This window comes from Dermacentor andersoni, chromosome 6 (genome assembly GCF_023375885.2).
Source record: "Dermacentor andersoni chromosome 6, qqDerAnde1_hic_scaffold, whole genome shotgun sequence".
NCBI lineage: Eukaryota > Metazoa > Arthropoda > Arachnida > Ixodida > Ixodidae > Dermacentor > Dermacentor andersoni.
This window is the reverse complement of record NC_092819.1, coordinates 46390262-46678619: the sequence shown is the minus strand read 5'-3', so window position 1 is coordinate 46678619 and position 288358 is coordinate 46390262. Positions and strand designations below refer to the sequence as shown.

At 48.7% G+C, this 288358-nt stretch overlaps 3 protein-coding genes and 1 long non-coding RNA gene across 4 annotated transcripts; all 4 read left to right on the top strand.

Annotated features, from left to right (window-relative positions):
- Positions 1-65667: 65667 nt before the first annotated feature.
- Positions 65668-69381, top strand: LOC126522027 (uncharacterized). Its single transcript, XR_008610411.2, has 2 exons — positions 65668-65976; positions 69192-69381. It is a non-coding gene; the product is annotated as an uncharacterized lncRNA (long non-coding RNA).
- Positions 69382-73037: 3656 nt separating this feature from the next.
- Tmhs (Tetraspan membrane protein in hair cell stereocilia) lies at positions 73038-211240 on the top strand. Its single transcript, XM_050170797.3, has 3 exons — positions 73038-75398; positions 203027-203272; positions 206479-211240. Exons 1-3 carry the CDS (start codon positions 74987-74989, stop codon positions 206712-206714), a joined length of 894 nt encoding a protein of 297 aa, XP_050026754.1. The 5' UTR covers positions 73038-74986; the 3' UTR covers positions 206715-211240.
- A 9879-nt stretch (positions 211241-221119) lies between these two features.
- Positions 221120-222940, top strand: LOC126522119 (uncharacterized). The gene has a single exon (XM_050170901.2). The coding sequence runs from the start codon at positions 221120-221122 to the stop codon at positions 222860-222862; it is 1743 nt and encodes a 580-aa protein (XP_050026858.2). The 3' UTR covers positions 222863-222940.
- Positions 222941-278921: 55981 nt separating this feature from the next.
- LOC126522118 (uncharacterized) lies at positions 278922-286074 on the top strand. The gene is made up of 3 exons (XM_050170900.2): positions 278922-279228; positions 281186-281427; positions 285539-286074. Exons 1-3 carry the CDS (start codon positions 278954-278956, stop codon positions 286015-286017), a joined length of 996 nt encoding a protein of 331 aa, XP_050026857.2. The 5' UTR covers positions 278922-278953; the 3' UTR covers positions 286018-286074.
- Positions 286075-288358: the final 2284 nt, after the last annotated feature.

Here is a 288358-nt window from a genome sequence, read left to right as displayed (position 1 = left end):
TGGTGTCGGTGTCGGCGTTGGACGTCGCTTCGGCAAAAAGAATTTCTAATCAAGAATTCTGAACCACGCATACCCAAATACTTCTCTACCGTCAAAGTTCCTCGTACTTGTATTTCATTCTTTACAAAGTTATTCCTCGGAATTTTGAGAGCGGCAGCCCACAAGCAAATGTAACGGAAAAAAATACATGTTACCTTTTCTCAGATTGAAATACTAAATATGCGAAACAACAGGAGGTCGACCCACGCAAGAGGCCGCGTTTCTACCAGAAAGCTCGCCTTCGTGCATTGCGTTCGCAGCCAGCGTTTCCCGGCAAACACTACGGTTACAAAAGCTGCAGTTGCCGGGAAGCATCAAAAGCAGCAAGGGGTCTTCGAACGCTATCACGTTCCACTCTTCAAGGCGAAGCTTAAGCGTCCTCCAACATTTTTAGTTTCTGTGGCGCGCCCGCGACTCTTCTCGGCCTGCACCAGTTGTACTGTTAACCAGGTGAACTGGTATTTTTAACATTGTTTTCTATAAGTAACACGTAATTTTTTGCCACAGAAGCCGCCTATCTGCAGCATGAAGCTACGTAAGAAAATTTTATTCAAGTCGTGTCATTTTACGCGCGCTTCTTGTTGGTGGAGTGTTGATCAGGGACAATGATCAAAGAAAACAATCTTATAGTGAATGAGATAAACCAGGTTTATTAACTGCTAGGCACGAACAGATGCAGGTGACCAATGCACTTCTACGTAAATGTAAGGGCACATCTATAGACATATATCCACGACATATATGTAAGCGAAAGATTATCAGGTATTCTAAATGCGCTGACTGAAAAAGTGATAACTCCCGACCGAATAAGCGTGTTTCTTTTAAAAGCTATAGCACCATGCTCCAGGTGAACCAATCGACATTCCCAGAAAAGGAATCAAGGCAATTATTGGACGTTGGTATGAACAACAGTGTTAGAGAAAAGACATTAGACAGTTTTAGTACTGTGTACGTTGCGTACGCAAGGGCGTTGCGTACGTAAGATCGCTACGTTCGGCAAAGTGCGCATGTGCAGAACGCAACACGAACGGTACGTGATGCGTACGCGGCCGCTGCGTACGCACGCATTCGATCCTTGCGTGCATACGTAGGGAGCCTTGCGTGCTGCTCTCGTGGTTCTCGTTTGTTGGGGAGAGCGCGAGACAAAAGCGTTTCCCAAAATGGCAGCGCCAAAGACGACCAGTGGAAGGTTGTATACATTTCTATGGACTACGATTTGGCTTTGCTGCGTGAAGTGAACGCGCAGAAGCCATTCCCCGATCCTGCACAGTGGGAATGCATAGCAACAATAGGAACTTTGTTTTTGAGAAAGTACACTCTAAGAAAAGTTTACACCCTTTGGAGTGCCCCTTCTGCCACACAACAATAATCGTCATCTGCCTTGATGCGTTTCCTTTCTTGAAAACGCCGCGCCCGTTACTTTCCTGTCGGGAATGCTATCATGCTGATAACGCGCATGCCGTTCGTTACTGGAAAGTACCGGGCTCGCAGCGTTAAAGAAAGGAAACGCATCAAGGCAGATGACGATTATTGTTGTGTGGCAGATGGGGCACTCCAAAGGGTGTAAACTTTTCTTAGAGTGTATTCAGTGTGTGCTGTTTGCGCGAAAGGCTCGACCTGCTTTTTGCGCAGTTCGTCGCAAATGACCGAGCCAGCCTCGGAAAGCAAGTACTCGGTTTTTATTTTTCTCGATATGATTCGGGCATTTCATCCGTATTAAAAGTAGTCTCTTAAAGGCCTAAATATAGTTCGACGAAGCGGGAACGCACCCACACGGTACATCACGTTAGCGAGATCAACAGCGTCGAGTTCGACCATGGTACGCTCGCCCTCTTACGTACGTAGGCATTTCGCAGTACTAAAAGCCCTAACGCGACACGCGCTCCTACGTTCCGCAAAGCACTTGCGTGCTGCGTGCGTATAGCGTCATGACGCAGTACTAAAACTGTATATTGCCTACGTACTCAGACTGAATCGGGGAGACCGGGGAGTCTTTACCAATGTAATCTCGGTGACTTGCCTGGCGATCTCCTTCAACGTTCCAGCAGGCGAAATGAAGTAGAAACATATTGACGGCGAGGACTTACGGAGTCGCCATCTGTCGGAAGCGGCTCGCTTGCGTAGTATGAGGGTTAACGCGGCGTGCTCCTCATAGGTTTGGATGTCGGCGATCAATGACTATACTACGCAGGAGCCATCCTGGACATTCCTGTAAGTACTCTCGAAACGAGAGAGTTTTTTTTTTTTTTACTGTCAAAACAATAACCTTGGGCACACGGAAAGCACAGATTTGTTTACAGACGCTGTCTCTTTACCGAATACGCGCAATTGACACCCACCGCGCGCGCGCGGTCACCGCGATGGAGTCCCCCGAACTAGTTTCTTGCGTGAAAGGTAAGCAATCGCTGAGAGCAAACTATGTGGAATATGTTCTTATAGTGGGCTGTCTGCATAAACAAATGGAGCATGACAAAATGGAGCATAAATGCAGCGATCTCACGCGTTCACAGCGACCGAATGTGCGTCTGCATGCTTGTCCGCGCACAATGTATCGCTTTCGCTGCAGCGAGCGCGTTTTCGCACCGTGTCGTGAGCTTTAGGCTGCAGCATATCAGCATTTGACAGTACACAAGTAACCATCGTTGCGTGGATGCTATCAGAGCTGTTCGAAAATAATTTCGTTATAACTAGGGACCTCAACACCTATGAAGACTCGTCATGTGCTGCCGCGACGATTCAATCCTTTTTTTTTTTCTGCTGTATTCTTGGACGTTTCAGTATCATTACTTTTCAAGTTGCATTGCACTGTATGTTTATGCATCTTCTCAGCGAGCAATTTCCCGCTGCTTATTATTAATCAAATGCATTCATTGTTGGTACGCGCTAACAAAAACATGAGCATATGCCGTGCCTTTTTTGTATGCGCTTCTTGCTGTTCCCTTTTTATTCCGGTCAACTTGCCAGTGTGCAGCATCAACAAGTTCTTAGACCAAAGCTTCACGACATTAGCCGGCAGCGCGCGTGGGCGAGCGTCTCGGTGCGCGCTTTCTGCTACTCACAGCGAACATCGCAGCCCCGACGCCGTATGGCAGAAATATGTCTCGCCGAATTATTATTATTATTATTATTATTATTATTATTATTATTATTATTATTATTATTATTGCTAACGCCACGGTCTTCAAACTTTTGCTCGCGACTGTACAAGAGGGGACCCCATACTTACATCTATGCACATGTGAATAAATTTTTCCAAGACGTCGCAGCAGTTTTGGAAGGCATGAAGATAGACATGAATCTTGTTAGGTTAGCGCAAAATTTAGTCTTCTCAAGTTGGTCAAGTACGACAGGCAACACCCGACTTTCGAGTAATTTCTACCTCCATCGTACAAAGTTCACCACCGCGTCGGTTCGCACGAATGGTGCGGGCGCCTCGTGAAGGGCGGCTTAAATACGAACAGGTAAAATAAACACAACGAAGTGTCCATCTTCCCCAGCCTGGTGCCCCGCTTCTCCCCTGTAGTCGGACTCGTCTATACCAGTCCTGCTCGCCGCCGCACTACGTACACCCGCATCCCCCTCCCGTTCGTCAGAGTTACGGATGAGCCTCTGGAAATTGGCGGATGCCGATATAACGAGTTTCTCGCGTGCCCCACTGACGGGAGCTGGGCGGCCTTGTCTCTTTCGTCTCGCCGCGTCTGTCCACACCTGTGATGCCGTGGCTTTTCGCTCCCGTGGACGCCGTTATACGATATGCGCCTCCTGGCCTGTCACCTTTGCGAGTCTTCTCATGCTGGCACGCGCCACCGGGGCGCAGGTTATTCTCGCCGCTTCTTTGCTTCTGTGGTTGACACCGGCGCCGTCGGCGTGAAGAAATTGACGACCCATCGAAGCGATGGCTGATGGCCAGTCGAACGTCGGCCGCCATTGTCTGCCTCTTTCGGAGCTACGCTCCTAGCGGGTTGCAGTGTCGACGTTGCCTCACGCCTTGGCTATACGAGGCCCTGTCAACAGCTCCTGCTTGCTCTTGCGGAATATGGTCGACCTGGCGAGGGAGAGCGCCAGAAGCGAGCTTCGTTTTTGTAATTATTATCCTGTTCATTTTATGTTCTTACGCTGTACATGCATGCAATCTGCTGTTTCGGCAGCTACTGGCCATAGTTTCTGGAAAATAATCGCACGCCGTGCTTAGTGCTCCTGTACAGAGGGGCACACGCCATACATACAATTTCCCTATCCTGTTCCACAGACGTCTTTAAGTTTGCGAGGTCAATTTTGCTGGCGCTGGCCGAAAACCATATGCCTCTGTGAAAGTTACTCATTAGTTGAAGTCAACCAACTGATCGACAAACCGGTCGACCAATACAACCAACAAACTAACTGTGCATATAAAAAATTCAGTGCCCTTGCACTCTGTGAAGAAGGATGACCAGCGAAGCTGTGTGTTTGTGCCCCTTAATGGCGAACTGCCCCTCCGCCGCGGGTCGGCCCGCCATTGCACTATCTTCGGGATCGGCCCACGTGCGGGGAGTTTTGTGTCTACACACGGACATGATCCTGAGGGTAATAGCCCTTAACAGCTTCGCTGTAAAATTGGTTACGTCTTTGCGTTAATTAATTAAATAATGACGACGACCAACGCGGGCGCACTGGCACGAGCACGTTCGCGCCGAGGAGAGCCAACGAGCCAGCTGTGGAAGAAGGCGACGACGATGGAGCCAATCGTGATGACGATAGTTTTGGGTTAACACACGGATACGATACTGGGGAAAGTAGCCCTTAACAGCTTCTCTCTAATAAATAAACCGGAAGCCATGATCTGGACGTTTCTGTGCTAAGTTCCCAATCATGCTTTCTCTTATCGGGTGAGAATCTAGTCATACTCCCTCTGATATGCTGAAAAGAAGGATTCAGGTGATGCGACATCATTGGAAAGAACCCGATAGAACAGACAAGCAGCTGGATATATAGCCTGCCGCTCATCCAACACATCACCGATCGACCAACAAAACCAACCCATCAGATAGCCAGACCGCAGACAAACCGTATAACTCTGACCAGCGCTTAAGGAAAGGTAACCGAGGGGCCCGATTTTTATTTACATATAACAAGCCAACAAACAAGGAGAAACAAGGGGAAATTACTTGCACTTACTAATTGAATTAAAGAAAAGATAAACCAATAGCAATGAAAGTCGGTGGAAAAAACAACTGGTCGCATGTGGGATACGAACTCACATCTTCGCATTACGTGTGCGATGCTCTTAGCAATTGAACTACCACGGCGCCGTTTTTCCATGCACTTTCTGGGGTTTATGTTTTTACTTCTAGAACTAACCCTGAGAGTGTTAGCCAGCGCCACCACTCCAGCGCCAACCTAGCCAGCGCTTGACATATACCTAGCCTATAGAGGGACCACACGAAATGTCTTCGACCAGTTAACCGGCTCAATCTGAACAGGGGACTTCTTCAAGCAGTCAACAACAACAGGAGTTGACGGAAACCTATATTCACGTATTCTCATTATTTCACGTACTCTCATATAACTTGAATGAAGGCTTTGATCGCGTGAAATTATCATGCAGTGAAGCTAGCCTAAACTAAAATGAATTTAGGTAAAAGAAAAGAGGGGAACACTAATGAGATATTGGCCCGACCTATTTCGCTTGTAAAAAGTGGTGAGGAAGCCAAGCTGTCTTCTTGCTGAGTGGCACACACTGCTTCAAGTAATTAAATACGTGAAAGCGTGCTTTTTTAGACACCTTACTGCGTAAGTGGTCAACCGTGGATAGCCAACGCTTTGACAAAGGGACTTGTACCGTTACTTTGAGTTTTCTTCTGTAGATGTGAGCCCTTTGTCCAGTTGGGATTACTGCGTAAGGACATTCGTTCAGAAGAGCCCCGCATACGTGTGAGTTGCAGCCATTCTTAGCACAGACATTGCGCAGAACGCAGACCGTATCATGAGCTCGCACCGAACCAACCTTCAGCGCGGAAAACGACCTTTATTAACTGGCACCATCAACTGTTCATGAAGTGCTTGCGTCAATCACTCACGCGGAAGAAAAAAAAAAAAAAAAACGCGCGCGGAAGAACAACGTTCATTCGCTGCAGGGAACTGCGTACAAACTCATCATGTCATCGGCAGCTCAGCCGGAAACAGCCGGCAATACGAGTGAAATTTTGCGTGCAGGCAGCTCACCAGTTAGCTCACAGTTAGCTCAAATGCGGTCATCGAGTTTGTCAGAAGTCAGTGTGAGAAGTCATTCGTCAAACGTTTGGTCTAGCGCCTGACAAGCCATCAAGCTTCGCGTTCGAATCTTAAAACCACCGCTTTAATGCGTCTGTCACTTGAATTGCATCTGTCACGTCAAAGAACACCGATTAGGTTAGGCTGGTCAGGCAACTTTTCACGGCGCAAAAGTGACCAACACTGTAATGTGCAAGACACAGCAGTCGACTATTATTATTATTATTATTATTATTATTATTATTATTATCATTATTATTATTATTATTATTATTATTATTATTATTATTATTATTATTATTATTTTATTTTATTTTTATTATTATTACGAGCAATTCGAACCCTTCACCTTCACTTCGATGCATCAGCGGCTTCGCGGTCACGCAGACTGTATCCACTCTGACACGGTCGTTTGCACGACCGTTAGCGCGGTGCTACGTCCCACGACTCATTGCAGCGCTGACGGACGACGGGGTGCGCGGGAAGGAAAAAAAAAGGGACGCATCAATCACGAACCCGCTGCCAAATTGTTCCGGACAGAACATTCGTGCGGGCCACAGGCACGAAACACGCATCTCGGAGCAGTCAGCGCGGCTGGCGTAGAACGCGCGCCACGACAGCAGCCAGTCGTTGTTCGACAACGTTCTTCGGAACTCCGAGAGGCCGAACCACGAGGAGGTGTATAGCTATAGGCTGCATAGCCAAGCTCCGGGGCTGCCGCGGCCGGCTGCGTACCCGCGAGCGACGGCAACGACGCGAGAGAGTCCGCTCGTACGCAAAACACACTGACACTAATGCGATACACGAGCACGCCTCGCGCGCGGCGCGTCTTGCTCAAAGACAAAAGACGACCGCGATCGGACGTCGTCGGTCGCTCGGAAGTCTCGTGAACCGCTGCGGCTCTCTCTCGCGCGTTGGGCTTGTACGAGAAGGACCGAACACGCGGACGCGTTATATACAATGCACGCATGCATATATACGAGCAGGATACGTGCACGTCACTTCGATTCTCGCCGCCCTCGGGCCCGTATAAGTATTAGGGCCGCCAGGCAAGCGCGTACGTGCGTGCGTGCGCGCACTTTGTCGTTTTGCGAACGAAGGCTGGACGAGGCGGGGGGGGGGGGGGGGAGTAACCACGGGCCGTTTTCTGGCAGAACTGTGACGCGGGCGCAAAGACAAACAAAAGTAAACGAGCGGAACCCGGAAATGCTGCGTCCGCGGCCTCTGTGCTCGCCTGAAGAACGCTTGTTCTTCTGCAGGGGCAACGCGACTCTTCCTTCGCCGTGGCTTCTCCCACTTTCGCCGCGCGCAGCCTGCATGAGTACGAAACGTGGAAGGAAAGTTTGAGGCGCGGCGAGGTAGAAAGTGAGAGGAACCACCGGCAGGCCTTCCTTTTTGTGCAAATTTCTGTGAGCTGCGAGTGAGTGACTGGATGGCGACGCATGTCGTTACGCACAGCGCGGAACGCGCGCGCGCGCTGCGTGTCGACCTTTGCATTGCAGATTTCGCGCGTCGTTTGGCTTTGGTGCTGCCGCGGCCGGTTGCTGCTGTGACACTTTATTTGAGCTCGGCCGATGCGACCGAGGCGGGCGCGACGTCGCACGCGTGAAGGCTAGGCGTGAACCGAGGAGACGATGCGTGACAAATGCGTTTGAGGTTCGCCTGATTAACGGGACCCTCTAACCGAATTACCGCGCGGTCACTGTGGTAGTCGCTTTAACCTCTGGAACGCAACGCATTGAAAGCGTCATTTCGTGTTTGCTGAGCGTATTTGCCGAACGCCTACCCTGCACCCTTCCTCTCTATTTCTAAACGCCCGACCGTGTAAGCAGGTCGTCAGTTCAGTGCAGGGCTGGGGCGCTATAACGTAAAGCTATTCCAACCTTCTCTATTCCAATTCTGCAATCAACCCACCGCGATTGGTCAAAAACTTTTTTGGACAACCCCCACTTCACCTGTCTATCACGCGACGTCACGAAAACCGCGATAGCTCCCCATCTGATATGACGTGTACACACTGATTATGCATGATTTGACTCAACAAAAGAAAAATAGTTATTTCTGATTCGACGTCTTTTTGCCATTAGCCCTCGGCTATTGGTCAAAAGCTTTTGGGCTGCACCCACTTCACCTGCCTCTCACGCGACGTCACAGAACCGCAAAAACTTACCGCGTCAAAGTGACGCGTGCGCGTTAAAGATGCATTAATATGCCGAACAAAACTGAATTTTCTTCGGAATAGCCGCAGGCTGCCCCGTTCCGAAAGGAATAAAAGATGGCGGCCGCCGATCGCTCCAGCACTGGCTACTCGCCCCTGCCGGAGGGCATGCGTTTATTTGCGTGTAATAAAACTTTTTCCGTGGCCATGTAACGTTTTCGAAAACATTCAGCACGTTTACGACCTCGTTCTGCCATGTATTATTTGCTGAGGATTCGTTTTAGCGTCATTATTAAGCTTCTGTTGCATGCCGCCGCGATTGTCGACGAGCCACCGCAATCTAAGAGAAAGCGGACCAATCGCAGACGCCGGCACCACCCTCTTCATCCGGTTATCTATATTCAGCGCACTCGCTCGGCCCCATCGAATCCCTCTCCACTTGAGCATGTTCCTTGCCTCTTGTGAGCCAAGTAGATAAGACAAGCCGCTCAGTGCAGGCAATGTTATTCGTTTTTCAAGCAAACAAGAGTGACTTCCTACGAACGAGGGGAGAATTTGATTGGTTTGTTCAGACAACCCTGCGGGTGACCACCCGATACTTGCGTCGGCAGTTACGCAAATTTGACGTCAGGAGATTGGAATAAAAACATATTGGAATAGTTTTAAGTTATACGGCCCCTGGGCCGGTATTTTGTAGCGATGCCTTTTCCGATTCTATGCTTTTTCAGGCTTTTCGCGCTTGGCCACTGGTCAGAGCGACGGTCTGCCCACATTATCAACGGGATCAGGCGGCCGCGTGTGGTGGATGATAAGAATAGCATAGAATAAGGCATAAGGCATCGCTACAAAATAGCGGCCCTGATTTCTAACGAAGCCGGTGAAGTAAAGCGCCTCAGAGGCCATGTGCAAAATTATTCGTTCTTGTGACATACCTTCAGTCTTATGCTCCGTACATCCTTTAGATATTTCCTAGAAAATAAAAAATTCATTGAGAAGCGTGCAGTGTGCCTCAAAAACGGCGACGTCACCCAAAAGGTGTTGTGCGGCAGAGCCGCTAACGTCGGCCTTTCGTTAGGACCAGTATCGTGGCAGGCGAGCTTTGGCGAACACAGCGCCGACGAATAAGCTTGCACGTACCTGTAGACATTGGTGGCTGGATGCTTTCGCGACACGCTGTAACGCTTGCTCTTTTCGAATCGCTTCGCAGCTCCCAGTTGTCTAGTTAGCTGCAACAAAAGGGAACAAGTTCGAAAAATCAAAAGTGAAGAGAACAAGGAGTGTAAACGAGAAGCCGATAGCTCTTAACGCTTGAGATTAAATCATCTGAATGGCTGAGCTCTGGAATGACTTCATATGGTTCTTACTAAAAACAACTTTCCTCGGCTCCTCTGGCTTCTTTCTCGGGCGGTCGAGGTTAGAATCAGTTACAACAAATTGCATACCACCGTATATAGTGACGTTCACTTATTTGTCAGCCTACTGGAACGCATAGGAGCCGCGGTATTGCGAATACGCGAACGTTCGAACATCAATTAACGCATCGTTCTTAATTGCGAAGGAGAAAAAAATTAGCTCACTTGGCCTTTTGCGTAGTCGTTTGTGCAGTGATTGAGAGCTGCATGCTCCAGACCGTCAGCGAACGAATGGTTCAAGGGTATCGCAGGCGCGTAGGCGCACATCCCTGCGATTTAACGAGAGATAAAGGGAAGAGAAAAACGAATCATTTGTGAGCTACATCATTGCTGCAGTTGTGCTCGTTTTATAATCACAGGGGCCGGTGATTTGTCGCGGGAACAAAGTCAACAGCCATAGCCACAGCCGCCATTAGCTAAACGATCCATCATTGCTTCGACAAAGAGCGCCGAATACGCCCTAAGTTGCCTTGATAACGACGCCGAACGACGTTACGTCGATAGGCGCGTTCCCCTTGGGACTATAGCGGGCGAATTCTCGGAGAGTTGGGAGAAAGACGTGCATTCAGCTATTTTTCAAAACACGCCTAGCTCGAAACACTTCTTGCTTATGAGATTCGCAAGCGGGGCTTGGCTGCTTGCCCGCAGTCTATACGCACTATATAGTGAAAGTGGAGCAGGTTTATACTATTCATTTTTATTGCGTCTTTCTTACGTGACAAGACAAGCCTTCGAGATTCTTTACGTTTGTGTGCGCTCTTGCGTGGCTCAAGTTTTTTCTGCTCACGTTATTGCACTTCGCCCTCTTCGAAATGCGGCCGCCGCAGCCTGGACTCGAACCCGCGACCTCGATCGTGCTCAGCAGCATAACGACATAGCCAGTACAGCCAAGGCGCTGTGCTTTTGGTCATGTTGTTAGTGCACAATCCTTATTTCTCACTAAATTGGCTCGGCATCGGCTTGAAAGAGCCAGCCCATAGAGTGGGTCTCTTAGGCTGTTCTTGAACTAAGTTTTTGTTTTCAGCAGCGCTTGCACGTTACCTCGTGCACACAGCGCTCGCACGTGTTACACATGGTGCAACGTGCTGCACGAATAACATAATATAATACTCACGGTGATTTATCAGCGCCTTCGCGAGGATATTACGACAAGCATGCGCGCACGAGGGTAACCGGCAGTCCCTCGCACACACCTATGCCACGCGTGGACGCGCTGATTAGTTGAGGAAGCCACACTTCTGACAGTGCGATGCCGCAACCGCTTCTGAGAGGGAGCGCGGGAAGTGTCCGTCCGGCACCATAGGGGGTCGCCATGACGCGCACACATCGCGGCAGGAAACCTCGCACGCTGTACGGGCGACGGCCATAGAAATTTCCGTCACGTGCGCAGTGGCACTTTAATGTCTGTGTGCACTCGGAACGTGCTTCGTGCTTCGAGCTTAACAGCGCACTAAGTTCGTACCCGGCGCCACCCACTAAACGTACAGCGCAGCGCGCGGCAGCTCTTCTCGGTATGCCTGCACCAAAGCCAACAAAATAGGAGATGGCATGACGTGACCACGTTTCTCCCAAACCGAAATAAGAACGTTTCCTGCCCTCTCGGTCTCTAGTTCTCCTCACACATAGTGCGGGGTATGCATGACACCACCCTGTAGACAAGACAAGACAAGACATGCGCGTACCGCATAACCGGCTGCCGCTATAGTCACTAGAGTAGGCAGCGCGGTGACGTGACGTTCGCCCATACACCAACAACTGCCGCTCGCTCGCCGTCCTCGTCGTCCGTAGTCTCAGGGGGATGGGAGGACCTTCGCTGGGAGATGGGCGGGAGGTCGTTGTTTGGGTGTCAGACGCGTGCGCCAGCTTTCAGGCGGGCAACGCAGCGGAATGCCGCTGCGCGGCCTCTGACGCCTCTCTGATGCGCGCGCGCGCGCTTTGGCTTTCTTGCCCGCTGTCTCCTCGTATATCCTGCGCGGAGCGCACGCCGCTTTACGCCTCTGCTGCTTCTGTTTCTCTTGTCTTTGACTCGCGTCTCGTTGTTGTGCGCCCGGACACCTGTGCGCTGCTCGCTTGGACTCACGGGAAGAGTATACGGCTGGCTGGCCTGCTTGCTGGCTTGCTTGCTGGCTTGCTTGCTGACTTGCTTGCTTGCTGGCTTGCTTTTTTACGGGAGGGCGGGCCGGGCGCTGAAATATGCGGCACCAAGAAAGCTGGCCTCGCAGGCGAAAAAGAAATAAAGCATGGAACCAAAACAAGAACGTAGCAACTCCCTTGACAAGCGCGACCATGATTCCTGCGCTGTGCACGGGGAGCCAACGTTAACTCGTCCGTGTTCTTCCCACGCGGCGCAACGCGTGTTCATTCCACGCCCGCCCCGAACAAACTGCCAGCTCCGTTTTCCGGCGCTCGAACGGAAAGGCGCACGCCTCTTGCTTTTTTTGCCAAAGTTGAGCCACAGTCCAGTCCTCGTGGAAGCGTGGACTGTGTACGTACGTGAAGCGAGGCGCCGGTTCATGTGAATTGTCGTCACATGCCTATCAGTGTCGGCATTATTGTGCTTATTATATATTTGTTGTTCTTCTTTCAGTACGGCTGCTACGCCTATTAGTGTCTGCATTGCTGTGCTTATTACATAGTTCTTTTTCTTCTTTCAGTAGGGTTGGTATTGCTGTGAATCGTTCCTTACATTTCTTTTTCGTTTTTCTTTCTTTCTTTTCTTCAAAAGCACACAACTTTTTCCACGCGCACTAGTTCCCGTCGCGCCTCCACTTCCTAGATGGATGACTGTAATGTCTTACATTTGTACATCGTCGTTTTGCCTTTTGTACATCTGCAGTGAGAGACTCGTCCTCGGCTGCTTTTCTGCAGGCGTGGCGCCACTCGAAAATGAACGGTTGCATGGCGAGTGACTTCCCACGCGCTAATGTTCTGGCGCTCATTCCTTCCCCCAGCGCGCGTACTGACGGAAGACTATTGTCTTTGTCTGGCCTGATCGCTCCTGCTAGCAAAATAAAAACAAAACAAAAAAAAGCTGATGCAGTCATTTTCTTTTTCTTACAGCAGCAACCTCACCCACTGAGAAGCAAGTTTCTTGTTTCAGAATGGCCGCATTCTTACCCTTTAAAAATTGGGCCCGATTTCAGTGCTCCTTTTGTTAGCAAACGCGGTGTCATTGGCCGGTCGTGTTCGCCAATGATAAGTTCACAATCACAATTGGCAGGCTCATACGAATTTCTTTGCGAATGAGGGCCTCATGGTTTTGAGAATTGAGAGTTGCGGGGGGTAACGCACCGAAGGAGAGCAGCGGGTCAAGAGTTGGTTGAGGGACGCCGTGGAGGAGCGTTCCAGATTAATCTTGACCAGGTGACGTTTAATAACATGAAACGCAGCTCAAGCCCAGGCCGTCACCTTGCGTTCAGCAATACAGAACGTCATGACTACTGAGTCATCGCGGGTAGGGGGCTCCTGAATTTTGTTGTTACTTGTCTACAGAGTATTTTTGACGACAAAGCCAAATTCGGGCGCTTCGCACGCCCAAGCTACGAGCCGACATGAACTATAATTAGCAATAATCTTACTTTTGTAAATTTCAACAAATGAATCGCAGATTCCTAAAGAAATAGCACCGTCACCTTGAAGACGGTTCAACAATATATTTCATAAAGAATATCCAACAGCGTCTAAGCCCAAAATTCGTGATGATTTTGGTCACAGCTGACGCAGAAGAGCAACAAACTTCACAATTCTGCCATCCATAAACACTCCATACGCTTTCTTATTATCTGCCGATGAACGTAATTACCTCCTTGATGGTGCGTAGCCTTGATGGTGCGTGCGCGTGTGGGTGCGTGCGTGTGCATGCGTTTGTGTGTGTGTATGCTTTCGCTTGACGCATCTGAACGTGACAGTACTGCAAGAGCGGCAAAAAAATTGTGTTAGGCTATCGGGAAAGCCTTTGGCCTACCGGTGCCTACGTGGGCGGAGCCACCGACTTAGCCTGGGGGCTTGTGCCCTCGGACCCTAGTTTCTCTGGACTAAAATAAAGTTCTTGCCATGCCATGCCAGGCTAAAACATTACCTCGATAAAAACTTTATTTGAATCAACACGATGGAGAAGGTCAGAAACAAAAGCGACAGCTCGCTTGATGGATTCACCGCAACATCATGCAGGCGTTGGGCAGCACACCTATAGCATATACAGCTGAAAAGTCTTCGTGCTAAAGGTACATGATAGCGGCACTGAAATGTCTTAAATAAAATAACAAGTCGTTTGCATTTGATCGAGCAAGCTGATCAGTATAGTGTTCCCAGCGTAAACAAGCTAACTGGCAAAATGGCGGATTTCCGTAACTTTCAAAGTACATTCCTCTATAATAGTTGCAGTCGTGCGCTTGCAGCAACTCAAGATATCGACACGGAAGCATTAATGCGGCTCGGGTATGCCGCCTTCTATTCCCTATTGCGAAGGAGGCCAGGTTCCATTCAACAGGTCACAGGACCAGTGCTATAGAAAACCCGACGGGCATCGAATTCGACATCCGCGTAAGAATTGCGGCCACGGTCCGTTGCGTAAGACATGTTCGTACGTCGGTTATGCCGTAACTTCTCTCACGGGCGGTGCAAAGTACGAAAGCCGCGAGCTAACAATGTTCTGAATAGGGCCGTTCTGCAAGCGGCAAGCGCCAAATCCTTCCTGTTAGGCATCTTTCTTTTTTTTTTCCTCAGGAGGAGAGAAAAGAAAAAGTATGAACATTCTTATTCGGCACACACACAGCACTTCGATCCTTTACCGCTGGGGTTACAAAGCGCCGATACACACACACAAGGGCTGGCATTTCCTCCACGAGGTTGAATAGAAGTCTTTCACTGACTGCGCACCCTTCTCAATGGCGCAATTCAACTTCACGTCACTGTCCTTCCGTCTCGCTCTTCGCGCTGTGTATCGGAGGTGAGTGAACGAGGTGCCGGATTTCGCAAACACATGGCTCAGTGAGGGCATCCATGCGGGAAAGCCGGTCGTTGATCCAGTCGGGGCTGTTTACGTAATGACGTCCCTCGAACGATGCATGTTACATGTTAGCTTTCTTTACCGTATGCCACCTTTCTGGCTCTGTTCAATGCGTTTTCACTGCTGTGATGGCGGAAACCCGTGAGGCCTGTGGCAGTGGCGTGTTGCTGAAAAGCTTGGCCGCCTGAGTGGGAGCCACACTCGAGTGAACAATAACATTTCTGGGGCGCTTCTCGTCTGAACGAATGTGGGTGTGTAAATGATGGCATCCCAATGCGAATGAGTAGCGGAGCTGAATTCGTTTTGTCCTCTATGGCAGGCGTCCTCTATGTGGTCCTCTACGCTGTGCGCAAAGAGAGATGAAACTAAGAATGTTGGGCGGCGTAGCGTTAAGGGACAGGAAGACAGCGGTGTGGGTTAGAGCGCAAAACAGGGATAGCCGATATTCTACGTAGTTCAAATTAAGAGAAAAAAATAATGGAACTGGGCAGGCCATGTAATGCATAGAGTAGAAAACCGGTGGACCATCAGAGTTATAGAATGGGTGCCAAAGGAAGTGAAGTGTTGTCGAGGACGGCAGAAAACTAGGTGGGCTGATGAAATTAGGAAACTTACAGGTGCAAGTTGGAATCAGCTAGCGCAACACATGGGTAATTTAAGGTCGCTGGTAGAGGCCTTCGTCCTGCAGTGGACATAAACATAGGCTGATTAGACGACGACGATGGTGATGATGATGGTGATGGTGGGCATATGATTCAGCCATTTACAGGGTGCAAAAACAGCTAGGTTAAAGCCAGGTCGTTATTTCCACAGAGATTCGTTTTGAAGTAAAAGCAAACAAAAGTTTAGTAGTTATAAGCGGGCGCGCCTGGTACAAAACAGGTATAATAACAGAACCAAGGAAGAAGCTATTGCCTTGCAGTACACATGAGTAGGATGATTATCATCTTAATTGCAATAGTGATGACTACCACGAAGGTGATATGGAACCCATATGTGCAAGAGATGAGAAGATGAGAAAGCCACGTTATCACTTTCCTCTACTCGTGTTTTGCAATCGAAGCTCCTCGGGCGTTCGCTATCGACGAGACCCGAATCAACACTCCGGAAGTTACTTTAATTATAGCAGAGGTCGTCGTCAGCCGCTTTTCATTATTTCCTAAGCATTCACACCCGAGAAATGCATTTTTCTTACATTATTTCACAATGTACGTCCGCTGGGACTCGTTGGATTTCATATTCGAAGGAGTTGACGTTCGGACCGAGTCAGGCGTCACAACTTTCTGCTCGGAACAAGGAGGGTGAGGGAGAAGTGGGGGGGGGGGGGGGGGGGTACGTCATGGGACTCTCCCGTCACTATAGGTCATCCTGCGAATACATTCGGTGTTTTTCAGCGATTTCCAAACACCTTAAGCGGTGAGGAAGCGCCGCGCTGATTGCGACGGCAGTATATCCGCGGCCGACCGGGTCGGGCCGACGGTTTCTCCGCGAAAGGGACGGGTGGGATGAGAGAGGAGTTGGGCTGCGGAAGACGCGCCTGGGCTTCGCGTTTCTCGCCTCTTCTTTTTCCTCTCTTCTGACAGTGAGGAGGGGTCAACTGGAGGGGGGGTCATGCCCGGCGTCAACGCCGGCCACTTATCGAGGTCAAGGAAAGTTTGCCATTGTCGTTGTCGTTTTCAAGCTCACGAGCCTAGCGCGCGCACACACAGAGACGCGCAGAGGCGCGTGAGCTTTCGCCAACGGCAGCGGCTGCCGTCTGCGCTTCTCTTGTACGTCAAAATAAAGAAACAAAGAACGCCTCCCCGAAACACAGACGAAAAGAGAGGCCACGCTTAGCCTACTTTGAAGAAGCCCCTCTAAAGTCTGCAAGCTTTCTCCTTTGTCGTCGCGTACCTCCAACACGCACCTTACCACTCCTTCCACTACCTTATTTTTTATTTCTTTGTTATTGTTGTTTCTTTCAAGACGCAGTTCAAGACACAGCGGTTTCAGACAGGTAGTTGAACCCTCTTCGCGTCGTCTTTACTCTGGCTTAAGTAGAAAGAGAAACACGACAGGTGTGCAGCCGCGGACAAAGCCAGATGAGTTCCTGGGAAACAAATATAACATGTGTTAAGGAGTTGAGGATAATGTCGAGCAGTCGCTCGTGGGTGTTCTTCAGCCGGTGTCCCACTGCAGCGCGAACCAAGAGAAGATCTACGTGGCTCCTTTGCTATGTCATTAACCTCTCGTTCGCCACCCACGCGAAAGTATGCGAAAAAGGCTTTGGCCTCTGGTTGAACTATGCACACTCCAGCCGTGTGCGAGAAGTTCGACGGCTCAAGGTATAGTACGCTGCCTCTGAACTGCAAAGAGCTGCAGGCATGCTTTCGGAAGAATAAAAGCACGGGACAGGTTGCTGCACTAAGGAGGAGGTTTCGTGTTTGTATTCACTGACCCATCTCAGATTCCCTCGTTAACTAACACATTCGAAGGAGCCAATTGAGAACAAGGGGAAAGAATTGTCAAAGTGAGCGTTCTTGAGCAGTGGATTGCCCTCCAAGAGGGGAGGACGTTCCTCTTGAGCGAAGGCGCGTGCTCCCTTCGACATGTTGGCATCGCACAGAGACTCCCGTGAGAAGAAAAAAAATTATTTCCATAGTCTAGAGAAGGTCGGCCTATCATAGATACTGTGAAGTACAAAGAACTACTGAAAAAAAAGAAGCCTGTAGTAATCACAAATTCTGGTGACTATATACTCTTTATAGACTTTCTGCACACAAACTATCTTGAAATTTATGGACCACAGTGCACTAAAGTAAACATTTCCTGATCGCCTTTGTCCATATAGCCAGTGTACATAATTTCTATACAAGACGATGACTCTACTCGAAGGCGAAACAGTCTACTTGAAGTCTGTAGACAATCTACAGCCCGATTAAGACATATCTATCAGGGTCCACCTCATCTTCTTTTTCTTGTTGTTCCCTTATTCATCTCCATTTCCCATGTACACTTTGGCCTACCGTAAATTTCCATAAGCGAAGGAGAAATCTGAGTGAGAGCACACAAAAAGACGCAAACACACGTAGTGATATGTGTAATTGAAGCTTCGGGACTGTGTGAAAGAGAGTAGTTGATGTCAGCTGCCCTCCTCGAGTTTGTGTGGGCGAATTATTTTCATATCTTCTTTTCTCCTCATTTTGGTAACCCTTCACACAGTGCAGTGTAACCAAATGGGCGATTACTCTATAATTAACCTCACCGCCTGCTATCTCCTATTTTTGTTCTCTCTCTCTCTCTGTTATCGATCTGTCAATGCGAACCGGTGCGATGTCGAAAGCTTTTATTTAACAATGAGGAGACCAACCGACGACGAGTGTCACCATCATTTCGGAATCGAGAATGCATCAAAATAACTCTTTAAAAGACAAACTGTCTTGCTTACATTTTCTCGTATCTTTCGATCAGCCATTGACCACTGGAGAACTAACTGACTAGCACTGGAGCACATGCTCTCTTATTATGGAACCCACACGCCCAGCGGACCAAGAAATATTCTAGCTGCCTTCCTGCTTCCATAGCATGAGCCATAGCATGAGCCACGAGAGCACTCAAGGCAGTTATTGCGAACTACAGTTCCGAGCAACTATTACATATTAAATTGCTGGCTTTCATAGCGCCCCGAAACTACACAATGCGCTTTAGGGAAGCTGTAGTGGAGGGCTTTGGATTAATTTTGACCACTTAGAGATTCTTTAGCGTGCACCCAAAGCCTAGCAGACAAGCGTTTTTTGCATTCCGTCCATATCTCGATACGGCCACTTCGTTCGGTAATCGAGCTTGCGACATCGTGCTCATCGGCAGAACCGTCACAGCCGCGGGCAGCAACTATTATGAGTTTTATAAACTGTCCTTTTTTTATTCAGTGAACTTGTCCTGCGGCATAATATCTGTAATCAAATAAAAGCGTAGATGCTCTCCTCGTGTAGCACCTGTAGTAGTAGTTCTTCATATTTTTCATTTTACCTATCTATGTTTTACATCGGTATTTCTTGTAATACACACTAGGACGCGCGTCCTAGTTGAACTCCCTCTTTCATCTCCTTGTTCTCTCTCTCTCTCTCTCTCTCTCTATTTCTCTGGGCATTGTCTGAGCGTCGAACAAAATAAATGAACGATGAAGAAACAGGATTCAGAAAGGGTTCCTAAATCTTAGGTACAAGACTCCGCACACTTTTCCGCGCAGGCTTGTCTTTTCGGTGTATAAGGGTCACTGTTGTTTGCTGTTGCCATGTATACGGCTCGAGATAAAGTAGGGCGTGATACGTCGCAGTTTTTGTACGGGCACTTTATTGGACAACGGCCCCGCAAAGCACCCTCGCTCGCGAAGTGGTACTGCTGACCTGAGCGCTTCTTCTTCGTCGTGCATAGCTTCCCCGTTGTCTTCAAAAGTCGTCACATTGGCCTCCTTGATTTCGGAGCGGAGGCTACGGCCCGCGTGGCGTGAGCGGCTCTCGTAAAGTACCTTCGCCGCATGCCGGAAGAAGGCGGGAAATGAACAAATGCATTATGGCGAGGTCACGTGCATGCCCTCAGAAGAGAATAAGTGCACACGAAGATGTGCCGCCTCAAAGCTGACAAATTATTCGTCATTATATCGTAGACGTATTAGGTTGGATTCGCAAAGCCTTTCGCACTCACAAACGGCGACTAAGAAAAGGTTCATGCCACGCCAAATAAACCGGCGTCTTTGTTTTTTCGAAAATCACAGATACAGCTGAAAGAATGAGCACATATTTTTTTGAAGTTCGAAAGTTGTTCTCCGCGCAAATTTTTTTCTAGCATTTTGGCAACAATTTATTTTTCCTGCCTAGCTAAGCTAGAAGACATCTATCAATATATTTTTTTCGAAGGCACATTGTAAGACCCAGCCGTTCAAACAGTGTGTATGACAAGACAATGAGGCGGTGTGGCTGCCAAAATAGCCAATTTTTCAAATATTTGAATACTGAGAGTGCTTTTGTCACCGGCAAAAGCGAGTAAAATTGCAAAATTTGAATTTTTTTTTTTCAGAACGCACGAAAATCTAGAAGGGCCAAATTAAATATAGAATGGTAGCCCGATTGACACAGCATAACCTAAAAATATTTGAAGCTTTCAAGGTTGCCGATCGCCTGAGAAATGAACTGTAAAATTCAATTTTATTGCAAAACCCTTCGTGTTCAAATTAAAAAAAAAAGCAACCTTGCTGGTCGGTCTAACAATATATGTGTTAAATCTTTGGATGGCTCTACATGTCTGCTATGCATGTCATAAGTCACAAAAAGGTATTTTTTAAACGCGAAAAAAATATATTTCTTGAATTCTTTTTGCCAGCACCGGCATTTTTCTGACGTGCGCCCAAGCTAGCCGGCCTGTGATGCAGACGACAAAGCTGGCTTCATCTGCAACGCAGATGACAGAGAAATGGTGTTGTGGTCTGCGTTTTAATGGCAAGAGAGGACCGCGCTTACGCAATACAGCGTGAGCTGGATGTGTGCAAGGTGAACCATACAGCCATTACACGTGGAATATCACAAAGTGTGTTAATTTCGTCAGGTAGTTCTGCAGAGTTGAAAGGTACGTTTCGTGCAGCTTATAAATAGGAATATTTGCACTTAACTACCTAGTCAATCCAGAAAAAGCACTGATGTCGCTCACGCAAACATTATAAACATTTTTGTATACGTCCCACTGCACTGAAGTGCGACACGTCAATATGCAGTGCGACATCCAATGCAGCGCGACATACTAGGAACACGACAACTTGTGCCCTTCTAAAACAAAGACTGTCATATACGATGCAAGTGGGAAACACCTTCATAATTACAAATGAAAGCCTACACGAGCGTGAACAAAATCTTCTGGTTTTGCATGTTACCACTTTTCCACAGCCTGAACATGCTTGGCTATAAAATTCATATGTGTTCAGGCTGATGTGCTCAGACATGGCTGACGTCCACTCCTCACACTCAGAAAAAAAAAAAAAGAAGATTATATATACACGAGTCGAGGCTGTGGCGCTTGATGTCGCTTGTCTTCGTATCGATAAAAAAAAGAAACAGACATAATGTGTTGAATAGTGCTTCAGACTTATTTTATTAACAATCTCTCCTCGCTAGATGCCAAGGCCTCAAATATTTATGCTGTCTGCGTGACCCGCGTGCGAACATCTTCAAAATATACTTTCGAGTTTAAAAAACATCTTTTTGTAACTTCTCACATGCATAGCAGACATCTAGAGCTATCTAACGATATGTCACATATATTTTCAGGCAGACCACCAGAGCAACATTTTTGACGTTGAAAAAAAACAAAGCTTCTTGCAAAAAAATTGAACTTTTCAGCTATTTTTCAGGCGATATACCGAACCTTCAAATATTTTTCGGCTTTACTATGCCAACCGGAATACCATTATATATATTTAATTTGTTCCTTCTGGATTTCCTGCAATACAGGCGAAACACGAAACGTTTGCCGACGTGTCTGCACGTCCTTGCTCGACTAAAAAAGTGCGTTTTAAAGCTGGCTTCGCCACAGTAACACTCCTCGTGTGGTAAACCCCCACCTTTGCATATTTTTTTTTTTCTTTTTTTAGATTTTACAGAGGATTGTTTGTGTATTGGATTAAGGGAACGCGGTGGTCTGGCGTTCAAGGATACGAAGGCAGCAGGCAATCGTCTGTCCATTCTCACGCAAGAGAACGTTAAGGATCCACAGGCCTTTGAAGTTTTTGTTAAGAGAGCACGGATATAACGGTTCACACCGAAAGAACTGCAATGAGACCACACACGATCATTTCAGGTGGCGACACCTGTAAGTGGAGTACAAACAACAGGAGTGGTGCTCTGGGTGCGAAATTGAACGCGCCCGCACGTCCAAGTGAGGTGCCCCGTCAAGCGTCGATGAACTTGAAGAACGATTTGTCTTACGGCTACCCACGTTCGTTGCAGCTGGATGACGCGCGCATACAGGAATGGGTCAAGAAGAAAAAGTGGACTGTTCATCGTTCAGTCCGGCTCTCATCCCGTAGGATACATTCTGCCGTTAACCCGCCATCCGTGGGTGGGCCGCGTAGCCAGATGTTTATTTCGGTAGAACCTTCTTTCTAAATTTTTTAGACTGTTCTCACGGAGATGAAGAAAAATTACTGAGGTTCTGACATCGAACAATTTCCAAGGCGACAATACATAAAGCAGTGATTATTTTTTCACCAAAGAAGCCTGGTCTTTAAAAAATAGCGATGTGACCTTAGAGAGATTTAGGTTAGGGGACGCAAGCCGCTTGCGTCCCCTAATCTAAAACTCTCTCTTTAAAAAAAAAAAAAGGAAATTGAGAGAGAGAGAGAGACAGAGAGAGAGGGAGAAAGCCTGTAGCCAAGGCAACCCCAATCCCCTTTATAACGTGTACGCACACGTGCGAGAATGCATGTTTGTTCGTGTGCTTTCTTTTTTCATGCGGTACAGGTCGTATTTATAAGAAGCACCTCCTGCATATATAGCGCCACTGGCCTCTTGATTAAGATGGGTTACCTGAAGAGGCAGCAGACATTGCTGTGCGACAAATCACAATGCTGAGATATTTCCACTACTTCTTCTAGCTAGTTACCTGACTAAGTGTTTACGTTATGACGCTTATTGCTATTGCTAAGTTTAAACCAGACAGTAATAATGTGTTATCTGCTAAGCAGAAACCTAGGTAATAGCAACAGTTTAGATATTCGTCTCAAAATGGGTTATGCAATGTACTGGTGTTCGACATAACAGTTCAACGAAAAGAAAGTCGCACTCACGTACACGTCGCAACTAAACTAAGTTTAATGCTAACGTGCTTATTAAATAGTTTCTGGGGGGCAGATATCTCGAAACGCAATTTTCTTTCAAGTAAACGTGACGCCATTATTAGCAAGCGTAGTTTCTGCAATTGCAGCATGCGCACTAAAGTTGATAATCAGAAAATTAGGTAGTACAACTTCCTAATTTAGCCATCCGTACATTATCATTTATCTTACAAGTAATGTCTGTCTCTAGCAGTAGTCCTCATCAGTATGCGGGACAACACATCCGTCAGATGGGATGTCTCTCTCTCTCACTCACACACACACACACACATACACGCACACGCACACGCACACGCACACGCACGCACGCACGCACGCGCACGCACGCACGCGGTAGTGACGTTCTCGGATCGGCCGGCAGGCAATGACATTCTCTCAATTGTTCATGAATTGCACCGTTTAAACGTTATCTCTATAGAAACGGAAGCTCGTCCGTCTACGGTTTTAATGCAACCGTCCTGAATGCAACTTTGAAGTTACGCGCTATATAAGTTACACCACCCATGTCAGGCGATATTTGCATCCGCCTCGTTAACTACCACTTCGGGTCCGCACAACCACAAAAAAAATTGTCGCCATACTCGAGTTATCCCCTTCACGCTGGGAATTACGCCGTCACGCGTAGGACTTACTTCCATAGCATAACGTTTACAGTTACCGAGAGATGGTAGTTTTCACGCACCTGCTGCGGGATTCTTGACGCGGACATCTACAGATCTCGAGCGAGCGTTCGTGTACACATGAAGGCTCCTGCTGCGATGCGATGCTGCACAGTGCGAGTCTACGATTCTGCGGGACGGGTTCTGCAGAGCTCAAATTCTGACCTCAAATATCAAGCAGACAGGCTTAGAAAAAACGCACCGGGGCACTATATCATATACGCACCCACAACCATCCCTGATGGAAAGGGAAAAACGCGGAAATGCCTAATTAAATCGACCGTCCGCGCACACAAAGCTGTCCGGAGAGCGTACAATGATTAAGCGGCCTCAGAGCTAGAGAGACGTTACGGTTGTCAAAAAAGTACGTCCGCTTTTTCCTCCCGTACCGGCGGGAAGCCGCATCCGCTGACCTCCGGGCGGCCGTGGCTTCAGCTCGCGAGTCACAGCGGCATGCCCGGCGCCGCGGGTGCGTACGGAAGCGAACAGCGGTATAGGAACACCTTAGAGCGAGCCTCTGTACCGGCCGCAGGCATGAGCGCGAAAGAGGTCCGCCACACTTTAGCGGTGACGAGACAAGGCCGGGATCGCTCGGACAGGACAGGAGGCGGCCAAGAAGGGAGCGCCAGTTTACTCGGTCGCGAGGTTGCGTCATCGGCCCGTTTCTTTGCTCTTCTTCCTGCAATCGTGTAAGCCACCGCACAGCGGTGACCGGAACACTTTCAAAGCGCCAGGGCACATATAGGAGCTCAGTCTTCTGGGCGCTGAGGTCGACACCCACCTACTTCGCAAACCTGACAGGCGTTTTGCGTGACAGAGGACGCGAAAATTGGCACCGCCACTCGCAGGTACCTAGTATGGCGTCCGCTTGACTTTCCTCATGCTGAGCATGGGCGCGTTCGGCGAATTCTGTGCACTGCTGGCAGCTAGAGAAGCGTTACGACTCGTCTCTATTAGAAAGAGAGAGAGAGAAAGAAAAAGCGAGTTACAGCCCTTTGCTTCACATCTATTTCAACTGATTCGCCGTTTCCTGCCCCATACATAATCATCGCCATAATGATCATCATCAGCGTCACCCAAGCTCTCCTCAAGTTAATTCTCTTTGAACCGTGAGAACCTTTTTATGTTTCAAAAAGGTGCAAAGGCTATTCCTTCATCTTTGACGTACCTCAGTCAACAGTGGCACAAATCAACGCGATAGAGCATTTCCCGATGAGCGACTCACTCATCACACGCGCAGGAGCGGCTCTCATCTCTTGGCGCATCGCTTCTGCTTAGGGTTGGTCAATTATGGCTAGCTGCTTGTCCCGCACTCACCTCAAACAAAGCAGATGCGCAGCAGAAAGGTGCACGAACACGCAGCACTGAACTTCCGACTGGGAAGGAAGCTAGAACTAAGGCGCTCGCCAGCTTAGTCAAAAGTTGGCCCTTTCAATTCCGTGTACACTCCCGATTGTAGCAAAGCAATTACTACTATTACTCAGTTACTAACTCACTGCAGAGTTACCTTACTCAGCTGCTACTATCTAGTTATACTAACGTATACACACGATATGCAATTTGCCACTCATGGGCCCGGCCCCCTTCCCCCTTTTCTAAAGCCACGTTACATTTGCGCTACGCATCTAGTGTTCGCAGTGCTGCACCTAATTAACGAGACGAAGTGTGTGGCCGTCGCAATATAGAAATAAAAAGAGGGAAAAGGTGCGAAAAACGTTGTTCATCGCAGCTTCAAGCGCTGCAAGACAGAATGTTGACCGCGCTGCTGACTCTGAGGAATAGCGAGAGAAGTAAATACGGAACTGACGTGCACGTATACATCCGCCCATTGCACCGGAAAGAAAAACAACTAGCACAAAAGCGGAATCACTCCAGTACCACGAAAGGGGGCAGATTAATTCGCTGCTTCCGGTTGATGCCGCTGAGGTATACCCACTTCCTTCAACAAACGCATAGACCGCGACACAAATTATTGCATCACACGTACATTCCGTGACTGAAACGTGCACGACAATGCTGAGACGTGACAAGAATTGCCTAGAAGTGATCCACTGCCGTTAAGTAAATAGCACAGTAAATGAAGAAGCCCGAAGTTCAGGCGAAAGTCTCGTTCCGATTCTGACGAAGCCTGCGAAGAAGACAGCTTAATGAAGGCAGCAATCGAAGTCGAGAAGGATGCATGCTATTTTGGGCCGTCCAAACAAGATGGCGGCTGAGTAGCCTGCCGGGAAGCTGCGTGGAAACTTCGGATGCGCACAAGAAACCATGCTACGCTTCCCTTTGCATATATTGAAATGCACCCTGTTTTCTTAGCTTGACGTATGCAAGGTGTTAGAACATTGCAATAAAATTAGTTTTCTTTCTTTATTCTGTTGTCCACGCGAAACAGTCTCATGTTGCAGAGACGCGTTTCTAAAGCATTCAAAAATAATTGGTTAGCATGCGCTCGAAGCTGTTTTTATAGATGCGCGAACATAGGGTTAGAAACGACTACACATGGAAGAAAAATAAGAATAATGGCTATCAACCCCCTGGCCAATTGTTCAGGATCGGGAAGCTTGGGATGACTTGGCCGTATATAGTGAAACTGCTTGATAGGATTTCACATCTCTGAGCTCGCTGTGGGTAATGGATTGGCGCCAGATTATTCATTGACGACCTGCGTTTCTTCAACGTGCACCTGAACGTTTGGGGTACGCGAGCGCACTCCGCCCCCAAAGGAAGTTTACCCCCTTTGCCGGGATTGGAACCCGCGACCTCATGCACGGAAGGATAACGCCGCAGCCACTCAGCGACATCGGCGGGCGCTATTTGATGGTAAGAGACGAGACGCTGCATCGGCGAAAGAAACCAGGGCTGCAAGGCAAGAGCGACCCAGGAAAAACCGATAATGACGACTAAGATTTCAAGCAGAGGAAGTATAGTGGCGTGACTGCTATAAAAATTAGCCCGAGCTTCTGGCAGTTCGCATTGGCACATGCTATACTGCTTTGAACACTTGTAATGATTTGTGTGCTCAGTGCCCCCGTCATTACCGACGAGCACACAAATGAGCCCCGATTATCCTAGCGCGATGATAGCGCAAGCCTAAAGGACAAGCAATTAAATGAAAAGATACCCGACGCCCAAGAAGGCATAGGAAATACACCACTTCAATCAATCAAGTAGGTGTTGACAGCGCATCACTTTCGAGGCTCGCCAGTGCATGACCCTTGCCCCAACCAGCCGCCACGCTGGGTAAAGGCACATTCTCCGCGTCAGGCTTATGCGGCTACCGTTGATTACCGCTCTGCGCAACGCCGTACGTACGTCATTTCCTTTTTCCTTTATCTTTTCTGTGGGGGTTTATAGAGAGGAAAAATGAGAATTGTTGGCGCCGGTAAACGCACAGGCCGAGGCGATTTGAAAGACGCAACATAAAAAGCGATCAGCGCAACAACGCTGCGAAGAATGTAAGCCGCGACCCCGTCTCGACGTACAACAGTTCTTCATTTCTCTCTCTCTTCTATTTTCTTTTTCTTTTTATTTCCTTTCTCATCACCGATTTCCTTCGCCAGACAAGGTCGGACGAAGACGTCCCTAAGTCACGAGCGTGTAATACGATAGGCGCAACATTTGCGCAAGGCGCACGGCGTGTCGGTGAGCTGAGATATGCGCGCATAGCCACCGTTCTGATTGGCGGCTGTGGCTCCTGCTTGCGACGTTCCGTTGCGCATCTTCGGCCGCGTTGCGCACTCGCGGGACTAGCTCTGCGCACGTTCGCGTTGGACAGCGTCAGTGGGAACTACGGGGTGAAAGTGAATGGTACATAGGATTGCCCAGCTAGACTCGCTCATTCCTATTCATTTTTGTTTTTCATCTTCCGTACGACAACAACACGCAGGCGGGCGACCACAGGGTTCAACGCTTTCGATGTTACACGATGTAGGGTCACGCAACAACAAACTGCATTACGACGCTGCGGCGCGTTCGGTCTTTTGTTGACCGTTCCACGGGGATTCGTGTTTGAGCCGAGAGGTGTGACGGCGCAGCTGATGGTTTCTTGAATGCGAAAGGAACTCGCATTGTTACACGCGCTGTATACATGGAGTAACGAGAATCTTTTTAACCGCTCGCTTGGGGCGGATTGCGTGCTTTAACTGTTTTTTTTTTATCTTGCTATGGCGTTTCACACCACAGGGCCTCACGAAAAGATGCACCGCTTAATTTTTTTCGTTCATAGAAGCTTCCCCGTCTTTCCCCGTTTTCGCTTATCCTTGATAAATAAGGCTGGTGCTTAGGGGATTGCACTTCGGAGGTTGTAGGAACTCTACCCGCATGCTTCTCGCATGTAGAAGTTTTCGAAAGTTTCAAGTGTGTGAGCATAAAATGCATTCCCAATCCATACGTCAAAGCATTGCACATTTTGAGGTGGAGCCCTAGCAGTAAACAAAAAGAAGAACAAACTAGGAGACAACTTCGGAAGTATGAAGGTTTGAAAACACGTTTCAGACATCTTGTTCACCGCGACACCGTGTCATCTTGACACAGAGATAAATTTCCTGACGCCGTGTTGCGATCAGGCTACGTATGATGACGTTGCTCACAAAAACATTACCTAGAGTACTGCACGCGGTTCTCCCTGCGCTCGCGTTGGAGCAAGTGAGCCGGTGCGACGTTACGCCATGACACATCCCCACTGCGTACAAAACTGATTCGTAGGAACCAATAGCATAGTAAATTATTTAGGATGCCCTGGTGCTTGTAAGTGTTCTCTCATAAGGTTTAGAGCGGACGGACAGTCATATAATGTTAAAAAGAAAAGAAGTAAGATATGTCGTGCCAGTACTCCTCGAAGCTGTATTCAGCATTAAAGGCATTCCCTGCCCAAAAAGAAAAGCAATAAATTGTATCGGAACTGACGAAGGGAAGGACACGACCGCAAAACAAGCAGGCGATAGCTTACATGAGTATAAATATCACGATAATGACGACAATAACAGCGATACCACTACGGCATGTTGACAAAAATGAGCGTGGGACGATGGCTCGCATGTGTTTAGCACGGGGTCAAATCCTCGCTGCGACAAGCAGGGTTACTTTCAAGTTACTCCTTTAGCAAATAAAGCATGATCATAATAAACATGACCATGATATTTGCATTAGGCGCCACGGAAACTGGATAAAGTACACTTACAAAAAAAAAGTTCATCAAGGATTGCTCGATTGATTGAATATTCATTGAGGATATTCATGTCAGCCTTCAGATGTTGGCAGAAATTTCAAAGTGAGCACCACTTCCGTGCTATCACTCGACGAATGGTTACGTTAACAGAAAATAAACTGACACTTGCTTATGGCTGGCTTTTCCTGTCTGGCTTGTCATACTCTCCTCACGAGCGGCGTGAAGATGATGCTCATAGAGAAACAGCGCACTCAAGGGTTAAGGAAATTATCGACGCTATTCGTACAGTGAACTAAGACGTCACGAACTGTTCCGCAGGATCCTTCCGTCAGAGTCAGAGTGCGCGGTGAAGGCAACTTAAAAGAGGGTCAGAGGGCAAGGAAATTCGAGCAGTATTCTGGCATGAGAACTGCACTCCACACCGGAATTAACTTTAATTGTTCCAGTAATGCAAGCATCAACGAAACGAAGCAGTAAGGAGCGATAAAAAGCCCGGGTAAGTATTAAAAAACTGACAGAAAGAAAGTAAGGTTCAACCAGCGACTGTATGTTAGGCTTTCATCCACCAGCTTTAACGCGCGTTGTGTGCAAGCTCAAAAGAAGAATGAAAGCGAAGAAAAACACAAATAATTGGCTTCGCGCTCGAATGACAGCTCAATGCGCGCGCGTATGTACACACGTACGCGCACCTGAGAAGATGGGCACGCGCACGCAAATTACCGCCGGATTTCCGCAGATCAGGCACGCTTTGGGTGAGACCGAGTTAGGTGCAACGGCAAAGGTGAGTGAGATGCGTAACACGCTACGCGAAATAAGAGGGCAAAAAAAAAAAAAGAAAGGATACAAGGCAAATAAAGATACCAGAAGGAAACGAGGTTGACGTGCGGATATGGCGAAGGGACGCGTCTAAACTTAGCTTCGTCAATTCACATCTCGCACAAAGCGAATCCTGTGGCTCATTTGAAGAGACGGCGCCCGGGAGCACGGACGCGTACACGCCGAGCTCACACAACACAACGCAGCAGAACGCGCGCTGGAGCTCACAATGGCGATTTCGGTGCCTGACGGGACCAAAAGCCACGTCGGACACGGACAGGTAGCTTCGCACCTGCACGCACGAGCACCGCGGCAACCGCTGCAGGAAAAAGGCCTCGCGTGCGCGAGAATAAAAAAACAGGAACCAATTTCGTCTCTACTGGGAGAAAGCGAAGTTGTTCTTCCCATCTGCCAGCGTTGTTTACTCTTCAAGAAGCACTCATTCGGCTTTTCCTGCACTTTTGTTGTTGCTGAACGTCCATGCCGTTTGCTTCGACGGGTGAGCATTAACCGCGGCAACATGACAACGACGAAGAGACGAAAAGAAGTGGGGCTTTCCGCGCGGACGCTTCTTCACGGTTCGTCTCGCATCTTTGTCACTTGCGGCTTTCAATCTCTCCGATCGGCGGTTTCTGTTTTCTTGTTACGTCGTTCTTTTTTTTTTTTTCCAGGCCTGCTCGACTGTCTTCCGCTTTCAACGTGAGCAACGCATTGGTCTGTTTTCTTTTTACTTTCTTTCTCCTTTCTTTTTTTCTGGTACAAACCACGCTACTCTCTCAGCAAACACTTTTCCGTTGATTAGGCAATTACGCCCTTGGCGATGGCCGCCACCGCCGTGGAAGCGTGGTGTCCAATTTTCGCACCAATTTCTTCGTCTTTCTGTTCTTTTCTTTCATGTCGTTCGCCACTCAATCGCTCCGTTCGAGACTGCGCAGCACTTCGGGGCCGCTTAAGCCTCAGGCGTTCGAACGCGTATCGTGTCGATCTTTTGTTCCATATGGAATCGCCCTTTCTGCACGCGGAAGCATTCTTCGTGGGAAGCATTGCGGTCGCTGTTGTCGTAGCGAAGAGGTGCCAGCTGGCAGCTTCAGATACACATCTTTACAGCCTTATACAGAGGCAGTAAAGTATTTACGACGGCGCTTGTAGGACAGTAGCGTGTAACATCGCGGCGCATGCGACGACATCAGTACATGCCCCCTATAGAACTGCTGATTGTTTGTTTCAGCATCCAAAAAGACCCCGAACACTTCTCATTTCGGGCAAGAAATTATGTAGCAACTTTGTAGCTCGCGTGTGGATGTTTTCCTATAGCTTTCTTAATCTTGAGCAAAGCCGAGCGATATAAGGTCGCTATTATGATGCAGGAAATGGGTGCTACGAGGTAATCTTTTTGATGGGCGATCACTCCGAAAAAAATCTCGACTGTAAACGCAACACTGTGATTGCGCGGTCTTAAATGGAGCAACCGATGGCGAACGATGCCTCAGCTAGAACGTCTCGTAGATATACGTTTTAAGATGCCGGCTTTAAGGTTTAGACCGTACACGGAAATTGTGCGGAACAACCTTACTTTCGGTTTATTCGTACTGTCTCGTATTCTAAAGTAATCATGCCAGTTTCTTAGCATTTAAAATATCACTTATTTTCTTGCAGTGACGTGTGAAGGTGTGCGACAACGTGCGACGACGTGGTCGATATCAAATGCGAATTCAACGCAACGTGCGTCGGAGCCCCGAAATTGCTTTTGCAAAGTAATTATCAAATATATATAGAAAATAAACGTGACTTTGCGTATACCGCACTTACATAGAACAAAACCCTCTTTGCACCGTTCGCTTAGGCAGAAATCCTTAATTTTTTTCCCCCTTCGCGTTATATCGGCTCCACATTGGAGGACAGATGGGAGTTTGTACGGCGATGGTGGTAAAAGCTGATCGCGTTTTCTAGCAACGCAGCCCGCGTGTGGGCTAGAAGCGAGCGTTTGAGCGTAAATTCTATAGGCCTTTACGCGCCAAAACTACGTTTATGAGACACGCCGTAGCATAGGGTACTTCGCATTACTTTTGACTCCTTTGGTTCTTTAATGTGCACCCGATGCACGGAACAGCGGTGTTTTTTTTTTTTCGCCCCCATCAAAATGGGGCCACCGCGGACGGGATTTGATCCCGCGACCTCGTGCTTAGCAGCTCAACGCCAAAGTCACGGAGCAAACACGGCGGGCACGTGGGCCAGCTAGGGCTTCGGTGATTAACAGCCATAACAACTGCCAGCAAACAGCTTCGCCGCATTTCATGTGTCGGTTGCCGAGATTGCCATAGATGTGTGAAGGATTTATGTTTTTCCACCTGCATATTGACTTACCCCAGTATTCATAAATGCGCCTTAACTTGAAACTCATGCACGACTTGATCTAGATGACGCGCTGGCGTCACGTTGGTCAGTCGCAAGATGACAGCAGCTAAAAGCTGTAATAAAAACTGTCGATTATAAACACACGAAGTAATGAAATAGAGACTGGTCACGTCCGAAGGTAAACCCGAGAACGAGCTTCGTTAGCTGCCTCGGAGGTTGTGTTCTGAAATTCTTCTTTTCTTCTTTCTATTTCCCCTTTCACTCACCCACAGTCTATCGTAGCAAACCGGACGCTCGTCTGGTTGAACTCTCTCTCTCTCTTTCTTTTTTCCTCTCTCTCTCACGCTGAGCGGAGATTTTAAAACACTCGACCTTTGTTTTTGCACCCATCATTCTTCTTTTCGCTTTGACCCACGTTCGCAGCGCAGAAAGTGATTACTCCTTTCGTTATTATTACTTCCGACAAGTCACGTTGAAGTTGCGCCGCCCGTTTACCGTCGCCTTTTGTCATTCGCACAATGAGAGCCAGGGAAGAGTTGGTTGTTGCGCAACAGGTCAAAATGGCCGTGACAGGAGGATGCACGCCGAGTCGACCCGCCGTCCGCTAACGGCCCAAATTACTAAGCGACTCCTTTCGCCCGAGAGACCGCTTATGACAGCTCCTACACTAGTTCGTCTCTGGACAATCGCGCGCATGCATGCGAGGGGCGTTTCGGAAGCCCCTCTTTTGCCCGGTACATTAAGCAGCGTTGCTCGCGGCCCTGTTTTGTAGCGTCGTCCGGGTCATCTGGTAAACGCCAGTCCAGCGATTTGTTATGAAACTTGGGTTATAACGCAACAATTTAGCCTCCGTGGAAGACGGAACTGACTGCTAAGTGATGGTCAGTGTTCTTCCCAAAGAGAACAATGACTCGAACCGGGGTCGCATTATTACCCGTCTGCCGCGACCATTTTATTGCTTCCGGATGACCCTTGCTACGGCGAGCTCTTTGGCGCTCAAGGACGAGTTCTGTTAAGGTTACTCCATACCAGAATGAGTGTAAGCTACGAGGCAGCATATGTGGTTGCGTTACATAATGTTCGGTTGCTTGAGTACAGCACAACACACTTTGCCAGTGGATAAATGGCAAGCAGTGCGCAGCACGTATGCAGCACTGTTTCGTTCAGCGTGGCCTTGGGCAGCCACAACGACCGAATAAATGGGCATCAATTTTTCTACGAACTGTACGAGAGCCTTGCGTTTTACATCGGCTCGTCACCATTTCGGTCTCTTAGAGCTGCCTCTGACGAGACGTTTCACATCGAAAATCATTGAGAAGAACAATATTGCCGAGCACTAGCCGTCAGCGATATATAGCGCGCGCGCACGCATGCACGCACAAGGAAATGAAAGACGGCTGCGGATGGCGCCATGGGTCAACCAGCACTGCTACGCGAACGGTTAGCGAGAATCTCTGGTGCGCAATCCATATATATCGCGAGCATATATTGTTTCTTGCGTTACAAAGTTCACTCCCGCTTCGAAACAAACCTTTAACGCACCGTCTTGTGCCTCTCCTAATCCTACTCCTTATCATCAAGACGAAATTCATATCTCGCGCTATGCGCACTAACGGTGTCCTATCACAAATCAGCCTCCTGCGTTTTAACGGGCTCCTAATTGGTCCGTTGTACTTACGTATTCTTGTAATCATTGGGACCGCGACTAAATGAATCGAAAGTCTTTAAACGACTCAAACACACGTAAATCCGCTATTCCGAGTTCTGCGTCAGTAACGCATGGTCTGTTATTTGGGACTCTACGAGGAGAGACGTCGGAAAGCGTCCGTCTATACCTTCGCGCACACTGGTCGCACGCAAGGCTCTGCGCCAGGCCGGTCGCACCCTGACCTCAATTCGCTTATTTAGAGAGCGATCAGAGCAATCGCGGCAGCCCGCGTCGGACCGGCCGAACTGCACCCCTCCGAAATGGCGCACCGCCATCGATAACGATGGCCCGCGCGCGGAACTGCACCGTAGTATGCGCGATGCGAACGCGAGGGCGCGTGCGCAAATTTTACGACCTCCTCTGGCGGACGAGCCCTCGGCGGAATAACTGTTTGCGGACGGCGAGGGTGCGGCGCACCGGAGAACAACAATGCCGGAGGAAACTGAAGTGTTCGTACACTCGCAAGCCATGGCATGCCTCCCGGTTTGTATAATCTGTACGACCGGCGTCAGGGAGCGATAATATGGCGTCAGTTTATTAATGAGATTCTTTCAAAGTGCTTTGTTCGCTCGTGGCGAGTTCCGATAATGCCGGAGCGACGGAGATCGCGGCGATCGGATCGAAGTGAAGGAATACAAAATAGAAATACAAAGTGGTTTGAGAAATACAAAAGAGAGCGCGGAGTCTGAGGAGCGACACTGGCTTCGATCAGGATTAACCCCACTTATTATTTTAATCCCGGCAACGAGTAACAAGTAAAGGTTGTTGATACTACTCCACAAGTTTACGACTTACGCTGTTTAATTCAGGTACATTGAAACGCGACGCGTTGCGCCTACGCGTATGCGTATACGTGCAGTGGTACAAAGATGTTTTATTCAACACACATTACGAAATCTATATGTAAAGCGATACTTTCGTGAAGGAATTAATTAAATGCTATAGAACTGTTCATCTTCCGCAACGCGTTTTCGAGCATATATAGCGATTACGGGCGTGCCCGGCAAACCAAACAAACGCGGACCACCCCATCCAACGCGACCCAGCCATGTGATCCACGCCACCGCGGATTACACCGCCTTCGGGATCGTCTCACTTTTCGTCACGCCCACCTCAGCCCAGTTCGCAATTTTACTATCTCCGGAATGGGGCGACCTTGCTCGACAAGAAGTCCACGAAGCAGACGCACCAAATCCGGGAAAGAAGGCGCAGAAACCTATCCTTTATTGAAGGAATTACCCGCTTGAAGGCGTATGTTTGTTGCGCTGATCATATTCAAGCACCGTTTTCTGCTTCACTGCGTAATTCCGTACAAAAGAGAGCCTGTAACTGGCATATCCGTAGAGGTAGTACAGAAGGGGTTACATATGAGCCGATTGGTTACATGAGCGCTGTTCTGCGTTTGAGCTCTTCAACAATGCAGCAACGGCAACCAGCATGCAGACGCAGCAAAGCCCGCATGGTCAGCAGCACGGTCAGCAAAGTTCGATAGTATTCGCCTAGAAAACTACACTTTGAAAAAATTTGGGTTAAACAATTACAGTACAAAATGTTACGTAAGTGCCAGCACAGATCAACTTCGTTGCCGCGTTACCCCCTCCCCCCCCCCCCCCTGCATCTGTGCTATGTCCTCATAATACGACTCACCATTGTCACTGTTATCGCCATTTACGGGATACAGTGACATACCCTCGAATTCTGCAATCCTGTGGCCCCTGCGATATGGGATAACTTTTCTCAAAAAGATATGTGGCGGTTACTTTTTGTCTCGCACCAACTTGTATTCGGTGGACCCTTGCTAACATTCTTCTCGTCCTAATTATCCTGGACATTTCCCATTTATTGCAATCACTGTATACAGGCAACGTCCAAAAGGACACTAGTGGGTCCACGTGCGCTGCGTTCGTGAAGCTCGAGCTTCCAGCCGGTATGCCTTCCATGTATGTGAGGCTGGGTTGCGTACGATCAGCAACTCATAACATAGCAGTTCCTGTACAATGCGGTCTCTCTGTAAGTGGATCTGACCACCGGGACACTCGCTGGAATGTTGCTGTCGCGGAGAAACCTAATTTTCTTTCATTTTGCTTTGGCTTTCAGTGAACGGGCGGGATTACATTTGGGTGGCTTCGATTTCCGATGTATTTCCACATTCGGTTTCTCGCTCGATCGTTGATTTTTTTTAAATTCTGTTTTTGATAACTTTCCTTAGGCTACCACTGATCTCCGATTTGGAACCAGTAACCATCCATAATGGCGATAAGAAGCATTCCACGCTTCCCTATAGGTAACTTGAGAATATATGCACAAGGCAGTCTGTTTGCACGTGTACTGATCATTTGTTAGTTGAGCATGCTGTCACTTGTGACTTTCACCCAGTCTTTTTTGTAGCACGTCAAAGCTGCTTCCAGGCAAGCTGCCGGGCATCCATTAACAACATTATGCTGTCGCTGACCCAATACGTCAAGTTCGTGACGTTAATGTTATTGCACCCTTACTTGGAGTGCGAGGAATATTCATCTAAAAGTAGGGAGGTTTGCCGATGTAGTATAGTAGTCGGTTACAAGCTATAAGTCATGCGTTCAATGCCGCTAAAACGTAATGTGAAGAGACTAAATTTTATCATTCGACCTGAGTCCAATTGAACATGCTTGATGTATGCAGGGTTTTTGTTTCTTCTTTTTTTTTTGCCATGGAGAATGCAATTTTTTTTTAGATCACCTGTGGGAGATAGTATAATTCCACTCATTAAGGTGGATTACTCAAGGAAGCGGACATTTCTTGGAAAGTAAATCGAAATGCGTATTCAATTATTGAAAGAAAAGTCGCTATTTAACGTTTTACTTAGTGACTCTAGGGTACATATTGCAATTTACGAATTGTAGTACGTGAGTTCGCAAGGCTAATTGTCCACTTGGACAGAATTTTCAGGTTGACGCTAGTTCCGAGATAATTTCCAAGGCGTAAAACAAAATACATGGGCGTTACGGCTATTTTTGTGCTTCAATGTATAAAAAAAGGCCGTTTGTTAAAAATGTAAGTGCAACAATACTGCATTTAAATTTACGGCAAGTTTCACAGCACATATGACTCGAAACCCGCGAGATACTTATAATTTGTCCAAAGTGGATACGCCTTGCAAACTCCCCGGCTACAATTCGTAAATTACAATTTGTGGCATAATGAAATTAAAGGAAACTTTGATTAGTGATGTTTTTGTTAATTATTATATTATTCATCTCAGTTTCGCGTGCGAGTAATGTCCGCCCGTGCCGAGTAATCTAGCTCAAGGCCTACAATTACGCTATATACCACAGGCGACGTTTAAAAATTATGTATGATTCTGAATACGCGATGACGCGCTGTGGTTGAACACCACATTTTCTACTTTATGTGAACTTGCACTATTTTCATGTCCTTCGTTATTCACTGTCTTTTGATATATATGATATATGTGATGCAGACGAGAGTGTTTTTGTAACGCTCAACTATGACTGCATGCTTGCACATCGCCGTTAGAGCGCGCTGTATATTGTTTAACAGGTTACGCTGTAGTTAAGTGATACTATATTCTTCGCTATCGTTTCTTCCTTACATTCCTTACTTTTCTTCGTTTATTTCTTCGTTTATTTCATACATTCTTTCATGATTGTAGTTTATTTTTGATGATACAGATTAGCCGGCGCTTAGGTAGCCTATTTTCCCACAGCTCGTCATTTGACGAACGACAACAACAAACAACGCGTCCAAGACCGGCTCACTGTGTTACCGCAGTCTCGCGAGCACGAACTCATTTAACCTAGAATACGTGCACTCCGCGATACAAAAGGATGCAAACCTAATAACACTCGTAACATTATACTAACAATCTCGCGCGTTCGTAATGAGACTAATTACGAACACCCTCCGTTTCTTGGCGCAACATATATGCGCGTGTCCGAGACCTTCGACCGACACGTCGTCACCCTGAGGCGTTCCTCATTTACGCAGGAATTGCATCGTAACGCGCCACGCGTTTCTGCGGTAGGTGGCCTCGCTCTCCAATTTGGCCACAACTGTCGCTTGATTATGAGCACGCCGTCGAACCGCAGAACAAGAATGCGCAGTGAAGGCGTGCGCAGCAAAAAAACAATGAACGACATGAACAGGAAATCACGATAGATTCGAACATGTATTTCACTTCATTTATTATAACCTCAAGGCCTGTGAAGGCTTCACAGAGGGGAGTGGGTTACAGGTAAATTATAGTTTAGCTTATAGTATAGTTTATTACAGTATAGTTTCATACAAATTCCTGGAGGAAACTGTGGCGCTAGTGCCTGCAGGAGCTGCAAGCAGGGGCAGTTCAGCCAGCAAGGGAATGACGCGCAGTGCGTGGATGTGTCTAAACGTCGTCCTTCTGGCTTCAAGTGCCTTCGTGACTTAGCAAATTGATCATTTTCAAGAAAGTATTGCGTTATAAATAATTAGCAGTGTCCATTGGCAGGATTCCAACGCAGGACCACTAGCACAGGAGCCCCCCCCCCCAATATTTAAACCATTACGTTACTGCATCAGGGACAAACCGAACCATTGCAATTGGCAGCGATTATGCGTGCTTGCTGTCTCATTACCTTCTGCTATAAATAAAGTATAAATTTAATTGAAATTTAGGCAAATTTAAGCCCCGATAAAGGGGAATATACGAAGGCACAAGAATTCTTGAAGCCCCAAGCACGAAGAGCATACAAACGAATCCATGTAATACCCATCATTCCCATGGTGGCTGAACAATCGCAGCGCCAGAGTTCCCCCTGATGATTGTAGGAAACACTGTGACTCCGAATGCGTGCAGAGCCTTGTACTCATTCTCCTGGCATCGATAAGACCCTAAAGAAGAAAGAATATGCGGCGATGCGAGGGCTGACACTCGCGATCTGCCAGCGTGTACGGGATCACTAAGGACGAGTAAGGCAATCTCGTTCACTCTCGCGTCAACTGACACAAGAATAGCTACGACGCAGAGTCCGATCTGGCATTGCTCTCACTACTGACACAGTAAGAGGAAGCACACGCGACAAGGAGCGCTTCATCACATCTCAGCAACCATATATGGAGTCACGTCCACACCCCTTTATAGTTTTCGGCCAGAAAACAACAATCGGTCGCGCGCCGCACGGCGGTTCCTGCATGCATCGGCTATCAGTCTACTTACTAATTCATGCGCTCCCGCGCAGGCATGCGGGTCGAATCGACCAATTAGCCGTCGCCCGGGATAAATCGACGCGCTCGACCTTCGACCGAGTGCGTCTGGCAGGGCGCTTGCCCCGCGCCCACAATTGAGGATACATCTAGACTCCTCTCGAACTGCCGTAGTATCCGCCCGTTCTCTCCCCACTCCGCACTGCCGTAAGCTAATGCACGAGCTTCGTGTGGTCGTGGTGCGGCCCGGGATCTAAATACCGGCATGGACGTCGACGACGCCCCGACCTATTAACACAAAGGGAGGGGTGGTGCGCCCCTAACCTTGAGTCTCTGGGCGGCACATGTACACAATCAAAACGCGGCCCGGCGCACGAACCAGGCTATTCTGTTAAGCGGCCGCGAATGCCGCGTAATGCGACCGGAAATCAGAAGCGCTCGGCGCCAGCTGGTTTGCTTTGCCCTTACATGTTATGCCGTGGCTTCACCGAGGGCAGTTCGCTGCAGCGCTACTGGTTTTCCCGCCACTTGTACACGAAGCGCACGCTTTGTGAACCGCGCGCAACGCAGTAGCAGCAGCGGCATCGTAATTGAGATTTGTTCCCTCACGACGTCGCTTTTATCGGCCTCATTGCGATCGCGATCGCGCTACCGGCTTCCGTGCAAGTAATGACGAACGAATGGTACAGGCGTCGTACGTCAAGACCAATCACCGAGGCTCGTAGTATACCCTCGTAGTTTAGTTGCGGGTGGGCAACCAACCGAGGCTGCGGACTGCGTATAATCAATCGCACGAGCCAGTGCATGCCATTAGTACAGACGTAATAATTTGCTCCCTGTTGGTCTGTATTTGCCGAATTACAGTATTGCAGAAACTGTTTACTCGATTCTTCTGTTGCTACTTGCTTACGCAGGCTATGACTAGAGTCTGCAATAACCACATGTGGTTACCGTTCTGAAGCTATTATCTTGCTCTGCAGTGCACAACGAAAAATAATATATATTGGAGAATGATACTTTAAGCATGGTATTTCATAAAGTAGTCACTTTTTTGCCATGTGCAAGAGAAAGGAATAAAAAATGCAGCTGATGCAACGCATTTCCTTGAATCAAGGGTTAGAAACATGGAAGGGTGAAGAGAACCTAGATTCTGTGCAAAGAAACTCACGACGTATGCAAGTCATGCAAATCCAAGGTAGACGTTGGAATGTGAAGCAAAACGTTCGTGAAGCGGTTACTTAAATGCTACATAACTTAATACCTACAATTGTTTTTATTTTAATCCGATACAACGTGTAGCCTCAACTATTATTCATGTCCATACACCACACAGGTACAAACTTTAATGTCATGTAGTGTGTATATCTACGCACTACACGATCCACAAGCTATGGCTAAATAAAAGAAGCGGTTAATGCGGATCTGCAACGTCATGCGTTGACGCAGAAATGCCAGAAAGACAAAGAAAGCGCCTTTCAGCACATCTCTCACCTCGCTCGCTGCAAAAGACGCCAACGCCGCGAAACTAAGCAACGAGCTAAGAATAGCTACCGCTTTAAAAACAAACAAACTAACAAAGGTAGCACGAGAAGTGAAAGAAATCTGATTATTCGCGATAATGCAAGAGTAAATTGTCTGTTTGTTTTTCTTTTATTTAAGTATCTGCAGAAAGGCTGTTGGAGTGTCTGTATAGCAGCTCCAAAAACGCTTATGTCAGGCCTCACCTGGTCGCATAAAATAAATGCACCGAAACAACGCCGCGCTGGCGTTTATACGAATGAGCACGCTAGTTCACGTACCATGAGCATAACGTCCGAAAGCCCCAAGAGCTGCAAGTTGCGTTCACGAGCGCTCATGGTACGAGAACTACTAGCGTGCTCGCGAGTAGCCGTCCGAAAGCTGCAAGAAAGAGCAGGGTACACGGCCACTGCGGCTAGAAATCGAGCCCGCCAACCTCTCGGCTGTGCACCAGACGAGAGTGGCCATGTAAGCTTATTGGTTCTTCATCTGCAAACTAGCTATAGCTTTAGCGCAGACAGGGAAGAAGGACACAACAAGGCACAAAAGCGCTTACACTTGTCTGTATTCTTTTGTGCCTTCTCCTGGCCTTGTTCCCTGTCCGCGCTACAACTCGCTCGATTCATGATGTACACGTGCGGTAGAACGAAGCCGTTGAGTGAGGTTACGACGCCAGAAAGTGGATGCCCATGTGGCCCCATCTTCCGCGCGTGGAAAGACAGGAAGGCTGGTCTCTCGACTTGCAGCGTACGCGGGCCTTACGTGGAAAGACAGGAAGGCTGGTCTCTCGTCTTGCAGCGTACGCGGGCCTTACGTAATTACACAGCTGTGCAGGCGCCTGTTAGAGGAGCGAGTGTTTGCTCTCTCGCAGCGGGTGGACAGGGCCAGACTGGGAGGCTTGGCCGGAAGCATTGTTTCCTTTGTGTCATTGAAAGACACCTTTCGCCTGTGCCGCGGGTCGGTTCCCATCAACCGCGTCTGCGCAGGCCCACGGGCCCGTTCATCTGACCTGGCGCATGCAGTGGCTTCTTCCGTTATGGCCAGCCATTGTTGAGGGCCCGATAACTTCCGGAAAAATTGCTGTCTCCTCACACTCCACAGTCTGTCTTCACGTGCCCGCCTGTGAGTTCTTATCGCAATGAAAGATTATCGCAATGAAAATTTAATTTGGTGTTGGGAACACGAGAGGGAGAAATGAAAAATCAAAATCTTCCGCCGCTGTAATGCTTCGAAAAAGTTGATGGGCTTGATACCAGCTGCATTGAAAGAAGATGAGACCATTCAAGTGTTCTTTTTACTTTCTTCCTTATTTTGTAGTTCAGTGAAACACACGTGTTGAGAGCTTATCAGGGCACATTTGGACAAAAATATAACGGACCAATTTGAATTACTTAGCAGAGGCGTTGCGAACACACCCTGAAAGATGCATGGCGCACGCTTTGAATGGACGGCGCGCTTGTTGGCTTTACATGTGAGACACCTGTAAGACAAGCACGATTGCTGGAGTTCAGAGGCGAGACTTCTCGAGACTGACCTTGTATGAGGGGAAGGGAGGCGGGAGGAGGAGGAGGCGCGGCGCCGCCGTTGCTTGTGCGACAGAACTTATGAAAATTGTTTACATTGTGGCAGCTTCGGCGCACCAGAAAGACGACGAAAGCAAAATCGCATTGAGTTGGCGTTGTCTACATGCCTTCCTCTCCATGAACTCCACGCGAGCTGGACGAGTTAGAAGCCGAGCTGACCAAGCCGGACCCAGTCGCGTTTAGATGAATCTTGTTAAGCGGCTTGGACGAGTCAGCTTACCCTTTGCAGGCAAGCTGATCGACCTAGCCTCGACACTCGTCTGGCGCGACCCGCTAGCGTTTACATGAAGACGAAAACCGGATTTCGGCCAGGCAAGCCGAGTAGACCCGAATTTATGGGGTTTAGGTACACTTAGCTTATGTTGTGCTAAAGCGCACACGTCGTACAACTCGCCCATGCGTACATGTCTATAGTATACTGGATTATGACGACAGCATTCATACGCACAGTGAATTGAACACGGGTGAAAATTGTGTGGAAACAAACGTGGGGGGGAGACCAGACCTGAGTAACAGCTCATTTCTTATTTTCTGTATTGTGTCTAAATCTTAGCGGCTTAACAGTGTTGGTGGAGCACGCGCTACTGCAGTGAACGCGGGGTGATGGTGAGCCCGAATGTAAATTCCTGCGCATACTACCAGCTTCATGTTTGTGGTGGCTGGTACTGCCTATTAGATTCAATGAGAAGGGAGTAAAAACGGTGAGACATACAGATAACGAAGGTTGCAAATTTGAGATAGCTCGGTGATCTGCCCCTCCTGAGGCCTGCTGTGGACATGTGCTATTTTTCTTTTTGCCATCGTGGCCGTCAAATGTGCGTGCAATACATTGATTGTCTTGAGGACCTTCTGGCAGCTGCAAAACAGTCTGACGTCGTATCGCAGAGTACGGAAAACATCACTCCCTACCGTAATAGATTTACTGACCCTTTAGAGCTCACTTCTGTTTCATGTATCTACACCAGTGATGTCCGAGAGTGTTTGTTGCTCATTCTAACCGAAAGCAATGTATTAAAGCGACGCTTTCTTTGCCTTCGTGCCCTTATAGGTGTCTATCAAGGAGCAAAAGCGCCTTGGTTACAAACAAGGATGTTTATTTGAACCGTCTCCTTGATTACAACATTGCGATGACTAAGTGTGATTCGTTGCTTACTTATATTTCCTGCGTTGCCCTGGTCATATTTTTCTCTCTCCCATAGCAAAAGCTGACCCATATTCATTAAAATAATGGGATTTTAATGTCTTTGATCTCTGTAACGGCAGTATTAGGTAAAAAGACATACGCTGGCCTCAAAATAAAAAGCGATTATATTTACAATTCGCCACAGTCAAAGATACTGAATATAAACTCAATCAAAAGACATGTGGTTGACTTGGGCTATCAGAGAAGCTGTGTAGAATAGCAGTCATCTAAGGCCGCCTAGAATCCCTCGGCTCCGTTCTCTCTTGTCTAGTTCCTGTCATTTCCTATGGTCTCTGTCTCTCATGCGAAGCATATTACTCGAGCTCAACCCAGCTCCTCAGGCGCGGCGATGTCGCCTTCAATACCACGTGACACCGTGACGTCACGACAGAGGAGAAACGGGGCTCCAACTCGCGCCGTCGCTCGCGGCGTCGCGGCGGTATATAAGCAGCTGCGCTTGTTTCTAGGTGGCTTTGGCTCAACTCTTGCAAGATGGGCTGGGTGAGAGTCGAACCAGGGTCTCCGGAGTGTGAGACGGAGACGCTACCACTGAGCCACGAGTACGATGCTTCGAAGCGGTACAAAAGCGCCTCTAGTGAATGCGGTGTTGCCTTAGAAACGAGCTGTTTCTAAGGCTCAGGCGTGCGTCGCTTGCTCAGGCGCACATTTCGTTGCCGCGCCGAACGCTGCGTTGCTCGACGCTCACCGCGTCCAATGCGGGGCGCGTAGTCGCTGCGCCGTAGCCCATTGTCTCCTTGGCGGGTCGACGGGAACGCTGTCGCGTTCCACTCTTGAAGCCGAAGCAGAGTAACGCATGAGTTGTTTCTTCTACTAGCCGAACCAAATATAGCCAAGCAACAGCAGTTCACCAGGCTAAACAGTGGTTCAACAACTAAAATAAAGGCTAGTATGCTTCGCATCCTGGGCTTAACCTTAGCTAAGCAACAGCCATTTTTATGCGAAGCATATTACTTGAGCTCAACCCAGCTCCTGAGGCGCGGCGGTGTCGCCTTCAATACCACGTGACACCGTGACGTCACGACAGAGGAGAAACGGGGCTCCAACTCGCGCCGTCGCTCGCGGCGTCGCGGCGGTATATAAGCAGCTGCGCTTGTTTCTAGGTGGCTTTGGCTCAACTCTTGCAAGATGGGCTGGGTGGGAATCGAACCAGGGTCTCCGGAGTGTGAGACGGAGACGCTACCACTGAGCCACGAGTACGATGCTTCAAAGCGGTACAAAAGCGCCTCTAGTGAATGCGGTGTTGCCTTAGAAACGAGCTGTTTCTAAGGCTCAGGCGTGCGTCGCTTGCTCAGGCGCACATTTCGTTGCCGCGCCGAACGCTGCGTTGCTCGACGCTCACCGCGTCCAATGCGGGGCGCGTAGTCGCTGCGCCGTAGCCCATTGTCTCCTTGGCGGGTCGACGGGAACGCTGTCGCGTTCCACTCTTGAAGGCGAAGCAGAGTAACGCATGAGTTGTTTCTTCGTCTAGCCGAACCAAATATAGCCAAGCAACAGCAGTTCACCAGGCTAAACAGTGGTTCAACAACTAAAATAAAGGCTAGTATGCTTCGCATCCTGGGCTTAACCTTAGCTAAGCCACAGCCATTTTTTTTTCTGTGCCATCCGTTTTGCGTAAGCTGTTATGGGACGTGGGCTTATTCTAATAACCGCTTTGGTTGGCGACGGCGTCCGCCGCCGGTGTCAGTCGCAGCTATTGCCTAGCGCGCGAAAAGTCACGCGATGTCATAGGCGCGCCGCGTAACGTCGATACACGCTCACTTTGCATTGCAGTTACATATTGCGGTGCGTATAAAGCCATACTTATCGAAATGATTCGCATTATAATGTTTCGTGCACGCGCACGCTTAACTTTCACATTGGGACCATGCATCCTTTGAAAGGAAGCAAAATGCCGTGTCTGTAGTGCAGCCAGGGCGATGACGAAAAACCAATTTAAAAGAAACATAGCGAACAAGAAGTGAATAGCGCGCATTATTAGACAGTCCGTTCTTGTTACTGTTGCTATGGGCTGAGTGCTTTGGGCCCTGCAGTTTCCACTTGTATCAAATTGTGAGACGTGTCAAGAAATGTGACATGTGCGCCACGTAGTCTCGTTACTTGTGTGGCCTCTTCGCAACGCCTTATGGCGCCTCCTCGCAAGGTGCGAACCGCTGCTGAAGAAACGGCTGATAGAGGTACGCGCGCGGCTGCAGCCAGGCAACGTCAGGCAACGTCAGGCTCAGCAAACCACTGTGCAGAGAGCAGAACAAGCCGCAGGTCGCCGTCGACGCCGGGCGGACAGCTTAGTTCGTTATCGAGAAAACGACGCAAAAAGACTTCGCCGCGAAGACCCTCTAGTACGTGCTGCCCAAAATGCGGCCCGATGGTTTCGCCGCCGAGAACCTCAAGTGCGTACTGTCGAAAATGCGGCCCGGCGTCTTCGCCGCGAAGGCCCTCGTGTGCGTGCAGCAGAAAATGAGGCCCGGGAGCTTCGCCTCGATGACTCTCACGTGCGAGCAGACGAAAATGAGGCCCGGGAGCTTCGCGGTATATAGACGTCCACCGTCAACATAGACGTCATGGACGGGCTGGTCAATAGTGCGGTTGCAAACCTCGCCTACACTGATGTAGACGAGTCGGGGCTCGCAAAAATACTGTGGCTCAGATTCGACTGCGGTGCCATGGGGAGACTGGCACGACTACAGGCGCCACCGTTGCGCAGTGTAATTGGGAGCGCGGTCCACCCCCAGTGGGTACCAAATGGACAACGCACGGCGACCACAACGTTGGACCGTAAGGCTGACATCACATGTCGCCGCACACAGTTAGTTTCCCGTGGTGCAGGCTAGAGCAATAACGATTCGTAAGTCTCAGGGTGGCATATATACTATATAGCGTTGTTTACGAGTATACAACAAACGTCACCACCAGAAACTTGTGTACGTGGCACTGAGTCGAGCCATTTCACTTGATGGCCTTTGAATCAGGAACGCTGAAGACGACTTCACGTTTTACCATGTCGCCAAAAACCCGGGACGAGCACTGCGTGACGAATTCCATAGATTCAAACAACATCGCCTTGGCACAATCATGGGACATTGCTTTCCACTGCACGATCAGCCCCACCGATTTGTCATCTGCTCTCTAAACGTGCACGTCCTCTGGCTGCACACAGGCTTGACATCATGCACGAATACTTCTTAATGCGAGTGTTCCTGCTCTGTTTCTCTGACACCTGGGGTCGTCCACATGACATCACCGGCTACAGGTGTGTCGTGTCAGCAAGTACAACTGCGCACCGTGGCTCGGGTGCACATGTGGCATTATACGATCGAGGAAATGAGTGTGTGCAATTCAATCTCGTAGGAGCACCGGACGTAGACTTTTCCGATGCGTGCGCAGTGCGTAACTCCGAGGGAACTGCGGCTGCTTCAGTGCATGTGTTGCCAGGTGATCGACATGGGATGATTGCGGACTTCTTTGCGCATACGTTCGTTCCTCAACACGACGTGCCCCTCATTTTTGCTGGCAATTTCCACTCAAGCACGAAGGATCCCAACAATGACTGGCTCGTATACACTGTTTGCAAGAAAACCTCGGCAAGGAACTTGTGTCAAATACACAATGAAGCTCTTCGCGCACCGGTTCTTCTTTGGACTTTGTATTTACAGACAGCAAAGTACACTTGTTGGCCCGCTGCATGCATGTCCTTCTCAGCTTACATTTCCGGATATAAAGCACACCTGAGTGTGTTTCAATAAATGTATGGAAGTAAAAGCATGACTTTCAATATACTTACTGCTTGCTGTTACCCTGTTCAATCAGTTTGTGACGGTCTTCTATGGAGACGCTCTTCCGGTTTACGCTGTGACGGTGCTGCGTGTGCTGCGCAGGCCTGTGTTTTTTTTTTATTTCATAGAATGTTTTGCATTTTTTTATACTGACAGTCGAGGCACGTTTGCGCCGTTGGCGCTGCCGACATCGTGCTGTCATGGTATCGACGCACATCCCCGGCAAAACAACATGGTTCTGGAATGTATTGGCGCGGCAAGTGCTTAAAGTGTTAGAGAAGATATATATATATATATATATATATATATATATATATATATATATATATATATATATATATATATATATATATATATATATATATATATATATATATTTAGCACTTAGCCAGGTTCCCTATGCCTCCAGGACGAGCTCGACATGTGATACCAGGGTATTCTGTAAGTGCACACCTAGTGGACTAGGGGAGATGTTCATTTCACACACACACACACACACACACATATATATATATATATATATATATAGTCATATTATAAGAAGCCAACAAACACTGACACCAAGGACAACATAGGGGAAATCACTTGTGCTTCATAAATGAAATAAAGCAACGATAAATTAATGGAAATTAAAGTGGATGAAAAAAACAACTTGGCGCAAGTGGGAACCGAACCCACAATCTTCGCATTTCGCGTGCGATGCTCTACCAATTGAGCTACCGCGGCGCCGTTTTCCCATCCACTTTCTTGGGTATTTATGTGTCTTAGTAGAACCCTGGGAGTGTTAGCCAGCGCCACCACTCACAGACCTCACAGGTCTGTGACGGCGCCAGAGCAGCGCGCGTCGGCGCGTCGTCTGGGAGGCCTGTCTGCGGCGGATGCTGTAACATCGCCCCCACGCGTCCCCCACACGCGGCCGCTCGCGATTTCGAGATTAGCTAGGGAGTGGTTTGCAACGGGCCACACGAGACAAATTGTACGCGCAAATCAATATAGCGCGAAATCAAAACATGTATAGAGGTGCGATCAAATTTCGCATCAGAGAGTATTGTAATCGTCGGTGAACTTTTTCCTACGTGCTTCTAGTCTTTTACGTGTTTCACTACCACATCCTGTGATTCACCGCTTCACTGATACTGGGTGTTTCTACGAAGACGTTGACTAATATTTAAAAGTGGACGTTCTCAAATAAAAGGACGGCTGGACGGAAGGACATGTCCTTCGGAGACATGTCATCAGCGGTGCCGACCACGTGGTGACTGGTGATACGTTGCAATTACTCTAATGAGAAAAAAGATGTATGAATTAACATTTAAACTATTATTTTCAACGGGTCCATAGTAAATGGGAAATTGAAGCGAGCTCTCCGTACCAGCCACATAAACTTTGGATCGGGAAAAATGCGATCATCTGCGGCACAGTGACCGGACGAATTTCGACGATGAGAGCGCGCGAAACCGAAGAGGCTGCAGCGAGCGCGAAGCCGCGCCCCTCGAGGCGACGTTCTGCTTACGTCACACAGCAGCGGGCAGCCACCGCGCTGCCCGCGGTGCACAGAGGTGTACGGAGCCTAGCGTGCTGGCTGCCTGCTGCTGAGGGACGCAAGCGCAATGTTAACAATATTACGCAGTATTAGCAGCGATGCTGTTTACGCTAATGGTTAGGCCAGCGAACGTGCGCAGCGAAACCTCGCCTAGCGATGACGTCATCACGCGCCGGCACCGCTGCACCGTAGATTTGCCTCGCCACGCCGTACGGAGGTCGCGCATGCGCAGATGCAGATGTGGCTAAAAGGCAAACGTCACGAGGAGTAAGCGCTTTCGCTGCGAACTTTCGGCGCTTTTCGCAGTTTTTAGAAAATAAATTTGAAAACGAAATCGCAGAGAAACGCTGAGCAACTTGCACGGTTCGTCGCGACAGCATTGTGTGGCAACTTTGTTAGAACGTTGGTGCACTAAAGCTTTCGGGAACGCGTGCTTAACGGTTCGTCCATAGAGATGTATGGTTCGTCAAGTGTAGTTCTTTGTCCAAGCTGTGTAGTCGGATTCTTAGCCTTGTTCAGCAAACAACTCTTTTACCGTGTACGTGACCTCTCTAAATGTACTCTTCTGCGGATACTGCGAATATACTGCGAACACTTCCAATTTAAAGAAAAATGCCCGTGGCAAATAGCACAGATCTAGACCATGAGCTGGTCTACGCGAAGCGGCGGACAATACTTGAACAATAAATTGAAATGCATAATTAACTAATTAACAAAATTTCACTGATGAAATTTTGCACATATTGCAATTTACAAATTCTAGCGGGTGAGCCTGCAAGGCACATCTTGAGAAGAATTATGTGGGTGACACCATTTACGAGATATGCGTCGCCAAATTTGCGGTAGAAATGCACTGTCGTTCCACTTACTTTCTCAACAAAACGTCGTTTTGTGCATTGAATTGAATTGTGTGTGTGTGTATGCGTACCCCTGATTAATAGCGCACACGAGTGAGCGTAGTGCTTCACGGTTCCGGTTCTGCAGTTTCCATGAGTGCTAGTGATATCATCGGACAAGGTAACTGGAACGCCAACGGATTTATCTACAAAATTCGGGAATTAATATCTCGAAATCGGTGTCATCCTGACAATTCGTTCCAAGTGGATCCGCCTTGCGAACTCCCCGGCTAGAGTTTGTAAATTGAAACATATGTCATAAGATAACTAGCTAAAAACTTATTTAGTGAAATTAGGCAATTATGCATCTGAATTTTTTACCAAATAATGTCCATTTTTTCGAGTAGACCAGCACAGGGACCAGAATTGTGCTATCTGCTACAGGCAATTAAAAAAATACAAGTGTTTGCTGAGACACCCGGTGCATTTGTGAGTTCTTTCACCATTCATATTGCTCTCAGCGGCCGCAGCTTCTGCGGTAACTTAGTTTACTTCAGAAATCAAATAGTTCAAGTATTAAAGGAAAGCGTTCTGAATCATTAATGGCAGTTTGTGGTATCTAGGTGTATTAGGTAGCTTAATGTCTCGCCTTGGTTCAATAAAAAGAAAATAATATGTCACCGATATGGGAATGTAACCTTTGCCACCGACCACAGCAGCCATGTTCTTCTCTCATACATACATCTCTTGTTCCCAAAAGCCACATCTCTCGTTCCCAATGTAACTCATCGAATATAATTTTACATGTAGATAGAAAGTCAATCTTTATCACATTTTTTGTTTCAGTGTGCTAGCATTAGGATCGAGTGTCAAAGTGGAACAACAAAGTGTATGTGCGTGGGAAGTAGTAAAGGTAGAGGTCGATGTCACGTATGTATGTATGTATGTATGTATGTATGTATGTATGTATGTATGTATGTATGTATGTATGTATGTATGTATGTATGTATGTATGTATGTATGTATGTATGTATGTATGTATGTGTGTGTGTGTGTGTCGAGGGAGCTCCTGAGAAACACTTTGCAATGTGGTGAATGCGGTTTAAATCATGGAACCAGGAAGCCAAAGAGTTGCGACATAATGCTAATGAATTTCTTTCGAATTCACCGCTAAGTCACCATTGATTTTTTTCTTCGGCCCTCTCAATCTCGTTCTCTCTCACAGAGTCATTCCTCCCTCCCCCTTCCCCCATGCAGAGTTGCATGTATTGCACATGCCAGCAGAAATCTCTGCGTTTCATTAAAGAGCTCTTTATCTCTCTCCCTCCCTCTCTCTCTCTCTCTCTCTGTTCGATGGTTTCTGCACCATCTATATTTTATTTGTTCCAACAATGATTCAGTACTGCATTGACAAGAACGAGGTACGTTCCACTGTGAGCAAATTTTCCGCGGAAGCAAAAAGCAAATAATTCCTCCTAAGCATATATTTAAACACGCAAAACAACAGATGAGGCAAGAACAACGAAGTCAGTTGTGTTCTATATAGGGGCCACCGCTTGTTAACATAGCACGTACGTCTAAGCTTTGTCCATCGCGCTTTGGCCTCGGTCTAATGCTCCAGCGTGGTCACAGCAACCTTCTCGTCGCCTCCGTGTGAAACGGCTCCTCCAGAGTGAAACACGAGCAGGCACTTAGGAGATGCAAGTCGATCGACCCTCGGATCAAATCGCTCATTATGCGCACTTTTCTCTCGGCCGCAACGCCGTACTGACAAGAGCGGACGAGGCGTGTCCCACTGCGCCGTGACACAGCGTGTGTGTGTGTATGCGTGCCCTGCATTGATAGCGCACACGAATGAGTGTAGTGCTTCACGGTTTCGGTTCTGCAGCTGCAATGAATGCAAGTGGTACCGGCGGCCAAAGTAATGGCGAAAACAGAAGCTGCAATTATTGTTGCGGTGTGCCGCTAAAGAGCCCGATTATGATCACGTATAAACAGCCAGCGGTAGCGGCTTCGCAATGTCTATACGGACCGCGGGGAGAGATCCGGATAACTGAAGATAATTCGGCGTGATGCCGGCGTTCCACAATAGGTTCAAGTACTGCTCGTTGTTACCAATTAAAACAAAGTTATACGCTTGTAAGTGTGCGAGCGGAGATGGATTTATAATTAATAGCTCGATCACAGCGGTTTTTCATTTGCTCAACTGGTCGATTCGGAACGGTCTGAGTGCTTCGTCATTAGGGGACTACGGAGAAGAGAAATAAAAAAAGCAAGAAGAGGGAAGGGGGTCAACCAGACGAGCGTCCGGTTTGCTACCCTACGCCGAAGGAGGGGAGGGAAAGGGTGAATAGAGAGGGAAAGGAGGAAGAGAGTGAGGACTGCGTGCACGCGGGAGGATACACGGGAAGTCTTGTAAGCAGTCCCTCAGGCCGGTGCACTTCAAGAACTGCACCAGTGCACGGATAGCGACTTCCAATGAATTCCACTGGGCTCTCTAACAACTGATTAGGTCAGCAAAAAGATGTCTGACAGTAACGGACACCGAGTGAAGCAGTGTTGGGACGTAACTTTCGACTCTAAGGCATGAGTTCTTTTCCATAAGCTTACATATTATATGCCTTTGATGTTACGACAACATCGAGAACTTCCCTTATCGTCGGAATGCGCAACTCGTGCCGAAGCAAGCTTCCAAGAAAAGGAACGTTTACGTCTTCGTTTCACAAAACCCTAACACATACACAGTACGGAATCCAACGATACAGAAAAGACTATCCAAGTTAAAGACGCGACAGAGAGAACGATAAAACGACTGCTATTTTTTCGTTGCGATATCGATGTCGACAGTTCGCTCTGAAATACGACATAAAATAAAATTTAGAGGGAAAAAAAAAAAAGAAAAAATAAAGAACGTACTAACGCATGCCCGAAAGACAGTGTACGCGTGACAGAGAGATAGGAAGAAAACAAGAATGAACACAATGCTACTTCCGCCTTTGCGAACCTCTCTTTTGTTCGTGAACCTGTCAAAAGGAGCGGCATTTCACAGCGCCTGCCCGGTTCACGCCAATTTTACGTGCTTGTTCAAGCAGGACCCTGCAGTTGCGTGCACTTGGCGGCGTGAGAACAGCAGACATGCCTTTCTTGTGCCCTGAACGAACAAAAAAGGCAGAGCAACAAGCACACTGAACTAAAAGCACCGCGGTTAGGTGCAGGGAAATGGTGCCGCGATGTCATTACGCTGCGCTCTAAAGAAAGCCTCGCATAAAAGCTTGGAGAGGGAGGGGGGGGCGCATTTTAGTAAGTCGTCCGAAGGCGGACGCGAGCAATTCCGTTACGTCACTGCATACGCGTGAACTGCACACGCAAGCGCTTGAATGCCGCGTTGGGCACGGTTGTCACAAAGGCGCGTTGTGCTCCGAACTCGAGTTAAACGCGAAGTATTTTCGACGGCGAGAAAAATTTAATGTACTCGGGTTTGTTTGTGGACGAGCGCCAGATGTGTTGCGTGCACGTCAAGCTAGAATTGCGCAATAATATTATGGAGGTGGAGGTGAATTCAGTTGCTGAAGCCTCCGGGGTTGCGACCTTTCTGGCTCATCCAGTAACCGCGAGCAAGAAATCAGTCAACAAAACTTGAATAGGGAGGACATACTGACGAAGATCCTATTTTATTAATGAAAACTTCGTCGCAAGGTAGTGACCTTTTTATCGTTATGTTCTCTATAAAGGTCTTCTGAAGACCCGTATAACGAGTAGGAACTTGTGAGTAAATTGCTTTAATGTCGTAGAAAGATACAGATCAACGAGAGATGCTATAGAAGCCCTAACTGACAGCCTCTTTTCAAGAACGCGATGGGCTAAGCAGCATTAATGATGGAACACTGAAGGTGCCCACTTGTGAAGTTTCTATTTTTCTTTGAGTTTGCTATTCCGCCTCCATAATACTGCAGAATCAAAATGACTGAAATAGCACTCATACCTCCATCAAATGAACGCCGTTGCACTATGGTCTCAATCTTCGGTTGCTGCTTCGCATTGTCATCATAAATCTCCCAAACCATCAATGATACAGAACAGTCATCTTGCTATCCCTGATCTGTTATTCATATAAAAAGAACGATTCAAGAAATCGGCTGCAAATGCATTTGATTGCTTAGAGGCGCCCACGGCTGCTTAAGCTGTCTGCGCATTCCTTGCGGCGTTATCTACCCAACGCCACCCTCTAGAGCTATAGTCTTCCAGTAGACTATGGACTCCAGCTTTAGACGAAGCCATCGCCCGTCAAGCTGGCCCCTACGGCAGACGTAGACGCCGGAAGAGGCATACATACGCAGCTGCGAACAATGCGGGAAACGACCGTACTGATGACTGGCTGCTCCTCGAGATCACAGGCATCCCGTCAACGCCCGAAACGGCTCCTCAGTCTGTGAGACTGGCGGGCGGGCCTTGCCCCGTCGGCAGGGATGCCATCCTAAATAATACCGCGCAGACAGCTGTAGCACGACTGACTAGTTCGTATATACAGCCAGCCGCTTTCCGGAGCAAGCTGCATTGTCTGCCATGCTTTATTGTTCGTGCCTTCCATACGCGGCCGAGACACATATACCAAACGCGAAAGAAAGAAAACACCGCGCGTGGGTCTGCGTTCGCACGCGTTAAGCGTCAGACAGGCACGCGTGAGTGGGACGGAGAAGCGGGATTCTTCGGCGCAGAATGGCTGAAACAGCGCATTTCAACCCTCGGAAGGGATGAGAACATTTAAAAGCGAAGCATTTCATTGCGAACCTCTCCGGGTTTTCGTGAGCGTTGGTGCTGCGTCGCTGTTCTCTTGCCGAATAGGCTAACCAATCATAGCCGAGGACGCGCGCGACGTCATCGCCGCTGGATTCCTCGTAGCACCACTAAATGGCGCTCCCCTCCACACATCCGCGGCAGCGTCGGCAGCATTGCATTAGGGTCTCTGCAATGTCTGAATAAAGCCTTTTGTGTCACTTTGTGGGAACATTCAATAAACGTAAAATCGTGTTTGGACTCCACAAATCCAACCTCGGCGGATGCGCCGAGGCGGACTCATTTTATGTAGATACACCTTGCAAACTCCCCGGCTACAGTTTACAAATTGCAGTAAGTGCCGTAAAGTAATTAATTTAAAAAGTAGCTAAACAATTGTTCTTAATTTATTGTATATGTGTTTCGATCTCTCGTGCAAGTAATGTCGGCCTCTCTGAATAATCTAGCAAAATGACGAATTATGTTATCTGTAACAGGCGATTTTTAAAAATTCTGTAAAACATAAAATGGTCAGCCTGTATGAGTGATTACGAAACGACTGCGGGAAACCAATGAGGAGGAAACAACGGTAAAATAAATAAACCACCAGAAAAGAAAAGAAAAAGGAAATCAAGAACCAAGTCCGGTTGCCATATCCAAGAATGCGTTTAGCGTGCTTTGGTAGGTGGTTATATGTCGCATTGCGTTGAACTATGAGTTATGGGTGGCTCTACCCATGCCACCGGGCCTTACCCGAACGCGGGAGCTAATCGGTACTTCGAGAGTCACTTCGTCAAAGAACAGTTCGGTAACCTCGAGCAGCATCTGCGACCGCCTCTGACGCAAGTGTATGCCACCAGAGGTGCAGCACCTCAAACGCGCAGCACCTGCGTCTTCAATTATAGCGAGTCGCAGCGTCTCAAAGGCATCGTCTCAAAACGCTAGCTGTCACGAGCGAATGCAATGCGAAAATGATCCCCTTTACCGCCGTACCAATGTTGTCACCATGCAGTTTTTACCATTGTGTTAGGTCTTCGTGATCGAGCCCCAAGAAAACGGTTAGGCACCAGCTTTTAGGACTTGCACAGGCACACGACACACACCCAAAAGCATTGTTCAGACTGACCGGAGGTGCTATTCTGGAAATAAGAGTCTGTACAGGATCGAGTACGGTTGTCTAGGTAAATTACTCACAGGGGACCCTGGTCATGAGAAGGAACTTTAGAGATGAATAAAAATGGGTTGGAGTGCACGCGGTAGGCATTACCAAATTCTGATTAGGAGCTTACCACTGCCATTGAAAAGAAAAGCGTACAATCATTGCGTTCTACCGGCGCTAACATATGGCGCAGAAACTTGGAGGTTAACAAAGAAGCTCGAAAAGCAGTTAAGGACCGCACAAAGCGTGATGGAGCGAAAAATGTTAGGGGTAGCGTTAAGAAACAGGAGGAGAGCGGTGTCGATCAGTGAGCAAAGGGGCATAGCCGATATTGTAGTATAGGCATTCAGAGGGACAAAAAAATATGAAACTGGGCAGGCCATGCAATGCGTATGGTAGGTCGTCGGTGGACTACTAGAGTTACAGAATGGGGGCCAAGGGAAGGGAACTGCAGTCGAGGACGGCAGAAAACTAAGTGGGGTGATGAAATTGGGAAATTTGCACGAGCAAGTTGGAATCAGGTAGCGCAAGATATGGTTAATTGAAGATCGCAGGGAGAGGCCTTCGTACTGCAGTGGACTTAAAATAGGCTGATAATGATGATGACTTGAGCAGGTTGATGTTAATTTCTATTCAACGTGGCACATACCCACGAAGAGGATTCACATACAAATGAAGAATTGAATGAGGTTGGTTAGGTGATAAAACAATGAAGTAGAGATATTTTTGAGAAAGACGGATAATAAACCGATTTAATGAAAAAATATAGCCAACTTTTTAAAAGGTAGTCATTGAAAGAACATTTGAAAAATTCAGCAATTGGAGTCACGATTACTGTCGATCTTACTGGACTTCCTGCACGATGCGCGGTTATGTGCATATTTATGTCTTTCTTTAATACGCCTTATGGCAGCCCTGCTTGAAATAATCCCAATAATTAAAGAACAATCAGTATCATTGGATGAGAAGAATGAAAAAGAAAAACTAAAGTTTCGATTCTTTTTTTTTAACAATACCAGCCAACAGGCAGTAAAGCCAAGGAAAGTGCTAAAGAAATTAACTGCTAACGAGAATTTTGAGAAATCAACGAGAATGCTGGCAACGCACTCTAAAGCTTTCGTAAACAAAGCTTCAAGCGCGTTCCTGGAAAGTACCATTGCCATCGGCAGTGCCTAGTCGGCAGAAAGCAGCAAGCGCTGCCGTGAATGCTTAAAATTCGGCTGAAGCAAAATTGACACTCCACTTGGAGTTGCGACCGAAGTTCGTCAGACGAATATCTTCACTGGTAAGTACCATTTTCGCTCGCGCTTCTACATGCAGTAATCATCGTCGCATTGATATCATCAACCCGACAGCGGGGCATGCTACTCCGAGCAGTGCGCAGCGTCCATTGCACGTTCCAGGCTGTCAGTGTCAGTTAGCTGCACACAATACAGACGAAACATTGTATTAGAACAAGCTAGCTTTGTTAAATGAGAGTGACTGCCTCTTTTAAAATGGTTCTATTGGTTTAGTGCGAACTTCTGTGGGAAGGTGGGGGGGGGGGGGGGGGGAGACGAAGTTCTGACGCTATGTTAAGGTGAACAAGGGTGTCATACGGTAATTTTTCAAATTCCGCCATATGTCGAATTCGGTATTGGCGGCATCTTGAGCCAATCAGAGAGCTGCTACGGCCTCGCTAATTGGATGAAAACACTGCCGTTACGAAATCCGACAATATGTCGGAACCTGTCAATGGCCAGAATGTCACCCCGGGAAGGGGGGGGGAGTATTTTGTAAGTGTCTTCATTGCGATTTAGGTTACAGTGGCACTAGCTTCCCCGTCGTTAGGGGCAGGAACAACTTAATGTTTAGAGAAATAGCAGTAGCTGTCAACAAGCAATATCACGGCCGGAAGCACTCGCGTTCCAGAAAAAGAAAAATCGCAGGTCCGCCCAAAGGTCAAAGCATTGACAGCTACGGCAAGGTTTAGCGTTGCGTTCGAACTCCTAAGAAGGTGTTCTAACCATACAGGTGCGACAAGTTGGCGAAACGCAACACTGAAGGCAACTGCTGCTATGCAGAAGGATGAGCGTTCCGGCAGCTAGCAGGCGTTTCACAACGCGGGCTTGATGAGGAGCACCGCCAGTCATGGAGGAAGGGAAACGTTAGGAGGGAGCATCGCGCAACGGGATTGAAGCCAAACCTGGTGGCCCAACACGTGATCACATGTCAAAGTGCGCGGTTGGTTTTCGTGTTCCCACTCTGCAGGCAGAGCAACCGAAAGGCAGCTTAACAAGCGCGCACCAAATAAAAACTACTGGCATAGCTACTGGGAACCAAACGCCTCAGCAAATGTCGATTATTGCTCCCTGATCTCGACGCAAGAGGTCGCGTGGTGTTCGGCCACCTCTGAGAAAATGTATGGGCTTCATGGAGCGTTTTGGCTTGCCAAGGCTGGCTGCGCAACGTAGCGCTCCCTCCTAACTTTTCCTTCCTCCGTGTCGCCAGTGATGTTGTAGACGTCGCCAATTGTTTGGGTGCCCGAGATGAAACAGAATGAAAACCGTCAGCGTTCGTAGATTGGGGTGTACTGTACGTTCTGCTCAGAACATTGTAAGCACCACGAAGTGGTGCATACGCACACCGCTTCTCAGCATTCGCGCGAGTGTTTGTGCGCCTAAAGCTCATGCCAGCGGCGGATTCGAAGGCAAAACGCTGCGCTGGTTCCGCTGGTGTGCCGATTGAGTGGAGCGCTGAGGAGCGTCCACATGTTTTCGTCATTTTAAAGGCGGAAGCCTTATATGTCTCATAGGAAGGTGTCCTCGAACGGCCTTGTCGCCAGGAAACGTTCAGCCACGAACGCATACAGTCATGACCTTACAAAAAAAAAAAAGAATCACGTGGTCACAGAGACGCGCTCGTGCCGCTGCTCGCGCGTTCGTCGTTCGTTGTTCACAGCTGGCTTTCACCTTCGCGACTCGTAGTATAGCTCAGGACACCTTGCAGTTTTTCGCAGGCAAGTGTCTCTCGGAAACCTAATAAGCGGCAGATTATATCTTATTGCGATAGCAATTACGCGGTCGCCGTCGTCGTGCTGTCCCTCTATCGGAATGTTCAGAGTGTCTCCAGACAGGCAAAGTGCGATTGTCCAAAAATAAAAAAATGGAAAAATAGAAAGCGAGGTAGAGGCTCGGTCAACGTACTGCCCATTCCTGTTCGGTGGCGTTCTGTCATCCTCTGCTGGCGTGAGCGGTGTGCGCGGCATACTAGCGTTCCTGCTGAGCTGCTGTATACCAATTAAGACATGGACTGGCCTGAGCGGAACTACCAGTAAACTTCAAGCTAGAGTCAATATTTCACTGGGTACAGAACAACACTGACGGTTTCCTGTCGGTCTCATCTCGTGCAGCATCGAGGTGCGACGACGCCAACACCTCCGTCTGCGCTCATCACTCCTGCTTTGTAGAGTCACTAGACAAACAGTTTCTCTAGTGACTCTACAGCTTTGTGAGACTCCTAGTACGTCTTGCCACGCAGCATTTGCTTTGCGTGCTGCGTCGTGCCAACATGTCGAACGTGGATATAGTTAATACACCGTCCGCGGAGTATTAATGTAGCACTCGTTCGAGGATTTCGAACGCTGCGCTAAACCTTGCTGTCGTAGGCAACGCTTCGCCGTTCAAACCAAACTGACCTTTTTTTTTTTTTTTTTTTACGAAGTTAAAGGTGATCACCATTCCAGGCTGATACTCTTTGTCAAATTTCTGTTACCACTGTCCACTTCGAAAGAGTAGGCATCGTACTGGGCTTCAACGCCCAGCATTGTGAACGGTACTGCCTAATGGACGCATGCCCATGCATTAGTCCAGAGGCTCGCAGACACCACGGCTCGAAACCTTACGCCTTGATATCAACTTAGGTCACGGTACGCTCTCTTGTTAGAGCCATTTTGGTGAAAAACTTTGAGCTTCAGTAGACTGTGAGGTGCAGTAATGTGTCGCTGGCACTATTTCTTTCAGGAACGCCCTATTGTGTCACACCATTCCAATAATGACTAAGCTGATTCTCTGCATACGTTCATGCGCAGTACTTCCGAGCCTGTGCTCGCAGATAACGTGCTGCAATAGTGCACGTAGAACATTGATGAACCATAGCGTAAATATTGGTTGAGCACCAAAGGAAAAACCTGCTGACCGCGCCGCAGCTATCTATATCTCAAGGATGACACCTGAATACCTGTATGAAAGTATGAGATAAGAGGAGAAAGGCGCGAGCAGACATAGAAAAGAAGTGTTTAGTATATTCTGCAAAGTTCACACTTCAAACGTTCTTTAAGGACTGCAGCCTGCAATGTTTACAAAAATGTAATAAGAAGCTCATTACCACTGCAAGCTTTCTCGAGATAATTTTCATTTTTTTAACAAATGCACAAGACACAGCTGCAGGTTATCAACCTTGGTGCTTGGACCCAGAAGAGCTAGTTCCAGCTTTCTTGACCCTATCTTTCAGTGACAGTTCCCCATGAAAAGCAGGAGTTAATCTGTGCGTCGAAATTCGAAAAACGATTCTTTATAGCGCAAGTGTGCCAGTTAAGTTGCTGAACTCTACGGTTGTCCTCTAGAAATATGACTTGCAACTATTTGAAGGTAACTTGCAAGGAACCAGTTACTTTCACCAGTAATGAATATTATACTCAAGTACTTTTTTTTTTAATATAGTAATTCGTAATCTGCTAAGTTACATTTTTCCCTTATACTCGGAAACGTAGCTTAACCACATGTTCTTAGAAACTTGTACATTTCAGTAATGACATGATGGAGACCGACACGCATGGTGACTTTCAAGGCGTGATGGACACGTGTCATCGTGTCTGAACGCTCAGTCCTTTACTTTTCGTTCCAACTGCAGTGTAGCGCGAGGCCATTTGAATGCCTAATGAAGAGTCTCTTGACTGCGACCTGCAGAATGCTATGGCGTGTAGCTCAGAGCCTCAGAAGGCTAACTAAGCAGGTCTTGGCATCGTCGCACACTCGTAGCTCCTACTCTTTCAGGTGCATTTGTTCTGACTTTGCAGAGAACATCCTCGTGGAGATGATGCCATAGAAACGTGGCCGAAGCTTCAGGCAGTTGAACGTGACATATTTGACGTCATGCCAGTCACAAGGATAGAGAACTTGGCGAGTTGAATTACGCTCATGACATGGCAACGCAAGTAACTGACTCAGACTGCCGTCGTCCGTTTCATTCCTTTCTGCGTCTGTTTATTGCGTTATTACATCGTGAAGAGTCGCGGCCCATCAAACGCAAAGATTAACATTACAAGGTGTCGATTCAAGCGCATTTTCATGTGGGCCAGGCTCCGGGTCTACAATGGTCTGCTAGTTAATTTTTTTTTTTTTTTTTCAGATTGTACTGACCAGCCCGCGATTTTCACCTTTTTCTGAGTGCGGGTCTGCTGGTGTGACTGACGTGTGGCAGCGGGTGCAGTGGCAATTTCGCCAGAAATTTCCGAAATTGCCTTGGTGTGCGGGGACATATGGAAGGGACTTGGTGCTTGGCGGCTTCGCCGGGGTGGGCCTTTCTTCAGCGCTATGGTCGAAGCAGGAGACCAGTGAGCTATACATTCCGCGACAGGGGAAGAAAGACCCCGCCCCATCTTACTCCATAGCCCGCACTTTGTGCACTACAGCTAGCCCCGCCAGCACTGAGAAATCAGCGTGGACTAATTCACGTTTCTGGGAAAACGCTATCGCTTAGTGGATGGTAACAGGGGCTCCTTCTAACAGGCTGTCGTGAAATCACTCCAGGCGGTATCGCGTGCGGCGACAATACGCCTAAGCTCTCAAAGTCTGAGGTTCAAAAAAAAAAAAAGAATCGCCTGAACCTCAGAAAAAGGAATGTTTGTGGTTGCAAAGAAGTCTTGCAAGACAGCCGACCACCATCAGAGAGTATCGTATCTCCAAAGAATAAGAAAGCTTGGAAAGTTATTATTCCGTGACCACGTCACATTTTTCTATCTCCTTCGAAGAAAAATAAATAGGAGGGATAAGAAAACGGCTCAACTCTCTTTTCTGATAGCTTTCCATATTTTGCGGCTCGCCAGCCTTGTCACATGTAACATATTATCCCACTGGTTCCTGGTACGTGGCTATTCTTAAGGCTGGTATACCGATACGGAGCCGCTGCCGATCTGTCGGGTGTAGCGCACTTTCGTGTTTAACGAGGGACCCTGACCACATTGAGTAGGCGTTCCGTACGTCGTGTTTGTTTTACTGAAGACGTTGTTCAATAGTGCAGCTGGTGCCTACTTCCAATGTGCCTTCGCTTACACCGAAAACCTTTGTGCGAAGCGCGCAGGTTTCTTTTTATCTGGGCGGGACTGCAGACATGACCCGGACAGGTGGACCCTCTGAGGGTAACGTCGACTCCACGAGGAGCTTGCCGAACACACATCAATGCGGTGAGAAAAAGCTTCTTTTATTTATTTGCGCTCTCTCTCTTTGCGTGCCATTGTTATATAGCGTCGTGGATAGCGTGGAGGGACGGAAAATTACGCTTCTAAACGTAAGGCCCGCGTGGCCTTGCCGAGATGTTATGACGAAGTACTACTGTAACCGCCGCGTAATTGCAGGTTCCCTAAGCCAAGACATGCATCGTGAGAGACCTTGCGTAAGGCCTATATAGTGCATATATACACGATATGCGCTTTCCACGGAACCGGACGGTGCGTGCAGAAGCAGCATTGTCTCGGAGACCACCGGATATTCTCGTACAAACAATTTTCAGCAGGTTCTTTTTTTCGTCGAGTAGGTGAGCTTTTCATATGCAGTAGGCTGCTTAAGCCTGCGGACGCTTTACATTGTTCATCGACGAATAGATCGATGGCGATCTCATTGCAGACGTTTTGACGTGTACCTCAGTGGTGTCAGGTCACGTGACGCCAGTTGACAGCGTGATCCATTCAGGGGAAGTCAGATGTAAAATACGCAACTGCGTTGTGACGGAGAACCGTAGATCTTCCGACCGTAGATCTTCTAACTAAAATGACTACATTGAATTCAGACATAGCGTTTATTCGTCTACCATGGGAATGAAGGGTAGTAGTACCTTGATTTGTATAATACCCTCGTTTTTGTGGGCTTACTCACAGTGCTTTATTTGCATTTATTTGCTTAAGTTTTCAGGCAATCATAATTTTCTAAACGCACGAAGGCAAAAAAAAAAAAAATCGCGCGCACCGATAATCATATTGAATTGATACATTCATAACGCAATGTATGGTTGTATATTGCCACCTAGTGTTTGGCTTAAAGCCGCACATAGGGGATGAAGTAGAAGCGGAACTGAACCACACGTCATCGCCAGACCTGAGCAACTAGAAAAATTCAAAACTCACCCCTTTTGTGATCCGTCTACACTACCAGATTGGTGGAGATGCGGAGTAAATCACGTATTCCATGCAGCAGACCCCGTCCAACAACCGGAACACTGCCCTGCTCCCGTGGATAACCCAGTCCATAGAGCAAGCCGACGACAACGAAGCCTGCCGCCAGAATTGTAACTACTTAACGAGACAGCGACTACGAGAACGACCCGAACCGCCATGGAATGTCTCACACGAACCCGCTGCACCATCTTAAAGAACCCGTGGACACGGAATACCTTTCACGGATATCTATGTGGAGATGTGGAGGATAGACTGAGTGAGCTTGAACGTGTCTCTGCTTTCAATCATTGGGACGTCGCCACAAAACTCCGCAACGTATACGAAGCGTCAGCGAGAAAAGAATAGAAAAGGGAGAAAGGAAAAGAACAACAGTCAGCATGAGTGGCACAAGGTGACACCACCAAGCTCTTCCTCATCAACCATCTAAAAGCCCTAGCTCCTTTTTGGTCAGTGTAAGTGATGGCATGATTACACACCCCTCTCCTGAACGAGCAATCTTGACCGCCTCGATGATGTCTCTGACGCGCTGATCCTTGTGTCTAGAAACAATCCCGCTTTTTTCGAACTCTGGCGCGCATGGCTCGTTACGATGACGCGCAAGCTTATCACATTTACGGCAAAGTAAGCTAAGCTGGCTCTGATTACCGTCACTTATATTCTTGTTGTGCTCTTTTAGTTTGGTGTTTATGCATTTCCTGTCTGTCCAATGTATTCGCGTCCGCAGGACAACGGCACGCGATAAGCGACACCCTCGGTGCAAGAGGAAACGTTTTTGGCATTGAATCTTGCATGATTTTTTCTGTTTGCTATTGCACGGGTTTGTTTTCTTGCACAGGATTGAATGTTTTAACGGAGCCGAAAACACATCAACGCCTGCGCATTTTCCAATCTTCCTCAGGTTGTGGGAAGCCTGGTGAATTTACGAAATAATGGCTATTTTCTTGCGCACAACCGAACCTGCCACATCTTGCCTCTCAGATTGCCGCACTGTTTTCATTTTTTGCAACAGGCCCTCGGCCACAGAGACCACGAGAGGTTCCGGGTATCCCGCATCAGACATCCGTCTAAATTGAAGTGCGAGGCTTTCTTGAGCACAAGTTCATTAAATTTTGTTAGGGTATTAGTAAAGTAGTACTTAGCAATGCTACGTTTCATGAGCTGGGAGTGAGCAGATACAGCGGGTAATGTATTGCCCCTGTCCTTAGCGACCTGTATTTAACTATGCATGATAGAAGATCAGCAAATGTCTCGAAGGAAGAAGTGTAATCGAAGTTTTTAGATTTGTAGACGACTTTCTAATCCTGATCATTGACAATGCCAAAGCGGATTTTTACCAGACAGCTGGAAACGTGCTTGACTTTTTTGAAGCGAAACTTAACACCTTCAATTTTGACGCATGAACTGCCTGAGAAGAATTCCGTTAGGATTTTAGAACTTCTTTAATGATCACGTATGTTGGGGTTATGAACCAAGAGCAAGAAGAGCTTTATTTCCCACTGTATCTGCTCACTCCAAGCTCGTGAAACGTAGCATAAAAAGAGCTAAGGTGTTTAGATGGTTGGTGATTATAAGCTTGGTGATGTCGCCTTGTGCCACTCATGCTGATTGTTGTTCTTTTCCTTTCTCCCCTTTCTTTTCCTTTCCTGCTAGCGCTTCGTGTGTATACAAATGCAGAGCATCGAAATTACAATGAACACTTGAAAGTCAGCGCTCTTTTCCCTCGGTCTCTATCGTCGTCCCTTCCTCATATTTCGCGCTGCTACATAAGTTGCAATGAACCAACTAGTCCAGCAAGCAACTATTCTGCAGTGTAGTTCAACTTAAAGGACGGCAGCCTGCAGCTGGTTGCAAAATGAAGAAGACGTTTAACATCCTGGCACGAATTCTGACGTCGCCATCTCGAGTGTTACACAAGCGCTGACCGCTTAGAACGATTTAAATGTGCACTCGAGTCCCGTGTTCAGCTGCCAAATGAGACCGTTACTGTGTACGTCGAACACACGATGCACCTCTTCGAGCGAGCGGATCCTGCTCGCTCGAAAACAGTACACAGCACAAAAATCTGCACCACCTTATGCGTGGTGTAAAAGAGCAGCTCTTATCTGGTGTGGAGCCCCAAAGACTGCGGCAGAGTTCCTCGCTGAAGTCGTTACGACGGAGGAAGTGCGTTGACGGTGGTCTGCCTTATTCGACCGGCACTCGAACGCAGCGTCAACTTTCTGCATGCTCGTAGCCTTCGGCAGCAGCAGTATCGGCTAGGTTCGCGCACTCGTTCGCTCTGTCGCCGGCGAGGAAATTCAAAAAGTCTACGGAATGAGCCAGCCTGTGGTCGTTACGATCGCCAGTGTTGTCCGGGATGAAGTGTCCAAGGCCCACAGACACCGGCGTCCGAGATAGCGGCGTCTCTAGCTGTCCACACATTCAGCACCTCATATATGCTGAAGGCTTGCGACACTCCATGCCTACTTCTCGCGCTGCAGTTGCGGTCCACACTATGCCTTAGCCGCGATCCAATCAGCACGTGCTGGTTTAAGCATGGACAGCCGCCGTGCGTCCACACGGAAGTCTGATATCTGGCGTATATACTTCGTACAGACGATCCTGTTGTTACCACTGCGGTGAGGCATGTGAGGCTCTACCGCGAGTGCCCATACCAACAACTCGGATTATGCGGTTTTTCCCATCAACTTGCCTCGTCCGTACTGCCCCTCCGTACTCCTTCGCTGTCGCAGCGCGCTCGCTGCCCGCTGCTGGGTGACGTAACAGAACATCGCCGCGAGGGGCGTGGCCTTAAGCTCGCTGCGGCCTCCCAGTTTCGTTTTCTCGCGCTCTGATGGCGGAATATAGTGGTTCCCCAATTCCTCGGTTAATCGCATTTTTCCGGATACAGAAGGTACTATAGGGCTTGTACGGAGAGCGCGCTTCAATTTGCCGGTTACATTGAGCCCGGTGAAACTACAGAAGAATTAAAAGCTAATACAAAAAAATATTTTTTTTGTTAATGAGCGACTGATCACCGCGTATCAGCTGTCGCCCCGTGGTCGCCACCACTGACGACGTGTCTCCGAAGGAACAATGCTTTTCTTTCAAAACAGCTACGCTTAAATACTACCTGAAGTCTTCGTATATAGGTAGAAAACACCCGGCATATATCGCCACCAATATGTCACAATCCGTGAGGGCATTCTTTCCTACTAAAACTTCTAGAGGGAACTTGGACATCGCGATCGTTGAGCTGTTATGTGGGAATGATGGGTATATATAGTGCGTGGATGCGCAGACCACGCTGACGCGGAGCCTCCACGAGACTGGTGCGTGGCCGACTTGCTGCTGGGCCGTCGTCTGCGGGGCGTGGTGCGGGGCGCGCTGACGAGCCGGCCGCCCCGGCTGCCGCCCGCGGTGCTTCCCCACCTGCAGCTGGTGACGGACCCGGAGTCCCAGTCGCGCGCGTCGACGCCAGCGCGCAGCCTGGCCAGGTCGGCCTCGTGGGAGACCATCTTTCTCTACTCGCAGTACGCCCGGCCCTTGGACGTGCTCAGCGAAAATTGGGAACGGTAGGTTGGTGCATATATGGTAGGGCCTCGCTGTAACACAAATATGGTTTCCGACACGAAAACACCCTCGTTTATATACGACATTCGTCAGAGGACGTACGCAATCATATTAAAAAAAAAAAATCATGAGCCGTTCTACCATAGAGAAAGAAACTTTTTTTTCTTTCTCTATGGTTCTACTCTGTGAAGGTAGATGATCAGCGAAGCTGTGTAGCGCACGACAATAAGGTGATACAGAATTTGGAACAAAGGTAATAACACATTTATTTTCTTGATCGGTGGTCATCGTGACGAAAGGCACGCGCACATTTATCTTTATAGACCCTTTTCATGCTTACAAACAGCGTTCCTGAAGATGTTTGGTTAAGCCCTCAGTAGCAGCACATGTTACAATAGCCTATAAACTTATAGGGCCCTCCAGCTGGCACCAGGTTTGCTGCAGAGTTGGAATGTTTAACATGTGAATTGTAGTGTTAAGTTCTACAAAAGAAGCCCGTACATGAGCTCGACGTACGGCGCACGTTCCTTATATCTTAAAACATCAAGAATATGTGGCTAGAGTATATTATGCGACAAAGTACTTTTTTTTTCTTGGCTAACTGGACTGTCGAAAATGGCGGACCGGAAGTTCTCTGGGGGTCATGAACGCACTGCTGCCACATCGCGGATGCAAAAGGCATCCGCGTTGATTCGTGTTATACATTCGTTATATACATTCGTGTTTTTATTTCGCGATATAATGAGAAAGAATTTGAGAGCGAAATCACCGCACCGACTGACAGTGGGCCAGTGCCGTCAGCGCCTTCGCAGAGGGATGGGCAGTATGGGAACGCTGGCATGATGAGCGGCTTCGGATCGATCCCGCTGTGGAAGACGACGACGAACGCACGAGCAGTGACACGAGCCATTGCTAATGATGATAGTTTTGCTCACACAGATTTGTTGACTGACACGAAAAACGCACGGAACCTTAGCCACAAGGCGCTTCGCTGTAAATAATCTCAATCGGCTCTGCGAATGAAACGCAAGCGCGGTGCTTCCGACGGGCCATGGAAGATGTCTGTTCATCTTGATGGCTCGTTGGCGGTTCGTCATGCCGATACGTGGCACGTAAGCGACGCTATATTACGTACAATCGCTTTACCCGGCGCTTTTACCCGCCGAGAATGAGGTCGCGGGTTCGTGTCCCGACCATAGCACCCGCGTTGCGACGGTGTCGGAATAAGATAATGCTCGAGTGGTAGAATTTAGATGCACGTTAAAGAACCTTACGTGGACGAAATTAACCGGGGACCTCCCTATGCCACGTCCTTCGTGGACTAGTGCGCAGTTTCATAACGTTTAACCCTGCAATTCAAAAAAAGAAAGGAACGAAGCATGCGCGTTGCTCTGCCGTTAGGTCTGGCCAACCCACATTTCCTTATTCAAATACACGTAAAACGCAGAAATGCTTTATATAACAAACCACATAACCACTGGACCGGCAAGTTGAATTAAGTTTGTATCATTGGAGATAGAAAGTTACAGCCTAGTCACTCTAGGAAGCAGATCTTTATTAATAACCTGGATTTTATTACAAATATTTCTTCAAATGAGAAAGCTTCAAAGAAGTAGGTTAGAACGAAGTTTGCAACCCCACAACTCCGCACCAACAACATAAATAGCAGCTTTGTTAACTGTACCTGTTAGAGTATCCAAAGTGGACAATCCTGATATATGAATTTACAGCTTACGAAAACTTGTTACAACGTTTAAAAGGGTTTTACAAACGTCCTGCTCGAAGGTTAGTTATATACTTTGGAGTGGCGTAAAATACATCTATTTAGTCTGCCTAACGTGCATGAATTATTAGGTGCAGTTTACAGAGTTATCCTATCGTTTGTTATTGCCGAGTTACAGAGTTGTAAGCTTGGTACTTGGATATATATTTTTTGTATTTTGCAAACTTCAAGAACATTTCCCAAAAAAATTGACAGCCTAAATAAAAAAGGTCTATCTCGTTGAGTCAGTCAATTTTAACTCATTGCAAATGCAACAAACCTCATTTAAAGCTTGTACAGTGGTTGCAGAGAAAAACTGCTTTTTAATTCCCCAGTATTTAGATACAAGCGGCCTGGCTAACGCTTCCGGTTAATACTCAGCAGTGAGTTTGGTCTGAAGACATTGCATTCTTACGTTGCTTTACCGTCTGCGGGCCAGTCGGGCCACAGGCGTCGTCAAACTTACGATAAAGGTGCACTGTTCTTCCACTTGCATCTTTTTTTTTAAACAAAGCGCCGTTTTTTGCGTTGACGCACAAATATAACCGGAGCGCCAATGTATGTTGTTGTAAACTTTGGAAACTAATATCTCGAAATTGGCGTCATCCTGAGAATTCGTTCCAAGTTGAAGCTCACCGGCTACAATTCGTAAATTGCAGTATGTGCCGTAAGGACGTTAGTTGGACAGTTAATCAGTGAAATTTTGGTAATTAGCTAATCATGCACTTCGGTCTATCATGCAAGTAAGATCCGCCTTCTTCGAGCGATTCAGCTCAACGACTAAAATTGTGGTATCTACGCATAGGCGATTTTATGGAAATTCCATGTAATAAAATTATTTTAAAGACAACGCACGGTATATACCGTCAATATATCGTAAACTTCTCGACGATAACTTATATGGCGACATATGGGACCCTTTGGCACAAAAGAAGACGAAAGAAATATCCTGTGGCACGAAATCAATACCCTAGTAATCAACCTCTCTATAAGCGTCTGGCTTCTATAACAACGTGTAAGTGCGCTTGAATTGCTGGTCTTTATAAACGTTCGAAAAGATGCGGGAAAACTGCATAAAACGCCATTTTATGCCACTCGCATACGATTACATCCACTTCACATGTCCTTTCGAGTATTTCGCTTTGACTTCTAAGACTACGTCTGACTGTAGATAGTGATTTCCTTACCATAGATAACGCGTTCCTTTTATATATACTACGATCACATTTTCTATATTTGAAAACAGAGGTGACTAGTGCATGTGTTCTGTTCTCTCTACACAGAACGGAAGCTGCTACTACTTCGTGGTCAATATGCTAGATGATGACAGGGGAACCTACGAAGACAAAACTCCTATATTATGGCACTCTTAATTTCTTTGGTGGGCGACAAGATGCTGTGTTCTCAAACGCTTCAGGCACACCATAAATCATTATTTATTATTGTTCCTTTTAGGCATCAACGTAGGAAAGTCCTCCGCCGCCTCTTCTGCTGCTGTCCGCAAACCTGAGTAGAACATGCGGCGTCGCAAGTCACCTTGTATCCGCTTCAAAACGGCACCGAGGAAGTCATCTTCGCGTTTGAAAATTCGGTCTTCGGTCAAAATAGTTATTCGAACGCAACATTAAAGAAGTTTTTATTTTGCTGCAGTCTGTAACATTTAAGCACCTAAATGATAACTGAGTGAGCGTGGGCGCACTAACTTACCCACTTAACATGGTTTTTCTCTTCCGATAAACACAAGATATTTCACCCCCCACCACCCCAACCACCACCACATCCACCATCACCACCACCACCCTGTCGAGCGTTTTCCATGGACACAGCGTTTGAAGCCAGAATGCATTATTGTGGCTACCGAACGCTATCGAAATGTAGTCTGGCTTGGAAAATGTCCCATAGTAACTTTGTACATAGGGGACATATTCAGCACCTCCTGTAAGCGTTATATTACGCTGAATTAAATTGGGTGATTCTGAGCACGTCCAAAGAAAAAGTTCTCTTTTTGGAGCGAATCTGTTCGAGTGACAGGTCGAGACATGGCTTCATGCCGAGCAGTTCTACGTCGAAACTGGCAGTCAACTGCAAGTTTGCGTGGCGAAGCTCTTTATAGAGACGGTTGACCGAGAGCATCCTTGCAGCAGAGACGACAAAAGACAGTAGGCGAGATTTTGTTGCAGCGATGGATAGTGATTGTCGTCACACTATATGCTTTGAGAAAGTGACTACTAGAGAACAACCTCTGGGATTCAAGGAGTGAGGGTGTTGCCCCGTATGACGACAAAGAATATAGCGCTTGCAGACGCGCGATCGAATCTCTATTCCTCTTGGCAACCAAATGGTCCAAAGGGACTCGTCGATAGCGAATTTCCCCATCGCTCACATGAAAAGGCGAGACGCGAGTTTCTCAATGACCATATAGGAACAATAGTTCGCATTCGAGTTCCCATTTACCGATATCACTGCAGTTCCTCCTTCAGTTTAGCATGTCACAGCAGTGCAACCAAAAGCCGCCGGGTTGCGAGACCAGCTGATAACCAAGAGCGGGGTGGGGGGGGGGGGGGGGGAGCGGGCGTATTCTGTAAGTGTCCACGTAGTGGACATGTCCATTTCGTGTTCTGCTGAAATTCCGATTGGCTGGGCTGGGGTACTCGTCAGAAGGAGAAAGGTGCCCCCAGCCAATCAGCAGTTTATCAGGAGAAGAAATAGACATGTCCACTAGGTGGACAATTACAGAATGCCAGCCTCCCCCATCCCAGATCCAAATTCACAAAGCTTCTCGTTCGTAAGTGCTGTGTGTCATCGGCCAGCCGCCTTCGCTAAGTTGCCCAACATTCTTGTTGGCTGGCCTATGCTTTTTATGAAGAGCTCTAGCGTAATATTCTTTTTTGTCAGTAAGGACCCCGTATAACTGCCTTGTTTCATGAAGTAGGTAACAAGCGCACGTTCAACGTGGGGAATGACAAATAATTTTGTATACGGAAGTGCAAGGGCACTTTCGCTTGCTTTGATTGGACCCCGAGTGTCCCAAACGCCGATTGAGTGAGTTCTCTGCGTGGGATGACGGCGCTCAGTACCATGGCTTGGGAAATGCTCTGGGCGTGCCACTGAAATTCCGCATTTGTTTCTCGCTCCGCTCTACAAGCCTTTAGTGATCGTTTTCGTTTGAAACTTACGCAAGTTTAATGCCGCAAAGCCTGAAAGACTTTCCTGTTCTCAGTTTTGAAACTTGTGGACTCACGCGTCAATGGACATGACACGATGTGGCAATATCAGGTAAGTTTCCTTAATTTAGTGGCGTAAGCAATAAATACGAGCCATTTGGACTAGAACAGCTTGGGTGATACTATAGTACAACAGTGAATCCAAGCGAAAAACCGGTACAAGCAAACGAGGCACATCATTGTTTGAAGCGCACCTTCAAGCAAACTTTCGATGTGAAAAGGAGTGGAGTGTGGCGTAAACTTAGCTATAACCAAACATGAGCACATTCAAGAAGCCTCGAGGTAAATGGAGGGTAGCCGAGTCGGTAGCAGGCAAACGATAAACGATACGGACAACTCGAGCAGGCGCTAGGAGTGTATCGAACGCGAGGGTACACTAAGTTGGCTGCGTTCGCAGCAACATCACAGCCAACTGTTGAGTTGCATGAACCCAGTCCATCTCAGACCCTCTCTTTCTTTGGACGAAAACGACAGAGCAAGTTTTGAGCTGCATGAACCGAGTCCATTCGAGACCCTCTTTCTTTCGATGCATGTCGAAAGGAGTCCGCATGTGCGTTGCTGAAAACACTCGTGGAGGCTGGCTTCTCCGCAGCAAGAGGCATAATGTGGAAAAGCTGGCCTCTTGCATTCGTGCCATCGTCCGTGGCGCGCATGCCTGCGCGATGACGTCACAGTGGCAACAGTAAGCATCGATACAGATAGGTAAAGGCACCTATATTGTAATGAACAAAGAGGATATAACGCCTCACAGTGCGGTGCTCGGTCTGCAAGCTGAACGGCGATCACTATGATTACAGTGTACAGTAGTTGCTGGTATATCTGCCAAGCGGATTCCTTCGTCTCCTTCTTTGCCACTTAACATTTCCACTGTATGTTGATGTCGTCTGCAGTTTTCTCACGTCCTGGTATTTTGCGTTGTTTCCGCTCAACTCGTGAACCAACCAGCCCAAGTGCGTACGCTTTCAGCGGCGTCGAGCATATGCTTGGTCGGCTCGCATATTCGATTCCTTCTCCATTCACTTACCCTTTATTTCAAGGGATAATTTGCTGGGCCGAGTTCATTTACCTTTTACTTTCTCTCTGCTCCTTGTACACCCGCACACATGCCAGAGGGAGCGCAGCGTTCGCATCTGCATTTCAACGGCCGTCTTTCACAATGTGTCTGGAAGTCGTTGACAATGCAGACTAGGATACCTGCATCTAGAACCTGCTGCCTACGAGTGACGCCGCGCGATAACTGAGAAACCGACAGGTACCTCGGTACGTTCGTAGGGGTCACCGCTTATGGTTTAAAATATAACGACGCCAGACGGTCAGTGAGTGTGAAGCAGCGGCCTTTTGTTTTGTTCCCGGCGGCCGTGCCGAAAGAAGAAACGGCCGTGGAGGCGAGAACAAATGGCACGCGTGACCTTACCGGTTTGGAAGGGAACGTTTTCTCAGCTTACACCAGACAGGCACACGCGCATGACCTCGACAGCCTTGACAGCGCCGCTTCGAGACAGAGTAGCCAAAAGGAGGAGCCGCGCCGCCAGCCAACGCTGCTGCGGGAAACAATAATTTCCTTTCATTCATATTCATGCTCACGCCTGCAACAGCCAAGCAGACGTCGTCTTGGGCACTAAAAGTGTAAGTGCGCCGCTCTGTGAAAGTGTGCACCGTCGTACAGCAAAAGTACCGGGGACGTTTTCTATGCCGGTTTTAAACTTAATTTGCGTCTAAAGTGACGATGGTGTTACTATTACCTGCCGTACTCTACTTCTGGAGAAGGCAGTTATACGAAGAAATGCTATGAAATGCTCCCCTGTGCTTCTCAAAACACCGTCACCATTTATTTTATGGGCATACGGCAGGACCGTTCACTTGTTTTCTCGTTGTCATCATCGCCCACATATTTTCTTCGCTTGCCAGAGTGTCCTTTTTCGCCGACGTGCGCTGTGTGCTTCGCAACTTTGAAAGAACCAGTAAGATATAGTTATATTAATCTTAGCCAGAAAGCCGAGATACGAGGCAAGAACCAGTAGTATTGGAAACACCACTCGACGTATTTTCGACGCATGCTCGGTGGCCGTCTCGACTCCTTCTTGTAAGCTGCGTTGTGCCCATGTTGTTCGAAGGCTGGTTGATGTTTAAAGTGATTATCACTTAAAGCGGCAATTATTTAAGCGCTTTTCAGATGAGGCACACAATTCGCGAGTTTATCGTTCCGAGCCTATAGTACTGCATTGCGCGACTTCACAGCAGCTCAGTTTTCTCTTCGGCGTGGCTTCGTATAAGTGAACTCCTGTTCCTCACCATCTCTCGTGAATAGAGAGATTCAGCATTTTATAAGGAGCTGACCCAACACACACGCCTATGTCGACCAAATTCCGCCATTACTGTCGATGTCTGTGGCGCGAACGTTAAGAAAGGAAAAAAAAAAAAGAAACGGACAGACTTTCCTGTCTTAAGCTTTGCGCCAGAAACATCCACAGCTATGCACCAAGTAGCCCAACGTCGTACACTTTGCCGTCAGTACCCTGCGAGATTCACCCGACCTACACAGAACTTACTGCTTCACTCAGATGATCAGCTTTACGTGGGGAGTGAATACATAGAGAAGGCCCATGTCGTAAGCAAATCTTGTAACCGATATATAACAGATAGTATCCTTAATAATTTACTGTAGTTAATACAGAACGCTTGCCCAATCCAACCAGTAGCCTGTTTTCTCGGCACTTTATTGCTTCCGAAGTCAGCCCGTAGACAGTGAAGATGTCGACTCCTGGCGAAGCCGCTGTACCCTCGCGAGAGGCGACATCAATGTACGCGCCATCAACACGCTTCCCTTTCCGACAGGAAACGATTAAAACCTCTTTACAAGCGTCAACAGCCATTTACGTGGTAATGTGCTGCCTGCATGTTTGCCACACGCCGTGGGCTGCATGCCGCACGCTGCACATCTTCCACCGCGAGATTAGCCACGTCTCATCAACGCTTCAGCTTCCGGGATTCGCCGCCGGCCCACCGTTCGATGCTGCACGGAAGGGTCAAGGGCCTCGCGTGTAATTCGCGTGGGGGGCATTCTCCGAAGCAGCGTTTTCTTTCCGCGTTTCCTTCCGCCGGTACCGAAAGCCGCTTACACGGTAGCGGCACCGGCCGCAACGCAGGACGGATATAGCCTCTTGCGTCAGCGGCCAGAACTGCCCGCATCGGCGCGGACGGACGTTCGACATACCGGTCGCATCAAAGGCAGCCACCGCTCGCGCTCCTCCGCGGCAGGAGGTAACCCGCCTCCCCATCGGCGTTCCTGGCCGGCCGTGGAATGCCAGGCTGCTTCTAGCGACGGTGGAGCCGAATGCGTGCTGCGTAGTGCCGAGTGGCTTCGCGTACTGTGGAGAGGGGGCCCTTTCATACTGCAACCTCCTTGGTCCGGCAGGGCCCAACAAAAGCGTGAGCAACGGCGGCAGCGACGCAGCCGTGGACGAAGCGAAGGGTAACTGGCCAAACCAGTCCTCCTGGCATGGGGGAGGCTACCTGGCCAGCCGGCAAAGCCGCCATATTGAGGGGGAAGTCACCTCCTCGCTCATGGTGGCGGCACGCGCCCTCTCTTCCTTCGTTGTGCCGCTCGCAGCGTAGTGGCGGCGGCTGTGGCGTTTAATCCCGAGTGTGAGTTCACGGCGGTGTGGTGGCGCGTCTCGGTTCCCCTCCAGCTGTCTCTGTCCTTCGCCCGTTCCGCGCCAGCGTGCCATCGCAGCCGTCGCGTTCTTCGGCGGCGACGAAGGTTCAACTGCGCCGTGCGCGAACGACCGAGCTTCGACTTGCAATCAGGACCTTGCCGCCGAGTGGGCAAGCATTCCGCCGTCGTTTGGGATTGTGTGCGATGAGGCAGCGGCGGTGAGGAAGGAAGAAGACGACGACGCCGTCCCGCGATTTTGCGGTGAGCCCCCGGCGCGAGCGGCGGCGACGTGAAGGACGGTCGTGTGCGGTGAGCAGAGAGCGGTCAAGACGGCGGCGCTTAAGCCTAAAGCGATCGAAGCGGGCGCGATCATGGAGCCCAAGTACGAGTACGCGAGCGAACTAAACCTCTACCAGGCCAACTACATGCGCAACTCGAAGGCCATCGGCGTGCTGTGGGCCGTGTTCACCATCTGCTTCGCCATCATCAACGTGGTGGTGTTCATCCAGCCGCACTGGCTCGGCGACACCAAGGAGTCGCGCGGCACGGGCCACTTCGGCCTGTGGCAGTACTGCCACCTGATCCAGGACGGCCAAGACGTAACGTGCCAGGGCCGACTAGACGACTTCAGCTCGATCCCGTCGGCGGCGTTCCGCGCGGCCACGGTGTTCGTCGGATTATCGGTTGTCATGGTGTTGTTGTGCATCTGCTGCATGCTGCTGTTCTTCGTGTTCCACTCGTCCACTGTTTTCCACATCTGTGGCTGGATGCAGGTCTTCTGCGGTGAGTACAGCGCACACGGCGCCCCCTGGTCATCGCGTGATCAGGATGCGAAACCAAACTATCATACGCGTTATTTTCTCCTTGAACAAACCGATACTTTTTATGTATACGCACATCGAACTTTCACAATCAATGACTTTGTTCAGATCGAAACTCATCTTGTCAATCTACCAGTTTCATGGTCGCAAAGGCTTTGTGTCTATAGTTGCTGAAGCCGACATAACACATACTCCCAACGTCACATATTGTATGCGCATCTCCCATACACTCTGCCAACGTAGAAGAGCATGTAACATGGAACAAACATATCTAGCTGACGTTCCCTATTTTTGCCAGCATTTACAGCTTCTTTTTTACCGTGACAAGTTTATTGTCTTCGGTGTCATCTAAATATCTACCAGTTGTGTGCGCTGCTGTGCTAGTAGGTTTTTCGATGCTAGAAAGTTCAAGGACCAGGTTATGCGCGTCAGCTCAGAGTATGGCCAGTATGCTCATCTTGCGATGTGTGTGGCGCGGAAAATTATCTTAAATGAATTGTCCCTTGCCTTTCCGTTGAAATGTGTACTGCTTCTTCAACTTACAATCAGCGGCTCTAGTTACCACTCGTTTAACGATTCAGGCGAATTGCACGTTTACAGCGGAGCACCAGGATGATAACACAAACAGTCATGTCCTCAATTACAAAACACATAATTTCATACTTTACAAAAGAAATGAATCTGCTCACAACTACTACTGCTGAGTTCTGGCTGCGTGATGTCGTGCTCGTGTAACCCCTGTCGCTAGAGGGCTGCGGAGGGTGGAGAGGCGAGTTCTTCCCCTTCTCAAGAACTTTTTAGCAGTGTACATGCAACCATAGCACAACTAGACTTACCGGAGTGAGCTGTGGTTGTATGCACAGAGGCCCCATTAGTTTTAATAAGGGCTGGGGGAAGCCGAGGGGCCCGATTTTTAGTTAGTCACAACAACATGAAGCCAAGGAAAGCATAGAGGAAATTATTTGCTGTGTTAATAAATAATGGAAAAAGAAGTGATAAGGTAAAGAAATGATAAGGTAAAATAAGAATTACAGTGGAATGAAAGTTGCTTCATCGTCAATTTTCATTTGCCTTTACATTAGTCCTACCTTTCAGGTAAAAATAATAAGAATAATTTCCATTATGCTTTCCTTGGCATCATTATCTGTTAGCTCCATATTATTTTGACAAGGGCTGACAATATGCTCAGAGGTGAAAAGTATGAAATTATTTATCACATGCTTATGATGTGGTATGACAGCAACTAATGATCAAGACATGTATGACAGCATCGGGATGGCAGCTTAGGGGACACTTGTGGTTTGATTGCACCTTTTCAATATACTTCTGTGTTGGTTCTTCATTACATATCTACTCTGTGAGATCCCCCCTCCTCTCAGACATTCGTTGAGACAGTCTACAGAAAGTATGCAAATATTTTGCATTAAAGAATACAGAATGTGCAAAGGTAACCTGCGGACTTAAACAATCACACTTTTATTGGCTAATGTCTACAGACTTCCTGAAAACATGCCGTTTGATGTCTGTGGACCACAATGAGACCCAAAGAAACAGACCTCTGAATGACTCTTGTCTATACAGACAATGGACATATTTTATATAACCATAAGGGCTAGTCTATAAAAATGCAAAGCAGTCTACTTGGAGTCTACAGACAGACACGCTGCCTAAATTCGTTATTTAACTACTTTTACAATGATATAGTTTCTAGCAATAAAAAACAGCGCTAAACAACAAGACGAGTGAAGGGACACAGACAACAGCGCTGTGTCCCTTCACTGTGTTGTCTGTGTCCCTTCACTCGTCCTGTTTAGCACTGTTTTTTATTGCTGGTAATCATGAACCAACCAGCCCAAATGCGTACTCTTCTACATAGTTTCTGTTTAATTGATTCTTAAGGAAACTTACATTACGTACATGAATATACAGGAGGAGGTCCCAGAGCACATGGCTGAAAGGGGACCCCCTGTCAGAAATATATATCTTACGCGGAATACGTGACACGACAGAAAAAGCAATGTGATCGCACAGGTTAAGCGACTAATTACTAATAATCGACTAATGTTAATAGATTTTCTGCAAACGTGCCATTTGAAGCCTGTAGACCACTCTTAGACCAAAGGACACCGCCTTGTGTACATCTTTTTTACGTAGATAAACTGCGCACTTTATTTTTTCCATAACGACGAATCCGTAAGAGGCTAAGTAGACTAACTAAAGTCGTCAGGCTGATGATTATTTGCCTTCACTTCTATCATGAAAATTAACATCTGCGTACACCCAGCGCCTGTTCTAATTTCGCGAATTCAAGAACAGAGACCGTCAACTTTAACAGCAGCTTTAATAGTACGCAGCCTCGTTCCACGTAGCGTTCGTGTTGCGTGTACAGGAACATTTGCATTACGTATACCTTTTTTTTTTTTTTTTTACGTTCAAGAGCAGTAACCCACAACCTAGTTCCAAAGAGCGTCCGCGTGCGAACGCCGAATTATCTAACACATGAGCAACACAGCTATGCGAAAGCTGCATGCTGAGTGACCCAAAGAAAGAAAGAAAGAGCGGTCTCCATAAAAAAGGCCGCCGGAGAGCATCGATCCGGTTTTCAGGTTTTCCGTGTTCTTATACGACCACATATACCGCAAGGATGTTGCAGACAGCGTGGTGATCACGTTGCGCTGGTGCGCCCTCTGGTCGCCGTTTCAAGGCCGCCGTCCCAAATGCGGTGCCCGCAACAGGGCATACACGCCCGATGACCTCACGAGCCTGCTCGCCGCTTCTTTATTTTTTTTCCTCGCGGAACAACTTTGGGATCTTGCGTTGGTCTTTGCTTATTCATCGCGCAATGCCTGGCTGGCCTACTATATAGCGGGTAGCTTCGAAGACACTATACGTGGGCGAACAATTTCGGTGGTCGCAGTAAATGTCGCAAAAAGCCGAATATATACTTGCTTACGGCTATTATTAGGCGTGAACGCGTGGGTGGCCCGCGTGCAGTCTCCGTTTTACGTTCCGCATTCGCAGTGCCTGATATCAATGGGACACAGCCACCACTATAGTCTGGACCGAAACGAGTATTTTGCTGATACTTTAATTGCAGTCCTAATTATACAGCAGTCCCAATGAACTGCCGCGTTCCGCTTCACCAAATGCCGTCGAGCAGTGGCCAAGATCGTTATGTGGGGGAGTGGGGGGGTGAATTAAGATTGTGGGCTCGATTAGTCGCTTATAAAATGCCCCAATTGACAATTATACTGTGATCAGTCGTCACTGACGGAATCCTAACTGAATATAATAGTAGTAGTAGAAGTAGTAGTAGTAGTAGTAGTAGTAGTAGTAGTAGTAGTAGTAGTAGTAGTAGTAGTAGTAGTGGTTAGTAGTATGTCTATTTAAGCAATTTGATAAATAAAGGAAACGGAAGGAAAACTTGCTACTGACCTTAATAACTGTCTAGCGCAGTCTGCTGACACTCGTACCAGGGTCACCGGTGGAGAAAGGAGGGGGAGTAAAAGGAGAGGGAAAGAGGATACCAACCACCGTGTTTCTTTTTTGATATATAGGGCAGGTCAGTGCCTTCAAAGATAGTAGTGTAGATTTAGACCATACATTACTGAAATTGCGTGAGACCACTGCAATAGTGGTAAATGAAACTCAGTTGACGTGCTTCACATGCAGCCACTCCGTGAATTAGCTTATATACATCATGTTACCGCCGGAAGGGAAATAAACATTACAAAAACGCTTTCTTTTTTTCACACAGAGCTCCGATGTATGCCAATATATATTCGGGGCCACCCGATTATAGGAGATACGCACTAATTTTTCGCAGTAGTTCTTTTCTCAATGTCACTCTCGTTGCGCCTGCGCGGGAGCATGCTTTCTTTCTTCGGTGCACTTGGTCCCTGAAACATGAAACGTCCGCACGTCTGCTAAAAGCGCTTCAGCTCTGCGAAGACTCCCTCACGTGTGGAAACTCGTCTGCGTCGCAAACATCCCGCACACGTCAGCGCTTTCGAAGCTGGATACTGCGCTCGCAAACACATTCCCGGAGCTTTGACCACACTGTGTCTCTACGAAGAACAAGACTTCCTCTTCGACAAACAATAAGGGATCGTTACAGTGCGCCCATGGAACTTGCCAGGGCTCGCACGTCCCGTCCCGTTCGTGTCTCTGTAGCTGTTTCTCGTTTTAACATCTGGTAACTCACGTTTCCCGCATCAGGTCTACTTTAGCCGATTCTTTGCCAGTGAGCGTGATAGAAGTGTCTGTTTTTGAATTTCTCTTTTTCTTCTTCAGTCAGCGCGGTACGTTCAAGCATTCGAAGAACTTAAGAGCAAAAACAAGAAATAAGGAAATGCACGTGTGCCGCGGGCCATGAAAAGCGAGCGATACAGGAAGGTCCCGCGGCAGGAACGGGAGATCTCGTCATCGGAAGGAACGCGTCTCTGCACGGGAGAGGCTGCGGACGTAGAAGTGAGGAGGGGGGGGGGGGGTGGCGTGGAAAGGGATGTAGGCCACCGACGCTGCCGCCGCAGTGACACGCTCGCCGCGAAAGCCCCGTTTCTTTTCTCGACCGGTGTCTCGCTAATGTGGATCCCCTTTTATATGCGGGTTCCTCGGCCGCATAAAGAGACGGAGCACGCAAGAGCACGCTCCTATGCGAGGCGGCGGGATTCCTCTATAGTAATCAAGCGTACACAGCGCGACAGCTCTACGTCGTTGCACGCGAAGTGGCACAATTCATCGGCCTGCATTAAATTAAATGGTGGGCACAGGCACTGAGGTCAGTAGAGGAGATTTAGAAATGGTAGACCCAAAAGACAGCGTACGGTACCTTCCCTGGGTATACGGCTCCTCGCATGCGAGTGTTACTGGCGCTGCTGCTTCTTGCCAAGCCGCTTGTGCCCGCTCTTTCTTCAACTTTCGAAAGCTGTATACAACCTTCACATTTTAAAGCGAAGCCCGAAGCTGGACACGAACCTCGTTCACACTATAGGCCAACACGACACTGATTTCGGTCTGCCGACTTTCGGCGACAGCTTTATTTTTTTTTCTTCGTCTCGGCGCCTCTGTTACACTGTACCGACGTCGACAATCTGCCGACGGTCGGCGGAGAGCTCGGCGTCGGTACAGTGTGACTGAGTTTGACGTAGTAGTTCTGCGGAAACCAGCAAGGTGGAGAGAAGTAATGAATAAAGGGAAAATCAGACATCCACCCGTTCGTAGCAATTGCTACAAAGAAAACCCATACGGGTTCCTAGAAAGAAAAGCCTCGCAGTTGAAGAAAAATTCGTCCTGGTCCGGGACTCGAACCCGGGACCACCGCCTTTCCGGGGCAGCCGCTCTACCATCTGAGCTAACCAGGCGGCTAGCAGATGGCAGGGCGAAGTCGAATTTGTCGACAACACGAAGCAAAGGCAAGAGTTTGACGTAGTATCTGCCCCAAGCACACATATTTTATCCAGGTTGTCGCAACAAGTACACGATGACTGCTCCATTGCGGCAACTGGTTGTTGTTTTTTTGTTTCGCGTATCATGGACCGGTGAGAACAGCATTTCCAATATCATCAAAATCAATCGAGTGAAGACTTTAATCGTGGGGCACTCTGTTTTGAGTCTTATACTACCGAATGCGATCGTCTTCTAACGATGCGTTCGCTATTGTCGTAACGTTCGTAAAGACTTCTTTTTTTTTTTCCCGAACTTCGCGAAAAAAGAGAGAAACAAAGAAAACGTCGCTTCAATTGTCGCCTTCGCCAGGCAGGTTTCTATTAACCGGGGCTTCACAATAACGAGAATCTCGCACAAACAGGATTCCCCCTTCGTTTCGCAGAGGTCGCCAAAGGGGAGGCAAGGTTCGGCGCAGGCTACACAACGAGACGCCGGCGATAGCGGCAGGAATGCGCCTGTGCCGTCAAGTTCGGGTCTCCCTCGTATAGGTCGCTTACTGCACCTCCGTGCTGCAGCCTCGCCCGGTAGACACGACACCGACGTGCCGAAAGGCCTCTGCCGGCGCGCCCCAAGAGGAATGGCGGTTTAGACGCTGGCCGCGACGTTTGATCGATTCGACTGTCACGCCGAGGTTCCCTGAAGAAGCTCGATGCGTTGACTGGCTCTGATGGGTGACTTCCCCGCCGAGCAGGCGGGGATACTACGAATGGCGGGCGTGTGATAGAGACGCCGAGTGAGTGAATGCCTGTCGTTAGCCTGGTTACCAAGTTATTCTCGGCACTTCCTACCGAGGAAATTGTCGCGTCGGGGTGGAGGGGGGGGGGGGGGGGATCGTTTTTCTCTGTGGAATCGTAACGTGATTTCTTCGCGAAGTCTGAAATGGCGTTCATCGTCAATAAATGAAAAAGAAATACAGGAAGAGTGATGCGATGACTCGGTCACGGAGTCTATCAGCGTAGTTGCTGAGACTGTGCGACAAAAGAAAAGGAAAGCGTTCTAGATAAACCTTAAGATAACTTGAAGAAATGTACAGGAGAGCTATATGAATTCAACACGGAAGCTACGCACCTATGGTACATTTTCAGAAGCCGTCGTGGTAATCTCACCGTCCAGTCTTCCGACATTCTGGATGTACGGTTGCTGGACCGTTCCAAATATGAAAGAAAGTTGGTAGGACACTCAGGGAAAAGAAGTCCTTCTTGAATAGAAACTAAACGTGAAAGTTAAAATGAATTCGAATATCTCTCAGTTTGAAGCTCGGCGGAAACTGCGACTGTTCATGGCCGTTCGCAATAGAGGCTTCTCAGACGTAGGTTCGCGCACATCGCAGGTATCTCATCATGTCGACCTGAAACCAGCCTATCCTACCTCTACCTCGGTTGTAATCAAATTAGCATTAACGGCAGCACTACGTTTATGACGAAATATAGTTACGGCTTCCGCATTTCTACTCTGAATAGATCCAAATTGAAACACGGGTTGAGAGAGTCCAGGTTAGGAGTGAGCCCATCTATCACAAGAGGTTCATGCACTTTTGATACGCCGGATGAGATGACCTCATCGCCGCTGACATCGTAACACTTTTTTTTTTTTTACTGCCCACGCGTGTCGATGCCGTCACTGTCAGATCCGGAGATTAAACTCACCAGGTGATCGCCGTGCCCATACGCTCACCGCATACATCAACGGGCCTTGCCTCCTCCAGCTGTGCCTACGCTCATCTTCGTGAAACCGTCACCGCTCAAGAATCTGCCCACATCAACGACGACAGATGAAAAATTAAAAATCAAAACAAAACAGAAAGCATCATAGGCAAAGGAGAATACTCCCACTATACGCCAGTATAGAAGAGGGACGAACGAAAAGCAACACTTATAAAAGGACGATGTTTAGGGAAGATGTCATTCATAGCACACCTGATTAAGACGAGACACGAACGACGCGGCGGGTATCACATGGGAGCCGTCTTCCCAATTCGCGAGATTCTCCGGCGCCCCACTGGGCCTTGTCAATCCCCCATTCAGGGCGGGCAACGTCGCAGCAGCTAGCCGCCATTCTGCTTAGATTAAAGCCCCGATCAACAAACGACCTACTCCGCACCCAGGTGTGGACATAACAGCAGTCTCCTCGGCTATAGCTGCTTTTCTTACTTTTCTTCGCACTTCCAACCGTTCGTTTTTTTCTTCTTCTTTATCTCCGTAATCTCAACACCGTGACATCATCGCAGACAGTGTGTGTTCGTGCGATACACTTTCTCCCTTCCTCGGCAACACTCGCTTACACGGCTGTTTTCCGCTCTCCCCCCTTTCTCGGCCGCACGCTGTACACAGTCTCATCACGGACTCACTCCATCGCCCACGTACCGGTTTCCTCCGGCAATTTGAATTTCAAACACCCCGCTGCGACGACGCGTTGGATGGACGACGAGCGTGGGAGCGCAGCGAGCGAGCGAACGCGCGCGCTCGCGTCCGAAAGTGCTTTCGTTGATTGTGCGCGCGCTCTCAGCTAGACGCGCGCCTCTGCAACAACAGGACGCGCCCTCGGAAGCCTCGCGCACGCTGGGAGGCTCGGTCCAGCCGGAAGTCACCGGAAGTTCCTTCCTTCCTCGGCTCGCTATTCGCGGCGGGAAATTGGGGTCGCGCGCGTACGAGGGTTAAATGCCGCAGGCCCGGCGAGCGATCCCTGTGTATATCTCATCGCTCGGGAACAGCCTATATGGGATACGATAGAGGAGCGCTAGCTGACGCGGTAGCCACGAGACTGGTAGGTAGGTGGGTGCGGTCGGTAGGTGTGTTTTTTTCTGGCACTGCGCGAGTAACAGCGCGGAAGCTGTCCGTTTACGCGTCAGGCGAGGTTGAAGAATAAGAAAGCGTCGCGGTGTGCGCAAACAGCGGTGACCACCGCGGCACGTGCGGCGCGTTCTGCTCGTTAGAATTCCACGCAAAAAAAAGAAATTGTGCGGTAATTCATCGACGATGATTGCCAATGTAAGCGAATGGCCCGAACGAGCGAATGAGCGAACGATTATTTTCCTTGCCGATTACGACTTGCCGACCAACCACGAAAACGGGTGAGAGAAGCGAGGGAACCTATTCGCTTTGAAAATTACGAACTGATGACGTACTGTCGGACAACAACGTCCGGGGTCACAGCAGTCATCCGAAACGAATAAAAGGGCTTCACCCCGTTACCTTCAGCTTTGAGGTAAAGCCTACGTTGATGAGATCGACTACTATCGCAAGCATTTCTTAGTTAAGTGCTGCGTTTGCAGAACACGGAATTGTATTAGATTACTGGCACGGGCCTTTACTACGCGTACGCATTTTCGCCTCTGACAGTACAGACCGGATACATGATTGATGTCAGCAAAGTGTCTTGCAGTATGCAGTTGCCAAAGGAGCGGTTATCCTGTCTAATTCACTCATCTTTCTTTTCTGTGTGTTTTTTATTTGTCGTTCGTTCTTAATATAGAGTCAGTTTTTTTGTCAGCGGATAACCGCTTATCTCGAAATACATCGATGCTACAGCGATGTGAGCGCCAGAACTGCGCGCAAGGGCACAGGACGACTGACTGCAATGCCGGTACACATGTAGGAAGTGGCCTTTCCCCGCGATTTGGCAAGATAACGCTGATGGAGAATGACCTAAACCTGAATGAATAATTTCCACTTTGAGCCTCCATCAATGGCATGGACGCTTAATCATCCCCCATGCGCACAAGGAGCGTTCACATGCCGTTTTACCGTAAGGTTCAACCAACCATCACTCTAAGAAAAAAAAAATTATCATTCAATATGAGCCACAATTAAGAGTTCATTACGCAAGCACTAAACCGGCACTCCACGAGCGCGAGATCGGCGCAGCGCAGGACATTTCGCATCGCTCTGTGCATAGTACGCAAACGCCTTCTTTCAAATACATACTCTTCCCTATCATCCACACGGCGCGCTGACAGAACTGCAAAGTCGTTTCTATGACGTCAGCCGGCTCACTCTTCGTCCTTCATTATCTCACGCCCCCTCTTGTAAGAAAACTCCCGAGGAGGCACATCATAAAGTAGTATATACTCAAAGGCCTCCGCGGGGGTCACGCGCTCATCCTCTAAACGCAACTATATCAAAGATCTTTCTAGGTCGCCCAGGTGCAAGGAGCACACACGACGTGGCCGTACGCGCCTCGTATACATACCATGGAGGCGCGTACACGCGCGTCCGCCTGGTTTACGGTGCTCCACTGTCGAGCGGTCAAAAAAAAAAAAAAAAAAAGAAGAAAGAAGGAACAGAAAAGAAAGAACAGGGTAACTGCGAAGGAACAGGATAGTTACTGCAAAGCGCTGCGGCAAGAAAACAAAGGAAGAAATGCGAGGGTTAAAGAGTAGAACGCCTTCGGTGCGTGAGGAACTGCGAATGAGAGGAGGAAATGGGGGAAGAGCAGGTGCAGAGAGGGGGTGAAGGGGGGAGCGGAAAGCGGCAATGGCTTCAGCCGAGGCCAATTGTCACGCGCGCACCGTTCCTAACGATGGTGAGCGCTTCGTGACGGACCCGGCCTGGCTCCTCCGGTCCCAACAGCCGCTCGGAGCGCTTCCTGCAAACCTCCGCTGGCTCAGCAAGTTGCCGCTCCGTTTCGATCGTATCGACGCCTCCAGAGAATACGGCGGCACCGCCGGCGATCGCCCGGCTGACCTAGAACTTCGACAGACTGTTTACAATATTGGCGCCCTCCCCCCTTCCCCCTTCCTCCACACAGCTTCCAACCCAGTCCCCTTTTGCCACATGCCGTCCTATATCTGCGCGTCTCTGTACTCCGTGGGGCTACGGACTCGCAAGAGCCAGCGAGCTTCGAACGTAATAAAGAAATCTGAATCTGGAAGAACTCAGTTTGGCGCCCGCGCGCGCTCTCTTGAGAACTACATTGCGCCAGTCTAGGTTGTCGAGAAACGGAGATACAGCGGGCTTTCTTTTGCTCTTGTTGATCTCCGCAGTCGATGCGCGGCGCGCGTTTGACGATTCAGTTTCGAGAGGACAAGCGACGGGACGGGGAAGGTTCGTAGTTTTACAAGACAGATGTCTGTGGTGCGTCGCGGGGAAGCCGTGTGCTGAACGTCGTGGATAGAGGGATAGGAGTGACAGCGTGTCCAACGCTGAACATACCTGAGACTCGCGTATACGCTTCTCTCTTCAGAGGGAAGCGTATACGCGAGTCGGCGTACAAGTTTGCTCTCGTTTTTTCCTCTTCCCTTTGATTAATTGCTTACTGCGCTATAGCTTCGAACCGTTCGCCCAGTATGGCACTGACTGCCATAGCTCTACAGCTGCTGTCAAGCGTGGCGATCGTCCGAGCTGGCTAACGTTGTAGTCGGTTAACGTAACAGTATATATGTGCAAACAACATACGATCGCGATCTGGGCTGGTTAGCATTACATGTACAGAGACAAGAATAGAAACCGTAGTGGAGCGGCGACGTGGGTCGTCCTTTTCCTCGTGCGTCGCGCTTCTGTGCTGTACCTTGTCTTTTTATGACACAAGCAATTTCACAAAAGGCACTTTGCCTCGAAACCACGAGGAATTGAGACCAAGGCCTTGTTTCCTTATAGATTTGTGCATTGTTGGCTTCCAACTTTCCCTTTGAGTTCACCAATATCCATTACATAAAACAAAAGCATGGTCTCCAATCTAAGCTGTGCAGTGGGTTGGACAGCGAAGCTGTAAACGACAACTAGAACGAGTAACCATTGTGACGTAGGTTGAAATTATTCATGTGGCGACATTCACATGTAGTTTACCTAATTATTAGCCTAAGATGTTTCGACGGCCTGCAAATTGGCTTGCGTTGCTACTTCGTGTATCGACATAGGGGGGACCATAGAGAAGAGAAATTCGCCGCGCCTCGTATGCAAGCTGCTCTTCGGGAGTCCTCACTATACGTGACCTTCCCATAGCACTGTCACAACACAAACCAGTTACTAGGCTTTTACGTACGAAAGTGTAGTTACACTTCATATTTCGTATGCTACAGTCAAGTTGCTGTCGCCTCGACAGCTTGAGCAACAGTAATCTTTACCGGGAAGCGTGTGCGGAGAGCGCTATACGTGCCTCGCGCTGCATGTAGGCGCAGGAGCGCCTTATCAACAGTTATGTGGCTCAGATGCTTGTTTTGAGCCTGTTATTTATTGAAACCTATGTTCTTCTGTATGTTGTATGCGTGATTCGAGAGAATGTATGCACTGTCCACTTCACTTTGCTGAATGCTTGTAGCCTCTGCCTTACGGGGGTATGAGCCATTGCATTTGGGGGTATCAGCCATAGTTGTTGATAGTTCTCTGTCGACCTTACGCCACGAAGAAATCCCGAGATCCTAGCCATAGAGAGGTTCGCTGTGATAGAGGAGACGAGATGCATTTGCGAGCTTATTTCTCGAATTATGGCGTTCTAGGCAAGCAGGCTGCAAGATAGCTGGCTAGTTCGTTACAGTGAGTGTACCTTAGTTGAGCGCTGCGTTATAGCTTTCTAGCGTAACCTCCTGTACTAGATGTCTCTGCATGGATGTACTTTATAGTTCTAAAACTCTTGAATCTGGCGGTTGTGTCTTCTGTTCTTGTGAACGACAATGTGCAAAAAAAAAGTTACCCCTAAGAACTGTCCCACCTGCGCATGTCGAAAGTCAGCCTAAGAATTAATAACTTTGTTGCGAAGGCAGAAGCAACAGCAGAAGTATCGACAAAACATCCAGTTTCTAAGAATGCGTCGAAATTCGCTCGAATGATGGTATTGCTTTTTGCATTGAGATGTACTTCTTTCTGATTCACAAGACTGTATAGACATATTCGTGCGAATTTATTTTCTGTTTAATGCACGTTATGGACATTTCATTAAACAAACAAAAATGCCATCCGGCCACGTCAGTTGTAACAAGGAAAGACAAAAAGAGATACTACTTCAGACTAAAGAGATTTGCGTTACCGCTGTCCAATTATATGATTATCCAAACGAAAGCAATGGCATCTGAAATGGCATACGATAAGTTCACCACGATATACATACACACACCCCACATACACAACCATGCGCTATCAAAGCTGACCAGTGCCTCGTCGAGGTCACTGTCCCGTACGAAAGTTAAAAACGCTTTCGTAGTGTCACGGGTAGTACTGTTCCAGGGTCTATGCATAGATCTCGCAGATCTCGCACGCAGCTCAAGGCGTGACCCGCGGCATATATCCAATAGGTCAGCCAAAGCAACTAGCAGTAGCAATCTGCTGAGCGCCAGTCTGCCCATAGAGACATCGGGCAGATTTTGCCTTGAGGAGTGGCGTGTCGCCGGTATGCGACATATCTAGCCACTTATTATGCGTGTTTCTGTATCCTTTCAGCATTTCTAGCTTCACGGCGCATGCGCACGTGCGCTCGACCCGTAACGAGCTTGTTCTCACCTTCTCGAGGCACGCAGAAACATGAGAAAGGTGTCACCGCTTTCGGCTGGCGATACGCGGAGAGACACACTTCGGTTTCTGCCAAGAGCAACGCTTGGCAGCCTTGCTGGTGTGTATATATATATATATATATATATATATATATATATATATATATATATATATATATATATATATATATATATATCCCTACTATCGAAGCGAAATACGCGCTCGGAGACAGCGGTGTCATCACAGCAGGAGAAGGAAGTCGCGGACTCCTCGAAAGCAGCTCGCGTACAGTGAGTGACACATGCTAGCTGCTTGGAGAGAGAAGAATAATAACCCGCGCTGCGAGTCCCAAAGACAGACGGTGTCATCACGGTCGGGTCCTGATCGGCAGAGGCACACGAGAAGCTCAAGAGGGTTTCACGGTGAATCACGCGATATGCTACATACGCGGGGCTCGAAGAGAAGTAAAATGCGCCGTCGCCACCACTGGGGCGCCGCCACCGCGGGGCCCCCAATTTCCTGGTGACCGTGCTCGCTCGAGCAGAAACGAGAAATCGGACCAGTGAAAAAAAAAAAAAATGTACCACGGCGTGTGCATGCGGCATTGCCTTTGAAGGCGTACCAATCTGAAAAAGGACAACACAAGAAGAGAGAGAGATAGAGATTGAAGATAGTAAAAAATAAATGGCGACGCCCCGTCATCGTCGAAGCCTGCTCGTGCGCTCGAGGGGCGTGCTTCAAAATTCGGAGAAAGAGACAAAGAACGAAATGAAAAAAATAAGTGGGGGGGGGGGGGGGGGGACGAGGGGTCCTTCGCGGTTCACGGGTCACGTGTCGCTGGAGCGATGATGGAGAGCGCTCTCTCTCGCGGTGGGCCGGTCCCACGCTGAGCGGACCCTGGCATGCGTAACCGGTTGGCTGTACGTATACACGCATCGGCACATATCCGCGGAAAGAGCTCGTACTTACACGGTCGTTCTTCCTTTATACGTCTTGCCGCTCTGGTTGCCTCGTAACACTGATCGGTGTCGACCGCGTGGCCTCTGGTGTATTTCAAAGGCGTTACGCTGTTTTTTACCGCCAGCGCACCACCAAATGCTCGGTGCGCGCTGGTTCCGTCTCTGGTGGATGTGTCTACGTCAGTTGTCTGCCTTTGCGCTGCTTCGTTGCCTTCGGCCATGGTCTTCAATTAAAGTGACGATCTCAGCTCTCTTCAGACCCCCCCCCCCCCCCCCCCCCAACCTGATCCCCGGCCTTCACACACTATGTATAGTACGATTCTGTCTGTTATCTTTACCGTTGACAAGAGCGATAAAGTACAAAAATAAAAGAAAACGCCCACATACGTGTCTTCGATCAGCGTTCGCTATACTGGGCAACAATCTATCTAGATTATACACATTCTCGGCGAATGGTGATTCAAATGGCGATAGCATGCGGCTGCTTAGGAATTTTCTTTCCGATGCTTTTTTTTTTAATTATGGGGTTTTGCGTGCCGAAACCACGATCTGATTATGAGGCACGCCGTAGCGGAGGACTCTGGAAATTTGGACCACCTGGGGTTCTCTAACGTGCCCCTAAATTTAAGTGGACGGGTGTTTTCGCATTTCGCCCCCCATCGAACTTCGGCCACTGTGGCCGGAATTCGTTCGCGCGACCTCGTGCTTAGCAGCCCGACACCACAGCCACTAAACAAGCACGGCGGGTTAGAGTATATCTATGTATATAAATCAATAAGACTGAGCATCCGCTTTTGTTCTGTGATTATTTCCACCGGCTGCCTTTTTCCAGATTCGGCAGTTATAGCGAGCCGTTCTTGACACACCTGCGCAAGTTTAATGGAAACGAAGTCGCTGCGGATAAATAAAAAGAGGAACAGACATTTAGTTCATTCAAATTTATATATCATTCACTAAAATGAGTTCAAAAGAAAAAAGTGAAACTACGAGTTTCACTTCTGCATTTTCTTCAAATGTCTCCTTTACTTTTTAGGCAAGAGTAAATGTGTTGTTGTTCCCATTCCATCTGATTCATTACCAGCTAGCCATAGTAGACGTGCTCCATTTTTAGAGGGAAACCAAACCAAAGCAAATCAAACCGCTTCCGCTGCTTGCAAGAAAGCTTACTAGTCGGCAGACCGGAGCTCCCTAGTTATGCATATAGTCATTTTCTAAAGTTTTGAGGGCTACAACGATATTCAAGAGTTTCCTCCGGACGGCCAAAGGTAGCAGGCATGGCGCTATAGAGCTCAACACTGTGCGAATTGTTTCTCATTTCGTCTGAAGCTTTGAAGCACCAAATTTTCTAGAAGCTCAGACACACCGCCCAGCGAGAAGTTCGGTTATTACCGGAGTGCACTTCTAAAGCTTTTGCATTGGCTGCTCTGTGCGAACACCTTGCTATAAACACGAAATCCAGCCGTAGCTTCTTGCAGCATTCAATCGTGTCTGGCGCGGTCAAGACACACATGACCGACACAACTTGTCAATACGGCCAAACAGCAATGAAGACACACCAATGGGCCCGAGGGCTGTCGATCAGGATCCTCACTCTCACCGGATCAGTAGTTGCCATGGCAACACCCAGCAGACAGTTCACTACTCGTGGTGAGTTGCCCGATGTAGGGTGGTGCCGCTTAAAATCTTCCGGTCTGTCAGACCACTGATCGACAGTGTTGTTCGCCAGCTATAAACCGTCGTCAGATATGGATCGTAAGACGTGGCTCACAGCATTACAGCGCGTCAAACTGAATGCTGGCGGAGGTCAAGGGGGGAGCACCTTAGAACCGATTGCACGCTTACTTCCGCTTTTGACCAGCGCGGGCATGGAGCCATTATCAACTCATTACGCGAGCGCGACAGATAACCGCGCACACCTGAGATACGGGGCCACGGGGGCAGAGACACTTCCCGCGAGAAGATGGCGGGCAAGAAGTGCTCATGAAATGGGACAAAGTGACAGAGCAGCTCCGCGAAACGCGACGAAGACAAGGTGCCGGCCGCACTTTAAACGCGCGAAGGGTCAGCGTCGTTTTTTTCCCACACGGCTGGTTCTCCCTCATTACAAAAGGCACACTGGCCGCTCGCGCTGACAGCCTCTAGCTGGCTCGTTACACTTCCGGCCTCACTTTCTCCGCAATCACTGTGCTCGGGGTCGACTGCGCTCCGGGAGAAAGTGACAGCCAGCGAAGCCCTCGTCGGTGCGTGTGTATACGTCTCTTTTCGCCACTTTCTCTCTCACCGTCTTCCGGGCCACGCGGGGTGCAAGCGACACATGGCCGCGTACCCGGAACGAAAGCAAGCGGCCAGAACTGTTTCACGGCTGCCCTCTACGCTTTGCTTTTGAGCGTTTCATTTGTTGTCGTTTTTCTTTTTCTCTCGCTGCCCCTCCTCCGCTGTCGTCGTATACGCACCGCTGTGCGGCAAGTTGTCACGCCTGCGCGGCAGGACACCAGTGCGATCGGATGTAAGGAACACTGCGGTCGAATAGCCGATCACGCACCCGACGGTAACGGTTATCGATGCGTGCGGTTATTGTACCATCGTTGCACGGTTCGCTGCGTAAACGTGTGCTGTGGTTGGAGTTCGGAAGTCAAAGTGCTCAATGTCGGCAGCACAGAACCATTATAGCATACATAGGACACAGAGCGAGAGAGAGAGCTGTTTAATGAAACCTGTAGAGGTTTTCCTGGTGTATTAGCATGCAGCTCCAGGTGGGCAAGATTAAAAAAAAGAGATGAAATGATATGCACAGCGCACGTCGTAGGTACAAACACAAACGCAGGGAATTGTGAATGCCTGTGGGCATATAATGCGCTCAACGTTCCTGGCAGCGATGAGATTGTTTATATTTCTGGCACAATGATGCTGAAACAGTACTTTGAACGCCAAGGTACAGCTTGGAAACAAAACAAAATAAAACAAACAAGCAACAAACTTTATGGATTCATTCGGCTCTGATATCGTTTACTGCGACAACAGCGTCCTCCCAATGTGAACACTACCATTTATTTATTTATTTATTTATTTATTTATTTATTTATTTATTTATTTATTTGCTTGCCTGCTCTATTCTAATACGAATGTTGGAAAATAAGCCAGGACATATTTCAAGAACAAGGACTTCACGCTGACACGTACCGCACGGTGTTTAGGAGTGTGCACAGGCGAAAACGTGCTAATTACGCTATAAGCATCCGATTATCACCCATCAGCGAAATCTTTACCCGCATAATGTCACAAGCAGCAGTACCTACCGCAAGCTGCTCAATCGCGTCGCGTGTCAATCGAGCGCCCACTATACGTGCACATTAGCGACGAGCAGAACGGTTTCCTGCTCGATACCGCTACACGACAGCTAGCTTTCGAAACAAGCAGGCCAATCGATGCGGCAAGCGCGCTGCTACTGTGTTGCAATCTGCGGATTGGAAGCCGCTTCAGCGAAGAGCGCGGGCGCAGCGTTTAATGGAGGACGGAAGTGACCACGACGTTCCTTCCGCTAAACGATGTGCATAACGTGAGGCGCGGAAGCTACCCTTTTCACGCTACACTTCCGTCTGGCACGTGAACGCAGTGATTCTCGTCTCTGCATCCCCCCCCCCCCTACCCTCGCCCAAAATGACAGTCCTCAGTACACAAGCACAGTTTAGTCAACTGGCTCAGCAACGTAGATGCCAGGATGCAGCGTTCCCACATCGCCTGCTCCCTTCCGGTCGGTCCATGGCCGCGTGCCACCCGGAACCAAAACAAACCCTGCTCTTTACTGGTCATTTTCGGCGTCGCACATTACGCGCGCGGGCTGGGCCACCGCGCGCGTTTTGCGGGCACTCCGGGACGGCACAGCGCCCCGTTGCGATCGCGAGCCGTGGCCTCTTGACGCCGAGAGAAATTCGCACGCGCGCTAGCTTGACGGGCCGCGTCACGCGGCGGCAAACGCGCTGTCGCCGCTTTTTTGTGCCAGAGCTCGCGCTCTCGAAGGCGGCGACGTTTCTTGTAAAGCGGGTCAGGCTCGGTTTGCCCATTTCGGTAGCACGCGCGCCTTTTGTTCGAGAGGTCCGTTGTGTGCCGACGGAGTGTTTGAGGGGTGGTTTCGCGTGCTGTTTTTCTCGCACCAGTAAGCCTCGAAGAGAATGTTGATTGTCCTACGTCAAAGGGAAACACAGATAAAGAGAAAAAAGGGGCAGGTGGCAACACTAGTGCGTTCGTGCGTGCGTTCGTGCGTGCACCTCAATTTTCAGTACATTTTCATCCTCCTCTCTTCACTGTAATAATTAACTTGCGCGTTGCTGCTGCGCTGAATGATCGTGCCGCTGCTGAGGGATAAGTTAGTGCAGGCTGGAGTGACTGGCCTAGTAAAACGCCTGCCATGCTGCCGTTTTTTGTTGCGTAAAATGTGTACATCAAGCAGCGCTCTCGAAGAAAGGTTACGTTCAGAAATAAGATACGCACGTGAGTATGGAAAACAACGTGGCACTTCGTTACACTGGCTCCGCGTATCAACAGAGCGTAGATTCGCGATTGTTTGTGTTTGAACGACTGATTTTCGCAAGTCACAGACGAGCCGGTTGTTGGGCAGGTCGTACTGCACTGTATAAAGTTTCGGCACTGCTAACCTCCCTGCCTCTCCCTTATGACTTCTCTCTCTCTCTCTCCGTCACTGGGAAGCCCCAGAAAGAGAAAGGTGAGAGAGAGGTGTTGGCTTGCGCACTGCGGCTTCGGCACTTTTGATAAGCATTGACGGTTGAGGCGTACGCGTGTACCCATCATAGGGCATGCGACGTATACACGTGCGTTCTCTTGTGCACCTCTCTATGCTGACGCAGTGACCGCAAATATTTTTAGCGTTTGCTATAGTCGTAAATGACAGTTTTTCGAAGTGCAGTTAGAAAATCACATTCTTGAGCGAAAGGGCGCCACCTGTATTGTATGCATGCATATAAAAAGTCTGACAATGACTTGTCATCCTGTAAATTCATTTCAAGTGGGTACACCTTGCCAACTCACCGGTTACAATTCGCAAATTACAATACTGTGTACCTGAAAGCAATTACTTAAGAAGCTAATTAGTGATAGTGTTAATTAGTTGAATGCGTGTTTCAATTGCTCCTGCAAGTAATGTCCGTCTCTCTGAATAATCCCGTTCAAGGACTAGAATTATGTCATCTGCAACAAGCGATGTTTAAAAATAGGGGGAAAACTTAATAGATCACCCCGTATACCTTGGCGTTTTTCTGGCTAATGCCACATGATCGAATCCAAGTCACCGAGGCCGTTCCGATGGGTACAGAATACGCGAAATATAATGTGCTTAGATTTAGGTGCATGTTGAAGAGCCCCACGTAATCAAAGTTGATCCGGGGCCCCTTAGCTCACGCTAGCTTTGGCACGTTGAACACCACGAACTCATTACTCACCTGTGGTAGCATACCAGGCCTGTCACTATTGGCTAACCTCTCTCATATAATTAAACTGTCCCTCTATGTATCTCTCTCTCATGCACTGATTAGGATTACTGCTAATATAATTATCAGTTATAACTTTCCTACAAAGCTCAAAGAGCGCAAGCCTCTCAACTTCCACACAATGTGCAGCTACGTTACCTGGCGGAACAGTGCCAGAGGACGCGTGCGGTTCCTATGCTGGTGTCTGTTCCTACAATGACACAAACGCTCGCAACTCTTACGATCGCCGTTCGTATCATCATTTTAATCGTTCAGGACGGTGCAATTGCCAGCGAGGTTTACTGCGGGTACAATCGTTCATGCACGGCTTCAGCTGGATTAATACAATGAACACCGAACAGAGAACCATCAACAAGCCAACGAGGAATGGAGCGGCGCTCGCATAACCCACTAGCGTAGTCGGTACCCTGCGCGAACAATACGGCTCGAAGAAGTTATCGAAGTGCGTGGGGAGGCATCTCGAACGGCTCGATGCCCTCAACCTCCTTGGGCGCCCTTATTGAAAGCGCCGCGGCTTGTAAGGAACAACTGCAGCGAGAGTGGAGGGTAAAAGGAAAAAAGGCTGTTCGCGTCCTTATACCCCCGCGCGCGTAATGGTCTTCGAGAGTGGTCTCTAATGGCGCCCGCAATTTCTTCTTCTACTTCTTCCGGTCCCCAACGCCCCATCAGGTCGCGAGAAGAGAAATTGCAGGCCTCGGTCGCATGCGTTCTGCTAGGAGGACACTGTTTGCCAGCTGGGAAAGCGTTGTCCCTCAGTCCTTTTTTCTCACTTTTTTTCTTTGCCGTTTCTTGTTTTCCTTCGGTGCTTAGCAGCCCGCACTTATACTTACGGACCTGGAGGTCCTGTTTGTGTACACTCTCGCCTTGCGTTCCGGAACGCTTGTCTACGCGAACGAACTCCCCCCCCCCCCCCCCCCTTCATGCCACTTCGCGTTGCGCGACAGGGTCAGCCGGCGTGTCCACGTCCTAGAGCGGACAGGAGAGAGGGTGACGGAAAGACATGGGAATGGAAACCGAAACAGCTATGCAGGCACGTTTGTAGCAGGTACGGTTACTTTTCTTTCAGGTAAAGCTGCAGGTTGCGTGAAATGTCGTTCTGATGTGCCAGGATAGTGAGTAAGCCTGAGTGTTCTGGTGCGAGCTGTGGTGGTTATGTTTTGCTCAAAACGAAATGTGCAATTTCGCTCAGTCGAATCTAGAAAAATAGGAAACTCATATAAGAAAAGCCGACGAAATCGGCCTACAGTGAACTACTCCAGCTGGCTTTAGATGCTCTAATGGGATGCAAATGTAGAAGCCCTTGTAAAGCGTTCTCAGCCTTAAGCTCCGCACTCTTCTAGAAGTGCGTTCAAGAGAAATAGGGTTTCAAATTCAACAGAGCCTATGTTACTCCGCACTGAGGGAATTGGGAGGATCAGAGAAGGAAAGCTTTGTAGGTTGCCGGTGAGGGCAAAGAGTTACGTGTGTCCAACTAATGTTTCTACAGCGCAAGTAAGAATGGAACGAGAAGACAGACAGACAACGCCAGAGCGCGTGATACCTGCTTCTTTTATCGTCTCCATAAGCCGTCTGTACTAAAGAAAAACAGAACGTGCAGGGCATTAGTACGTGAAAATATGTGTGCTCGGGGTCTGTTCGGGGCAGTCGAAAGTTGAGACATGCACTGCTCCAGATCAAGTATATTTCTGTAGCTGGCATAGTTGATGTAAAATTGCCAACGGTTAAGCAGAGACTTGGCATATCGATCGACCATTTACGGAAACATCACATTCACTGTGTTTGCGCATTCGTTGTGTAACTCATTGACAGCACATCTGCTGCTTCAGCGGTGTGCAGTCTGGGTATTATGTCACGAGAAAAGGAAGAACGAAACTGGAGGTATTCCCGTAAGTGACCAATCCCATTATGCGAGGCCTTCAAGATTGTCTTCAATTGACGGCCTGTGTGATGCTCTGTACTGTAGGTATGTCAAATAGATCATAACTTAAAAGTGTCCGCATCTCGGAGAACATGCAGACGTATAGGCGTGCGAAGCTGCTTAAAACTTGTTCCGTGCGCATCCGCTTCCTATACGTTTTATTGCGGCTCAAGGTGGCGTTTGGGCCAGGAATTCACCAAGCCCATTGACGAGTACGTCCGGTAGGAGGAAGGAAGGAAAAATGGCTTATTTTACACTATTTACACTGGCTCCAGATACGGAAGCTCACTCCATGTAGGAGCATGTTAAATGTCTGAGCAATCATCGAATCGCTCGCAATATCCCGCCCATGGTGTCGTACAGTTCCGCCGAACTCCGCCTCCAATTGTTGCACATGCGCCCCCGCAATGGCGCAAGCGCGTAGCAATATGGGTCGAAGATGGTCCCACGGTAGCATTCGATATTGGTCCTTCTCATCGATTAATTCAAGTTGTCAGGTTGAGGTAGAGGGGTCTTTTGTTTACCCGTCGAAAGTCGGCGTCAACGTTGCGTCGACCTTTGGATAGGTGCTGAGGAAAGGGGAGGGGGGAGGGGGTGCGTTGCCTCATGGTAAACGTTGAAGGAATGCTCATCGCAGTATTGAGACGTAACAGCTTACAGTTTTCCGCGAAAAAAAGAACTGGCCGTACGGATGTTGGCGTGCGAAGTCGTTCGTAAGAAAAATCTGTCAAAGAAGGAGTAGTTGTGCTTGTATGGAGCAATTTTTTCTGTTTCATTCTTTTTTTTTTTTTTTTTGCGCTTGCGCAAAGCTGTATTTCTGCTTTGCGGAAGCTCTTGCGCATCTCGCACACGTCGGATCGCTCAGACTTTACACGGTACGACGTCGGCGATGGGGGGACCGTGTAAGAATCTATAGCACCGTTCCATTTTTTTTTTCCTGTAAACTTAAAAAAAAAAAAAGAGTACACAAGACAAGCTCTCTCTCTCTCCTGCTTTTTTTTTTTTTATATAGTCAGCGACCCAGGCACGAAGCAGGTCATCGAGGAAGAGACGACAAATTCGAAGGCACAAACGTCTCGCGCTCCCGCCTTTCTCCTTGTCCCGCGACGCCCTGCTATCGCGCGATAGAAAAGATGCCTTCGCGTCCCGTACGTTATATAAGGCTTTCCTTTCGATTTCCAGCGAAGAGCAGCTATATCACGGCTGGAGTGGAACTGCATATCTGGGAGCTCAACAATGGCGAGGTGTTCTGCCGATCCTCGACATTGATTCGTCTGCGAATGGTAGCTTCACTCTATACTTCCCGAAGTGGTTTGCTGGGCATTTCTCCGTATCTGCATATGCGATGGGGAGCGCGACAGCGGAAGGAGGGTGAAAAAAAAAAAAAGGAAGGCTCAATCTTAGCTGCGAGGATGCGTTGTGGCTTGTAAAGTACGAATCACGCTATGGACCAAGCTATACCATGTATTTACGGAATGAGCGGTTCTCGAAACAGCATCTCTTCTTCTTGAGAGGGAGTTTTCAATCTTCTGGTGATGTTGCTCATTGCTCTAATGCGTTTTGGTATCCATATATTACGGGCCTAAGTTTGTGCACCAGATAACTCTGTCGGTCGAGCGGAGATAAGTTTTGTGCCCTTTAAGACAACGACGACATCGTGCCGCTTCTTTATTTGCAATATGGGAAGTTCTGCGAGACCCTATTTTCGAAAACCTTGCTCCAGTTTTCCGTCGTGACGAAGTCGCAAAACACATGGGTGATTTTATTCCCTCTTTCCCGTCCACCAGAGTACGGTAGCCAACCAGGCGCATTTCTCGTTAACATCCCTGCCTTCTCTCTTTATTTCCTCCTCCTCCTCCTTCGTGGTGTTTTTGTGGGTATGGCATGTATCACATTGGCCGTGGCTAATAATTTTTCTGCTGTGTCTGAATTCTTCTGCGCCCGTCACCTATTTAATCAGTAAGCCTCGGTGACTATACTTGCTAAAAATATAGTATGTATTCGTTTTCCTATATATATGTTCCATATAATTCATCTTCTTTTGCCGCGGTAGCTACATTTTAGGTGTATCACATCGCCAAACATTTGGTAAGTGTATTTCATTAGTCCTGCGCTTATGCGCGAGGTCGTAGGATGCACGGCTGGCTTTCAAATGAACTGTGAACAGCTTAATCTCAACGTGCTAAGATACACTGGGACTATTCCACAGTAACTTAGCTGCTACTGTATTTTTCATCAGCATATAGACCATTCGTAACTCATTGTGACATTGCTAAAAAGCGCGATCCCATTCTGCAACGATGGCGATATTTTAGCGGCTAAAGGAGATGGAAGCGCTATACCGGCAACGCAAGGAAGGTAGTCAAGGTCTTACGCATTATACCGTGCTTTATCGATGGGAGTGCTTTCTGTGATTATGCAAACAACGTTGTAACGCGGGCGGAGCTTGCGCAAGTGCGTCAAGGTGCCACTTAAATTATAAAACATTCGCCGGCCCAGCAACCGTGTTTAATGGCTAGTTGAACAGTTGAACGAATTGAGCGATCACAAAAGAAGTAATCTACCAGTCTGTAGGCCGACTTGGTTTCGCGTGTGACGCTCATTAGTTGAAACCGTGTCGCTTGCGTAACGGGATGTGTATACGAGAGTCACCGCGCCTTGACATCCTTTACAGCGCAGTTTGTTCAAAAGCACAAGCGGGCATCGTCAAAGAAGCGCCGCTTCGACGTGCTTGACCTAGATTTGACCATCGCTGTCACAGTTTTTCTTTTCTTTTTCGGGAGCGGAGTTGGCATTCTTGAGCACTGTCACTGCGACATTTGTGTTGCCATTGAAGAATGCCTCAATCACTCAATGCTATTCTATATATATATATATATATATATATATATATATATATATATATATATATGGATAGAGAGAGAGAGAGAGAGTTCACTAACAATCTAGATAGAAACTGTTTGTCGCACCAACATTACTACATCGCTTCAGCATCGTGAACGCCCAATTCCTGGCTGAATCGCCCGCAATAGGTCCACGTCACTGATTACCCATACCAGCTGCCGAAACCGAAACCTCACCACCACCTTACCACCACCACCACTGCAACCGCCACAAACGGCAAGAACAAAGACAACGACAACAACAACAACTACTGATTTTCCGCACTCATCCCCGCGAGAACAGCGACCTTTACGTAGCATTTCGGTTATAGACGATGCTGTGCCATGCACACCGGAGTTCGGGTGTCGGACCGCGTCACGCCTGGTCGAGCGTGCCGTGGCCGCCCCTACGGTTCCTGCAGGCTTCAAATGGAGCGTGCGAGCGCGCGCGCCAAGCCCCGAATCATTCTGCTACGGCCGCGCAGGTGGAGGCGGCAAAGGGGAGCGAAAAAAAGCTATAGAAAGACGCGAGAGCGAAGTCTCAAGCGCGTGGCGGGGAAGCGGTCGCGCGTCTCGTGTCGCGGCTGACCCCGGCCCCTCCCCGTTGCCGTTGCATCGCTGATGCGTGCGCAATCAGTAATCGCATACCGCCATCGAGAGCGAACCCGCGCGATTCAAGGACGCGTGTGTGAAGTCGGTGCGCGCGGCTGCATATATGCGACCGCTCGAGGTCTGTGCTTGGAACTGTTTCGCTTGCCGCGCCTGCCCTGTCGTGCGACACCTTGTCGTGCCCCTTACATACCTGGGGGTAGGGCGTGCTCTCTTTTCTAGGCAGAAGCGAACGAGGCCCTACTAGCGTGCACACGATGCTCTATAATCACGAGATTTTGTTGGTATAGCGCAAATATTTGTCACTTTTTGATGCTCAACTTTAAATTTTCTAAGCAGGAACGCGTATGAGAAATGTTCTTCTAGATCAGAAACCTCTTTTCGCCACAACTTCAAGTCTATTTATTTATTTATTTATTTATTTATTTATTTATTTATTTATATTCATACGAAAAGAATCATCGCTCTCTATGTAACCAGCGGGTGCTATATAGTAAAAGCTTGATGCCGTTATATGCGACCGATCTGTCATTGATTAAGGCAAACCTATCGAGCGCTTATATGCACTTTGTTGCTATGTACAGTCACCTAAAAAAGTATTGTGGGACACGCTAACGCGTGGAAGCGTATTGTGGCGCGGCACCGCATCAAAGCTAATCTGCGCAGGCGCAGTGACTTCTAGAAGCGTGGCTTCTGCTACAATGTTTGGGCGCGCCGGTGGAAATGCTGACTGGGGTCGATGACGCAGTGTACGGGGTTTGAGGTGGTAAAACCACTGTCTATTCGCATAGGGCACACAAACTCAAGGTTGACTTGCCGCACAGGCGATATGCTCCCGAAAGCAACATTTTTTATTTATTTTTATTTATTTATGCAGCTTCTTACAGCGCCCTTCTGGGCATTAGTGTCGGGGGAAGGTATGAAATGTGAACTGTAAACGTGCGGTGTAATATGCAAAATACATCCAGGATACGAATTCGCCTCACCGCACTAAAACGCTGGGACGCAGGCTTGGCGGGCCTAATCAAAGTATTAGACGAAAGCTCTTTTGGGATTGGATGTGGAAAAAGCTTTTGATCGTATAAAGCATAAGGCAATACTTGGCGTCCTCTCGGAGATGGGGTTAGGTAAGAGACTTTTTAACATTATTAAGGACTTTCTTAGAAATCGAACTGCACAACTCATGGTGGGTGAGCTTAAATCAGAAGTTAAGAATTTGGGAAATAGGGGCACTTCACAAGGGGCTGTGCTCTCACCCATGCTATTTAATTTAGCAATGTCCAAGGTTGCAAGAAATCTGGAGAAAATTGAGGGTATACATTATGTGGTATATGCCGACGACATAACCATATGGAGTGCCAAGGGTAATGCAGGACAGACAGAGACCAGATTACAGGAAAGTTTATATGTTGTAGAGAACACACTGAAAGACATGGGGTTGAAATGCTCGGCAGCCAAATCAGAACTCTTGGTCATTAAACATTGCAGAAAAGGTCGCAAACCAAGAGGTTACATTCCGGAAGATGGGCCAAGAGTGCGCTTATACACTCATGAAGGATCCGAAGTCAGGCTAGTTGAAACAATCAAGGTTCTTGGGTATCACATAGACGGAAACAATGCTAACTATAGAACAATACAACATATCTCGAATAAAACAGATGAAGTCATTAGGTTACTAAGGAGAATTACCAATAGACACAGAGGCTTAGGAGAGGACAGCGCTTTGAGGCTAATACACGCCTTTGCTCTCTGTCACTTCACTTATGTGGCTGGATTATTCAAATGGAAGCAGGCAGAACTTAAACTTCATGTGATGCTCAGGAAGCTCGTTAAAGTAGCCCTAGGGATACCCAGTAACGCTTCAACTGACAAACTCATGAGTCTAGGGGTGCACAACACAATGGGAGAAATCGCGGAGGCCCAACAGCTAGCGCAACACGAAAGATTGACAAAATCACGAGCTGGCAGGAACATATTACAGGCAATAGGTGCAGAACTGAATACATCAAGGAGCCCAATAGAGGCTGAAGTAGAATTAAGGACTGACGTTAGGAACAAGATCAGAACCAATCCTCTCCCCAGAAACATGCATCCAGAATATAATGTCGAAAGGAGAAAGGCAAGAGCTAAAGCACTCTTGCAGGAAATAGAAGCGCAGAACCAATTGGCAGCTATAGTTGATGCAGCCTGGGTGAAAGGTAAAGAAGCATATACGGCCATTGTCTCAAATTATCAAGGGAAGGTGCAAGATGCTATCACTATTTTTACCAAGGACCCCATGGTGGCGGAACAAGTGGCAATTGCTCTGGCCATCAGGAGTAATAAGTGGGCCTGCATTTACAGTGATTCGAAATCCGCTATAAAGTGTTTTGATAAAGGCTACGTAGCTGGTGTTGCAGCTAAACTTTTTGAAAACATTGTGATTATGAGAACTGAAATTCGATGGTTTCCTGTGCATATGGGAAAAGTGGACGAGACTCGGATAAACCTCAATGAGGTTGCTCATGACTTGGCTCGAGGACTTGCTAACCGTGACAGTCACAACCGAGCCGTTCACCATCAAGCGAGGGAATCTAGAGATCATTTAATAACATACAATGACATTACCAAACACTACTATTTAGGACGCAGGCAATTCCCATTGCCACATTCAAAACTGAACAGGGCTCAGGCAGTCTCACTGCGCTTATTGCAAACGGGTACATATCCCACACCGTACACCATTCATAAAATATATCCAGAGAGGGAGATTAAGATGGACTGCAACGATTGTAATGGCATCATTGGAATCAGACATATGCTGGCGGGGTGCCCCGCGATTCTCCCCAACCTCGTTGAAGAATGGACACAGTGGGAGAAAAGGATTCAAAGCCCATTGTTTCAGGACCAACTAAGGGCCGTCGAGAGGGCCCATGATGTCGCTGAAAGGCTTGGCCTGACAGTGCCAACGTGGGAGCGGCCCGCCTTGACTTAAGAAGTCGAGCCTCCGGACCTCATTCCAATAAATGTTTTCACACACACGAACATGAAGCCACGCCTCAAAGCGTCACTGTGCCTGCACCATGGTCTCCTAGATTCGGAGGCCATGCCTGCACAGATTTGCTTCGGTGCGCGGCCGTGGCAGCTGCACTGGCGCTCCGCGGAGCGCAGCTACGCGTTCGCGTGTCCCGCAACATTTTGCGCGAGATAAGACATGGTTTCTTCTATCTCTCGGAAACTCTTTGGGTATTCCAAATTCAGCAGTGTACTACGCCTAAGCGGCGCTTTTGCACTGAGACCATTTTGCAAAGTGAGATAACGAGCCAAAGTGATAACAATCAGGCTACCGGCCATGCGACGAAAGCGTTTGGTCGCCACGTCTCAAGCTTCGTATAAGTTTTCCCGATCCTTTTTTTTCCCTTAGGGTGCACTTATCGAAGCACAGCTGGCTGTGCGAGCATCCGCAAAAAATTTTTTTTTTGTTTAATTAAAAAGTATAAATCCCCGTCCCTTTTTCCTGCCTCGTGCGCAATCGCTCCTGACCAATCGCCTTGGCCCTTTTTGCAAGGCATCCCTGCCAAAGAGGAAAGCGACAAGGACTGTTTACAAAATAGAGATATTGAAAAAACAAAAAACTCGATTCCCACTTCTTTCCGAACTGCACTTTGTAATAACGTCGCCGTATTCGAAGCCCACGCGTGGCACGCCGAGATGTGACAAGAAGAAAACGTCCTTTCCGCACTCCTATCTCAGCATGCGATTATAAGCATCCGCGTATATAACGCCGCCGTGGAGGAAGCTAGCGAACGTGAGACGTCGCTTGGAACAGAGATGCTAGGAATTTCCAGCGAGCCTCCAAAAAGAAAGTGAAAGTGGTAATCTCGCGCACCGCGGTGGCCCGTCCTTTCGGCAACGCCACCGGCCGCCAGTTGGCAAGATCGTGTCGCGTATGGCCGGATGTGTGCAGGCGGGCGAGGTAAGACGTACTACGAGGTGGCGTGGCGCGTCTTGGGAGGCTACCAATATCTGCAAAGCAGCTGCCTGTCGAGGAAAATAAGAAATACTCAGAACGGGGATGCGTACGTGATGGCTCTCCCACAGTCGGCGTGGCATACAAAGTAGCCTTGTTTCGAGCGAGAATGCGGCTTACGTATCCACGGCCCAGTGAAAAAGACAGGCGCACTCTCGCTTGGCTAAGTGGCATGAACCTGTTATCCGATAGCTGCTCGACAAGGATAGACGAGGTAGACGTTCCTTTCCTTAAAGAACAACATTGCGCAGGAGAACTCGAGCGCTAATGAACGTTGCTCTCCGCAATCTACGGCGCACGGCTAAGACAGTTCGTTCCTAACGTTAATGGATTAATTGCTTTGCTTTAACGTCCTAGAGAGATCGAGAGTGATGTAATGAAGGCAGGGATATTAACCAGTCAAGAGTTCCGGTTGGCTACCCTATGCTGGGAGAAGGGAGAAAGAGAAGAGAAAAGGGAGAGACAGAGAGGGGGTATAGAGACATATGAACGGACAGTACTAGAGTCAAAGCCGCTCGTACAAACCAGACGTTCTCAGAAATCACAAAAGTGCCTTCACTGCCTTCTGAGCCCATGATCGGTGGGGACGGTGCTCTAGTACTGTCTGTCCACTCAGAGGACGATCATCTAATTTCCTGAACATCCTAAAGAAGTGCTTGGGCTGTGAGGAACATCATAGCTGCTTAAGTGCGTGTGTCCATGCCTTTGGTTGTGTGTGTGTGTTACACAAGCATTTCCCTCCCATATTCAATATGCAGCCGCGGCGGCTAGGAGTCGAACCGGCAACCTTGAGCAAAGAGGAGGAACACCATGTTCGCTGAACTGAATCGCAGTGGTTACACGTGAATACAGCTGTAGAGAGGGGGAAAAAAGGAGGGGTGGGTTGTAGTGATGGGGTGAGTATGTGTGTACTGCGAGGGCGAAGGGGAAAGGCGCTCGTTATCGCTGTCTTTGCAAGCAGGCACTATTTATTTATTTGCAGCACCCTCAGGGTATATATAAATTACAGAGAGGAGGGGACATACTGAAAGACTATGTATGCCACTACATCACTACAATGTCACCACTCCTAATAACAAATGCAAGAAATTAAAGAGAAACAATGACAAAATACAGTAATTACTCGATGGCCTGGGACAACACAGCTCTTTTTCCTCCTACTACGTAGTTGCGAGAATAGCGAAGAAACAAACAAATCATAAAACATTTCTGTGAAGTCCTTTGCATGCAAATGAAGGTAGCATCAACGGAACGGCTCAGTTTTTCTTCTTTATGCCCTTGGGAAGTCAAACGCGCTGTTTTCTCTTACTTCTGACTCTACCAGTCCGGAGGTCGCGAGAGTCGAAGCATAACGATTGAGGAAATGCATCGCCTCGTCCGTCATCCCTCACAGGTCGTAGTTATATGTGCATCGTGAAGCATCGTGGACGTGGTTTGGCGTGGTTTTGGTTAGGGCATACCGCTGCAATGCCGTCATGTCGGCAATAATAGGCAGGTTCCTCAGGAAAAAAAGAAAAAAAAGAAAAATGTTCGGAGTAGTTGTCATCGCAGGCGTCCTCTGGTATCATTCATCGAGCAGACCAATTTTAGAGTCCCCGAGGAGCTCGCAACATAACACTTCCTCGACGGAAAAAAAAAAGGTGTCTGTCGTCGGCGATCTTGATGGCACGCGTCGGTATCGCGCACTGTTTGGAAGCACGCACGACACGTCTCCGGAGCTCAGCATGGGACAGTTTAAATATAGAATTTTGTTCTGTCATCTATAGCTGGCGACAACGTGATCAGGAAAGCGCTGCTGTCGCAATTTATTATTATTCCTTTTTTTTTCTCGAGGACTTGAACTGTCTCATACACGATTGCACATGACAGGCCTGGTTGTAAATAGTTGGCCAGGCGGTAGATGCTATATAGTGAAGCGCGTCATACGCGCAGAGGTTTCGTGCTTGAACTTGACGGGCTCGCATGCTTCATCACTGGATAAGCTCGCGCGCAAGGCACGAACCAAGTTATAAAACGAAGGAATTGGCGCCTTACTTCCGTTCTCCTCGCGTCCCCTTCTCGCCTCCTCGCCAGCCCCTCTGATCTTGGTCTCTTGCTGAATTTGTGCCTCGATACCTGCTTATCCTGACACACTTCGGCGATTTTTATTGCCATTTATTTAACCGGCATGATTGTGGCGCTGAGTGAAATGATTCTCTTGAGGCATGCCAACTTCGCTTTGAAGTGAGTAATATTGCGACATGCTCCGTGTCATTACTATTTTTACTCCTGGCAACAAAAGAGACGCAACGAAACGGCTAAAGACTCGCTCAAAGCTGCCTGCATAACACGCCAGGCACCACTCGGTGCAGTGCGGTGTCTCTCTAACTCAGGGTTACCGCGCAGCCTCGCTTTGAGTCGCGCGGTGCATACAGTGTAGTGCATACGTGCGTACACCCAACGGGACGATGCCGGCGATGCGTGCAGGGCGTAGCGAAAGGCGGCAGGAAGTGCGGGCGTGTATATAAACGCGCGCGCGCATGCGCGTTCCGCATGAGAAACCTCGGGCGTGCTGCACGGCGAAAGTCGCCCGCGTCCGACGTCGCAGCCGTAGAGAAACAAATGCTGAGCGTGGGAGCAGCGAGGGGCCGATATACGCCAACACGGCGAGCGTCGCAGGTGCGCAGGAGCCTCTTCACCGTCACCTTGGTTGTTTTGTTTTTTTCTCTTTCTTTCCTGCCGTGTAGTCATCGTCGTCTTCTTCGGCACGCTTGGCTGGCTCGCGTCGCGAGGCACCGGCGTCCCCCGCAAGCAACTTTCTTCGCAAAACTGCCGCCATTCCGTTGCGTCAGCGAGCGGTGCCGTCTGTTCCGGCGTGGTCAGAGAGGAGCGCGATAGTGAGCTGGCTGCAAGTGCATGAGGCTGAAGAGGGCAAGCCAAGTGTCGCCACAAAAGAAGGAAAAAGATAACGACACTGAAGTGCTCGTTTACAGTTTTTTGTCAAAAGTACGCGGGCTACGTTGTGTGCGACCGCAATGCTATATACAGGCTGTTCAAAGGAGTTCATGCCATAAGTACCAACGCCATGGGCAATGACAACATCACACTCAAGATCTGGTGATCTGAAGTGTCGGGAGTTGGATGGAAACCGCAGCGCAAAGCGGAATGACATATATATGGTGAAGGTGCGGCAGGAGAAGCGCGTATATACTTTTGACAAATGCTGTAACGTAGGGCAGCGCGTACTTTTTCACCTCGGCAGAGAGAAGCCAGGCGAGCGAAAGTAGAGAGATGGAAGATATTGCGCAGGTGTTCTTATCTATTTGATGATACTGGAAGCACCGGCAGCGCAGGCATAGAGAATATGGCTTTCTTCTGTTGAGCACGAAGTCCCGGGTTCGATGCCCGGCTGCGGCGGCTGTCCCAGGAATTGTCCAAATTAATGCGGAGATGTCTTAGGGCGTTCCTTATAACCAAATGTGCAATTTCGCGAAGTTGGACCGTATAGCTATAGGAAATGTTGGTGACTTGCATTTCCAGCTTTTCCACAATGGTTGACTGTCAAATGCTCAATAACGACATGACAAACTAAATAGACGCAATCACGCACGCACGCACGTACTGATGACCATTTAGCGCAAACGCGGTGAGAACGACGACCAATATGGTCGACTTCTGCTTCTTTGCGTTTTGCTGGCCCTTAAAATCTCTTCACGCCTTCCCAGAGCATAAACCAGATCTTGCTATCAGTGCTCGATGTAAAAACAGTGATGACTGCTTTGCACGTAAAGAGAAAGAGTCATCTAACGATACACGTGAACACGGCGGCGCTGCACTAAATATGGAAGCCTCAGAGAACTGAATGATCAATGGCGTTGCACAAACGTATTGTGCTTCTAGCTCTTGCAACATAGTAATCAAAAGCCGGGCCTTACAGCGGCTAACCGCCGCGTTTCTATACCTTTCATGTTTCCCTGCAGACATTCGGACTTCGCGGTGCTAAAATGACAAAAAAAACATCATTTTTCGAGACTAATCTAGTGAATAATAATGTGCGTAGAAACAGAAAGAAAGCAAAAGCTGCTTATAACGCTGCAACTTGGGCATCCGAATGAGTGGTGAGTGTGCGGTGCAATATAATATATGCATATACCTAAACAGACGAGCAGTTCGCTTTATTTATACGCCTGCCCATCCGACATGGCGCGTTGTCAGCGCTTGACTACGGCATAGAGAGACAGACACACGCTCTGCGCGTTGAAAAGCCAACACTAACATGCATCAAATCCGGCCATGATTTCCTCCTAGGCTCATAGCGTAGCAGCTGTCTGCAGGCCGACGCCGTCACGATAGATTCAGTTTTATTCGTATCCGCACAAGCAGGAAAAGAAGACCGCAAGCCGCGATGACACGTCTGCATACTTCCTCTCGCTCGCAATCTCGTTCTCGATTTCTTTTCCTTTTTTTTTTCTCTACAGACGCCGCCAAAGTCGCAACGAGGAAGCCACTCCGGCGGCCAGAAATTGTTTTCCCCTTGAAAACCGCAACAGAGAGCAGACAGCGGCGCGAAGAAACAGCGAGAGTGCTTCCCTTTTGGATCGGCGAATAAAGGCGGTTTGGTTTTGAAGCTATAGTTTCGGACCGTCCGGGGCTCCCGACAGCTCGGCGCCTTCATATCGCGTTGATCCCATTCCAACACCCACTGACCGATCCGCCCCCTTCCGTGTGCAGCTTCTTTTCGACTGCCGTTCTCCGTTTCTCTCTTTTTTTTTCTTTTGTCTTCACTCCTTCGCTTTGCATTCGTACTCGGGATACGGGTCGTGCTGTCAGTGCACATATACCGTTGTTCATGCGACAAGCGCGAGTCTCTTGCGCGTCTACGGGGGAGGACTCGCGAATCTATTTCAAGAGTCTAGCCTCTCCGCCCATCCGCTATTCTTTGAAATAAATAAGGAGAAATGTGAAAGGCGTCCGCTGGGGTGGTGCGCGCATAAGGGAAGTAAGCACGCGAACGGCCCCTTTGTTCCGAATCCAGTGGGCGGTCGGCTCGTAACACGCGCTTTCGGAGAAGGTCCCAGGAAGAACGCGTTGCGTGCGATCGCCCGAAAAACATGTTCTGAGCAGAAACCGGCCGTACGGTTTTCTCTCATTGATTTCTGACGCTTCTCAACCTGACGCAGCTTTCTCTCTCTCTCTCTCTCTAACGTGAAACGCGCGCTGCTAGAGGAGAGTTCCTGTACAAACGGTCGAGATAATACTTTTTTTTTTCTCGAGTCAGAAAGGATGGTAAATTGTGAGGAAACATTCGAAGAGCGTATAGGCATCTGTCGGAGGCGCATAGATGCAACCGCTGTGAACGTCAAAAAGATATGCGCGCAGTGAATCGGAGACCCGAAACGGAGACGCCCAGGCGAACGTGGCTACCCGCCTGCAGTTCCGAAGCTGCTCGATTGCTGCGAATAAAAGCGTTTGAAAAACGCGACTGCATGCGTTGTTGGCAGTTCGCTTTCTCGGGGCTGCCAAGGCGCGTTAGCAGCGGTTGCGCCGCTGTGCGGGGCTGTGCTGCGACATCCCGCCGTGCGGAATCAGTGTGAGTCACGCTGTGCGCGCCCCGTGCGACCGACCAGTGGCGGCATAAGTGAGACGTGTGGATGCAGAGGTGCCGACTGTGCAGGCAGCTTTACGCTGAATAATAATAGTACGTAGAGAAGGATCGGCAGACCGACTGAGCCTGATTCTCTCGGCATTTCTGTTGTCGCCATTTCAATTAAATGCACAATTGCGAGGATGGACATCCTGCGGCAAGTAGAATACAAGGATTGATAGTTAATTAAGAATGATTTAACCTTTTAAATTAATGTAGCTTATTAGGATGAATAAACTAAAATAGGTATTTTAATGCGTATGAATTTTTGCTGGGTACTTGCTTTAGGAAAAGCAAGAATGGGAGTATGTTAGTTTTACTGTTAACGGACGAAATGAGTGCTTAAGAATAAAGCTAGTTTGTTACAATATGGTATTGACGCTTCAGAAAGCAGAAAATACGTTAAACAAGTGCTAAAATCTGTGAATATTCAAGTTTATTTGCTCATGCAATGGTCGGAGTGCCTAGCAATGGTCGGAGTTGCTCTATGTGGACTATATAAAATATAAACAAACAAGATAGCTTTTGCAGTCATTGAAGATAAAGAGAATACAAGAAAATTAAACTTCTAAAGGAAAGAACAATAACTTTAGTTTGAATTACCTGATAAAAAATAACAATTTCCCGTTGCCTTGTTCTTTTGGTTGTTCTTTTGTATGCACAGACGAGGCACTAAGAGCTGGTCACCAGCAACAAATGTTCACGGACCACGCTGAGCCGCGAAAGAAAATATACTATGAAAGGAACTACACTCCCCGTTGAATTAGGCGCCGAGCCTGGAATAGAAAGTTGTACTTGAACCATTAAATGCGATGGTGGCACCTGTGAATGCAGATTGGGCTTCTCAACCGGAGAATACGCCTTAGCGACGAGGAAATGTATACTTTCTTCGTTGCTTTCTTATCGAACTTTTTTCTTTTTTCGCAGCTATTGAGCTTCCTTAACTATTGTCCCTTGCGGCATAATGCAGTTGGTTCTCGTTTGGTGAAGACATCCGTACTTTTCCTGGCGTTGGACATGGCCCCGTTTCTTATCGTAATTGAACATCTTTCTTATCCTTACGCGGTGCAGCGCCCCGTCGCAGTTCACCCGCTATAGCTTTCCCTATCGCGGCGGTTGATCAGCGCGTTGTGAACATCGCCGATTAGAGGTGTAGCTTCGTGGGTACATTCGAGTTTTTCCGGCAGGTTTGCCACCTTACAGTCCACATTGGAGCTGAGCATCATTTGTTGCCACTGGGCGGAAACAAAGGCTCAGCCTAGAACCGATCTTCTTGCTTGTTAATGAAACCAGACGTATAAGCACAGGGATCATAAATTAGTTCCACGTGCTATTTAATCAGTGAGCCCCATCCGTGCGTTTGTACATTTCCTCTTCACGTTCTACTTCCGGTATAGAGCAAGCCAGAAAAACAACTTTAACTTAACAAGGCAACCAATTCTCCGAGAATCGAGTTATGCAATAACAGAAAAAAAGGAGAAAGAAAGAAAGAAAAGAAAAAGAAAGAAAGAGAAAAGGAATGAAAGGAAGAAAACTAAAACGGAGAGTTGCTTGTGTTCATGAACACTGACAAAATAATGACCGATTAGTGTTTCGTTTGTGACTTTTCGGCGTTAAAAGGAAGTAGCGCAGGTTTCGACGCATTTCTGCGCTAATTCACCGCGGTGCTATAGCTGCACAAACTAGCACGGGTAACGCCATTGTCGACTTGCATCACGAAAATTAAAGAAAAAAAAATTAAAACATCGGGTGCTCCCACGGGCAAAGTATTTTAAGAGAGAGAGGCAGAGAGGCCTCCGTGGAAAACAGCCGCTTTGGAAAGCTTCCTTCTCGAATCTTCCTTTTTTTTTTTTTCCTAAGCTCGAAGCCTACCGGGAGCGGAGAGTGACCGACCATTTTCGCTGCGCGCAATTACGATACAAGTGTTTTTTGTTTATTTGTTTATTTTTTATTTTTAGAGAAAGCGGGCGCCCGCACTTCGCCGACGTTCTAGCTGGCGTTTCTCAGGTGTTTCTCGAGAGGATCGCGGGTAAGCCCTCAGCGAGCACTGGCCAGCGGCGTCCTTCCTTCTTCGTGGTGCGCGTATCGTTGGCTTTCTCGGCGCGGCAGTGGATAATCAGAGCGTGCAGAGCACGTGTCTGTGTACACACGACACGTACGCCCTCGTAAAACAAGGAGCCGATTCGGTCCGAGGCTTTTCAGCGTGTGCGAATGCATGCGTGGGTATACGTTTGTTTTACCACCAGACCTACCGTAGTGCAGGAAAGCGTTGCAGGCACAGAAAGAGCCTGAACATTGCCGAGTCGACAGCGAAAGTTTGAACTCTGCCTTTGCAGAAATGTAGACTACTGACGTTCAGTAACTCTTCTATACAGGGCTCATTAAAGGCTATAGTAATTCTACAGAAATTCTTTAAGATGTCGACAAGTACTTCTGTAAAGGATCCGTCCTGCACGTTGGCATATCAGCCGTGGGGATAATGAGGGAATCCGCAGATGTGCACATTTTCTAATTGCCGGGACGCCAAGATTTACCGTACGACCACTTAGTTAGCCTTTCGTTACGGAGATACAAGGTGGCTGACCCTCTCAATCTATACTCTAAATACGCACAAAACTCAATTAATGGTTCGTTATATTGTGGTAGATGGCTTGACGGGTTGGGTTAAAACCAATGTCGGCCCACAATATCATACCGCATTGCAGTATCGCTTCACGAAAGGTGTACGGGTAGGATGGAAAGTGACTTAGAAGAACAGCTGGAGTTCACTGAAGTACGTACATAGGTTTGTATACGTGGGAATGCAAGCACCCTCGCCCGTTGCAGCAAGGCCAAAATGAAAAATGAACTGCTAACAATAAATCATAGGTTGAAACGGACCATGTAACACTTAGTTCAACCGTGAGTCGCTCAGTGCCAAGTTTAAGTCAAATAATTCCCCAGTGAAGTTCTGATTTACTGCCCGTCTTTGGACGAGATGGCCGCATGGATGACGCAGTGTCACTAAGTAACTGCTGTGTGTCACTTTGGCATAGGAAATGAAAAGTATGTAGAAAAAGCAACTGATAACGCAAGGTACTATAGTGCTGAAAGAACTGAAAGCTTTCGCAGAGCCGGACCAAACCATACATAATGCTGAGGCCGGTTTACAGCATTTCAAACAAGACTTATGCTATCTACTGCGTACACTAGAAATGAGAAAGAAATTTGCCCGGTTTGTAAGGTAAATTAATTAAATCATAGGGCTTTACGTGCCGAAACCACGATCTGATCATGAGGCAGCCGTAGTGGGGGACTCCAGAAATTTGGACTTCTTGGGGTTCTTTAACGTGCACCAGAAGTACACGGGTGTTTTCGTCCGCATCGAAATGCTGCCGTCGTGGCCGGGATTCGATCCCGCGACCTCGTGCTTAGCAGCCCAACAACATAGCCACTAAGCAACCACGGCGGGTAGCACCAAAAAGAAAAGTTGTAAAATTATTTCTTGTCGACTGCGCAGGCATTCGAGTACGCGAATGCCTGTCCGAATGCATTCGAGTACGCGCATTAGGCAGCTTGTCCAAATGGCCAGGAATTATTTCTTCGACAACTTCTCTGGAACACCTGTTAAACAATGCAGTTCTAATTTGCATCCTTCCTGCATCATAATAATGCAAAAAGGTTTCGGGTGCAATACCCGCTTCCTTTTTTTTTTTTTTTTTTTTTCGAGAGGCCCCTTCCGCACGAGAGCGCGCTAATACGCAATACATCCAAAATTCGTTTCAGCTACATCCTAACCGAAAAGGTAGGGGTTTTGTTTTGTACTCTCATGCACCCTCCTCCGCCAAACGCGTGTTTCTTTCGGCATTCAAAACAGCCCTATAGGCAGGGCTTTCAGCCAACTGCGAAGCGCCGCGACGTCCGGCTTAACGATGCTACATTGATAACGTCTAGCCGCTTTTCCTCCTCCGTTTGGAAACGTGGCGGCGTAGGCACGCTCCGCAGCTCGCGACTTGCATGCAGCGCTCGCGCGCGTTCGTGTGCATACATACTTACGCGCATCTACACGAACGTTCAGGCTTCCCCCATAGCCTGCGGCGCAGCCCGTCCGCGCTTACGCAAGCCTGGTTCCTTTGTGCTGCTCATATAGCGGCGTGCCCGAAGAAGCGGGCCCGAAAGCGTCGCTGCGCTCTCGTGCCAGCGCCGCCGACGTGCGCAACACGTTTGGAGCCGGCGCTGTATACAGCTGCAGGGTCAACCTGATGCTAATCGCCGCTGTTGCTTGCCGCCGCCGCCACTCGCGAGAACCTTTGCAACGCGCGTTTCTTTGGACTTGTAATACGGAGCCGCTGCGAGGCTGCTGTAAAACCGGAGTGTTTGTGTTCGCGTTCGACTGTGTGCTTTTAACTCTGGGCGCGTTGGAAAGCCCAGCTCGCCAAGACGCGCGCCAGCGCCTCCTTCGGTATAACCCGTCGCTTTGTTGAAAAGCGCATAGCGAGGACCGAGGAGCGTACAGAAAACACAGGGTGTGGGGTTTGAGAAAGTTGGCACGACATAATTCAAGACGTGAAAAACGCAAAAGAGGACGGAGGCAACACGAACACGAGAAATGGGGACGTGCGGACTATAGATATATTGTGTACAACTTTGGGCAGAAGCATGAGAAGTTTACGCGAAAAAAGAAGAAGAAAGAAAAAGAAACGTATTCACAAACGGATGTTTACTTCAGAGCGGCTCTTAAGAATACAGACCTTACGACCAAAAAGCTTTGGGAAATCGACACCTAAATTTCTTTGTACGTCAGAAGCAAATCTTTGTGGCCACTGCGGCGCTGGAAAGGTGAAGCTCGAACTGTTGTACTCAATTTCATTCTAAATGTCTGGGCTGCAGGTGTGCACAAATGCGGCGTTTTCGCCACAACCCTTAATTGATTCAGAAATTTTTCTAACAAGTGCACGTGTCCTTGCGCGTGTCCTCATTTGCGTGTGTGCCGCTGGCATGTGCTCTTTCTTGTGTTATGAAGAGAAGATGTCCTAAGCTTACCTCGGAACGATTGTTCGGCTGCTTTAGCACTTAGCGGGCTATTATAACGCCAACATATCGCCATCTGCAGTGGTTAGGTTAAGCGGACGAAGATAAGATCTACGCTTATGAAGTAGAGAAAGAAGGAGGATAAATTGTTAATGTCAAGTGCTGACTGCGTGCCGATGCAGTGTGCACATTTTCTTCACGCACACATGAAATGCAACATATGAATGAAGACTATCATGCGGTAAGAGAAACAAGGGCATATGCGGCTAAGTAGCAGGGATCATTCGCGAATTATTGTGGTGCTGTTGTGCAACCTGCTGATGCAATGTGCACATTGTAGGCGTGCGAAAAGAAAAGCAAGCGTCTCTTGTAAGTGGGGGTTCGGATGCTAACATATTTAAAAGCAAGGCAAACATAATCTTGTTGAACCGAAGCGATGAAGCTACGGCTGCCGAAACGTGGCCGTAAAATTATGCGGACACTGTGTGTGCTGAAGTCATTCTTCTGCAGAGATGACGACAATTACACGAGTTGAGCAGGAGTAACAGAGCAAAACAACTAATGGCACCAGGTACATCGAATGGCCATGCGTACATAAACAATTTTTAAAAAATGTTCTCGTAAATGAGCTCCTTCGCACACACGACTGCACGTTTCTCCACCGCAGCTTATTAGTATTCAGCATTCATCTCCAAACTAACTCGCGGTTAACAGACGACACGCCTTCACGAGTGAAAGGGCAGGGGCGTCAGCATTCGAAAACCGGAACGCGGCTTCGTCCACACACTTCTCGACCCAAGGTATGCGTACTGCCGCAGGAAGGGGTGGCCGATTGGAAATTCTCACGGACCCCGCACAGGACAAACACTTTGAGCGCGCCCGGCGCAGGAGCGCAAACAACATATCCCGCAAGGTCCGCAAATTACGCTTCGCTACTCGCTGCGTCGAGCAGCGAGCGGTGAAAGGATTCCCTCGGGGCCTTTGAGTAAAGTGAGTTTACTTCCCTATTGCACAACCGACAGAGGCCTTGGGCGAGTGACTCTTCAATAGCCGTGGCGTACTATATGAAAGCCACGTCGTCAAACAACGGTTCTTAGAATTCCATGTACGCAAGCGCACTCCAGGAGTTCGTCGATCTATTCCCTCTCCCTCTTTCTTTCTCTCTCCCTTTCTGCCATTTCCTAGAATAGCAGATGATAAAAGCACACTCCTATAGATGTGAGTTGCCGATAGTGGACTTGGCAAGTTTCCGCGTCCGGTAATGTCTGGCGCAATAAAAAAGACCCCCGAACGCTCCACCACCCCCTTTCTTATGCCATCGTATACACCAGGGGTATGCGCGCGCTCGACCAAGCGTTCGCACGTACGTGCCGTTAATCCTGCTGCAGCCGTGGTTGCTTCAATGCCAAAGCGGCGTGCGCGTGAGATCGATTGGCTGCACGTTATAGCATACGTACGATGCAGCCGTCAGTCGTTCTGGCAAAGGAAACGAGGCAAACTTCCGCACGTCGCTCGCGACTATAAATGCGGACGGACAAAGCCATAGCTCGCGCTGGAGAGGCGTCGCGATGTGCTTAGTGGGATCATTGCCTCCGAGATTTTCGACGCTGCGCGAAGGTTGCGGGGAAACATGCATGCACCGCGCCGACGATCTCGGAAGCCAATACGAAACAATGAGTCTTCGTGGAAATATCGCGACTAGTGAAGTCTGATGGCAGTGTTTGCTTGACGCGGCGATGTGGCGCTCCAGCCATCACAGGAATTTAAGGAATTACTGCTTTTTGTACTTGCTTAGACTTTCGCTGTTCAAATGTTCTCGGGAGTTGTTTCTTACCACCGCGAATTTGTTAGAGATGGTTAGTTTGGCTAAGCGTCTGTGCGCTACTATTTGACTACTTTCCAAGATATTCAGAGGGAAGTCGTCGCTTAGATTCTGAATAGTAACTCACCTGTGATGAATGTTCGTTGCTCGTACATGGCTATACGCTAGACAGTTTCTATTTATTTAATGTGCCTAAGGTTCTTCACTGAGAATGCGATTCATTTATTTGATATAAAGGAACGTTTCGAGGCATACAAGATACACTGTTGCACTTAAAGCTAATAACCGAGGAAACCATAATTCTGCTCTTAAAGAAGACACAGCCTCCCAAAACGAGAAATATTTCAGCACAGCACGAATTCATCCCCTCGTACTCCAATGATTCTTGTGGTGGTTTTACCAATTCAATCTCAGGCATTCCTTTATTTTCGATTGCCGAAAATAAGCAGCCTAACTCTGTGGTTTAGCTCGAACTATAAACAGCCGAATGTGCCACGCTCTATTCGTTAACATCTATCTGCATCTCTTGTCGGGTAGTGTGCTCGATTTATTCCCCTAGGGCCCTTGGATTAAATTCTGAAGAAGACCGGTTAATTTTGTTCATTTCTTCTTTTTTCCTGCTGTCTCGGTTTAGTGATCTTGACTTCACTGTCTAGTCTGTACGCGCCGTCCAAATCAGAAGGAGGAGTCCACAACAGCTATAGCTGCAAAACTAAAGCCGAAAGAGCGCCGCTGTGATCTAGGGTTCCAACGCACTGCATCTTCTGTATAGGCGACAGCTCGCAGAGTCATGTAGAAAGAACTGCGATGGAAGTGCGCGTGCTGGTAGAAATAGTCAAATGCCTTTCGCTCGTGAGTTGACACTCGCCGTCGATCTGCACACATTATGCTGGTCTTCCTCGGGCCCGTTTAATATTTCGGCTCACGGTATCAGGCCATATAACATCACTTATATCGCACTGCAAGATCGTGTGTGGTCCTCCAATATAGCGGATACCGAGCGGTCGACGACAGCCGCTCCTTTTGACAGGATGAAAGCCGCCTACACGTCGGGTACAATGCACCGCGGGGGTCAAAGGAATCGCGGCCTCTCCGCGATGCATTGTTTCTGCGTCCACGTCGAGGGGAACGTCGGGCCCGGACGTTGATCCGTGACTAACTGACGACTCGCTGCGAGCCAGAACAAACACATCCACGCGCGCTGTGCTCGTTCCCCAATGCGAATACTCGCGGTGCGATGATGCGCCGCTTCCCCCCATGACTGACAAGCGCGGCGAAGCAAGACCGTAAGACGCGCTGTCGACGCCCGACAAAGAAAAGACGATACACCACGAGAACTGCGCGCATAGTCTTCCGTGGTGAAGAATAGAACGTATCGCGATGAGCGAAGTTCAGTTTTCCGGCAAGCCACTGCATGGACCGCAAAAGTCAGGTAACGAACGACTCGTATACAGAAGGTTCGCATCAATACAGGGCTTATCGATGTATAAAATCATTCTGTGTACGCGAAGAAGCACGGCTTCCGAGACGTGGTACTTACTCCGTCAAGACAAGATTGGAGATGTTGAGAGACAATGACGGCGCACGTACGGTACTTTATTTCATCCGAGCACAACCGACTGCCGCGAAACTCCTGCTTCCGTATCGTTACTCAAACCTACAAAGCCGTATAACTTAATCAACAGACCTCTAGCGTGACGACAATGTATGAAGAGCAGCAAACTTTGCGGTCAAGAGGCGAATACTCGAGTGAGGACTGAGGCGATCGAGGCGCCCACGACAATGGGCCAACAACAAGTGCAAACACGGCGAAGACAAAGTGAATACAAAGTCAACACGAAGTCGACGCAAGAACAAAGACGTAAGAAAACAAAAAGAGCAAGATTCCAGAAGGCAAAGAAGCACGCCCCACGCGTACACATACGTGACGCGCCAGGTTCGAGCCGGCATGTCCGCTGGCGAGCCTTAGAACACCACCGAAGTTGATCGCGCTGTGCGATCGAGCTATGGGAGGGGGCGAGTCGAACGCAACAAAAGAGGAAAATGAAGCTAGTAAACAAGTAAACGAAAAGTTCGGTGGAGGTCAGGCTCCGGCCTATTGTGTTCCGGCTCATCGCACCTCGTGCGCGCTCACGCTTCCAGCCACGTCGACGGCGGCGGCGAAGCGGTCTGCGCGCCTCTGTTCGGCACGAAGCACGGGGCTTCGGGAGTGCGTGCTCGTCAACAGCCGCTCCTTCGCCTGGTCCGGCATGCGATCCTCGTACTCCGCCTCCCTCTGCATAAACGCCTCTTCCTCGTCCTCCTCTCCGCACACGGAGACGGCCTGCGTTGCGCAATGCGAACGAACACTACGAGCGGCGCGAGCATGCGCACGAGTTATTACACGGTCCGGAAGGCGCGGTGGCGAAGGGCCACTAAAGACAAAGGGGGGAGGGGGGGAGGCGAGGGTGACGCGGGCAGCACCTGTAACCCCATTGTCTGGCCACGCACCCCACCTTTGGTTCCGGAGCCCATCGGCCTCACGGCGCAGTCGGTGGTACGTGGGAACGCGTCGATGGATCGCGTAGACAACGGTGTCGCGGTTATGAGGTGGAAAAGCGTTCGATTGTGCCGACCGACTCCGATGAATCGGTCGGTGCATTTTTCTTGCGCTCGTTCCGGCGAACTTAACTTCAGTATTTTCTTCATTGAAGATTTTACCATGGAGACTCGATTGATTGTGTAATTAATAAAAGCGGTTTTAGCCTGATTACCCAAATCGGTCCGGAGGTCCGCGTGCACGAAACAGGAATTCAGGTTGCTTCCACCTTACATGAACTGAAACCAGATGGAAAAATTTTGAAGCACCGTCTATCCCAAACCTTACTTTTGCCAGTATTACATATTCGCCTCCAGATTTTCCATACGCATTTATTCATCGCTGGCCTTTTTGGTCTGTTGCACAGATCAAAAAGCAAAAATGATTTTTTTTTTTTTTTACAATGCCCTTGAGAAAAGGAAACTGAAAGATCGAAGACATAGCTGAAGGGAGAGAGAAAAAGAGTGAAAATAATAAATGAAAGGCAGGGAGGTTAACCAGGACTGAGGCCGGTTAGCTATACCCTACACTGGGGGAAGGGGATGATGACGCATAACTACAGATCCAATATAGAACACGCCCCTTTACTATAAATGAGCTGTACAGAAGTAGCTATAACTTGCGATGACGGTGGAGAAGCTGCATAGTACAGCAGTTGCCCAAACGACTGCTACCAGGTGTGTATAAGCATGCCGGGAAGAACGAACTACCCTGGCCGTGATTGGATATGCTTGCTAAATATATGTACAGCTAAGACAGAAAATGATAAGCACACTGTATTGCACAGCAAACAGTCTGGCAGACTGGTTCCAAAGCTGCATGCGAAAGCAGCATCGTTTCTTCTTTCTTTTTTCTTTCTTGTGATTAACAAGTGCGTCAACGTTGCGACCAACAAGAATGATTGATTAGGAATATGAAGAGGCCAGCACTCCAGGGATGTGGGAGACTGGATTAGTTCTTCATTATTTCTTTTAATGAACGCAAAGAGAGCAAAGACAAGTTGAGGTTGGGACGGGCAGAAGGGCGCTTTTTTGAACGTGGACATCGAAGTATAGCCGCCGCATCTGGGACAACACTAAACAGGAATCGGGCTTTTCTTGAATGACTGATTTATCGGCGAATATTTAACGGGTTGCAGTCGCGCCGGCGATGGGCAAGTGTCAAAGCGACGCAAAGTGGGCCCTTCACCGACGCCCGTCGCAATTCGGAACAGCTTGCTCTTGTGTAGATATACCATGGCCGGTTCTCAATGCAAGTTCGGGCACGATCGTTTATCACTCTCCTTCCGGGGGGTGTATTCTTTCGCACTTCCGCTTTGGAAAATTCAGTGACCCACTATGCGTCGGCGGCGACATCGATGTTGTATGAACGGCATGTCGCGCGTCTCAGTCGCGGCAATCGCGTCCAGCAAATCGGCGACGTGACCGAAACGCTTGCATGAACGTGAAAACGGGGTCGTCACTATGCGTGTGCCATTTAGCCCAGTTTAGAGCCTTCCGTTATGACAGGATAAACAAGTGCATACAGAGAAAAATAAAAGACAAGTTCGAAAGTTAATATGGTGCGTGAACGCTCATTTGCAACAGCTTATATTATACAGGGAAGCCTTGGCGTTGGTCTTCGGCTTAGAGCGAGTTTCATAAGTGACTGCATCGCGACAGGAAGACGACGGACAGAGACGCAGTGAATGCACGGAGCGCGCTGTGTCCGTTTTTCTTTTTTTCCTGCAGTTAATCAACACCAACTAGCACGACTTCCAGTTCTTCTAGTGAGAGTTTGTAGTTTTTGCAAAGTTAACTTTGATAACCATGGTTAACGAGCTGATCAATGCTGATATTATCCATCACGAATTGCACGAGTGTGCAAAGGCGCCGTCACTGTCTTTAGTCTTACTATTTATTTATTTATTTATTTATTTTCGAATACTGCAGCTCTATTCAGGGCTATTGCAGGAGTGAGATGTACAACAATTATCAGTGGGCGACAACCCAACTTTATCTCTATGCCATTAAGTAAGGGTCCCTTTGTTTACTCAATGATCTCGTCTTCACCTGCGCCTGTCATTGTGCTTACTCTACCTGTTATGAACTAACCTGACTGCTCCACAAGCTAACGAACTTTCCTGACGGAGGCTTCTGAAATCCTGACCTAGCTGTCAAGTCACATGCACTCAAAGCATTAGCGGCAAGACGCCTAAACAGTGTTACAATGCCTATTTTGCACGCTCTCCTTACGTTATACGCGATATAGCGCAGCATACAATTGAAAAACAAGGAGGCAGCTATCAAGTGTGCCGCATGACGTATGTAACTTAGTATAAAGAGCGCACTTGCTCGTGCTTGCGAAGGCACGCACCGTCGCTGACGTGACAAAAGTAACGCATGTGCATTTTTATATTATTGCATCTGACGTTGCATCTGATGTCGCAGTCAACTGACGGCTAGCGTCATTTACGTCACAGAAGGTCGAGACCGCAATGTCGAACGTTCTTCATCTTCGAGTGTAGTTTCCATCACGAGTTAACCAATCCCGGGTCGCGAGCCGCATCGACGACTTGCATATGATCCGTGCGACAGGGGTGAACTATAACCACTGCTATTTATGTCGAGTATAGAGGCCCGTCTCAGCCTCGTCATATATTCGTGTTCCTATTCCTTTTTTCTTCGTCCGGCTGTTTTTTATTATTATTTCATATTTCATAGACAGTTTCGTTTCCCGTTTTGATCCCTTACCGTGCTTTTCTCAGAGATGCACGAAAGCTCTGCCCATCGCTGGCCGATCCCGCCTTCGCCGGACGGATCACCTCACCCCCCTCACCCCCCGTGGTGCAGCCACTTTGAACTCGCAAATAAGGAAATATCAGGGTATATATACCATTCACACGGTGTGCGTGCGCGACGATCTTTCTATATTCCGAGCCCCCGAACCTCGCCGACGATAACGGCGCGCGCCGTCTCTTCGCCATCACTGTCTTCGTCTTCCCGAGAACTCTGACCCTTCGCGCCGAAAAGACGCTGGACGCCGCGGGACGTCGCCCTCCTCCAAACGGGACGAGGACTACACAACGGGCCACAGGTTCCGAGCACCTTATTCGTGCGCGAAAACAGCGTCGTCGTCGACGCCGGTGTACATAGCGTACGATTCCGTGATCACTCCGAAACGGATCTAGAACGTCAGCTGCCACTCACGCGCGTGCAGCCCGCTCGGAGCGGGGTTCGTAAGGAACGCCTCGCTTCGTTTCCCCGCGCCCCCGACCTCTTCTTCATCTTCTTCTTCCTCTTTTCCGCGAGGAGGGACCCTCTTCCAATTGCGGAGGTCTCGACATTCGCGTGCCCCCTGAGTGCGGCGAGCCGGGTGTCAGGGTATTATAATAGCAGTAAGCGCGCAGGGGGTACGGGAATAGCGCGCCAGTTCTTGAGAGTGCCGGGGTGACGCGATTGCCTTAACAAACGCCACGAGCGAAGCGCGAGTTTGCGCGTGTGTCCGTTTGAGCGCGGCTCTGCGCCGCCTCCGGGGCTTTGAAAGAAGGGGACTCCAGTAATTCGGTGATGTCTGACGACGGGCCCGGCGCGAAGTGGCGTATTTTCTTCGTTTCGTTTATCGCGTTCACCGGTTGCTATAAATTTCCCGGATAACACGTGGCTGCAGTGATTGACGTGCGGTTCTTCTTCTTTCGCATTATGCCGCTCAGCGCAAAGAAACAACAACAAATGATCGGACGTCGCTTTTCTCTTTCGCGTTTATTTCTAGCCTTTCATTTTCTATTCTTCTTGATGCGATTTCAACTTTCTCTTCTTCCCCCCCCCCCCCCTTCCCGTTCTCTCCTGCCCTCCGTCAGCTTTCTTTTCCTGGACTCCTTTATTGCACATTTCTCTTTTGAGCAGTTTAACGAGATCCAAGACAGAGAAGCAAAGACAGAGCAAAGAGCTGGTCTCGCATGACCCAATTTTGGTTTTGTAGCGATTCACAAATCGCAAATGAATACTGCCTGCTGTCCGCAGATTACGATCGTGTTTAAGTGCTGCATGCGTTTTCTGAACACAGAATCAGCGATAATAATTACTGCATTCACCGGTTTAGAGCACTTCTTGAGTCACGCTTCCAGCACATGAACATACTATGCGAAAGCGTGCTTAATACTGCTTCTTTACATATTTACGTTTCCGCAGCTCCGTGTATTACACTGATGCAGGATCGGAGGCAAGGCTTCTCCCTACGGAATTCGGTGTATCACCAGAGTCGCACAAACAGTTATTGTCTGGCATTTTGCGACACTGCAACAAGCGGTATATAGTTATGTAGCGCTCTAACATGTGCGATCTTGATAACGTCTACAATAGCGTTACGGTATGGAATACACGAAAACTGTAAATTAATTGCCACCTCGCAAATGTACGTAAGGAGTTGGCGGGCATGTTTGATGTAAAGTGCCGTGCGTATGTGGTGTCTTCTCCTGTCCCCTTCGTGTTCTTGTGTTGTACTCGCAGGCATTTGAATGACCAAGAAGCCCAACTTACGGCTATCTTGGATTTAAATAACTTGCAGCAGCTTAAGTAAAAGTAGAAGCCAGAACTTCTGACTATAAAGGGACATCGCTGGTCCACTAGCAACTGAACTGCGCGTGGACGCTCCTTTCTTTGCCTGTGAATTTTTTTCGATTGGCGTCCTAAACGTCAATAAATGCGTGAACCAACTAGAACAGCAATAAGTACTGCTAGACTTTCTGGGCTTTGAGCTCTCGAGGCACAACCAGCGCTGAAAATCCACATTGGCCTCGAAGCATTCCGCCACCGGCGACTAGTACTATCCATGAAATAAACTTAGCATAGGTTCATCTTACGGCTATACCTTGTGGGAGATACGTGGTTCTCCTCCGTACTCTTGGGACAAAGGAACGACAACACAGTAGTGCAAACAGTCACAAGGGCATTTATTGCACCTTTCATAGATCCATGCCTGCTAGCCGAGTTCATATCCCCAAAACATGCCGATAGGCGCGCGACAAATCTAGAAGTCCGACTCACCGCGTCCTCGCGAGCGAATATGTTCGCTCCATGCTGGATCCCAACGCCTGGTCGTTCGCGTGTATAGTCACGCGAATCGTGGCGCGTTCCAAGGCGGCCACGCGAGGCGGTCTCGCAGATCCATCGGTCGCCGCGCGCTCGCGGGAGACGTCCTCCGCCGCGCGCCGACCCGCCGGGAAAGAGACAGTCCCTTGTCCCTCGGCGCCCGAGTAACCCCCGCCGCGGTGCGACGGTCGCGCCATCTCTCGCACCGCGCTTGTACCACGCCGCGGGCGCCAGGCCACGCGAGCCGTGCGGGAGAACAGCATATCAGGGGATGCGCTATGCGGGAAAACATCAGGGGACGCGCGAGAGTCGCGCATCCCCACAACCTGGATTATGAGTTTATATACGCTTGCTATCTCTCTTATTTTTCCTTCTCTTCCCTTTTCGTCTAATTCTCTCTCGCTTCGATAATAACAGATGTCGGGCCGACATGTTTTGCCGAGTTCGTCGTTCCACGGTGCCGTTTTTAACGCAGAGAGGCGTGAATATAAGACAGCGCGAAATGCCACAGGGCGCACGCTATATACTACAGCTCTAATCACGAACCGTCTGTCTCTCTCCGTCGTGCCCCACATTTCGTATCGCCCGAGACGCGCCTACTGCACGCCCCCTTGTGCTCTGGACCCGCCGCGAGCAATACTATGGAGGGAGTGCACGTCGAAGACAGGTCATGATACGGCGCGCCGACCGGGGACGCGCCCGTAATCGTCTCGTCCCCGAGGCGCGCAAGCCGCCTTCCGGGATGGCGGCATGCCATCGCCGCTGCGTGCGCGTGCGAGCTTCGGGACCCGGTTCTCGGGAGAAGACTTCACAGAAGGCAGCTGCTAATTGCGCGCGAAGGTCACGAAGACTGCGTGTGCCGCACGTCCTTTCTCTTTTTCCCTATTTTCTTAATTTTACTTTATTTTTATTTTTGTCGCATTGTACTGCGTTGCTGGGTGCGGTGGCGACGGAATTTCTTTTGGCGCTCGTAGTTGGCCACAATGCCGGATGGGTCTAACGAGGCAACGTTGGCTTCGACGCCCCTCACGCTCCGCGCATCCGCTGGCAACCTTACTGCAAAGCGGAAGCCGCTTTTTGGTAACGTTTCAGCTGTTTTATTCTGTGTTTGTGGTGACCATATCGACAAATCTTTGGAGCCGGTGTTGAGAATCACTGCAAGGTTCAGCGGTAAAATGTTGTTAGCAGGAGCCTAGCTAACTCTGTCGTCGAAGGTTTTCCCCTCACGTCAAATCGACTCGCTGCAAGCGCGGTACGTGGATCGAATCCGCTACAGCATTTGTAATACCACATTGAGCCTAGACAGTGCACACTAACCCTACAAGAAAGGATGGCGGACATAGCGCAGTCTTCTCCGCCAGATGTACGATGGCTTAGTTCTAATATCACTATAAATACGTAACAACATGCCCAACAGCAAACTGTCCTGAGTGATGGCAATGCGTTTGCTGAGTGCAGGGAGGGCGCCTTTCAACCTACGACTTGGGTATCAGCCAAGGCCTACGGCCAGCAAGCGTTTTCGAGTTTATGTTAAATTATTTTATTTCCTGTCTCTCTGCGACTCTAAAGAGATGACTGACATGACGATCGCAGGCTTCGCCCTGTTTGGTACCGAGAAGGCGACCAACGTGGTTTTTACCATCACTGACATAACAGAAGCAACAGCGACGCAACGGAATCGAAGATAGCTCACCGAAGACTGTAAGAGAATAGGAGAGCCGGAAAAGGTGTTTCTTTGCCGGCGATGATTAAAGCACGCATGCACTTGCTACTGTGGACTAAAGAGCTTCGACAGCCTCTCGGTTACGCGTCCGCGCAGCTGTTCTTCTTGGTATCTCACACGCTTATTCGTCAGAAATAACGCCGTCACGTGTGGTTTGTTCACGTCGCAGGTTATATCGTTTTCTATCATCGACACATCGTCCTACGCGTGGAAAGCACTGGCCAGAGCTACGCAGCCATGTAGAGCTGCTCAAACCGTAAGCGTACGGAGAAGCTGCCTTTGAGTCGAAGAAAAGATTTACGTCCCTTTTATTCATCAAGACTTCCACGCCTCCTGGCCGACTGCCCGAACAGCGGTCACACAGCGGCCCGGGTGCCTGTTAACCCCGTTCGCGAAGGCAAACATTCGAGCGCGCCGCGCCGTATGAAAGCGGCGCACCCGTTTTTCTTCTGTATGAGCACGTAGCTTTCATAGCTGCCGGACCCTCCAACCTACCGTTCGGCAGTGTGTATCAAGCGCGATCGCTGAGGAAGGGGAGTGGACAGTGGCCACAGCCTGCGGCTTGCATATATACTGTCCCGTGCAAAGCAAGCGCGGGTGTGCTCTGGCGCGGCAGTCGCGGGAACTGCATGCCCTGTCGCGCGTATTCAGACAGACCCGGCGATGACCACTGTCCCGCGCGGCGTAGGTGAGGCGTGAGAAGAGAGACATTCGGCGTCTCAGTCATGACCTGAATACGTCAATATGCGCGCACGCCTTTTTTCCACGGTGCTCTGAGCCGCGCTCCAGGATAGGACAGGTCTTGAGAAAGCCGAAGGGGGTTCGAGTGGTCCCCGCGGAGTTGGCCGTTCGCGTCGCGAGCTGCAGGCCGCCTGGCGATGCTCCGTGTCCGGTATATGACGCGATGCGTCCGTTGTTCACGAATTGAAACAACGACGGGCGTGTACAGGGGTAACCCGAGCGGGAGCAACATAACGACTCGATGAAGATGGCGAGAAAGGTTGACAGGGCAGACAGACACCACGGCATTCGTCGTTCATTTATATACGCTCTCTGCTTTTCGCACGTTGGCTGTCTATGCGCGGGCCGCACGAACGACTCGCGTGTCTTGAACTGGTCTCGCAGTGACTGACGGGTAATTTGTTCCGGCTCCAGGAGGTTATTTCTAAGCTACCGTGATGCCCTTCATCTTTGCCTGCTGACAGGCATGGATCGTCGGCCCACATAGATTACGATTTCTTCTCATTGCCTTGCTGAAGAAGAATGCGAGAAACGGGACATTAAGAACAAAAGGCTTCGTAAGGCAGGGGATTAAAAAAAATCACAGAGTCTCTATGTAATCCCTAAGGCGACCTAAGGCGAAAGCCCAAGTGCCGATGCAATAAAGACGGACACATGACGTACACATACCCCTTAATTCGCTGTCTACTTCGCTTAGTCATGTCTCTTAATTCGCTTACTCATCCTCCTCATTCGCTTAACCATCTCGCTTAATTCGCTTAGTGTACTTCGCTTAAGTCATCCCTCTTAATTCCAAAGGTCGGGGTTTCGACTCCCACCCAAAGTCACGGGTTCGAGTGCCTTAATTAACTTTATCTTAATTAACTTCGTCTTCATTAACCTCGCCTTAATTACCAGCAAAAGTCTAGCGTTCGACTCCCACCTAAGGAGGAGGCTTCGACTCCGACCAAAGGTCACGGGTTCCAGTGCTTTAATGAACTCCATCTTAGCTACTTGTGCCTTAATGAACTTAGCCTTGGTTACCACCAAGGGCGGTGGGTTCGACTCCCACCAAAGGTCGAGGGTTCGTAGCCTTTTCGCACCTTTCGTGTCGTCGACGCGTTTTCGCTCAAGAATGTTGAAGGTCGACTGACTGATGAGGTATATAAGGCTTTCGCCTTAATAAGGACTAACCTGAGCAATGTGTAGCAAAGCAGAGGGACATTCACGTCGGACGAAGTGTGATCACCTGTCACCGGTGCTCGATGCTTGGAGCTTGCGTAAGTGTTTCCGGAACACTCGTAACAGTCGAAAAGCTCAAACAGTCGCGACAAAGACATCTCGGCGCAGGTGTATTTCATTTAACGCAATATTACCATTACCACAAAGGGAGTCCTGCGTTGGATGTCGTAAGCAGTATATATGTCGTTGCAGTAAAAGTAGTTCCAAAGGTGCTCAAACGTGCAAATCCTTGATAATTGGACGTAACATCAATTTTAATGCAACATTCATACAGATCGATCTTTTAAGGAATATGTGACCACACTGCAGTAAGCATACCATGTGCAAAAAGAATCGCCGAACAAAAGGAGCCTCAGCCTGGAGCCAATGATTCGACAAAGGGACGTGTCTTCTCGTCAGGTTTTTCCTGAGAAATACATGTCCCCTTATCGAATCATTGGCTTCAGCCTGACACTCCCTCTGTTCGGCCACGGTTTAAGCTCTCCATCTTCTCCCGAACATCCGTCTTTTTTCGAATTTATAACACATAGACGCATTCTTGATAAAGCAAGTTTGGGAGGAAGCGACACCGTAGCAGAAAGCTGGTGGTATTGCTTAACAGGCAGAATATTCTTCCCCGCGTCGTTTCGAACTACGCTTAAGGATACCACAGCGACAAATCATCATAACGACAAATTACCTCATCGAGCCGCACACCGTACAGCTTCTCTTCGGTGATGTAACGACGTCTCGCTAGATATGTGCGCCGCTTAAGTGCTATAGGCGTGATACAACGACTGCGCGTTCGCATTATCAGCCAGCGCCACTGTACGAGTTTCGTCTCGCTCTTTCTCACTTCCGCCTCCTCGTCGTTCCGATGAAGCGCGCGAAAGCTCGAGGAGACGCGGACGCGTGTCGCGTTCCCACGCGCGTGGCGTTGTCAAAAGGGGGAGGGGGGGGGGGGGGGGCTTAATCACCCGCGACTCGTATACAGTCCCCCCGCGTAGCAAGCAAGCGCATATCTGCATTCGACGGCCTCGTAACATGGGAGGCACTACTACGCGGTGGTGCGCGCACAAAAGGCGTTGTCGTCCGGCTTGAATCGCCCGCGTGTGTTGCGCAACGGCTCTGCGGCCTAATTGCCGCCTCGGAAGACAGGGTCTCTCCGCGATGTAGGCTGCAGAGGCGAGGCACTCGCCTGTCACTTGGGGCGCGCAGTTGAGCGCAATTATCGGGCACGCGACACGTGCAGCTTCGTCTCCAAGCCCACGTATATACCTCAGCTCGCCTCACTATATACCGCAACGTTAAGCGACACTTTCTGGGAAGGACTTAAATTTCGTTTTTCTTTTTCGTTTCTGTTCCACAAATTGATGTTACTTTAGCAAGATATTGGCGTCCGTTGGAATTGTCGGGTAGTCGGTGGCTTGTCGCATTGCGGTGTCATAGGTAGCGGTGATCGCAGCTGCAGCGAAGCGCAGTGTATGCGAAGAATGTTATACGATTTCTATTTTTTTTGTATAATTTTTGACGCAGTATCTGTCTCTTCTCACAGTTAAGCTTCGCCAGAGTGAGCGTCGACATACCGATGAGAGCCTGTTCATTGACGAAATCAATCGATCGCATCTTTTTGGAACCGCGCGTGAAACGAAACGATAGCGGAGAAGTATACGTCCTCGCGCATTGGCATCACGGCAGACTTATGCCCATTCGTGGTTCGCTGAAATAAAAACATGTCTTACGATTTTATCTGTGGTTTTAATTGTTATCGAAGTAAAGGTAAACTTTGCACTACTACATCAAGCCATGCTTGAGAGCCCTGCCCTACAAAGTAACTGTGCATACCATTGCATGACAGAACAGGAGTGCGGAGGCAATGAACACAGAGGAACAGAGCAGTAGCGCAGCGAGAGTGCGACGGCTTGCTACCCCAGTGAAAGGTTCCATAAGTTCCACGTAATCACGTGACTAGATCCAAGTTCCATGAGATCGCGTGACCAGATAGTTTAACTTCCCGCGGTGATTATCACGCAAACTCCGCTTCCCAGCCGTGATTGCTACCAATGACGGCAGACCAAAACAAAGTATATGACGAGTTTGCGTCCCGTTACTTCCATCGCACTCCGCTTTTCGCGCGGGAGCGAATCGAACTATACTTTTCGCTGCCCTCGACGTCACCAAACTGCTCCTGTTCTGCCATTGGATCACAGCGCTCCTGCTCCTGTTCGCCCACCGGAACGCAGCTATGCTCATGACAGAGCACTTTACTCATGCTGCTGCTGGCCCAATGGAATGCGCCATGAGTTTCATCCGCAGCGGTATCCCAGTGGCTATGGCGTTGCGCTGCTGCGCTCGAGGTCGCGGGCTCGATCCCCACCGCGACGGCGGCATTCCAATGGGGGAGGAATGCAAAAACGTCCGTGTAACGTGCATTGGGTGAACATTTAGAAGCCACAAATGCCCAAAACCCCCTTTGGAGTCCCCCACGATACGGCGCACTTCGCAATCATATCATGGTTTTTGCCTTGTAAAAATACCATAATTTATTGTTTCTTAAGTTCTCCATTCGCTTTTTCACTTATGCTATAAATTGTTACGGAAGTCCCGTCTCCGCGTGAACTGTCGCATGCATTGGTTTCAATACTATAGGAACTCGAAAAATGCGGTCCACATATAACCGAGTTTGGAAACCCCCAATTTAAAGCGTAATGTATTCCACAATCGGCAGCATTCTAAATGGGAAACAGCAACAATAGCATCGCTGCGTTGCCATTTAGAGCGACGTTCGGAACTCGTCCACTGGAACAGGGTGGAGGGGCGGGGACTCCCGTTTTTTTGGTAACGGTTGTACAAGTCGTCGATAGCGGCGACGTATACGCATACACTTTCGGTGGTTTTCGCTTCCTTCCCGCGGGCTATACGTGAACGGCCAGAGACAAGAACAGGCGTGCTATCCGGCAGCCGCGCATGTACTCGCACACCGCCCAAATAACGCTCTCCCCCCCCCCCCCCCCCCCCCAAATAAATAAAAAAACAGGAAGAACAAAAAAACGCTGCTTGTGTCGAGGCGCCGTCAAATATAGCACCGTTCCGCACGCCGCTGCAACAAGGCGTGCCTTGCGGTCAGCCGTGCCGTTTTTTTTTTCGTTTTTTTTCTTCAGTGTCGCCTAAACTGACGGTCCGGGACGGTTATACAGACAGTCGTCGCCGTTCTGAGTCGCTGCTCGTGGCGGACAACAAAAGAGAAAAGAAGGAGATGCGGCGGCGGCGGCCTCAACACGCCCGACGAGGAAGAAATAAATGCAGACGCCGGGCGCTAAAGCACGCGGAAGGTAGAAAAAAAGAAGATAGACTGGAAAAAAAAAAAAGAAAAACAATACAGAGGCGTGCGTGGAAGCGGCGGCATGCGGCGGTGGTTCGTGCGTGGTAGCCGGGTCGCGAGACAAGGGGCGCGACGACGGCGCCTCTATAATTAGAAACGGTTTCAATATTGCGCTGTTTGTGTCTGGGGCCGGCCCCTCTCTCGCCTATTGTTCTTGGATGCGGGAAGCGAAACTTTATTTCAAGATCGCAAGGGCGGCGGCAGCGTGCGTAATTCGCCCGCGTGCGTGCCCCCTTTCGCTCGCGCGCGCTATTCGACTTGCTCCCGAATCGAAAGCGATATATAACGCGACCCGCGACGACTGCGCGGACGAAGCGTAGAAATGATTGGACTGGAAGCGAAGTGTCCTCGCGGCGCCAATTTAACACACAGATAAAAAGGAAAGAGAATTGAAAATTAGAGAAGGGTAATACAGACACGTAGATGCGTTCACAATGTGTACGATCAAGCTATGTGTACTTGAACTAAAACAAAAGCAAAAAAAAAAAGTTATGTGTTTAACGTCTCGAGTCTCCACAGTGGTCTAAGAGGGGCGCCGTAGCATAGAGAGCACCAGGAGTTCTTTACTAACACGCACCTAAATCTAAGTATGCAGACGTTCATGTCATAAAAATTCATCCACCTCGCGGATACATGTCGCCGATATGTCCGCGGGGCCAACTTGCTTAGAACAAAAGGGAGTGTTAAATTTTTCGTCCTCGGAATGCTAAACTGCTAGGACTAATTCGCTATAATCAAGCAGCCTCAGTCACGCTTAAAATCATATTTCCTTTTTATAGAGAATTCAACAGGCTAGAGAAATCTGTTTTTCCCCACCGGCTAATCCCATCGCGAGTCATCGTTCCGGGCTGTCGCTGTCTCGCCGTTATCATCGCCACATCATCGTCGCTATGTCGTCATCTCCGCTTACGTGTCGTCGTTATCCTCGTTGTGGTGCTGCTATCGCTGTGGTCAGGTCATTACCCTATCGGAATATTTTTGCGCTACTTTCTGTACATATCATTGGCCTGTGAAATCTGCATCTTTTTGGTCGCACTACACAAAAAGAGAATTGCTCCGCTCTTTCGCAGAACTCGCTTATATACCAAGCTAGCCCAACTGCAGCCTCTTCCAGACCCTAACTGTCCGCTGAGCCGGCATTCAGTTCAGCCGGAATTCCCATAGGCTGCGAGATAGATCAGAGCCAAAGATCGTATCCCGCGAGAACCGGACAGCAGTCGCGGCGACAACGACTTCGATGACGCGCACTGACAGGAACGCGCACTACGGTCATCTCAGCCTTCAAACGGGAAGACAGCCGTCACTGCATGCATCGAGTTCGCAGAGCATCTGATGTATCTTTCCGGGGCTGCTCGGGGCGTACGTCGACGCGGTCGACAAGCGTGACGACAGGACGAGATAGATAGCACGGTGTGCATATTCACACGGTTCGTGCACGTTTGGTTGGCGCGTCATAGCGACGTGCGTCACTTTTGGTCTACGAGGGACGCTCGCCTTAACGCCAAGGGAACTTTGTGGTTAAGGCGAATGACGTTGCGATTAGTAAGGTTCACGCGCTGATTGGAAAGCAGTGGCATAGGCACAGAGCAGATATCGACAAAAAAAAAAAAAAAAAAAAAGACGCGATGTGACGCGCAGTCTCTATGTAGCTCGTCGTTTGTGACGTGCGAAATCGTCAGACAGTTTATTACGAACAGCACAATACGATACAAATAAGTTGTCATTTCCGTCAGGAAAGGTACAGGAGAGGCTGCTGCTAAAAGCTGCCATTAAAGATCACCTTGACAAATTAAGTTGGCGTGACGATAGAATTTCTTAATTTTCTGTAGCTTAAGAATTGCGTGACTTTCCTGAGGTTTTTTTCAAGACCTTTTTGGGACAATGCGCCTGATACCATTTCAATAACTTAGAAAAGTAAAGCGGAATACAGGCCATGGTTAGTGACAGACTTCTGTAAATCATCGCATTATGTGCATGGACCTCCGAGAATGCAAGACGCGTGGTTATTTAATTCCAAGACATTTGCAGCTAACATCGCTCTTCCTTTCCTTGTTATGCTGTTCCATAATTTATTACCTACGTTTTTTCCTTACAGCCTGAAAACAGCAAACGTAGCATGACTTGTTATATAACGTGACCATTCACATAATGATTAATTTTCTACCTGAATATTATTGAGTACGGCCAGGTGTATCTGCGGAATGCGCTCCGCGCTCAACGCTTAGCTACGACAACGTCACGTGATAGCTATGGGCCAATCTGCTTTCGGTAAGCTGAACAACGGTGAGCGAGGGGCGCCCTGCTAAAGCACTATAGCGTCCCACTTGTTCTTAATGACACCTCCTTGTTCTTGCCACGAATCAATTATCGTTGCGGTCTTGTCGATGTAACTCTCGTCTGTTCTCATTGCATCACAAATTGTCTTGCTCTTGCTTCTTAAATGTCAAATAAACATGCCATAAAGAAACAAATAAACAAACAGCTGGTCGGGCGCCCAGCGTTTTCGCTTGAATATTAATAAGGTGCTCTCAACCGTAATCATTACTGTGACGCAGTGACAATTCACTGATTACGCAAGAGTCGACAGCTGACGGGTGTACACACACTTTCCGAAACGCGTCCTGATTGGCTGGAGAGGCCTGCATGAGGCGACGCGCGAATATAGACCACGCGTATGCACGGCTTGCGGGACCCACGCAAGCCTGTCGGGATGAACTCAGAACAGAGTGAAGGCTGCGTATACGTGGTTGACTGGCAGGTAACATGAACGACCCACTCGTTCCCGCGAAACCTGCGGCAGGCGCGCACCTCCGTACCGGTGACGTCATAGACACCGACCCTCCGGCCGTTTGAACAAGACGTCATGCACGAACGGTGTCTCCCCGTCGTTCGACAGGCGACAGCTGCTCCTGCCGCCAAAGAGCGGCGTGGCAGATTGTACAAGAACGGGGCCCTACAGCGTCACCTACATCGTCCTCCGCCTCGAACATCTGTGCGTAATCACGTAGCGTCCGAGCAGCACGTGTACACGGTGCGGGCATATACGAAAGAAAGGAGCACACACGGCAGCAAGGACAGCGACACGACGATCAAGCATCTCCTGCCGGTGTTTACGTATTCGTAAGAACTCACGACGTGTTTAAGTATGCGCGACATTCGCCTGCCTTACAGCCGATCTCGGCGTCGAAGAGTCGCTACCGTGATGCAAATGCAAGGGTTGCATTGGACGGGGCCCCACTGGATAGATGCTGTCAACTAAGCGTCGCTGGATAGATGCATATTTACTTCTCGGTCACCTCCAGTTCATTGAGATTGTTTTCAGGAGTGCATAGTGGCGGTTTAACATTGCGCTTCCTCGGCATGTTAGCTTGTGAACTGTCGTATACGTATGCACATGGACGAGCTCGTGTCGGTGGAAGATTGCATCTGGGTGTCGTTCCGATTAGCGAATGGGTTTCTCACTTGCTGTCGTGCTCGTTTACCGGAACCTGTTTCGTAGAACGGGTCGCATTAAGCATTCTTGGTTTGGGCACGCAGGTTATGCAATACTTGATGGGCGCTATTAACATGCATATGGGCACTAAGCAGCGGTAAGACTGCTGACGATGTCGAGGATGACAGCAAGTGAGCGTGCCTGCCACCTGACGTCCTTGCGGCGTCACTTTTACTTTTTATTTGTACGTGTGTTGGGAGGCGCGGGCGACGTTGTGGGCCCCTCTGTATTCCGGTCTTTTACTCACTGCAACTAATAGTCACACTACAAAAATGTTTACACCCTTAAGGATGTTTTCTTGTCGCACTGGTAACACCCTCAGCCTTAGAGCCTTACAAAAATTAATAGAGGACGACAACTGCGCTCTTACGAGACGTGCGATGAGAAAAGACGTAGTTGAAGACTATTGTAATCATTATGACAGCCTTGGATGCACAGAAATATCTGGCAAGAGAATTTCACAGGGAGATATATGAAACTCTCCTGTCGGATATATCTGTGCGCCCAAGACTGTCACGATGATTACATAGTTTTCAACTACGTCTTTTGTCATCACACGTCTAGTAAGAGCTCCGTTGTCGACCTCTATAAATTTTTGTTAGGCTCTAACGCTAAGGATGCTACCAGTGCGACAAAAAAAAACACTCTTAAGGGTGTAAACATTTTTACAGTGATATATACTCAAACAGCAATCATTCCTACACTCCAGCTTCCGCGTTTCCGAAAAGCTGTATCGGAAACTTAATTTAACAATCACGGTGGTTTGCGAGTTGTCACGTTTTGTTGCGAAAACCGTCCACTACTCGGCTCGCGATAACCAAATGCCCCAATTTGTGCATTTTCGACAACACCTTGAAATTCGCTCTCCATGACGTCATAGATAACGACATCATGTTCTGCTAAGAAACAAACGCCCAAATTTGTGCCTTTTCGACGACACCTTGAAATTCGCTCCCCATGACGTCATAGATAACGACATCGTGTTCTGTTAAGGTCTAGTCATGCCTTTAATAATACAGAAAGATTACGTTAGTTAAGTGACTGCTGATTCAACGCGACAACTTTTGAGAACCATTCGTGCACGAGAACGACCCATAGAAGCGAAAATACGCGTGGTGCAAGCTCGAAATTCAATTCAGGAAATCATGGTTCACTAATTTTCACCCTTACTGAAGATCCTTAGCTGCCAAATAAATTCAAACTACATCTCTTAACTAATTTCATTACAGCTATCGTCTCGGCAAACAATGGATGCTTTCGGGAAAGATTATGTCAGGAATTGAGTTACGAAAGAATGGCAAGCCCATAAAGAAGTGAAAATCCGGCAACTTGTGGTCGTGGTTGTCGACTAAAGACACTTAAAACGCAAATTTTAATTGGCGCTCTGCACCATGCGGTGGGCTGCTAGTATGCTGAGTTCACAAAACGTTTAGCTTCGTAAGTGCTCTTTGCCATGGCTGGCCGTCTTCTCTAGTATGCTTAGCGTAAGGATTAACTGAAATTTGCTCTTACGAACAAATCTAACGTAACGTGATTTTTCTGAATACGGGCCCCGTTGTTTGATGCGTTCCACTCACAGCGTTAAATATGGCATATCAATTCTGCGGAGACGCCGCAAGGTGGAGAAAGGTTCGCGAAAGGGAAGGTTGTCATCCACCCGACGAAGCTACGCCCCGGAAGGGCATTCGGCTCTAGTTGGATCCCTGAACCAGTTCTTTCTGAGAAAATCGCGCATTCGGTTCTCCTTGTAGACACGTAGCTACAGTTGTGTGGATGACAATTTTTCATTTCGTTCACTCACTCTGTTGGTGCTTGCTCCTCCTCCCCCTTCCCCATTCTCCAGTTCATAGGTAACAGCGTTCTCTCACGTAACAGAAGCTCTATATGCGATCAGCGCAAGGAGGCTGCCCAGGCCCTTTTCCGACGCTCGATGCCACCACCCTGTAGGCGTCTCGTCGATGCGCGTCCTCCATTGTTGCGCCCTATAATTGAGCGTTTCCTGGAGGCGCGCACAGCGCTGCTGCCGCCGCCGAACGCGACCCGGTAATGGAGGCGACCCCTATCGCGGTGAACTGTGGCCTCTCGCTTTGACCGGGTTCGCCGCGCTGTCGCCTCGGTGGTGCCCGGGTCAAAAGCGGGTCGAGCCGCGCGGGGAGTCGCCGAAGTGTGCTGATCGCAGGACTGTTTCACTTTGTGGCGGAACGCGGCGCGGCGCGGCACGTATAGTTACCGGTGCAGTTTCGTGAGGTTGCCGATGGAAGCTGACAACGCTTTTACAGCTGCGCAGTCTGCAGCCACCGCGGCGAAAACGGGTGCGCCAACGCCACAGCGACGTCGCGCAGCAAATTGCATTGTCAACAACAAGAATGTGGTTTTACTGATTTTTAAAGCACGTGGAGCTTGCCCCTTGATGATGATGACCATGATAACGTATTATCATTTCTTTTAAACGAAGTGGTAGCGGACATGCCAGCAAGCTCGGTCTGTTTTACCTTTCTGACTTATCCAATGAATTTATTACCTAAACACTATTCAGCTTTGAACATGCAGTGGTCCTTATAAAGAATCACGGGCTTAAGTAGGCACGTCAAAAGAAAGAGCAGACACAAGGGCTCCTTTCACTAGCTTTTCCTTTTCTGAATTCTTGCGCTACAAAGTCATGTCTTACAGTAAACGCCAACTCGCCCAAGAAGTTATCTTGCAATACTGTACTCGTGTGGGAAAAAAAACGGACAGCGCGAACACGTTAAACGTCAATATATAAACAATGCTAGCAGCAGCAGTGATATCGGGTTGGCGCAGGACAGAGTAATTTGCACTACACAGGTTACTGGAAATAAACAACGAGTGATGGATCGAACAATACACGAAACGAAGTGTGCAATGGCGCTCGAAAAGTGCGCAAAAATAAAGAAAGCAAAAGAAAATGCATCTTCGTTCCGTGTCCCGTTTTCGTTCTACATTCGTCTTGTTTTCCAGTAACTTTTGCAGCGCGACTTACTCGGATATCGACGACCAAATAGACCTTCAGTAAGCCTAATAGCTTGCGCAGCTCGTATCTGTATTGAGAAAAGCAGTTCAAAGAGGAAGTCATATAGCCGCCGCGATGGGTTCTTCGAAGATTTAAGCGAAATGTGGCATTACTTGAATATGACTTAAAGCTTCGGTTACAATATAAACTATAGTAAACGATTGTTATAAATAATCTATTAAGTTAAAGCATCTAGAACCTCATACCTTTTCCTGCATATGGTGTCGAACGCGCAGAGTTGAAGGTATTTGGTGCATCGTCGTGGCTTGCACAGCAGGCACTTTCCTTTCTTTCTTTCTTTCTTTCTTTCTTTCTTTCTTTCTTTCTTTCTTTCTTTCTTTCTTTCTTTCTTTCTTTCTTCACCATTCAACAGGCACTTCGTGCATGATATTCGCACCGTACAGCAGTTATGCAGCCGCAGCGGGCGTCGTTTTCCCTAGTTGCTTCACCACGAAATGGAATCTCCCGCTCGGCCGACCATCAAGCTAGGTTAACAACACGCGGGTCAATGCGGCAGGCACGCTGTGGTAATAAGTCTGACGCCGGCAAGTGGTCGAGTACCCTCGCAGCAGCAGGGCTGTTCGTCTACGTAACGAGGGAAAGGACGTTGAACGGCGACAGGAGCGTGGAACTGATCGCTTTTGCATATCGCGAGACCATGCCACATAGACTGCTTCCAAGGTGCGACTCAATGTGGTACGCCAGACTACGTCGAAAGAGAATTGTTAAACCTCCCGTTCTTTTCGTCAAACTGTTCATTTGCAATAATTTTTACCTATTATGAAATTATTCCAAACGATGTGATGTCATGTGATCATGGCGAGGAAGACAGTACTACCGCATCTTTCTTTTGTCTCTCAACTGCCACGTTTCCTGAACTTTTGCACGCACCAGTGCAGTTCAAAGCTTCAGAGCCAGTGCACGCGTGCCCTGATATAATTAAGAGGAAGCTTTAGCTCGGGTGCTCCTAATTAAACGCATGTAGAAGGAGAATTCGTTTTTTTCTCGGCAAAGACTGCATCAAATTTGACGAGGTTTGTTGCATTTAAAAGAAAAACTTAATATCTAGTGACTGTTGGTCTCGAACTTTTTATTTAGTTTGTAAATTTTTTATTTAAGATTGGCAAAAATCAAACATTTTCAGAAAACGAAACTATCAAGTTTACAACTCTGTTTCACGGCAAGAAAACACGACATCACGATTCTGTGAATTGCATCTGATAGTACATCTAAAGCGGACAAATTTAATAGGTTACACATAAATTTAAAAGTTCAATCATATGGAAATACAGCTTTTTCAGAACCCTTGTACAAAACGTAACAAATTCACGTAAGATATATATTGACATATCCAATTTGTCCCCTTTGAATGGTCTAATGGATGTCGTTTACATAACTGCAATATATGTTCTTGCTGCAGAGCTAATAATTTATAAACTTTGTGCATCTATTTTTTTCGAACTTGCGAATCCTTTAAAATTCTTTTAACAAAATTCAGGCCCTGAATCGAAAGTCCGCTTCAAACACTCACTAGCATTTAACTTTTTCACTAATATGCAACAAATTTCATTAAAATCGGTCCAGGGGTTATCTCAGAAAAGCGTTTTTGGGTTTTGCATGTATTTCAATAGGCCGCATCGGAGTTGGGCCCGAGCTAAAGCTTCCTCTTAACGATCGTGCGCGTATGAGAACGAGAATATTACATTATTACGAGAACTAGTACATGCCACAGTCGAACGCTTTTGCAGATCGTTCATCCGTACAAAGCTCTCAAATCAGTGCTAGGCACTGTCTTCAGAGCTTTCTACGGATGACTTTTTGTACGGAGAAAGTTTTGCCAGAGAAACTTCCATGGCAAATTTCTCAGCGTTCCCAGTGTCGGAGCACGATAGCGTCGGACTTCGACGTCAGCTCTGAAACAGGTCCGCGGTGACAGGACTTGTCTCACGCGAAATGGGTTAGAAACTTCTGACGAAGACTCCGCACCTAGGTCGCTGGCCCACGCAGCCACACCGTTTCCCACGTTTGCACTGGTAACGCGGCCAGCGGTGGGGGGAAGGGGGGGGGGGGGGTCATCGTGGCTGCACGCGCGAAGAGCTCTCGATCGTGTTTCGAAGCGGGCGCCACTCGATCGCGCCCACAGCCCGGAACATCTTATGAAACAAAGGAAGTGCATGCGTTCCTGGTTGAGATGCTCGCGCCGCAACGCCTTGCATGATGGCGCCGCCTCTTACGCAATGCCAACACGCGCGCACGGTCACTGCTGAGCGATTGCTGGGGCATACTATATAATGTTGTTTGGTTATTAGGGAACGCGATCACGTTCTAGATGAGACGCCTCATTGTTGGCTTTCGTTCCATTTGTTTCAGCGCCGCATAGGCTGCGCTGCGGTTTCGTCGGTGAAGAATGTGCGCTTCCTACAGGTCGTGCGCCCCGCAGTTCATTCTGCGTCGTGGAGCAGGTAGAGCAAGCGGTCAAGGAGCAAAAAAGAACGTAACCTGCACGACGTGGGCTTGCTGTTCTCGCAAGCCACATGTGGGCCCGGCAGTAGCGTACCTCCTCGTGACTTGTGAGCTATACAGAGGCTGGCTTTTCCTCATGACTACTTGAAGTCTGATTAAACGAATACTAGACAAACAGAGAAAGAACAAATAGAGGAAAAGGATAAAGGCAGGGAAGTTACCAAGCCTCCATCCGGCTGTCTACCCTGCACTGGGGGAAGAGGAAAGGGGGAAAATTAAGAGAAGGAAAGAAAGAAGAGTGTATACAAGCCTGCGTAAGGCTGGTTACGCTCGTGTCAGCAACCGACGTTTGCTCGAAAGGTAGGCGACGTTCATATCCAAGACTGGAAACGTTGCACAACGGACAGTCAGCTTACATATAGGTATACCAGGTTCATTTTCATTTAGTGGAAACAAATTTCTTTTGTAAATTGATTTAACCGCTGTGAGAACGTTTTTCACTACTCGTCCACTCAGTGCTTCAGTAGTAGCCGTCGTAGGTGCACCCACTAAATAATTAAACTCGGTTAGGTAACCTTTATTTTAATTAGTGGCTTTAAGGTACATGTATTAACAGTTTGGCAGGAATATACACGTGGCAAGAAACACATACACGTGGACTTAATAGGCAAATTTCTTTAAAATTTTCCAGCAGCAACGTATACCACTTCATTTAGAAATTAAAATGATCCGCAGGTCCTTTTAGACCCAGGTGTAATTAATTGCCCACTTGAGGCCATTTATGGTTCACTTCAGAGTCTGTACAGGTGTTTTTCTGCCGGTTTCAAATGGGGAAAGAGGGCTTTAATTGATCACAAATGGGAATTGTACAATAGCTCAGTTACATATCAGCTGAACATGTTCGTCTCGGAATCTATATATCGTGCACGCGGAGGACGTATGCCCACGTAGTTTAGCGAGTAGATGCACGTCGTTGCCTCCGGTACAATCGTGAGGATCCCGGAGAGAGCCAACAGCAGCCTCCTCTCACTCACGCTGCGAACAGCTTGACCTTAATCATACGGCGGCCCCACGAGGCGGGGTGCCTCGTCCCGGAGCAGCGTTGGCGCACATACGAAACTCGCGCGCGCCCGCCGCCGCGACGTTCTTCAGCGACGCCCCTGCACCATGCCCTCTTGGCACCACCTCGCCGCCATTGTTCACTCCATCTTCCCGCACTGCAGGCGCCGTCGTCGAGTGGAAAGCAACGAGTCGCGACGTCGCTCACGCGCAAACACATGCACACAAAAGCGCGCGCGCGCGCGCACTCCAGAGAGACTGTGGTGCCGTGTGACCTTCTGCGCGCGGGTCAGGTAGTTCCGTGCAGCGTCCTTTGAACTCGAGCGGTAACGAATAGCGTCGTTCCTTTTCTTTATATACACGCAACGTAATCTGCAGGGTTCCGGTGTGCAGCTTCTTTAGCATATTCCGGCTGCGCCTGCCGTTCGCTCGCTTCATCACTCTCTTGAGAGAGTGAGGTCGTGACTTTTCGAACGATATCGTAATGCAGTCAGGTATTCAACCAAGGCTGGAGCGGAGGAGAGCTTAAGGTGCGCCGCAGAATTAACTTCTGGACCGTGATGGAGATGCTGGAAGCAGCGCACTTCCGGTTGCTCCGTTGAGGCGCTATCTTTTGTTTCGCGCATCAGCTGACGCGGGGAAATCGTATTCCGTGGCTCGAGTTCGTGCATTTTAGAGCCGCAGTATATCGCGCGGCACTGCGCGGGCGGGACAGGCGTGGAGTGGTATGCGCCGGACGTAGCTGGCGGCCGGCTCGAGCGCATTTCCGCAGATGCTATCTCGTGCATCCTCGCTGCACAGCGGCCGCTCGAGTTTTGGGGCGCCGCGCTGTAACGTTGTGCGCATCACGACGGAAGTGCTTTTGTGTCGACCGTACCGAGCCGCAACCAAGAGGCGAAGTTAGGGCGTTCACCGTCATAGGAGAGGAGGGAAACGCTACGCGTGTGGCTAAGAAAACGACGCTATCGATCTATAAAAAGGGAGAGAGAAAAACAGCGTACACCCTTTGTCAAAAGGGTCGAATCCACTAGGCGCATGACCGCGCCTGACTACGCGGGGCATCTATGCCTCTTGTTGCGTCTATACACCGCTCGAAATCTCTAGAATATGTGAGTTGAACCGCCGTCTTCACCATCCAGAACTTTCTAGCGCGAGTACTCGCATGGGCGTGGCTCGACGCAGCCATCCATGGGCTCAACAACACTCATATTTCTAGCACCTTCTTCCGAGTAAGTCTGCAAGTGGAATAATTACTGTGGGAGCGCGATTTCCACACTTGCTCCTCTTTCATGTGAAACTCGTTACTATAAACAGCATTGCTGAATCGATAAATTTAGCTGTGGACTTGGAAAAGTTAATAACCTGCCTTCGGACTTAAATTTGCGACGCTGTTTAGGGCTTGTGACGTTTACGCGCAGATTGAGCCGCCTCACGCAACCCAGTTTCTTCCCAACGATGGCGCCTGCAGCTCCCAAGCACGTGCGGGGGCCGTATACTACACACTGAAAAGACGTTTGTGTCGAACCATCGCCGAGTGCAGTAGCCCATACGCGTTCATAGGGCCAAACTTTCGTGATGAAGTAATCTCGCGCGGCTTGGCCAAGGCTGAGGACGGACTGCATAACGCACGACTCCGACGCTTAGTGCCTTGTCGATCCGTGCGTTGCCACGGTTGTCCATCAAGTGAATTCGCCTTCAAGCGGGTCAAACATCAACTCACTACGCCTCTTTCTCTTTATTTCTCTCTCCACCAGCTAAAGTTGCGTAGTTCGCATCGCTCGCGAACCTGCGAACTGTATACAAACCGCGCAGCGTAACAAGTATTGAAGGGCCGCCTCACTGGCCACGGCAGCAACAGCAGCCGAGAACACGTATACAAGCGCGTGATTGCCTCCGCATCGAAGGCACGACAATCTCTGGCAGCGCAACACGCTCGGCTCCCCTTGCTGGCGACCTTGCGTGCACCCGTATGTAGTATATATATATATATACGTACACGAGAAGAAAGCGCGCCTGGTCGAGCTCACGGTCACGTTATATCAAAAAGCACGCAGTTTTTCCCGTCGTGGTGGTCGGCGTGAAGATAAAATTGAAAGCCGTTCTCTATAAATCTCTCTGTAGAGTTGGAAAAAGAAAAAAGAGGATAATAAGGGCGTGAAAAGTGGACATGGGTGAAGTGGCGTGTGGAAATTGCTGGCACGCCACAATGGACCTCTTGAGAAGGGAAGGCCACACGACGAACGAACCGTGTGGTGGGATCAAAAGATTGGAGTCGCAGCAGTGGCACGCAAATCGTCGTTGTGCAGTCGTTGTCCAGCACTCGTTGACCGCGACCGCGCTTCGAACCTGGCCTGGACGTGTCTTAGAGGACCGGTCGAATTTCGCCGGTCACTGGTGCAGTCGGACCGTCGGCTACTGGTTTTTCTCGCGACCCCCACAAGGCGATTGCGTTCGGAGAAGGGGGGGGAGGGGGGGTAAGAAATACGAAAAGTGCGTGCGACGAGTGGAACTGTCGATTGGGCAAGGTTGAGGCGGCAATTGGCGCGCCCGGCTCCAGAGGTCTTTGATCCTGGCGCACGCCTCTGCGACTGTCCGAAACAGCGGCGCCCAACTGCCACCTTTCATTCTCTCGTTTTCTCCTTATTTTTGTTCCTTTTCTTTTTTTCTGCGAAGACCTTGGCCGGATGGATGACAGTGGTTGTTCACTTGGGTGTATCGACGAAATAGAAAGAAGCCAGTCAAGCCACGTCACAGAGAATATGACCGAAAATACCCATGATTGCAAAACCTAAACCAACCGGCTCGCTGAAAATGATACCGAGTGTTTGAAAAGCAAGGCCACGGTGTTTTAACAGTGTTCGCCGATTCCCATTGCTCGAAACGAACACTGTTCCGACTCTCTTGACCGTATTTCTATTCTTTCGCCTCATGACCAACGTATATGCACGACCTTAGTGTCATGTAAATGAAGAACTTGCAAGAAAACTCAGTTTGTCTGGCGTCCCCGTGGAACCAAGCTCAAATTGTTCTGTTTGAAAGAAAGTGCAATTTCGAGTAGTCTCTGCGGGGGGATGTGAACGAATGTCGCGATCGTCCGTTTCTTGGTTGATGTGGGTTTTAGGAACTACGTGTTCTCAACGACTGAGGGGCTTCGTTCCACATTTTGGCAGAGTCGTTAACGTCGTTTCGGCCGGTGGCTATTACGCAAAGACCACGCGCCGCGTTGTGACCGTGGATGCTTCTTCGTAACGATGCTCCTTCTGCGCTTGGATTCGTCATGCACTGTTTCGCTGTGTACAGAGATGCGTCCCTGATTGATTTGGCCAACCGGCGAGCGGCGTCATTCGAACATAAAAACGAGTTATACGACCTCAGCGGCCTCAGCGTGCTTTTGACCGCCTGCGCAGAAAACTTGAAACATTGAGTTACGGGGAACCAAAACTCTCTAGGTGGATGTGGCGATCCATCGAGCCGGTGTATTTTTTTTTTTTTCTTTTTCCTGTGACGTTCCACTCCCTCATTTCATTGGTATTATACTAGGACGACGATTCACCGCGGCGGTCGGGATAAACTCTGCGTCGACGGCGAAGGGACAGGCACGGACTCGGTCAGTTCCAAAGAGACCATTAACCGCGATCACGCGCCCGATGCATGGGCATCGATGCACTCTGTCTTCCTTCGTCGTTGTCTTTATTTACTTATCTTTATCTCCGGTGGCCTGCGAGAGCTCGATTATATCCTCTCACCGAAGCCTACCGCGCACACCTCTGGGCCACGCATCTGCGTGAGGTGGTTCACTTTGTGAGGGAGGCGTCGTCAAATATATATTTTTTTAACCTGCGCTCGTTCCTCTATGCCGGCCGGCGGGCACGCTTGTAATGCGTACATGCCTCTATACAGGCTGCAGACCCTTGCATATGCTATGCTCAAACGGAGTTGTGCATCTTATACGAGGGAGGAACGGCCAACCGCTTTGTGTATAAGGGAAGCGAAAGGTTCATTTAGCAGGTTACGTAGCCCGGAGGAGCGTAAGAAGCCCTATAGCGTGCTCCTAATTGGGTCACGGTGAGGAGAGACACACAAACACCGCGCGTTCATCGTCTTTTGTGCCCCGTTTGGACGGACGGTTTCCTCTCGGGTGCTCCCTGCTTGGCATGCGAGCACGTACAAAGCGGCGCTCGCAAGAAATAATGAGGTTAGACCTCGGGGACAGGCGTCGCATCGCTGGAGATGCGCGTGTGCATGTTTGCTTGCGTCGCACGTATTATCGGGACCCTTATCAGCGCCAGCGGTCGGCGTACGGGCAAATCAATGCCAGTCGCAGGATCACTCACGTGGCGTGTGGCAGGTACTGAGAAAGAAAGAGATAAGAAAGTTTAATGACACTAAATGCGGAGAGGTTGGGCAGAAGGAGCATGCCCTTGGCCTCCTGTGCCGTATCTTTCAAGCGTAAATAAAGGGAAAGGAGTGGCCGTGATAACTTACCCAACCCAGTCCAAAGTTCACTTGGGACGAGAGTGTGCCGTCTGTCGCGCAGAATAGTTGCTGCAAGCTAGCACTTTGATTTGTGCCCCTTAGCTAAAGCGTATACGCTTATACTTTTAGGAACACGAAGGTCGCTGATCTTTTCTGCGTTAAATCACTGTATGTCTGTAATTGTTCTAACGTTTCCACCAGCTATTAGCTTGGAAAAAGCGTGCAAGTAAAAAGAAAAAAATCGAATAAATGCAAGTTTTTTCTAATTACTGTACTGCAGCTTTGCAGCATCACAGCGTTGTGGAGGGGTTCGCAGGAATTCTTGTGTGCAGGGCTTGCGACAATATGACTTCGCCAAAGGTGTGGCCCACGTATTATTAGTGATACATGATGATCAGTTGATAAATGAAACCTCCTCCTCCGTTTTAGCACGAAACTGAAGCACTATAGTGAAGTTACCGAAATCAGTTATGTTCCTTCCGATATAATACACATTAATTTATCCGTCTACGCTGGGTGCGCCTGCGCTCACCTGAGGCTCCCCGAACAAGATGACACTTCACGCGTACACGTCACTATTCTACAGTCATACCAACAATATGCGAATCAAGGCATCGTTGACAAGCCCTCGATTTGCTGCACTTTGGGTGGCGCTTATTTTCACTCGATATCAAATCGTGCGCACTGTGAACGCACCCTCCCACTTTTGTCGACCTACAATAATTGAACTAGTACCACACTGCTCTCTCCACCGAAGCACACTTCGGTGCCGAGCAGCGAAGTTCAGTGAAACGACCGTGTACTTTCTCGGCTAACGTACAAAAGATGTGGTTGTGTGCACAAACCGTGCTTATTACGTTTTCCCGTCTTCCGCGCTGTACGACAGTTCGTGGACCATTTCCAAGTTTAGTCCATCGATGTAATCGACCAGTTCTCGAGGCGTCAACGCTTAAGCGAGCTGAAATGACGTTTAAATGAGGCGTCACAATAAACTGATACTGGCTATAGGACGCACACGAAAGAACTGGGCGTAGCCCTTTCATGACTTCATCTGTTGGCCGACTGCTTGCCTGCCTTGATCGAGACGCCGGCTTTCCACGACACAGTTTCTTCTTAAGTTACAGACGGACCCTGCGCAATTAGCAATGGCACCGCTCCGCCTGTAATTATAGGAGTGTCCGGGTAGACGTGTCTCCGCGTCTGCTGTACACGGAACACGGCGGACGAGTCACCGCGGTGGCGGGCGTGCCAAGAGAACGCCGTTTCCTGCAAAAAGACATTAACGCACACCCCCCCTTTCAAGTCGTCTCGTGTGGCTGCGGCGACTATACAGAGCATTCACGGAGACAAGAAAAAAACGCAACTGCGGCCGTTCTAAGACGGGTGTGCTGCGGAAAGGGGTTTGCTTCGTGTCCTGGCGAGCCTTCGGGTACACCGACACCGTTTGCTACTCGGTAAACCTCAAATAGATGAATAGATGAACAAATGAAAAGGAAAGGGGGGCCTTACCAAAACGCCCCTGCTTGCACCGCTTCCCTTGCTTTGTCTTCCCAAGAGTCCGCCCTATTTACGTGCAGTCCGTGTGGCTTTGTTTCGTTTCGTTTCACTGTATTAGAGATCTTAGAGTTTCCGCCGACTCAGTGAGAGAACAGTCGCGGCCGCGAGATACGCGAGATTGGATTAGGACTTCGCTTCGCTGTCGGGGAAATGCGGCGGAACCTCCGCCTTCCGTGTTTCGAGCGCATTTGCTCGCAGTCGATGAAAGAGAGACGCAAAGCGCGCATTTACAGAACACAGTTTCTTGCGTAACTTTTGGGTCCTTCCCCTCGCGCCACCCGTTAGAGATTAGGAAGACGCGACAGGGTGAAGTCGTGCGACATAGTTGGGCGGGAGACACACCGGAACTTGTCGATAAGAGCTTGCGGAGCGCTGGACACTGTCCTATTTCGACGGCGGTGCTGCAACGTCGAGTGCGTCTAAGAGTGGGAGCAGCGCATCTTAAATAGCACAGACCCAGCGCCCAAATTCATTGGTTGAATTATTTATTCATGCTCAGAGCACATGCAGTTCCTTAACCGGAATTTGAACGTAGCGGCGTTTAATATGTGACGCTACGGGTACCGATATTGTTATTACTAGAACAATTCTTTGCAAAGAAAGATGAATGCACGAAACGTCCCTGGCGCGCTGTTCTGAGTATGAGCCTTCTACTCCTTCGTGCAAGCCGTCACATGTCACATCAGTGCCCGTGTATGTCTTCATCATTTATCTGTACGCGGCTGTCTTTCTTTTTTCTTTTTCAAATGCGCTGGTTCACCAAACTCGCATTTCAAAGCGCACAGGAGCTGAGTTATCTAAGCGTTGGTCTGAGCTTCCTCATTCTTCCTCACATCAAAGGATGACAGGCTTGTGGAATCATTCGTGTTTAGTTCAGTATAGAGACGTCATAAACACGGTAACACATGTACAAGCGTTATCGAAATGTGCCAGGCCTGAGGTAAACTGTGGAGGCTAGTAACAGGCATGGAGGTATATAGCTAAACCGAAAACCGCATGTTCGCAGTTTCGTTTGTACTCCGCACTACATTTATGTGGCGGTATTGACGGTCCTCGAGACGGTGAGCCCTTGCTGACCCAATGTTAGCCTTGCGTTAAGAGTGTATGATTCAGCGAAGAAAGAAAGAAAGAAAGAAAGAAAGATGCAACACATGGGGAAAAGTGACTAGAAAGATGACTAACGTAGTGTTTCATTCCATAACTAGCCGACTGGGCGCGAACCACGCACACGAGATCTGTAGCGGGAGCCAGCGCAGACAAAGACAAAAGGAGACGACGGGCGGTTTCTTATCGGGCCTCGGAAAAACTGGCGCAGCGCTTAGTCTTCTCCCTCCCCCCCCCCCATCCCCCCGCCCCCTTCATTACATGACGTAAAACACACAGAACCTCCTCGGGCCGCGGTGAAGCTTCGCCCCGCTTATAACAGCATGCCCTGCAGGCGGTACGGAGACGGCGTCGGCCCAGGAACCGACCGGACTCACCGCATTCTCACCGGCTCTCTGTAATGCCCGCCGCGTCTGTAGCCCATACTCCACATCCATTGTCTGTGCCGTCGACCGACGCAGCGGGAGTGTAAGCACGGCTACGTAGCGGCCAACGTAGAAAGAAGAGAAAGACCTGCAAGCGAAGGCTTACAACGGCAACCTGCCTTTTCGCCCGTCGACAGTTCACTCATCCTCCCGCTAATTAGCATTGTTCCTGTTTGCAAGCCCGGGAAAGATGATCGCAGGCCGTGATTATGTATACCGGCTCTACTGGCAAGCGTGCACGGTGCTCTGTACACTTGCTTGGCGAGCCTTTACAGATTCTTCGCTGCTTGTTTGTGCGCGTGTTGATGTTACGTCACGCTCTCCGGTTACGACAGACCCTCTCTGCTTGCTCCCTTACCTTCCTTGCCTTCAGTTTGCTCGAAACCCTCCTGCCTTTTCCCCCCCTCAATTTTTATTTTCGTTGCGCTAGGCTACAGAACGCAAAGGGCTCTTCGGCGTTACGTAATTACAGGTCCGAGACGTCTACAAAAGCCTTCTGCAAGAAGACGGCTGAGAATTCTTGAAGCTTGCTTTCTAAGTTTCGACAACAAGCTTCTTCGAGTCGGGAGTGCTCACGCGTAACTGCGCTCCTTTGAGTGATGTCTGTCAAGTAATTTGTCCGACAGATCACGGCAAGGGGGCTTTTAGACCTATCGTGCCTTCCGGTTCTCTTGTGAGATGGGTGACTCTGTGTGCCTTGTATAGCAGGTTGCAGTAGATGTGAAAGCTCTACTTCCCTTTTGTGTAAGCACAAACTGCCGATTCTCTTCTTGTTCTTTCTGCTTTTCAAGTTTGCTCTTTTTCTTTACCGTTCGCCCTCTCTGTGTAATGAAGACAGTATATCTGTGCTCGCAAAGTTTAGACCCCGTAATCCAAGCCTACAGTAATAATTAACTCCTTGCCTGCACACCCTGCTGCGTTATTAATTATAGTAACAACAATGCCACTATCATTTTCTTTCCATACTTTTCTGCATCGTCGATACTGCATGCAGCACTGATAACGTCGATGTAACGCGGGGAAAGGACAGAACGGGGGTGGTTCGAGCAGTTGCACACATACCAGGTGTTTCAGCGAACACTTTCAAAAATTTTTAGAGGTTGCTTGCGGTAATTGTATAATTCATGAGCAGGTCTACATGAAGAGGCGCACATTACTTGCACGAAAAATTGAAATGCATAGTCGACTACTTAACAAAAATTCACTAATTCACTTATAAATGAATTACATTACGGCCCATATTGCAATTTACGAATACTAGCCGTGGAGTTCGCAAGGCAGATCCACTTGGAACGAATTCTCAGGATGACACCAGTTTCAATATATTAATTCCCGAACTTTGCGGAGAAATGCGTTGACGTTCCAGTTACCTTCTTAACAAAACGTCGTTTTATGCATTCAAAGCATGCAAGTAACTGGAACGCCAATGCATTTCTCCGCAAAGTTCGGGAATTAATACCTCTAAATTGGTGCCATCCTCAGAATTCGTTTCAGGTGGATCCGCCTTGCGAACTCCACGGCAAGTATTCGTAAATTGCAATATGGGCCACAAGGTAATTAGTTTAAAAGTTAATTCATGAATTTTCGTCAATTAGTCGATTATGCATTTCAATTTTTTGTGCAAGTAGTGTCCGCCGCTTCGAGTACACTTCCTCATCAACTATAATTGCGCTATCTGCCACAGGCAACCTTTAAGAATTTTTGAAAGTGTTCGCTGAAACAACCGGTACATGCAAATAACAACGAAACCATACCATGAAGATATCACCGGTAATATCGGAAATAAAGCCGCCAGTGAAATAGCATAAGTTAATAATAAAGGGATCCACAGATAATCGTGGAAGTAAACCTTTAGTACTATCGCACAATTTTTAACGCCAAAACTAATATAGGAAAAAAATTATTGCGGAAACTATTTTTACGCATCTTTCGCGCTTCGCGTGGTCTTCCAATACCGCGCGAGCTGTACCATGAAACGCGGTGCGTCTTACCGAATTCGTTCGATTCACCCAACTGTGTACTGCTGCTGTCTCATTTGTGTTTGTACGGCTCCCAATGTGAAGCAGCGAGTTCGCAAAGTGCATGCACCTGCGAACGCGCTGAGGAAATGTTTAGATGTGACCGGGAAGCCAATGTTAATCGCGCTGACCGAGTCCTGCTGGCTGCACCCTTCACTGGGGTAAAGGGGAGCGAAAGTTGAAAGTATAAGGAGAGAAGAAAAGTTGACAGCATGCAAGCTCACACACGTACAAGCGTCCATTGTTCAGTTTGTCGCAGGCTGTCTTATAAAAGCTGGTGGGTCTCGAGAGGCGCAGCAATGTTTCCGTGGGTTTGCACATGGTGCACGCAACAGGCCACGGTCTCAGGGTCTCATGTTCTGTAAAGTGCCAGTCATCTGGTTTCCCTAAAGTAGTCCGAGGGGCATGCCTCTGATATTCACATGCAAATGGACATTGGACAATCACACAGCAGGTGCTTGAGAGTTTCTTCGGTTCCACATGTGTTTATACGAACGCATATCCGTATTCCTAATGGGAATGGCGGACAGCGCCAATAGTGACGTACCTGAAAGTTTCCACTTACGCTAACGTGTGCCGTACGCATTTAGCATGTCGTGTTCGAACGAATGCCTCAAGTGTGTCTTTACGTGCTAACGGTTGATTTTCTTTCTCTCTTTCTTTTCTTCCAGGTAAGTCCCTCCCGTTGAATATTTCGGCCTTCTTTAGCAAGGGTGGATTATTGGCCGCAATCTACGACATGCCGCCGTTCAGGTAAAAACTTCGTGCAACGAATCATTCACGAACGCTCACCGTGTCAATTCTGCTTCGTCATCATTCCTTAAAAGAGGCCCTTTGTTTCAAATACATGTTTCCATGTTGCGCGCTGTTGAGCGCGAAGTCGCGGGTTGGATACCAGCCGCGGCGGCGCAATTCCAATGCATGAGGAATGCAAAAAAAAAAAAAGAAAAAAAAAAGATGATCGTGGACCGTGCTTTGGGGCGCGCGTTAAAGAACCACACGTTGCGAATAATTAATCTGCGTAACTCTTTACTACGGCGTCCCTCAAAACACACTGTACACTTTCTAAACATTAAACTCCATAAATCAATCAATCTTTTTATGTTAAATGCGGACATGCCACTCTCTTTTATATCTATTCTTTGATTTCTTTAAATGGTCCCCTTTGTTTCTGACTTTCTAATTCATAGACTTGCTTTGGTAGTGTTTTGGTTTTATCGTTACTTTATTTTTCTTGTTATTTTACTTCGTTAAGATTTTGGGATAGCCGGCCCTCCCTATAGTCAAGCTTCCCATATTTTGCAGCTATGAATGAAAGATGTTTTCGTTTACTACAGCTCGGGGGCCCCCATCTAAAATACACGGGAAAGGAGAAATCGTTTTTCTCAGCACCCACAGCACCAAATTTGATGAGGTTTGTTGTATTCAAAAGAAATGGTTAAAATCTAGTGAGTGATAGTACTGAACTTTTTATTTAGGCCGTTAATTTTTTAAATAAGAATTGTAGAAAATCGCATATTTTCCGAAAACGAAGCTATCAAGTTTACAACTCTGTAACTCAGCAATAAAAAAACGATATCACAATTGTGCAAATTGTATCTAATAGTACATCTAAAGCGGGAAAAAATTGATGTGTTATACATGGCTCTCAAATACACTACAAATATGTGAGTAGGACTTTTGTAACACCGTTGTAAACAATGTAATTCACGTAAGATATAAATTGGCATATAAAATTTGTCCGCTTTGGATACCTTAACGGATTCAGATTACAGAACTGCGATATCTCTTCTTGGTGCAAAGCTATGAATTGTAAACTTCTTGCTTCTACATTTTTTTACAATCCTCCTAATTTTTCAAAATTTCTTATAAAATAGTCAGGCCCTAAATCAACGTTCCCTTTAAATATTCAGTAGAATTTAACCTTCTCGCTCAACTGCAACAAATTTGATTAAAATAGGCCCAGTCGTTACCTCAGAAAAGCGTTTCTCCGTTTCACATGCATTTGAATAGATGGCATCGGAGTTGGGCCCGAGCCAAAGCTCCCTCATAAGAATCAGTTTTACTAACACACGCACACACACGCACAAACTAAAAGCGCGTAGTCTATTACGAGCGCGTAAATCTCTGATCATAGCTTCTTAAGACGAGAAAAAGTGTGATTTTGTCAAATGTGAACTTCACGCCTTGTTACCTGCATATAATTCACCACAGATTTCGAAACTTTCTGTAGTAAGGACATTTGCGTTTAAATCACTCGCGAGCTTTCTGAGTCACAAGCGACGACTCATTTCTTTGATGGTTGTTCAGTGACACCGTTCACAGTAGCAGGGAGGATCGCAAGTTCTGCCACCGTAGATGTCGTTATGTGTGACATCTTGAATTCCATTGGGATCCGCTTTGGTTGAATGACAACAGCGGCAGCATAATTGGTAGGCGAAGTCTAACCATCGGTATAAATGTGTATGCAATCTCCCTGTGTCTCATGCAATAAGAGCAGCTCTTTGGAGCGTCAAATCTGCTTTACATCACAATACGTTTAAGCAGATGCTACCTGAAATAAAAGAATGTAGCCATTACGCTCTGAAAAAAGGACACGGAATCATCTTTCAGTGGATTCCGGAACAGTGCGGCGTTGTCGGTAACTACCTAGCTAACGAGGCTGACGACGGAGGCACACATACTATATCAATTCCAATGTCGAAGATCCACGCTGCAAGCTTATTCGGTTTGCTTGCTCGAACAACGCCACAATTTTATGGAGCTCTCCGAGCGTTATCCAATCGCCACACACCTACTATGGACCCTTTGTGACAGGTGCCAAGTGCCACGTAGCCTCCCCCGCGGGGATGCAACACCGCTCTACCACCTATGACTTGGTGTGGCATTCACGAACGCGTATTCTTTCCGTCTTGGAATGACCGTTACACCAATGTGCGGCACTTGTGGGTCTCAAGATGCTATCGAACACCTGTTGCGCACTTGCCCCCAATATGACGTCCAGCACATCTCTTTACAGGCCCCATTATTAAGCCGGCTGGACTCCATAACGTTTTCTGAAATGAAAAAAAAAAAAAAATCCTTGGACCCTGGACGCACCCATCCCTGGCGCATAAGCTATTCGTGCGCAAACTGCAGTTTCATTTTTTAATGTTCACTTGCCCCAGTGACCGATTGTGGTCATGCTGTGCATCTTATACACTGCGTGCGCGCGGTGCTTACTGTGTCTTCCTCTTTTCATGTTCCCCATTTTCCTTACCCCTCCTGTAGGGTATACCAAACTGGATGCTCGTAGGGTCGACCTCCCTGCCTTTACTCTCCTTCCTTTCTCTCTCGCTAGATTTAAGGAACTTCGTTCACTGCTGCGCATAGCACACGCGCAGTGGCATTCTGTCGTGCGGAGCTCGTGACGTCGCTGAATTATATTCGCTCGAAACGCCGCGGCAAGATCGAAGGCGTTTCGCGAGCGCGGCGTGGGAGACTCCTGGGAAGATTCTCAGCCGAGCGGCCGAACGGAGGCCCTTAATTGTGCGAAGCTCTTTCTTGTCTCTCCATGGGAAGGAGGCGAACCGAGTGCAAGCCGGACTACCGGTGAAGCGCTCGGGACGGTATGACAGCGCTCGGGCGAAGAACCTTGTAGCTCACTGCGCGGCGGCCGTTGGCTATAGTTGCGAAGAATGCCCATCGACAACATGCGCCTCCCCGCTGCAGGCCTTCGTTAATACAGGCAGCATGCGCGCCTTAGTCGCTTCCGCTCGTCGTATACAACACTCGACTGCCTCCTTCAGGATCGCCGACCAGCCGCCTCCGCTCTCGGTCCTGTACAGCGGGGCCGACATCGATGCAGCCAGCCAGTTTCTCGGCTGTTACGAAACAAAGGGCCCCTTTCGCTCTCGTTCGTCTTCTCTCTCACTTGTTCTCGCGCCGGTTCCAAGCCCGCGTTTTACGTTCGCGAACTTCGTTCCTTTTGGCTGTTATTGTTTTTTTGCCGCTTTTGTCTCGGAGATACAATAACTCGCCTTCTCCTATACGATGTTGCGTGGGGCACCTCGAGAATCACGACGGAAGCAGCAGGCGCGCCCGTGGTGGCGAGCGTCGTAAATGATATTCGTCGCGGGGTAACGACATGCTGTTGTTTCTCTGCTTTGTTTTAGTTATCTATTTTGTACGCGTGTAATGCGGGTAGGTTGTGTCGAGGCATAAAGCCGTCGCCCGAGAGACATGATCCCAGTATTCGAACGACGCCTCGCTGTTCTGGTCTGAAAATCATTATTTTTTTTTTCGTTAAGTAAACGGATGGCAATACGTTAAAGGAATGACTCGCCCCGAAGTTTTACGATGTTTTCCCCCTATTGGTTGTTGGAACATTAAGGATTACTTCTGTCTTCTAGGTTGTTCAAGCGAGGCTTCTGACGCTAAACACGCACTAAAAGCGCGCTTGTTTATTCCATATAAGGAGAAATCGCTTGACGAAGCACGTTCTGATGAGGTCGTAGCTATATCTGCTCTTATTTGGTCACATATGGAAGTCAACCACTCGTGTTGTTAACGCGGTTAACTTGGGACGAATTTTTTACAGCACACAGCAAGCAATGACTCGCAAACGTGGAAACTTGCAGGGAACATAGTAAAGGCGGTGCCTAATCGTGCAAGCATGGTATATCAACAAAAGTAAGAGTGGTATCGGAGTAACTCCTTTCAAACAGACGCCCAATTTCTACTCATATGGCACATTTCGTTACTCGAAATGATGTGCAGAGTTGTTCTTATAAAGTCTGCCACAGATATGACCACTTCGTCTGAATCTCGCATCCGCGCGTTATTCTGCCTCTGAAGCCGACTGGGGTACATAGTACACCTTGCTTCGGTTGTAGAAGCTAACATCCCGTAATCGGCAATGCTGGTGAAGGCAATATAAGGGAACAGCGCACAGGACTTTGCTAACGAGGTCTTTAGCTTCGCCCCCTTGAACTTTGTCTCATTTCAAGTGCTCCGAGCGGGAGCGAGAGCTTTCATTTATATTACGCAATACTAACCAGTGGTACCAATTTCTTGCAACGTTCGTGTACTTTTTGTCCTTCGTATACTTTAGCGCACGTCATCGCATCATGTACTTCGCGCGCGCGCGCGCGCGCGCGCGCGCGAGAGAGAGAGAGAGAGAGAGAGAGAGAGAAAAGTAATAAAAGGTAGGAGGGTGGACGAGTAGCACGACCGGTTTGGTACTGGATACATTTAGATACGGAAGATAATAGGATAGAAATTAAATAGCGGGGAGGCAGCGAACACTACGCGCACGCATGCCACAAGAAGATTTGAGAGCACGAAAATTTGAGAAGTTTCAATTGTCTCGTTACTTTGCAACTCAGTACGACACTCCCTCGTGCTCCGACAACTCTCGCAGTGTGGGTATACGTCACGGTTACAAACGGTCATTAAGGCCAGCCAAGTTCAGGGACCGCTGCAATGTCTCGATCCCTCTCTGCATGTGCCCGCGAAGTAATTGGCCACGGCCCAAGGCAACACCAGAGCTTTAAGCATCGCTCTATAAGAAGTGAACATGCGCTCACACGTGATTGGCTGGGTGATGTGTCGTTCTGCAAGGATGATTGGCTTTTAGAAGCGCGATTACATTCGCACCTCCAAAACGCCCAGCTCACCGGGGTCTTGACACGTTCTGCCAATGTTATACAGAGTGATTGCGCGTACTACGACTGCGAATCAGAAAGTCTTTTCCTTTTTTTTTTTTAGCCATATTACGGCTGTAAATGCGAAGTCAACATATCCATTCCCAGCTGTGGACCTTTCATGGACCGGCCCGGCCTTATCTGCCGGTAGCTCTGTGGCACGGCGTTGCTGTCAGTTGTTGAAGATGGCGGTTGTGCTTCACACCGTTGTCTCCGCGGCGTACGAGCAACGAAGTGTGATTCCTTTTCTGCAGAGCAAGGAACGAATGCCCATCGAGATCCACAGGGAAATGCAGCCCACGTATAGAGAAAGGTGTTTTGCTTTGAGAAGTGTTAGGTGTTGTAGTGAGTTAGCAAAAGGGCATGAAGACTTGCATGACAATGACAGTCAGCCGGAAGAATTCTACCACAAGGCATCTCAAATTTAGTGCTGCGATGGGATAAATGTCTGAACCAGTGTGGGGACTATGCGGAAAAATAGTGTAAAGTACGCAGAATAGTACGTATATCTGTAATTACCTGTGTGTGCCTTATTTTGGCTGACAAAAAATAGGGGCAAAGACTTTCTGATTCGCCCTCGTATATAAGCATTAGGTATACTGCCCTGCTGACATATAAAAAGCGAAGTTTTTTTCGCCCTCATGCCCTTACATTAACGTCGTTGGGACAGACAGCAGTCATTGCATTAGACAGCCGTTTGCCTTACGTATTCTCGGTGTTTTGATATGTTGTTTGTCAAAAACGACAATGATCCAGTCCTGTTTCCATAGTACCAATAACGAACACTCTTGCTCCTTTAAGCCTTGGTAACAATAATCAAAAGGACCTGATAAGTATCATGTCAGTAAGTACGCTTGAACAACAAAAACTAACAGTTTCTACAAAATGTGCGAGAAACCTCATATTTTGCAAATATATATATACATGTAATAACGCCTGTTTCTTTCCAGAAACACCGGCGGCTAGCAGAATCGTACCCGAACGTTCCTAATTTGCGTGTGCGTTAAAGGAAATCCGCAAAGGCAGTGCGCCTTTATTGAGCTCTCATTTTCCCGGCTTAAACGCTCCAAGCAATAGACGCCCTTTCAGAGAAGCCGTCGGTAATTGCCTGTTGCTTATTCAGGAACCAGGAACTGGTCGCCCGAATAGCATTTAATGGCGCCGAATTTGGCGTTGGACACATCCAACGGTCCACGCCACCGCGGACAGACGCGAACGTTCGCGTACCCCTCTTGGCGGTCGCAATCTCATCCATCTTACTTGCCTTCGCCGACGGCGCCGACCGTCCGCCTCGAAGGACTTCGACGCACACCACGGTGCAAAAGCTTTGAACTAAAGCCTGCGGTTGGGGAAAGAAGCCGTCAGCCCCCCCACCCCCAGCATTGTAACACTGTCCCTCAAGCAATTTGCGAATACGTCCTTTTCCGCCCGTCTGAACGGTTAGTTCGATGCAATGCTGTTCAAAGTAGAAAAAGACGAAACTCTTGCTCTCCGATGCCGTGTCATTCTACAGAACTCGGCAGGCTGTGCATGACCATATCTCTACATCGGATGCTTGTGCGTGAGTGCATGGAAGTAAAGTAACGTGGTCGTCTTCTCTTTCAGCGAACGTTCCGGGACTTCCTGCGTGCCCTCGAAGTGGCTGTCAGTATGCTCCAGTTCTGCTGCTTGCATGCGAGGCCTTTGAATTGTAATACAGTTAGTCCAGTTATATGGTTAAACTTCTTTTCTTTTGCTCTGTAGCACGGTAGACGAATGCGCTTTGTTAGATTCATTTGGGCACGAGTCTCTTTTTCATCCGGCTAAACAACGACAGGTTCTTTCCGGTTAAGTCGGCGCCTTTGTGGGGCTTGCTTGTGCGTAACAAACGAAGCGCTGTTCTGACATAACAAAATATAAAGCGTTTTTTTTTTCTTTGTCTTTTCTTGTTCCGCCTTTTAATTTTATTTTTCTCAACTTGCGCTCACCATCGTCTCACAAAGGTTTCGTTAATTGTGCATATAGAGTGAATCGGTGATTGGTTTTTTCTTCCGAGTTTTCCTAAGCTCTATACTCCATCTTACGAACTGCGCGCAGTACAGCGAAAGCTATGAGTGGCGGCAGCCAATCGGAAAAGAGAAGCAGGAGAAGCACCCCCCACTGTCTGACGCTGATCGCCCTGAGCGCGGAAGCTTCACGGATTGTAACGGAAGCTTCACGAAAGGATCAGGGGCGCACATCGGGCAAGCCGTCCTCCTTTGCATGAAACCCGAGCCGTAGAATTAGCTGCACTGCACGGAGTTTGGGAGACGGAGTATAACCTTCGAGATCAGGCGGCGCGCTCACGGGCCGATCTCAGAGGCTATAGACGGAGTATAATGGCAAAATTGCCACTTCGATCGCGCGCTGCGAAGAGACTCCTATAGGAAGTAAGCCGGCAGGCTTCGACTTCTGCAGCCCCCTCTTAAAGGCAACCCGAGCGAATACACAGATGCGACGGACAGGAAGACGACCCTCCCCTTCCAGCCTCCGTTGCCCCTCTTTCCTCAGAGACACTTGCGTGGCGAGCGATTCGGCAGCTTTCGCACGCGGAAAGTGGTTTATTCGGGTGTGTTCGGTACCCAAATAGAAAGATGCCTCGTCCCCTTCGTCTTATGCTCGTGGGCTCGTAATCTGCGGCGACATCTCGACGACCGTCGGACCTAGTTTCGTCCTGCCGCTTAATCCTTGTCTCTCGGGTGCTGCTGCTACTTTGGTGGCCGCAATTATACGAATGTAAATTGATACGCGGATTTTCGCGGTGCAGGTTCTGCTTCATCCAGAGAGAGAGAGAGAGAGAGAGAGAGAGAGAGAGAGAGTGGACAGCGCGTCGAGAAATAATATTCGCGCTACCGGGCGGCCCACAATTTTCGATATTCCTCAAACAGCACCTATCATAATGGAACTTTGTCTGGATAGCTCGTGGGCATTTCTAAGTGGTGGTGGCGTTATAGGAAGCAACGCTCAGTGACTGCATTGGGTACAAAATAGAAAAAAAACGGTAAAGAAATACTTTCGTTATTAATTAGGTGCCTGAGATGTTACATCTCGCCAGTTCACGTTGGACGGCTGTTTAAAACAAGCAAACACTTTCTCGCCTGATAATGTGGACCGATGATATGTGATTATACGTACCCAAAGCTCGTAAACAGGGGCCTATTCTTTTCTAGATGGGGTAATTGACTGTATCAGATGTAGAAATGCTCTTCAAATTCCAAAAGCTAAAGATAAGGTTTGAAACCACACAGTCTTTCCACGCGGCGCGGCCTGTCGTAGGGACTCGAAACTTCGTGTGCATTGCTGAATCTACATTTCAAACTAAGCAGTGCTCCGGATGAAAAGAGTGATATAGGTTCCGTCTGATACCAATAACTTCAAATTAGTGGCTCTTTCGAAGTCAGCAAGAAAGGACGTTTAACGTCACCTTTTAGGGCAGGGGCTTGCTTAGAGAGAGAGAGAGAGAGAGAGAGAGAGAGAGAGATGATTATAGGAAGGCAAGGATGTTAACCAGTCAAGGGTCTGGTTGGCTACCCTACGCTGGGGGAAGGGAGAAGGGGAAGAGAGAGAAGGGAGTAAAGTTGTATTGTATAGGGCGGCTCTATCACGCGCACTTGCTTTATATCCACACAATGCTTTATAGCCACACAAACATTGCGGGCGCGTATTTTTGCCGATGGTTTCTGTGCTTTGGGTTGTCACAATAGAAAGAGAGAAATAAATAAAAGAAGAGAGAGGTACGACTGGCGACTGATTCCGTGCTAGAGCCTTTCTTCTTTTTTGTATTATGTTCAATTTTGCGACATTGAAAGTACAATTCCTTCCGACTCTCCATCACAACATAATATGACGGCTGAAGAGACAACGCCGCTCTGGGGGAGGCGGTGGCAGCACCGTCATGTGGGCACAAAGGTTCATAATGACGGGTTCAAGGTGGACACGGAGAAAAGGCCGGTGCCCACAGGAGTGGCGTGTTATTGCGTATACGGGGCCCGCACCTCTCCTCGCGTCTCGTGTGCAACTGTGTTGGCCGGCGAGAAACGCTGTTTCGCAGCGGTGCAGTGAGAATCCGCGGCCAGCGCGACCGGTTTTATTGTGCATGCGGGTGTTGAAGTATATAGCCAGAGTTATAATCAGAGTCACGGAACACACGACTTCTACATACGAGGAAGGCGTACAGAAGGTGAGGACGAAGAAGGCGTCCGCGGGCACCTCGCGCGGTCGCTCGCCTCGCTATATGAGCGTGACACAGTTTGCCGACAGTCGGCGTCCTTCGGCTTCGATTGCATTCGGCAGTTGCCCCCGCCGCATTCCGCGCCAACGAGAAGTCCGTTGTCCCCGAGTGTCATGCATGAGAAAGGGGCAACGGTAGTCTTTGCGGGCGCCGGTTTCAGGTCAGGCAATAAGTAAATATGAGATAGAGAGAGAGAGAGAGAGAGAGCTATAGTGCGAAATCAAGCGAAGCATATATCAACTGGCGATCGGATGTCGTTAGAAGAAACTGCATTGGACGCATTGCGAGTGCAACAACAACTGATTGGCAAAATTTCCTTTTGGCAGGAGACGTCTTGGCGTAGGTTGTTGGAGACGTTGGTATACGCAGTGTAGGCTGTAACCAACAGTTCGCGTTCAAAACGCTCCTAAACTTTCATTCATCGCTCTGATTTTCTGAGCCTGCTTATGAGCAGAACTATGTATTGGAGCGATCGCCAGATAGGTGCATTTTCCAACAATTTCAATTCGTAAAATATAAAGGTGAATCGACGAGCATACTATCGTCTATCGAGGCAACTTGCATATACGGGTTTTCGCTAGGACGCATTTCTTTCTTTCAATGCTTCAGAAATGAACGTAACCATTAGCTCTTGTCATTCAAAGACTTTTCAGCGTACTGTCGTGAAGCTTTACATCCGCAGTAATGATTTACCATTAATAAAACCTTGCTTCTTAAGCATTCCTGGGTGCTACCACCGCCATGGCCCACGTGAAATGAAGTAGCAAGAATAGTGAGTTCGAGCTTGGCCGTATGCATATTACGATTTACGCAACAACGGAAAGCGCGGAGAAGTAGATGAAAGAATCATAAGAGCAGCAACACTAGCAGTCCCATCTTGTGTAGAGAGAGAGAGAGATAGATAGATGCTTAGAAAGGCAAGGAGGTTAACCAGAGGTAGTTCCGGTTGGCTACCATGCACGGGGAGAAGGGTTAAGGGGGATAAAAAGAGAAAGAGAGTTAAAGGGGGAGACAGAGTGAAATAGAGACGAGCACAAACAAACCGCGTACACTACAGAGCGGTAGGAGGCGGCGTTCTTAAAGTCTATCGGGAAGCCCCGTTGAACGCAGGAACCTTAATAACGCGAGTAAGGCCTTCGAGTACTGACCTAACGAGTTCAACTAGAATACTAACAGCTATAATTACAATGGTGTGCGTACTGTGAAGGGTGCCCCAACTATCATGCACCAAGATTTACGAATATGCATATGCCACTAGCTGGACGGAACCAATGTTGCTTGCCGTCGCTTAGAAATACTCAGATTATTTTTTGCATTCCGTCTAATTACACGATTAGTCTTAATTAATCAGTTAACTTCTCAAATATTATATCTAGATGAAAAGTGTCGATGAGAAAATTATAGGAACATGAAAAACCCCCACTACAGCTTTCTACTACTCATTAAGAGCTACATAAATGTGTTTTTCCAAGCGTGAAAGAAGCCCACGAATACACGCTAAGTGCCTCGAGCGGCCAGTCGCGTGGCAATTTTGCGTGTATTCGCGGGTTTCTTTCATGCTCGAGAAAACACTTTTATGTAGCAAGTATTGAGCAACAGAAAGCTGTATCGGGAGTTTTACAGCGGAGCTGTATATGGCTAGGGTACCACCGAATTTTCTTCTCCGCACACAGAAACTATCATCATCAATGGCTCATGCCTCCGTAAGCAAGCGAAAAATGCAATGGCTCATAGCCCCGTAAGTCAGAGGCTAGAAGCACTCACCAAAGTAAAGCGAACAGTGCTTACATTCTTTCTAATTACGCATACAACATACAGAGCACCATGTGAAACGCTGTCATCGTCAGTGGTTCATACCTCTGTAAGCAATAGCTCATACCCTCGTAAGCAAGCAAAAATATGGCTCGTAGCCTCGTAAGGTTCATGGCTACTCACTTTGCATGGCTTAGTTGCGGCGACACTATCCATGTGGTCATTGTCGGTGATTTCAATGTAGATGAGTCGGGACCGAAAAGGGAGTGGTTTATGGGTTTCGTGTTGCAGACATATCGCTTGCAATGCCACACCGATCCGGCCCAACCGACCACCCAGCGTCGTACGTGCATCGATTTGACATTGCCAAATAATGTGTTTGCAGTAGCGAGTATGCCGATCAGTGTATACCATGGCGACCACAAAGCCATTGCGACCGTCATTACTAAGTGACAATGAGTGATCCAATAAAGTCTTTACCACAAGTGTTCTTACCACGATGTTTACAGCTCCACTGGTCATCCGCCTTAGCAGGGCGGAATGGCCTTGGAATGTTTTTCATGATGCTCTACAATTTCCTCATTGACGCTTTTTGTCTAATTAGAATATTTAACAAGTTGATCAATTAATCAAGACTAATTATGTAATTAGTCGGTAATCTGAGTATCTCCAAGCGATGGCAAACAGCATTACATTGGCTCTGTCCAGTTACGTGATACTTATATATTTTTAAATTTTGGTGCAAGGTAGTTGGGACACCCTGTATATGCTGCCTAATTGCCGTCGTGAAGGCATCGACAGCGCCTATCCATAACGTATAATGGTTGTCTTTTTTTTTCATCCTTCCTTTGGCAAGACCACTCTACAGACACTTTTCTAACGCATGTGGTTGAACGAAGTGTGGCGAGATGTCCTTGCTCGCACTGCTGCAACTGTATATGCATGCCTGCGATGTTCCGGTATTCCGTGAACTATGATATCACGCTCGTATACACGGACACCCTAATAGTACGCGCCTCGGCGCACGTGCTTGTGATCGTTTTGTCCCTCTACGCCAACGTACAGAACACGCGCCCCCATTCTAATGTCCCGGCCGGCTTTATCGTAAGCAAGTGCACGACCTCTCCAGACATTCGGCATCTCTGGTCGCGTCACGTCTCTGTTGCGACCTTCGCTGCATCTCGGCGTAGCAAGCCCAAGAGCAGTCCCACTGCATGCAATGATGACGTTACCCGGCAACTCTCGTGCCTATATACGGTGTCAGGCACATCCTTGGTGGTCGAGCGTGCGCATCTTTTTGCCGTCTACTGCGTCCCTTCCCTCCTCCTCCCCCCTCTCTCTTCTCCGTTAAGACTGGTCGGTGAGCAGGCACGCCACAGAGAACGTTATGGCGGAGCCCTGATGCGCGGACAAAGCGCACTTACGCGCGAACGAAAGCTCGCGCATGCGTGCTCCGTTCTTCACAGCCGAGCGAGCGGCCTGCTGCCGCAGGCGGCCGCCTGCGGCAGCAGTTTCACACGGATCACGTTTCTTTAGCGTCCAAGCGAGATCGTGACTGCGAAAGAGGAAATAACGAAGAAAATAAGAAAGGAAATTCACGGTCTCCACCTTACCGTTGCCCTGCCAGTGGCCAGGACGGCCGCTGCGCATTATGTGGCTGCTCCAGTATCCCTATTTCGGTGGCCACCACAGAGACCCCCGGCGTCTGCATATATAGAAGCGACACAAAACGCCCCTTTTCTTGATGCGCTGCGAATGAGCCTGCCTGCCTGGTCAATGTAGGCCGAGAGAGCCGAGTCTCCCACGTTGAAGCCCGTAACCATGCTGACAAAGAGCTGTCCGGGATGCCCCGACCGCAGGGTGCTGCAGCGTGCCGACGAAGAGTAGGGGTTACACACCGACGAGGAAGCAAGCTGTAGCAAGTGCACCCGATTCCTGTAAAGCCATTCTCCGTTTTTTTTTTTTTTTTTTTTTTTTTTTTTTTTTTTTTTGAGGCCCGCATCGTTAACAGCGTGAATAAAAGGGGGGAGGGGGCTTTCAGGTTGACAGGCGTGAATTCACCTTGAACCCTCAGGTATCAAAAACAGATCGGCTGGCTCTGCGTAACCACGCACCGTCTCTCCATCCTTTTATTTTCATGCCTTCAAGTCCTGAAGAGCGTGCGTGTCTTCGCCCCCCCTCTGTCTCGGCACAAGTGGCGGCTCTGGAAGCCACTTTAGCCTTCGAAAAGCTGTTGGGCATCACCCCCTTTGTTCGCGCTCTTTTTATTTTCCACTTCTACTCTTGCATGCTCGCTTTCTTCCTGAACGGTGTCTGTCTCTAAGGGTCTCCACCACGTATGGCCCTTGCAAGGAAAGGTTCCTCGGCTGCCGTGTTGCCCTTCGCGAAGTTGTCCGATTCTATTTACCGGTCATCCCCCTCCCCTTCCCCATTCGTCTCCAGGCGCTAGTCTAAGCTGCTGCCGTTCTGACTTCCACTGGCGTCTGGTGGACGGGGAAGCTACATTTGAAGAAGAGCGTCAAATGATCCCTTTAGAGATGCCCGAAAGGGTCGCCTCGAGCGCTGGCCTTTTGCACGTATACGTTGGTCCATTCTTTTCGTTCCGATCGCTGGCAAACTCCCGTCTCCTCACCGTTCTCCTTATCTCGAATTACATTTTGCATCGCCTGTCTCTTCTCCACGGCGTCGCTATTTAACGTTCGCGCCGTGCCCCTCCCTCCACGCGTTGAATATAGAGGCACACGGTGCATACGCTTCCTGTTACCGTTTAGCCATGCTTGTCTCGGCTCTGCCACGCGGGTTTTCGATGGTAGGCCCTTTGGTTCTTATTTCATTCGCATATGTAGAGGATCGGCCTTGCTTGTCGAAAGAGTGTGAACGCCGCGATGCACGGTAACTTATAACCTAGATTTACAACCGGCAATTTTGTTTCAGCGCTCCTTAACCGGAGGCGGGCGAAGCGACAGTTTCGAGAGCACAGTTTTGCTGTGGCCGTTCTCACGCGCGTTGACGCGTGTAGAAACCCGTTCTTTTTCTGTGATAAAAATGGAGGCCTTTTCCTCCAGTTTTCCTCCCTTCGAACATACCCATACTCACGTTTCACAACATGCTCCCTAACAAGCGTTGGCGTGCTATTCACTATCTGCGTCTCGGAAAGCTGTGTTACTGCTTATCATTTGAGGAAAACATGTTCACGCATTTCAGATGGAATAGGATGGATACTATATCCATATAGTTACTGTTTAGGAGGAAGAACGGTTCTTAATTGAATGGAAGGAAACATTCTTTGAGTCGAATACCTAGCATGCTGTTCCTGGAGACAAGGCTAAAATTAAAGCATCGCAGATATTTCACAAAATCCGCCTGCACAACGCAGGCGAACACACGACACAGAGGTAACTGTTTGCTCTGGTTGACGAAATCGCATCATCAGGTAAAAACGCTGTTAAGAACATCGCGAATCTGCAGCTTAACTGCGCTACATGTCGCCTTGAACCACTTGCGTTTCCTTTTCTACTTTGAAACAGGTCTACCGAATTACTTGCAATTCGGTAAGCTCAAGTCAAGAGCGCATGGGTAAGTCGATCTTCAACCGCATACCGTCGGGCTGCTGCCATTATCCGCATCTGTCTATATGTAACGGGCCTACGTGCACTTCCAAAGGTAAAGTAACAAAACTGCTGCGCACCTGCTGCACTATCATCAGCTGGCACATTCCCATAATGATGAATCTGTGTTCTCACTATCACTTTAACCATGCGCTGTCATCGCAGTAATGAAAAGTGACAATTCAGCATGTCCTCCCCCAAGCATGCAGCCACAGCATCCATCCAGCAGCCGCCGCGCAAGCCTGGACATAGTTTTGACTGACTACGATGTTTTGACGTGCACAATTACCTCGCGACCCCCTCCCCCCCCCCCCCCCAAATCCTTTACAAACACATACACCACATTCCCTCCCCTCGCACACACTTATGAACACAAGCTAAGCCGGCGCCTACTGTGGACAGCAAAGGTCGAAGTCACCAACGTTCGTTACAACATTTAAGAAAGATACGGCATGATAGTTTTATGTATATAGTATACGCAAAACAGCTATTTTTTGTACCAGCATGCATCCTCTGTTCACGAGTATGTATACATGCTGAACTTTAGCAGGGAGACATGTTGGCTCAAAGCAATAAGTTCTCTAAGCACCATACTTTTTTTTTTTTTTTACAAGAGGTGACGCTTCCATCAAAGCCGCCGGGCGTAATGTTCGAGTTAAAGAACAAAGAAAAAGTTTGTAAACCATGATGTCTCCTCATAAAATTAGTCTGAAAATGCGCTTATCTGTTGCTCTCAAACTACGCACTGTCGCCCGTGGCAAGTGCAGCAGATTCAGCATCGTCGTTTCAGTCGCCCACCACCGTCAGTTGGCGCGCCTACGCAGGGAGAGCGGCGATTCAATGAATCCACCTACGGGTCTCATCATCACATCCACCCAGCACGCACAGCCCCGATCACAGCCATGACCGCGGCCGTGACCTGACTTTGAGCCTGGCCAGAGGAAACGTAGTCTTACTAGAGGCCAAACTCTCGATAGAAACGCGAGAAGACAACAGCGACCCTCACAAACAAACAAGAAGAAAGAAAAGGCTCGGAGAAAAGAAAGATGCAGCGGGAAGCGTTTTGGGTATACGTGCAAGGCAACCACATATACTTTCCGCGAACAAGGAACGTATACGGGGAGCGCCGTTGTACGCACCACGGCTGCATGGGACGCGTGCTGGCCCGAGGCGAGCGCGCGCTGCCGCATCATAAAGCACGACAGGCTTGCCTCATTTCCGGCCGGCGTGTAATCGGCGTCTTTGTCTCGCGGCTCATTCACGCGTTGGCCGGCGTGTGGGCAGCGCATACGTGCACGTATACGTGCGGAGAGTCTCGCTATACGAGTCCGTGACTCTCGTACTCCTGGAAGGCGCGCGCGCACGGCTATATACAGCGGAGAGTCTTGTCTGTTGCCGTTTCCGGGAAAGACTGGCTTGCATGCAACTTTGGCGGGCGCGCGCTGCAGGGTTGTTCCGTTTCTTCTGTTTCTCTCGTTTTATTTTATTTTTTCTTGCCGTGACTCAACATGAATTAGCATATGGAGATGAACGTAGCAGCTTTCACAGCGTTAGCGTAGAAGTGCAGCCAGAAAGAAAAAAAAAAAGTGTGTGTTGCGTAAAACGCCACCCGTATGTGCTATCTGGCCAGCGTCAAATTCTGCTATATTATCAACTTAGCCAACTTGGTTCTGATTGGCTCAGTGTACCTATATATATATATATATACACACGCCCTCTCTGATTAGATGAAAACGCCAACGTGGCGAAATTTGTCAACATCCAGAATCAACGCTACTATAGACTAGGTTAGGTTGGTCCAGAATAGAACCCCGATTGTTTCCGTCTTCATTCAGAGCTGCTCCGACCCAGGCAGCGCGTGTGTAATGCTCAAGTCGTGCCTGGTTCCGACGTCGGTCGGCAACAGGCATGACGTATTCGTCGACGTATATGGACTGATGCAAGCTGAGTGATTCTTCAAGTGGATATGAATGACAAAGCACGTGTAGATATTGCAGCATAATATGAAGTGACAATAAGAAAACGTCATGATAATAATCAGAACATATTCCAATAGATAGACAGCTAGTAATTAAAAAATGCGCTGTCAAACTTTATTCAAATTCGTCCGTGCAGTCTCTCTTCTACGTAAAACTGCTGGATACAAGAGGAAACGTTGCGAAATATGCGCAACATTCTCATTAGATTCCGAATTTGGCCATAAGTCGTTGTTGCCTATATAGTATGTGCGATAAAACTAAATTACGGGTGAGCGCTAAAACAAACAAAAGACATAGAAAATGACATCCCAGAGAGCTTTCTTTTTCATTAAATAAAAGAAAAATTTTCATGACACGACACCCTCATAATGGCCCTTTCATGCACCGGTTAAAACAATGAACGGCTCGTCGCGTGTGTTCGAAGCTCGATTAGTTTCCTGTGGGAAAGCCTGTGAGAATTCGGTAGCTGGGAAAGGTTTCCTTTGTTCCTAATTACAATGGCCTCGAAACACATTAATCAACCGGGTCAGCAATATCTTCCGCACTATCAGCATACGCTCTTTCTACGCAGTTTGGTCACGTCTGCATATCCACGGAAACTCCTTGGTTATCGAGGCCGAGGTGCTCACGATGGACGCGGCTCGCAGAGCAGTGAGATGTGCACACGCGCTGCGTGCGCGACCGCCTTTCGTGATCCAATGAGCCGTTTCCGGCGACTCAACGTATATTGTTCCAGCCTTTCTCAAGTTCACACTACACTGTTCCGGTTGAGTGCGCCGGAAAAACGCCGTTAGCGGCCTTGTACAATACGTGAGGTCGGAATCAACTGAGAGGCTTAATCGAATCACGAGGGGGGGGGGGGGGGGGGGGTTTAAAGTAAGCTTATGAATATACACGCCGGCTGATCATTGCTGAGAACGCATGCCTTCTTTCAGTGCTGACTACATGTGCCACAGCGTAGGGTATCTACCGTGTGTGTGGCGCTCGACAAGTGCGCACGAATTGTTAGTATATGCTGTTACGTTTCGCCTACAACGCGCGGTAATGCCGGCGCGGATGCAACGGACGCCGGGGCTTTGTTCAAAGCAGCGGACATTTTGGCCCGTCCGACGCCGCCGCGACGCCTACCCGCCAAGCGTGTCCAGGCGTGTTTCAGTGCCACGTGTCTTCGTGTGTGCGTGTGTGTGTGTGTGCCCTCGCTTGTCAAAGCGCGGCAGCCGGGGAGCGGAGTTCCCCGAATGAGGAGCCTGGACGTCTCTCGGCTCAACTGTTCGCGCCGTCGTGTGGGTGAGGGTTGGCGATGCGTCACTACACTCGGTTCAGCAGGTCTCTCGGCCCGACAGTTCGCGCCGTCGTGGGCTCATGCTCCGCCGTCCCGTGACCTTCATCCCGTGACCTTCCCTCCTTCCCTTTTGGACCGCGACGCCGAGAGTATAAGAGCAGCTGCCCCCGGACGCCAGGAGAGAGGCTCCGATTTGTACTGTTGAGTTACGTGCTCTCCCGTCTCTCCACTTCGGTCGACCTGACCGGCCGCTCTTTTGCTATGTTAGAATAAACAAGTTGTTCTGTTACCAGTCTTCTCATGCTTTGCCGGGACCTTCAGATGCTTCCAGTGCCCCAGGCCGCCAGGCCAACGCTACCGAGGCTCCGATTTGTACTGTTGAGTTACGTGCTCTCCCGTCTCTCCACTTCGGTCGACCTGACCGGCCGCTCTTTTGCTATGTTAGAATAAACAAGTTGTTCTGTTACCAGTCTTCTCATGCTTTGCCGGGACCTTCAGATGCTTCCAGTGCCCCAGGCCGCCAGGCCAACGCTACCCTTGGGGCTTGCGACCCATTGGCAATAACGGGCGTCAGCACCGAGACCCCAACAACTCGTGCCAGCGGTGCGATTACTACAATGCTCACTTAAGAGACTGTATACCCTCAACCCCATGCACTTTTTGAGATGTGCTTGTTTGCCCCCGCCGGTGTAGTTATTTTGTAGCTTACCGCGTGACCCTGTCGCCGAAATAACGAAAAAAAAATTATCAAAGAGCAAGAAGTTGTTTCGATAATGAGAATTGTTTAATTGCTTACATACAGCCAGAACGAAAACATACTGTGGGAGAAAATGAATGGGTTGAGCCGCGGTTATAGTGACTGGTACTGCCTCGCAGAAACGTGAACAACCGAGGAACTCGATGCAGTTGGAATGGCGGTCGTGACGTGTGTGTACGCGTTTGCATCGTTATTTAATGGGTTAGTATTAGGAGTGTCAAACTGAAAAGAAGCCAGGGTTTTAGGATTTTACTCTTTATAGACAGCTTTGTCGATGTTGTCATAACAGTTTATATGACACGTTCTTTTTTTACAATGGCGACTTACCTTATAATGTCCGGCCTGTATTATATGCGTGCTGTAATGTCTGTTTTGTATTTCGTCGTATCTATTGTCATAAACCTATTAATCACAGCTGGTGGTGGTGAGAAACGAAGCCAACCTTCCAGTAGGAGACGGGGGTGTTCCGCTTGCAAGTCTGGAAGAGGCCATACTATACGGTATAGGCATCTGCGTCCGTCACTGGAAGGAGTCGGTTTGAGCGCATATTGCACCCAATGAAAAGTGCGGCCAGTTCTAGCGGCAGGTGACAGCTGGTGTAAGGACCACGCGAGCCCTTAACACTTGAATAACTTGCTGCACGTGCTTTTGTATACATTCCGCTATAGTCACTGCGTTTTTTTTTTTTTCGTATCTACACTTTAAATACAAGGATATGACGCTCAAGCAGCCTGCGTTGCATATATAGGCGCTGCTTTAAGGAGCGTGCCCACAGTTCCGAGGCAGGAGCACAGCGCGGCTGCAATGTAGGCCACGCTGGAATGTCTAATGGGATCCCGCGAGCCTTCATTGTGTTTTGCGCTCGCTCCGAGCAGGTTGCGGTGTCAGACGGGGGCGTCTGAGAGCACGCGCCGTATTCGTGTGCAGCGGTGACCGAATTCGCACTTCGTATAACGAAGCTGGGCTCACACGAAAGAGGTGCGCGCACCCTCGACCACTGCGCAAGAGGACTTGACGGGCGTGGTCCGTGTCGACACGTGCTTCTCTTGGGCATGTGGGAAACACTTTTGCATTCAGTGTGGTATATTTGCGGTATATATATTTCGGGCACCGTCGCGCATTTTTTTTTTTTTTTCGTTGACGTTGGCCTTTGCAATATCGCCTTCAATTTCATGGCGAGGCAAGTGCAGAAGTTGATTGATTCGCTTTCGGTTAAGTATTTGGCAGACTTTATGCTCAACAGGCAGCTATAAAGGGATTCCTCTTTCCACGGTCAACTGCGTTTCGGCTTCACCAACGAGTGCTGTTAGTAGTCGCGTGTTTGTGATATCTGCGAGCAGTAGAGCACGGGCTAAGGCCGACCTCTCAGCCTTCTTTCAAATAAGTTATCCTTCTCACTTGGTCCTTCTGTTTTTATGGTGTAAACTTGAAAATTAAAACCTGCGCTGCAAGCAACTGTTGCAGCTTTCCAACTTGCGCGCAAGCACCATTTCGGCAAGTGAAAGGTCGCCTCGTGCCCAAAATCTGCGAAGAACATTGTCGCATTCAAAGCATAACACCGCATGTCATCGTTTCTATTACGTTTGGTAAGCCTGCTTGAAATGTTCAACACTTGCTCTGGAGCGAGAGTGCCAACTATGCACACTCACGTCAGTTGTCACGAACATACGAAGATAAAGCCATGCGTCTTATTATTTTCTTTTTTCCCGCATCTTTGCGTGCCTTGCCTGTCGCTGTTGAAGACCGGGTACTGTTAACGCCGTTTTCTTTTCTTTTTTTGTTATCACAAGTATCAAACGTTTGACGTTCGAATACTACATCAACAACTGGGACGTATACATGTAAAATGCTCTCGACGTTTTCTTCCGAGTCTCAATGCAAGTTCAGGTTGCTACACGCGCACGTAAAGCGGTTTCCAGGGCAAACAGAATCGGACTCCGTACGCTTACACGAACTCGCATGGGAATGTAACTTCCTATACCAGCGCACTTGATACCAACTGGCGGTCGGAATAGCGCTCTATAATGCGTGAAAGTGGGAGTATATACACCGCACGGAATGAGTGCGGAGGACCGCGCAGTTGACGCGCGAGTGCAGAACCGTACACTTTGGGTCCCCCGCGGAGTCGGTGCCGCGAGTCCGATAGGAACAATAGCCGTCTCGAATCACGATCGGCCCGCTTCCCAGGCACCCCATATACTACCTATCCTCGCGAGAACAACGACATCGCATCGCCGCGGCGAGAGCGTCGGTTGCGGTCACACGATTCGTGCCTTTCGTTACGGCGCTCGTAACCACCCGAAACGCGTATAGCGCGCGCGTATGTACGTACATGCACGTATGCATAGGGCGCGAACTTTCCCTCGCGCTCTAATCGCGTGCGAGCAATCGACGCGCCGCCAGTCGCGCACGATCTCTCCCGCGTCGGGTCACAGCCGCGCTCACGCTAGATAGCCTCGCTTGCTTGCTTGCTTGTGTTTGCGTGCCGTATCTTTCCTCTCAGGGTTGGTCCCTTTTCCCGCCAAAGCAAGGAAGTGCGGATGGCCGCACGACGCAGCCACAGTGGCCGCACCGATGAAGTCCACGATGCTACGCTCTGATCTCGCTATTGTCTTTTCTCAGCAGGGACCCGGTGTCGATAGCACTGCCTGTCACGCTCTGCTTCTTTTTTTTTTCTGGCGCTTTCCCTGTGCATCTCTCTCTTAGATTATTTGATTTCTGGATCATTTCGTTCATCGCTAACGCATGCGGGAAATGGAAGCCGGAGAGCACGCGGTCTTGATCAAGTCAGTATATACGACTGACCAGCGATGCGCCTTCGGAGATATTGATCTATATAGGACGGGACTGTGCGTGTGTGTTCTTGTGAGGTGAGGGTGACATTTGCGATATCATGCCGCGAGACTACAGAGGCCGCTTATACGTCGCGCTCCGAAGAGTCGGCGCGCGCGCAAGGCAAATCTAAAGAAATTAGAAGGACGCGGCGCGGAAGTATCAAGCCGGCCGACCGGAAACCGGGCACGAGCTCCAGTGGGGGCACCATACCTGTGGTAAGAGTGCCATGCGTACGCGTTCATCCGGCCAGGAAGGAGATCACATGCTAGCCATTAAGCCCGCCCTCGCGTAATCGCGTAAATCTAAATGAAAGCGGGTCACGCGCGCCCGCCTGACGCTCCTGATTTGTGAGCCTCCCTCGTGCTTGAGGTATATCGCGTATAGGCACGGCAGTCCTGGGCAAAATGAAGCAGTAGCGGCGGCAGGGAGCAGTAGCGTTTTTTTCACGTCGTTGAAAACACAATATGTGGTTCGTGGTTGTTTGCGCAACACCGTGTGTATAATTACCTCCAAGAAAACTGAAAGTATAGGAGTAGATACTGCGCTTTTGTCTGAGTGCCCATTACTCACCGAAACGCTGCAGCGAGTTGTTGAAAGAGTGCGGTGATTCATTGATAAAATAAACGAAGATTACTATTTAGCATGCCTCGCCCGGTGGGCTTAGGTGAGGCAACTTGAATTAAAATTTGCAGCTAGCTATTGAATGGCCGATCCAATCTTACAAACTTTTGATAGGCATCGTTAATGGTGCACGATGGGGCAATTGATAACACAGGGTGGACGACAGAGAGAGGTATATATACCAAGAATTAAGACGGCGACTTGAAATTATAAACAACGGCCGAACACAGGAGGCCTGAAGCCAACATCTGAGTAACGGGACTTGTTTTATAGTGAGAGCAACGGCTTGGCACCGGCAGCACCGGCTACTTAGTACCGGTTGTTGCCCTGGCCACCACAAGTCTCCGCATTGAACGTTCGCTCCAGTCTGCGACGTCCCTTTTTCGGCCGCTGTTTGTAACACGAATCACGAAAAGTTCGAGCGAAGGCCAAGCGCTGAGCTGACAACTTCTTCGTTTTCTGTTATAGCGCCTGGTCAGCACCTCTTGGTATATGCATGGCAAAGGCGAGCGGCTGGCTTTCATCACGAGATTTTTCCTTCACACTGGGAAAAATACCCGGACAGCATGGTACTATTGTCCGACTTTCCCTTGCAGATTGGCTGACTTCCTTTAGCAAAAGTGGTAATGTATCTCCCCTTACCAAGTCGCTAAAAGACATACGCACAGTAAGAATCTGTGAAGCGTCAAAAAGAAACTATACTTTGTCGCGGACGCTGGCGCATGCGGGGTGTGATATGGCTCTTGAGATTCGCGCTCGGGACCGTGCTCAGCACTGCAGACTATACTGGCGCGGAGGAACACGCGGCGTGTAGAAGCACGTCTTCTCACACAATCACGCTTCTCACTAGCACACGTCAGCTCGCAGTTTTCATGACAGTCCTGCATTGTATTGAAACAGGGTATCAAAATCGAGTTTCTCGTGACGGTTGCGTCTCCTCAATGCCGCGTAGGACGCTTTACATATGCACGATGTCTACGCGGGCCTCCCACGCTGACGTTGTGTTTACATCGTGAGGTCTGATATACGCCGCGCGCTCCCGCTTTCTGTAAGGCCCGACTCGTGATTTGCAATATTAACGGGTTGCTTTCGCACCGACGCCGCTGCCACTGCGAATCGACAGAAACTCTTGACTGATTGACTGGGAGAGGCGTGCACGTTTAAAAAAAGGAGCCGCGTCTCGTTCGCGTGAAATGGAGGGTGTGGGGCAGGTGGGCGCGGCCGCACGCCTGCCGGTCCGTCAGATCAGAGCAGCTCTCCCTTTGACAACCCGCGGTCCTTGGAGAAACTGCGCCGCCGCCGTCCAACCAGCGTTGCACGGGGTGCATGCCGTTTGTGTTGCGAAGTTGCCGCGGCGCGCAATTTGCCTTTTGTTGTCTTCCGCGGAGGTGGGGAGAGGAGGGGGGGGGGTGTTCAGCTTCACAATTGGGGCCGCATCCATTAGCGGTTCGTGGCGCTAGGGCGCTGGATTTCACATGAGGTGAGTGACAACTCGCGCACACACACGTTGGGACACAACGCGTTCAGTGTCCGGAGACTCAAGAGTGGCGCGGGGCGAGGCATTTCCGATCGCAATCTATCTTCGTGACTCGATGCATGGGTGCATGTATGCTGCGTGGCAACGCTGACTCATTGTGGAGGGCATTTCTCTTCGTCCGCTTTTCTACGTGTTTTTTTTTTTTTTTTCTTCTGCCGCTGTGTAACATTTGGCTCACGCCTCATGTGATAAGGCAGTGCACACAGACGAATGGCCGGCGCGGCGCGTGATTTCTGCCACGGCATTGAAGATCGAATATGTGGCGCCGTGTGCATACACGTGCAATTTTCCTCGGTGAGTGAGAGGTAGAATGTTAGCGTATCGCATAGCAGCCTGTAATTTGCGTGATGTTTTCATCGAAAGAAAGAAGCCGCCGTTTTCGGACGAGGGCAGTCGACGTCGCCTAGCTATCAGTAAGCGTTCATTCCTTTCGATTTGTGGCAGTTTTTCTCCCATTATTTCTACCCAATTTCCTCGGCAGTGACCTCGTATACACACTGTTGTTACTTAGTACCAGCCTTTTCACACTTTTGGAACAATGGGGGCACCCGAGGCGGAATACATGTCAATATAAACGCTTAGCAAGAAAGTGGAATGAAGTATATATTATACATTGAGTTTTTTCTGTGTTCGCTTTAGGTGTGGAATTAGCGCATACGGAGGTGTGTGTTCGTATCCAACCGTGGCCATATTCCGCCTGTATAGTGACGCGTTAAATGGTTCCGGCTGGTACACATTCATACGGAGCAGTCCGCGCGGCCTCTATCGTTTTTCACTGCACTTGCATGTTGCTTTGGGACGTTACGGGCACCTTGATAAACATTATCATGAGCGCAACGTAAGGCAGTGACAGCAGCGGCCCTGATGCATGGATAAACCTCAGAGGAGTAAGACACGCCAACTGTTTAGAAGAAACAGAGGGAGAAACCACGTGAATAAGGCATTCTAATTGCATCTTCAAGACGTCAGCCACATATGCGTATAGGACTGCGAAGTTTGAAGGACGTCTCACGGCCGCCAGGATCTGACCGAGGAACAGGCGGCGTTGCATTTCGCTCAGCTTGGCAACCGCATCGATACGTGTACACGCCTGTCATTCCAGGTCTCTCGGACTGTGTATTCACAGCGTAGACGCGAGCAGCGAGAGCACATACCGGCGCGAGTGGCGTCACGTCTCAAAATTCTCAGTGCATGCGTGCGAGACGTGCGTGAGGCGTGTGTGAGGCTTAGAGGGAGCTGTAGGCATCGCGCGATTCTTCTGCTGGCGCTTCGCTTTCGAGACGAGCACGGCGCCACGCTCCGGCTGTATATATATCTGCGCGCGGCCGGGGCAGCCGCGACGGCTAAGAAGGTCAGCAGCTAGCAGCGCTGCAACCCTTATATACGGACGTGTCACTTCGCCTACGCGCGTTTCGTGCATTCGTATAACGGATCGGACCTCCAGCGTTGCCCCTGGTCTGTCGTGCGAGCGTGCCTGATGGGCCATTGCCGAACGCTTTTCCTGCGTGCCTGACACGACCGCAACGCGTGGGGTTTGAAGAGAGAGAGAGAGAAGAAAAGGAAGAAGGGCTGACCTTAGAATGCCGGCTGTAAGAGTCCAAAGGTTACGCAACCTCCTTTTTTTTCTTTCTGGATCATATAGATACCTGAGCAGTTGCGATGCGAGCATCGTTGATGTACGGACAACCTTCGTGACGAACGTATAAGGGCACCGCGGATCAGACAGACGTCACTGGCGTCGTTGCCTGGCAACGCAACCCGTACCCCAGATCGAGTAACTTCGCTTTTAGGCCGGACCACAAATCGAGCTGCGAGACAATTTGGGCGTTACTTTTGCACTCATGCACATCAGCGGAACTTGACTCGCGGCTGTGCAAGTGCATCTCAAACACTGCTTATACGGGCCTTTCCGAAAGTTCACATCGTCACCACTCGTAGCGCTCTTTCACTCCCCGTTCCTTTTTCCCGGTGCAGAGTAGCAGGCTAGACGATTAAACTTCATGCCTACCTCTCTGTCATTTCATAAATAAACGTCTCCACTCTCACTCTCTTTTAAGAACGAACATATCTTTTTCATAAACTAATTTATTTACCTTATTATTAACTTTCTTTACTACTTTATTTTTACCTTGAATTTACATTTCTTCCATTTAATTAAACAAATGTATTTTTTCCATGCTCTCTCTGGCTTTTGTATTACCTTATTTTTATCGCTAATCAATTTTACTTGTTACGGCGAGTTTCTGCAGTTGTCGAATTGTTTCTGCTTCGTTGGCGGAAACACCATGATGTACAGGCACGTGATCCGACAACACCAGGTGGAACAATTGTACCCGCGTATCAGCGCCTTTTCATTAATAAATCCGAGGCTTGCAGCGAGCTTGAACATGGTCTCCTATCTACAGGATACCACACCGTCTCTGTTCTATTTTCAGACGTTCAAATGCTCGAACGTTACGGAAAGGGCGGGGGGGGGGGGGGCTATGCGCAATAAGAGAATTTGAAAGCTGCTCAAGCTCGCTGCAATCCTCGTATTTGCTTTGCTCTTTCCTGGTATATTTACGTGCTTGATGAAGTGTCAACTTGACGTGAAACCTACCCATGCAGAGAGAAGACAGCCTCCAAGATCCGGAGGTATACCATGTGCGCGATCTTGGAGGCCGCCGTTCGCGCGCTGAAGAAGCAGACTTGGTTCTCTGCATATTAAACGCGTAGGGGTTTTCCGGCGTAAGATTGGTGTAGCCGTTTCCACCCGCCTTAAGCCGCGTGACCTCGGGGAAACCTTGGTTCTATGCTTCACCAGAAATTCGAACAAACGTCTCTCGTAAGCTACACGCGACCGCAGCTTGCGCAATGGAGCGCACGCAACGCTCCAAGACAACACGCGGTGACGTTTTCGAATCCTCCCTCGCTAAACTCACGCACGCGCATAAACACGCACCTACACACGCACACACACACACACGGACACAAAGACAAGCGCACACAACTCGTGAGCCCCCCCTATTTGTTGGCCAAGCCGCGTCAACCCAGTTTTTAAATGCAACCCCGATCGTACGGGACAAATTCCACAACGGCCGGCGGCCGAAGATACGACGCCGCGACATCACAGAGCGTCGTGTTTGTCCTACGCCTCGCGACAGCCGCGCAGGCGATCCACCGCTCCCATGCAGGTTGCAGTGGTCACGAGTGTGCGCATACCGCACCGTGCATGCGAGCCGGCGATGCGGAGACTCGGTTCGCGGCCCCCGCCGCCACCAACACCGCACAGCCGTCCGGCACAGAGACGGACGGCTCTGGGTCAAGGAAACGGCAGCCTACGTTTTTTTTTTTTTTTTTCCCGACGTCGTAGCCGTTTAACGTTTTCTTCTTGCCTTTATGTGCTTCGCGCCTCTTTAATTCTTTTCGTCGGGCGAAAAAGCTCGTGACTCTGCCGAGCAGCCGGGCTGTCAGTCAGGCGGTTCGCGAAGGAAAGAAACGGCCAATGTGAACAACGATGAGCGCTTGCTGGGCCTGCAATGAACGAGCCTCGAGTGTATTGCGAAGCCTCCAGCGCTTGGCGTTGTCGCCGTCGTGAGCTGGTGGGACGTTTCTCAACTGACTGCGGTGATGCGGCTTGGCGCACGCTCAATGCGCACCGCGCGCAATCTGCGCAGTGGGGCTAATGTGCTGCGTCAAATGGAAGTTGAAGAAAAATGGGGCTGTGCAGGTTAGTGGCGGTGTTTGCAGTGGGCTTCAAAATGTTCTCGAAGAAGGACAAACAATAACGAGGTTTTAAATGCAGGCGTCACGCGCGACAGTTAAAGCACAGTAAATTAGAAGGGGAAGAACAAAGTTTTTGGACGTAGAATAATCTTCCATCCCGATATGAAGTGTTTTTTTTCGTTTATACGTTAAGTATGAGGGCGCGCGTGCTTGTTCATAATAATTACAAGGAATTGCTGTATAACAATCCTAAGAAACCATAACTGACGCTACCCGCGTTCATTAATTTAAACTTAAAGCACGCGTATAACTTCAAGGTAGATCAGAGGTCATGTCACTTCTTATAAAGCGGAAACTTTCTTACTAGTAATTTTCTCCGTGTGGACTTTGTCGTAACTGTACTGAACTTATTTGCAAACATTTTTTTTTCTTTTTTTTTTACTGACTGAGCATCAGCAGCACATTCCTTCAGTCAGAGAGTACGTTTTACTGACACCGAGTATAGGCAAAGTCAGTAGAGTCGCCGACTTTTTTGAAGGTGATCGCGGTAGAACCGACAAGAACCCAATACTGCCCTTCTCACTGATGTAATGACTTAAATGCAACAGCCGAAGAGAACGAGAAGCTATAGCATAATATCGTCCCAGCATCGCGCGATGACGTACTATGTCCGCCGGGGAGCGCCGAAATACATTTCAATCGGCGCTTCCGTGACCACCTTCATAAAGCCGGCGACTGTACAGGTCCGGCAATGGTCATCGAGTTAGAGAAGATGGGGGCAACACAACTTCGGGTACTTCATTTCACATTTAGAAAAAGAAAACTTAAGCGCACACTCACAGGCGTGTAGAGGCCAGTTAGAACGAAAAAGCGATTGATTGATTGATTGATTGATTGATTGATTGATTGATTGATTGATTGATTGATTGATTGATTGATTGATTGATTGATTGATTGATTGATTGCCCGAAGCTACATTGGAACTTTATGAGAGACGCCGTTTAGCGCACGGGTCCCGGTATAATTTCGACAATGTGGGAACCTTTACAACCTTACGACCGGGATTTTTTTTTTTTTTTTGCTGCCCACACCAGGGGGGTATTCTGTAATAGTCCACCTAGTGGACTGTCCATCTAGGCCGCTGCTGATTGGATGCAGCTGTACGAGCGAGGAGGAGACGAGCGGCCCTAGCCAATCAGCAGCGGCCGAATTACAAAATACCCCCCTCCCCCCCTTCGCCCCAGAACACGAGTGCCACGGCTGGGAATCGAACTTGCGACCTCGTTCTCATCAGTAGAATTCCATAGGCACGTGACGACTACTTGGTTTCGCTGCAGAAGAAAAAAGAAAAAAGGACGTCTACCATACGTCGCACGCCTGACACGAAATCGCTCTCCGAAGCGCACATACACGTTGCGCATAACCGTGCATGCAGCGCTTCGCCGCAGGCTGTAGACACAGCTCGGTGGCGAGGCGGAGGAGATGGAAGGCTCCGCGATTCAATATACATCACTCCTGTCTGTCACCGCCGAGCAAAGATCGTGCGCGACCGCCTCGGGGGGAACCGCGCGCGGCGCGTTAACGGCCCCGACAAGTGGTGACAGATCTCGTTTCAACGCTGTGGTCGCCCGCGTGTGCGCACGCCACAGAGACAAAAACACTGCTGACGCCGTCGACATGACGTTACCAGGTTTCGTCAGCGTAGCAGCGTAGCACGCAGCGTATATAGTGGATATGTATACCGTACGTATACGTACCCCTCATCCTCACGACGCAGACGCGTTATTGCGACACCAGCGAGCACGACGCATAGCGCACGCGCTGTGTTCACGAACTCGGTCTTGCATAATGCTCGAAAAGGCTGGGTTTTTTTTCTTAAATGGAGCGCGGACGTCAAACACTTGTTCGGGGTTTTTTGTGTGTGTTTTTTCGGGAAGCCGCATACGCGATAAGTGGTTGCCAATCGCAGCGAGAAGTATACAGCACGCGGTATTAATCTAATGAAGCACGACCTGGTTTCGTTTTCTGAACATATAGAACTTGTGCAGTGGTCTTGCTGGTATCGGTATGTGTCAGTACCGCAAAGTAGGCAAAGATAGTTGTGAACCGTGTAAGATTAACACATATATAGTCGTATAGACGTAATGGCTACTATATATATGAAAGCCGTCAAGCCTGCCCATTCAAACGTTACTTCCCTTTAGGAATGATGATGATGATGACGACGACGACGACGACGACGACGACGACAGCGGTGGTGGTGGTGATGATGATGATGAACCTCTGTCATGGCTCGCACTCACTAAGGGGGATAGGCCAAAAATCGGGCGGCAGGAGGTGGCTAAAGGAAATTCTTCTTTGAAGACCATAAACGCAAAGTAAAAGAAATACAAAAAAGGAGATGATGCAATAACTAGACTAGTATGCGAGCGTGCATCAGACTAACTTAAAGGTGAATGTTAGAAGAGAGTACAATCAAGCAGAAATTAATGTTAATAAATAATTGAGAGAAACCAACTTACGTAATATGAATGCAGATTTTATATCTAGAATAAAGATACAATAATTAGCAGGGCAATCGTTTCGTTTCAGTTAAATAATCGAATACTGCGGAACAAACGTTCCTGTGACTATAGCCTAGTGTCGAGGCCCCAAATGATACTAATACTGGCATACTTAACTCTAATCAAATTTTGCAGAGCGGTGCATCGAGTAATACATTTCTCTGGTGTGAATATCGTCTACATGATAAAAATTAGTGGTCTAGGCATGGTTACTCCGCTTTCGTATTGTTCATTATTATTATTTATTATTATTATTATTATTATTATTATTATTATTATTATTATTATTATTATTATTATTATTATTCAGCCTGGTTACTCCCACTGCCGGGCAAAGGCCTCTCCCATACTTCTCCAACTAACCCGGTCATGTACTAATTGTGGCCATGTCGTCCCTGCAAACTTATTAATCTCATCTGCCCACCTAACTTTCTGCCGTCCCCTGCTACGCTTCCTTTCCCTTGGAATCCAGTCCGCAACCCTTAATGACCATCGGTTATCTTCCCTCCTCATTACATGTCCTGCCCATGCTCATTTCTTTTATTTATTATTATTATTATTATTATTATTATTATTATTATTATTATTATTATTATTATTATTATTATTCAAAACATTCATCACAATCTAAACGTCGACTTTCTATGTGACGTCCGTTGACGTGACGCGCAAGCTTCACTGTTATACTGCTCCAAACAACGTGGAACTGCCTGATATGGAAGCTACACAGGTGGCGTGAGCCATTTTTGAGCATGATCACTTGAAAGTACGTCACCCTATTCCGCGTGTCGCTCAAGTGCAGTTAACAGGAGACGATGAGATTCCATATTTCACGTGTGTTATGTTTTCACTCTTTATACAACACTCCCGATTGCAGAAGAGCCAACCGGGTAGTTATTCTGGTTAACCTCTGGCCTTCATCTCTCTCTCTCGCTCTCTTTCTCTCTCTGTACATTATATATAAAGAACCGCCTCGAGCGAGCGGTTCGCAGCAGCGCATTGTGGAATTGCGGAGCCGCGCTATACCTGTGTGCACGCGCTTTCCACGCGAAGCTTTTTGAGGAACCGACCACTCTATTTATGAACGAAGCCACAATGGCCGTTCCTAGTACATCTCGTTATTGCGCGTTCAGAGTTGGGCGCATTTAGTTAACGCTATATCAGCGTTTTGACAGGAAAAAGACAGAGACACAGAAGTAAATCAGCTGCAATGCTAGCTTCCCCCGCCAAACGTCTCGTACTTGAGCGTTTGCGTCTCAGCTGTATAGAAAATCGTAAGACATGAAATCTTTGCACCGCATTCCGTTCTCTCTCTGTCTCTCTCTCTAACGATTGCGCCGTTTCCTTCAGCACATAGTCGCAGCGCACTTTTAATTGCCTTGGCCCGCCTGTGATGGTGAAACGCCCATGACGCACGACGCATTATCGCGCCCTCAGCGCTGAATGTGCGGGCTCCAGTTTTAAATCAGATCTCTCGGGGACTTTCCGGTCGCACTGTCCCCCGTACACAAGGCGAGTGTTTCTCGAACGCGCCTTGACAATTTTGCATTTCTTTGGCTCGGACGCCCGGAGTGTCCGGTGGTAGCGAGACCTCGCCTTTTACGAGAATGGCTTCTGGCCAGTGCTTTCAGAAACGCTGTCAGTGGTTAGTTAATGCCTTACCAAGGTCCCATTCGTATCCTTTGTTATCTCTTATTGCTGTAGCCCCTAAATTTACTGCCTGCTCTGCAGGCGGTCTGAACGCAGCCGTCGTAAATTGACCAATCTATATGTAAGTCCACAAGCGCACACGCGTGTTCGCACAAAACTTCGTGCAGATTTCATTTCTAATCTTGATCATCGTATATCTAGGCCGAGTAAGGCAGGAGGTTAACGCAACGTACTGATATCACTGCATTCTTCTCTAATCTAAACTCCACATCTTTGCATGTGGCCGTGTAAGAGCTCGTGCTCTTAATAGAACCGGCGTTTCACATTTATAAAAACAACAATTCTGGATACATCACTGATAAGCACGGCTATGCTATTTTTGTTCAAGATATGGGACTGCTACTGCGGAGTTATATAGTGTATCAGACAGTATATATACACAGAGTTCGAATGTGCGACCATTAGCCAGAATTACGCGTATATCCCGAAAAGTAATTGTCATAGCGAACACTGAGCTTCTTATGAGACTTCATGAAACGTGTGATCACACACAGTTCGCATCAGGACAGAACAAAGATCGACCACGTGAGAGTTACGTCTTGCGGCCCCTTACTAGTTCCGCAGTCGGGTCACGCTAATAATCGGTTACTCAATACCTCGCTAAGGACCCTCGCAGAAACATATAACAATGAGAAAGTGTACGGACGAGCGTTAAGTGAGATAGCGTCTTGTTCCTCCAACTTCGCTTAAGCCTTTGCCGCAAAACTGGGACGCGCACGCACAATGAGTCTCCTCACAGGACGAAAGTCTCTGCGTAACGAAATAACCCGGTACGGCCACAGCCATCGCAGATTCGGGTCAGATGGATAGTTACGATTCCCTGGTTACCAGCGCTCATCGATCCGAGACCGATCGGCCGCGAGTTGTGGTCATCTCGCGACGATGCCGACGATGGTCGCGTCTACGTTCCACACGCGATCGGGAACACGGGCACGGCTGTGTATACGAAGCCGGAAGAGACTACACCCGCCCTTCGTGGTTACGCATAAGCCTAGTTATTATATGACGAAGATGACAAATCACGCCAGCAGAACGGGATGCAGCTTCCTAGATGCCGCAGGAGGCGTTTCGCACTACAGAGCGACACCCTCACCGGCCTTTACTCGCGAATAGACTGAGCAAAGCTTTAGCGAGCGAAGAGGGAGTGCTGGTCTTTTGTTTTTGTCGGTACGGGCAGTCCTTATCTGACGCATGGTAGGGCTTGGCTTTATGCCGATGGTATATAAAAGCCAATCGGTCGAACCCGCACTTAAAAGCAAACTGCTACACGCCCCTTACGCAGCAGCTGCGCAACACACATCGCTCTTTTTAAGTTATGCGCGAAACCTTCCACGCGACGCGGCGTGCTTATCCTTTCATAATCGATGCGTGCGGAAAAGTCTGGCGCTTCCTGCGCTACCGTTAGGAGTGCCGTTCATATAATTTCACAGGAAGGGTGCGCGAGCCGGGCGCAGATGACGTCACGACCGAGTCGGCGCGTGTATACACACGGGACGTATGGACGAATCGTGGTATAGTGGTGCCGCAAGAGGCGTGTATGTATGGCCAGCGCAGCTGTAGCTATTATTACCAATTACACGGGCTGCGTTGAAACGCGTGTACGGTGCAATATTGGACGATGAACAAGGCTCGTTTTCCTCGTCCCTTCCTGCACACCGTCAGCGCTTATCGATGTCGTATTAAATTTCACTATGCAGGCGTTAGCGCGGGGGGAAGTGTCGGGGCTGTGTCAGATGTATAATCTCGTGATACCGCCCCGTTCCACATGTAAATGGGTTAGCGGAAAGCATTTCGTCGTTACGTCAAGCGCGTTTGAGCCGCCACTCGTGTTCAGCGGTGACGCAACGTTCATGACGATGCGTGTGGTTGCATAAAACCATTAGAAGATATCTGAAACACCGTGGCCGAGCCCACGTTCGCGTAGGCTGAAGACTGGTCCATATATCGCACACTCTCTGAGGACCATGGCAAAGTGGTTCGAAGAACGGCAGAACGATAACGGTTATAGGATATAACGGCTGCTGTAGCGGCTTTGCCGAGCGCTGGTTGACCGCGCGCCGCCTGCACTACTAGGAAAATGCGATTCAGCGTAGGGAAGTTTATCCGACTCGATGAATCCACCGTGCGCTGACGCGAGAGATGTTTTTTCCTCTGTTCGCATCGGACGCGCCCGTAGACGCTTTATTAATATTTTCTCTCTCTCTCTCTTCTTGCAACACACAGGCCAAGTTAAACAGATGAGTGCAGCACAGAAGTGAAGGCGTGTTTGTGCGCATGCGTGCACGTGAGATTTTTATGTGCGTGTGCGTACGTTAGCGATATGTACATGTTGTCCACATGCATACGTGCGTTCGCCTTGAGAACGTGACACGCATGATCATAGGTTCATGGTCCATGCGTTTTGAACAGGTCATGCCCATGACCCGCTCATGCCTGTGTTATTCTTGTAGTCGTATAACTTTGTCCCCCCTCCCTCTTGATTGTGTCTCCTCGATTCACCGATTCTCTGCTACCGCTCTGTCATTTCGTCGTAGACGTCGTAGACTGTTCTTCGTAGCTAAGGTTTTGGGACCGGCCTGTCCTTTCTGTTGTCATACTTCTCACGTTTCGCACATGGCAGAGAAGCAGAGAAAGCGCAAGCTTCCGCGTGCGCGCCGGACAGCTGCGCAGTCGCGGGAAGCAAACAAACGACGCCCATACAGCTTCGATTGCCTGTATACCGTGACTCGAGCCCGTTTATATATTCGCCGATCAAGTGAAGCGTGAAATGCCCATTGCCGGACGTCGTGCGGAGGAGGGACGTGCGGTTGCGTGCACACGCGAGCGTGTTGCGCCGGCGGTCGGGTGCGGCGGATGGAGAAGGGAATTAAATGCGTATATGCAGCGGTCCGACGCGAAGCGTGAGAAGGCCAGTGGTGCTCCTCCATCGCACTCCGTCGCCGGGGTGCTGTCAGGGATTCATTTGAGGCTGCATAGGTACTTGACGGAGCTCGGGCGTGGCCATGGAGTGATAGCTATTGCGCAACATCACTTTTGCCTCTTATTTATTTTTGTACGCGAAACTGGTCGTTGTTTGCCAGGCATGCTGGCAATTGACGTGCTGGTTCCGTCTCTGAGTTGAATTGCGAGAAAGAGTAAATAAACATAGGAGAATTAACTTCTTCCCGTCAGTTTTGCGAGAGTAATAAGCAAGCGGCAATATTGAGACGCTTTAAGGCCACACGACGTGAATGAAAGCCTGCGCTAAATGCGCAAATGTGCGTTAATGCTTATATTGCGAACAGTCCCTCCTCCCAACGTTTCGGTGAGGAACAAGCCGTTTGCTTTGTTTATTTCATACATTCCTTAACGGCTGGAGTTTATGTTTGATGATTGGGATTAGGCGTCCTTTAGGTGGCCTATTTTCCCACCGCTCATCATTTCACCACCACCACCACCGCCATCAGCATCATCACCATCAACAACAACGTTTGTTATTAAGGAAACCCACATGCCTCTCATTCCTTATATCTGATGACACGATAGGATAACATTGGTGTTGTATTTGACCCCACATCTTTCCTTATAATTATGCATGATCTGATGTGATCATACATGGTGATATAGATATGGAGGTTACGGGGAGCATGCGTTCATACAATACAACACGGTTATCGTACAAAAGAACGAGAGGAGAGTCCTTATGGCACTTACACGAAAGAAAAAGCAATCTTTACCTGCACAGAATGTGGTACTTGTTACTGACTCGAAGGCTGCAAAAGAAGGACCTTCCGCTTGAGGGCTTGCAACACCTCGTGTTCCCAGGGGGATCAGTTATAGCACGCAAAGAAGCTTCACGTCTGCTTATTACATTCTTATGAGAGACTTGTTTGATGGACATGGGATGGAATACTGCAGTGATATTGTAAGAGACGCTCGGGCTGACCAATTGCCGGCCCTGGTTGCCAGGCTAAACCTGCCTGTTGCTACAACCCACCACCACCACCACATTCGTTTTCGTCGTGAAGTATAAGGTCGCGCTTTTCATTGACCGTAAGGTCTAGTGACACACTATATATATATATATATATATATATATATATATATATATATATATATATTTATATATATATAATCACAGAGCTCTGCGACGCGATTCTGACAGTAAGAAATGCAAAGTTAGTTGTTATCGCCTCAGCAACTTCTCGTTTTTTTTATACGTGCTTTTTCATCCAACACAAACGTGCTAAAACAGGTGCCTGAATGAGCTGTCATAAAGTTAAGGGTTCTGCGGTGGTTCAAGCTTTCGGAACTATTGCTGTACATCTTGACGAGCTGAATCACTTTTGCGTTACATGAAGATGTAGGCGTCCTTGTAGTGACGAACACTTTGATAAATAAAAGAAAAAGACCACAAGCCAGCGTTCATCTGCCGTTCAGGTGACTACACTCCTTATTCCGTCATGAAAACGTGCTTTTTTTATGCACTGTATTTTACCCCCGTCGTCTGTCTTTGTCGTGCGTATACATTACCAGGGGTATATCGAGTTTGAGCGCATGATATCTCCAGATCGGCTGTTCTCGGTAGCACGGCACCACCCTGCTCGGTTTTCACTCCGTTTTGAAATATGCTGCGCAATATTGAGAAAAAAGAAAGGAAAAAGAAATAGGCAGGAAAGTGGGAAGGGGCGGGAAACGCAGCTGTCCGGAGAGTTTTTCGGTCATCGCCCACGTCATTAGCGACTTTCGCCTGCCTGTTATTCCGCTTCGCCCGCCGCTCGTTCACGCACCCATCAGTCCTGTGACACGATTCGCATTGTCCTCTCGACGGCTAGCAGGCGGTCACAACCTAACCGGGCTAACATCCTGCCCTATGCGCCGAACCCCCCCCCCCCCCCTCAGCCGCCCTTCCCTCTATAATGGTCGTCCACTCGGCGCGAGCTTTATGGACCAATATATTAAAAACACGGCGCGCCATTGTTCTTCGGGAGGGAAGCAGAGATCGGCGATACAGCGACGCGGTCTGCGCGCCGCCAAGGCCGGCGCACACATCAGCCCACCCCCTCCCCCTTAGCCTCCTCCTTCGGAAGTGTTTAGGGTCCTTCGCGGTGCTTGCCGTGGTGAACCGGCCTCCATTTGCAAGTATAGGCTGGCCGGTCTCTCTGTGCGAGGGCTGACCTCTCGAAGGCGGCTGCGTTCTTCGCGCGCGCGTGCCAAAGGAAGCCGAGTTTTCCGCCCGCGAAAAAGGTGCGAATGTCTCTGCGGGCGTAGCATTCCTATAGCGAGAGTGCTACAGCTATGCGGAGCGCGGGAGAACGCAGACACAGGTTGTAACAGATTAAGCAAAAAGAAAAACAAAACAAAAGGACCGGACAAAGAAGCGACGTCCTGTCGTTTTCTTTGTCCTTGTTTTTTGCACGCGCTGTTTAATCCGCGAGTTACTAAGTAGCCCGAACCAGCACTTACGAATGCAGCGCGCCCACAACCCCATATAAGGGCGGAAGCGAAGCATGAAATAAACGATAGTGGCACACACCGAAATAGGTAACTTGACTATCCTATATAGTCGGGCGCTGCACAGTTCGCATGTACATTAAGATGATACGTCTCTTGAGATCACAGCTTTCAGCGCTGTTGTTGCCACAGCAGCACCGCCTGTTTGTGCTTTAACTGTGGCCTGCACGACACTGCGTCCCTTGGTTATTCCGCCGCTGCTTTCAGCGACGAGAGAACCATCAAACAACATCAGACGATGCCGATGTGAAGCAGCTGTGTCCCACAGAAACCAGTAGTCGCTAAGGCAAACGAAAAAAAGAAATTCGAAATGGGATCCTCCTTTGCCCTAAGCGGGCATTAATTTTACGTTCTTGTTCGTTGTCACGGTTGAGGAAAAGAGCTGTAGTTACAATACCACAACGCTGGCAGCCGAATTCACAGCGTTTGCGTTTCACCAGGAGATTCGTAGTATAGTGTGATGGCAGACGCCAACTTTTCTAACACCTATTCCCGACGTGCATTCTATAGCCAAGTAATACCTTGGCGAACGAAACATGCAGCTTGCAATTCTGTATTCCGCTTACCTGTCTCGTAGCGAAAGTTCAAGAACGTGCATCTTGGGTCGTATCCGTTTCATCTTTAGTATCCGTTTCAACTTCATCCTAAAACATCGTTTTCAAAGCCTGGCACTCCAGGTGAAACATCCTCACTCCGGATGCAGCAATGCAGAAAGCTTATAGTTTCATTTTCCGTGCTCTTCGAGACTGACGTGAATGCGAGTGGAAGCTAATTACGCGCTTGAGGCCGCGTAAAAAGCTATCACGAATATGGCCGACACACGTTACTCGTAGATTCTAAGTTCCGCTTCCTATCGTGCCACGCGTGTTGCCTGACACATGAAATGAAGCCGCCTATCACGTGCTTGCCTGTCACGTGCTTGGCCTGTCATATAACCGGAAGACCCCTGATATCACGAGACGTAATTCAGCTTGCGTACTTCGCGCGTAAGGCTTTACTCTTTTGTGAGTGCGAGCCGGCCATTTTTGACGTGTTTTCCGATTGCATAGCAGGCCACCTTTTAGCCCCTTTCGTTCATTCTGAAAGCATTCAAGCGGTGGCACCAACCCCAAATTGCGTAAGTCGATTGCTTCTCGTCATTGCGAAAGTAAGCCTCGAGCGGCCCACATTTTCGCCTCTAATTTACGCGGACACTCATCGCAGTCGACTGACAGCCGCGTATCTCAATCCGCAGCGTTTTTTCACTAGAAACGCGCCAGGCGGCTGAAATGATGGAAGGTGTGAGTGTGCGCAACTCTCCGGATGGCCACAATACTCTTGCTCTGCGCGCGCCAATTGTCGTCTACGTAGACTGGTGTCCAAAGCCCTGCTCGCGATGCCGTGGCCATTGCGCCGCGTGCGAGGACCTTGGGCGAATGATGAATGCCCCCCTCGTTGTCCGGCATGACGAGAGCAAGGCTCCGCTCTCGGAACCGGAGTTTGTGGAGGAGACGATCACAATGGAGAAAGCGTGACGCTTATCTGGCATGCATGCGTCTCGGGAGACCCCTCGAGTTGCCCCGGCATGCCAGGCGGCCCGGTGCGTTTAAAAAGCGTTGCAATCTGCGTAGGAAGCGGGCCAGCCAGCTGGCCGGCCAACGGCGAAAGGCTGGGGGGGGGGCGCTAGGAGGTGGGGGGGGGGGGGGGAGGCCTGCCGCAGACGGCAACTGATTGCTCAGGCATTGTTCGCGCGGGACTTCTCAAGGATAGCCAGGTCCCGTTGTTGTGCTGCTTCTTCACCGGGGCCGTCTTTGCCGGACTTGCGCGGACCTCCCAAGGCACAGATCTGGGCCGATCTTCAAGCTGGTGGCGATCGGAGATCGTGTCCAGGTCTTGCGCCTCGGAGACGGTGCCTGGAGATGAGCCGCGATATTCATCGCGTTATGTGCACGCGCACAGGTTGACCGAGGTGATTTGGATGCCAACGACGAGCGAGCGTTGAATGAAAGCGAAGAAACGATGCGTTGCTGTAACTGAAGTGTCAGTTTGAAGTTTCAGAAATAAATATGAACTTAACGTTCGTTGGAACACGCGTATCGTCATAGTTAGGTAGGGTTAACTGGAGTGCAGCTTAAGAGTTCAGAAGTAGCATATGTCGGGCTACTCTATTTCGCTTATAAGAAAAATGGGAACTTTCTTTAAGAAACAACGAAACCCAAGAAGAACATTTCAGCACGTGCAAACAATAACCCTTAATTTAAATATATTATAATGGCCTAACCGACATATAGGGGGCTTGCGTACTGACCTCAATCGTGGCCGCCAGGTATACTAGCGCGTCGAGAGGCTGCGTTGACAAGAAACCTGACATCACGACAGGCGCGTCTTGGACCGAGCGACAAAACGATAACAGGGACAATCCAGTTAAAAACGGCCACCGGCAAAAAGCAAAACGATGTATATGGTGTGATGATGTAGTTCACTGACGTCATCCTGGCCGCCGTGTTTGGGTAAAAGGATGGATAGGTGGGCTAGTTAGTAATGCATTCTTAGAAAAACTTAGAGCGCTATAAGCACACAGGACGTAGAAAAGGAACAAAGGCCGCGTGTGATGTGGGTGTTCCTTTTCAACGTCCTGTGTGTTTATAGCGCTTTAAGTTTTTTTTAAAGAGCGTTTGAGTACTAGCACGGTGAGAAGCTGCGTCTGTGACGTCACGTGCAAACTATCCATACTAAACATGATACTGAGCAGGTGTTACTGTGCACTTCCAAGACTAAAAGTTCTGCTCCAGCGGCGTCACTGTGAGGGCGCCACCATACACTCTGCTATCGCGTTTCAACGCCAATGCGGCCGGACCATGCGTTCCCAGAGCACCCTGCCTTTCTTTTTCGTTTTCATTATTTTTCATTGAGCTCAACGTCTGTGCTGAATGTCAAGCATGACAACGTTTCGTTTGTGCAAAGTCGTCGTCGTCGTCGTCACGCCTGCCGGCCCCTGTCCTATACGGCCATTAGATCTGGCAGGCGCTGCGGACTCCCGCTGGATAACTTATCTCGACGCAGACGCCGTGCAAGCGACGGTTTTCGTTCTTTTTACGGAGCCTGGAAGAGCGGGGTCCGATTGCGATCGACTTCTGATACGAGGTTAATAGCGGACCTCCGTGTCCGCGATGACATTGGCGAACATCCGAGACGTCCCTAATGGGCTCGGCGCCGAACGAAGCCAGGGGACTACTATACCTGCCTGCAGTGGTAACGGGCCCCCGTCGTAAAGCCTGTACGATTGCTGTCTTTTCAAGCCGATGCGCACACTTATTTCGCCCTCGGAGGGATCTTTGATGTTATACAATGGCGGTACACAGCAGTGGGAGCGATTTAGGACGGCCTCGGGGGCCCCTTAAACATCGTAATATGATAATCATCTGTGATGCAAGGAAGCGCCGAGTAAATTCGAATTTGGCTTTGATGTGCGCAGCATGCTGTCGCTTACGATGTTTACGATAAGCGCGCAAGCCTCGTTGCTCGTCAATTAGGAACACAGTATACAACGCTATGGTGTAAGTTTTGCGGAAGCCATGACTTTTGTTTGGACAAAAGACTCAACCGCGAAAGTGCAGGCACATCGGCCGACGCTTATGGTGGTCACATTTGGTGATTGTCCATTCAAATCAGTAATTTTTTTCTTGCTATATTTCATGAGCATTACATGAAAGGTTCAAATAATCACTTGCAAAGAGGTTCATTCGTACGAAGCATATATGAAAACGAGGTATTAGCCCCGAGAACGAACTACAGGGGCGCTGCGAACGCCGCTCGCGTGACGTCAGGGCAATGACTCGCGCCTGTCGTCTGCTACAGTTCGGGCGTTGTCCGGGCGCTTTCTGCGGTGTTTTCGTTTGTTCGCCCTCGTTCGCTCTGCTTGTATACTTATGGTGGTCGTCTCAAATATATTTGTACAACGTCTTCCTTTGCGAACAATTATTCAAAGAGCCAATTTCTTAGACAACAATGCAGCTCTCAAAGGCAACGCTACAATGCCAGCCAAAGGAGCGCAGACCAGCCCATTGCGGGTGTTTCATGCGCGGATGGACAATCGCAAAACATAGCATATAGGAATCCAGTTATGATACCATACCTGCCGCGGTGCAACAAGTATGTGACAAACGCTGACTATATATGACTTCTACAAAAGTTACGTTGATTTTAATCCGCTAAAACAGGTTTGCTCACGAGTTCATGGTATAATGTCCAATTTTGCATTTCTTCACAGAAATGCTCGGCAGTAGCACGGGGACTTAACTAATACTGGAGTTTAGATTCTACAAGCACCACTTGCTTCTTTAACTGCTTGCCAACGTTAGGCGGTTCTTCACGTGTTTATTTTAAGCGGTGGAAATTTGAAGTAATGTTAATGAACACTTATAGCTATTTACAGAATACAAATAGGAATGTACCAATATATATTTCCTTTTCCGTGGTACACGTACAAGTCACTTGAGAAATTTACTGGTGCTTGTTGCTTGAGGAATATACATGACGAATCTGTTTGGCGAACTGACACAGGCTGCTTGGCCCAATTTTTTAGTGAAGCATGCCTGTTGGACCGCATGGCTGCAGCCAGAAAGAAGTCTAAGCGTCAATCACTAGTAGTATGGGACATATTGAAGATATCGAAATTCCCCCCGGTGGAGGCTCAGAAATCAAGTGAAAGTCTACGCAAGACTTCTGGTGCTTTCTTTATTAATGTTTGCGATTGGATTGGTGCACACTTTATTTAGCCTGCAGTTGGGCAAGGTTTTCTTTTATGTACCGACGAAGCGAATAGTTATCTGTTTGTATAATTAAAGAACGCTGGATCGAGACATGGCGAGACAGAAGGTGCTTGAATTTTCCTTTTCTAGGCAATCTAAGCTGCGCTGTAGTAGCTCGGAAATACTTTAGCCATTCCAGTTGGTGCTGTAAAAAAATGCTTTACGGTTTCAATTTGAAGTTGTAGTGAACTGATTGGTTTCGCGAACATAGCGTGCCTCGCCATACGGACAGTCGATTGCTACTGTTACGTGATCAGGGGTGTGCCATATTGTCGATAAAGGCTACTAAGGGCCACTATGAAACATTTCATCACTTTCAATTGATTGGCTCTAGACCTTAACAACGAAACTTTTCTCTCAGGTGATTTCTACTGTGGTGTTTGTGAATTAGCTATGTAAATACTCTACATGACGCGCCGTCGTGTTAGCAGCCATGAGCAATTCGCTTTTTGGAGGCCTGTTTCAGAGGGGGATGAAAGTAGCAGCAAACTTTTTCATAAGAAATGCGCGCCTAACTATTTTTTTACGCATTAATTAGTGGCCATATTTGAATAGCACAACAGACCAGAGTAATAAGAATCATGATGACAGCTTCGCTGGGCAGTGTCTTTCTAACATCGGATAACATGCTGACGCCAATTACCAAGATTTTTCTTCCATGTAAAATGCATTGTCTCTCATAGCTAAATACTAAGGGAATGTTAAGTGTTTAGCGAGGCGTCATACACAACTTCGCGCGTTGAATTTGCAGGCATTCTTTTTACGCAAAATTTACCGATAGACACGGCACATATATGCATTGCTGCTAGTAGCAGCGCAAAATGTAGACAAGTCTACATTTTTGCGCTGCTACTAGCAGGATGGAAAACCAACAAGCCCAAGCTGCTATTCTAGCGAAATATATGCATTGCAAAACCAGTAGACTTCTTTAACGCTACATAGCTTGCGATATCCAAACCGCAAAGTTTCTCGACTCACGCGCTCTTTAAGAAAAAGGTGTGGTTAAGGCATGGCAGCTGAAAGAAGCCGACGTATCCTTCAATACGTACGGCTCGAGCCACCAATAGCCCAAGCATACACGAAGGGAACGAGTGCGCGCGACAGCCGAGCGAGCCGGAGTGAGCGGCGTCCTGGCCGTGACGTCACTCGCGAGAGGGCGCCACTCCTAATTCTCGCCGCCAATAGGGTCGCAACATTCAACATGATTACAAAAATAATTTCTTTAATATAAATTACGACATTCAAAACCCCGTTACATAAATATTCAACTTATGAATGCCAGAGTTGTATAACTTTTCCAAGCAGAAAAAACAAAACAAAAACAAAAGAAGTACGCCCGAAGAAAATGTACTGCTTTTATGACGTTTCACAGCAGTTTCACAACCCCGCCTTTCGCGACAAAGTAGCCCGTTAGCACGCGCAAAATGAGGTTACCCAAGATCATTCCAGTCTTTAGTTTCATTAAGGACATTTATCCAGAACCCATTAGCCGATTTTGCGCCAGCCTTTTTCTAAGTTCTCATATAACGAAATGAAGCCGTGTGGAGCTGTGTCGGGGAGCAACGCAAGACAGCAATCGCGTCCAGAAATCAGCAGCGTACTTGGACATTGACGTCCACTGCCTCTGTTCCCACGCTGCGTACACGTCCTTCCTCTTGTATCGGACTAAACTGGCTACCCATTTCACCGAGACACCGCCCCAATAAGAAGGAAAAAAATCAGCAGAAAGCTGAGGGTTTACAGTGGTACAGTGAAGTCGGACACAGTAGTGGTGGCGTGCCTGCATTCGCTCTGACCAGAAGCGCCAGGGTACCTCTGCAGCTGAGAAGTTTCTTGAACAAGATCTGAACGGAACTGCAGGTTTTCTGGTTGAATCTGAACTCTAGTTGAAACTGAATGGAACGGGTGTGCATTCAGTTCAGCTCCACTAAACGACATCAGTTACGATATTTCGTTCTGATACGTGTATAATGCTCTTCTATATAAACTCCACTTACTTATATTGCCCTTATGATGCCTGAAAGTACTCTCTCAAAACACTGCAGTGTACTGAACAGTGACACAGTAAAAAAAAAAAACAATTCTGGGGTTTTACGTGCCAAAACCACGATTTCATTATGAGGCGCACGCCGTAGTGAAAGACTTGATTAATTTTGGCAACCTGGGCATCTTTAACGTGCCCCAGTGCACGGGACACGGGCGTTTTTTTTTTTTTTTTTTTCATTTTTCGCTCCCATGGAAATGCGGTCGCTGCGGCAGGGATCTGATCCCGCGACCGCGTGCTTAGCAGCGCAACATCACAGTCGCTAAGCCACCACGGCGTGTGTGGCACATTTCCCTATTGTTTAAAGTGCATACACATGCGGTCAATCTACAATGACCTAAGTGTTCATTATGATGCAAAGGTTCACCTAGCTGTGAGGGACACATTAGTGTCCCTCACAGCTAGGTCCCGCCAGCGCGTATGAAAGGCTGGATATCATGAAATTTGCGCTATAGTTTCACAGTACTTAGCGAACACTGACTAGCTTCAACACCGCCCTTCCAACATGTGCCCTGAAGCTATTGTAAAATTAGTTTATCGAGGAGTTACTTCGTGCATGATTATCGTACAATGTCATGTCAGCGGACGCACCCCTCCCCCCCCCCCCCCACCCCTTAATGTGGCGAATAAGAAAATCATCCCTAGATTTCTAGTGCACTACTTTAATAATTTACTTGAAGGCATCGCTTAAACACCGTCTGTACTGTATACTCTGAAGGTGCGGTCATGGGAACATTCAAACATTCAGAGATCGCCGACGCGGAAGCCAGCGTCTCCCCGTTGACTAAGATCTCTTCCTGCCGATGACAATCGCATCTCAGTTCAGCGAGACAGAGGTGTCACTGCACGGGCTCCAACCTCGTTCTGCTTGTGTCCCTCGCTGCGCTGTGAACGGGCGCCGATGCTTGGGCACAAGCGAAGGCTAATCTGTATGCACACGGGTCTTTGCGCGAAGTGTTGCCCTCCCGGTGCAATTAGAGCCCGCAATTAAAGGGCATTCGGCTAACCTGTGTCGCCCCGCAGACGCGCGTGTTCTTGCTTTTCTCTGTCAAGGACTCGTTGCACGCTTGGCGTCTGGCTTGGCCAGCTACACTTGCTGGGCAACACGTTTGTCCAGCCAGCTATAGACTTGCGCTGTTTCTCACAGCACGTTCCAGAACGTGCTGTGTGTAAATTGGGTTATTGCCGTTAACGGTGGTTCCAAACTTGTTCGCTCAGACCTAATAGTTAACTTGGCCTAACGGCACCAGGATGCCATACTTCTGTGGGCATGGTTTTATTTTACTTGCCGTCCAGCTCGCTCCAGCAATTGCTCATGGTTTGGAAAAAAAATTTCTCTTCGCGGCGTTCCACGCTACACAGCGCCAGAAAAAACGCTTAAGTACAGCGAGCACCACGGACATTGGAAGAAAAGGGCAGCAGATATAGGTGTGGGCACATCTCTGAGAGCGAACTTGGCGTATACAGCACGCTTATGTTTACATGCCTGGCTCAACTAACAAAAGTGTATATCGCGCCGATTTACCGCTTGCAGAAAATAAGTATATCAAACGGTGTTCCCAACACGTCTTTAAGAAAAACTCTGCACAGCCGACGTCATATAAGGACGGCTATACATTACTGTAAGGGCGAGCTCTGCAAGCGAGAAATCGCGAAGCTTGAGAGAACACTGGCTGATGAAAGCACGCTACTCGACACCTTGGGTGAAACGTGGCGTGTTAAATGCCGCGGACACATGTCACACGTCGAGTCCAACCAGCCACGGTACCCGCAGTGGCGTTTTGCTGCTGACGACGAGGTTGCGGTTTAGACTTCCGGCCGCGGCTGCCGCATTGCCGCGGGGCTGCAGAAATGCGGCAGCCGCTGAAACAGCGGTCGGTCTCCCCATTTCTATGCGCTGTCACGCATCTCGATGCACGAGTGGCAGTGTAAATGCACAGCGCGGCCTCCAGAGATTGCGTCTCGCAAGTTTACTGACTGCCGCACACACAGAGCGTACTACATGAACAAGCCCTCCGAAACATTGCACGCACAACACACTGTTAAGGGCGCAGTGCTACAAGCCATTTATCACCCGATTACAACAGCAGTCCAAACTGCACACATCGTCTCGAATCTGCAACGCAAACGATGGACAAATGCACGAGCAGTGACGAATGCAAGGGTGTCAACAGCCCGGACACGAGCGCTCGCTTCGAGTGGTATATATGCGAGAGGCGAAATGAAATGAGTGTTTCTGTAGCGCTTTCTATTCTGGCTCGCCTGTCCCTCAAGACCCAAGCGCATAGAAACACACGGCAGACGACGGATGTACTGCGCACGCGTACGTCACTTCTATTCCGAGGAGACGCCTTCGTTCCCACAGAACGGAGACGGGCTCGTCGCGCCACGCCGTACTGTACGCGCTTGCGCCGCCAGACAGTGACAAGCGAAGCCCTCGCCGCGCTCTCCGTGCCGGAGGCGAGCTGTCACCGTTCACCGCTGGTGGAAAGTTTATTCTTGTGTCTCGTAACTGACGCGGCAGAGTGTACGGAACTCGGAAGAAAAGAAAACTGCGACAGAGAATTGAATGAACAAACGAACAAACAATAGACAATTTTTTTCCAACTCCACGGGTTATCACTGCTCAGTGCGCCACGCCGGAGCGAGTGCGCAACTACCGCCTCGTATACAAGTCTTCCCGCGAATGGAAGGGCTTGTCATCGCTAACGAGGTACACGACAGCCAGCGCGTATACGCGCCGGTTTCCTCGAAGTTTGGACGCGAAGAACGCGATCGCCACTGACGATCTTCTAAACAATATGCGTATACATTCGAACTCCTCTCTCTCTCTCTCTCTCTCTCTCTCTCATTCTCCGAGTATATATACCGTGCGTTTGAAAGCGCCAACAACGGGTGACTAAACCGGAAAGACGAGTCCCTTCCGATGTACTGTATTTTTCTGCTTTCACTTCGTTTGTACTCATTTGTCGTTACTCGAGACCGGGTTACTTTGCGCAGAAAATCTGAACAAAGATAAGAAGCGCGAAACCTTTCCTTTTGTATGTTTGTTTCCTGTTTTATTCTCGGCTTGTCGGTCCCTCATACGTGGTGTCTTGAGGAAAGATCTTTCTCACTTCGGGCTCTCCGCTCCTTGTTTCTGCTTTCTCGGGATTTGAAACTGGCACTCGTCCTGGGAAACGGACGTGACCACTTCCGGCTACGACACGGTGCCGTAGAAGGAGCTCTTTCGGCATCTCTGTGAGCGGCCCGCGTGGCCCTTCGATATCATTTTCCTAGCACTAAATTTGTAAACTCGAGCTTTCTTTTCTTTCTTCTGTTCCCATCCCGCCGCGACGATACTTCCGCATAAGACTATAGGAGAAGAACTATCGCAGTTTCTCGAAAGAACCGAGAAACGCAGAGAAACTGGTGTTTATAAACGAAACATCACAACACGCATGGTTCCGGCAAAAAAAAAAAGCTTAAAAATAAAAAAATGAAAAATATAAGAGCTATTGTAGTCACCGGCAGTCGTAAAATTACCGGCACCTCCTTTCGTCACAGAACGTCCACATTTTTCATCGTATCGTTATTCTGATAATCGCCTGCATAAAAGCTTGTGGTTGTAATGGCGCAGAAAAAGACAGCTCTAATTAAATGTCCTTCGTCACCCCCCCCCCCCCCCCCCCTTGCACATAAGACCTTTCATAGAGTTCGCTTCCTTTATGCACATGTGCCGGGGACGAAGGCAATAAACGGTTCGCGTTCATTTAACTTCCCTGTAACGTGCACCGGGTGGCTCGTGCAGTTTAATTGATCGAGGCAAATACGAAATAGAGGCGGCACCACAGAAAAGCGACAAGGCTCCGCCGAGCTGAAACAACTGTCGCGAGACTGCAAGCAGTAAAACTGTACTGAGGCATCACCCGGCTATCCCGTTCAGGATGATCGATCTCGAACGTGGCGCAAGTGAAGCTATACCACGCGTCTCGACGTGGCGGGCGTGACTCGGCGCTCGCGTAACCGTGACGCATAACGCTTTGATCCGCCTTCGAAGTTAATCTGCATAGGAGGTCTCTCCTTTGTATCGTAAATACGCCCTTTTCGTTTGCTAATTCTGCTAACTGCAGTTAACTCTTACCGCGGTGAAACACTCCACGAACCCACTATACCTGTCGGCTCAGCGGCGCTTTCGCTGTCTTTGCCGACGTGTCCGGTGTGTCCAACCCTTTCTGAAAAAAAGGTGTTGCGATGTGGCTCGCCAACGCCAAACATTCATCAAGTGCGGTTGAAAAGCGCGCTTACACACACACACACGTTCGTGCTGCGTGAAGCAGTCCAAGATCCATTTCCGGGCTGGCATTCGAGAGGAAAGGAGGAAGGGAGCCTTCAGAGGAGCCCAGAAAGAGGGTGAATAGCCGCCGCCGCTTCGATGATGGATCTCCTGGAAAAAGGCGCGGTTGGAGCACGTCCGCTGGCATCGAGCTACTCGGGTACACACACCTTCGGATTGCGTGCGAAGCGCGTAACCCTCTCCGGCGAGATCCGCTTTTCCCGTTCGCATGCATGCGACGGAGAGCGATATCTGCGGTACCGCGTCGCGTGCGGGCAATCTATTTGCTATTTGTTTATTTCGTTTTTCTTTTTTTCCCCGATCCTAAGTGCGAGTGATTACGGAGCTGCAGCCTCCACTCGACCGCAATCAGATCAGTCTTGTCTTGGAAATTTCCGCGTCGGAGAGCAGCGGATGCTTCTGTCTCTAGCCGGTGCTTTCTATTTAGTGGCGTTCCAGTTGGTTTCGTGCATTCGATCGTATTGTCTCTAAAGGAAGAGGCGCACGTCTGCTTTGCAGCACGCGTATGGCAGAAGCGATACGCTGCGCATGGCGTGAGTCGGTAATGCAGAAACTTTTTTTTTTCGCTATCAGCGCCGGAAGTTTATGCGCTATGCGGCCGGTATCCGTAAACAAAATCTGGGACCGTACTTGCAGGGCTCTTCGTACGCCACATGGGTTTGTATAGAAACAAACGTTGTGCTATCGCTATAGGTAGTGTATTAGCGGTATGTCAGAGACCCACAGCTCGGGTACTAGCCCCCTGTACTCCAGGTGCTGCTTTAGGACGTTAAAGCAGACCAGTCAATGAAGCTACTTGCCTGCTCTTGGTACTGTGGAAGACCCAAACGCACAGCTCATTCTGATCACGGTCCAGTGAGCACAACGCGAAAGACACCACTTCGTAACTGTTTTTACGTTATCACAGACTAATTATCACTGACTTCTCAAACCATGTGTTCACTTAGTCATGGTGCTTTGTATACTTGTATACTAAGAAGTGTGTTGTTCACGGCAAACATCGACGCAAGTCGACGCTTATAACATGGTCGACCGCCGACTTCCGTGTTTGTTTGCTGCTCCACAAGTTGCACACTGAAAAACAGGAGCAGCGAGTTAAGCCGAGGAAATAAGAACATCACCTAAACCACACCCGTCACAAACAGTTCACGAGCGTCCGTCCCTGTGAGGAGGAAGAAGAGCCGGCGTTCATTTCCCGTCTCGCACATGCGTCCCTCGTGGCGTCAGCCAACAATGCAACATGTCGCACGCGGCAGTCCAGCGACGTCCTAACGAACGCTAAATGTCTCCCTTTCTCGTTCTTTCAGTTACGTGGCCGTCGGTTTAAATATAGAGGAGCATCATCCGGGCGAACTACAAACGGACGTGTCAGCCAGCAGGAAGCTCGTTATAACCGCAGAGTGCGTGCTCGCACCGCCCGCGTCTAATCCCACTCTGGTGCAAGCGGAATTGAGGAAGCGCGGGCGCACCTGCTGATCTCTTTCCGGGAGCGTCAACTGCCGGCGCCTGCAGCGCCATCCAGGGCTGCTTCATTATGGGGAGCGGAGCGAGCGCCGATAGTGATCGCCGTGGGATTCGTGCGGTTCACTGCGCACCGAGCTGATCCGCCTTTAATGGGCATGCGTTAAACAAGAACGCCGGCTGTAAGTTATTACCTAATGATGATTGAGCTCCGAGCGTGGTTATTAACGCGCTCTGTCGGCCGTAATGAATTTACAGCGCTGCGACAGCGGGGGCTGGCTTGCAATCTAGAAAGCCAGCGAGAGTGCACTACTGTGGTGGTTTGCCTCCATCTTTTTTTTAAAGTGTCTCCTTCGCTAGTTTTCGCTATGCAAATTAGTTGCGTCACATTGTGAGTGGTTTAAAGACATCAGTATGGGCACGACATACAAAATGTGAGCTTTCCGTCACTCCCGCAGCCCCCTTCCCCTGTTGAATATGCGCAGTTCGGCCATTTTCTGAGCGAATAAACACGAGCGGTTACTATAAACGGCAGTCAGGAGCGTATAGCGTTCACCAGAAAGTAGATTTTCAAGATCAAACTAAGAAGATTAAACCCAAAACTCAAGATCAGCACGGTGCTCACGCGCTTGCCACAGCTGGGGAAAAAAGGAGGGGGTGGTGGAAGAAAAAGACACGGATAAATTGATTTTCCTAGGCGCTATAGAGGACCGTCAGAGAACCTAGCTGTGTATGTTGCATTGTTCATGAATTTGCGCTGTTACGCTTTGTGTCGATATTACTGCCCGCACAGTTGGTCTGATTAGTACTTGGTAACTTTGTTGTGCTTTGGCTGTTGCACGCTCGTACTGTCGGTGTACCTGCATTCACTACATGCAGCAAACTCGTTTTTCTGCACAAACTACAAGTGCAAGTTTGTAGAAGTGTATACCAAATTTCTTTAATGAGACAGGGAGTAGCCGGGACCGCTTTTCGTCGCCTCCGGTCATATCCTTGATATCGTGTGAGTGAATCGAAAAAAAGAAGAAAACAAGAAAATGCCCTAAAAATTACACAGGCACTCTTCCCTTTTGCTTGTCACGTGCTCTGGTTTTACAGCTTAACGGAATAATTTTCGTTGCCACAGAGGCCGTGTCTTTGGGCTCCGCGCCACAACGTCGATATGGCAATAGAAAGAATTTCAGACTGTTATATCGGATCCATACTCCCTGGAAATGCTGCTCTGTGTTGGGCGTGCTGGCATACGAACTTGGATAACGTGGCGCATCGTGGTGTCTGCGCTCCCCCCCTCCATTTTTTTTTTGTCCTTCTCTGCTGGCACTAAAATGTTATCGAAGTCCTGAAGATGTTTCTGAATGCAGTTCCCGAAAATTTGGCCCGAGCATACACAGGACGAATTACTCGCCTGCGCATCTCTTGTCAAAGGCATCAGCCATACACTGGCAGGAGACCCTCTTACTTTGCGGCTTCGTGTGGCTCCTACGTGTGAATTTTTGTGTATGAATGTGCCGCTTCACATTTAATACGTGTTACCTCGGGTACCATGAACGTCTAATCGCCAAGCTATAGGCTGCCAAAAATTTTTGACACTACATCAGCGACCGCTTGTTTTCTAAACTGTGCAGATCTCATAAACAGTGTTCTCTCTTCTCTGTGCCGCAGCTGTGTGCATGGTGATCGGCGTGCTGACGTTCCCGGCCGGCTGGGACGTGTCCGTGGTGCGCGACGTGTGCGGGCCCGAGGCCGGCGACTACGACCCGGGCCAGTGCGGCATCCGCTGGGCCTACATCCTCGCCGTCATCGGCGTCGCCGACTGCGTCGTCCTGGCGGCGCTCGCCTTCGTGCTGGGCACGCGATACGTCAAGCTGCTGCCCGACCAGTACATCTCCAACGGATCCGTCTACAAGGGTACACGAACGCTACAGCGCATTCGCGATTGGATAATTAAACCTCGGTATCTCCGTTAGACAACTCTAGTTTTGTACGGTCAGAGAGGTCATTGCTCGTCTTCTTATTGAGAGATATCGCTTCAATGTGAAAACAGCGCTATCCACCGCGCTGGACACCCCCGGAGAACCGTATACCTTCATGGGGTACGGAGCTGTTGGAACCTTGTCCCAACTGACGTTAGCTAGATTGACGTTAAAGGAACGTCTCTCTCTCTCTCTCTTCTTTCGAAGACTCGTGACTGCGAGACAGACTGGGAACGGTGTCATGCGTTTCACTGAGCATGGGCGTACAGTTCAATCTTTCACACCTGCGCTTCCTCGTATGCTCCCATTCTTCGTAGCAGCACACTGTCCTGCCCCAGCTTGGTCTTTTCTTCCTGTGTGTATATATGTCCTGTAACACCGGTATACGTAGAATGCATCACCTACTAGCCTGCCAGCCAATATCATTGACGTTCTTACCCCCATGTTTCTCATCACTTCTCCTTCCCCAGGTGCAGGGTAGCCAATTGGACGTTCATTTATTCAGCCACCCTGTCTTTCCTTTTCTACTTCCTGGTCTCTCTCTTGCTCTCGCTGTAATACAACAAACAGAAAGGACTTGCGTGCGAAGCAACGTATACTGGGTGGACAGTGCCCACGTGCAAGCCTACAAGTGCGTGCAGGCAATTAAAATAGAGGACCTGCAATGCGCAAGCGCTACCCTATTGCATCTGCGCGCGTCTTAGGTCCGAATATAGACATTCGTGTTTTGTCTTGTTTACACCTCTGTCACTAATTGCCTTCGCCATGTCTTTGTTTGAGTCTGCATTAACGCTCAGCTTGCACGTGGGCACTAGCGCGTACGTATACGACCCCCCTTCCCCCCCCCCACACACGCACTTAGCTATCGGTGTCAATCGCCGATATTCATTCGCCGCGAAACTTGTAAGAGAGGTCCAAAACAGAACGAGGGCAGCATGTCGACAACGGCTAGGGGAAACGCTTCGCTGCCCCAACTCATGTTCCTGAAAAAAAAAAAAGGAAGAAAGAAAGACAAGAAAAAAAAATAACGCTGGGAGTGTCTTGCGATGCACCGAAACGCCTGTGAAGCGAAGCGTTTCACCGGCGACCCAGAGAAGACGTCGGTGCCAGTTCTCGGTGCCAACCGTTGGTGCTCGCCTGCTATGTTTCCGCAGGACTTACTATATTCGCATGCACAGTCCAGACCTAACCATTTCTTTCTATTTATATGCGGGCTTATTGGCCGTAATCTTTTCTGAAGTTTTTGGCTGAACGTGGTCTTCGGCAGTGGTCTTCGGCAGATGCAATTAACTTTCTGCCCCGAAAAAGCAACCAGCTGAGAAATGACATGCCACAACAGATAAGGAGCACAGACTCACTGCGGTGAGCCTCCAAAACAAACAAACAAACAAAAAGAGGGGGGGGGGGGGCACGGAGAAGTTAATGCGTATACAGGTTCTTGGTGCAAAGGCACGAACGTGTGCACTGAAACGTTTCGTTCGTACAGAAATTATCGCTGCTTACGATTGCTCTTGTCACATTTATAATATATAAATGGTTATTTCGGTTCCAGTGAAAAAGACTACAGCGAAGGAATGGGCCCAGCAAGGAGTTCCACGATTGTGCGGCCCTCATTCGATCGCTCTCCGGCTTCCTGGCGCACAGGTTATCCCGACTGTAGCTTGAAATCGACAAGCAGATTAAGGAGCACCTTGCTTTCTTTTCTCACGAAAATTTATCGTTAATTTGTCCTTTTTTTCTGCTGAAGCAGATAGATACCTGCACAATATTCGATCGGTCCTTCCGCTCCAGAGTTTAGTTTAGGGTCCGTGACAGAAGTTGTAGGGTACTGATCTTTAACAGACATCTACACCTGAGTTCACAGGCGCTTTATTTTTTCTTCTTCTTCTTTCTAATTATGTTTCTATACCTTCCCCGCTGGAACTAACTGGGGGTCAAATCTACGACCTCATCTCGGCACCGGAGCACCTAGTCGCTGAGCTATAGACGGGTAATTCATAATCCACGTAATCTACAATATTTGTTAAAGTTTCTAACTCATGGTGCACTATATTCATTGAAGCTGTTTTCAGGCAGGCGTCCCGGAATGCCTGTAAATTGTCCGAATTACCGGGCGCGCTACACATTGGCGCCTTCCTACGCAGCCTTGCGGCATATTCTTACGTCCTAGTTTCCTCTTTGAATGAAGTGACGAAATACAAAACAGGGTGAAAGGTTCCGTTACCCGTGGCGTGGCTTCGAAACGTTTGACAAAGATTTGATTGCGGGCTCAAACTTAAGCGCAGCGTCACATCACGTTATCACCTGCATTACATGTGTTCACAAACCCATCGTTGCGAGTAGCGGCACCAACGGAAAACCGTCTCTAGAAGAACCGGCTTCGAAGCACTGCAATAAATAACCGTCTTCGCAGGTTCCGCGTGTCGCACCTACCAGTTACACACGCGAGGTGCGGCGACGCCGGCGCATGAGCTGTTATTTCTGGCTCATTGAAAAGCTTACGGGGCCGGGAGGCGACCTGCACCCATAAATGCAGGGGCGGAGACATCCTCCGATGGTCCATTGTTCGGAACAGAATGAACTCGCCGCGCTATTTGTATCGTCGAACCCAACTCGTACGTAGCTCTCATTTCAACGCGCCCTTTGTCTCCCGTGAATGGGGCTTTGCCGCGCTCGTGTTCCTGCGTGACACGCCGCGACGTTCGCAACGCTCACTTGTAGGACAGGAAGGGTCGCTTGACAAAAGATTGTGACAGGACATACGTGACGCGATATTATGGGTGAAGGAAAAGAAAGAAACGTTAGAAAGGAAGCGGAGGTCGAGCGTGTGCGTACAAAAGTATAAAAGTATAAAAAAAAATAAAAACGATGTGCGAAAAATAAAGAAGCATAAATCAAGCCGAATACATGCTGCGTATGAAAAGTGTCTCGTCTTTCTGTCTTCTCCTCTTTCCTCCAGTTTACCGAATTCGCCATCCCAATCGTCGGGCTTATGACAAACCTGGGCCCCCAAAAAGCTACCGCCACCCTCTCCTGTTTTCCTTAAAGCCTTTCTCACTTCAGAATCAGTTTGCCGCTCACCTGGCAGCAGTGCAGTCACTTCACCCTCGTTTCCCTGTCTGTCTGTGTCCTCCGATGCAGGAGAGGTGAACAGCGCCTTCATGGCGGACAACCAGTCGACGGCGTCGCGCAAGTCCATGAACCTGCAGCCCGTGATGCTGATGCCGCAGCCCGGTGGAGGACTGGCACCGCCGCAACACGACGCAGACAGGTTCTCCGAGTACTCGCACCGGACGACGCGCTCCAAGGGCGGCCAAGCCGCCGCTCCAAACTATCGCTCCGAGTACTCCACGTCCATGCACAACTTCCAGCTGTGAGGAGCGTGTGCTTGCCGAAGACGCGCGTCACGCCCACGTCGGTGACGGCGAAGTGTAACTGGCGGGCAGCAAGTGGGAATCCACTGAGCTTGAAGAGGAGGAACTAGGCGGCACAAGAACTACTGTATAAGTGAATAACGGCGGTTTGCGGTAACCGCTGGTAAGGATGCCTGTTTAACAACGGTATTATTCGGGGCCTTCCTGCACGAGGCAACGCCATCACCAGGAGTAACATGTTCTAGCAGTAAGCCGTCAGGTGATACGCACCGACTGCCTTGCAAATGTGCTGTGCGCTTCTGTTCAGCAACCGATTTGCGCTTTGATGCCTTCTGCTTCTGTCGACACTTCTCGGACCCGTCAAAACGAGATCGCCGAGTAAAAAATAAAAGTAAAACAAAACCTTTCTGCGGCCCCAATCTGTTAAGCAGCAGAAGACGGCTCTGTCCTTGTGGCAGCGTGACGACAGTAGCTTCGGCGTCGACATGCTCATCGGCAGAAGCGAAGGAATCACTGCGCCATGTGTGCTGTCAGGCTGCGAGCCTCCTTCGTCATGCTTGGCTATTTCTTACCGGTTACCCGGGAGCCGCGTCGCTGACTCAGCAAAAGAGAAGGCCCAATCCTGGTGGCAGGATGGCAGCCGCAGCTTCGTCATCGACGTGCGCATCGATAGCGGCGGAAAGAGAAATGCTGTGTCGTGCGTCGAATCATGCCGCGACCCTCTTTCGACATGCTTTGCCATCTCGCAGAAGTCGCTGACTCAGCGAAAAGACGGCCCTGTCCTGAAACCAGCGTGACGACAGCAGCTTCGGCGATGACTTGTGCATGGGGCCGCAGCGGCGAAAGAATCGCTGCGTCATGCGTGGTGTTAGACGGCGAGTCTCCTTTGGTGTGCTTGGCGATTCCTCGCCGTTCGACCGCAAGCCCCTTCACTGACTCAGCACTATGCACGATTGTGGTTCCGCTTATGTCTTGATTCCTTCCTCGCCCCAAGTGTGTGTTGATTGTTGTGTGGGAGAAACTGCAGACCGCGAGTTTCCACGTGCGCGTTGTCTGGCCACCCTGCCTCAGAACTGAAAGAAAATGAGGTCTGGTAGTAGGAACTCGTACTGACTGCCCATTCGCCCGGCATATTTGTGTTTTCTCGGTTTTTCAGCGCTGCAGAGTAACATGGAGAATGAATTTTAGAACACAAGCAAGAGGAGCGGCGCTCGCTCGCAATCCACTAACCGTTGGATTGGCCCGTGGCGACGGAAGCCGCTGGCAGCAATGATATTGTGGAAGTAACGGCCTGAGATGTACTTTTATAAAGCGTTCAACTAGGCGTTTTGAGAAAAAAAAATACGCAAGCTATAAAGAAAGAGCAAGAACTCGGACAATGTTGAGTTGTGTATGCGTTGACTGCTATACTACTGGAAGTAGAAGAGCGACGGAAAATTAGGCGAAGTTGCGTTGTTATGGAATCCATAGGTCTCGGTAAAGGCTGCGAACTTATAAAGCCGAATGTGAACATGTTTGATTTTAGAGCCGTGATTCGCTGTACATAAAAGCGAAAAACAAGACTGACCGTTAACCTGAGTCTGTTCGAAGAACGAAAAAGAGGAAAAAGAAAACCGTATTCTAATTTAGTGTGGTCACAATGGTAACAGCCTCACTGCAGTATGTCACTAGCGTAGAGGAAACCCATACTCAGCCAAAAAGTCTCATGTGTACTTCAATCTCAGTTCAGAAATAGTAGGAGATGCTTAATTATAAGAATGAACAACGCATAGAACCCCCATACAGGCGCTTTAGCTCTGCTTTCTTATTATTTTTGACCATATTCGCAATGCGCAGCGGCATCATCTAAACGGTAAACTATAAGCTATAAACCCTGCGGCGACTTGTGACGACAAGCACTGAAATCGCTAATTCTCAGACATCGAGTTTAGCAGTTCTCGTGAAGCTTCCCATACTTCAACGAAAACGGAAAGGTGTGGGTCGAAAAGTAAGAAGTGGCGAAGGAAAGAAGCCATCTCGCTAGCGTCTCAGCAGCGAGCAACGACCGCCCTAGAACGATTCTCGGAGCAGCATCTAAACTCTGGAGAATCGCGCACACTAGTAGCGACGTTTCCGGACGCTAATTGATCTTCGAGGTTAAACAAACTCGTGTGCAGTCGTTGACAGCGTTCGCAAACCAACCCGCAAGCGACACGACCTTGTCACCAGTCTCTGTCACAGGGCTTGTGGAGCATGCCTGCCACTTCAAAGCTCGCGAAATTGACAAGGACTATAGGACTCTCGAACTGTGCGGTTTCGGGACGACATCCACAAAAGATTGTTGGTAGCAGCACCTTCGGCCTTCAATCGAAATGTGTATCGAGTGCTCACCCTAAGCAAACCCTGTATTCCATGTAGGCTGAGTTGAGAATTTGTGGGAAAGTGTCTCGCGCTATTTACGCGTGTTCCGAAAAACCTTTGCCGTCGGGTGTAAGCTCCACAGTGGCCCCAATACGCGGCCCGACGTCGTATCCGGTCACTCGTGCACTGACTTGACGCGTACGCTAGGTCACAGCAACTGCGAACGGTTGTACGACTGTCTCGCAAAAGGCCCGAGACGCAAGCGAATGGGAAACGTCGGAAGCAAACGCATTGGTGAGAAGCATGCGAGTCATAGATCGTTGTGTACCTCAACTTTTGTACACGCCTCTTCCTGCAAACACGATTGTTTGGACTCCAATATACAGCGTTTCTTGTGTAGTTTCGTTTTCTAGCATTCTTTATAGCCGAGCCCGCGTGCACAAGCGGCGTTTTCTTTTTCTTTTTTCTTTTTGAAAACTTTATGTGTTTTACTACAACGACACGTCATTAGTGTTCACAGCGCGCTCGACTCTAATGTGCCCTGATCTGTACTTTGTGAACACAGAATCCTGCTGTCTTGTTCAGGGAAAGCTGAACTTCCATGCTTAGACTTGTCACATACGTAAGACAGGGATGTTAAAAAATTTAACTAGTATATTTTCGTGTTTGTGTGAGCGTGTGTGCGAGTATGCTTGAGCGTTGATGCTGCTGAAGTATACTTAAGAGACACTGATGTCCAGAATTTATTGTTTCATGTTTAAATGACACAAATTAGCACATACTGCAAGGCCTCTTACGCTCATACGCCCTAATTCTTGTTTCCGTCCAGCACCGTTGGAAGCTGTAGAAAGCGCTAGCTCAACTTTAGGCACTTGAATAGGTTTAACTGAGAAACAATATTAATGTATAGTGATGCTACATTCATGCCTATTTTAATGCTACATCGAAATAAAAAAAGCAAAACGCCACAGATACGGTCAGTGAGATGCAATTAGCTACGCAAACATCTCAACAGTCACAAAAAAAAAGTAGATCAAATCGTATATGTATACATCCTCCGCACTGGAAGTATGTAGTCTGCAGCTGCGGACAAGTTCCAACACGCTTATTTATTGCAGACATGAAAATATTTGTAAGCACAGCCTGTATCCAAGTATGAATCAAGCTGAGCTCTTGTGAGTGTTACAAAACGTGGTCGAAAAAAAGAAGGTTTAAAGCAGTACACCGTCGTGAAGCGCTTAACTGCGTTATACTTTTTTTTTTCTTGATTGCCAGAAAGTTCATGTCTATTGCGGCAATCCATGCAGTGAAGTCATGATACCTCACTTTTTTTTTTTTTTTTACTGATACTGGAACGTTGATTTACGTTAATAGTGCTGTCCTCGCTTTCCTTTCTATATAGTTTTTTTCTTCTCTTCATACGTTCTTTTTTTTTTCGTTCTTTCTCGGCTTGGTGTAGCTGAGCGCACATGTGTGTGGATACCTCCTTATTTCCGGTTACGTCTACCTTCTTAAGCAAGTATGAGTGCATCTTCTTGAGTATCTGTCCACTGTAAAATACCACATCACATTGTTGAACCGAAAACTTCATCGCGAGGCCACGACAAGAGCACAACACCGAGAATATAAGTTTTGCCAAACTTGAGTATATATATAAATGAAACAGTGTGAACTCGGCGTGAACTGGTGCATTGCATAACTTATATGTCCAAATATGTGGCGTCTCACAGCGGCCGGTTTAGCTTCAATGCATTTGTGCCAGCCTGTGTGAACGAGGGGAGAAAAGGCTTCGATCGTTCCAAGAGTAGAAGCTCGTCGACGAGCGTGTTGGCGGAAATGTGTAAACCAACGTGGCCAAAGAATTGCGCTACGCAGTAGGTGTGTACGCCCCAAGCGTGTTAACCACTTGCTTTATGTGGGTGCTGCGTAGACCTTTATGAACGGTGAAAGAAGAAAAAGAATGAAAACGAGTAAACACCTTGTATAACTCGACAAAACACACACATGCGGAAGATATACGGAGAGAGGTATGAGACAAAGACTGTTGTCGATACCCCAACAGGTGTATTTCTGGAGAAAATGTGAATTAACAGTGACGTGAGTGTGCGATTGTGCTTTTTGTTTATCTGTATACTAATGTACTTCTGCGCTGTGTCCCTCGAATTAATAAAGTGATCTTGTAGAGTGGAGGTCTTTGGGATTGTTTGTTTGCGTTTTGCAGCGTGGAGTCTGTCAGTCTCAAATTGCAAGCAGCTTTTTTTTTCTTCTTTGTTGCGCTTTCTGTAAATTGGTGCACAGTGAACAATGTTCCCGCTCAATACGACGGCACGGAAAGAGCGAATCCATATTTTGTCGCCGATTGACGTTCTGGATTCTTGCAGTAAGTTTAGCGCGAAGCAAACAGCTACACGTACAAACAAAACACTGGACGAACGGTAAACTTGTTGTTCGTGTGGTCGTATAGTTTGCGCCTGACTTAATGTAAACAAACAAGCGCCAACCAGCGAGAACTACAAGTTTCTGCTGATGCATTGGAGTGCAGTGAAAACCGAAGGTCGTGTCTCCTATGCAAGAACGAAAGTCCTCAAAAGAAGAACCCGGAAATCTACGTGCTGCTTTCAATTCTTCTATGTCTCATGTTAAACTTGCAATCTTTCTTCTTTTTTCATCCAACTTTGCCCAGCTTCACAGTTTTAGTTTAGAGTGTCAGAGTCAACAGTGCGAAAACCAATGCGAATTCAACGATAATTCAAAGGGAAGTCAATACAATCCAAATACAAAATAAAATCCAACACAAGTGACCCTCTCGTTCATGCTGCTGTGAAAAGCAAAATCTCCACCTGTGTCGTTGGACATACAAGGCGGGCATCTTCTGTCCATGTCGTGGCATGGTTTAGAGTGATACAAACTTCAACAATAACAATTTAAACGATAAGCTGAAAATGTTAGCCTGTGTATTCTGTTTTATCCAGACAACCTAACCACAGAACTATTTTTCGTTTGAGATATCGCCTAAATTAGGCATCTTGTGGGCAGCGCACGCGACGACGCCCCAAAATATGGAGTCACCTAATCATGCATTTTGGAAGCAACGGCGACCTAGGCAGAACTGACAGATAGCCGACGATTGGCAATGAGTTGGCCGCCTATTTTTGCCGTCAGCCACATGTCGGCAATAGCGGGGCCCACTCGATAGTCAACTACACTTTCGCCAATTTCCTACCAGGCCAACGAGACTCCAGAGTTGTAGTAACGCCGAGTCACCATATACGACCGACGCAGCGCACTCACCGCACGTGGTACAAATTAATGAGTCGAAATATCGGTTTTCGCCGGAGAGAAACACGTTTCCTGTGACATCTAAATTACAACCGCACGCTACCAGCTCCGCAGCTCAAGCGTGCGCGATATCGGAAGTAAATATTTTCAGTCGACGTCAAAAAATTTTGATTCGTCAACCGCATTACCCGGGGAGCTGCGATGGTTAGAGAAATAGGGGATCTACAAACTTGCTTTCTGCAGTGACTTTCTCTATGGCATTGGTGATTACAACATAGTGAGCCTGTTGCTGCCGGCGTGCGTTTATACGACCCGTCTGTCAAATCGGCGAGATTATATTTGTCCCCGAGAGGGAGGAGGAAGTCGCCTGGAGGTGAAGAAGGGAACCGCCGCGTTCGCGGCCATTCTGCTTGTGCTTCGACGCCGCGGGGCTTGCTGTGTATGTTCGCGGCGTCTCTTTTTTGCATGTGTTGTTTACCGGACTAAGTCTAATTTTGATACATCAGGAGTCTACTGAACTTCTCATATTATTAAGTTATTCATATTACCTTACCGGCGCCAGAGGAGCATTCAGTAGCGGAGGTGTGTGTGTGTGTGTGTGTGTGTGTGTTGGTTGGTTGGGAGGGGGAGGAGGCATTATAGTAAGACAACAATAAAGGCATAAAAAGGATCGAATAAGAAATAATAATACAAGTGCGAAATTGTTAACGCAAGGCAAAGATACAAATTATGCATCGGAGAGAAAAATAACAGTGCACGTCCGCTGGCGTTATGCGTCCATCTTATGGCGGGCGGAGGCATAGAGACCGCGGCTCAGAGTTTGTGAGTTTACCACACAAGAAATAATAAATGCGCCTGCCGTGTGTACGCCCACTATAGAACTAATTGCCTGTCGAAACGAAGTGTCCAAATCTACCCGAAAGCTCTTTCTTTCAATTTTGGATCTGCCGTAGGCCAAGTCGGAGACTTCCTATAACCTTTGCCGGGAAATGCAAGGCGCAATGTCGACCAGGTCGCCCATATAGTAGCTGCCACAACGTATGTACCCTGTAGCAGTCAGCTGCCTACTTAAGCCTAGTGTCCATTCCCACGCTCGGCACAACCAATAGTTGGATAACCACGATGCACCCGACGATGGTTGGGCCAGAAGAGTATTCCCCATTGGGGAATAGTGCTAAGTATAGCTGGATCTGTCGGAAACTCGTGCTATCATTGTGGCTTGTGTCTCACAATTATCGATAAGAACAAGACCAACCTTGCATCTAGGGGGAGGGGGTGGGGTTGAGGCTGATAAAAGAAAGTTCGGCAGATTCAACTGCAGTTGACATCTTCGTAATGCGAAGGATTACAAGCGTCTCAGCATGGTGCACAGACGCGAGAAATTCTTAAGGATCTTCTATATTCCGCTTGTCGACGCACACGTCTATGGCGTAATATTTGCAGCATTGGGTTGCTGTGCTATAGAGGTTCTCTGTCCGAATCCCGCCGTGGGACAATATATATGTATTGTTACGCGTGGAAAGACACAGACAAAAGAGTCTATTTACACTGTATTTAATCAGAAGCCACACCGCCAGGCAGATACACGCTTGCGCCAAGAGCACAGACACCTCATCGTCTTTTTCGCGGCCGCTCATCTCTTGAGCATCTGTTCATGGTATCGTAATACTACCTCCCAGGCGGCAAAAGCACCGTCCCGGTTTTGTTAAAGACCTAAGGCGCATAGAGAGATGTAGGACTTAAGTCTGGCGACGTGGACAATGTCACTGCTGGCTGTCACAGCGGAGGACGTAGTAGGAGTGGCTAGAATGAGTTTTCATAGGTGACATCGGTCACGTGGCGAAGCACGCGATATGGGCCTGCAAGTTTTCCGGGCGAAAAATGGACATCACAGTGACGGCGATCACGATATATATATATATATATATATATATATATATATATATATATATATTGTAACAGGCACATTTGTCTCAGCAACGTGGGCACGGCGTCTGGAAAAGGGCCATAACACAAGGCAGCCGCAGCCCGAAAGACCGACAGAGCGAGAAACACACGAACGTCAACTTGCTCCTCCGTGCCGGCACAGAAATGGCGCTGAAGTGCTCCGGTACAATATATATAGCACATTCAAATTGTTACGGCTTAGAGAATACTTCGCATTAAAAGATTCCGCGAACAGAACAACATGCACCGGCTTACGATTCTTGCCTGCGGAGTCTCTCATCGCAGTACCGCAATAATGCCTATGAGGGACGCTAAAAGTGGGCCCACGCCGTCATCCATATCTTCGTGACTAGAATGGCTGGTTGGCGAGTAGTCAGAGTTCGCGAAGTCGGAGGAAGAATAAAGAGAGTTATTCACCTCTCCACGTGAAGTTGAGCAACAGAGATACTTATGGGGCTCACGCATAGAGAAATCTATGGCTCACGTATTTACATATTATAACAGAGCACAGCTATCTGCACGATCAACGATTTACTCGCCTACATGATTGTTGCAGCCCACTACGTGCTAAGTCGAAGCACATCCTGAACACACAAGATGTCCCGTATATAAATCGTCGGTACTCCACAGATCCATAGCAGGGATACCAATGGCGTCATGTACGTCAAGTCTGGTTATCCGAAACCGCTCTTCTCTCCGCTTCCGTGCCGAAAAAACGCAACCACACGCGCGTCTTGGTTTTTTCGCGCAGTGTTGAAAGGGAGAACACAATGCTCATTATCCCAGTGGTAAGAGGAAAGCGGTCAACAACATAACAGGCGCGAGCAGCACCTCTCCCAGTAATCACAGCTTGGCTCGCTGAATAGGTTGGCCTGAATCACCAATTGCTTAATATTAGCTGGCTTGGGCTGCTTGTCGACATTGGACGATCCCACTTTAGCAAGCCTTTTAAAGAGCGTTAGCTTTTCTCAGCTCTTTTCTCAGTTTCGCGCCGTTCGCAGTGAGAGAGGCACCAGAAGGTGCTTCATTCCACTCATGAGAGAGGAGTGTCCGGTGACGTGACGCGAAGCCCGGTTTCCTCTGACACTACCACATATGGTGCTGCCCTCCACTCATCACGGCTGGCGAAAGCAACCGATTGCGCCCCCGCAGTATAGTGGGTAGCTTTTCTTTTCCGCCTAGCGGTCATGCCTCGCCTTTCCCTTCGCGAGTCGGCGGCGGCGCGGCCGCTTACATTTGCTGCAGGTCTCGGAAGGGGAATACCACAATGGCGGCGCAGGCCAGTCGCTTGACTCGGTCTTGACCACTTGGCAATAAGGGCGCGTCCTCCGGCTGGAATACCGTACATTTCAGCGTTTCAACGATCATGCTGGCTAGGAGGTTGATGCAATGTCGTTCTTGTCGTTATATGTATTACAATGACGCCTGCATCTGCTCTTCGGCTAATTTGTATATTGCCATCGGAAGGTTCTGAAATAATTTAGCGCCACTCAATTCTATTCTAGCACCAGATCAACTATTCTTGTCGTTCTTAATAGCAGCCAGTACGTGCGTTGCAGTCCCCGGCTGCTTCCCACGGAATTAAAATGTTGCAGACACCTTGATGGATAATAGCAGAAGCCATGGAATAATATAGAAGGCCGCGAAAATGGAATTATATAGAACGTCACGGGAAACCGCTTGTCGGTGACCTTCTTCGTGTCGGCCGTCTGCGCTGTTACAATGTAGAATAATATTGCTGATAACGCACAAACAAAGATACACTTTTCAACCGTGCACCTACTTTCTTTTATAGGACAGAAAGACTGATTTTCTTTCTTTTATTACGAAAGCAATTATATGGACACTCCAGGCGCTTTTCCACCATCGTCGCCGGCGTCGCCGTGATGTTCTGTACAAATTCCAAGCGCGATAACATCGTGGCCGCGCGCTGCATGCTGTGAGTGCGAGTGAAAACGTGCGAGTGCGAGCGGAGAAGGATGGTGGCTCGACGTCGCGCGCGCAAGGGAGGAAGGCAGGGTGGAAAGTGCCGTCTGCCATCGCGCGCAAGGCAGCAAGGGGGCTGCCTTGCTCCGGCGCGGCTGAGCGCGGCCGCGCGGACCGTATCTGGAAAACGACCTGCGATGGGTACAGAGTCTAGGTGCACCGAGGGCTGATAGCTTCGTGTGCGCTGTGTTCTCACCCCTTATTTCACGCTGAAGCGAGAGTCAGCGCGAAGGTCAATTCGCTCACTGCTGCTGCCGCTCTCCCTCATGCCAGTGTATTGACAACGAATGTCAGCGGTCATCGAGTGTGATGTGCTATGTTTGCCTGTGCACGCGTGACCTCATGCTTGTTAATTTAGTTAGTAATCGAATGTTTACAACGTTATAAGGCCGATAAAGTTACTATCCTTGTTTCGAATAGCTGTCTAATCATTTGCTATCGCAATCGATGCTTCGCCTTTCGGGCGAAGCTGAAACTTTATATTGTTGTGATGCCGTCATTGCCATAATGACATAGTGATGATGATGATTCTAATAATGGCGGCTACCCACTTTTTTTCTAAGCTGCGACAGAAGTAAAGCGCTCGAAACTCCGCTTTCCCTGTTTCTCTGTCCATTTTGATACGCTGGCGACAACCATTGTCATTAACATTATGTCGCCGTCAGGCTACCTCTTCAACTCTAGCTTCACCACCGGCACAGGGTGAATATATATATATATATATATATATATAAGAACTCGCCTGCAACCATGACCATTAGGATTCCAACTTATCGCACAGCAGCTATATGCATTTGGGAGTCGGACACGCTATCCACAGTGATCTACGCATACTTTTTTTCCTTTCATTTATTTATCTAAGGCACAAATGACTCTTTCGAAAGCGGTGGCGTTCGCAACAACGTCTTATTAAAGTGTTGTAACTGCTCTCCGTCTGCTAAACAAAGTATCGCAATTTATTATAAGTGAAACAACTACAAAACTTTTTGAAGCAATGCAGAAACAAAATGGGTAATGCAAGCTTTGTTTTCGCTTTCGGGGTGGAAGCCTACATGACAACTCTCTATTTTTGCTCGTAGTCTGTATTTTAATGTTTTTGGCAGTCTAAAGATGTAGCGGTTTTACAACCAGTGGGTTATTGCTTGCAAAGAGCGCTTTTATTTTTTCACAACTTGATTTTTTTTTTTGGCAATCATTTATTTAAGGTTTTCGGGAAGCTACTCATGCAGCAACAGCTCTTTCTTAAAAAGCTTGTTTGCAAACATCCGTTATCATCACTGGCCGCTGCCACATCTTCGACTACTACAGTGCACACTCACACTACGGATAGTTTACTTCGCACGTGCGGCTCGTTATGTCTAACAAGAAGTCTGACTCCTCGGATCGTATAACTTAATGCATTACCACGTGTGCAGCAGGCTTTCCCCTTCACGTGTTGCAAGAGTGTAACAAGCTGCCGAATTTTGTTAACTGGCCGATCTCGAAAAAATATGTTCCAACTACAAAAGAAAAAGAAAAGGAACGTGACAGACACAGGAGATGCCACTCACAGCAAAATATAAAGGTCGCGCAATAATAACATATACAGACTGTCTGGGGCACTTCAATCCAGGACAGAAGTTGTTTTTACTACTATCCCACATGCGCACGTGCAGCTTCTCGTAGAGAATCCGTGCAATCGCTGAACTGAGGCGACAGTGGATGCTGTTTTTAGTGCACAAAACGAATATATTTGACTGTTTCTTCCACGCAAATTCTATCGCGTCGCCCTCACCCAGTTGCCTTGCATTGTAGTTCGAGAACACAAGGCCCCGCATAGCGTTGTACGTTTGCAGTTTGCATAGGACCCGTCAGTTACCAATTTCACTTGTTTTTAGGGCACACACGGAAAAGGGCGCCTGCGTGGTTCCTCGTTTGAGTGCCGGCAGCCAAACTGAGCAGCTCGCCGTGTTGTACATCATGCCACGTCAGAGGCGCGCCAACGGAAGATGGCGTCACTGTATGTCCTCAGACAACACGAAGGGGCCTCATTACTGAACCCTACAGATATGCGTTTACTGTATCTGAGCTGTATGGACCTACAAGCACAACAGGATATAATTCGTAAAATTTCCGTCACCCGTAATGCAATCGTCCGAAATGGCGCCGAGAACTTCGAAGCGACATCAGCTACATGCTTTCCCGGCAGCCTCCGTAATTACCCAAATAATCCGCGTGGCTTTTCCTGTAGTTTCTCTTTAGTATGTTGCACTACTGGAAGCTGAAGATAACAATGGCAATCCATTTGGATGGCAGTGAGTGTCCATTTCCCTAATAGAGCCATTGCAGAGTGTCAAATGTTTTCAAATTTATTATCTTAAATAACCCTGCTCTTGCTATGCGTGGGAAACCAAGGAGGGGAAAACAGAAATCATGGAAGAAGGAACCTTCCTCCAAGCTTCCGTGCCACGGTCAGCCCAGCTGCGTTATTGAAAGTGTGCCGGAAGTCACGTGTCTATTTTTTTTTTTTTGCCACTAGAAATAACCTAAAAATGCAATGTCTGGCCTGACCTCTAGATTCGATGTATGAACATGTAGATTAGGACAACCAGCACTGACGAACTCATCCTATGAACCGCAAGCGTTGATGTCGGCTGAATTCCTAAATCGTTACTTCGTTCATTCCTATGAGCGAAAAAAGGGGAAATCACGGAAAAAAGAAAATTAACATGGCAGGAATCTTATATGTTTCCAAAAAAAAATGGCATAATTTCCCCGCAGTGAAGCATCTTGTGTACTTCAGTGAACCACAATAATAGCGGCAAAGGCAAGCCTGATATGAAGTAGGGTTCCACAGTCAACGTGGACATGCTGCACAGTGAAGCATCTTCTGTGCTGCTTAATGTTTAAAGTGTACAAATTAAAGTGTATGGGTTAATTACGACCTTCCCAGTAAATAAGTTAATCAAGCGCGCTAGACAAGGCGCAGCAAATCAACGGCCAGGTACTCCATTTGTCGCCTTGAGGTACCGTGGAAGAGCTAGTGTGACTTTCTGGACTGATGCTTCTGTGGGGCCAGGATCTCAAAACATCTGGGTGTCTTCTGCGACGTGCAACGAGCATGAAAGAAGTCCGCGAATAGACGCAAAGTTGCCGCGCGACTGGACGCTGGAGGCACTTTGCGTGTATTCGCTGGCTTATTTCACGCTCGACAGTGGCAGTGACACGAACTGTATTAGAGTGTCCTTAGGAACTCGGTTTAGGGGAACCGAAGGCTCCCCGATCAAGTTGGTGGCTCCGCCCACGACGGAGAAATACTTTTATGTAGCACATATTGAGCAGCAGAAAGCTGTATCGGGAGTTTTTCATAATGCTCTGCAATTTTCTCAGTGACACTTCTAATTCAAGTATAATATTTGAGAAGTTGATCAAATAATTACGACTGTAATTAGCAATGGAATGCAAAAATTAATCTGAGTATCTACAAGCGACGGTAAACAGCATTACCTTGGTTGTGTCCAGCTCCGTGACATTTGCATATTTTTAAAACTTGGTGAATGGTAGTTGCGACACACTATGCATGCTTCCCTTTCCCCCACCCCCATCCCACAAAAAAGAAAGAAAATTGGTGTACGATCGAGGAGGCGTTCCCAGCCCTCTCACTACCTGGCTCCCTGCCCTCTGTCAAGTGCGTGGCCACTCTGCCTGGCTACGCCACTGCTGAGAGCTGTCTGTGTGATAGTTCAGTATACTTTTAAAAAACATTGTTAAAAGATCTCACTGTACCTCACATTAGCAGCGCGTGTCCAAGCTATGTGAGCCATTCATAAGCGCAAGGCTTATTGGACAGCGCAGTAAAACCTGCAGTGAGCCCCTCTTTGTTCTAGTGACTGAAAAGCGTCAAGTTGTTGCTCGGGCCTGTCGGGGTGACGTCCATAGCACAAAGAACCAGCGTCTGGGTAGAAGTAACCGCATGCAGAAACACGCGCTCTGTAAAAATAATAATTGAGGCGTGCTGCCATCTGCCGAAAAGGAGAGAAACAGCGCGCATAGCTTCTCGATTGGCTTAGCGCGTTTCGTATGCTAGTCTCGGAGGCCGACAAGAGCATCACTTTGCTTTGCCGCACGGCCACCGGTGTCGCTAGAATATGAAGTAGTAAAGTTTCCGTCGGCGCGTTCAGGTGGCGCCGCCATTCTTCTCGCGCGAAAAGTGATGCGAAGCAAGTTCCAAAAATGCTTCTCTGCGGCATTTTTGGAACTTGCTTCGCATCACTTTTCGCGCGAGAAGAATGGCGGCGCCACCTGAACGCGCCGACGGAAACTTTACTACTTCATATTCTAGCGACACCGGTGGCCGTGCGGCAAAGCAAAGTGATGCTCTTGTCGGCCTCCGAGACTAGCATACGAAACGCGCTAAGCCAATCGAGAAGCTATGCGCGCTGTTTCTCTCCTTTTCGGCAGATGGCAGCACGCCTCAATTATTATTTTTACAGAGCGCGTGTTTCTGCATGCGGTTACTTCTACCCAGACGCTGGTTCTTTGTGCTTCTCTGCGGCAGGGGAGAACGACGACGAAGAAGAAGCGCTCGTCCCTAGTCAGAGCTCGGCTCCGTGATTGCTAGCCAATTACGCAGTGCTAATTACCTCGTACCAAAGTTTTGCTTGCACCAATGTGTCCGTGAAGGCGAGCGGCATCGACCGATACCAGCTGACCCCAGAGGTGCGTTTTTCTTTGCCACATTTGGTGACTGCATCTACTGCCGCCGTGCGGAGGATTGTTAGGCTTAGGCGTGTTCCGCGGACACTCGGCCCAACAACACCGTCGCACCGACAGCGGCCTGCCGTACATCCCGGCGGCTGCCGCTCGTCAGCTCCGAGATGGCGGCGCCCTCTGAAACAACAATGATCGTGGACAATCACACGTGCGTTCAAGTTCAGGGAACAGAGATCTCACCCGAGGAATACCACAGCGACGCCGGATGGACGCTCGCGGGGGAACGCATGTCGAGGCTGCGCCAGCGGACCCCCGCCAGCGGCAAGCCCGACGGACCCGCCGGGAGTCAAACAAGCACGAGGTCAAAATTCTACAAGAACGCCAGAGCCTCGGCCATCAAGGCAGCACGCATGCCAGCCATGCCACTAGAAGAAACCAAGATAGTTGTCAGACCCAGAGGGGGACTGGACATCGTCAAGACCGGCACCACCACCGTCGCTGCGGCCATACTCACTGCGGCCAAGATCACGAGCGAGGAAAGCGCCGCGGACACCATCTGCCCCAACACACAACAGAACATCATGGTCGTAAGTACACCGAACGAAGACAACGCGGCAAGGTACGCTAAAATCCAGGAGATATTCATTCAAGGCAAACCCTACGAGGTCAGCGCATATCGCACGGCACCTCACGACACCGTGAAGGGCGTCATCAGAGGCATCCCCATCGACGCGAGCGCCGAAGAGCTAGATAGAAAGATCGTCAACGAGAGGAACCCGCTAGCAGTGGCCTCAAAAAGGATTGGAAACACGACCACTGCGATTGTGGTGTTCCAGGGGCCCAAGGTACCGAACTTTGTCCGATACGGAGTCACCCTGATACCGTGCCGCCTCTACAAGAAACAAATCGACGTCTGCCAGCAGTGCGGCCGAGTGGGACACCGCAAGGACGTTTGCCCGACCCCCACAATCAAGACGTGCCTGGCCTGCGGACTCGCGAACCCTACAGAAGACCATCGCTGTACCCCAAAATGTCAGTTGTGCGGAGGCGAACACCCGACCGGAGGCCGAACGTGCAAGGCGAAATACAAGGTCCCCTACGTAGTGCGCAAGCGACAATGGGAGCGCCGACAGGCCGAACGCCAGCTGCTGTCGGAGAGCGATTTCCCGCCACTCGACAAGCCGCCAGCTGCGCGAAAGTCGAGGACCCCATCGGAAAACCGCGCGCCCAAATCCAGAGACAGCAGTTGTTGCAAGAGAAGCCTCAGCAGGAAAACGTCACCATCACGTGAGCGAGTGAGCTGGGTCGACGCAGCGAAAGGAAACAACATAAGGAACGCGCAGAAAATCACCGACACCACGAAGAAAGAAGATATTAATAAGGTCCGGGAGGCAAATGAGCTCCTAAGACAAGAAAACGCGGCGTTGCGAGCGACCATCAACAACCTCACGAAAGAGATCGCCGAGATTCGTCAGTTGCTGCTAGGCAACGACGAGCCTCTACAGAGACCCACGCCAAGCACAAGCAAGGCCGAGGAAACGACAACGAACATCCCGGAGAAAGCCATAGAGGAACCGGCACCGAAGAAGCGAGCCATCGAGGCCACGCGCACGCAAACAGAAAACGATCGCATCGACAGCCTCGAAGCGAAATTCGAAGCGACATTCAGCAAACTTGAACGGCTAATCACGACAAACATCGCAGCAGTGACAGCACTGAAACAATCAATGGAGACCTACCAAGCCGATAACACTAACAGATTCGCCTACATCGAAAGGACCCTACAGCCGATGGTAGGCCACCCGACGTTTGCGCCCCTCTTCGCGCATCATCCACCCAACCAGGGAGCCCCGTACACGCCAACGCAATCATGGCCGCCAACGCAACACCAGCAACAGCAGGTGTAACCGCGTGGCAGTGGAACTGTCGCGGCTTCGGAAGGAAGAAGGCAGTCATCCAACAGCACATCGTTCATGCCGCGCACAAGCCAGACGTTATACTACTACAAGAAACACTAACCGACGCACCGTCCCTCCCCGGCTACAGGGTGCAGAAGGGACCACCCGACGGCAGAGGCCTGTGCACCCTGGTCAGGAAGGGACTCACGTTCGTCGAACATGAGTTGCAAAGCAATAACAAGATCGAGCACACACTCACCGAAATCATCCCGGGCAAGAAGAGGAAAGGAAGCATATTTCTGCTCAACGTCTACAGCAACCCATCTCAGAGAAAACAGAGATTCAAAACATTACTGCACAGAGCCAGCACCGCAGCGGGCCGCAACACGCTGATCGCGTGCGGAGACTTCAACGCGATGAACCCTGCCTGGGGCTACAACAAGTACACAGCAAAGGGCCGCGACCTGTACCAAGACGCCACGGAACTCGACTTCACCCTCATCACGGACCCGACACATCCGACGAGAATTGGTAACTCCGTGTCCCGGGACACCACTCCGGACCTCACGTTCGTCAAGAACGACATCCGGGGCGCGATCACCTGGAGAAACACTGGGATCGACCTAGGCAGCGACCACACCATCGTGGAAATCGGCATACCGGAACACAACGACACCAGCGTCAAAACTCACAGATGGATAGACTGGGATGCCTTTCGAGACGCCAGAAGCCAGAAGAGCGACGGTGACGACGAGATCGAAGACATCGACTCGTGGACGGCCGAAATCACCAAGAGCGTACGCGACGCGACCAAAGAGATTGAAACGGGCGCGGAGATCGACAAAGTAGACAGCCGGCTTGCGCATCTCATCGAGGCCAAACAGTCGATACTCAATCGCTGGAAGAAACAACGGCTTAACCGCAGACTGCGAAAGAAGGTGGCGGACCTGAACCGAGCGATCGAGGATCACTGCCGCGCTCTCTGCATGCAACAGTGGAACGAGATCTGCAACGCGGCAGACGGGCAGATGCATAGCGGGAAGACGTGGAACCTACTGCGGCACCTGCTCGACGAAACGAAGACCAAGTCGCACCAAAGGGACAGACTCGCCAGGCTCATACATCGGGCGGTCTCAGCACACGGCGTCGATGAAGTCACCAGGCGCATTAACGACAAATACCTGCCGACTACACCTACCGAACAACACGCACCGTACAGCGGCCTGCCTAACGCGAAGCTGGATCGTGACATCGACGTCGAGGAGGTACGCGCGGCCCTGCACGACCTCAACAGCCGGTCGGCAGCCGGCCCGGACCTCGTCACGAACAAGGCGCTCAAGAACCTCGATGACGGCTCGATTGAAAAGCTCGCAAAATACTACAACAAGTGCTGGAGAGCGGGCGCGCTGCCAAAGCTGTGGAAGACAGCCAAGACCATCCTGATCCCCAAGCCGGGGAAGCCGCCGGACACGGATAACCTCCGGCCCATCTCGCTCACGTCCTGCGTGGGCAAGGTGCTGGAGCACGTCCTGCTCAACAGGTGGCAAGACTACCTGGAACGAGAAGGGCTGTACCCGGCCACTTTGATCGGCTTCAGACAGCATCTCAGCACGCAGGACGCGATGCTGCAGCTCAAACACCAAATCATCGATGATGGTGGCAGCGCCCGCGACAACAAAGCCATCCTAGGGCTCGACCTGCAGAGCGCCTTCGATAAGGTGAAACACTCGGCGATTCTGTCCCAAGTCTCCAAGCTCAACATGGGGGAAAGATCCTACAACTACATCAAGGACTTCCTCACGGACAGGACCGTCGAGCTACGAGCAGGCGACCTACAGACGCAAGAGAAGAAGCTCGGGAGCACCGGAACACCGCAGGGATCGGTCATTTCGCCGATGCTGTTCAACCTGGTAATGATCGGAGTGGCCGAAAAGCTCGGGCGCATCGAAGACGTCAGGCACACCATCTACGCGGACGATATCACGATATGGGTGACCGGTGGCAGCGACGCCCACATCGAGGGCGCGCTGCAAGCCGCCGTCGACGCAATAGAAGACCAGCTGGAAGGCACCGGACTGAGATGTTCGCCGAGCAAATCGGAGCTTCTCATACTCCCACCTACCAAATACAGCAGAGGCAAGTCCAGACAACGCGAAAGCGAAAAAATCAGAATCGTGACCAAATCCGGCAACGTGATCCCCGAGGTCGGCAAAATTAGGATCCTAGGCATGGTCATCGAAAAGCACGGAAGGAACGGCGAAACCATCACCCGTCTCAAGGCAAAAGCAGCCAACGCGATTCGACTCCTCAAGCGAGTCACCTCCCGAAAGGCTGGCATGAGAGAGGAGAGCCTAATTAGGCTCGTCCAATCTTTCGTCATCAGCCACGTCGCGTACGTTGCAGCCTACCACAGATGGCTGCAACACGAACGAAACAAGATCAACGTGCTCATCAGAAGAGCGTACAAGACGGCGCTGGGCCTGTTCGAGTCCACAAGCACGACCCGCTTGTTACAACTCGGGCTACACAATACGCTCGAAGAAATAGCCGAAGCGCAACGGACCTCTCAACTGGAGCGGCTGTCCATGACCAAAGCCGGGAGGAAGATACTGGACGATCTGGGAATAAGACGCTCGAACGAGGTGGAGATGAAGCTCCCCGTCCCCGAAGAGGTCCGACGCCAGACCAGAATCGACCCCATACCGAAGAACATGAATCCCGAGTTCAACAAGGGAAGAAGAGCGGCGAGGGCCAAGGCTCTCATCGACCAGCATGCCAACGACGAACACGCGCGGTACGTGGACGCGGCCGAATACCAACGGAACGCCTTCGCAGCGGTCGTCATAGAGGCGTCAACCGGCGCCACGAGGACGGCAGCGAGCGTGAGAAGCACCGAAGCGGAGCAAGCGGAGGAGGTAGCCATCGCCCTGGCCATCGCCGACGCAGAATGCCATACGGTGCTGAGTGACTCAAGACAGGCGGTGCGTAACTTCGCCAAAGGGCAAATCTGCAGGAAGGCTGAGCGCATACTGCGAGCGGTAAAACTAGACGAACGAAAAGTACGACTCAAGTGGTTCCCGGCGCACGCGGGCGACGCGTCGGAACGCAATGAGAACCATAATGAGACGGCACACGCCGCGGCGCGAGCGCTAACCAACCGCGCCCCGGCGAGAGACCGTCCGACGTGGTTCGGAACTAAGGACCGCATGACGGATTACAATGAAATCGCGAAGGCCTACCGCTTGGCTCGCAGGACTCTTCCACCCCCGCACCCGAGACTGAGTCGAGCGGAGGCGGTAGTGCTGAGACAGCTCCAGACCGGATCGCTACCGAGCCCGAAACTGATGCATCGCATGTACCCCGAGACATATCCGACAGATATGTGCAGAGTCTGCCGGAGGGAGACCGCAGACTACACGCACATCTTGTGGGACTGCATGAAATATCCAGAAGACGCTAAATCAAGAACACTCCCACCGCGGCTCGAGGCAGCCGCAAAGAGCTACGACCGAGACGATCAGCTCTGGGCCGTCCAGCAGGTCCTCGAGGCGCTCGAAAGGCAGGGACCCAGCGAGCCGGCAACGGCGAGCGGAGACCCGCGCCGAGTAACGGCAACTTCGAGGATGACGTAGGCCCTCGTCGGGGCGCGCGAGCGCCCAACTGCAGGCATAAATAAAGTTTCTCCAATCCAATCCAATCCAATCTCTGCGGCAGTGGCAGGGCGGCGTGCGACGGCGTGGTCTGCAACAAATGCCAATCAAAAAAGAACCAGCAACGTAACCCGAGTCGGAGCCCCAAATCGGCTTTTGATCGTGATTATCAGCGATTATAGGAGATAAAAGTTACCGCACTCGAATAGAAAACAACTTCTTAGAGCGGTTCATTTTAGCCATTTGTCTGTATTTTGGTTACACACGTCGTGTCAGTCAGTACGGCCGTAGCCGTGAAAGCTGTGGGCATTTTCTGTACCGAATGGCAAAGAGCAGCTGGAAAAATTGTTTGTTTCACTTGCAAGTGTTAGTGTGCACGGTTTTCCAATTTGTGGTCACCTGAACTGTTGTTACTAATATAGCAATAAATTTCCTTTAGTTATGGTATACCAGCTTATTATTGCCGAACACTTAAAAAAAAGGTATTTAATGAAAAAGTTTATTAATGAAATCTATGTTGAAAATTTTCCCGCTGTTAACATCCGCCGAGCCACGTAGCCTCTATTTTAATATGTTTTGCATAAAAGGAAACACTTGGTGTAGTGCACAGTTGCTTGTATGAGGGGGAGGAGAAAACAAAGAGAGAAGGCAGGGATGTTAACCAGAAATGCGTCTGGTTGGCTATCCTATTCTGGGGAACGGGAAAGAGCTAGGAAATAGTTGCTTGTATGACACCGCACTGGTGGTATATATTGTACTGCCGTTCTGATTCGAAATGTTCGTATCGTCATTTGTCGGGACAAACTTCTTCTGAAAATCAACGCAGCCTATGCAGCAGTTGCTCAGATTGGCATACATATGTGAAGGTTTCTTTCCATTTAGATAGCTCATCCAAACGCCGAGATATAGCATAAAGCGGTAACGCGCATGGATCTTGCGACGGATACGAATGCGAGAACTCCGCGGCGATCCCCTAACCTACTAGCCACTATAATATTCTTGTATAAGTTTTATTCTGTTCTTGAAGCTAAAATTCTATTGATTGATTGATAAAGATAACGAAAAGCTACACTCTCGGTCCTCCTGCTCCTCCTGCTCCGAAGTGTCATCCATAAAATAGCGTTAACTCAATTTCTTCCTGATACAGCAAAATGTAGCGCTTTCGACGTCTGCTAATAGCAAGAGTAGGAATTAGCACTGAGAATGTAGGCGGGTCGACATACACTGGCTACATTACTGAAGCCTATAGTTTTGAAAAAAGTTTATTGCAACGGATCGATACATGTACATAAACTAGATAGATTAGATTAGATTATGGATTTTACGCGCCAAAACCACTTTGTGATTATGAGGCAGGCCGTAGTGCGGGATTCCGGAAATTTGGACCACTTGGGGTTCTTTAACGTGCACCTAAATCTAAGTACACGGGTGTTTTCGCATTTTCACCCATCGAAATACGTAGCAGGCCAACACCACGGCCACTAAGCAACCACGGCGGGTATGAACTGGATAGCTTGTATTAGTACGTATTACGGCAGACCCATTTCTCTTTGTGCAGTAAGAAACAGGCAGTCACACAAACGCTGCCGTACAGTTGGGATGCAATATTGAATGTGTAACGGGACATTCTATAACTAAATAAGCTGGAAGAAGTGACCACACCTGCTAAAGTTCGTAAATTGAGCCGAGCTGTTGGAGGTGACAACTGTCAGTTGCTATTCTACACGGCCTACGTAACCATCCATGTCAGCTGAGTTAATTTTCTTTGGGTTTTTTCCATTATCTTTCACTATCGGAAATTCCAAGTAACAGTTGCCGGACATTTCAATGGCATTGAATGTCTTTTAACGTGGCTGTTCCCTTGCAGACTAGGTCAACCAATCACAGCGGAGTACGCGCGCCACGAGTACAGCTGGGTTCCTTGCACGAACACCAGATGGCGCTCGCCTCGGCGCATCCGAGTCAGCGGCGACGCCGGCCGTGCCGGGGAGTGAGAAAGAAAGATCACGAAAGCTCGCCTCCGTACATCCGCACGGTAATGAGGAAGTAAACGCTTACTGCGGGTAGAATCGACTGGTATTGCGCTACGTACGTATGCTCAAGCTGTCTCTGAAACTATGATGAGGTATAGTGTGCGTGTGTGCGTACGTGCGTGCGTACGTGAGTGTGGGAGTGAGTGAGTGAGTGAGTGAGTGAGTGAGTGAGTGAGTGAGTGAGTGAGTGAGTGAGTGAGTGAGTGAGTGAGTGAGTGAGTGAGTGAGTGAGTGTCCCGACTCCTTATACAGTCACACAAAGCTTCACTGTATATGATTGCAACTCGTTGGAGCTGCCGCATTTTTTTTTATCATGTTACCGCTATAGTTTTCATGTCTAGGGGACAACAACCGCTACAACGTTGAGAAATTAGTTAGCTTGTCAAAGAAAATAATTAGAAATAATTAGAGTTGTATGAGATCTTCCTTTACGCTGCCATTACGTGCTTCTGTCAACTTCGAACGGAAAGCATTCGGTGTAGTTAGTACAATATATTTCATGAGTACTGTCTGCCTTCAGTGCTGAGCACCGACAGGAAACATAAAGTCTGCTTTTTAAAATCACTTGCTTGGTTAGCACCGAGTAGCTATGACATGAGATATCCAGAATATTGGAAACGCACAGCAGTAAGGTCTGGTTACGCAGAAGAACAAATGCTGAAGAACACCATTCTGACATTCCTACTACATATATATATATATATATATATATATATATATATATATATATATATATATATATATATATATATATATATATATATATATATATATATATATATTATAAGAAGCCAACAAACAATGGCAACAAGGAAAACATAGAGGAAATTACTTGTTACTAATTGAATTAAAGAAACGATACCCTAGTGGAAATGAAAGTGCATGAAAAAACAACTTGCCGCAGGTGGGGAACGATGCCTATGCCATGTCTTCGCATTACGCATGCGATGCTCTACCGATTGAGCTACCGCGGCGCCGTTTTTTTTTTTTTTTCATCTACTTTCTTGGGTATTTATGTCTTACTACTACAACTAACCCTGGAAGTGTTAATTAGCCAGCGCCACCCCTCACAAACCTTGGCGGCGGATGTGGCACATCCTTTCTGCCGCAGGCGCCACGAGTACGTGCAAGTAGGTACAAGCACGTGATTTTTTTGCGTGAAGGCAACTGGTAAAAAAATTTGGAGTGGATGGGAAAACGGCGCCGCGGTAGCTCAATTGTTAGAGCAGCGCACGCGTAATGCGAAGACATGGCATAGGCATCGTTCCCCACCTGCGGCAAGTTGTTTTTTCATCCAATTTTTCATCCATTAAGGCATCATTTCTTGAATTCAACTAGTAGCTATAAGTAATTTCCCCTATGTTTTCCTTGGTGTCATTGTTCGTGGGCTTCCTATGATATGATTAATCGGGCCCCTCGGTTAACCCCTTTTCCTTCTCGTATTATATATATATATATATATATATATGCGTGCGTGCGTGCGCGTGCGCGTGTGTGTGTGCGCGCGCGTGTGTGTGTGTGTGTGCGTGTGCGTGTGCGTGTGCGTGTGTGCGTGTGCGTGTGTGCGTGTGCGTGTGCGTGTGTGCGTGTGCGTGTGCGTGTGCGTGTGCGCGTGTGCGTGTGTGTGTGTGTGTGTGTGTGTGTGTGTGTGTGTGTGTGTGTGTCTTGCGGAAATAGAGATCAGGGAAATGTTCTTGTAGTTTGTTTTAGGTCACTGAACAAATGTTACAATAAAGTTGTGTATATCCTTGTGGGTCTGGACTGTTTTGTACCTTTCTTGTGTGAATATACGTGCAGAGTGTACTGCTGATTTTGTTATCGGGTGAGTGAGAGCTGTGGCAAGTTGCCTAACGAGCAGCTTTTTTAGCCCCTTTGTCCAGGACTTTCACATCGAAAAATAAACTATTTGTTTATTTTGACTGTTGCGGAACATCTATATACGTCTCAAACTCCCTAGAAATAGTCATTGAATTGTCAATGTTGTTGGTAATCACCGATTACCTTATTAGCGATCATGCAATAGCGAGAACACCGTGAGTCCTCGAGTCATTTATCGCAAGGCCTGTTATCTGCTGTACGGCACATTTGTGAGCGAGATAGACAGTATAAACGATCAAGAACGGTTAATCCTTCGGATGCACGCCCTCCAGAAGCCACACTGGTCGCGTGACCTCACATCGAAGCAAAACGAGGGCCAAATAAGATGCCACATCGTACGTGTCAATAATTAATGCGACGTGAAGGCTTCACGTGCCTCCCGTCCATAGCTCCTTTCACGAACAGCAAGGCTGCAAAAAACGATGCCGTTCCAGGCAAAGGTAAAGCGGCAGGAAGCCCCTAATCACGACTAAGCTGCACAGGCGTGGCACAAACGGGGGATTTGAGCCGTAGGTGAAACCAGGTGTCGCTTGCAGGACACGATGCAACATGTACGGGTATAAAAAAGACCGACGGGTCAGGGATTATCTGGGGATTACGTGTACCGCTGAGTGGCGGGGAGCTATTGGGGAGCCATAGATGTACGAATATGAAGTCATATTCACCGGATGAAATTTTCTTTGCTGTGACCATCACATTTTGCTGCATACGAAATGCACCGATTCTGTCAGAGGGAGAGTGAGGTTCTTGCACGAAGAGGCAGGCGGGACTGGGGAGACAAACATTTTCCGGGTGGTAGGAGTGCGGGAATATTCGAATTTTGTAACAGAAATCATATCGTCTCTGTGACTGCATTCGTATTCATTTCGAGAAAGTGGTATACAAGATTCTCGAAGATATTTTTAAAAATTACATTGTTTTTTACCGGAGCATGGCTGGTTTGGTTTTAAACAACTCGCGCAGAGGACGACGAATTTCAATTCTCCTTAACAAACCACTTCTCCATAGGAGCCGCGGTGAACATGGTGACACAGCACCACTACATTTATTACAGCTGCTATTGGTGCATGCCCCCGTAAACAGAACGAACAATAAAAAGAAACAAGTGAGACCCACCATCGTGACGCCCGTCACATTACACGGAACATTGTCATCAATAACGGTACACCCAGCACTACAAGTCCTAAAAGTGCCTCCAATAGCATTATTTCGTTGTATACTGTGCTCCTCTAGGTCAGCAATGACATAGAAGGCTATGCGCTGCAGACTATGACATAGAGAAGTAAGATGCGCGTATATCTTACAACCTGCTTTAAGAACAATGAGCTAACTCTTCCTATGGGAAGAGTTACCATTGTCGCCGACCGTCCGCCTTTTCCTCTGGGCTCAGACCCAACTGATTCAAAAAGAAAGAGAAAGGAAAAGAAAGCTGCCAGTATCATAAACCGCAGCCTCCATCAACAACGCATAAAGCCCCTCGCGCACCCAAGAGGATTAAGTGGTGCCACTTCGCATGCGTGCGCACCTACAGTGTGCTTCGCGAGGAAGCGTCGAACCTTCAGCCACCGATTCACCGCTATGGCCGCGGCAGATGCGCTCACCCCACCCACGGTCTGCTGCTGGGGACGTCGGGGGAAATAGGAGCAGCAACCAGGGCGGTACATCTCAACTTATTGTCTATTTGACACGTTCGCTTACAACACCGAGCCAGCCCACGGCGGCTCCCGCCGCTCACTGCCCCCGGCCCCCACTCAACGCCCCACCACACCTCCCCTGAACGACCACCTATATTCGCGGCACCCAGCCGGCGACCGGTCATCCTGGGTATCCGCCGTATTTCGGATACACAGAGATGCGCGCAGCATCACCACCGCGCTGCACGCAACTACATACCCGTTCACCCACTGTGTAACCAGCACAATGCATATGCGGGATGCCGCGGAAAGCGTGCAGCGAGAGCCGACTTTTCTGAGCTGGCGTACGTCACGATTCCCGCTCCCCTTGCTGAAAGGAGCTCGCGTAAAAATATGAGTTTAAAAAAGAAAGCAAGTGGTGGAAGCATTACGCTTCCCCGAGGAATATGTCGATGGCGCGATGGCAGCCGGTGCGCTGTCAACGCCACCGCAGTTTGACTTTCACTGCGGGTATCATGGCTACAGCTATGCCAGTGTCTGTATACCACGCTCGTGCAATAGAGGTTATACCCTTCTAATGGTTACATTGTGATTCGCCCCCAGGCGGGCGAGCTCGTTTGAACAGTCATTGTTGGCGCCCCATACGGGAGTGACTTTCGTAGGGGGACCCTCGTGCCCTGTCGCAGTGCTATCGCCAGGCAGGTCGACCAGAGTCCCTCTGGTCCGTGTCTGTGCAAACGATTACTTTTTTTTTTTTTTTTGCCGAGTACAAACACATTGTGAAAACTTCGAAGTTCGCGGCCGAGTTTAGCTGCAACATCGTTCCCTTGTTATGCGTAGATTACGATTCAGAGAAACATTGGTCGAGTGGCATGATTTACCACGACTACATACGCTTCACGTGTCCAGTGAATACTAGCGCGACACGGCCATTGTGTGAACTTCAACGAAGCAGCTGCCGTATAGCACGCAAAGCCTAATGCCGAACAGCATGGAGGCATGACCTATCGCGTCGCCGATGACTCGAGCACGCGTGTAGATCAAGCAGTCTGCTGCTATTAATAACCAGTTACCTTAGCGAATACGCGCAATTGCAGCACCGTAATTAAGGACATTTGAAAAAGGAAACAGAGTTAGGGAAATAGAGCGAGAGGAAGATGTAAATAAGGCAATACCGGCTGTAACAGTAACACGCCTAAACTTATTTACTGACATGGCAGCACTCTCTGCTCTCATTCTTGAAGTCAGTAATAAAGTCGCGACATGCACGTAATGCCAAGACATAGAAACAAGGAACATCAGACTGCCTAATGAAAGCTATAACCGGCTCTCTTCCGAGCTCGTATATGTGATGCTCCAAGAGGCTGAACAAGACCATTAGAAAAATTCACTAAGCAGTGGTATAGGTCTTGATTTCCTGGGTGAAGTGTACGCTATCCGTATTGGTTGTGGCGACAGCGGTTGTTGTGGTTATGGCAGTGGTTGTGGTGGCTGTAGCGACCGGAGTGTTAAGCCGAGCGATGTCTTGCCATCTTGTTTTTCCCTTTCACGTTTTCAGATTCAGAGAGCTTCCCGAACCACGAGCTGCTCCCGGAATTTACGGCCTCCACTGCGGCAGGTGCCTTTCGTGTTGACACGAGGTATTTATGGCGAGCCGTAAGGACCTTACCGATGGCTCAACCGTTTCACAAGAATGTTTAAGATAGAAAAGAAACGGGGCGCATCTCTGTGGTTCGCTGTGCGCTTTGAAAGCAACCCCGCTGACTTCCCGACGATGCCGCTTTTTCAATGGGCACCCCGCTCTTGTTGAGGCCGTTGAATGCACGAGCAGCATTGAAAGCGGAAACCTTATGGCCGTGGCTTCAGCTCAGGGCGCAAGCGTAACGCGATACGGCTCCACGGAGCGCGCGCTTTTGAAACGCTTTGACGAAAGTGCATCCTAAATCAGCGCGGACGGCCTCTTGATAGGGTATACTCGACGAGCATATAAATTTAGTCACAGCTTTGTTCCCGAGTCCAGTATACATACAGCGAAGCGTTCCCAGAGCTAAAGGATATTTCGTTCATTGAGTGCCTGAAAAGAGTCACAGATATGTGCGGTTAAGGGCTATAAATTACGCGACGACAAAAGTTGAGTATGCGGTGTGAACGTGCTATATGCTGCGCGAAGATTCGAGGACGGTGTGCAGCACTTGGTTGGTTCTAAAGAGGCCAAAGTTCGCTAACATGTTAGTTACTAATAGCAGCAAAAACGAAGCGGGAAATTGTTTTCACTAGAATGAAACACATGGAGGTCAAGACGCTTGTCTAGAACGTACAGCGTGCTGTGCCATACAGACATCAGCAATAACACGCTGTGTAGTAAACCGGCTGGTTGTGACCAAGGACAGCTACGTTTACGAATGCATTAGCTGACCAACAGGGCCAACTGTTGGTCAGCTAATGCTTCAGAAGCTGCTCCGTCAGGAGCGCGTTCTAGGGCTTGACCTCTGTATACATGCAAGACTAGTGTATATGATGTACAGTAAAATGAAAGGTTCAAGAAATTAGCAGGGTCACGCATATTATAGGAAAATCTTAGCACTGACGAAAAGGCAGCTCTTTCTGAAATATTAATAGCTTTTTTTCGATAACAAGTTATTTGTTATGCGACAACACGTTCTTTAAAAAATAATAAAAGGGAAAGAAAGACAGAAATGGCATAAACAGGCTTGCCTGCCTGCGTGCTGCTGTCTGTGGTTATGGAAAGCATGACTAATGAGCAACTTCCTTATTCTTATGTCTGGTTACATATATTTGATGTGTATTTATGGCTTGCAACTTCTTGATCATACAGCTTGCTACAGCTTAATGAATACAGATTTACTTCAAGTAAGCAATCATAACCTTCACAATTAAGTGTGACATTATTTCGTGTGTTTACTGTCTCCACGACATCTGTTGGGAGGATAAATGTGTCAAAGTTAAATAAGAATATGTTATGCTTAGACTTGCTGTCTGACGGCAAGCCAGACGGCAAGCCAGATAGCAAGCCGGACGACCAGTATTTCTTTCTTTCTTATTTAAGCCACGTCAACCGAATATTCCAACACTGGGATACGAAAATCGCTTCAATATAAGTCTGTATATAAACGCAGGTGGTAAAACGATGTGTTTTCGGTGACTTAGAAATTTACAAATAAATTTAGAATTAGCCCGTTGCTTGCAGTAACTCAGTAAATACGGATACTATAACCTTGCAACCATGGGCGCGCCGTCTTCCTGTCATTTAATGGCCAAGAATGAAGCTTCAGTCATGCAGGCGACGTGACCTAGCTGCTTCGTGTCTGCGCAATTTCACGTTTTAATGCCGCCTCACTTACCATATCATCTGCAGGAGCACAGGTTCTGGAAAGAGAAAAACAATACGAAGTAAAAACTACGCAAAACGTGAAGAACAGACTTCGGCACTGTTTCTTCAAGAGTGCCGACTACCGCCAGCGGTACTCCTCTTTTTTTCATTACTTTTTCCTTTCGAGCCAGGGCGAATTGCGGACGGCGTGCCCCATATCGCGTCGGCGAGCCACTTTCCATGCAAGCACGTATATATATATATGTATATATATCACGAGCGTCTCAGGCGACACAGTGCAAGCAAGAGGCCGTTCCCAATTTTCCCGAATCTCGCAGCACGCGGGAGGCATACGAGCAGGAGGGAGGGAGCCGCTGCAGAGACCTCGTTCACCTTTCCATCCTCATCATATGCCAGAGCGAGCTCTTCGCTCCGCTCCGGCGACGCGCAACGGAGATCGCCACCGACGTCGTGTCTGGCGCGCCCCGCGGGAAAGCGGGCGAGGGTGAACAGGGCAACGGCGTAGGGAGGCAGGGTCGCTCTTCGCGACGGCGAGCGAGGTAGGAGGGGAAGCAGAAGTGGCTCTTCGCGCGCCGCTTCCCTAATTGAATCGGCGCCGCCGCCGCCCTCGCGAGGCTTATTTGTTTCCTTTCCTTTCTCGCTTCTCCCGAGGCGACGCGCTTCTCTCGCCCGCGGGACGGACTCGCGCGCGCACTTTTTATCTCCGCCGTTCACGCGTTCGCGCTGGAAGCCACGGCGCAGGCGCGTCTCCGCCCGCGCTGCTCGGTCGGCTGCGCTTGTGACGCGCTCAGCGGAGAGGTCGAGCGCGCGAGAGAGGACTGAGGAGCGCGATATCGCGCGCTGGCCGCCCCATTGCTGCTCCACGAGGACGGCAGAACCGACCGGGGAAATGCTGCGGATTGAGTGTGGCGTCGTTGACGTAATCTCTTCGCTCGAGCTGGCCGCCTAATCGGAAGAGTCGCTGTGCGTCGCAGGGTATCGATGCATATCGACGCAGCCCGCGAGCGGCAGGATATTGGAAGGATTGCAGACGACATAGGCTCGATATGGGAATAATTTATACGAGAAGGTAGCGGGTGATACCAAGGGAAGCACGTGATAACGGGTCTGTTTGACGTGAGGTAAAATAGAAAAAAGAGTAAATGTGGCCCCTCGAGACTGCACCTCCGATATAGCCTGCTCCCTGCGTCAATCTACAATACCAACCGTGTTGATACGAGATTATATCTGTGCTCCGCTTTGCGACTGTAATAATAGCGGTAATAGCGCTTACAACGGTGGTGGGTGTGGAATATCTGATGGAATCAGACTGCCGACAAGAGAGTACACAAAATTGGAGCTCAAGTCAGCAACAAAAGCACGTTAAAGAAAACAACAGCGCAGAATAGTAAAGGTGCTCAAGGAATGGACATGTTATAGCGCGCCGCAGATAACTTTGGCTAAGCTGTTCCAAGAAAGAAAGTAAGAAAACACGGTTTAATATGCACTTGAAGAGTCTATGGTGTTCCTCTGGCGTCAGAACACCATAGGTATTAAAATCGTATCTTGCACCACGTTATATTTAACTTTCTTTTTCTTATAACCGATTGGCTTACATAAGCTGGAGCACCCCATATATAGGATGTTAATGTCTTAATCATATCAATGTACTTTCACTCTGCGGGCCACTAGTAAACGAAAAAGCACGAGGCTTCATTGTTAAACACCACCCAAGCCGTGGCGGCACACTTGTTTTCACATCAACGAGTTTGGCTGCTTGAGGACGCTGTGCAACAATCTATACTCAAGGGTCCTTTTAGCATTCATGGAAGGAACGTTGCCAGAGGTGTGAACAGTAAATAATTCATAACTAATTATGTACAATTAGTATCTAAGCAAATACTATTACACAAACTGTGATAACTCAAAGACGAGTGAAGGAAGGAAGGAAGGAGAAAGTGGAGAAGGAGAGGGAGGGAGGTTAACCAGTGTAGCTCAACTGGTTTGCTACCCTACACATGGGAGCGGGATGGGGTGATTAAAGATGGGGAGGAGAGAGAGAGGGAGCACATAGCACAGCACAGACATCGTCAATTACAGTCCGTCACTCTTGCGTGGTACGTGACATCACTGTCACAGTCGCTTGTCCAAGCCTGTCTCTTTCAAAAACCGAAGTAGTCCCTTCGTCGCTTTCAGTTGCGATGTCTTCTATCGGCGACATGTGGAAATCGTTTCAACTGACAATGGTCTATTGTCAAGGTGCGCCAGAACGGCCGCCAGGGACTGTCTCTGAACAATATATTCAGGACTGTCGCACAGAATGTGTTCTAGCGTCTCTTTGCAAAGACAGGCAATGCAGAGAGCGTTGTCGGTCATTCCAATGCGAAATTAGTAAGATTTCGTGAATGCCACCCCTAGCCATAAGCGATAAAGCAGAGTGGTCTCTCTTCGGCGGAGTCCAGTTGGCATACAGAGATGCATCAAAGAGAGCAGGTGGTATTGACGATTGCTCCGGTTGGTCTGGCTGCTTGGTGTGCACCATAAAGAGAGCGTGATCTCCTGTGCAAACACTCGAAGTCTGCTGGCTGCATCGGGCCGGTGAAAGTGGTATGGCCTCTTCCTGTGTGTCTTCAAGAGCTGCCCGAGTGGCATTATCGGCGTCTTCGTTTCCTATGACGCCGCAGTGACTTGGCAGCCACTGAAACGTCACGCTGTGTCCTTTCTCATGTGATGTATGGAGCAGGCATCTAATAACGAATACGAGCTGTTCGTATGGCCCGTGACGCAGAGCTGATAGCACAGATTGTAGGACTGCCTTTGAGTGAAGGACTGCAATTGCGCAAAGGGCCTCTGAGAAGGCCAGCAAATGCTCACAATAAGTCAGAAACACGCAGGCTTTTCTGTGTATTTCTTTTAGGTGGCTATTGTATAGTCGGCGCGATTAACAGCAACGGCTGGTACGACAAGGCGCAATCCAGCGAATAAACTTGGAATCACGGACGTGTAAAAAAAAAAGGAGAGAGAGAGAGAGAGAGAGAGAGAGAGAGAGGGGGGGAAACAGGCATGCGGTTGCGTAATGTGTAACAGTGAAATTTTACCATTCGTTGAAGCCACAACTTTCGGTACACCCGAAACACAACGATGAAGCGCGCTCCTCCTAATAACGAGAAAGAGCAAAACGACAACACGAGGAGAGGCAATCGAGGAAATAACGTAAACTAATGTAGCAGACAAGGACGAAAAGTCAAATACAAGAGCGAGCGAACATGGAGCGATCACGGAAGAGGCGCGTTGCGGAGAAGACGAGGTTGCGAACGGATACAACACGCAGCCGGGGGTACATAGGGGCGGGATTTGCGTTGACCCCGCAGGCGTCCCCCTTGCTCCTTTATTCTTCCTCCCTCTTTCCCCACGATAGCGTACGCGCGGCCTCATGTGCGGCGTGCTGTTGGGGGGGTCTCGCATGCCGCAGCAAATAAGCACGCAGGCGCTGTCTACTACCACACAGCTGCACTGCTTCGATTGCGCGCCCGCCACAGCCTCTGTCAGCGCATCAAGCTGGAGGTCCGAGATAGTTCCAGCCGACGTACGCAGGCATCGTTTCCCCAGTGTTCGGTACTCGACTCGACCTGTGCGCACCTTCGTCTTACGCCGGCGCTTCTCGAGAGGCCAAGTTAAGCACAGCCTGGCAGATTTCGAGAACGAAGTCGTTACTCGCGATAGCGAGCTGGTGGGAGTTCGCTGCATCGGCGAACGCCGCGCGACTGTGCGCGCGGCAATCGTGCAATTTCTTTTCTTGTTATTGCACTTTCCTGCAGAAAAACCTAGGCATGTGTTCCCCTCTTACGCTAGGAACGTTCGAAAGTGGAAATCGTGCCCAATCCTGACGCTGGACGCAGTGGCGAAGGCAGCCAGCCAACGGCAGAGAGCCCTTTACGGACGTAAACCTTAGTGATCGAATTCGGCGCTTGGTCACTCAAGTGCACTGTTTAGGCAGGCTCTGAGGTTTCTAAATAATTGAACCAGCCGGCACCTTACAGCGCGAGACAGTTTAACATTCCAGGTTCAGCCAAGGTTAATGACGGGAAAAATGAGGCAACACAAACGGTTATATTAACCAAACTATACATTAATGTTTCTCATGTGTGCACGAAAAATGAATTCGAATTCAACTTATGGGACTTAATGTTCCAGTGAGAGACGCCGTGCTGGGGGACTTTCAGATTAATTTCGAAAGCATGGGGCTCTTTAAGCACACTAACTTCATTTTTTTATTCCGCCGCCATAGTAACGCAGCTGCTGCGGGCGGTATAGTGCAACCCGCGACCTGCGTGGTGCCTAAGCAAAGAACACCAAAGGCGCTGAGGCAATGCGGCAGGTCGCTCGAAAGATCAGATTTTCGTACTCGACTTTCGTGTTTGGCAGTCTCAACTACACAGGAGGAAAACCCATGGCTTAGCCTCCCTGCAACCGCCTAGTCTGATTATTAGATGGAGGAACAGACCGTTACTATGCGTCCGCGACATCGCAAGTATTCCTTATGAATCGCAGGCGCACGAATTCGGCAGGCCCTCCGTGGTGCGGTCAGCGGAAACAGCGTCTCCATACGATTAAAAGGCGTACTTACTACTCCCAGCCCAGCCCCAAGTCCCGCGAGAGAAGGCAAGAGAAGCAGGGAAGGGGAGAAAAAGGAGAGTAGGGAGGCTCCAAAACATCTAGACGCCTGTCAGCATCACAATGCCGGCGAGGTCTCTTTCTTCCATTTACGACTCTGGTTTTTACGACTGAGTCGGCCATGAATACTCAATGAGCCAAAAAAAGACCACCACGGTAGTGCACCAAGCTGGGAAGGTTATAGATATCATGCAATGTGGCACTGTCACTCACCAATATTAATCGCTGTCGCGAGGCTTTGTGTGGTCTGGAGAAGCGCCTATACGCTCGATTCGTGTGCCGCTCGTAAAATCGGGGTCTATAGCGAAGAACCTGTATAACGAAATTGTCCCCCCGGGGTCGCTGGTCGTTTGACGTCTGTGTTAAGTGAGCGAGACAATAACACGTGTCTTACCATGTCTCTGAGTGAATGCAGCGACATGGCGGCACCGCGGACGTGAGTTTATGCACATTTTCTTTAAAAGTCACTACAGAGTTATTATTTACAGGAGTTGCAACAATGACGATTCAGCCAGAGTGGAATGGTGGGCTGTAAATTAATAATGCGTGAACATCGTCCTTGTGGCTTCAATCGCATTTGTGACTCCGCAAATTGCTGATTTTCAGCGATACAGTTAGTTTTACATGCAGTGTCTGAACGGTAGCTGACCGATCACAGAACCAGAGTTCCCTCTATAGTCGGATACAACTCAAGTCTGCAGCGAAGCCCCGCCCTCGCCCTCATAACCGCCAGCCACTGTATCGCCGCAAGGCTGCAAATAGTTCGTACTTCAAACTTTCCCTGTTTCCTAAATAAGGCGGTAACCACCAAAATAAAATTATAAGCGCGTAATTTTATACGTATTCACGCGTCTATTATAGTGGAATGGTGAAAGCCGAAGTCTTTATTAAACTGAAATAAAACGCTTGCTTCGCTGCAACTGACAGTTTCATTTCAGTTGGCATTGAAGTTTCATGAGTAAAGCGGACTCAGCAGTGAAATGAACTGTACCGTGAAGTTTTGAAGAATGAAATGCTCAGACTCCATACACTTTGTCGATGTCTGTTGCACACCTCATCGCTTCCGGTGATGAAAAGACTCTTCAAGGACAGCAGACGCTCCGGAGATATCAAGTACGACGCCATTTTGAAAACGTCACATGACGACGACTTCGTTTGCTTCTGTGATTGGTTAGCAGAGTAACACAACCCCGCGCAGTACGTGTGCCTTGGTTGCCAACTGCTGTTTTTTTAAGTTGTATCCTACTATAGTAACTATATTGTTGGATACTTTGTGCTTATCTGTCCTGCAAGCTCATGGGCGATTTCGCCAGAAGCGGAGAGATGCCAGTGGCTGACGCTGGTAACATAAGTTCTCAGTTTTTGTCTTCTTTCTCCTTTTATTCCCTTTACCCCTTTTCCCAGCCCAGGGTAGCCAGCCGGTACTTACACTGGCTAACCTCCCTGTCTTTCCTCACCTTCTCTCTCTCTCTCTCTCTCTCTCTCTCTCTATATATATATATATATATATATATATATATATATATATATATAAAGTACTTAAAATAAATGTGTCTTCATCCATGTAGCGTTGTGGACACCGTAGAAACAGATCTATACTCTCATGGCTTGTTTCCAAGTTTTTTTGGCGCGCTAACTTAGCCCAAACGTTTTCAATGGTCATAACGCGCCACTTTTAGCGGTGGCGTCAGAATTTCTGTGACAGCGAACCAGAAGTACGAGGTGCTACCTAAAAGTTCCGGGAATTCAGTCGTAAAAAAAGAAATGTGTTCACCACAACAGTTAATCAGCATATCTTCCTCAAAGGAGTCCCCTTGAGCATGTTTACACACCGATCCCAGCGTTTCTGCCACAATTCCATGCATTCGTGGAACTCTACAGGCGACAGTGTGTTGAGGACTGCGTGCGATTCCGACTGGATTTCTTCAACATTGTGAAACGTACGTCCTTTCCGCCTCAACTTCAACTTTGAACACAAGGAAAAGTCACAAGGGGCGGGGTCAGGAGGTGCGGAAGTACCGTAATTTGTTTGGAAGTCAGGAATTGTCGAACAACGAGCGGTGTTGAGCGGGCACGTTGTCTTGACGGACGTTTGCAACTACTCCGGACGTTTGCAACGAATGCTATCTCTTATGCGCCTCAAAACGTCACTGTAAAGCTCGCTATTCCCGGTTTGTCCAGGAGGTACGAATTCCTTGTGGACCATTCCGTGTAGGTAAAAAAAAAAAGAGCATGGACTTCACATCGCCACGAACTTGACGTGCCTCTTTCGGCCGCGGGGAATTAGGCGACTTCCACAGTGACGACTGCTCTTTGGTTTCCGGGTCGTAGCCATAAACCCATGTCTCATCGCCGGTTATTATAGCGGACAGGAATCCGGATCTGCCTGACTTGTTGCTTCAGTTCCGCACGGACAGAAACACGGTGCAGCGTCTGTGCGTCGCTGAGCTGTCCTGGCACGAATTTTGCAGCAATGCGCCTCATAATCAAAACATCCGACAAAATCAGCTGAACTGCGCCGTACGATTGTCCTACAATGTCGCAGACCTCCTTTATAGATAGCCTGCGATTTCCAAAGATAGCCTTACGAACTTCCACTATCGTTTCCAGGGTTGTGCTCGTTGATGGGCGTCCAGAACGTCCATCATCACCAACACATATTCGACTTTCTTTGAAACCATTATGCCATAAAAACTTCCTACTTGGCTCATGGCGTCGACTCCAAAAGCGTCCTCTAGCATATGATGAGTCTCTACCGCAGTTTTGCCAAGTTTAAAACAAAACTTGATGCAAATCCTTTGCTCCTTAAAGTCTGCCATATTGGTTGCTAACAAATGCGCCAAATCAGTGAAACATTGCGTTGCAAACCAACACTTCGCAAAACAATGCTTCTTCTTAGATACATGCCGTTCAGCACACTGATCCGCAAGGCATACTGCTAGCTGCATCTAGTGGTGGACATGTGTACCACACTCAGTTTGCCCACGCTTTTCAAATTTTCCGAACTTTTTGGTAGCACCTCGTATGTTCCCCATTCACCATATCGAAGTCGTTGACCACGAGAGAGCGTTCAGAGAGCAACATTAGAGAGGGAAAGTAAATACGGCCTAATGTCATCGTTATGATCTTGACTTTTCATCCTCTTCTGCACTTCGGATCCTTGAATTGAACTTCGCTCCGTTCACGTCGCCGCATAGCATCGTTAGATTTCTTGCACAGCATCGTCAATTCTTCCGTTAGACTTTCAAAATATAACTGCACTAATCTCGCGCAAGAGTCATCGGCAAGACGGCATCACAAGTTAAACTTCATGCCCTACTTTGCACGCACTAATATGTTTAAATTCAACTTTTTCCCTCGTTCAATAGAAAACTGGAATGCCTTACCTGGGTTTGTTCGCTCATGCCCATGCTAAAGTTTTGTATCTGCCATCCAATATGTATGGTCTGAACACATCACCCTCATCGTTGTATCGTACTTTGCGGTGTATAATTTCCCTCTGTTAACCCACTTCTGCTATAGCACTTATTGCGCTGCAGTATGTACAAGCAAATAAATAAATAAATAAATAAATAAAAAACTAGTAAAATGCAATTGGAGGTTTGGTAGGGAGACGAAAAAAGGGAGACGTAAAAGTAGGGAGACGAAAAACAACGGAGGCGTTGTGGTCGCGCGCAGACAACACACACACACAGACAACACACACACAACACAACACACACACACACACACACACACACACACACACACACACACACACACACACACACACACACACACACACACACACACACACACACACACACACACACACACACACACACGCGCGCGCATGCGCACGCACACACACACAGACAACACACACACACACACACACACACACACACACACACAAACACACACACACACGCGCGCATGCGCACGCACACACACACACAGACAACACACACACACACACACACACACACACACACACACACACACACACACACACACACACACACACACACACACACACACACATAGGCAGGACATTAGGCAAAATAAAAACTTGAAGGTGCTTGTAGGCACCGTTTCAAAGGCAACGCTCATAGCATCCATCTACCCGTCGGTCCGTCCGTCCGTCCGTCCGTACATCCATCCATCCATCCATCCATCCATCCATCCATCCATCCATCCATCCATCCATCCATCCATCCATCCATCCATCCATCCATCCGTCCATCCATCCATCCATCCGTCCATCCGTCCATCCGTCTATCCGTCCATCCGTCTATCCGTCCATCCGTCCATCCGTCCGTCCATCCGTCCGTCCATCCGTCCATCCGTCCGTCCATCCGTCCGTCCATCCGTCCATCCGTCCATCCGTCCGTCCGTCCGTCCGTCCGTCCATCCATCCATCCATCCATCCATCCATCCATCCATCCATCCATCCATCCATCCATCCATCCATCCATCCATCCATCCATCCGCAACTCTCCTATTGATGCAGCAATTGATGGTATACCCTCTAATATAGCGCTTTATTATAATGCCCGTAAGATCACACAGTTTCCTGTAAGAGCACCAAATAATCTAAACGAGGCCCGTTTTGGGTACACATTTCTTACGTTAATGTTGCTCGTAAGAACGAAAGTCGGGCGTTCACGGTGGCGAACGTATCCGATTAGCAAACAGTTCTTGTGAAAGAAAAGACTTCTCACTTCGGACCCAGATGCACCACAGAAATAATTCATAATTTTCCAAATGCCAAATGCGTAGCACCGGTACTGAAAGACTGAACGATGTGCGTAGAATACCGCACTTTGCTTGAAGGCATCGTTCACCTGTGGGATATACAGGGTGAGTTTACGTACTTCAGAACGACAGCAGTCACCGGACACATTTGATGTGCTCTGTCGCACACGATCTCAACGCACTGATTCTTGCATAACGTCTGTAAAGTTAACACACAAGCTTCTTTTTGCTCGACACAGTGTAAACGTTAGAAAACCTATCAGCATTCGCGGTGGCGCAGTGGGTAGACGGTGGTCGTTGAACGCAAGGTTCCGGGTTCGAGTCCCGTCCACGGCCACCACATTCCGATGGGTGCGGGAAGCCTTGAGACGTTAGACCACGTCTATCACTCAGTCAACAACAACCATTTCTTCATGGCTATTGCACTGTACACAAACTAACAAATAACGTTTCAACCGGAGGACCATGAAGCCGTTTCAAGATGCGCAGCTGTTTTTCATTGACTTCTGTGTCTGAACTCTTCTGCATGCACACACGCACACGTCACTGTACGTTGCCTCCGATGTATTCAAACATCTGCGGCGCTTTTCCCCCACAAACAGTTGCTTCCTTCAAAATTTTTCGTTCTTACGGTGCGCTGTGCACTCTCCGTGGTCGCTTACGCCGTCTCGGAAATTTCTAAATGTGCACGAGGCTCCCCGAACTGTCATTATGCAAATGTACCGGTCCGCGCAGGCCTTCACTGCTTCGCGTGCATCTTCGACGCGAGCAACGGAAGCGGAACGTGACAGCATACCCTGTTACATTGCGTGCGTCACGTGATTCGGATTGTTCGATCCTATCTTCGAATCAGCAAGCGCAGTGCAGCGCCAGTGTCACTGTCTGTGCCAGTGTATTGTGAACCGCAGTGGGGCGGAGAGTAAATGTCATGCGTAAATAAACACAGATGTACCAAAAGAGAACACCTTGCAAATGGCCTTACGATTCTGTTCAATACACAATTAGTATTCTTATAGCTTATAGCTTGCTTTCTTTTCTATCAGCTCTCGACATGATAGAGTCAGGAAAGCGGCGTCAATACTATACGTACGAGTAGACGCTGTCTTGTTTTTATGCATGACGCATCCGAAATATCGCACGATCAGTGCGCGTTAAGTAAAACTGATTTTCACTCTCAACAAACGTTACTACTTAATGAAAGCCATGATGTGCGCGTGATCGGATTTAATTATTTACAATTTTAACTCTTGTATCTTCGTTAAAAGACTTCCAAAAAGGTAATATTTTTTCTCGAATATTTGGTGTAATCACTGGCGCTGACCGCCGAGAACCTTTATAACTGCTATCCTAAAATGACACTGTTATAAGGGAAACAAACAAATGTAGTGGCTTTGGTGAACGCGTCTGGATACGTCCGGACGTGTTCGATGGAAGGGCTAGAGAACAATAGACGCTTCATCTCCATTAATGATCACTGGACCGGTGTAACGTAACGATTGTATTAGCTCGATTCTATTCATTTCTTATCAAAACCTGTCTTATAATATTGTCATCCACCGGTCATGACCCGCCGATTGTTGTCATAGGCGTTACACCGCGACTAAGCACTGAAAGGAAAAGAACTGGAATAGTAGTAGTATAAAAAACGTCTTTATGGAGCAATGGATACAAGGGCGCGCCCTCCGTCATTAGGTTATACCGTCCATGGCCATGGCCTCATACAGAGTGATTGATCAATTCACAGAAATTTAACGTCCCAAAGCGCCACCGGGACTTTGAGAGACGCTGTAGTGGGCCAAGGGCTCCGAATTAATTTTTACGATTAGGAGTCCTTTAACGTGCCCCTAAATTTAAGTACACGATTGCTTCTTCATTACTGCCACCTCCCCCTTCTTCGCCCCATCTAAATGCGGTCGCCGCAGCAGGGAACCGAGCCGACGACCTCATGCTGGGCAGCAGAACGCTACAGCCATGGAAATATATGTCGCGGTGGGTAATCACACCGAATGGTAGTCCGTTTCACCTATCGAGTGGATTGACTCTTCATTTCAGGTGGGCTCTCTCTTGGGGATTCAAGGTATGCAGGTTTGTCTCAAGCCTAATAATTCGCTTTGTGGCACAACGTTGCACAGTGTCTCAAAAACGTGCGCGTGTGTGTTATTAAGGAGTGGCGTAAGGAGGCAGGGTAACGGGTGAATGATGGTTGCGGGCGTTGATTTTTAAATCACTTTTTGCCTTAAAGTAAATACTTTCATGGCATGCCGAGTTCAACGGAACTGAGTGGCAAACATCTTGAAGTGCGAGATAAGTTCTTGGCGATCCCTCCCTCCAACTTCGCTGTTGAAAGCTCATTCGGCGTGTTTCGTTGTTATCTTCATTTATGGGCCGCTTTATCCTCTCTTTCGTAATCACTGTGATCCATTTATCCACTAGCCAACATTTACCCCGAATATTCATTGTTATTTCGGGCTCGTAAGAGAACAAGGCACCCAATACGGTAAGGAACGGTTTGCTTGCGTACCCCGAAATCACAGGTGAAATTGAAGTTTCTTTACGCATTTCTTTTGGTTTGCTTAAACTCAAGGTCCAGGGAGTCTCGTAAGCACAAGCCTGCAACCAACACTTTTCACTTTTTGTCGAGAGCCGTGTCATTTCCTGACCCTGAGCTTCTATGTAGCCTCAACGACCCTCAAACCATCTCTCTCTCCGGTTTCCTTTCCGGCTTCAAGTCACCGACTATAACGGTCTTTCAGCTGCGCTCCCGCTTTCCTTCAATCACGGCGGGGCAGGCGGCGGCAGCAATACACGCGCGAAGCGCCACGAACTCATATTTACGGGAGGGACCTCCATCAGTCGTTACGCGAACCGAGCGCGCGCGCGTTGTAAAGGAAACGTCGGTGACCATAAACGGGGCCAAGCGAAAGGCTGGCAAAAGGCACAGAGGAACGGGAGGAGAAAGAGAGAGAGAGTGAGTGGGCCCGAAGTGCGTGCCGCACAACACTCGAAGGATTCTTCGTCCGAAGGCGCGATCGGCCCGGGGCGCTCATGCGAGTCGACGCCGCGGGCCGTCGCCGACCAAGGTGCGTGAGCTGCAGGCGGCGCACAACTCGGCGGCGCTTTTGTCGACGCGGGCTTTTTCGCGAAGCACCTGGACGGCTCGAGTGAGGAACGCCGCGCGGACGCCGCTACTAATTTGCCGGCTCAGCGGCGCGATGGCGGTGGGTGGCTTGTCTACCCATCTGGAAACATCACCACCCCCGCGGGCACGGCCCTGCGGCGGGCAGCCGTTGGGCTCGGCGCTTGCGCGGGCCCGTAAGCCGCGTCAGCGTGTTGAGCGCTATATGTGTGTAGCGCGCGAGTACATAGGGTCGTGGGGCGCGATGTTCGAGCGCCGGACTGGTGCGCAGCTGAGTGGCTCAACTGGCTTCGTATGTGCTTCCCTTGCAGTGGTTGCGTGCGCTTTGCGGTCGCTTGACGTGGCCAGGATATGGGCACGGTTTGGGGACGATTGTCCGCACGGGTATTCGTGTGCACAGACGGCAGGATGCGATTGGGAGTGCAAGTCTACAGGCTTACAGAGTATCTGATACACCGTGCCCAGTGCCGTTTTCGAGACGCCGCGGTGCACAAGTCTCGCGAACGGTTCTATAGTCGTCCGCAGCACACAGAGTCGAATGTGCCTCGAGTGCCTAATCGGAGCTTGTGTTTTCGACTTGTTATCTGTTGTTCATAGCTCACTGCTGCCCACCGTACAATATATGCGCACGTCCTAAGGGAAACTGATATAGCGGCGTCATTTGACAGCTTTAGCGGTGAGCTTCGCCCTTTCGGCGTCACCAAAGTACGTTGTATACAAATTGATGCATTGTGCACTGAATGCGTCTTCCGCTGGCACAATCACTACAGCACAGTGGTCGATGGAATTTTTTTTTTTATTTTGCAGTCATTCTCAGCGCAGCGTTCAGGTAACAATCATGACACATGTAACTTAAATGAGAAGGTGCCTACCAAAGCAGAGACGCGCATCCGCACCCGGAAACCCTGCATGGCCGGGAGGATGCGACTGTTCCTCACAGGGTAACCACAGTATGTGATTTCAAGGGCAACAGTCGCAACCATCACTGGACTCCGATGAAGGGTGCAGTAAGATTAAAGATCAGCTAAACACAAATCAGCAAGAGGTCAAAGAAGACATTAATCAACACGAAAAGGTGCTGGCCTTAGTAGATGAAATGGCAATACAATATCGAGGAGGGCTTCAACACCAGGAAGCTGAGGGAAAAAGCTAAAGAAATGATAGGACGCAGACGGAAAGTAAAAAAAAAAAAGCTTGTGAACAGTATAGAAATCAAGCTTAAATGAATGAATAACTTCGCGTGCACCTTCAAACAGCAGCAACTGACATTTCAGTAACCTCATCTATAGGCGGTGCATAAGAGAAACACACCTATAAAAGAGCCAAAGTTGTTCTCTGAAGCACAAAATTTTCTTATCTCGTAAGTACATGTAGATTGAGCGTTGATGAGCAGCACAGCCAAAGCTATATCAGTGCAAGCAGCTTGCGGAGGGAACCTTCTCGCAACCGGCCGCTGTACAAACCGTGAGCAACGTTTATAGACGTAAAGCCGACTGCAGGTGCGGCCGGTGAGCGCGTGCTGTCCACACGTGGGGCGCGTGCCTGCGCATGCGCTCCTCGCGTGGCCGCCCTGCCCGGGGTCACGGCCCACTGACCCCCGAGGGTCAGCCGCGGAGCCATCCCACAGCGGACGCGCGGGACACATTACGCACGCCCGCCTGAGCACGCGAGCCAAAGGCACACGCACGCATGTTGGCCGCGCGCTCTCAGGTGTGCATTGCGCGCGCTGCATGCAGTGTTGTGCGCGGTTGCTGAAACGGGACGGACGTGCTTACATAAATTGTGCAGTTCTTCGTCGAGACGGTCTGGGAGGCGCCGTCATATGGTACGCGATCTAGCGATGAGTAGCTTACGCGGCGCCTTGTTATCAGTTGCGTTTCCTCGGGGCACGTGGCTCTGTATGTCCTTTACGTAAAGCACGAGTATTTGAACGTTCTCCGCGCTTAGTGGCTATGGTGTTGGGCTGCTGAGCACGAGGTCGCGGGCTCGCATCCCGGACACGGCGGCCGCATTTCGATGCGGGCGAAATTCGAAAACACCCGTGTACTTAGGTTTAGGTGCACGTTAAAGAACCCCACATGGTCCAAATTAATCCGGAGTCCCCCACTACGGCGTGCCTCATAATCAGAACGTGGTTTTGGCACGTACAGCCCATGATTTAGTTGATTAACCTACGAAACTTAGCGCGCGCGCACACACACACACGCACACAGGCGCGCACACACGCACACACGCACACACACACACACACACACACACACGCACGCACACACACACACAGCCCGTGTGTTTGACACTAAATAAGGATCGACAGAATTAACGCTTGTGGAGCTTTTGCCCAAAAGCAAGGAATGAAAATGTGCCGTCAGAACCAGATACAGCAATACCACAGACACAAATCTCGGCTCAGATATGGCTTCCCCATTCGCGTTTCGAGCATCCCAGCCTAAGCGCACCGCTACTCCACGTGGCACGCGGCCATCCTCCATGGCTTGAAACCAACGTCCCGAAACCGGGAACTTTACATGTGGGCACGCAGCCGAACGATAAAGCAAACGACGAAAAACGGAACGCAGGTGAGCTGAATTATAGCCAACAATCTGCGCAGAGGGCCCCCTTTGCGACGTAAGGCACCCGTCGGTTCCCTCTTAATCTCTTGCGCATGCCTTCTCCCCCGAACGCCCTTGCGCCGCCCAGGTGTAACAAAGGGACAACGCGAGGTAATTACACGGGTCGTGCTCTGCTGCCTGCGTGCGGTGTACATACAGCGCGCCTCGGGGTCAATTCTTTTAACGGCTGATGCTCGTCCGAAAAAGGGAGCGGCTGGGGCTAGAGAAGCCGGCGGAGTTTTGTGAACAACTGCTTGTGACCGCATCAGCTGCGGCTGTTTTCGACGGCGCTGACTAAATGATTGTTCACCGCCAGGGGGCGAGGAGGGACGCTGTTGACTATGCCACGCAATCGTCGATTAAGCGCGACGACCTGTGGTTTCTGGGCGCTTTATTCGTACCAAAACCCCTCCCTTCCCCCCCCCCCCACCCCTAATAAAAAAGAAAAGATGAGAAGAAAACTGAGACGCGAAAAAGATATTAAAGGATGTTGGGCAATCGCTGATGCATAATTTTCGGGTTCCGATTATTATTACGTCGACCACTTGAGACTATTTGGTCGCAGCTTGGTGTTTCAAGAGTGCCGTGAAAGAAGCTCTGACGTAAGCTGTCAGAAAATCAATTTGATGTGACATCCAAATAATGGCGGCACGGGAGCTCACACACGCGCTTCTTACAAGATTAATGCGCCGTTTCAATTAGTTTACGGCTAAAATCAGCTGATGGCGGGAGGTGCTCCTCCCAGACGAACCATTTTCCTCGCAGCCACTCACTCACTCACTCACTCACTCACTCACTCACTCACTCACTCACTCACTCACTCACTCACTCACTCACTCACCAGCCAGCCAGCCAGTCAGTCAGTCATGGTGTTGCTGTGCTAAGCACGAGGTCGTGAGATCGAATCCCGGCCACGGCGGCCGCATTTCAGTGGGGGCGAAATGCGAAAACAAAGTCAGTCAGTCATGGGTGTTCCGCTGCTAAGCACGAGGTCGCGGGATCGAATCCCGGCCACGGCGGCCGAATTTAGGTGGGGGCGAAATGCAAAAGCAGCCGCGTACTTAAATTTAGGTGCACGTTAAAGAACCCCAGGTGGTCCAAATTTGCGGTGTCCCCAACTACGGCGCGCCTCATAATCAGAAAGTGGTTTTGGCACGTAAAACCCCATAGTTTTTTAGTCAGACAGTCAGTCAGTGCTAGATGCAATCATTATATATACGACAAATAACGACACAATAAAATACAAGTTTAGAAGTCCTAATACGTATCCTGCGGCTTTCACCAACATGTTTTTATTTCTCTCTCTCTTCAGTTTAGAAAAAAAAAAACGCAGTTCAATTCGTTCGCACCCCGCGTGCCTGCGCTCTCGCCCGCGGTGCTTCTCTTCTGTTGACCCACATCTGAGAGGCGGACCCCCCGTTGACGGGCTGTCGATTTTCCATCGCGGAGGCGAGGCCGCTTGCGCCGTGCACCTGCCCGCACAACGTAATGGTTCGATTAAAGCCTACCTCGAAGCCGCCGCCGACGCACGCAACCCGTTCCGAAATTGAAGTGCGATTTAGTATTGCGCCCCAGGCGCGCGTGCGCTATAGTTCCTGCGCCGGTTTTACACCCGCCATCAGCGGCTTTACACAACCCCCCTCTCAGCGCCCCCCCCCCCCGTACCCTTTTTTAATTTTTCGAGTGTGCCTCTCTTTCTGCTTTATTCATCTGCATCGGTGTGACTTACTTGGTACACTTCTAGTTCGTTTTTCTTTTTGCGTGTAGCCTTCTAAAATCTGCTTCTATCACGTTAGCACGACACACGGCTTGCGCTGTTTTTACATTCGGTGACGACATCGACAGTCAGCCTTGGGAGTGCATCTCATGCTAGAACACAGTAACTGTGCTGTTGGCCGCTAGGAAAGTGCCGGAGAGAAATGGGTGCCTCAAATAAGCACGCTACTTTATTCTTTTCTCTCGAAGTGAAGAGGGAGAGAGAAAGAAAGGACGCAAGGAAAGGCATGGAGGTTAACCAGAGGTGTATAGTTCTATTTGGCTACCCTGCGCGGTGGGGAGGGAGTAGGGGGATAAAAAGAGAGCGGAAGGGCGACAGAGAGAGAAAGAGAGACGTGAAAAATTATGAAAAACTGCACGGGGATGTATGAAAGACTAATAAACATCTTGATCAGGCGCCTTGATCGGATTTCTACCCCCCCCCCCCCCCTTTTGCACAGTAGCAAATCGGACAGTTATCCGCTACACCTTTCATCTTGGTTTCTCTGTCTTCTCTAAGTGAAATAACAATAAAAAAACACGGATTTACCCAAATAACAATCCGCCAACACTGTCAAGGACACCATACGTTTACCGTCTTTCACTCCTCATGACCACGTCCTGTAACTATACCGCAGTGTAGTTCTAAAGGAACGCTCAGTATCTGCAGCGCCCTCGTCCAACCATCTTATTAACAACATTTCTTTTTCTCTTGTCACGCTGTCAATATATCCTGACCTATAGTCCTCACCGAGGCATCATGCATTCCAACACGCATGGTGACGTGTGGCTGCCCTATAACATGACGTGTTATTTCCAGCAGCAAAAACGAGAGCTGGAGAAGCAGGCTACGTACAGGACACGCTGCTAAAGAATAAACGCTTCTAACATTACGTTTATTCAGCGATCGACAAAAAGAGCTATCAACAGAGCAGAGAAAATAAGTGCACAAGCAAGACAACAAACACAATGTCACCTTTTCCACGCACGCTATCGGGGAGAGGAAATGAAGTGTTCAAACGCGGCCGCTTAACCTTAAAGAGGCCATTAACACCTTTCGATGCCACCGCCAATTACGTGTCTAGCGAAAGAAAGGCACGAAGGGGCGTTGCGGCAGGAGAGAGGGGGGGAGGGGGGGAGTTGAAGAACCGGTGTTCCTCGGGAACCATTAGCTAATTACAGCCCCGTGCCTGCATCGGCCCCGTCCTGTGCACCCCGCCCCGAAATCCTCCCCACGCTCGCTTCGTGACGACAGACACGCAGATTGCCGCTCCGCTCCGGCTGCGCATCCCTAAGCCTCAGTTCACGCCCGCGGTCTCCAAATCCACCACGCGCCACCAGCACACCGCGAGCTCTTCACTACAAGCGCACGCTGTGTTTATAAACTTACGAGCTTTCCCTCCAGCACTCGCACAGACACACTTCGGTTTGCGTTTCTTAGTATTGTTTCGTTTTCATGTTGGCCCCCGTCACAGTACACGCCGTTTCTGCAGACTTCTGCCGCAAGAGACGCCTTCGTCGCTCGTGACCGTTTTCTATCTCTCTCTCGCGGATAATGACAGCTGTTCCTTTGTTCTTGTTTCCTTTACTTCGTTGTTATTCTTCAGCACCCCGAATACATTTGAGACGTACACCGTTCTGTGTTAACTTTGGGGAGCGCACGGTGGCTACTTCGCAGTCCGTGCTTCTGGAGGGCGGGGGAAAAAGAAGCCGTTAGCGCAGATACGCTGCTATATAGCCGTGCTCTCACTGTTTCAAAGGAAGCCTTCTCGGTGCTCAAATGTTATCGTGGCCGGCAATCGAGGAAGAAGAAAAAATGGCAGGTGGGAGCGTCTAGTGCCACGCGCGGAAATGGTATTTTTTTTCGGGGGTATAAGATTTTAATTTGTGAGAACAGTTGAGAAGCAGAGGAGGCACAGAGCAACGTCTGCCAGACGTTTCTCATCTTTCAGTGTTTCTACCAGAGTCGTTGACCCCCGTTACACGCGTGACAGCGGCTTCGTGTTTACCACCATTTATGGTTGGTGCTTTTCTATACGTTTTACTTGTCGTTGGTACTTCATTGTAACATCACGGCTCCTTGTGGCATGACACTCGAAGCGTCGAAACAACATATAAGGCTTAGGATGAAATTTTCTCGCTTGCAGGCACACAAAGATACAATATAGCGCACAGTGGCGTTCTACAGTGAAGACCAACCTCGAGCATTGCTTGCGTAAACAATCGTTTGGTGTATATGGCTGGGGTTGCTAGGTCGTGTGGAAGTGGTAGGCTGTACCGAGCAGATGCTTAATACACTCCTTGATTCGGGCTTGCTCAATCTGTGTCTTCTTTTTATATCGTGTTTAGACCCCCGAAAGCAGCTCAGCGGCACAACCGCTTATCAAGTCGGTCCTTGTTACCAAACTGTACGTTATGAATGTTTTATGAATGTACGTTATGAGTGTTTGTGTGCGTTATGAATGTGGAGACCCCCCCCCCCCCTTCTTTTTTTTTCAATGCGGCGTGTAGTTGCCAAGTGAAGCACTTCCATATGCGTGAACAAAGCAAGCATCTCCACAAATTTGTCATGACAGTGAACAGATAAATTAGGACGTTTTATCATGTGGTGGTTGGTGTGGCGATGCTGTATCCTCGATATTCACGCCATCTCACGTTATCCTTAACGGACTTCACGGGTGCTTTCTGTCAGCTGTTACGGCACAGTGGTGCAGATCAAGGTAACTTCCATATTCTGGAAAGTGTCGGCATGAATGTGAATAAACCACGGCGGTGCCCTTCGGCAGGCGTCTCAAACCACACCCGAAACGAATTTTTTACGTTAATTGTTTCCGGGAGTTAACCTTGAAAAGAACTGAAGGCAGTGTGCAATATAATGTGCAAAGGGGATACGGTGAAAACGCGCTGTTAAGGAGATTAACGATTTGTTGAGTGTTTGTGTAAGCGCAGAAATACGTTTACACAAAAAACTCCACAACCATTTCTGCAAACGAACGAGATGTTTTAGAGATATACCACTCCCGGTGTGATCTTCATAACATCTCGTTCGCTTTCGAAAGCAAGTCTCGGTATAGTTATTGACGCGCCCCGTTTGTATAGTAGCTCTCCCTACCGCTGTGAAGTACGTAACCGAAGAGCCAACAGAGAAATGGTTCGTATTTTGTGACTCTAAGGCAGCCCTTCACAGCATCAAGTCTGCATTACGTCACAGAACTTACGAGCAGATGATATCTGACATCAGGGAAGTGCACCACCATGCTCTGGAAAGAGGACACCGCATTATATTTCAATGGATCCCTGCTCATTGTGGCATCGTCGGCAACAACCTAGCTGACAAGGCTGCCTGTTGTGCCCACGAAGATACCAAGACGCGTCCAACACCTTTGGCGAGGTTGGACGCTGCCAGAGAACTTCGCCTACTTGCACGCAAGAAGTCAAAAGATCTCTGGATTTCAACTGCCTTCAATTGCAGATTACGTAAACGGGACCCCACGCTACGGCTACAACAGCCATCTAGCCTTTCCCGCGGCGAAACAACCTTGCTGTGCCGCTTGTGTCTGGCAGTGGCGTTCACGAACGCATACTCCTATCGTTTTTGAATGGCCGAGAGCCCGATGTGCAACTCCTGTGGGTGCGATGAAACCATCGAGCACCTATTGTGTATCTGCCCTCGCTACGATGTACAACGCCTCTCTCTACAGGCAACTTTACACCGACTGGAATCAAGACCGTTCACCGAGTCAAAGATACTCGGTACGTGGCCACACCCGTCACTGGCAAGAAAAGCGATTCGTGCGCTAGTACAATACTTGAAGTGCACCTGCTTAAGAAACCACTTATAGTGTCCCTGTGTATAGTGCCCCTCCCACACGCACTCAGTGCTTACTCTCTCCCCTTTTTCCTCTTTCTGTTCCCCTTTCCCCACCTCCAGTGTAGGGTAGCAAACCGGGTGTTCTTCTGGTTGACCTCCCTGCCTTTCCTGTCCTTGCTATCTCTCTCTCTGTCTCGACGCGATCCAGGGGAAATGCGCCTTCTAGGCCGTTTTTTCTCGTGTTTGGATTTCATTCCGGCGTCACAGTGAGCAACAATGATCGTTTCTGCGGGCGTGTGCCTCTTTTTTTTCTCTCTCCCTTCCGATGTCCGGTAATGTCGCCCAACGGACGGATCCGTCTTCCGGCGTTCCACTACACTGCGCGCCATGCGTGCGCTCTCTCTAAGCGCTGACGAGCATCGGACTTCGCCGTTGAAGCTCGGATTCCGTGTTTCGGGCACGCATGAATGACGCCTTCCGGTTTGATAGCGAAGCGCCGGAAGCAAGGAAACGCGCCCGTGATTCAGCGAGTACGCGCCACCTGAAATTACGCGGGAGAGCTATGTGGCCTATGTCTTCAGTTTGCTGCAGCGACGAAAGGAAATAACGTATAACTCCCACGTATATATGTGTCTCCGGTGCCCTTCGGTAACAAACCGTTTACCGCGCGGTTGTTTCTCAAGCCGCTGTGGTATACGCATTTTATGTAGTGGAACGCGTGTCCGTCTTCTTTGAGGTAACACTTCCTGTTTAGAAGAGCTCTAAGTTAAAAGCATGCTTTAGTTCAGCGGATTTCTGAATCCGTTAGAAATTGTAGGCCGCGTTGGCTTCCGTTAATTTGTGCCTGCTGACTTGAAACCACTTCCCCGCACGGGAGTGTCTTATAACACTTCTCAGTGGAGTATTGGCGGCAACGCAAGCATCGCTTATCTCTCAATTCGTCGTACCGCGTGATCAAGTTGCGCGTCTCAACTCTGCCGCTGAAATAAATACACGCATAGGCTTAAAATCATTCTCGCGTTTGATTCAAGGCTATCATCGTAATTATATCAAGACTATCATCGACGATAGCCTTGAATCAAACGCGGGAAGGATTTTAACGTGTTTCTAGGAGTCCTCCCGTGATCTCAGGTTCACGTTCAAACTTTACAAAGGAAACACGTATAGGCAAATGGGAGCTGCGCAGGGTCGCAATCGGCTTCACTGCGTGGGAAGCGGTAAGCGCGAAGGCAGCTTCATCGCACGGCAACCCTTCTATACGCCACTCGAGGTTTGAAACGCTATACCCGCGCTTCACTGTCTCGTGCGCCTAATGAAGTAAACTGAAATAGCAGTTGGACGGCAATTCTTTATATATACGTGTCCAGTTTGAAATCATTGAAGCACAGAACTATACTATTACGGCGATTATGATATATTATGACAATATTAACCTGCACCGCAAGGTTTGTATCTGAGAAATTAATTAATGAAATTTGTTTCAACCAGTTAATTTGTTGCTTTCGTTCTTCGTATGAATGATGGCTGTTTGGGCAAGTAATTCATCGGCAGTGAAGCTATTCGAAAACACTTTGTGGGCTTTCTTTTTAAGGTACTTAAAGTAAAAATAAAGAAGAAGAAAGAGAGATAAAAGAAGGCGCTGTATAATTATAATTTTATCGTAAATGTATGCAGCCAGGCAGGACGAACATACCACGAGTGCAGACGTATACATCGTGGAAGCGTCCCAAATAACCTCCACCCGATCCCTTCAGGATTTCTGTGTCGCGAGCTCCGTCAGATTCAAACTGGCGGTGCGTGTATACACACACACCAGACATTGCAGCCAAAATATCATGCCTGTGGCCCGCCGATGCCGCATCAACTTCGGTCGCCACGGTGCCCGAGCTGCAAAGCGGCCCAAAGGAAAACCGAACCAAACGTACGACACCTGCCTCTGGGGCTGCACTGCAACCGTCAAATAACGCAGCGACGTTCCACGTTGGCCGACGCTAACGCTAATTTCGTTAGACCGGTGGATACTACAGGGTGCCCCACGTAACTCGAGCCAAACATTTAAAATATGCAAATGCAACGTAGCTGGACAGAACCAAGGTATATGTTTGCCGTCGCTTGGAGATACTCAGATTATTTTTTGCATTAAAAGTGTCAATGAGAAAATAGTAGAGCAACATGAGAAACTCCCGATACAGTTTTCTATTGCTCAATTAGTGCTACATAAAATCGCTTTTTTTTTCGAGCGTGAAAGAAGCCCGCGAATTCACGCAAAATGGCCGCGCGACTGACCGCTCGAGGCACTTCGCTTCAGTTATAGCACGTCTAGATATTGGATCTTTTTGCTCGCACATCAACGCTCGGACGCGTCAAATATAAATATTTCATGACGACTGGTTATCGTATCATATATATATATATATATATATATATATATATATATATATATATATATATATATATATAAATATATATATATATATGCCTGAGCATTTTTTAGTTAAATTCTGCTATATACTCCATGGAGTGACGCGCATGGCAACCCTGCTCGCCTTCCATCATTAAGCACTGCTAGCAGTTGCTCAATATACTGTCTCGTTATGTCTATAACTTTTTGTCCACGCTGTGTAATTGCGGAGCCTTGTTGAATGAACAACTCATTGCCGCACTTCTTAGCATAAATAAATATTTTCTTGCCTTTCTGATCCGTGCTCTCGAAATGTTCTCTTCTTCCATGGGTGATAGATCTTTCTATACATTGGCAAACCTATTTGTGGCGTAGTTTAGTTCAGAAATCAAATACTCCTGAATTTCCAAAATTTATTCTTTCTTCAATAAAAATAGCTTCGTTTCCCGCACTCTTTGTAACTTTTCATATAGCAAGAGCCAGTGTTCCTTCAGAAAAAAAAAATCAATTTTAAAGCCTTTTCATTATGAGCAACGGCTGTATGAGACAAAAAGCCACACGCTTCCTTCGATATAGCCGGCAATGATTATTTGCAGTTCCCGAGAATAAAAATAAATACTGAAAAGAAAGTCGAAGAAAATCCACGTGGATGGCGCATATATGCGATTACGGAGGCTGCGTGTACAGGATAGCAGTTAACTGAGCGTTTACGTCATTTAGGCAGTAGGCATTTTTTTTTTTGTATGCTTGTAGGTCAAAGTGCATGCTCAGGTCCTTGAACATGCATGTATTCCTTTTTTGAGTATGGACGCCAGAAAACAGGTACGTCCTGACAAAAACAAGTACAAATTTCTAGTTTTTTTTTTTTCATTATCACGTTATACGGTTTCTTGTAGCCGCACATATATACGTATATAGGGTGCCCGAGTTAACGTTAGCCAAGCTGCCCCCCCCCCCCCAAAAAAAAAAAGAAAGATTTAAAAGTATGGTGCCAGATACACATTTAAGACCTACCGTGTTCGGTTGCCAGACCTCAGACGACCTAACACCATAGGCCTTATAATTGTATTTTGCCCCGTGTTTCTTAAATTTTTATTTTGTTTCTTTGCACATCATGGTTGACGTTAGCTGGAAAACAGGGTATATGTATTCGTCGGTTTCGCAAATGAGCATGTCATTTTGCGTGCTTTCTTCTGGCATGCAATGAACGAAATAATCTTGCCCACGTGGTGCAACATACATGTTACAATATTTTAATGATATTGCGCCCGCATGCACGCCTCTTTGTAGCTATAATTTCAAGTCTTGTGTTCTATTTAAATAAATTTGTTGAATGGCTTTTCCTCTGACGATCGAACTGCCGTTCTCAAATGCGACAATTTCGGCTATAGAGCCACGAGAGACGGAGTACAGGTCATTGGGGTTTCTCCGTACCTATCTATACATTGGCGCACCATAACACAAAGCCATCCTATACCTGCCTATAACTGCAGCCGCAATGTTGTTTAGACCCGTAGTTAAATGTCGTAAACACTGGAGAGCCTATAATAAATTTCGAGGCGCGCACGCCGCTTTGGGCAACCTGTCTACACTACATATAAAGACGCGAACGGCCGTTCAACGTCCTGAAGGCCGAAACACTACCACTCCGTCCATGCCCGTACACCGCGATCGTTACAGGAAGAAAACCGAAAGCGACTTCAATAAAATGTGCGCTCGACGCACCGCCGCGGCCGAAGACGACGGGACCAGGTGTGGAAGGCGAGATAAATCCGCGTCTTCGGGTGCCGCCCTGCTTTCCCCGATGACACTTTCTTCTTTCTTTCGACTTTTTGCACTTCGAGGGAACAAAACTTCAAAAAAACGCGCACCTACAAACCAACCAAAGCCCCCAACGACCCTGCGGCCTTCTACACAAGGCCTTTCAAGTTATAAGCGAATCGATTTTTAGGTTTGTATATGTCGAAGTATGTATATCTGCGCACTTTATTCTTCTTCTGGTTTCCCATCCGCTAAAATTGCTCCTCTCTATCATTTTTGTTCTTTCTTTCTTATATCTGCTCGCACCTCCAGGCGTCACTTCGACTTTGGCGTTTTAAAACGATGTTTCGGCGTCGTTTCTACCTAACCTGGCCGCTCAAGCCGTCGCCCCGTTCTCGCGCACTTTATTTGGATCCACTGTCGGGCAGCACCAACTTCGATCGCTCAAGGCCCCGCCCATCCGAAACTCCGCGCTCCGGGCGAAAGGGTGGCGAAGGGATCAAAATCAGTAGGAAGAAAAGCGAAGGCGTGGCCAATGTCCTCTCGCTTAAGCCCCCTCCGAAGCCGTAGCGTGCGAGACACAGAAAATTTGGAGCAGGTGCAGCACGCTGCAGGCCCCTTCTTTCGCAGCCCTGCTCCATTCACTCCCCCCCCCCCCCGCCCCCCGCTTTCCACCAGATTTGTGTCCGCTCGCTTCCCATGCCATTCCCGAGTGCCAGAGTCGACTTAACGCAGCGCTGCCCGCTACTCCTCAGCTTTTCACATTTTGCAGCGTCAGAAAACGTCGACGTTCCTTCTGCTTTCTGCACCTACTCTTGCGTCGTATACACCAGAGGAAAAAGAGGCGCTGGACCCAGTTGGAAATGCGGCTCGTCTGACGCACGTCAGTGTTTCAGACGTCGCCTTTACATTTCCGCTTTAGGCTTGCTCTCCCGAACCGCTTTCCTTCTTGCCGTCCGTCGTTCCCAACACTTCCCCTCTTCGCTTTCCCTCCCGAAATCCCTACAACTAATCCTCGGAGCCAAAAAGGACGTTGACAGTTTCCCGTCTCGGGCGCGCGACGCAGAGAACGAGGAGGTCGCCGCGGTCGCTTAAACATTCATGACGCCGCCGCCGTCAGTCGGCGTCGGCAGCGCCGCGATAGCCTCTCGCTTGCGACGCCGACGAGCGAAGGAAGGAAGCAAGCATGCGCTTCCCGCACCGCACCACGGTCGCTCGTTCCATGACCTCCTCCTCCCGTATTTTTTTCCTTTCTTTTTTCCATCGCGCTCTCCTTCCTTACGGTCCCTCACGCAGCCTGCTTATTTTCATGGGGGCGCCCGTGAAGCTCCGCCCCTCTACGCACCACGTGACGGCCGCACAGCTCATCTGATTCGGCCCGCTCTCCGGCCAATGCGCACGACCCGCACCAGCCGTGACGTCATGCTTCCGTCGGCGGCGGCGGCGACGGCGGCGCGCTCCGCTTCTGCGTTCTCGCGGAGATTCCGCCCCCTTCTTTCACTTCCTTCCTTCGTTTCCTCCTTACCCAAAACCTTCCCTCAATGCTTGCTTCGATACAGTTCTCTCTTTATTTTTGATCTCTTTCATATACGCAGCGAATCTGTAGTTGTTCTGCGTATTAGGTGTTTTGTGCCCCGGCCGCTCCGAGACGGAACTGGGGGAAAGTTTTATGGAACCGCTGGAACCGATTCAGTGGCGCAGTTTCGCATGCGCCGCGCGTCGACGGTGCGGTGACGGACCAGGGACGGAACGGCGGGTGCTGTTTCCACGCTGCCACCGAGCTGTGCGCTCCCTCCTTGCAAGACCAACCGGAGCCTACTACGAAATCAGAGGTGAGCGTTAAACAATTTTCGTGTCAGCCACGGCGCTGCTTCGGCGGCGAATGTTGGAGCATTAAGAACCTAAATATTGATGAAAGCATGTCTTCGCTTTTTGAAGAAAATAAGAAACTCTGTGAGACAAAAATAAAAAAAAGGTGTAGCGCCCCTTCAATAAGATACAAGCTCGGGCCGGCGGGTGCGGCATACTTGGTTCACATCTTGTACGACCAGCGCTTTCACGAAGCGCAAGATCCCCTATTAATTGTTCACAGTTGCCAGATTCTTACATCATCTTCTATTTATGTATTTTTGTTGTATTTTCTGTGAAAAACCGAATACTTTTTGGAGCAGGAATAATTGTTATGTGTGTTCTCTCCGGTGTTATTGCGACCCAAAGTCTTAGGCCTGGCATCTATCTGAATTCGACAGAGATTTCCTGCTTTCGTGGCCCATAACTTTATCATTATCTTGCATATCATTAAATATAACCTTCAGAGCAGATGCTACAGGCGTCCTAAATCAACAGTAGCACGTTAGAGAAGAACGTAAGGACGTTTTGAGAAACCCTGCGTGCTGCTTAAAGCACGCTTTCCCTCACGATTATACATCATGCAGAAAAGCCACACTAATCTCCATTACGACGAGGTTTGTTTCGAAATGTGTTGTGGATGCTTCGCTTCATTGACTATCTGATTATTGTGATCCGGCTATACAATTTATATTTCGTACACCTTTTACGGTTTATTAGACGCGTCATCTTACTGAGTGAGTAACACGTACGGCATGCGTTAGCTACCAAACATGAAACTAAATAAAGCCGCCAACAACCGGTCCTATATTCAACGCAAGCTCCCTCTCCCTCTCTCTCTCTCTTTACATTAAGCAGAGCGTCTTGCTTGATTCTGGTTATTTCACAAACGTATATGTGCGTGGCACACGGCTCAAACGCCGAAGCACTGTTTTACTTATTACTCATCGCAGGGCTTTGTAGTAACTAACTCTGTGAATGCATAGGGTAGCCTCTATACAGCACTTAATTTGCAGCATCTAATTAAGTATTTAAGGTCAACCTTCTTGTCCACACAATCACTCATTTTAATTAATTGCAAACGTTTAGTAAGCGCACAGGTTTTTGTTCAATGTATGATGAGAATTTTTCTTGCGATTACGCGTGATCAGTAAGCCCAAGACGCGTGGTAGCGAAACATTGCCGAAGAAGCAGCTACAACGTCAAAAGTTTGGTTAAAAAGTGTCTTTCGTTACTACCCACAAGGAGATATTTGCGTCTGGAGTTGATACCTCTTAATTTTCAGGTGCAGCGCAGACAGCATTCAAACAGACAGCACATACCCGTACATGACTTCCTAGCATGTCTTTTAGTCGTCTTTCTACGTCATGCAGGGGAAAAGGGGGATTGTGTGACACTTCTACGTATTGTGTAATTTCTTTTTTACGCTAGTCCGTTCCAAACAAACTGTTCCACCGCGTTTGCTCACTCGAACTAGAAAGACCATACATTTTTTCCCCGGAAATTAACCAAACTATGACATCGCCTTATTTGGCTACATCGTATATAATTGCTTGAGAGGGAGTCTTGAAGGCGAGTGAATGATGTAATACAGCAAATACACAGACCAGCGTAATCGTCACGCTGTCTTTACTTTAAACAAAATGCAGTTGAAGAGAGTGACTGCTATACCTGTCGACAAATTTTTATGCAGTATCTACGTACTGTCTTAGTGTATCACTTCGTATTTCTTAGTATTTTCTTTCGATCGACCACTGGAATCAAACAGCGATGTCCTGCGTGTGTCCAGCACTTTAAGTCATGACAGTTATATTGCGTGCATCTACTGAGAGCAGATTAAGAAAGAAAATGGCAACATTTGCAAACTAATCAAACAGCTAATGCTCAGAAGCAAGGGCCCCAAGGTCCAGGCCTGCAGGACCCATCTATGTCCTAGCGCATTTCTTGTATTTTCTTGTATTCCTCGTCTGACCACGATGTCCCACACAAACAAATAGTTGCTTAGGTTACAGTCACCTGTTCTACTTATGTTCGCGTTTATTTTACCAGTAAGGTGCTCCGTCATGTGCGGCGACCAGAAAAGGTTCCGGTATTATATTCCCTTCCAAATTCTTACCTGTCCTTACACTCAGACAAAAATCCCGCTTGCACAAGTGTTCTCGCATCGAAGTAAGAGCCGATGAGGCCAACGGCAGTTTAACAGCAGAAATGTTCTCGATATACGCGATCCCTTCTTATTATGTTGATCTCTCGGAACTTGTCATGCCTTATTAACGCGATAGTGTTAAGGGCTCCGTGTCACCGAAAATACAGCGTCGGCCTCTAGCATCCAATCTCGGACGTCGTTACGGCAAAAAGATTTTTGAACCACCCATACCCAGGCTCTCCATGAGGCGCAAGGAAGATCAATTCAATTCAAAATCAGTTTATTCAAACGACTAATAAGAAGTACATGTGAATCATCTGGGCCCTTAGCCTTCTTGGCTAGACTTGGGCCCATGCAGGAAGTGCGAAAAAATAATTATAGCGAGACAACTCAGTATTTTACACAGGATTCATGTATAGATGGATACATACTGCACTAATTGAATTTCTTAAGCCAAAATACGTAGAAAAATCGTAAAGACTTACACACAACCTACAGATATGACATTTGTTATGATACAGATATATATATAATATATGATACAATTATTTGACTATACGAGAAAACATAATTCTGTTACGCGAAAACTCAAAGAAACCCCTTTTCCAGCGTATCTAGAATTCCTAGACTGGCCACGGCGTCCGCCATTTGCGTGTGCAGGCGCGTGAGTATCTCGGAGGCCACGGAGAGGCGCGCCCGGTTCGTTGCAGTACCTTCAGATGGCGCTCGCCTCCGCCGTATCGCGGCCCACGCAAGAGGTGGCGTTTCTACCAGAAAGCCCACCTTCATTCATAGCGTTCGCCGCCAGGGTTTCCTGGTAAAAATTACGGTTACGCACGCTCCAGTTGCCGGAAAGCGTGAGAAGCAGCCAGGGATCTTCGAACGCTATCGCGTTCCACCCTTAAAGGCGAAGCTTAAGCGTCCTCCATCTTTTTAACCCATCTGCGCTGTTCGCTACCTAGTAAACAGGGACACGGACGTTTAATGCTTGTTTCACGAAGCGCCCGTCTTACTTACGACTTTTCCCATTGCAGACTTGCTTTACATCCACAAGGGAGGCGCTGAGATTGATTCTTATTGCAAGACTAACGCCGTGCTCCGCTACAACAAGCCACACTCGGTTTCGAGGCCAACTACACGGCGGCCAGTTACGCTGCCCGTGCACCACTAGACTGGTGGTACACAGCGTATACGTCAACTGCATTTATAATGAGCCTATTTCTGGCCTTCGAATTTGTGGGTACGGGAACAAAAGTTTATTCGGCTACTGGATGACGAGAATCGACATCTCAAAGCAGCGCGGTGATGGAGAAGCCTGGAATGCGACGCTCACCAGCTGCAATTCTCGAACGGGCATCGGAAAGCCCTGTAGGCGATCATCTTTAGTGTCTGCACCCCACCTGAGTTCCGGGCGCCGCGAGTCGAGCCCGTAACTTCGTGCTTCGCAGCAAAACGCCACAGCCACTGAGTCACCGCGGCTGGCAGTTTTGCTTGCGCCGAAGCTTTCAGCAACTTATTATTATTATTACGATGACGACGCTCTCATACAATGCCACATGGCCACTACGGAAGACTGGCCAAGAAAAGGGCATTAGAACAATAAGACAGGAGGCGAGGCTGGGCCATGTAGTAGATATAGAAACAATGAGAATATAAAGCTAGAAATTATCGATTATAATTATTATTACATAATAATTAGGGCAATAAAAACCTCCTCCTTATAATTCTTGTCAACAAAACCTGTGGAAAGTAAATATGTAAGGCATTTTCTGGAAAAGGTTACTCCAAAACCGAAGGGTAACCAGCAGTATTGGCCCTTCCACTTCTTAATGGGAAAGAAACACATAGGTAATTCAGGAGCTATGCGACACGTTCCATGTGCATCCGCCATACCTTGGGTTAATATAATGCGAGAGAGACATGCAGCCAGGCGGTCTGCGAAGGGATATCAATTGTTCAAAATGTTGCATGGTTCCAGTGCAATACCTTTTGGTTGTGCTTCGTGGCTTGTTTTTTTTTTTTTATTTGACGAAATAAAAATGACAGACGGAGGCTGTCACGAAAGAGTGGTGAGTGCAGCTCCTTATCGCATGGTATTGTTTAAAATGATGGCCACAAATAACCCTGACGAGCACAAGAAATCTTCAGACCTTAGACACACTTCAGATCTTAAGGGAACGCAACAATTCCAGAAATGGTCCTGCAAACGTATTCAGTAAACCACGCCGACGTGCTCATTGGAGCACAGCTGAATAAAAAGTGTAGCTACCCGAGAAATAATTTTATTTATTTATTTATTTATTTATTTATTTATTTATTTATTTATTTATTTATTTATTTATTTATGTTTTAGTGCCTACTGCAGACCACATTGTGGTCCTTGCAGGACGGGCAGACATAATTAACTGCAAGACTAGACATATAATAATACAAAGATGGATACATACATTCATATACATACAGAAAAAATATACACTTTTCTATATCGCTCACGAAACAATTCGTGAAAAGATCAAAACACAAAGCCTTAATGAATCCGTTCTTCCCAGTCGATTATGGAAAGCAGAAGGAGGAGCAAACAGAGCGATGTAAACTAGATAAAAGCAGAAGATTAGTCCCAATAGGCAACTAAGCGTTGCGCACCAAAGGCAGGGGTGCTTGAGAGAGGAGGACTTGCCGTGATCATTCAGCAGCAAAGAGAACAAATTTATGCACACTTCTTAGTGCAACGGAAATACTAAGCTGAAAAAAAAAATGTACGTATTCAAAAAAGACAGTCACATGTTATACGGTGCGGCCAAAGAATTCCATTCCGAAATAATCCGTGGAAAGAAGGAGAACTTATACGTGTCTGTTCTAGCATAGATAGGCGTTAGTGTATCAGGACGATGGTGGTGAGAATCGCCAGAGCTACCAAGCTATGAACCGATCAGAAAGACCGTTATGCGCGTTTGCCAATAGACAGCAATTTCTCTAACTCATCACTACAATTTCAACATCAGGATCACATTCACGTTGTAATATAGATACCCTTGTATGCTGTAAGGTAAACTTTTCAACAACGAACAAGATAGGTCCCAAAGAAAAAGAGTTCCAAAAGACGTGTGCACTAATACATGCTCTCTTAAGTAATTAAGCGAGACACATTTGCAGAAATGCTCCGCTTACCTAACGCAACCAACTTATGTAGAACCAGGTGAAGAGTGTAGATATTACGCAGTCTTTCCTTCAATCCATGCCCCTCCCCACCTGACCTCTCTCTCTCTCTCTCTCTCGTTGCCTTTCGAGGCAGCCACGCCAAGAAAGAATCAGGACGCAGCGCGACGAAGCCGCGATGACTGCGGACATCCATAATTCGCGCTCCGCCGGTCGTTTGTCGTCGCGTGGTCAAGTGTGCGCGCGTGGGGCCGGACCCCGGCGTGGTGGTGGTGGTGGCGTGCCCGCGCGTCGCGCCACGCCACAGCCTCGAGCGAGTGTGCGTACCGCTCGCGCCGCTCATCAAAAATGGAAGGGCCGCGCCGGCGTGCGCTGTGACGTCTCCGCGTCGTTACGGGATTCGGTCGGCGCGTGGCCGGCTCGCGCTATTGGCACGCCACGGCGCACACGCTCGCAAGCACGCACGGAGGCACGAAAGAGCGAACGCACGCACGCACGCGGGGACGCCGAGGTTTCCGCCAGGAAATGGACGGGTCCGCCGGGGCCCGCCGTTTCCCTTTCCCCATCTTCCTGCGCCCTTTCCCATCGTGCAAGAACTCGTGGGGACCATGTGCCGGCGTGTACGATAAGTGGGCGACGAACGACGTCGCGATTTGCAATTACCCTGCTAGGAACCCTTATGCATATATATGTTCCTATAGAGGCGTTACGCTAACGTATTATACTATAGAGGTATTACAGCTGTTATTGGCGTTAGACACGTTTACGTCATCAGAGCGAACGTGCGACTATAACAGCACTGTCTAGCCAGTTTTTGCGACCCTCAGATGCTGCATATAGCCGCCGATTGGCAGAGAGCTTTCTATATACAGGAAGTTCTGCGCTATTCGACGACGATCTCTAACATATATCTCGACGTCAAGCCAGCACGAGCGGACGCCCACGATGGCCAATTCTTCGAGTTCAGGACGCTTGAGTAGGCAGATGACACGCGCCCAAAGTACATACGTGCACTTAGGAAAACATTGCAGCGGTATTTGAGCGAGACAACACAGTCAGCTTAGTAAGCTGGCAGGATTCTCTGACTAAACATTGAAGCGGGGCAGGAAGAATGCGCCGCGAAGCCGCTAACTCGCTGGTGAACACCGACACGCAAACCACGCGCATGCGCATACATGTACACAGGCAGTCACGCCTAGTAATCATAATTATCATTGTGCCAGCTCCTAATCCATAATGTTGTAAGTTATTTTGTCAAATGGTGAGCAGCACGCGCGAACAACAGCTAGAACTTCGCATTAAGCGTTCGCTGCGCAGCAACCTAAAAGGTCTAAAATCCTACATGACACCTTGCATTCAGTACGGACACAGCAGCTATGATTGCGAACGGAAACATGCGCGAATATGGATGCTACACTTCTAGTAATAACTGAACAAACTCTGATGTCAATTAACGAGCGAGTGAATTCAACGGCAGACTGTTTCTTGCGATTTGTTTTCTCACCGCTCGCAAGAAAGTTCAAAGACAACTTGACAGCACAAGTGGAGAAACATGTAAGCAGCCGCATAACCTTCGAAATTTTAGGGATTCAAGCTAATGCTCTCAGCAACGCTTCCGTGTATTGAGAGGTACAAAACTTGAGGACTTAACGTGACTCAACTGCGCCACCTTTTGAATATCATAGTAGCAAGAACGGGGCCCAATTTTTACAACGATAACAATTCATGATAAATGAATTTCTCAGATATTTGTAGCTTTGCAGAAAAAGAAGAATTATTGCAGAAGAATTATTACAGAAGAATTATAGCAGAAGAATTATTCTCGTCACTTAAAGACGAGAATAATTTTCTTGACATAAGTAGAGACATATCCGAGAGAAAATCTGATTTGTTTGTGCCGTGAGGCAGACAGTTATACAGGTGAGCTGACACGCCATTTTTCTTTGAGTCAGGAGGAAGGGCTCCGGCAAAACCGACGGTGTTCTTTGAACAAAGCAGAATTGGTTCGCGAAAGAAGAAAGAGTAAATGCAAGCTGCACGCATTACGCAGTCACCGGACTCATTGCGTACATTAAAGCCGCATATTTATTGCTCGACCGATCACAGTAACAGTTAAAAAGAGTTCAAAAACTATTCATAGTCTAAATTGAATCAGCACGGCAAGCCGAGTTTGACGGACACAGGTGCTAAAGCATAACTGTTCTCAGCGCCTCTCTCTGGGAGACAAAGAAGATAGGTGCACGATTTTGCAGGTTATAAAATAACAGCTTGAAGGAAAAGCAATAGCTTACTTCGCGATCGCCTACCGTACAGGAACGAAGATTCGATCGCGCGAAGTCTGCTTCAAGACCACATAATTAGCTGTTACGGTGCAATTCTAGGTAAGAAGCAGTGCATTATTTGCAACCTCGTTTTCTGTTTTTCTGTGGCTATATGCGTTAGCAGTACGTTATCGTTTCGGATCTCTCGAATTAAAAAAATAAAGCATTCAAGCGTCAAATGGTGCGGTCGAGCCTCGGTTTCTCAGCACAGGTCTGGATTGGCCCAGGTTTTCTAAAATTTCTTCGCAGGAGCATCAAAATAATAATAATTAAAGAATCAGTCGTCATGCCTTCGCCGTCGTACTGTCGCCGTCCCTGTCGTTTTGCTACTGTCGTCAGACAGACACGATCGCGTAACACGCAGAACTGTTCGCCTGACAAGAACCCGTTGGTGCATCTCGTAACTCTTTGCAGAGACACTAACTATATGCTGGATAGCCAGCAGCCTGCAAAATGCTTCGCATAACGTCTATCCATACAGAGCGTGGGTTCTGCATAACGTTTAATTTGGTCGAATGTCCGTGTGTCCAAACCTTGTGCCTTATGTATAGCAGCCCTAGGCTATTTGCTTCCCGCTGAAGTCTGGATTATTAAATTATCGGTCATATAAAGGATGTCTGATCGAAATTTTAGACTGGATGGAAGCACCTTCTCGCAGCTTTCGCCTTCGTGTAAAAAAAATAATGAAAAGTGTAGCGTATGCCACACGAAATGTACGATATCGTATGTGTCAGATGTGCCATATCATATATACGTTAAGCGCATGATGAATGTTCGGGGATGTGAGCGCCAGTTTTCGAATATTATTTAATTGGGGTGTATACGTGGAGGTCGAATCAGACAAACTATAACGTTCTGAACACTGAGCCAGGTTTCTTGAACCGTCGCGTACAACAATTTAGCACGTTCCACTGTTTCACAGTGTGCGTGACAACTTAGTCTCACCTGCGGTGTGGAACTGGGACCTGTTTCCTCCTTACAGCACAGAGTTTTCGAGAGCAGCCGTGAACTAAGTGTGAACCAACCTGCATGATTGATGTAGTTAAGGCTTAGACAGAAAATCGTCTCGCCAGGTAAAATCACAGTTAGAAATGATGAATGTTGTCACTGACCAAACAACGACCAAACTGACGTTCCTGTGCCCCGTACGGGCACCTTTTCACTGCGCTGACTGGTCACCACCCCTGAAATGGCTTTACTACTCTTGAATATGTGACCAAGTGACTTCGTATAGACGGCGCGAAGACTGCCACTCGATCTGGTAAAATCCGTGTTTTGAATGCTGACACATTTTGGTCTGTCGGAAGAATGCTTGCGCCACTCCCATTCACGGCATATCCAGACATTTGAACAGGTGCTTAAGACAGCACGAAAAGAGAAGCACGTCGACAAACGCCTTAGCGAAGCACGCGGAAGTATTTGGATTGACAATGATCTGGGTCGCCGCAAGCATCTTGAGCGAAAGACTGAAATGTCATTACAGATTCATCTGGAAACTATATACTTCAAACATCCTTAACAGAATAGTTGGCGAAACTCACCCCATCTATGCGAAGTAACTTCGGTCTTATATTCAGAATCACTCAGGCTCTTTCAGTGGTCACCTTTCTTGATTATGCACAAAATGCCCGTACGGACACAGAAACGCCCATTTCGTCGTTGTGTGGTCAGTGACAGTATTAATGATTGCTATAATAAGCATGCATGAATGTTCCAGCTGCTAGGGATAATCGTTCACCATGTAATTGTCGGACGCCAGCTTAGGGCACTAATCTATTCCTAAAAAACGGTAACGCGCGCTACCTCTATGATTGCTGTTCATCACGAACATTCCTATTTTTTCTGATTACAGGTGGCGACACTGATGCCGCACACTGGTAAGTGCTGCGTCTCTTCAATACGCTTTCCCGCCGCTGCACCTAAGCAACCTTTCATTAACTGCTCGCTCACTTAAAATATTTACGTGGGTGCGATCGTGTGCACATGCGTGTGTTATAATGAGAATGCAATAAAAAAAGAAAGAACAATATGGCAAGTAAGCTGCTTACAAAGAACACGCTGGAATCCGATAGTCCACTTCTCGCCATATACGTGGTATACGAAAGCTTCCGTTGGGATTGATAACGCCCCTCAACACTTGTACGTTCGTAAACGCTGTAAGTTATGGGGCCGCTTTTGTAACGTTGCGGGCGAGCTGCTGCTTTTACGTGCCCACTTTCTCCGCTAGCACAAAAGAAGTCTTTATTTTTCATTCGCATATCGAAGCATAGTGCGGGATTTAATAAATGACGTATTTATATCACGCTTTACGATGTGCACGCACAAGTGTTAACGACTGCCATCCGTGGCTCTTCTGTAAGCTTTCATGCCTCCCTAACCAGCCCTATAGTCCTACACTTCAAAACCTTATGTTTTTCCTATACTCTCTATCCTTGAAGGGCCAGCGCGCGACATTAGACAGAATTTCGGTCACATTGCAAGCTGTAACTTGGCTTATTCAAAATAATTTTTAGACATCATTGTTCGCATGATGCGAAGCAAATTTTTTCGTAGTGATTCCAAGTTCGTCACGCGTTCCAGTTCTGAGCCATTGTAATCATTTAGCTCAAACGCGAACAAGTTGACACAAACGAGATCAAGCTTTCGTAGTTTTTAATGCGATAAGCATCGTCTGTCGACTTCAGGCGTTTTGAGTCCATCTATACAGCCTCTTGCCCCGACACCGTGGCCCGTGTTGTCACCGCCTTCAGCCACTGCGTATTTGCTCGTGGTCGGGATGCCGTCAGAGTCTTTCCATCCTCGCCATTCCAACTTCACCATCTGACTCTCATCATCCTGTCGTCGCCACGCCGACCCAGTGATCCAAGTTGTCTAATAGCTTGGAACACTAGGTACGTACGTACTCGTGGTCGTGATGCCGCCGTAGTCGAAGCACCGTCTTCATTCGAGCTTTGACATCCGACTCTCATCGTGTCCTCGTCCTCACCTCATCGTTGTCTACAGTCGTGCATTCGTTGTCATACCGTCCTCGTGAGACTGCCATGGTGGTTACATCGTTATTTGTCACTCCAGCTTCGTCATTCGACTCACGTCATGCCGTCCTCGTCAAGCCATCGTCGTCATACGCTCATCGTCATCCCATCGTCCTCCTACCTTTGACATGTCGTGATCGTCGCCATACAGTCGTCGTCATACATTTGTTGTCATACCGTCGTTGTCATGCTGTCGTTCAACCAGCGTCATCACTTCAGAACGCCATCCCATAGTCATCATGCAGACGTCGTTAGACCCCCTTCGTCGTTCCATCACGACATTATACCACTGTCATGCTGTCGTCATTAAATTGCACTTATGACGCCGTTGACATGCCCATCTTCGTAATTGCGTCGCCGTCACAGTCGCTGTTATGTTTCCGTTGTCGTACTGCCGTAAGCAATGTAAAGCAATGTAAGCAATGTAAAGTTAAGTTTTAAAAAATACTACCTAGTTATCATCATCACTTAGCGACTTTTGCATTAAAAATTGAGCGTTTTAGACCGCGACATGGGGACATTATCCAAAATAAGGTTAACCATTAAGGTACTGGTTTTAGCACAGTTTGCCCTTCATTCTTAGCTGAGTGCTCCCAACAAACTGAAAGCGCACATGCACTGCGCCGATGCTACGCTAAAGCTCGCTTTAACACGTTGCGATCTATGACGTCCATGGTGCACTGCAATGAGGTGCACGTGGTCCCCACGCATTGTTGCAAACACGTACATCCTTTAGTGGCACAACATGCGCATCGTAGTATCATACAGATTAGACAGCCAGCGTGCGGAACAACGCAAATACAGCGATGACTTCACAGTTACACTAGTGCATGGCCCGGCACATAACGCCAAATTCTCTAGAGCAAAGGGTCGTCGTGCCCTCGAGCGATATAACACTCGCCGGCAAGCTTTCTCTTCGTCTTTTCAGTTCACACGTTTATTAGCCGCCGTGTGGTTGGCCACGAGGGGTGCGCGGCGAAGCGTGCTCCCCCTGGCGGCTATGTGCGCTCCCCCTGATGGCAGCCACTGTCACTAGCTCCAGCGGTTCGGTGACGACAGAAGCCGCGATGACAGCCGGTCGCTCGTTCCGCGCCATTGTTTTCTATCACGCTCCCCACCCGACGGCCGGTCCACTGCTTTCGTGTTCTTTTTTCTGTTCTGAGAACCCGGTAATATTTTGACGTGTTTACGACACAACAGGGGGATCAGGTGCAGGCTCTCCGATTTAGGTCTCACTTCAATTGAAACGGGAACTTTCTTCCTTACGATGTTTCTTTCCCTTGTGTGTGAGTACGTTGCAAAACAAAGAGCTAAGAACGGACGCTTCCCTTTTGTCCTTTTATTACGAGTAGTAATCGTCAATTCTCGTTTATCTGAAAGCTCCACGCAGAAACTGCGCTCTCAGACTTTCATCCTTCCTTTCTCTCTCTCTCTTTTCTTTTTTGTTCTGTTTATGGTTTTCCTCAAGAATGACGTAAAGAAAAACGAAAAAGAAAAAAAAAACATCTTGCACTAGTGGCTAAAGTGATACTTCGCGTTTCGGTTTTCGTATACAATAACAGCATGAGTTACTGCGCTAAGCTAAACGTTCACTAACTGGGCAGCAGCGCTTGCCCGAGGGAGATTACTTGCACCCTTGTCGTACGTACGCACGCGCAGGTCTCCTATGCAAATTTCTTGAAATGAATCTGACTGTTCATTTCTCTGTCACTTATCCAATACCTTCTCTCTGCTTTAGCCAAACCACAGATGCTAAAGGACCAACTCGCTTTCTTGCAACCTCCTCTTCGGCGATTTTTATTTACTTATCTTTTCTGTTAGTTTAGCTGATCACGAAAGTTAACGGCAAGCAAAACAAAACGAAGAAAAGAAAAACAAGGTCCACTCGGTGCGAGGTCGCCATCTCTCAAAAGCGTCGCGTGCGGCTGCCGCGATTCGACCGAGTAGTGCGCGCCGCGCCGTGTTTTATAGCCTGCGGGGTACAGACCGCAGATGGGATGTCGTAAACAATAAATACGAACAAGTATAAACAAACAAACGCAGTCTCCTCGTCACTTACCGACATAAGCACTAAAACCCACGCAGCCGAGGTCAGCGCCGGCCCCCGCGAAGCTGCCGTCTCGTACATTGATATTACGCGTACGCCGTCCGCAATCACTTACCACGATTGCCGACCGAGCGAACACGGTTTCGAAATCGTTGCATTGTACGGCCAGGTCAGTTTATTACGGGTTTCGTTTCCTTTTATTTGATTCCAGTTCGCAATACTTATTTTTCTCTCTCAAAATTCTGCACAGCTTTTGCAGTTGTGCTGTCAAAGGTTAGGGTTTTGATTTAAACATAACGCAAAGAAACAGTAAGCGAGTAAGGTGCCTTTCTTTCTTTTTTTCCTGGTCATTGCTGAGCGTGTGCGAGCTTTGAGCTATATTTGCTTGTAACCCCGCAGCGCAGGACCCGCCTAAATCGTTTGCAGCCCTGGGTTCGAAAAGCCACGAAAATGTTGCGATCCGAAAGCGCTATAACTTATAGCGCAGAATCTTGGTTGTTCATTTGAAATGAAGCGTTGTAGAACGCGTTTCAAAACAACACAGTCGTTAAAGAAGGAACACATCTGAAAGAAGCCTGGCTGCACTGATCATCTGCCGTTCCATGGTGTGTCTCGAAGGCTGTGTTCTGCTTCCGGCAGTTAAGATATAGCCAAAGGTCGCGGGTTCGATTCGCGTCTTTGGCGGCTGCGTTCCGGTGGCGATATAATGAAAAAAAAAGGCACGTGCGATCATGTTTATGAAACCGTCAAAGAAACCGAGGTGGTAAAACCTAGCTCGTAGCGTCCTATTACGGCCTCCCGCATAGGTGCAGCTTTGGAATTTAACGACAACTGTAGCATCAAAGGCTGTATGCTACCCGCTAACTGTAATCATAACTCTCCGCTTTGTGAGAAGGTTGTGGACGCTCATAGTTTTGACATGTACCAAGGTTTGCAGAGACATGTCGTCACAAAGCGTACTGACTCCGTCTCTATCTTTACGCATCCGACGACGCTCGGCGAAGCCTGTCTTGTACCGTGGAGATGCAAAGAGAAAAGGTCATATTGAATTCAAAGGCAAAATCCTTCCACCAGTTTCGCGAGGTTCTTCTGCAAGGCGCAGTCGAACATGGCTCAGATAAGTTGTTGCGCTGTTTAACACGTTGCGTTCTATAAATTTCAGGCGCAGGCACGAGCCACCACAGACTTGTGCGCTCAGTGTGTATGCCAATTCATTTCAGCAAACAAAGCTGCCTGCTTTAAGTCTGAGAAAGCTGCTTTGCATATTGAAACATGATAGTTGACGTCGAAGTTCTGACCCAAAGCAGCACCAGAATGTCATTTCCAGTATTTTTTTTTTTTTTGTAATCCCGTAGAAATAAGAGAAATCACTTAGTTCTACCGCGTTGTGGTTTAGGCTGTCCTGCTGCCTAATCTTTGTCGTAAGTCGCTAAAAAAATCTGGTTACGGACCACTGCGATTTCACGACTCGCGTTCAACGCTTTCCTAAACCTGTGTTTGCCCCTATATAGGCTCCTCTTACTTAACGTTTCACTTATATGTATGTCAACGAGCCTTCGACGCGATTGTAAGTCTGTATATTTACTTCTTCCAAACTCGAAGCTTCCTATTGCATCACTCGTTCATTTCGTCTGCTCACTAGACAGCGAAGTATAGCCTGCATCATTACAGACTTCCGTGCTGTCTCCTATAAGCTGTTTTCCTCACCGTGCACGCGAGAATTAGAACACGACTTAATATGGCGTCTTTCCGGCGCAAACAGCAACGTAACTGTCTACGCCACGATGACTGAAACACGTCAAAAGAGAAAGCCAACTTAATTAATTGTCTTGCATGATTATGTTCTGCTGCAGGCCAGGCAGGCATCAACCAGCTGGGCGGCGTGTTCGTGAACGGGCGGCCGTTGCCGGACTACATTCGGCGCCGCATCGTCGAGCTGGCGCTGATGGGCGTCAGGCCATGCGACATCTCGCGGCAGCTGCTCGTGTCGCACGGCTGCGTGTCGAAGATACTGACGCGCTTCTACGAGACCGGCTCCATCAAGCCGGGCTCCATCGGAGGGAGCAAGCCCAAGGTTAGAAGCGAGTGCTCAACCTCAACACTTCCGTCCTTCTACACTTGCGAACGAACATTAATCAACATTCAGTTAATCTTAGAGTTCTACAGAAGTGGCATAGATGGGCATCCAGACCCTAGGCCCAGCGACCGCCTCCTCGGAGTGAAGAAAGCAGAACTCGAAGGCTGTGCTCTTGCGGTCTACAGGCGTAGAAACCATGGCCGCCATGTTTTGGACATTACCTAATAGAAGACGCAGATTTCGACGACGAGCATCAGAACCGCCACCGTTATCACCACCACCAAATAATAATAACAATCGTCATCATATATCAATACGATTTCATGTCTACTGGGCGACTTTAGGTCAGCTTAAGGGCTCGATATATGTGCAAGCTTACATTTCTGTGACATTACTTCTCTTTATCTCGTTATTTGCGGCGATTGAATTTCGGCTTCATGACCTTCAGTGTTGCCGACTATTGTGGGCAGCGAGCCCATGCTAGCGTCAATCAGGTAGAAATTTCAATAGGCACACAATTTACATTCCGATTCCAGACCCACCGGAGTAAGAACGACGCAAGTGCTTGAATGAGATACCACATCTCTTTTTAGTTGGAATACTTCTTTATCCCAAGGATAAAGAAGGAGAGAAAGGAAGTAAAAAGAGAGATAGAGAGAGATAAAAGGGAGGCAGGGATGCTAACCAGTCAAAAATCCGGTTGGCTACCCTACGGTGAGGGGAGAATGGAGATGCGTAAATAAGGAAACACCCCACAACCACGCCGATTATCTTACAGACGCTTCCTTTATCCTGCTACAAGACCAATCGCAACCAGTCCAAAATATAGGTTGAAAGAAGGTTTTTTTTTCACCGGTTCTCTAAATCGAGCAGCACCCGTGGCTCACACGCGTGTGTTCGCGCTCTTCTGTCCGCCCTTGTCGCAGGTGTCCAATCCGCAGGTGATGCGTCGTATGCTGCGCTACAAGAACGATACCGGCTCCAGCGGCTGGGACGTGCGGCAGCTGCTGCCCCACCAGCCGCAGCAGCACCCGCCGCAACACCAGCCGCCGCCCGATCACCCGCTGGGCGCAGAGCACGGCCTCGCTTCTTCACCGCCGTCGGCTTCCAGGGTGCTCCGATGCGCCGCCGAGTGCTCGACGCTAGCCTCGCCGACCGGTACGGCCGCATATAAAAATTTTCGCTTCCTTTAATAGTACGGGAAACAAACAAACAAACAAACAAACAAACAAACAAACAAACAAGAAAGTCTGATGTCATCTTCCCACTTTCTATCACTGTTCTGCATGAGAATATCAACTCAATGAATAAAATAATCGAGCAAGCCCAAACAAGCGACCAATTTTACTATTCATTCAGTAAGAACGTTGGCGTGCGCTGATCTACAAATGAAACCTTTGAACTCTGAGACTGCACCAAGACCGGCGCCCCAGAATATCCACGTGTCTCTTCTTTATCTTCTTTTTTCATCTAAATCTCAATTTTTTTAGTAACGCTTTATTATTTATAGCACCTTAGGCCACATATAAGTAGAACAGAGTGTCAGAGCTCCCAGCCTCTCCACCCGATTTGCGAGCCAAAATCTATCGTTGGCGACAAAAGTAAATACGTCAACTGAAAGACCGGGTATTGATTGACATTGGCTCCCGCACCAACAGACACAAAGCATCATCACAATCACTATCAATCATCATTATTAAAGTTGATCAAAAGTCGGTGAAAATGTAAACAAAGAATCCGTACAATATTCCAAGATGCCCGCGCGTTTGCTTACTTACTAACTAACTAACTAACTAACTAACTAACTAACTAACTAACTAATTAATTAATTAATTATTTAATTAATTAGTTTTTTTTGTTTGTTTTAAGTTGGTCAGTGGATTGCCTTACTATTTTCATTTCAGTCTGATCAGCCAACGTTCCCTTGAACTCTCGATTACACTGATCATTTGAAAGCGACGCGTATCTTGTCAGATCTGAACATCTCGTCTACGTCTTTCTCCTTGTGTGTTCACCGAACAGTGGACGTGACAGGAGGCCTGGCTGAACCACTGCCTCTCGCCATGGGGCCATACTACCCCAATCCTTACTTGGCCCTGCAGCACGTCACCACCTGCCTGCCCACACTGCCCCAGCAGCAACAGCAGCAGCATCCGCAGGCCCGGCAGGCACAACAGCATCAGCAGCAACACCCGCTACAGAACGGTATTGGCCAGATGGCGCGACCTTCCACCTCGTCAGCCATGTTTGCCGCCTCTTCGTGTGCGACCATGACGCGGCCTTCGACATCGCATAACTCTGGAGGAATGCTCTTCCAAAAGAAGCAGCGGAGCAGGCCGTAAGTACATGACACTGGATGCGAGATTTAGTTACTGGAAATAAATGTGTGTGTCTGTGCGTGTGTGTGCGACTAGTATAAAACTATTAGAAGACACACAAAACAAGCTTATTGAAACCTAAGTCCAATCTACTTAGCTTAGTTCGCTACAAGGCCTCATGGGGAGATCCATATTAAAAAGGGGGTGCCGGTAGCGTTACTGTGATGATTTTCGGAAATGTAATCAGGTCCTTTGGTTCTTTTCAACAAAAATCTCAGCTAGTTAGTCCAGTCGCGTCTTTGTACATCTTATGTTTGTATGTCATGAATGAGAAAGCATCTGTTTGACCATGCTTTTTCCTGGATGTAACCAACGCTGGGAACTGTATGTAGTACGTGTAGGTATAGTGCCTATGCCTATGTATTAGCCAGGCTTCAGCCAGCAATTGTTGAGGGTGAAGGGTTCATCCTGTCCTTTGTATGTCCGGGTTGTATTTTAATATAGCTCACTATCCAAGTACTAAAAGATTTCGGAGGCCTTGAATTCCGTCTCACTCTAACGAATTTTTTTTCGGTATTCTGAAATAACGTTTCCGAAAGTCTTCCACAAAAATTCATTTGTCGTTTCTATTACGTATCATAATAGAGAGCTAGCATATGATGTTCTAAATACAGAAGCAGCAATTACAACCATTTCTTATCTATGTGATAAATTTTCAAACTTTATAATGGAATGAGTTTCACAGAATACAACGAGGTACGGGTAGACATCGTATGAGGAAAAGGTCACGTCGACCTATTTGTAGCATAATGCGAGGAAAGGAGCTCATCCACAAAAAGAAAACTGCCAGTCACTGGATGCGATTGGATAGGGAATCGAACGACGGACCCTGCATGACGAGGTCAGCCGCTCTACAAAGTGAGCTAACTAGAAAAATAGCAGTCGACAAAGCGAGATAATGAGTTCGAGGCGCTGGAATCTCGAATATTACTTAACCAAAATTGTTGTACGAAAAACAGCATGGTGGATGTAGTTGTAGAATAAGGAAAATCAGCAGGGTCTTTTCTTTCTGGTTTGGACAATATGAGCTACTTGGGCAGCATGCATTCCTTTCACGATCACGACTTTGTCGCACCTTCATAAATTGTGAAGCCGAGGCAAAAGTACGACAGCTCCAGCTGCCGCCAAAACGAGGCAAAATATTATGCAGCGCACTCATCTCACAAAGGTGAACGAGGCACGACGCATAATTTTTTTTAAAATCTTCATATACCAAACTGATTCTGACAACAACAAGCGAGGACATTTTATTGTAAGCCGAAACTGGCTGACTTCACTGGCATCGCCGAACGGTAGGTGGGCTCTGCGAAACGCACGGTATGAATGCGGTAGAGTACTCTTTACAGGACAACTCCCACCCTTCTATGGCGCATTCTCTCGTGGAGAAACTTTAAAAACAAAATTATTTCAAATAATGTAATTCTGCCTCCTACATGCACATGCGAAAAGTTCAATAGAGAAATTAATGAGGCTTGTAGTTAAGCAAGGCAGACAAAGAATTTTACAACAACGAGCTTCAGCCACTGGCTCCATCGGGATCGACTCACTCCTGTACAGGTATATCAAGCTGTCAGTCATCAATCAACCAACGCCTTCGCTCACAGCCCTAGTGTAGTTTCCGGACGTTAAGCAATCAGCAATTATTATTTCTTCTATTGTGATCATAAGCGACTCATATGAAGAGCATTTCATTCATCGCGAGAGACGACACAACGTTTAGCATCCCTCATATGAAGATCATTTCATCCATCGCGAGAGACGACACAATGTTTAGCGTCACTCATATGAAGATCATTTCATCCATCGCGAGAGACGACACAACGTTTAGCGTCACTCATACGAAAATCATTTCATCCATCGCGAGAGACGACACACCGCTTAGTGTCACGTTTTGTCCTCGCTTTCGTGTGCGCGCAGCGACTCGAACGAGCCTGACTCGGAGGACGACCTCGACGACCAAGACTCGGCGGACGAGCAGTTGCCGTCGAGACGGCGCACCGGCGGAGGCAGCAAGGGCGTCACGTCGTACTCCATCGAGGACATTCTCAAGAAACCGGGCGACTCTCCCGCTGGAAGGTCCAGGGCCCCCCACAGGAGAACGGCGACTTGGAGCTCCGACGACGGAAGCGCGAACGGCACGTCGCCACAGCATCCCAAAGGTGCGTGAAAGTCTCCGTCATTTCCTGCAATCTGCTCGCCGCAAGGACTCATTGTCGTTCTGACCGAGTGGCGCGGGTACGCTTCCCGACCGTGGAGGATGCATTCCGATGGGAGAGGAATGTAAAGAACACTCGCGTAATTGAAGTGTACGTGAAATAACTCCGGGCGATTACAATTAATATAAAGTCTTAGCTAAGCCCCCCATCAGAGCGCCATGCGCTTCAGTAAGCTAAATTCCATAATTTCATTTGATTTCTTGGGATTTCTTGCGTTGCAGATCACTGTGAAACGGAGAACCTGGTCTCGTTTCTCGACGGTTAAATGCCTTCGTGTTTTGGAAACAAAAGCAATTAAACTAGAGTATTAAGTCGCATTTTCTCGAACTTGGCGTATAGATAAAGCGAGTACAACATCCCAATAAGGCTTTTGTGAAAACCATTGTTTGAACGTCGACTACGCGTTTCTTTTCGCATCGGCACATCGTCTAATGCTACAGCTTCCGAAGCCATCGTCTAAAGCTTCCGAAGCTTTCCAGTTATGGTCTGCTTATCGGTCTCTGGCGGCTTTATTGTAAGCGCCGTGTTGTCGTTACACTCTTTGGGCACGAAGTAGGTTTTACGCCCGTAAATAGTTCCAGTGTATAAGAAACATTAATGGCAACGAATTATGTGTACCACATTTGAATTGGCGGTCCTTGTCTTTGTGTTTATTTATTATACACAGATGTCATTTCAACCTGTTGGGGCAGTAGAACAGTTGTGGCTGTGGTTCTGTTTGTGCGAAGGACCGAGTAAATGCCTCGCCAATACGACAGTGTTGTAACAGAAACCGTTGGAACAGGCATTCATCTATAATAGTCACCACGCACGATGTACAAAGTTGCCTAAAATGAGACATTATTAGTCGAGTTTATGTAAAACGCAGATACGTTTCATTTAGTTGCATATATGAAACATATTATAGGTCGTATTTTCCACCGATTTAGCCCTTTTTGCTTCCTCAACGCAAAAATAGAGAAAATCTTTCGAAAGCAACCAACATTTGAATAATAGTTTTTTTTTTTTTGTAGATACTGTGAGTTGTTCGTCATCTTCATTCCATTTTTGATAGTAACCACCCCGCAAGGGCTCTTGCAGATTGTGAAAAACAGAAAGAGAGTAAAATATAAGGTATTTCGGCATTGTCGTGAATACTAGAGGAGGAGGAGGAGGAGGAGGAGGAGGAGGAGGAGGAGGAGGAAAATGAAGGAATGAAAGGTATGGAGGTCAACCAGACGCACATCCCAGGCTTACAAAGCGACGCGTGCACTGCTACGTTTCATGAAGGCGAGTGGCCTCAGTGACCGGTTATAGGCGTGAAGTTATGGACATCCGCACGTATTCACACCAATAGGACCTTCTTCCGTCTCCCCCCCCCCCCCCCTTTCCTTTCTTCCCTCAACCCCCTTCCCCTGTGTAAATACTAGAGAAAACAAGAGTAGTATAGACTAAATAAAATGCGAGTATATGACGTTTCTACAATTCTTTACACCGGAGGACAACTAACCTTTATATGCTATGTAAGACGACATAATTAAGAATATGACCCAGAACTCAGGACATCATTTGTAGGCAGCAACAGCGAGATTAGGCAGGATACAGGCGCACTTACAGACAGTAGCGCAAGCAACGAAGGCTAACACCACATATAAAGAATGAGTTATAGAAATTATTTGCGCAAACCATCTCCCTGCGCCTACAACGTTCTTCGCACTGGTCGAGTAGTGACCACCAGCCGCGAGGCTCGGGTAGAGCATTAGCCGCAACGTTAACACCCCAGCTGCCAGCGGCTAGTCATAACCATTATCAACTGCAGAATGGGCACTGTGCTCGCAAGCAGCTCGTAAAACAAGCTCTGCCCATCCTCCGGTGTTTAACGAAGCGAGCCCGCCCATAATCACCTGTGGTCAGTTTCCCTGGCCCTTTAGACGGAGCAACGAAACTTCATCCACAGAATGCGCCTCAAATGTTCCACACGGGAGGTGCCTTCTTCCGTCGTTTCTGGCACACAGAACGCAACGATGTGCCGTTATAAGCGGTTTATGGCAGCCCGACGTTGACGTACTTCTACGAAACCGCTACAGTTCACTGTATAAACGCTCGTCAAGTTTCCGAGAGATCTGCGACCCTCCATCTGGCGACAGTGGCAAACGAGAATTCAATTAGTTCACCCCTCGCCCACGAGAAGCGCCACGCGCCACTAACGGCGCGGCGCGCACACGCGCACGACACACGTGTACTGTGATTACGGCTGCCGCCACCTTGTGGCGGGAGTGATAGGTGTCACGCTCCGCGGCCTCGCAGACGACTCATTTCATGGCGATCGGAAGCAGACGACAAAAAACGCGGTTAATCTCTCCCCTGCCAGCTTTGTGGCCACCGATCACCCACCACACCCAAGCTGTTATTCCTCCCTCACCTCGAAGCTGAATGGAAACTAGTGGCCCCCTTCCCCAGAATCCTACCTTTTCTTTATTTTATTTCCGTTTAGAGTAAGTGCTCGAGGGAGTCAGGGGGAGAATTCCCAAAGGGCACTTTGTTCCCGTCGGCGCTCGCTTTTCGACGCCGCCAGTTCAGCGGTCGGTGTTCTGACTCTGGGTTGGCGAATGTGATGCAGTGCTTTACTTGCTCCCGTAGCGGTGAAAAAAGGGAGGGGAGGACCAGATAGGAATCGGACGCTGTTGGCGCACTGGGGGAGATCAATCGCGGCTCTAGGGACTTCTCGTCGCAAACAGGGGATGTGTTGAGAGGTTCTTGAACAGAGAGAAAACGAATTTAGATTTGTGTCCATTGATAGCGACCACCGGGGTCGCTATACTATGTCCCAGAAAATGATGTGGCCAGGCGCAAGATGCAGGAGACGCACAGCAGCCATTTTGAGCTGCTCGCGCGTTTGTGATATGATATTTTGCTCTCTGTCTTCTTACTTGTTGTCAACAGCACCTTGCAAAATGATTCCTTTCAAATAAAGCGGCGGAGGAGTTGGCTACTTGCTCTGGCGCGCCCGCTTATGACCATATGACCATAGCATACACAAGTATGCTATGGGTTACTGAAAAATAAGAGCAAATCCACGAGTAACAGTTTTTCGCTTCACAAGTAACACTTCAATCCTTTTCTCTACTTCAAACCTGCAGACGAATGGCCGTTGGCGCAGTCATCCCAATTGAAGTGTACAGGGTGTCCCACGTAACTTCAGCCAAACTTTAAAGATATGCAAATTCCACGTAGCTGGACATAACCAAAGTAAAGTTGTTTGCCGTAGATTGGAGATACTCAGATTATGTTCTGCATTCTAATAACATAATTAGTCTCAATGAATCAACTTCTCAAATATTATAGTTAGATTAAACGAGTCAATGAGAAAATTGTAGAGCAAGATGAAAAACTCCCGATAAAGCGTTCTGTTGCTCAATACGTGCTACTAAAAGCGTTTTCCGAGCGTGAAAGAGTCCCGCAAATACATGCGAAATGCCTCGAGCGGCCAGTCGCGCGGCAATTCTGCATGTATTCGCCAAGGCTAACTTTAGCGAAGGCTTAAAAAAACCGCGAAACACACACACACACGAGTGTGCGTGTGTGCGCGCGTGCGTGCGTGTGTGCGTGCGTGCGTGCGTGCGTGCGTGCGTGTGTGCGTGCGCGTGCGCGTGCGTGTGTGTGTGTGTGCGTGCGTGCGTGCGTGCGTGTGTGTGCGTGTGTGTGTGCGTGCGCGCGTGTGCGTGTGCGTGTGTGTGCGTGTGTGTGTGTGTGCGTGCGCGCGTGTGCGTGTGTGTAAGGGCGCCCGAACAAAGGCGAAATTGCAGCCGCGAACTTCAGCCATAAGTTGTCTGCTACTGCATCCCGAGCGTACTTAGAAAAGACCTTCAGGTGGCCATCAGTGGCGCCTCTATAGGCGAAGCACTACGCGTATCTGTACTGTATAACATATAGCTAGACTGAACCTGAGTAGAGGCCCTATTAGTAGGTTGTTCATTCACTGTTCTACGCGGCTGCTGCACCATATTGCACCCGCAGAAATTGAAACTGCTGGCATTCACTCACGTCTGCTCTTCACACCTCGCCCTTCTTTCAGGCCACTCGAAGTCGGAACAGGAGTCAAGTCTGGAGGCGGAAGTGACGTCATCGTCGGCCGACGCCGAGTGCAACGGGCTGCCACCTGCCACGTCCCAGCAGCAGCTAACCGAACAGACGACCGCCGCGGCAGCAGCAGCGGCTGCAGCCGCAGCCGTAGCGGCTTTCCAGCCCCAAGCGGCAGCTCTGGCTCTGTGGGCCGGAGCAGCAGCATCTAGCCCAGGCAGCGTAGGATTCGCGTCATTCCCGTTCACGAGGTTCGCACCCATGATGGCGCCGTTCCCGTGCTCCTACTTCTCGCAAATGGCCGCCATCTACCCGCACGCCCAGCCGCCACAGCCATCGTCGTCGTCCATCGAGCCGGCGATCGTGGTGGACAGCAACATCGTTGCTGATTCGGCAACTTCGCCGTCTCCCGCGGCGGAAGCACCGACTAACACGATGCATTCAAAGCCGAGTTCGCTGGCACTGACTCCGTGAGGCGTCGGCGAGACGCGTGCGTTGTTTGTTCGTTTGTAGTAACAGTTGTTGAGCGTTCTATAGAATAGAGAGTTTTAAATTAGGGGACGCAAGCGGCTTGCGTACGCAAGACCTAGGGGCGACAGTACTGCGCGTGCGCAGACAGACGTAGGTGTCTGCGCATGCGCAGTACCATGGCCCCTAGGTCTTGCGTAAGCAAGCCGCTTGCGTCCCCAAATCTAAAACTCTTTAATAAGAGTTGCACTCTAGGCGGGCAGTATTGTTATTTTCCACGCGAAAACGGAAGGTATAGGAAGAAAAAAATTTTGTGAGCCGACAATGACAAGAAAACAGCAAAAACACACGCGCAGGCTGTGCTTGAGTAAAAAAAAATTTTTTTTTTCGTTCAGCAGGATGGTATAAACTATTGTTGATGCGTCAGGTGCCTTGAGATGAAGGACTTCGCGCTAGGCAAAACCTACGACATTAGGCATGCATGTGGCGTGCACTTCCAGTTAATGGCATCGCCAGAATGCTCCTAAGCTATTGGTACTGCGCACTATATTAACTCGGCGTAAAAGTACCTTCCATTTCGAGTAAACGGAAATTGATCGCGCCGTTTATTCTGCTCGAAAGATACGACCGCGCTTTGCCAAAGATAAATGAAAAAAAGAAAGAGTTTACGATCCGTTAACTAGAGGCATTATATAAGCCGACATAGCCCTAATAGAACGGGAACTGCGAGCAAAACGAGTAACTGAGCAATGCCTGAAGCAGCTTGCAGAGCATATCTGACAAGTCACTAGTCAGGGAAGCATCGGGGCTCCCGCAAGTACGAATAAAACCACCGTTGGGAAAATAAGACAACCAGAGCACGCCGACTCCCCCTATTAAGGGCCACTATAAATTTGGTACGGTATCGGAGTGATTAATGCAAACGACGTTCGGATATTCTTGCAACTGTTGCAAATGTTTCAGGAGGGAGTCAGACAGCGTAACGCTGCCATTGCGCTGAGTGTGGGCTTTAAAAAAATGAAAAGTACAGCTAAGTGAACACGGCGATGAGGCGCGGCATATGTGGGCACTGTTCCTCCTCCTGAAATCGAGTTCCTTTTTTTTCTGAATCACCCACAACGTCTAATATGACTTCACCCGAAGGTTAGCTCGCGTCTCAGTAATGGAATTCGCATGTCGCTACCGGGGCGGATTAGTGGCCTATGTGTATCCTGCTGCTCAAAAAAAGAACGTGTTTCAGTTTCTGTACCAAGCCGTAGAGCTATAGGCCATATTTTGACGAAGGCAGAATCGCAAATGCAACATGTACCAAATGTTCAACCTAAATGCTGAAAACTGATCCGGCGCCCCCTAGATATTGGATTCAAGGCCGTTTGCGTTGGAGTAAACGTCATTACCTCCCGATTTTTTTTTTTTTTTGCAGCCTGAAATAATGTTACAGCAAATAGCCGTACCTGGCCAACACGATATGTCGCCGCAAAACCGCCTTCCACGACGTAAAAAGCTTAAAAATAAACTAGCGGATAACCAACACAGCTATACATGCAAGCAGGGTGATCACTGCGCTACTCACGGCTGTTCTACAACCGGCACGGTAAAAACGTGTGGTAAACGATTGAGCACGGCATCTTTCTAATTCCGGCACCTTGTCAATAGCATCTCTATATAGGCTGCAGACGACTACAGACGGGCTCTTTATAATAGCAGAATAAAGGCGATCAAATCGGTGTTATTTTGTTACCACAATAGAACAATGTCGTGGAATCTGCGAACCCCTTCGAAGAGTTGGAGCTGGTCACTTGTTCGCGCGTGAAAATTGTTCACTGTCAGCACCAGAACAAAGAAAGCGTTAGTTCCCGACCTTCGGTGTACACATGGAGTGGTATGACTTATTCTGTGCATGACGAGAGTGCGCGCATGGGCATGTTGTTTGTCGTTAAAGTCATCAGCATCTGGTCAAAAACACAGAGTGTCATTTTCATCGTTCGTAGCTAGTCATATGAAATCAACAAACCTTGCTACCGGAGTTCGTGACTCCAAATGTGAAGAGCCCGTTCGCTTTCGTTGTTGTAATGGTTACCAATATCTACATTATCAAAGCATCCTCGTATCGAAGCTCTTCTTCGACTCCACCCTGTAAGGAGTTGTGCCTCCCGGAGACTTCAGTCACTGCACTGCGATAACTACAGCCTCCGAGATCATCCGCGGTTCTCAATCTTGGAGGTCACGCGATACGTTTGCCGGCGATACTCGCGGTTTAGAAACAGCTCGAGAAGAAGTGAAGACCTGAAGAAGTGGCTAGCGGACTCCTTCCCAGATATCATGAGGGCACTAGTCAGACGCCTAG

What these genes read in the sequence shown, in the direction of transcription:
- Tmhs (XM_050170797.3), top strand. Translation starts at nt 74,987, where the DNA reads ATGGAGCCCAAGTACGAGTACGCGAGCGAACTAAACCTCTACCAGGCC. An exon ending in CTGGATGCAGGTCTTCTGCG is followed by an intron (nt 75,399 to 203,026) that starts GTGAGTACAGCG and finishes TCTGTGCCGCAG; the next exon opens with CTGTGTGCATGGTGATCGGC. An exon ending in CAACGGATCCGTCTACAAGG is followed by an intron (nt 203,273 to 206,478) that starts GTACACGAACGC and finishes CCTCCGATGCAG; the next exon opens with GAGAGGTGAACAGCGCCTTC.
- LOC126522119 (XM_050170901.2), top strand. Translation starts at nt 221,120, where the DNA reads ATGGCGGCGCCCTCTGAAACAACAATGATCGTGGACAATCACACGTGC.
- LOC126522118 (XM_050170900.2), top strand. Translation starts at nt 278,954, where the DNA reads ATGGGGCCATACTACCCCAATCCTTACTTGGCCCTGCAGCACGTCACC. An exon ending in AAGAAGCAGCGGAGCAGGCC is followed by an intron (nt 279,229 to 281,185) that starts GTAAGTACATGA and finishes GTGTGCGCGCAG; the next exon opens with CGACTCGAACGAGCCTGACT. An exon ending in GTCGCCACAGCATCCCAAAG is followed by an intron (nt 281,428 to 285,538) that starts GTGCGTGAAAGT and finishes CCCTTCTTTCAG; the next exon opens with GCCACTCGAAGTCGGAACAG.